The following is a 243,793-nucleotide window of genomic DNA, read 5'->3' on the forward strand; positions in this document are numbered from 1 at the left end:
GATCATAACCCTGTAAATTGCGCTCATGCTTCATAAAACTTAATTCGGGCAATTCAATGAACACGAGCAGTGGTCTCTCAATAGCGAGAGTGGTGCATAAGCCACTGCGTTTGCTGCGTTTTATTAGAAGATACGATGGACGATTACACTGTTGGCACGAATACCCGGTGTTGGGGGACAACCCATTCTAAATACATATTCTATGCTATTCACCACTATTTGAAATACAGTTCGTTGAATTGTTTTTGTATTGTACAACAATACACGAATTGCTAATCAAGACCAGGGATGAGAAAAGTACTGGAGCAAACATTTACCGCCTCTACATTTACATCTTTCTACACGACCATCAAAATCCAAAGCAAACCATGACGGTTCAAAACAAAAAAATGTCACGGCTCTTCAAAAATGTAATCTTCTTCTTCCTAACGTTTTTCAACCACGAATGCGAAATGACTCGAGCACAGTGGTGACACGATTTTTGCGGTTTTCGGGGTTTTGCATTTTTGCTCGATAAAGGCAGTATGAAATTGAACTTGTTTATATGTATCGTAACGGAATGATTGTGGTCTTTCTGTTAGAGCTAATAGATTTCAATTAGTTGAAAACACAAGCAAAATATTAGCGATTGAATGATTTAACACTTTTTTCAATCATTCAGCTTGGAATGGCTGCCCGAAAATGGTCATAGTGGAGAGACAAAAACAGTCAAGCAGTGTGTGAACCGTTGGCAGCGCAACGCCTGATGGTATTGATGCTGCTGCTGCTTTGTGTTTTGGTGGAATGGCAGAATCGATGAACTGTGGTGAATTGTGGTCACAGTTCCCAAGACTGATCAAGACAATACATGAACAATATATCGTATTGTAGTTTCAAAATGTATGTTTGAGAAAATATCTATATTTGTATTGTTACGATACTTAACCACCCATACATTGGAAAAATCTCATATACCATACAGTGAACTGTTCAAAACAATGTATTGTACTGTAATTGTATTGTCATTTTACAATATACTGTATTGTATTTCCAATATATTGAATAGTATTGTTACAATACGTTATATTGTTTTTGTATTGTATTTTTTATCCGGGCCCCCTCCCTCCCCCTAGTGCGTTACGTAATATTTGAACGATCTCTTATGGGATCCGTCATTAATTTGAGGAATTTCAAGAGCAGCTTTTTTCGTTCAAAGTCATGAAAGTTTACATGAGAATATCAGGGCCTATTCACAAATTTCATAACGCTTTAGGGGGTGGATGGGTGTCCGAACGTTGTTACGGCTCATACAAAAATCGTAGAGTATCAATACAAAAAGCGTCACGAGGGGGTGGGTGGGTGTCCAAAATGGCCAATTTTAGCGTTATGAAATAAATGAACAAGCCTTAATATACAATGTATTGTCATTTTCGTTTTTAGGAACTAAGGCGAAGTATGCACTTCAACAGAAAAGTAATAGGGTCCTAAAGCCGTACCCCAATTTTAGTGCCAAACGCTTTAGTTTAGGCCAAAAACACATGTTTACTCAATTTTTTAATGTTTTTCGTTTGCTTGAGTCCAAAAACTTTTTTTCATGTTTTTTTAGATATTGTCACACCCCTTGGCTTAAACTCAAATTTTTGGGTGTATTTTGTTTTCCGTGTCCCTTCCGAAATGTCAGATAGGAACAACCCCAGTGAAAAAACTATAACCCCTGTGGTGTTTTTGTCGACTAAGCGAACGTCAAACATGATGTTAAGTGTCAAGGTTCATTTATGGACCCAATTTTTAAATTGATGTTTAAATGTGATATAGCCGTTATTTGAGCGGGGAAAATTGCTAAAGTAGTAGCAGTAACATGCTTTTTCGTGTTATTAAATAAAAACAAGATTTCATTAAACATTTTAGGACCCTATTGCCTATCTCGATGCGAGGGAAATTTCTTGCAAGAAATACTCAAGAAAAGCATTTTTCTTTGATCGCAGTACGCAGTTGAAAAGAAATGTCAATTCAAATTCACTGTAGAAAATTTGTAGACAATTTCTTGCGCAGAAATTTTTACTTTTCTTTAGCAAAACAGCATACCTAGCTTAAATCGGTGATCAACACATAAACAAACCAACGTCAAGAAAATTGTAGTTTGGTCGATCCTGAATCGTGTTGGGGTTAAAACTGTGATTCAGAACGGGTTTCGTCAAAAAAGAAATCGACATATTTAAAATGTATTCTATTCTCCAGCGACTACGGCAACGCACAGAAAAAAATACGCGCAATACAAACACAACGTAAAAAAAATCAACTTGGCTGGGTTTTGGACGATATACCGACATTTTCAGATAATCGAGAGCACAAAATTATACGAAAAAATAATTGATTTAGTAAACTATAGAAGAGAAATGTCGGTCTCCTGTAGCGAGGTGAAAATTCTAGATTCGAGTGAAGTGACTCGCCGTGTAAACCAAATGAAGAGTCACTTCACTCGAGTTGAGAATTGTCAACTCGATATGTGAGACCGACAATTCTCACGATTCTCACCTCATGCCACTCGTAGAATAAATCCAAGTGTAAACGCGAAAAAGTATGCGGTTCGACAGTTATGTACCCAACATATTACTGAGCGAGAACAAAGGGAACAGCAGCGACATTCGTCCTCTATAGTTTTTTTATATCTTTATGGAAAATATACTAAATTACAAGTTCCACTACGGTGCCATGTTATTTACGTGACCATGGCAACGAGTGAATTCGGCACCAATATCAATTGACCATTATGTTGGAAGTGTGTAATATTCACATAAACCAAATGTGAATATCACACACAAACCTCTGCAACTAAGTGGTTATGACAAAGTTGTGTAGAATCACACAAAATCGATGTCATATCGCATTCTTCTGAAATACAATATTCAATGCACTGTTGCACTGATTTTGTTGCGCACGGCATAGCAAGCTGCCATTATTTTAGTTCATCACAACCGGTGCATGCCGTTTTTGGTAAGTTTCTGTATTTTTATCAAGTATTCTAAATAAGTTATTATTTCTTTGCAGCAGAATGATGGACGAAGGAATAGAGGAACACAAAATTCACGACGCTTCGACACGGAAATCTTCCAGTGATGTGGAGCAAACCAGGATGAGTGATTCCGGAAAAATGTAAAATCACCAGGCCGTGCAGATAAGAAATGGCACGATACTCGATCAAAACGATCAACTGATGGAACATACACTTCGTAGTTGCTACTCCGTGATCAATCAGGATAGTTTTATTGCACAGAGAACCACTCAGATGAAGCTTGGGTTTTAGCTTTTTTTTTCATCTTTAATGTACATTGTGCAATCACACTACCCTTGATAATTGATAACGGCGCCGGCCACGTCCTTATGTCCACCAGGTAGAGGAAGGAAGTTAATTAGTTAGCCGTTGTTACTAGAAAACCGGAGAATATCCTGCATTTCCCACAGCTACCTTGTAAGTAGGAGTGTTTTGTTAGTGATGGATGAGGTATTCGACCGTATGGATACCACTGTGGTAAGCGGTTAAGTCGATATATTCAATTCTAGCGATAGATAGAATTGATGATGTTTGCGCCATAATGACGCTGAGAAATAGAGAAAGGCAGCTATTAAGAAGAGTGTTACAAATATGTGAAAGGGACGGGCCTGGGATTGAACCCACGACCTTCTACTTGCAAAGCAGAAGCGATAGCCATTAGACCACCAACCCCATCTAATGGCTCGATTTTCACCAGAGACAAATAGAGGCATATTCGAATACAATTTTAGGCAACTGCAAGGAACATGGAGGTCTTTATTTCGTCTTTGTTTCCACCGAACAGGATGCCAGCAACTACCAGTGGGAGCTGCTGCGCTCGGATGAGCAACATGTGCAGCTCAGATCGATTGGAAGACATTCGCTCGAAGCTCAGGTTGTCAATTTCCCAGGGTGGTACAACAACTTGAACCAGCATAAGGGATAACGAGCGGTGTAGCGATAACCCCAGATTGTGCATCGATGGCAGATTGGTGGAGGATTTGACAAGAAGACACATCATTCTCGACACAAGGGCACTATATCTGGAAACAGCAAATCGATGAACAAAAACTAAAATTTCATCACAATACACCAGCCATAGGCTTACGGTGGTTTCTGACGAACGAAAACAAATTCTCAAAAATTGTTTCCGAAAAACTCGCCTGCGAATCTTTCCATATTTTCCCTGAAGGCCCGATTTAAATAATAGTGAATTTTTACTAATGATTCAATAATTTTTTTAAATGTGACTGTAATTAATATTTTTTCAACTAAAAAACAACTCGTTTATCACAAATTTCAATAATTGATACATAATTACAGCTCGTCTCGTAGTATAATTTGCCGAGAGGCGGTTTAAAAGTAATTTTCAAGCCAACTTCACACGAGTTTTAAAAATAGTTCCAGGACACGGAAAATCTTGAAACTTCGGGTTCTAGTTCAATTTTCAAAAAATCGGGTTTTGAAACCATTCGATAGCATCTCCCAACACCCACAATTTATGGACCTTTTGAATACTAAGCGAGAGATTATCCTTCTACACCGCTGGGTTTACATCGATCTTTGTACGTTACACGTAATATTACATCACGTATTTACTACGTATCACATCAAAAAGGGGTGACTACATCTGGTGGTGTAATATGACACGCCCGATGGATTAACATGATTACAGGGGTTTCGAAGTTTTATCAATAGTAGTTTACGGAACAAGTTGCAGAATGATGATTTTTACAGCACGAGTGGTAAATTTATCCTACGAGGCTTGCCGAGAAGGATAATTGCGACGAGTGCTGTAAAAATCGAGTTCTGCAATTTGTTCCGTAAACTACTATTGAATATCACGTACAACATTTTTTGCAATTTCGTCGAAGACCACTTGAGAGCATCAGAAATTAAATCGGAATGCACTCACCATTATTTTACAATTTCTGAAAAATTGTTGTGTAATGATTCATTACGCAACTCAAAACAGTTGCGTGGTGAGAAAGCGTTGCGTAATGAATCATTACAGCACTGATTTCAGTTGCGTAATGACCTGAGACGAGACTCGCGAAGACGGTCTTCTTTTTCTGTGATTGCTGAGTTTTTTCTTATTCCACTTTGTGTTTATGCCAACCATACGCAAGCCGTATAAACTTTCACATGAACCTCTCAGCAAAAAATGATTGCGTTTGCATCACATCAAATCATAAATAGCCTTTTGAGTGAAATTTCATGCCACCAAAGGTAGCAGACATTAGAAATAACTAATCTTGTGTTTAGATTTATCAGCAACTTTGAAAAAATAACTGCTCCGTCGACTGAGATTTTTAATAACACTTTATTGTGAATACAATACTTTTCACTTTTGCAGCCATAAAAACGGCGGGCTGCATTTGACGTTTCGTGACAGCGGAATCTGGGCTGCATATGACGTTGAGTTTTTTCCTCTTCGCGAGTCTCTCTCAGGTAATGATTATTCCCGCTCTGCATACTTCAGTGCAGGAAAGTAGGCCGTTTTATGACAGATTGGCGTGATAAAAAACAGCCTATTACGATGACAAATTGCAAAAATATTTTTTGCTGTGTAACGATTGTCCAGCATTACAAAAATTGTAAGGAATGCAACTAATGGAGCTCTGCACAAAAATCATTCGCTCTCTTTCACCCCTTCACAACATTTGTAAACAACAAGGCCAGTAAACGTCAAAATCCCACACGGAGAAAACGGAAAACCCATATTTGAGTATTTTTTAACTTATTTTTGAGTTATTTTTCTCTCTCTATTTCATTCGCTCCTTCTATTGTTGTCAGAGAGCGAAGAGCAAAACAACCCAAAAACCGAACTTTTGTGCGTTACCTCAAATTTGAGTAAGTGGCACAGTACTGGAAGTTGAGTTGTTTGATCTGCCGGTTGAGTGAAAAGAACTTAGCTAGTAGGTATTTTTTCGCATGGCTGCAAATGAAAACAACTTCTACCCCATCAACTCAAAATTAGGTTAACGCACGAACCCCCCGAATTGAGTGGAATGAACTCACTTTTGAGTACTTCATTTTCTCCGTGCATGCAGAATCAATGGTCTTATCCACGGGTGTACTAAACTGACTCGGTCGAAGAATTTTGACACTAGAGCGGGTCCAGATCACGTGGGGATCATACGGGAGCGTGCCCCGCTCAAGTGTCACAATTCTCAGACCGAAGCTGTGATGTTAAAGTCACCAAAATAGCTTTGAGCTGTGATGTTAAAGTCACCAAAATAGCTTTGGTGAGCGAATTTGACGTATAGCGCCGACAATTTTTGTCGCATAGGATTCATCGAATGTAGCGCGGTTGTTGCACCATGGCCAGATTCATTTCCCGAGCGCGTGCACGGAAAGAAATAACAATTGTGATTTAAAAAAAACAGTAGCGGAAAATCAACTGATGATCATTGTCGTTCTACTATTATCAAACATTTTAATTAATCGGTCTGATGTATTCTGCGCAGTTCATATGTATTTTCCACACGTTCTCCTATAATTGTTTTTAATCCACTTCGATACCGTCAATCCGCCCTCAAACTGGATGGCGTACACTCAGCTTAAGGTGATTATAAAACGAAGCCAAACAAGGGCACAAGACTGGAGAATCTGACAACAGTTTGCGTTGAAAACCAATCAATCTGCTTGCTTGCTGGTGGTGACTAATGGGATAAATTTTCAACGGTGAGAGCTGTTTGGTTCTCAAGTCTTGTGCTTTTGAAAATTTGAGGGGTGGCTTTGTTCTATAATTACCTTAACGCAATTTATAATTAAGTATTGAGTTGTAAATAGATAGAGGACATCTTGAAAATTCACTGAGATTCTTTCAGAAACCCTTCTGAAATTATTATATGTAGTTATTTCTTTGATCGCTCTGATTTTTCCAATAACCTCCTTGGGACTTCCTATTGGACTATCCCAGAAACCCATCTTGGGTTATTATGGAAATCCTTTCAGGATTCTGCTGTAAAATTCTGGAATTCTGCCGTAAAATTCTGGAATTCTGCCGAAAATGATTTAATGATTGCTTTCCAGTGTAATGGAATCTATTTTAAAAATCTGGGTTCGGGGATTCTCACAAAATTTCTCGGGATTTCTTCTGGAAATCCAATCGAAATTATTATTTAAATTCTGATATTTTCCTCGTAATTCTTCAGTATTTCTTCCGTGAAACTCTTTGAAAGTTCTTCAAAATCCCTTTGAGATTCTTTCCGAAAAATGTCTTAGATTATACCTATTATTCTAGAATACTCTCGGAAAGACGCCTGAGACTATAATCAAAAAAATCTAATATTTCACTTCACTTTCTTCCGTGCAAATTCTTGGGATTCTTTCGGAAATTCCTCTGGAATTCTTTTGTAAATCCCAATGGAATTCTCCCAGAAATCCCTGTGGAATACTTCCGAAAATCCTGCTAAGAATCTTCCAGATGACGGGGATTTTTTTAATCTTTATTTATGGAAATCATCCGAAAATTCCTCTGTAATTGTTTGTAAATCCTCCTTATATTCTTACAGAAATCCTTCTTATATTCTTACAGATTTATTGCAATTGATATTATTGTTTCTGCCTGAGATAATTTTGTATATCCAGAATTGTTCCGAAAATTCCTTCGTGATTCTTTAGAATTTTTTTCTAAGATTTTTTGAGAAAAAAAAAACTCTGTGATTCTTCTGGAAATTCATAAGGAAGTGTTTTTGATTTTTTTTCGTGATTTATCAATGATTTTCCTTGAAAATTTTCTTAAATCCTTGGCAGAATTTTCTGAAAATCCCTCTTGACTTCAAATGGAAATCCTCCAAGAAAACTACCGGACAGTCACTGGGACTTTAAAAAAATACCTATGAGATTCTTTGATTACTGATTTCTTTTTCTGAGCATCTTTTGAAAGTGACTTTTAAATGGTTCTGGAAATTCCATTTGAAATTATTCCGTAAATCTTTCTGGAGCTCTTCTGGACATCGTAATTATTCTGGAAAATATTCATGAAATCGTCTGAATTAGTGATCCTTTATAAGAGAGATACGCGGAAGCTGACATTTCTGTCAAAGCGTGAGCCAAACGAACATGCGTTATGTTTGTTTTGAAATTTTCTTGAGGAGTAATGTAATCCGCTTGAAATTATTTCGGTGAAAGTTGTTTTGCATAGAGCAAACAATATGAAATATTTACCTTTTTTTAATGTTTGTCAATGCGATATGTAGTTAGTGATTCTTTCTGCTGTTTATTAGTTTGGAAATGTAGCTCAAAGATCTATAACGAAACAAAATACTCTTTTTAGCAATGAGAAAGCCATGTCCGTGTTACAATATTATTCTCGACGCCAAGCAAACTCAGCACTGCTGGTTTGTTGCCAAATCATTCCATTTTACTTCCGCTAATCTCTCATATTAAGGATCACTAGTCTGGATGTCTGTGACTTTTCATTGAATCTTCAGGGGTTCTTGCGAAATAACTTCTGGGATTCTTTTGGATATCACTGTAAAAAAACATTCAAAATCCATTCGAAATTCTCCTGAGATTGTTTCAGGAATTTACGAGAATCCTTAAAATAATTCCTTTAGAAATCTCCCTGATAATATTTTAGTGATTTCTCTGTGGTTCTTCTGTAAATCGACCTGGGATTCTTCCGGAAATCCTCCCTTAATTCCAAAGCAATTTCCAGAAGAATTTTCAGAAGGATATTTTTAAGAATCCTGTATATTTTTCCCTAACAATCTCAATGTATTTAAACAAAATACCAGGACAATTCACGGTTGAATCCCACAAAAACTTCCGGTGGAATTCTTGAATGCTTATCATTCAACCAGAATTCCAGTCGTATTTCCGGATGAATTTCGGCAGGTTTTACGGAAGAATCCCAGCAGAATTTCTTGAAAAATTCCAGTAAAATTTCAGGAAGAATCTTTGAAAGATGCTTCGAAGTCCTCCAGCAGGATAACAGAAAGAAATCTGGGGGTATTGTAGAAGAATTTCCGAAAGAATCCTAGAGAGATTGTCGAAATAATAACAGTTTTCTTGAAAAATTCAGGAAACTCCCAGAGTCTAGAGGTAATTCGGGAAGAATTTCTGCAAGAATCCTTAACAGAAGGATTTGAAGGATCCTCAGAAAGATTTTCGAAAGTATCCCAGAAGGCTTCCCGAAAGAATGCTAGAAAGATATCTGGAAGATTTCCTACAGGATTTTTGGAAGAGTCCCAGACAAATTTCAAGAATATGGACGTAAAAATCTCAGTGGCATTTCTAGAATAATTTCAGAAAGATTTTCGGAAGCATCCTCGAAAGTATTCTAAAGGGATTCCGAAAGCATCTCAGGTGATTTCCGGAAGAATACCAGAGGTATGCTCATAATAATCCCAGAAGTATTTCCGGAAAAAGGCCAGAGTTATTTTCGGAGGAATTCTCGACGAATTTGTAGTAGAGTCGTAGTACATTTTTTGACAAAATCCTCTAAAAATATCCAGAAGAATTGCATCAGGATTTTTGTTAGAATCTTCCATTGAATTTCCGAAAGAATCTTCGAGAATTTCGATTCGAATTTGATTTCCAGGATTTCAAAAGTAATCCTTAAGGAGATAAACGCAAACTCACATACAGATTTATGCAAATATTCCAATAAGATGTCCAGAAGAATCACAAAGGATATCCGAAAGAATCTCAGATATAGTACCGGAATGCTAACGATGTTTTTTAGATGAGTTCAAAAGCGATATCTGTAAGTATTCTGTGATTTCCAGAAGAACTTAGAGAAAAATCAGAAATAATCTTTAGATTTCCAGAACAATCCCAGAGAGGTTTTGAAGGATTCATAAGTGATTTAAGGAAGAATCCCAGGAGGGAAATTCCATAGAATTCTGGAGTAATTTCTGGACCAATGTCTTTTTATATGCTGTATCAATATTTACAAGTAATTATAATAAACAAGTATTTATGGAACAATAACAATTTTAATTTATCGCCATAATTGAACGACAATTTTAATTAGAATGTGCATCCACCACATCATCCCTCTCAGAAGGATTATGATTCTAAATATTTTTTTGCGGTGATTTAGAATTGTAATCGCATACTAGTTTAATTGTATGTGGTGTCATTCAATATTTAAAATAAGATTCGTTAAGCCGAACATGTTGATCCTTCGACATGAACCAACGAGCATTGCTTGAAATAATGAGATTTTTTCGATTACTTTGATTACTGATTTCTTTTTCTGAGGATCTTCTAAAAGTTACTTTCAAATGATTCCGAAAATCCCGTTTGAAATTATTCCATGAATCTTTCTGCAGTTCATCTGGACATCGGAATTATTCTGGAAAATATTCATGAAATCTTCTGGATGTCTGTGAATATCCTTTAAATCTTTCAGGGATTCTGGCGAAATAACTTCTGGGATTCTTTTGAATATCACTGTAATTTGGATTTAGAATTCTCATGGGATTATTTCAGATATTAACGATAATCCTTCATACAGAAGTGATGTTTCTGTGAATCGCCTTGGAATTCTTCTGGAAATCCTTCTATAATCCCAAAACAATTCTCAGAAAATTTTTCAGAAGGATATTTTTAAGAATCTCAATGGAATTTCTGAAAAATACCAGAACGATTTACGGTTGAATCTCACGAAAACTTCCGGTGGAATTCTTGAATGATATCCGGAAGAATGACAGTCGTATTTTTGGATGAATCTTAGCAGGTTTTACAGTACAATCCCAGCAAAATTTATTGAAAAATTTAGAATAGAAAGATATCCGAAAAAACTCCAACAGGATTTTTGTAAGAGTCCCAGGAGTATTTCAAAGATATTGGCGTAAAAATCTCAGTGGAATTTCTTGAAGAATTTCAGAAAGATTTCCGAAAGCATCTCAAGTCATTTTTGGAAGAATACCAGAGGCATTCTCATAAGAATACCAGAAGTATTTCCGGATAAAAATCTAGAGTTATTTTCGGAGGAATTCTCGAAGAATTTCTAGTAGAGTCATACATTTTTTGATAAAATTCTCTTTAAATATCCAAATGGATTGCATCAGGATTTATGGTAAAATCTTCCATAGTATTTCGAAAACAATTTTCAAGAATTTCAAAGAATTTAATTTCCTGGATTTCAAAAGTAATCCTTAAGGAGATAAACGCAAAATAACATACAGAGTTCTGCAAAAAAATCCAAAAAGATGTCCAGAATAATCGCAATGGGATATTCGAAAGAATCTCAGAAGTAATACCGGAATGGTAACGTTTTTTTTGGATGAATCCCAAAGCGATATCTGGAAGAAAATTCAGAAATAATCTCAAGATTTTCAGCAGAACAATCCCAGAGAGGATTTGAAGGATTCATGAATGATTTAAGGAAGAATCCCGGGAGACGCTTCCAAAGAATTCTAGAGTACTTTCTGGAACATTTTTTTTTTTTCATATGATTTATATATAAAAATACTTTGATTCAAATATATTTCTTGTGTAGCATTAAGTTTAACTACAGACATAGCTCGTAACATCAATAATAAATTAAATTTATAAATCTTTTAAACACATCCAAATTAAGTAACAGTTCAAAGCGTAAAATACCATTCTCATGAGTTTTTGAGAATCATATGGTCGGTGTTTAGACAGACCAGACTAGATGAATTTTGGAGCTCTAAGGATACGTAAAGAACTCCATCAATTTTAAATCTTCCATGTTATTTTGATACAAATGTATCATCAAATAGATAAGTTCCATTATTACAGTAAATATCTATAATATTTTGATGTTTCACATGTTTGGGGTACATTTTTCTTACTCGATTGAAAAAAACACTTGGTTCAGTCTGTCTGAACACCGACCATATCTATGTTTGCTATTTGATATTTAAATGCTTGAATTGTGCTGTATCAATATTTACAGGTAATTATAATAAATAAGTATGTATAGAACAATAACAATTTTAATTTATCCCCATAATTGAACGACAATATTAATTAGAATTAGCCTCCCCCACATCATCCCTCTCAGGAGAATTTTGATTCCCAATATTTTTTTTTTTGCGGTGGTTCAGAATTGAAAATATCAAAAGTCTATTGTAATCACATCCTTTTTGTTCAATTGCATGTGGTGTTATTCGATATTTAAAATAAGATTCGTTAAGCCGAACATGTTGATCCTTCCACAAGAACCAACAACAAGCATTGCTTATGTTAAGAGATTTTATCGTAATGCACAGCCAGCCTAAACGTTCTTCCCCTTTTGTATATGTACTAATTATAATTTCAAATTATTTTAATTGAATTAGTTGTGTTGTCTACTATTGTAGACGGCAATAAGTTTCAAAATAAGTGGAGCTGCTTTTAAAACAAACTTTAACATCGATCAACCAAACCATAGAATATCCAATAGCGAAAAAATAATAATAATAACCGATCATTGCAAATCGAGCCGAACTGGCGCTCTCTCCATGCGCACGCGCTCTTTCCGTGCGCACGCGCTCTGTCCGTGCGCACGCGCTTTCTGCAGAGCTGTCAAACAGACTTTTGTGCCTTCCTTCTTTCGCTCTCCTTCAACTCAACAACTCAGCACGATCCACCTCGCGGTGGATTGGTGAGCTGTCTGGTTGTTGCAGATGAACACTTATCGTGTAGCGTGACATCATCATTGACAGTAAGCGTGCAACTCACCAGACAAACGATAGGTGTAATTAACAACTGGACTCGAAGCTGTGATGTTAAAGTCACCAAAATAGCTTTGGTGAGCGAATTTGACGGATAGCGCCGACAATTTTTGTCGCATAGGATTCATCGAATGTAGCGCGGTTGTTGCACCATGGCCAGATTCATTTCCCGAGCGCGTGCACGGAAAGAAATAACAATTGTGATTTTAAAAAAACAGTAGCGGAAAATCAACTGATGATCATTGTCGTTCTACTATTATCAAACATTTTAATAAAAATAAAATGCTTTTAGAAGTGCGCAGCAATGCTAAATCGGTCTGATGTATTCTGCGCAGTTCATATGTATTTTCCACACGTTCTCCTATAATTGTTTTTATTCCACTTCGATACCGTCAATCCGCCTCCAAACTGGATGGCGTACACTCAGCTTAAGGTGATTATAAAACGAAGCCAAACAAGGGCACAAGACTGGAGAATCTGACAACAGTTTGCGTTGAAAACCAATCAATCTGCTTGCTTGCTGGTGGTGACTAATGGGATAAATTTTCAACGGTGAGAGCTGTTTGGTTCTCAAGTCTTGTGCTTTTGAAAATTTGAGGGGTGGCTTTGTTCTATAATCACCTTAACGCAATTTATAATTAAGTATTGAGTTGTAAATATTAGTATATATTAGTTGTGTTGCTAGAGGACATCTTGAAAATTCACTGAGATTCTTTCAGAAACCCTTCTGACATTATTATATGTAGTTATTTCTTTGATCGCTCTGATTTTTCCAATAACCTCCTTGGGACTTCCTATTGGACTATCCCAGAAACCCATCTTGGGTTATTATGGAAATCCTTTCAGGATTCTGCTGTAAAATTCTGGAATTCTGCCGTAAAATTCTGGAATTCTGCCGAAAATGATTTAATGATTGCTTTCCAGTGTAATGGAATCTATTTTACAAATCTGGGTTCGGGATTCTCACAAAATTTCTCGGGATTTCTTCTGGAAATCCAATCGAAATTATTATTCAAATTATGATATTTTCCTCGTAATTCTTCAGTATTTCTTCCGTGAAACTCTTTGAAAGTTCTTCAAAATCCCTTTGAGATTCTTTCCGAAAAATGTCTTAGATTATACCTATTATTCTAGAATACTCTCGGAAAGACGCCTGAGACTATAATCAAAAAAATCTATTATTTCACTTCACTTTCTTCCGTGCAAATTCTTGGGATTCTTTCGGAAATTCTTCTGGAATTCTTTTGTAAATCCCAATGGAATTCTCCCAAATCTTGCTAAGAATCTTCCAGATGACGGGGATTTTTTTAAATCTTTATTTATGGAAATCATCCGAAAATTCCTCTGTAATTGTTTGTAAATCCTCCTTATATTCTTACAGAAATCCTTCTTATATTCTTACAGATTTATTGCTATTGATTTTATTGTTTCTGCCTGAGATAATTTTGTATATCCAGAATTGTGTGTGTGTGTGTGATACAATCCACCTCCCACTGGCCGGCAGTGCTTTTATGGAAGAAAATTGTATGCATGTATTTAATGATACCCTTCGATATCTTTATATCTGCAGACAATTTTAGCCCAGGAGATGAAAGGTGATAGCTCTACTGAAATTCCAACGACCCATTTCAAGAATGGCAGTAAATACACACACATTCTGAGGTCATTTTTATTTACAGTAAGCCCCGCATAAAAACATCCAGATATCAAATGGATATATGCAATGTTTTTACACTTCCCGAATCGAAAATTATATTTTCGACCCTGGCACGTATTTAGTTTGAATTGGTAATAAGTGAGTAAAGTAAACAATAATAAAGAACGATTTTACCAGGATGTGAAGCAGTTTTTCTCCGTCGCTGCACTGGGGTTTCCGTAAAACACTATACACATTTTCACTGCACTCCACGCGTAACACGTTCGATCCTGACCGCATCACCCGCCCCGCAGGAGCAAGCGTCGCAGTCAAAGGAACACACACTACTGCAAAACAGGGGAAAAAATTCTCCGGCAACGAAAATACGCGCGAATCCGTCAGAAAAATCAATCGGACGACGCAAAACCGAACTGTCCTGCTTGGGCTTCACGAAGCACTACCCAGCAAGGCGCTCCAAAACAGGGAAAAAAAAATCCAGCAACGAAAATACGCGCGAATCCGTCAGAAAAATCAATCGGACGACGCAAAACCGAACTGTCCTGCTTGGGCTTCACGAAGCACTACCCAGCAAGGCGCTCCAAAACAGGGGAAAAAATTCTCCGGCAACGAAAATACGCGCGAATCCGTCAGAAAAATCAATCGGACGACGCAAAACCGAACTGTCCTGCTTGGGCTTCACGAAGCACTACCCAGCAAGACGCTCCAAAACAGGGGAAAAAAATTCTCCGGCAACGAAAATACGCGCGAATCCGTCAGAAAAATCAATCGGACGACGCAAAACCGAACTGTCCTGCTTGGGCTTCACGAAGCACTACCCAGCAAGGCGCTCCAAAACAGGGAAAAAAAAATCCAGCAACGAAAATACGCGCGAATCCGTCAGAAAAATCAATCGGACGACGCAAAACCGAACTGTCCTGCTTGGGCTTCACGAAGCACTACCCAGCAAGGCGCTCCAAAACAGGGGAAAAAATTCTCCGGCAACGAAAATACGCGCGAATCCGTCAGAAAAAATCAATCGGACGACGCAAAACCGAACTGTCCTGCTTGGGCTTCACGAAGCACTACCCAGCAAGGCGCTCCAAAACAGGGGAAAAATTCTCCGGCAACGAAAATACGCGCGAATCCGTCAGAAAAATCAATCGGACGACGCAAAACCGAACTGTCCTGCTTGGGCTTCACGAAGCACTACCCAGCAAGACGCTCCAAAACAGGGGAAAAAAATTCTCCGGCAACGAAAATACGCGCGAATCCGTCAGAAAAATCAATCGGACGACGCAAAACCGAACTGTCCTGCTTGGGCTTCACGAAGCACTACCCAGCAAGACGCTCCAAAACAGGGGAAAAAAATTCTCCGGCAACGAAAATACGCGCGAATCCGTCAGAAAAATCAATCGGACGACGCAAAACCGAACTGTCCTGCTTGGGCTTCACGAAGCACTACCCAGCAAGGCGCTCCAAAACAGGGGAAAAAATTCTCCGGCAACGAAAATACGCGCGAATCCGTCAGCAAAATCAATCGGACGACGCAAAACCGAACTGTCCTGCTTGGGCTTCACGAAGCACTACCCAGCAAGACGCTCCAAAACAGGGGAAAAAAATTCTCCGGCAACGAAAATACGCGCGAATCCGTCAGAAAAATCAATCGGACGACGCAAAACCGAACTGTCCTGCTTGGGCTTCACGAAGCACTACCCTGCAAGACGCTCCAAAACAGGGGAAAAAAATTCTCCGGCAACGAAAATACGCGCGAATCCGTCAGAAAAATCAATCGGACGACGCAAAACCGAACTGTCCTGCTTGGGCTTCACGAAGCACTACCCAGCAAGACGCTCCAAAACAGGGGAAAAAAATTCTCCGGCAACGAAAATACGCGCGAATCCGTCAGAAAAATCAATCGGACGACGCAAAACCGAACTGTCCTGCTTGGGCTTCACGAAGCACTACCCAGCAAGGCGCTCCAAAACAGGGGAAAAAATTCTCCGGCAACGAAAATACGCGCGAATCCGTCAGAAAAATCAATCGGACGACGCAAAACCGAACTGTCCTGCTTGGGCTTCACGAAGCACTACCCAGCAAGACGCTCCAAAACAGGGGAAAAAAATTCTCCGGCAACGAAAATACGCGCGAATCCGTCAGAAAAATCAATCGGACGACGCAAAACCGAACTGTCCTGCTTGGGCTTCACGAAGCACTACCCAGCAAGACGCTCCAAAACAGGGGAAAAAAATTCTCCGGCAACGAAAATACGCGCGAATCCGTCAGAAAAATCAATCGGACGACGCAAAACCGAACTGTCCTGCTTGGGCTTCACGAAGCACTACCCAGCAAGACGCTCCAAAACAGGGGAAAAAAATTCTCCGGCAACGAAAATACGCGCGAATCCGTCAGCAAAATCAATCGGACGACGCAAAACCGAACTGTCCTGCTTGGGCTTCACGAAGCACTACCCAGCAAGGCGCTCCAAAACAGGGGAAAAAATTCTCCGGCAACGAAAATACGCGCGAATCCGTCAGCAAAATCAATCGGACGACGCAAAACCGAACTGTCCTGCTTGGGCTTCACGAAGCACTACCCAGCAAGACGCTCCAAAACAGGGGAAAAAAATTCTCCGGCAACGAAAATACGCGCGAATCCGTCAGAAAAATCAATCGGACGACGCAAAACCGAACTGTCCTGCTTGGGCTTCACGAAGCACTACCCAGCAAGACGCTCCAAAACAGGGGAAAAAAATTCTCCGGCAACGAAAATACGCGCGAATCCGTCAGAAAAATCAATCGGACGACGCAAAACCGAACTGTCCTGCTTGGGCTTCACGAAGCACTACCCAGCAAGACGCTCCAAAACAGGGGAAAAAAAATCTCCGGCAACGAAAATACGCGCGAATCCGTCAGAAAAATCAATCGGACGACGCAAAACCGAACTGTCCTGCTTGGGCTTCACGAAGCACTACCATAATTTTGTATATCCAGAATTATTCCGAAAATTCCTTCGTGATTCTTTAGAATTTTTTTCTAAGATTTTTTGAGAAAAAAAAAACTCTGTGATTCTTCTGGAAATTCATAAGGAAGTGTTTTTGATTTTTTTCGTGATTTATCATTGATTTTCCTTGAAAATTTTCTTAAATCCTTGGCAGAATTTTCTGAAAATCCCTCTTGACTTCAAATGGAAATCCTCCAAGAAAACTACCGGACAGTCACTGGGACTTTAAAAAAAATACCTATGAGATTCTTTGATTACTGATTTCTTTTTCTGAGCATCTTTTGAAAGTGACTTTTAAATGGTTCTGGAAATTCCATTTGAAATTATTCCGTAAATCTTTCTGAAGCTCTTCTGGACATCGTAATTATTCTGGAAAATATTCATGAAATCGTCTGGATGTCTGTGACTTTTCATTGAATCTTCAGGGGTTCTTGCGAAATAACTTCTGGGATTCTTTTGGATATCACTGTAAAAAAATATTCAAAATCCATTCGAAATTCTCCTGAGATTGTTTCAGGAATTTACGAGAATCCTTAAAATAATTCCTTTAGAAATCTCCCTGATAATATTTTAGTGATTTCTCTGTGGTTCTTCTGTAAATCGACCTGGGATTCTTCCGGAAATCCTCCTTTAATTCCAAAGCAATTTTCCAGAAGAATTTTCAGAAGGATATATTTAAGAATCCTGTATATTTTTCCCTAAGAATCTCAATGTATTTAAACAAAATACCAGGACAATTTACGGTTGAATCCCACAAAAACTTCCGGTGGAATTCTTGAATGCTGATCATTCAAGCAGAATTCCAGTCGTATTTCCGGATGAATTTCGGCAGGTTTTACGGAAGAATCCCAGCAGAATTTCTTGAAAAATTCCAGTAAAATTTCTGGAAGAATCTTTGAAAGATGTTTTAAAGTCCTCCAGCAGGATAACAGAAAGAAATCTGGAGGTATTGTAGAAGAATTTCCGAAAGAATCCTAGAGAGATAGTCGAAATAATAACAGTTTTCTTGAAAAATTCAGGAAACTTCCATAGTCTAGAGGTAATTCGGGAAGAATTTCTGCAAGGATACTTAACAGAAGGATTTGAAGGATCCTCAGAAAGATTTTCGAAAGTATCCCAGAAGGCTTCCCGAAAGAATGCTAGAAAGATATCTGGAAGATTTCCTGCAGGATTTTTGGAAGAGTCCCAGACAAATTTCAAGAATATGGACGTAAAAATCTCAGTGGCATTTCTAGAATAATTTCAGAAAGATTTTCGGAAGCATCCTCGAAAGTATTCTAAAGGGATTCCGAAAGCATCTCAGGTGATTTCCGGAAGAATACCAGAAGTATTCTCATAATAATCCCAGAAGTATTTCCGGAAAAAGGCCAGAGTTATTTTCGGAGGAATTCTCGACGAATTTGTAGTAGAGTCGTAGTACATTTTTTTGGCAAAATCCTCTAAAAATATCCAGAAGAATTGCATCAGGATTTTTGTTAGAATCTTCCATTGAATTTCCGAAAGAATCTTCGAGAATTTCGATTCGAATTTGATTTCCAGGATTTCAAAAATAATCCTTAAGGAGATAAACGCAAACTCACATACAGATTTATGCAAATATTCCAATAAGATGTCCAGAAGAATCACAAAGGATATCCGAAAGAATCTCAGATATAGTACCGGAATGCTAACGATGTTTTTTAGATGAGTTCAAAAGCGATATCTGTAAGTATTCTGAGATTTCCAGAAAAACTTATAGAAAAATCAGAAATAATCTTTAGATTTCCAGAACAATCCCAGAGAGGTTTTGAAGGATTCATAAGTGATTTAAGGAAGAATCCCAGGAGGGAAATTCCATAGAATTCTGGAGTAATTTCTGGACCAATGTCTTTTTATATGCTGTATCAATATTTACAAGTAATTATAATAAACAAATATTTATGGAACAATAACAATTTTAATTTATCGCCATAATTGAACGACAATTTTATTTAGAATGTGCATCCACCACATCATCCCTCTCAGAAGGATTGTGATTCTAAATATTTTTTTTGCGGTGATTCAGAATTGTAATCACATACTAGATTAATTGTATGTGGTGTCATTCAATATTTAAAATAAGATCCGTTAAGCCGAACATGTTGATCCTTCGACATGAACCTACGAGCATTGCTTGAAATAATGAGATTTTTTCGATTACTTTGATTACTGATTTCTTTTTCTGAGGATCTTTTAAAAGTTACTTTCAAATGATTCCGAAAATCCCGTTTGAAATTATTCCATGAATCTTTCTGCAGTTCATCTGGACATCGGAATTATTCTGGAAAATATTCATGAAATCTTCTGGATGTCTGTGAATATCCTTTAAATCTTTCAGGGATTCTGGCGAAATAACTTCTGGGATTCTTTTGAATTTTGAATATCACTGTAATTGGGTCCTAAAATTTTTAATGAAATCTTGTTTTTATTCAATAACACGAAAAAGCATCTTACTGCAACTACTTTAGCAATTTTTCCCGCTCAAATAACGGCTATATCATGTTTAAACTTTAATGTAAAAATTGGGTCCATAAATGAACCTTGACACTTAAGATCATGTTTGACGTTCGCTTAGTCGACAAAAACACCACAGGGGTTTTAGTTTTAACACAGGGGTTGTTCCTATCTGACATTTCGGAAGAGACACGGAAAACAAAATACACCCAAAATTTGAGTTTAAGCCAAGGGGTGTGACAAAATCAAAAAAAATGTTTTTTGGGCTCAAACCAACGGAAAACATTAAAAAATTGAGTAAACATGTGTTATTGGCCTAATCTTAAGCGTTTGGCACTAAAATTGGGACAGGGCTTTAGGACCCTATTTGGATTTAGAATTCTCATGGGATTATTTCAGATATTAACGATAATCCTTCATACAGAAGTGATGTTTCTGTGAATCGCCTTGGAAATTCTTCTGGAAATCCTTCTATAATTCCAAAACAATTCTCAGAAAATTTTTCAGTAGGATATTTTAAGAATCTCAATGGAATTTCTGAAAAATACCAGAACGATTTACGGTTGAATCTCACGAAAACTTCCGGTGGAATTCTTGAATGATATCCGGAAGAATGACAGTCGTATTTTTGGATGAATCTTAGCAGGTTTTACAGCACAATCCCAGCAAAATTTATTGAAAAATTTAGAATAGAAAGATATCCGAAAAAAAAACTCCAACAGGATTTTTGTAAGAGTCCCAGGAGTATTTCAAAGATATTGGCGTAAAAATCTCAGTGGAATTTCTTGAAGAATTTCAGAAAGATTTCCGAAAGCATCTCAAGTCATTTTTGGAAGAATACCAGAGGCATTCTCATAAGAATACCAGAAGTATTTCCGGATAAAAATTTAGAGTTATTTTCGGAGGAATTCTCGAAGAATTTCTAGTAGAGTCGTACATTTTTTGATAAAATCCTCTTTAAATATCCAAATGGATTGCATCAGGATTTATGGTAAAATCTTCCATAGTATTTCGAAAACAATTTTCAAGAATTTCAAAGAATTTAAGTTCCTGGATTTCAAAAGTAATCCTTAAGGAGATACACGCAAAATCACATACAGAGTTCTGCAAAAAAAATCCAAAAAGATGTCCAGAATAATCGCAATGGGATATCCGAAAGAATCTCAGAAGTAATACCGGAATGGTAACGTTTTTTTTGGATGAATCCCAAAGCGATATCTGGAAGAAAATTCAGAAATAATCTCAAGATTTTCAGCAGAAAAATCCCAGAGAGGATTTGAAGGATTCATGAATGATTTAAGGAAGAATCCCGGGAGACGCTCCCAAAGAATTCTAGAGTACTTTCTGGAACATTTTTTTTTTCATATGATTTATATATAAAAATACTTTGATTCAAATATATTTCTTGTGTAGCATTAAGTTTAACTACAGACATAGCTCGTAACATCAATAATAAATTAAATTTATAAATCTTTTAAACACATCCAAATTAAATAACAGTTCAAAGAGTAAAATACCATTCTCATGAGTTTTTGAGAATCATATGGTCGGTGTTTAGACAGACCAGACTAGATGAATTTTGGAGCTCTAAGGATACGTAAAGAACTCCATCAATTTTAAATCTTCCACGTTATTTTGATACAAATGTATCATCAAATAGATAAGTTCCATTATTACAGTAAATATTTATAATATTTTGATGTTTCACATGTTTGGGGTACATTTTTCTTACTCGATTGAAAAAAACACTTGGTTCAGTCTGTCTGAACACCGACCATATCTATGTTTGCTATTTGATATTTTAATACTTGAATTGTGCTGTATCAATATTTACAGGTAATTATAATAAATAAGTATGTATAGAACAATAACAATTTTAATTTATCCCCATAATTGAACGACAATATTAATTAGAATGAGCCTCCCCCACATCATCCCTCTCAGGAGAATTTTGATTCCCAATATTTTTTTTTTGCGGTGGTTCAGAATTGAAAATATCAAAAGTCTATTGTAATCACATCCTTTTTGTTCAATTGCATGTGGTGTTATTCGATATTTAAGCCGTTAAGCCGAACATGTTGATCCTTCCACAAGAACTAACAACGAGTATTGCTTATGTTAAGAGATTTTATCGTAATGCACAACCAGCCTAAACGTTCTTCCCCTTTTGTATATGTACTAATTATAATTTCAAATTAGTTTAATTAAATTAGTTGTGTTGTCTACTATTGTACACGGCAATATGTTTCAAAATAAGTGGAGCTGCTTTTAAACCAAACTTTAACATCGATCAACCAAACCATAGAATATCCAATAGCAAAAAAATAATAATAATAACCGATCATTGCAAATCGAGCCGAACTGGCGCTCTTTCCGTGCGCACGCGCTCTTTCCGTGCGCACGCGCTCTGTCCGTGCGCACGCGCTTTCTGCAGAGCTGTCAAACAGACTTTTGTGCCTTCCTTCTTTCGCTCTCCTTCAACTCAACAACTCAGCACGATCCACCTCGCGGTGGATTGGTGAGCTGTCTGGTTGTTACAGATGAACACTTATCGTGTAGCGTGACATCATCATTGACAGTAAGCTTGCAACTCACCAGACAAACGATAGGTGTAATTAACAACTGGACTCGAAGCTGTGATGTTAAAGTCACCAAAATAGCTTTGGTGAGCGAATTTGACGGATAGCGCCGACAATTTTTGTCGCATAGGATTCATCGAATGTAGCGCGGTTGTTGCACCATGGCCAGATTCATTTCCCGAGCGCGTGCACGGAAAGAAATAACAATTGTGATTTTAAAAAAACAGTAGCGGAAAATCAACTGATGATCATTGTCGTTCTACTATTATCAAACATTTTAATAAAAATAAAATGCTTTTAGAAGTGCGCAGCAATGCTAAATCGGTCTGATGTATTCTGTGCAGTTCATATGTATTTTCCACACGTTCTCCTATAATTGTTTTTAATCCACTTCGATACCGTCAATCCGCCCCCAAACTGGATGGCGTACACTCAGCTTAAGGTGATTATAAAACGAAGCCAAACAAGGGCACAAGACTGGAGAATCTGACAACAGTTTGCGTTGAAAACCAATCAATCTGCTTGCTTGCTGGTGGTGACTAATAAGATAAATTTTCAACGGTGAGAGCTGTTTGGTTCTCAAGTCTTGTGTTTTGAAAATTTGAGGCGTGGCTTTGTTCTATAATCACCTTAAAGCAATTAATAATTAAGTATTGAGTTGTAAATATTAGTATATATTAGTTCCCTGGCCACGATCACAGGGTTTAACGGTGCCAAAGTAGAAGGTGCACCATAATAATACCCGTCTGTGAAACATATCACCTTCCCAATACTTTGGCACACCTCCAACGGTTCATGATTTATCATGAAACGGCTGCATTCAGGCGGAGGATCTGTTAATATGTTTAGGCATATTATCAGATCCTCTTCGAACGGAGGGACCGCCAGGGCTCATTAGTTACTTATAAACCAGTGCTGGTTGTTGATGTTTCAGTTCGTTTACACTAGCTATAGCATCCTTTGTACTAATCAGCAATGGTGGTTAAGTTTCGAAGTCAACGTGTGATCAATAGTTTTATAATGCAACACAAGGATGGGTGTTTGGTGAAACTGTGCGTTACACTCGTCGTTATTAAATTTATGATTGTGAAGGTGCCAATAGTGATTTTATAATAAAATATATGGTGATGAAAATTTGAAAATGAAAGTGGAAGTGATTCTGATAGTTTTGTTAAATATAATAGTGATTAACTCTACTAATTTAATAATGGCCATAATACATTGTGCAATCATTTCTCAGAATATAAACTTTATTGCCTAGTTCTTCAAACGTGCATGATAAAAGTGTTAATAATGACAGCGAGTGCAGAAGAATGGATCGAAGTGAATTTTTTACTGTAACTTTCTTGATCATAGTGCTAAATCGTAGTTTGAATAGTAATGACTCTACAGCAACAAAAATAATGATACATTTAAATTGAATATCTTCTAATTACTTAGTAACGGTAACAGATGGTAAATGGTAATAACAATTGTGAAGCTCAGAATCGTTGTTGGCAAGCGGGAGCACCACGATGAACCTTGCATTCCATTCTGACATTACTATAGGAGTGAGGCGTCGAAGTTGTGCCATGCCTACTAGATCGTTTGATGTCCGATCCGATGTTACATTCTCGGAGTTCTTTCAACAGGCTTTTGATTGTCAACCATCATAACAGGGTTGGAAGACAAGATCTATGACAATGTTCATTCAGTACCACACATCCTCCCTCTTCTCAGGAAAAAAAAAATTTGAAGTGATGAGTTTTCACATCATTTCCGTCATCACGAAAGCTTTCAGAAATTCAGGATGTATATTTCACATCGCTAAGAACATCACCGATGTATACTGTTTCATATCTCAACTGTTCACTTGTACATGCGACTTTGAAACATTTTTTTTCGCTGTAGGATACCCACACAATCAGAACGGCGTTGAAATTATTGATCGGTTGAATGTCGTTCCATACATTAGAAACGGCAAGCTAATTATATGAAATGACATATCTAAGACGAATTTTGGACAAAATATTGCTATCAATAAACTGACATATATGCGTCCAACAGAGTAGCATCAGTGTTTGACTTTCATCTTGTTGTACATTCAATCCACCGTACTTTCACGGAAATACTCACTCAAAGACTTGTTTGACTGTTGTTACTTGTTTTGATATAACATATCTACTAAGTTACTAGCCATCATTGGGCTTACACATCTTATTCTATAGATACATTTTCGACCGCCAGTCGCGCATGCATGTGAACATCACTTTTATTAGGAACCAATTTGTGACCACTACTCGCGATAGCAAGTGTACTCCACCATTGCATAGAACAAATATACGACCACCAGTCGAGCTTACAACATCAATAATACTTGCTAGGAACAAGTATACGACCACCAGTCGAGTTAACAACATCAATAGCAGTTACTATGAACAAGTATGCGACCACCAGTCGCGGTAGCAAGTGTACACCACCATTGCATAGAACAAATATACGACCACCAGTCGAGCTTACAACATCAATAATACTTGCTAGGAACAAGTATACGACCAGTTGAGTTAACAACATCAATAGCAGTTACTATGAACAAGTATGCGACCACCAGTTGCGGTAGCAAGTGTACACCACCATTGCATAGAACAAATATACGACCACCAGTCGAGCTTACAACATCAATAATACTTGCTAGGAACAAGTATACGACCACCAGTCGAGTTAACAACATCAATAGCAGTAACTATGAACAAGTATGCGACCACCAGTCGAGTTAATAACATATTCATTGCAACCATCTGTCGCGTTAAAGACAACCAAATACCAAACCAAATGCAACCACCAATCGCGGCAATTATATTTTTTTAATTGCAACCACCAGTCACGTTAAGGACATTTTTTTGCATTGCATACATCAATTGTGTTAAGGCCATTTTTTCCATAGCAACCACCAGTCGCTTTGAGGATATTTTTTTCAAACATGTTATTATTTTTTTTAACATGGTATTTATTTAGAAATAATAATGAATTAAGTAGATTTGAATAGTTTGGATCTCACCGGTTATCGACACAAAATTCACAAATTTCACCGATTCAGTATGCTTCACACTTAACTTGTTCGTTAAACTTTACGGGATACACAATGTACTGAAGCAAATAGGAAAGAAAACATGATTGCATTATTGGTCAAATTTGACCAAAACATCTATAATACTGAATCGATTAAAATTCGATTCGTCCTTTGTATCGATTTTATTTAAATCGATTCGATTTCTTCACTCGTAAGCAAATTTACAAGAACAACGACTCAAAATAAGATCAAATCCCTTGTATTAGGATTTCATGTTGTTTCAGCATCAAAAAATCGATTAATTGGAACGAAAAATCTATTTTTGGAACACCAGTTCAAAATCGCCCATGGTTAGGAATATTTGCACACACTTACATTTATTTTTCACTCTATTTTATTTTATTGAAATTATGTTTTTATTTGAAAGCAGGAGAGATAAGATATAGAAATGTGTGTATCATCACAGAAGAAACGATGAAATGATCACATACAACCAAAGCGAAGTTTTATTATTATTTATATAGAAATTTGCACAGTTGATAAATGTTACGGGAGTTTTTTTTTCGATTGAAATTACTAATTGATAAGTTATACAAATTGATTAATATTCATGAAAACCACTAATAACTTTAACACTTCACTTCTCTTTTGCAAAATCAAATTATTTTACAAATTATACTTAATTATACGATATATTTTTTTTATACACGTTTTGTACGGATATGTTCAATTGACTTCTGCAAAAAAAAAGTTCAATTCCTAACGTTATTCTTTTTCCGTTCAATCTATGCAGAAAATAGGTCCCTGATAAAAGCAGAATGCGCACTTCATAACTTAGATGAATCAGCTCGAAATGATCATAATCTTTGAATCGGATAAAATAGATGAAACACTTTCTATTACATTCAAATATTTCCATCAAAGCAATCTGTTTGAATTCAAATGCAAAACAAAATATTCACTTCAAAGCCTGCATCGCACAACTCAAATAGATGAGGTGATGCTGGTGTTCAATAAGAGCAACAACAAGAACAGAGAGAAACATTGCTGCTTCAGCGAGTAGTGAAGCGGCTAATGCATATTAATGTCATATTTCCTCTTCAATCAGTTTTCTCTTATTCATAGAAAATACCACATTGCTGTTTACTTACAATTGCCTTTTTATCAGATTCAAACTTCACTCCACAATCACTCTGAATACATATTTTCACACGCGGTTTAAGAAGCACTCGACACAAACACATTTCCTAGTGGACACTCCCGCTTGCTATCGAATCCAGGCTCTCCAGGAAAAACGAAAATTTATTTAAAATTCTGGCAGGTTCGCCAAATGTGAAGCTCAGAATCGTTGTTGGCAAGCGGGAGCACCACGATGAACCTTGCATTCCATTCTGACATTACTAAAGGAGTGAGGCGTCGAAGTTGTGCCATGCCTACTAGATCGTTTGATGTCCGATCCGATGTTACATTCTCGGAGTTCTTTCAACAGGCTTTTGATTGTCAACCATCATAACAGGGTTGGAAGACAAGATCTATGACAATGTTCATTCAGTACCACACAACAATGAATTTATATGAAAATGGTGTGATGTGAAAAGTGATATAATGGAAAGTATATCTGAAGTGTATTACGAAAGTTGATGAGTGATAATCGGTGATATAAGTGATAGTGTCGAAAATAAAAGTGACGATAGTGAGTGATGAAATGAAATGGGAAATGAGGACCGTTTAATAAAACTATTTCGTTCTTCACTTTAACCACTCTAGTAGCATTTCAGGCCTTATCATAGTTTGATAGTAGTCCGAACTACTGGACTGCAAAACTACGGCAAGGGCTGATTGCTGCTAGGGTACACAGTGACCATTTGAGCAACATTGCTTAGGAACGTCTGTGTGATGAACGCAATAGAGGCTTATAAAAGCAAATGCTGGGAAGGAGCTTAGGGCAGATTAAGAGTGCCAGTACTACCCCTATCGCTACCGAAAAAAAAGAAAGAAAGAAAAGTAAATATTAGTATATATTAGTTGTGTTGCTAGAGGACATCTTGAAAATTCACTGAGATTCTTTCAGAAACCCTTCTGAAATTATTATATGTAGTTATTTCTTTGATCGCTCTGATTTTTCCAATAACCTCCTTGGGACTTCCTATTGGACTATCCCAGAAACCCATCTTGGGTTATTATGGAAATCCTTTCAGGATTCTGCTGTAAAATTCTGGAATTCTGCCGTAAAATTCTGGAATTCTGCCGAAAATGATTTAATGATTGCTTCCCAGTGTAATGGAATCTATTTTAAAAATCTGGGTTCGGGGATTCTCACAAAATTTCTCGGGATTTCTTCTGGAAATCCAATCGAAATTATTGTTTAAATTCTGATATTTTCCTCGTAATTCTTCAGTGTTTCTTCCGTGAAACTCTTTAAAAGTTCTTCAAAATCCCTTTGAAATTCTTTCCGAAAAATGTCTTAGATTATACCTATTATTCTAGAATACTCTCGGAAAGACGCCTGAGACTATAATCAAAAAAATCTATTATTTCACTTCACTTTCTTCCGAGCAAATTCTTGGGATTCTTTCGGAAATTCCTCTGGAATTCTTTTGTAAATCCAATGGAATTCTCCCAGAAATCCCTGTGAAATACTTCCGAAAATCCTGCTAAGAATCTTCCAGATGACGGGGATTTTTTTAAATATTTATTTATGGAAATCATCCGAAAACTCCTCTGTAATTGTTTGTAAATCCTCCTTATATTCTTACAGAAATCCTTCTTATATTCTTACAGATTTATTGCTATTGATTTTATTGTTTCTGCCTGAGATAATTTTGTATATCCAGAATTATTCCGAAAATTCCTTCGTGATTCTTTAGAATTTTTTTCTAAGATTTTTTGAGAAAAAAAAACTCTGTGATTCTACTGGAAATTCATAAGGAAGTGTTTTTGATTTTTTTCGTGATTTATCATTGATTTTCCTTGAAAATTTACTTAAATCCTTGGCAGAATTTTCTGAAAATCCCTCTTGACTTCAAATGGAAATCCTCCAAGAAAACTACCGGACAGTCACTGGGACTTTAAAAAAATACCTATGAGATTCTTTGATTACTGATTTCTTTTTCTGAGTATCTTTTGAAAGTGACTTTTAAATGGTTCTGGAAATTCCATTTGAAATTATTCCGTAAATCTTTCTGGAGCTCTTCTGGACATCGTAATTATTCTGGAAAATATTCATGAAATCGTCTGGATGTCTGTGACTTTTCATTGAATCTTCAGGGGTTCTTGCGAAATAACTTCTGGGATTCTTTTGGATATCACTGTACAAAAACATTCAAAATCCATTCGAAATTCTCCTGAGATTGTTTCAGGAATTTACGAGAATCCTTAAAATAATTCCTTTAGAAATCTCCCTGACAGTGCTGGAAAGCGTCAATGTAAATAGAGGTTGTCGCGCGACTTTTACATAGATGCTTCTCTCACTGTCATCGGACGGCGAGACAATGACAGACGCTTTCTTCAAATTCTCCTTCTTTTTTTCGTCGCTACGGCTTGTGACGGAATTGTAAACTAGACCATTTTTATTTCATTATCTGATTTAATTGTTATTTATATCGCTAGAATCATTAATGGATATCCTCTTTACTCATCAAACACATTTGCTTCCCAAAATTCTCCAAAATGAGATAGAAATTTTAAAAGCAAAAATCCTGTACAATCGCTCTCATGAGAGCCCCGTCATGCGACATGATGGAGTGAGCACATGAAATATAGCTTTGCCTAGTGACAGTGAGAAGACTGGTTTCGTCAGTGTCGCAAGCCGCTCATGATTCTTAACAGCCCTGCTCCCTGATAATATTTTAGTGATTTCTCTGTGGTTCTTCTGTAAATCGACCTGGGATTCTTCCGGAAATCCTCCTTTAATTCCAAAGCAATTTCCAGAAGAATTTTCAGAAGGATATTTTTAAGAATCCTGTATATTTTTCCCTAAGAATCTCAATGTATTTAAACAAAATTCCAGGACAATTCACGGTTGAATCCCACAAAAACTTCCGGTGGAATTCTTGAATGCTTATCATTCAAGCAAAATTCCAGTCGTATTTCCGGAGGAATTTCGGCAGGTTTTACGGAAGAATCTCAGCAGAATTTCTTGAAAACTTGAAAAATTCCAGTAAAAATTCTGGAAGAATCTTTGAAAGATGTTTTGAAGTCCTCCAGCAGGATAACAGAAAGAAATCTGGGAGTATTGTAGAAGAATTTGCGAAAGAATCCTAGAGAGATAGTCGAAATAATAACAGTTTTCTTGAAAAATTCAGGAAACTCCCAGAGTCTAGAGGTAATTCGGGAGTAATTTCTGCAAGAATCCTTAACAGAAGGATTTGAAGGATTCTCAGAAAGATTTTCGAGAGTATCCCAGAAGGCTTCCCGAAAGAATGCTAGAAAGATATCTGGAAGATTTCCTACAGGATTTTTGGAAGAGTCCCAGACAAATTTCAAGAATATGGACGTAAAAATCTCAGTGGCATTTCTAGAATAATTTCAGAAAGATTTTCGGAAGCATCCTCGAAAGTATTCTAAAGGGATTCCGAAAGCATCTCAGGTGATTTCCGGAAGAATACCAGAGGTATTCTCATAATAATCCCAGAAGTATTTCCGGAAAAAGGCCAGAGTTATTTTCGGAGGAATTCTCGACGAATTTGTAGTAGAGTCGTAGTACAGTCACCCCACGCAGTTGATTCACCCACAATTTATGAATCAGCTGACTTCAAAAGACAAAATTATTATCAAACTTGTCTCAAAACATCACAGAATTATTTTTAGTGATAAGAAACTATGTGTAAAAATAATTCTGTGATGTTTTGTGACAAGTTTGATAATAATTTTGTCTTTTGAAATCAGCTGATTCATAAATTGTGGGTGATTCAACTGCGTGGGGTCACTGTACATTTTTTGGCAAAATCCTCTAAAAATATCCAGAAGAATTGCATCAGGATTTTTGTTAGATTCTTCCATTGAATTTCCGAAAGAATCTTCGAGAATTTCGATTCGAATTTGATTTCCAGGATTTCAAAAGTAATCCTTAAGGAGATAAACGCAAACTCACATAAAGATTTATGCAAATATTCCAATAAGATGTATAGAAGAATCACAAAGGATATCCGAAAGAATCTCAGATATAGTACCGGAATGCTAACGATGTTTTTTAGATGAGTTCAAAAGCGATATCTGTAAGTATTCTGTGATTTCCAGAAGAACTTAGCGAAAAATCAGAAATGATCTTTAGATTTCCAGAACAATCCCAGAGAGGTTTTGAAGCATTCATAAGTGATTTAAGGAAGAATCCCAGGAGGGAAATTCCATAGAATTCTGGAGTAATTTCTGGACCAATGTCTTTTTATATGCTGTATCAATATTTACAAGTAATTATAATAAACAAATATTTATGGAACAATAACAATTTTAATTTATCGCCATAATTGAACGACAATTTTAATTAGAATGTGCATCCACCACATCATCCCTCTCAGAAGGATTGTGATAAATATTTTTTTGCGGTGATTCAAAAATAAGATTCGTTAAGCCGAACATGTTGATCCTTCGACATGAACCAACGAGCATTGCTTGAAATAATGAGATTTTTTCGATTACTTTGATTACTGATTTCTTTTTCTGAGGATCTTCTAAAAGTTACTTTCAAATGATTCCGAAAATCCCGTTTGAAATTATTCCATGAATCTTTCTGCAGTTCATCTGGACTTCGGAATTATTCTGGAAAATATTCATGAAATCTTCTGGATGTCTGTGAATATCCTTTAAATCTTTCAGGGATTCTGGCGAAATAACTTCTGGGATTCTTTTGAATATCACTGTAATTTAGATTTAGAATTCTCATGGGATTATTTCAGATATTAAAGATAATCCTTCATACAGAAGTGATGTTTCTGTGAATCGCCTTGGAATTCTTCTGGAAATCCTTCTATAATCCCAAAACAATTCTCAGAAAATTTTTCAGAAGGATATTTTCAAGGGGTGGGACAGCTTTGCTCAGAGCAACACTTTGAACACAGAGCAAGTTTGAGTTACTCGCATTTTGCTCAGAACTATTTACGATTACTTGGATTTGGAATTCTAACGATATCTAGTTTGCACATTTCGCATGTCAAACTTTATTTTCAGCTAGCTATAATAATTTGAACAAATTTTGTGTTTCTGTCCAACAAAAGTGAAGTTCGGCGATGTTCCAAATTTAAGTGTGTCAGTGGAAGTGTTTCTTCACTCAATTTTATAAAGCCAATATTGCAGCACTTCAATAACATCTCTAGTACTCGAATTTTATTTGCTGCAGCCAATATGAGTACCGTCTTGCAGTTATATTCCGTCTATTCTGGAGGAAAGGACCATTCAAATGAATCATTCATGTGTTGAAGCAATTTTTAAGAATACCAGAACGATTTACGGTTGAATCTCACAAAAACTTCCGGTGGAATTCTTGAATGATGTCCGGAAGAATGACAGTCGTATTTTTGGATGAATCTTAGCAGGTTTTAATTTATTGAAAAATTTAGAATAGAAAGATATCCGAAAAAAAACTCCAACAGGATTTTTGTAAGAGTCCCAGGAGTATTTCAAAGATATTGGCGTAAAAATATCAGTGGAATTTCTTGAAGAATTTCAGAAAGATTTCCGAAAGCATCTCAAGTCATTTTTGGAAGAATACCAGAGGCATTCTCATAAGAATACCAGAAGTATTTCCGGATAAAAATCTAGAGTTATTTTCGGAGGAATTCTCGAAGAGTTTCTAGTAGAGTCGTACATTTTTTGATAAAATCCTCTTTAAATATCCAAATGGATTGCATCAGGATTTATGGTAAAATCTTCCATAGTATTTCGAAAACAATGTTCAAGAATTTCAAAAGTAATCCTTAAGGAGATACACGCAAAATCACATACAGAGTTCTGCAAAAAAATCCAAAAAGATGTCCAAAATAATCGCAATGGGATATCCGAAAGAATCTAAGAAGTAATACCGGAATGGTAACGTTTTTTTGGATGAATCCCAAAGCAATATCTGGAAGAAAATTCAGAAATAATCTCAAGATTTTCAGCAGAACAATCCCAGAGAGGATTTGAAGGATTCATGAATGATTTAAGGAAGAATCCCGGGCGACGCTCCCAAAGAATTCTAGATACTTTCTGGAACTTTTTTTTTTTCATGTGATTTATATATATAAATACTTTGATTCAAATATAGTTCTTGTGTAGCATTAAGTTTAACTACAGACATAGCTCGTAACATCAATAATAAATTAAATTTATAAATCTTTCAAACACATCCAAATTAAATAACAGTTCAAAGAGTAAAATACCATTCTCATCAGTTTTTGAGAATCATATGGTCGATGTTTAAACAGACCAGAATAGATGAATTTTGGAGCTCTAAGGATACGTAAAGAACTCCATCAATTTTAAATCTTCCATGTTATTTTGATACAAATGTATTACTTATCTACCATTATTACAGTAAATATCTATAATATTTTGATGTTTCACATGTTTGGGGTACATTTTTCTTACTCGATTGAAAAAAAAAACACTTGGTTCAGTCTGTCTGAACACCGACCATATCTATGTTTGCTATTTGATATTTAAATACTTGAATTGTGCTGTATCAATATTTACAGGTAATTATAATAAATAAGTATGTATAGAACAATAACAATTTTAATTTATCCCCATAATTGAACGACAATCCAGGTTTTTAAAAGCACTAATGGCTGCCGCAAACAGGCTCGCTTTCTGGTAGGGACATGTCGATTTGACGTTTGGCTTGGGTCGTTTTCAATTGAACGGACCCAAGCTAAGCGTCAAATCGTTTAATCCCTACCAGAAAGCGAGACTGTTTGCGGCAGCCATTAGCGCTCGTAAAAAGCTGAATATTAATTAGAATGAGCCTCCCCCACATCATCCCTCTCAGGAGAATTTTGATTCCCAATATTTTTTTTTTGCGGTGGTTCAGAATTGAAAATATCAAAATTCTATTGTAATCACATCCTTTTTGTTCAACTGCATGTGGAGTTATTCGATATTTAAAATAAGATTCGTTAAGCCGAACATGTTGATCTTTCCACAAGAACCAACAACAAGCATTGCTTATGTTAAGAGATTTTATCGTAATGCACAACCAGCCTAAACGTTCTTCCCCTTTTGTATATGTACTAATTATAATTTCAAATTATTTCAATTAAATTAGTTGTGTTGTCTACTATTGTACACGGCAATATGTTTCAAAATAAGTGGAGCTGCTTTTAAAACAAACTTTAACATCGATCAACCAAACCATAGAATATCCAATAGCGAAAAAATAATAATAATAACCGATCATTGCAAATCGAGCCGAACTGGCGCTCTTTCCGTGCGCACGCGCTCTGTCCGTGCGCACGCGCTTTCTGCAGAGCTGTCAAACAGAATTTTGTGCCTTCCTTCTTTCGCTCTCCTTCAACTCAACAACTCAGCACGATCCACCTCGCTGTGGATTGGTGAGCTGTCTGGTTGTTGCAGATGAACACTTATCGTGTAGCGTGACATCATCATTGACAGTAAGCTTGCAACTCACCAGACAAACGATAGGTGTAATTAACAACTGCCCGAATAAAAAATACAATACAAAAACAATATAACGTATTGAAACAGTACCATTCAATATATTGGAAAAACAATACAGTATATGTAAAATGACAATACAATTACAGTACAATATATTGTTTTGAACAGTTCACTGTATGGTATATGAGATTTTTGCAATATAATGTATGGGTGGTTAAGTATCGTAACAATACAAATATAGATATTTTCTCATACAAACATTTTGAAAATACAATACGATATAATGTTCATGTATTGTCTTGATTAGCAATTCGTGTATTGTTGTACAATACAAAAACAATTCAACGAACTGTATCATGGTTGCATTCGTCGTTACAGCTAATGTCAAGTGACTTCTAAAAAACTACTTATTTTTACTTTTTGAATATTTTTCACCTAACATTTCTTGCTTTCTGAACTTGTTTTGTTTATTTCTTTCAGCAAAGCTACATAGAAAAAAGCAACAGTTGTTTTACGCAAAAATAGGAATTTGACAAAAATTGTAAGGTATAAAACCAATTGAAAACAATACAATGTTCTGTTACAATATATTATACTGTTTTTGAATTGTATATCCAAACAAGAATAATATTGCTTCGACATTCAATTACAATACGCTGTATTGTATCCAATACGTTATATTGTACATTAATCGTTTATTCTATTCACTGAATGATACGTTTTTATCCGGGTGGACTCGAGTAAATTTAGTACACCGGTGGATTAGACCATACAGTGCAGAGCCCCATTGCCTCACCCCTCGAAATGTTTTCTTCGATGCGTGTTGTTCTTCTTTGGTCCTCTACCCCGCACACGCGACCAAAATGCTACGACAGCTGTCAAAAGTAGTTCCCGGGCTTGAACTGCTACGATCTTCTTCTACTAGCATCGGAATATTACCGGCAACTTGCAATCTTTCGCGAACAACGCTTCCCAAAAGGCAATCTATCCTCCGAACAACAATCTTCAGAATGTCCACCGAGGCTCAGGATACAAAGCGCTTCAAGGAAGATGACAGCACCCGTCAGCTGGTAATCGGAACGCACGATGGCATATTCCACTGTGACGAAGTGTTGGCCTGTTTCATGCTACAGCAACTGCCCAAATATGCCAACGCTACCGTCACCCGGACCCGAAAGCAGGAGTTGCTGGATCAGTGCGACATTGTGGTGGATGTTGGGGCCGTGTTTGATCGGGACCAAAATAGGTTCGACCATCATCAGGCAAGCTTTAACGATACGCTGAACTCGCTGCGACCGGAACTCAAAGTTAAGCGGGAAATTCGGTAAGTAGGGTGAGGGATCTTATGTTTGATCCTGTATTAGTTTTCGACCCATTGCTGTATTATTATAAGTAATTATTGTATGATTTACAGACTAAGTTCTGCCGGGCTGATCTACACCTATTTCGGAGAGGATGTAATACGCCAGATTCTGAAGGCGAACGGAATTGAAAGCGCGAGTGACGACTTGGTTCGGGGAGTCTTCCGTAAACTGTACGACACCTTGATAGCGGAAATCGATGCCATCGACAATGGAGTTCCGATGTTCGATGGAGAGCCCAAGTACTCAATTAACACCCACCTAAGCGCACGTGTAAGTCACTTTAATCCGGCTTGGAACGAAGATGCTGGCGACGACACGGATGCCATGAAGCGATTCGAGAAGGCCAAGGCTTACGTCGGACAAGAGTTCATCGACAAGGTGCTGTATTACGCCGTTAGATGGTGGCCAGCTAGGGAATTGGTCGAAAATGCCGTTAAAAAGCGCATGGAAGTGCACGCTTCCGGTGAGATTCTGGAACTGGAAATGCTCTGTCCGTGGAAGGAGCACTTGTACGAATTGGAAGACCAGTACGATATTGCCGGAGTTCCAAAGTACGTAATATACTTCAACAAAGAAAATGATTGGCGCGTGATTTGCGTACCACTTCAACCTGCTAGCTTCGTATGCAGGAAGTTCCTAGCTGCCCCATGGCGTGGAGTGCGCGACAAGGAACTGGAGAGTGTGTCCGGTATTGAAGGAATCACATTCTGCCACCAAACGGGATTCATCGGAGGAAACACAACGAGAGAAGGCGCTTTGAAGATGGCGGTAGCTAGCTTAGAGGCAAAGGAATAAAGTTTTTGGCTCAACATAAGGCAGTGCGGGAAATCATTGTACTCATCAATTATACCCTATAAACTTGAAGAAGCAAATTTTAATATCTACTCCATATATCGGTTCGAAAAATTATCACCATATTTTACTGAAAATAAGAACTTTGATAGCCTTCCTGCGTGAAAAAAGAGATCAAACAGAAACTAAAAGATAAGAGTTTAATTCCTCATGAAATTCGACCAGATATTTCTCTAAAACCGGATCTTTCCTTGTGACATTACGACAAGTATTATTGCTCACATTACTGAATGTGTTTTCTACAGGAATTTCAGCAGAACTTAATACAGGTATTTTCCAAAAGTTTGATTCAGACTTTAGGTACTCCGGATTTTTTTCAGAATTTTACTTCCTAACGAATTCCTCCTGGAATTTTATTTTAGATACCTAACCCCGAGAGTTCAACCTGCATTTTTTTCTAATGATAATCATAGAAATTACCTTGGAAATTCCATCAGGAATTCCTCCAAAGATTTTTTGTTTTACTCAGTGATTCCTCCATTCATTTCCCTATCAGGTATCAGGAGGTCGGCTCCACCAATTAACAGGGTGGGCACGTTCCCCACCAGTTAAGAAATTTGTGCCATCGCCATATTTGAGCCCTTTTTCATCATCTACCCGATGAGAGGAGAAAGGGAAGGGAAAGATCGGAGGAAATACAGTGGCCCAATTTCATATTCGTACAGGTAACTGTTTCCACATCAAGTTAGTAAAAAACTATTAAATGAAGTATTGAGCTACAAATATTTTATCCACATTGAAGGTAATAGGTGTCATCTATTGTTTGCCAATCACAAAATGTTTCCATTTACATTCATCTTTGGATTAATAGAAAAGTATTGAATTGATGTCTAAAATTCGCCCAATTCCATATTCGTACACCTACCAAAATTCAAACGCACAACGTTCAAAACTAAATTTAGAAGCTCTATTTGATTACTGAAGTGCTTTATTATGATGTTCAGATGTAGTGAAATACATTTGGATGTAGTGAAATACATTTGAAATTTAGGTAAAATTATGAGAAATGCCAGTTTTCCAATGATTTTTGCTATAAAATCCAATAATTCGAACAATAACGTTTATTTTTGTCATTGGATCCAATCTATAGATTATACTCGTAAGCTCTGATAGAAATTTAGTTGAAATATATACAGAAATCATTAACAGTTTTTATCCCTTTTGAGTTCAGGAAATTGTTGTGCCATAAGCTCAAAACTCTTCTAAAATGATATTTTTAATCAATGTAAACCAAATTTTCATTCTAAACAACAGTTAAATGATAATTTTTAATTTGTCTGTGAAAATAATTTGAACTACGAACTTCGTTTTACAATAAAGTACCCTAAACTACGCTGTACATACCTTCACATAATTGATGTCATCGTAATATTCAATTATCTTTGAAATAATGTTCAAATTATATTCAAAATAGCACCCTATTTTGCAATTTATTGATTTTATAAGAAAAATACAAAATAACTTGAATGAGTAGAGAGCATTGATATACTATTTAATAGAATATATCCTGTTGTTTTCATCATTTCAAAAAACGTTTGTGTTGCGGTTATTGCAATAATATTTATTCTATAAATCTCAATAATCATGTTTGGTAGTAAAATGTAAATTAAAAATGATAATTACGCAATGTTTTGATAGGAACATTAACTATGGATTATGTATATACATTTAGGAGCCAAACATAAAGAAATTGACTAAAATTTTTGGTTTTGGATTTGTTATAAAAGTTATATTACCTAAGATTCAAAAGTATAAGTTATCGATATCCACTCCTAGCTACTCTAAAACTGATTATAATTTTTTGAAACTTGTGCAATATTCGCAGTTATCATTCTTAAGGAAGTGATGTTGAAAAAAATGCAAATTATTGTTCGATTTACCGAATATTTTAGCAAAAAAACATGGAAAAACTGGTATTTTTCTTAAATTTACTTAAGTTTCAAATATGTCCGCTTATAAATTTTCCAAATGTATTCTACTGCATCTGAACAACACAACGAAGAGCTTAAGTAATCATCTAGTCCATTAAAAATTAGTTTTGAATGCTGTATATTTCTTTTTTGTTAGGTGTACGAATATGGAATTGGGTCAATTATAGACACAATCTCAATACTTTTCCATTATTCCAAAGATTTAAGCAAATGAATACAGTTTGTCATTGTTAAACAATAGATGACACCCTTGACATTTGTTATTGATAAAGTATATCGAAGTCCATGCTCCATTTAATAGTTTTATACCAACTTGATATGAAAACAGTGCCCCGTACGAAAATGAAATTGAGTCACTGTAGGAGTGGGGTTCTTTGAAGAGGGAAGATCGCATAAGCGAAATGAGAGCATGTGGAATCATACCATAATGGGTTCGAACAGCGCCCTAAAAAGGGCACTGCAAAACGCATGAGCGTAATGAGAGCCTAGAGCTCATTTTTTCTTTTTTTTCTTATCTGTAGAGCCTTTTAACCACTGCTTCCATTATTTAGGAATATTGTGGTATAGCCCATATTTTATTTGGTGCTCATCAAATATCTTTTCACAATTCTAGCGTAACATTTGAAAAGGGCCTATCTGCAAAACGTAAACATTGAGAAATTCTCAATTGAAGATTCCGTACCATATTTATAATTCCTATTTTAAACCCATTCGCATTTTTACTAGTTTCATACCTGTGTTCGACACCCATTAAAGTCTGTTGCGTGGCCCATTATGTTTCTAATCTCAAATAACACAACAACTCGTGAAAATTGTTGAATTCAAACATCATCGGCAGATAGGCCCTTATGAATCTTCAAACCAGTTAGGCCCTTTCAGTTAGGCCCTTTGATTGAACATGGTTTCAGTTAGGCCCTTTTATAATTTGCTAATTTTATTGATTTTTGAATTGGTTTGCATAAATCTTGAACAAAATTTAGCGATTATGTGAAACAACACTATATAATAGCTAAATATTGGAAATTTTCGGTTGAAGATTCAGTACCATATTGATTATTCCTATTTCAAACCCATTCGCTTTTTACTAGTTTCATACTTGGGGAAGATCCAAAAATGACGTCCATCGTTTTTCGGGATTTCTAGAACCCTTCTACCCCCTCTGTCACGCTTTTTCTAATACCCAATCCATGCACTGTCACATTTTCGTACATCCCCCCATTGCAGGAGGCCCCAATTGATGGACGTCATTTTCGGATAACCCCTTGTGTTCGACACCTATAATGGTCTATTACGTGGCTCACAACGATTTGAATTTCAAATAGCACAACAACTTGTAAAAATAGTTCAATTCAAACATCATCCGCAGATAGGCCCTTTTACGAATTTTTAAACTAGTTAGGCCCTTTTTAAATTTGCTAATTTTATTGATTATTGAAGTAATTTGCATAATTCTTCGACAACATTTAATGATTATGTGAGAAAACAACACAATATCATACAAGCTACATATTGGAAACTATTCTATACAAAATCAGCAACATATTGATTATTGATATTTCAAACCCATTTACTTTTTTTTACTAGTTTTATACTTGTGTTACACTCATTATGGTTTATTACGTGGCCCAGAACGTTAGTAATCTTAAATAGCATAACGACTCGTGAAAATGGTTGCATTCAAATATCATCAGCAGTTAGGCCCTTCAATGAATCTTCAAACCAGTTAGGCCCTTTCAGTTAGGCCCTTCGATTGGACATGGTTTCAGTTAGGCCCCTCCAGTTAGGCCCTTTTATTAAACATACAGTTGTGTTCAGAATAATAGTAGTGAAAGCCGATTTTCATACAAAATGCTCAACTTTGGCATGCTGTAACTTCGTTTCCATATGAGCAATCGGCTTGAAAATTTGGCAGTGAACTACAAATATACTCAATTTCATTAGCACAAGATTTGAAATTTTTTACACTACCGGCTAAAAAGTTAAGCACCAGGTGAAATCGCTCAAAATAATAGTAGTTTTTATAATTTGAATATCTGCTGTATTTTGAGCTTTTGAATTTTTCTTTATTCATCGTTTCAATTCCATTCCATTTCCACCCAAGCTATAAATGTATAAACAAGCCATTTTTTTACAAAATTGTTGCTGAACAAAAATTTACAAAAGAAAGACTACTATTATTTTGAGCGATTTCACCTGGTGCTTAACTTTTTAGCCGATAGTGTGAAAATTTTCAAATCTTGTGATAATGAAATTGAGTATATTTGTAGTTCACTGTCAAAATTTCATGCCGATTGCTCATATGGAAACGAAGTTACAGCATGCCAAAGTTGAGCATTTTGTATGAAAATCAGCTTTCACTACTATTATTCTGAACACAACTGTAGTTCCAGTTAGGCCCTTTTGGAATTTGTTGATTTTATTGCTTATTGAAGTGATTTTCATAGTTTTTAAATAAAATAAAGCGAGAGAAAAACAATGTAAGCTAAATGCTGGATATTCTCGGTTGAAGGTTCAGTACCTTTCGCTGGCTTGGATGTATCCGTGGCATTCCAATTGAATTCTACCATGGACACTTCCCAACTTTTAAGTTTTATCAGGAACACCACAGAAAGGTTCAGGGCTAACAAAGCTCGGCGCTGCACCCTGTCTTGCTAGATTGTCGGCGATTTCATTCCCCTCAATACCACAATGGCCGGGCACCCAGTACAATATGTCGTTCCTACTTGCCAATTGCTTCAGAGAAAGAATGCACTCCCACACTAACTTTGATCGACATGTAAATGCCTTTAGAGCATTCAAAGCTGCTTGACTGTCCGAGAAAATACAGATCTTTGCAAACCTATAGTTTCTTTTGAGGCAATCATTTGTACAGTCAATGATGGCTTGTATTTCAGCTTGGAACACAGTGGGACTGCGCCCCATAGCGATTACCTTGCTGATACCAGGACCGAAAACTCCAGCAGGATAAAATACATTAAAACCTGGACGTAAACTTGGCACACCAGAATCCCAAATATAGCGGCTTGATTTACCCACTTCAAAGGGAACATCATAGTTGGTGTTCGTTGTCATCCAATCTTCTATGTGTTGTGTGCTATTTCATTACCTAAAAAATAATGCGCTCTCGGGCTAGGCATTGGATATAAATAGAAAGCGTTGTGTTTGGATGGGCATCTAATTCTTCCGAAAGAGGTGCACTTTGCGAAAAAGGACCACGTGATTATTGAGCTGAAATCGAATTCAGGTTAACTTCTGCGTTCATGAGTCCTCTCATGGCGTAGGGGTAACGCGCCCTAACTAGAGATCAGGGAGTCGTGAGTTCGATTCTCACTGAGAAGACGTGTAACTTTTTCGCAAATCTTCACATCAATTTGTCCATCTAATCCAATTACAAATTATATGTAATGTTTAGCTTTTCGGTAGTTGTTAAACTTCCACTCGGCTGGCTAGCCGTAAACCACGATTCATAATTAAAAACAGCATTGAATTCCTTGATGATCTTCATGTGACCAATCAAATCACCATCTAGTATTTTATTATAACGAATAAACTGCAAGGCATTTTTTGCAGCTAACAGTTTAATGAATTGATGCAAAGGCAGTATATTAAGAAGGGTATCCAAGGCAACCGATGGTGTAGTTTTCATTGCCCTTGTCATTGATATACAAGCAAATCTTTGTAACTTAGCCAGCTTCCTCTGAGCTGTTACGTCAGGCCACCATGTCAGCGAAGCATAAGTAATTTTTGGTCGGACTATTGCTGAATAAATCCAGTTTACCATATTAGGTCGCAGTTCCCAAATTTTTCCTAGGGCTTTATTGCAGACCCATAGGGCATTAGTAGGGGAAGGGGTGGTAAAATGAACACCTTAAAGAAATCATCTTGTTTCTGATAGAAAAACGAGGAATTTGTATAGTTCTATCGCACAACATCAAAAATAGGGATGTAATCTATAGCAGCGACATGGATTCAGACTAAAATATTTAAATTTTCACATATTATCATCGCTATCAAAAAGCTATGCAAATGTTCATTTTACCTGCTCTATGTGGGTAAAATGAACAGCGGTTGGTGGTAAAATGAACACTACGCAAAAAATGTGAGCAAAACAAATATTTCTGAAAATTTTCATTGCCCCACCGAAAGTACATCCATTAATGATTGTAACCCATTCAAAAAGAATTCTAAAGGTATCAGACTTGGTATCATATCATAACGATATTCACCTCACTGCAAAACCTCAAGTCTTCCGAGCTAAAAGTTAAGTCAGTTCTAATTTTCAAATGTGGTTTTCTAAAATCACTCTAATTGACCTCGGTATCAACTCGAACACTCAAATTTATGCTCTAAATCGCCCGTGCGCGATAAAAATTAATCGAAATATGTTTTTTCTCAATAAAAGGCACGATGTTCATTTTACCACCCCTGTTCATTTTACCACCACTTCCCCTACCCTTATTTATTACGTTGCTTAGATGAGAGTTCCAGTTCAATTTTTTCTCATTTTTTTTACCCCAAGGTGTTTAACTTCTTCCGAAAATTGAATTTGAACTCCATTCAAAGAAGGCTATGTAAGCTTTACCTTTTTCCTTCTGGTAAAGGCACGATAATAGTTTTTGAGGGGTTTATGTTTAACCCCTCTTTCCTGCACCGCTTGAGAGTAATGTATAAGCTCATTACCCCAGCGGGTTACGAATAACAGAATGTCCTGAAGATTCAGGCTTCTGAATTCAGTTTCACTTAATAAGTGTTTATTAAGTAATTGGAATCGCATTTGCGCAAAAACTGGACAGTTACCTATTGACTGTTTAAAGATAAACTTGCGACGATCGACGCGCCACCATATTTCATATAACGAAGGGTATTAGAACTAACTTGGAGGTGATGCTTTGGAGGTTATTTGGCAATTTGGAGGTTCAAATCCCCTCCAAATACTAGCGATTTTGCGGTGGGATGTTGACGTTTGATGACGAATCAGGTGATACGAAGATCCATAATCACATACTATCACACACAAAAGAGTCATCACGCTGAATATTTGCCATGTGATAGTTGAGTCGGCAGTGTGGCCTGTCAACGCTCTGACCAAGAAACTGCAATTCTGCTTTGACAGATTTGTTAAATATTACGCCATTCTTGGAGATGGCTCAGTAATGTACAATTTTGTTTGACGACACGACTTCAAACTATTCCAATATTGCTTGTGCTGAGTTGCCGCCCAAGAATTTATCTGAAGCTTCACCCAGCACTTCGAAATTGGAATAACTGGCTCAGCGCCAATGAAGTCATGCGATGCTCCATCGCGACCTAGCTCATCCATCAGCTAATTCGTTTCCAGCGAAGGAAGAATGGCCAGGCACCCATACAAGGTTTACAGAGTTGATTGAATTCAGTTCCTCAATTTGAGTTCGACATGCGATGACAAGCTTCGACCTTGAGATAGCCGAAACAAGAGAAATAGGCTCAGAAGTGTTGCACTTCATAATTCGTACAACCACGTCTTATATACTAGATCAAACTACAAACCGGAACTAGCTCCACATAAGATTCAAATCTATTGTTATTGTTTATTTTTGTCAATCATTTACCCATATGTTTTAAAAACATAATCGAGAGGAAACTTCTCTGTTGAGCTCAAATTTAAAGATGGTGACCGCAATTTTTTCCATGAGCTGTTGATCTTTAGTATAAATTTAAGATTGATTTGAAGGTAAATATGTATTGGATATCGCAGAATCATATTTTTATTAAAAGTTTATACCTTATTTCGTATTAATTACAGCTTACGAAATGTGCAACCCCAAGGAACAATTGGTAGCTTTTAAGATACTTACGTGTTAAATACAAGCTGCATAGCAGCAATCACTGCTAAACAAATTTTTAGTTTAATCATCAATTGAATAAAATTAATTTCCGCTTATGCAAAAGCTGTTATTCCACTTAAAGTTTGTGTTTTGAGTAAGAGCTGAATAAACCTCCGAAAATGCAAATATAGTAGCTTTTATCCTACAACACATAAGAAGTTTAACAATTAACTGATTAAAAGCTTCTATATGTTGTAGCCATCATTTTAGTAGAATATTGAACATTTGATTAACAACAAATCGTACAAAAGTTTCAGTGTCTAATACTTAAAATGTTGACCAGCATGATTAGTAAAACTTATAAACAATGTGAATAACAGTATATGAGTATGCTTTTATTCAAGCAAAACATATTATGTCTTTTTTATGTTATTTTCAAACGTTTCGAATGTTTTTCAAATCAAATCTAAGACATGTAGGCGACTATGTATCAACAAGTGTGAAGTTCGAATTATATTGGATTAAAAAGATCATAATTTGAATTTTCCAAATGTAGTGATCATCATCTGCGACGTTATTGATTTCGGAAATAGTTACCAACCACAACATTTTTAATGATAATCGAAGTATAAATAAAAATTTAACAATAATTACATGAAAGTGGTTACCCAACTAACAGTTCAGAGTCACAAATAAAGATACATATTTAATTATTGTTGAATAATGGTGACAGCTGTAAAAAAGTCCTACAAAGAGCTGAGAAGATGCTATTTAGATCTAAATTTAAGTCAATGTTCAACATTTTTCACTGGAATGAGTAATAATAGAATCAACTTTTATTAAATTTTTCAAAAAAATCTCTGTCGACTTATCAAGATTGTTTTACTAATGAGTTGAACAAGTCATTTTTCCTTCTATTAAAGAGCCAATATTCCACCAAACAAATATATTTGTGTTAACAGATGTACAGAAGACGAACTAACGTTTTGGTTGCTTTCGCCAATTCGCCAATTCGCTTTTGCTAAATTTTCGAAAAATGGACAAATCTTCAATTTACTAATATTATTATTATTTATCTTACTTATTTTATCAACCCAACAAAGATTGGCAAAGCCTTTGCCGATAGATTGTCAGTTTCCTTTTAACCTGCTGATACTCAACCGCCTGTGATAATCGGGGAAGGAAGAGATGGAGATCATTGGAGACAACTGTTTTTTTTCCGCATTTCGTTTCGCACGAAGCACATTTAAGACGCGTCAATATTCCGTGTACGGATCGTTAATTTCCCGTATCGAAGCATACTTTTTTTAATTACCCTGAACTTTATTGATACTCAGTTTTCTAAAACTGACACTCTTCTGCTTCTGATTATCAAAAACACCAACGATAAACGGGCATCTTTGTTTGTTTTCTTCATCTACTTTTGTGCCATCTTCATTGCTATAATCATATTGGTGGTGCTACAGACACTTTAATGGTGGCATAAATGTCAGTGAATTGAGTGTAGTGAGCATGATTTTTTTTCGTCGTATTCGTGAGTTTATTTTGGTGTAAATGCTGTTCATGACCAGAGGAAAAGCTGAACAAGATCATAATTTGTTGTACTTAACCCCTCTACCGGCTGCTTCATTTTGTACCGCAAGGAAAAAATTCAAATTGCGATAACTTTTTGTTTGAATTGAATCAGTCTTCTGACATAGGATTGTTTTGAAAAACAAAAAGAGCACATTTAACATACAGATGATTGAAATATATTTTATACTTCTATAATGCTTAATAGATAGAAAAAATACGACAAATAATTAAAATATTGACCTAATAAAAATATTTCATGCATTATATTATGCATTATAAATGAATTTTAGTATAGTTAGATAAACAATTAAATATAAGTTTTAACAAGTTAAAACTTATTATGAAATTCGATTAATCATTTCAGGCTGTTTTTGCTTTGTGAATAACTTAATGAAACTGCTGTGATAACTTTATTTTTGACCAGCATTGACATAAATTTTCTCACTGTGCGCTATAAATAGCCGACTGAATTCAGCTTGCATCAGTACTGAACAGCAGCAGAAGTAATGCGCTTGTTCAGTTGCTGATCAGCATAGCAAGTGTTGATTAGACATTGTTGAATGGAAGCTCAAACATGATCAATATTCAGCTACAAAAGAGATTTATATTGGGCACTGGAAGGCTGATATATGAATTCAAGGATGGCGCAGACACGGTAAAAACTCAGCACGTTCGATTGAATAGATTGATCACTCGACTCAATTCAAAACACCAATCACCATGATTTGAAGGGTTCTAACTTTGGATTTGCTCTACTGTCTTTAGAACTAGACTCTGAAGTGAAAAGTCGTTGATTTTGAACATCATGTCTTTTGTATGAAAGCAATAATTGACAGCTCGTTGTAGAAACTGATTGAGATCAACTCAACCCCTTTCAACAGATGCGAGTTGGTGTCAAGGTAAGACACTGGACTTGCACTCCGAAGATTAGTGGTTCAAATCTGGGTCAGGCGGAAATGTTTATTTTAACTTTTTTTTTATTTCAAATCAAAACATGCAACGTTTAATTCAAGTGCTGTTACCTTGATTTTGTCAAGATTCAACAGTAGTGCGAAACCAAGTGCAGAACTATTGATAGAATGGTGATTATTTTTTACCGTGGATGGGAAGGTATACCGCTGACGATAGGAAGGTCTCGAGTTTGAATCCAGTATCCAGGTAATTATTGAAAGTGGTTATTAATTCATAATAAAAGTATACACTGCATTTGAAGTAGTGTTAAGCGATTTTTGGTCATTTATTTGTTTATGTTGTGGCAGTTGAATAAAAGCTGAGATAAATGCTTATAAAGCGAGTTTGACGTTGAAGAATCAACGCAATATACAACGACACGCTTTATAACTTTCAAAGACGTACATACAAAACAAAGGCGATGAATATTACAAAACTGCATGAATTTTTTTATACAATTTAATGAAAATTGAAAATCATTAAAATTTAACGTAAAATTTGACAAATTTTGATGAGTTTAGAATAAATTTATTTTTCTGTTAAGTTAAGTTTACAGCAGTCAAAAGCACAAACATAAACAAGCACATTACAGGATACTGCTTTGAAATCTCAAGAGCCTGATAGGAATCTTCGGGTGTTTGTAAGGAATCTACGCTAGGACTCTCGCTTAGGGTTTCGCCTCGATATTGCTGAAAATTCTCAGGTCTCCGATAAGAATTTTCAAAAATTCATTATCACTAACCGAATGCCACAGGAAACCACCTTCTCAAAATCTACGACATTTCGCCAGAACTACACAAAATACCCCTAGAAATCCATTATCTCGCTAGGATTTCACAGTACGCCCTAGAAATCTTAAGAGTTTATTGGGCATCAGATATTGGACATAATCTTCAATAACCAGATCAGCACTCCCGTACAGTCACTTATATGCATGCGACATGTGCCTCAGCTCGCCCAGTGTCATAGGTGGCTATGATGCGCTTAGTGGTTACCTCCAAGCTATGTTGAAGACATACAAGCAGTATTGCATGATATACTTCAGATGGTTAAAAAACCAACTTTATTAATTTTGATCGTGGTACAATCTTCTAGAATATTCTTCGCTATTATATCAAGTAGTGTTTTTGACATTCTGGGTCCAATTGATCGATCATCAATTTTCCTGAACCAAACAGTAGATGATGTGCTGTTGCTCATATGTTTGAGCTGAAAATCCCATATTAACTTCAGTGCGCATCGTACCTTCGTGCTGTGCGTACTCGTTTTTCTCTCTGCTCTTGGAAGTTTTCTTAAAAACTACCTAAAGCAATAAAACAGTACTTTTCAGTGCTACAAAAACAGTACTTTTCAGTGCTAAAATTCAAAACAGTACTTTTCAGTGCTACTAAAACAGTACTTTTCAGTACTATTTTTTCTACTATTGATCCCTTTACGATCCTTGTTTGGACCCGTGCCTTCGATTTTTCGTTGGACCCGTTGGCGAAAGCTAGCGGTGGTAATCCTTCTTGGACACCGTCTTGGGAAAAAACCATTCGAAGGTCACGTCTTCTTTCGTTTATTAATTAAACATGGTATCAACAACTAACAAAAGGAAGGGTGAATCTCTGAATTCACTACTTCCTTCCAAAAAAGTGGGTTTTAAAACTGTCACTACACGTGGCAAGAATGGAAGAAAGGACGTTTCCCCGGAATGCGAACTTTCTTCCAAGGGTGAAATGAATAATTGTATCGAAATGAGCAATCAGTTCGATGCTCTAGACAAATTTTCCGAACACCAAATCGAAGCAGCCTCTAGCCCAGGCTCTTTGATTCAAGTGAGGAAGCAAAGAGTGCCGCCTATCGTGGTCAGTTGTTTCGAATTTGGGGGATTTAGGCAGGAGATCTTGAACTCCATTAGGGGAATCAAGGTTTCCTTCCAAATCGCAAAGAAAGGAGACTGTCGCGTTTTGCCGGAAACTCTTAAAGATCGTGAGCTTCTTCTCAAACATCTTGAAGAGAAGAAGCACAATTTTTTTACTTATGACGACAAAACTGAACGTTTGTTCAAAGTTGTCTTGAAAGGTCTCTCAAGTGACTATAAATCACCTGAAGAGATCAAAAATGGAATAAATGATTTACTTGGATTTTCCCCAGTCCAAGTAATCATTATGAAAAAGAGAACCCAATCTGGCATTGTTCGGAAAGGGCATTCTCAAGAATTTTATTTAGTTCACTTTAACAAAAAAGAACTAAATAATATTAAAGCTTTAGAAAAAGCAAAAATTTTGTTTGATGTCCGTGTGACATGGGAACATTTCCAGAAACCTGGAGGAAATTACCAGAACCCCACTCAGTGCCGTCGGGGCCAAAAGTGGGGTTATGGTACAAAAAATTGTCGCATGGATGCTAAATGCATGATTTGCGGAGGTTCTTCTCACGCCAAGGACGTCTGTCCAGTGAAGGAAGGTACCACCAAATTCATATGTTGTAATTGCGGGGCTAATCATAAGTCCAATTTTTGGAATTGTCCTTCACGCAAAAAGGTCATTGAGGCTCGGGCCAGGCAGATGAAAGATAATATCCGTTACGATAACGGTCGTTTCTGGAATTTGCCTGGTAGAGTATCGAACAATGCTCATTTTTCAGTTAACGATCGCTTGATCATGAATCATACCCATCAGGAAGATCATAATCATGCTCATTCACAAACTAATTTTATTCCGTCGGGTAGCCGTTCGAATCTTTCTATTTCGAATGTATCTACCCACGTAAATCCTTTGCCGATATCGTAGCAGGAAATTCGAACTCCTCCCCTGTTCGATCCATGGGTACCCATTCTACTTGTTTCAAATCAAATGGAAAAAACCCTACTAACTCCGCTTCTTCGTCTACCGGAAATTCCAATGGGAAATCACATGACATGTCTGCCTCTGATTTTAATTTTCTAACTGAACAATTAAATCTAATGATTGATGCAATGTTCAAAGCCACCACTATGACTGAAGCAGTCCAAGTAGGTGTAAAATTTACAAATCAAATTGTTATTGGATTACGTTTTTCTAATGGATCCAAATAATAATTTAAATATTTTAATTTGGAATGCTCGTTCTCTGAATGGTAAAGAGGACGAGCTGTTTAATTTTCTTACGGTTAATAACGTGCATATAGCAGTTATTACCGAAACGTATTTAAAACCTGGATCTAAACTCAAAAGAGATCCTAACTTTTTTGTTTATCGTAATGATCGACTTGATGGGGCATGTGGGGGAGTTGCAATCATCATTCATAGGCGTATAAAACATCAACTGTTTTCATCATTTGAAACTAAAGTTTTTGAAACTTTAGGTGTTTCTGTTGAAACACAGTTTGGTAAATATACTTTCATAGCTGCCTATTTGCCTTTTCAATGCTCTGGGCAGCAAGTTAATTTGCTCCAAACTGACTTGCGTAAATTGACTCGCAATAAGTCAAAATTTTTTGTCATTGGAGACTTTAATGCCAAACATCGGTCATGGAATAATTCTCAAAGTAATTCCAACGGCAGAATTTTATTTGATGAGTGCTCTTCAGGATATTTCTCAATTCAATACCCTGATAGCTCCACATGTTTTTCCTCTTCTAGAAATCCATCTACGATTGATTTGGTCTTAACCGACTCTATTCATCTTTGTAGCCAACTGATAACTCATGCTGATTTTGATTCTGATCATGTCCCTGTTACATTTCAAATATCCCAAGAAGCGATTCTCAATCCTATCAGCTCCACTTTCAATTATTTACGAGCCGACTGGAATATGTATAAAACGTATGTTGACTCTAATCTTGATGTTAACATTTCTTTAGAAACTAAACTTGATATTGACAATGCTCTTGAAACTTTAACAAATTCCATTGTTGAAGCCCGGAGCATTGCAATTCCAAAATGTGAAGTAAAATTTGAATCCGTGATTATAGACGATGATCTTAAACTCTTGATCCGTCTTAAAAACGTGAGGAGAAGGCAATTTCAACGCACTCGTGATCCTGCTATGAAAATTATATGGCAGGATTTGCAGAAAGAAATCAAGAAACGTTTTGCTCAATTAAGAAACAAAAATTTTGAAAATAAAATTTCTCAATTGGACCCTGGCTCTAAGCCCTTTTGGAAATTATCGAAAATCTTGAAAAAACCTCAGAAGCCAATACCGGCATTGAAAGAGGAAAACAAATTATTACTAACTAATTGCGAAAAAGCTCAAAAACTTGCTATGCAGTTTGAAAGTGCGCACAATTTTAATTTAGGACTTACTAGTCCAATTGAAAATGAAGTTACTCAGGAGTTCGAAAATATTCTCAATCAAGAGAACGTTTTCGAAAATGCCTGGGAGACTGATTTGGAAGAAGTGAGAACTATTATTAAAAAATTCAAAAACATGAAAGCTCCTGGCGATGATGGAATTTTTTACATCCTCATCAAGAAACTTCCAGAAAGTAGCTTATAATTTTTAGTTGATATATTCAACAAATGTTTTCAATTAACATATTTTCCTGACAAATGGAAAAATGCTAAGGTTGTTCCAATTTTAAAACCAGACAAAACTCCTGCAGAAGCTTCTAGCTATCGTCCAATCAGTTTGCTATCCTCCATCAGTAAACTTTTTGAAAAGGTTATTTTGAACAGAATGATGGCCCACATCAACGAAAATTCAATTTTTGCCAATGAACAGTTCGGATTCCGCCATGGACATTCGACCACTCATCAACTTTTACGTGTAACAAATTTGATCCGTTCCAACAAATCTGAAGGCTATTCTACTGGTCTTGCTCTTCTAGACATAGAAAAAGCATTCGACAGTGTTTGGCATGAAGGTTTGATTGTAAAATTAAAAAACTTTAATTTTCCAACATACATTGTTAGAATAATTCAAAGTTATCTGTCAAATCGTACACTTCAGGTTAATTATCAAAACTCCAGATCTGAAAGACTTCCTGTAAGAGCTGGTGTTCCTCAAGGCAGCATTTTGGGACCAATATTATACAATATTTTCACATCTGACTTACCTGAGTTACCTCAGGGATGTCAAAAATCTTTATTTGCGGATGACACAGGCCTCTCCGCCAAAGGACGAAGCCTGCGTGTCATCTGTAGTCGATTGCAAAAAAGTTTGGATATTTTTTCTTCATACTTGCAAAAATGGAAGATTTCTCCTAATGCTTCCAAAACTCAACTAATAATATTCCCACATAAACCAAAAGCTCTTTATTTGAAACCTTCAAGTAGACATGTTGTCACGATGAGAGGGGTTCCAATAAATTGGTCAGATGAAGTTGAGTATCTAGGGCTCATGCTAGATAAGAATTTAACTTTCAAAAATCACATTGAGGGCATTCAAGCCAAATGTAATAAATATGTAAAATGTCTCTATCCCCTTATTAATAGAAAATCAAAACTTTGTCTTAAGAACAAGCTGTTGATATTCAAACAAATTTTCAGGCCAGCCATGTTGTATGCTGTACCAATATGGACTAGCTGTTGTAATACCAGGAAGAAAGCTCTGCAGAGAATTCAAAATAAAATTTTGAAAATGATTCTGAGGCTTCCTCCCTGGTATAGTACCAATGAGTTACATAGAATATCCAATGTTGAAACATTGGAACAAATGTCAAATACAATCATTAATAATTTCAGGCAAAAATCGTTACAATCTTCTATTGCCACGATTAATGCGTTATATGTTTAGGTTAAGTTAGGTTAAGTATATTAAAAACGTTTTTTTTTCTCTTATAAGCAGGTGAAATCAACTCACCTGTAAAAAAACTGAACTGCTACGGCAAATGAAATGTAATATGTTGTTAACAAAATGTTAATTAAATCTTAAATTTGTTTTACCAAATTAGGATGATAGTGTTGTCAAATAACACAGAACACCTAGATATAAGAAATGAATGTAATGTTTGGAATGATACTAATAAAGAAATTAAAAAAAAAAAAAAAAAAAAAATATTAACTTCAATTCAAATGCGCCAGCTCATGGAACGACCAAATGAGCTGAATTTTTCAGAAAGGCTTCCTCTAACCCCAAGAAATAATCCTGGAGGGTGCCCCGTGGAATCATACAACTTTATTTTTCTCCCATACTGAGCTGGGCCAGTCTATTATGAGGCCCATATTCTCGATAAAAAATATTTTATAAAATGTAGGATCGTTTCTTAACAAATCTAACATCTTACTTAATCTGTTACAAATATGAAATGTAGCTCTAAATAGTTGCCGCAGAAAGATCAATATACACACTAATACTACAGACAAAACATTTAAACACTCTCAATCGTATTTATCGCACGTTTCATTGATGTTATTGAAAATAAAATGTTGTTTGGACTGTGCGCACATTTGTCATGGTGGCGGTATAAAACACAAAAAAAAATGTTGCCAAAAACGGATCCATTTGTTGCCAAAATCGGGGGGTGCCAAAAATGGAGCATGCCAAAAACGGAGCATGCCAAAAACGGAATCCCACTGTATAATAAAGCAGCTATTCAGTATGTAGTTGTGAAAAATTGCTTAATAAATGATTATAAAATAGGCAAATGTTTCTTGGGACAGCAATTCGACCAAACTTGTGGAGGCACGATGTATTTTTGAATGGAAGGATCCTAGGGAAGTGTGTTTTTATTCTAGAAAATCGAATTAATCACCCTTATTCTTGTTCACGGCGGATCAAACTTTCGATCGAATCCTATTTGTTCGAACCCATCCATGGTCCACTTGATTTTGTTGACGTAAACGGAAGTTTCGCAATCCCGTTTCGGTTTTCGATCTAAAAAGCATTCGAACGTAAACAAGAATATGGGTGAATATAATAAAAAGTTTAATTTCTTTAGATCGTAGATTTTTTAAATTAGGAAACTAGATTGCATAAACCTCTGCAAAACAGAATTGGTTCCTATGCAATTATCCCAATAACATTCAATGCAAAATCATTACCCATATACTCCACATTGCACATTGGTCTGGTTGTGCGCTTATCCGCCCTCAGTTTGTAAGCATCTCACCAACTTGAAATCATATTTTCCTGATTTCAATAAATGGTAATCGTATTATGCAGTAGTTTGTATAGAAACACTCGATCAGAAGATTCAAAAAATCTGATTATTGTAATAAAAACATTGCTATTGTTTTAAAGTTCACGCAACTTCTCATCAACACCACGAAATACAGCGATCAAATTCTAAAATTCTCCACTAAACAACTCCTTTTATTACTATATGAAAATACCTGGAAGAATAACCCAAAAATCAGCGTAGGAATTCTTGTAACCTCACCGCAAAAATGTATACACGAATTTCTTTAAAAAAAAAGACAATTTACACAGTCTTCAGCCAAAAGCTGCACAGACTGAACAATCACGAACATTAGGCAACGGACAACACGGAACATCCAGTAGCCCAGTGACGTTTGACGAAAAGTTTCCACCGACTGGAGTGGGAATCGAACCCACGCTTCGTGGCACTCACAATACGCCCAAACGACTGACGCCGCTAACCGCACGGCCACGAACTCCACATCTATGGAATAAATCTTTGTTGAGAACTCAGTAGAAATCTTTCAAAGATTTTGTAAAGTACCGTGATGCATCATTACCCGGACATTTAAGTTACGCCGAAAGTTCAAACGCATTTTTAATTTGTTTCTGTCGCATCTAGTATAAGTGTAGTCACTATTGAAATAAGTTTAAGTCTAAACTTCAAATTATGAACAAAACCTATGGACTTATCCACGGTCTACTTTTATCCTCGACTTTCTTTTTCTTTTCTGCTCTAAATGCGGGCAATGTTTACATTAAATGACATCCGGACCAACATCCGGACAACGAATGTTCACCGGATGAACATGAAGTGGATGAATGCACGACGAAAACGTTCATTTTTTGTAAACACGGCTCGCAGTAAAAGGTTTTCTTCCCGGTGGAAGAAGCAGCGTGACGTCATTGTAAATTAGTTCATAGTGAAAAATATAATTATAACATGTAAAACTTTAAATCTATAACCCATGTCGTGTTCTTAAATCCGGACACATGAATCAAAATGCCGGACGCCTTTGGATCAAAATCCGGACAGACGGATTTGGGCTGAAAATACGCTTGAAAAACTAATAAAAACACTTCAATGTAACTGAAAATCTTCAGTAACATAGAATTACATGCATTTAAATGTTTGAAAATATAAAAAAGGTCAAAACGTTGAGCAGAAATACTTTTGTTTCACCTGTAACCTTTTCCAACTGACTCTATTTGAGGTTCACTGAATGAATCCTTAATTTTAACGTTTTTCATGCGTAAATCCATTCTCTGTTGACTAACCACACTTTTTCGCTATGTAACTATGCGCTTATATACTAATTCAACTTAATATATTTTCCAAATACATCAAATATGAGATTTCCACGATATGCCCGGACAAATGTTCACTTGGGGATGGTACACAAATTATGTCACGCTAAATTTCAACTTTTTTGACCACCCCCCCCCCCCTTTGTCACGTTTTTTGTATGAGTACTCCGAAATTTTTGTAAGACTTGTCACGCTTGGCTTGACCCCCTCCCCCCCTCGTAGCGTGACGTAATTTGTGCATGACCCCTTGTCTTGAAACCCGGAAAGTGCTTGAAACAGTCTTTTTTACATCACAATTGCTTATTTGCACAATTCTTCTCACTCTTTCGTGTACACACTAGAAAACCATTTCAGTATTAGATTTCGATCTTTGGAAAAACAACGTCCAACCGGTGCTGCTTTTTTGTTTTTATTTTTAACACTTCATTGCAAAGGATTACTAGATGTAATTATGCAATAACATGAACAGATATATTAAAAGTTATAAATATATATCGAATACATGTGTTAAATGTTTAATTTCATATTTAATTTATTAAATACAATCAGAGTTTCCGATTCACCACGGTAACTGGATAAATCGGTAGATGACTTGGTGTTAAAATATCTGAAGATGGTCTCTGAAACTTTACAGAGTAATTTCCTGTGGTACTTACTGGAGGTGTTGCTCAAGGATTTTCTGGAGCAAATACGAGAAATATTCATTCAATCATCTCTTGAAAAATCACTTGAAGGTTTTCTGTAACAATTCCTAGAGGAAGTATGATGGTTTTTCTCGAACCGCGTAATAGTCTCTGAAGAACACTAATTGTATTTGAACACTTGATATTTTCAATTAATGTTTATCATAGATGTTTTAAAAATACATCTATTGGTGCGCTACTCACAAATGATAATCCTATATGACTAGCATAAGAAAATGCATAAGACCAAGGAAAAGAAATCTTGGCAGTAATTATAAGATCTTGAAAATTTAGTTTATATCGAGTGGAAATAAGCACAGTAAATTGTAAGAAGCAATTAAATTATAAAATATCCAGAATTTTGCACCTGGATTTACTGCAAAAATAAGTTACTTTGGAGACCATTTCGGTTTTAACATGCCTCTAAGCGTTTGACGCGATGGACATGTTTGACTTTGCTTTTCGTTAAGAGATTTGTGACCTAATTCGAGTTCCACTATGAGTTGCCAAGGATAAATAACTATCAATTTAAAACTCTTCAAATGATTAGATGGAAAGTAGCATGGCCTGTCGTGCTATCTTAAAGGATGATGGATACATTCTAGAATAAAACTTTGAGGTAAAATTTCATATAAATGTAAATTTTGTTGGCAAATTATATTCAACCACTTTCCATACTGATTTCTACTACTAATTTGTCAAACGATGGGTTGGTTCCTACTCATCATCATCATCATCTTCATCGTTACTTTTCTGCTTACCTTTCCACTCCCGGGTTTCGTTCTCGTCCCTCGGCTCGTAGCTATGCAGCGGAAGCGTTTCCAGCCACTCGAACATGGAAAATGTCTTCAGCTCGGTCTCTACAATCGTCGCCGCAATATGCTTCCGGAAGAACTCCTGAATCTGCTGCTCCTCTTTCTGGAAATCCAACGCCTCATGACATCCATCTTCGCCGTAGCGGACGTTATACTTCTCGTAGTGTATCCGGTTCAGTACCAGGCCCAATCCAGGTGCTGTCGGAACACCGTATCGCTGCTCCTCGAACGCTTTTACGATGGTTTCCTGTGGAGTCAAACCACGAACCACGGCCAGCGTCAGGCCAACCATCTTCCGAATCTGATGCAACATAAAGCTTTGACCTTTGATCTTCAGTGTAGCGAATTCTACCGTGGATCCCTCAGGAACGAATGGCGCCTCGCACTCGAAGGACATGATGAACCGTTTGGACGACGGATCGATAAACTCTTTGCGGCTAGTGAAATTGTGGAAGTTCTTCGTCCCCTCAAATAGCTTTAACGTTTCCTCAACCACTTTGAGCCGCTCTTCCGGAACCCGATAGCTCTCCATGTCCACCTTGTCCTCGTGCAGGGCAAATGCCATCGTCGGAAGCGTGTAAGTGTAAGTTCGCGCGTCACAATTCGACTTCGAGTTGAAACCCTTGGTGACTCTCTTGACGGCAAACACCCTGATCTGTTCCGGCAAATCCTTATTCAGCGCGTCAATGTCCACATTATCCGGCAACTTGATCGAAACCACTTGTGTGGCCGCCGATACTCCCTTATCGGTTCGGGCTGCCCGTTGGAACTGAATTTGTTGCGGCTGGTTGAACGCCTCTTCACTAATCCAGTTGTGCTTCAGCATTGCCACCAGCAGTTCCTCCTCGATGGTTTTCGTCCCTGGATTTCGTTGCATGCCCAAATAGTTAACACCGGAGTAGCCCATCACTATCACACATTTCCGCTTCTTAATGCGCGATGCTGGATCGAAGTTCCGCACTGCTTCCGGATCCGCTGGGGGATCTTCCCATTTGCGCTTCTTCACCATTCCGTTATAACGGCTCTTCCCCTCCTGCTGTTGACGCTTCTGTCGGTAGCGTTCTTCATGACGAGCCTTATCGTCGGTTATCTTCTGCTCCACAGCTTCGGCCATTTGAGCGAGGAATGTGGAACCGGCAGCAGGTCGGGATTCGGCAGCCACAGCACAGGATTGCGCCGAAGAGTACCGTCGAAGAAGTTTCGAAAGTGCACTGGCTCCGCCGCGATTCAAGTCTACGGACACTACGGCGCGGCGGAGAAACGTTAACATTTACTTGGCGTTCTGGAGGGATTGCCACTGCCGTCGCGTTGGTGGAAAATTTCAATAAATCGGATAATAAATCGAGATTCTTTGAAACACACGCGAACTGCGGCACGAGGATTCGATGAGAGGGAGAAAAGCAAACTGAAAGTGACAGATTTTTGTTTTGATTAATGAGTAGGTACTAAATTATTAGCACAAAACAGTTTTTGAAGAAGACGATGGCTGGGATGTTTTAAGTGTGCTTAAATTGATGCGAGAGCGTGCTCCGGAGGCTGGCATCGAGTTTAAGGTAAAGGCCTCGGAGTGAGACACAGACGCTAAAAGGGTTGGGTGGGTGTCCTCAAAATTTTACAGCTCATACAAAAATCGTAGAATGTTCATATAAAAAGCGTTACGAGGGGGTGGATGGGTGTCAACAATTGCCATTTTTGTCATTATGAAATTTGTGAATAAAGCTAATTAGGCTGACCATAAGGTAACCGAATAAAAACGGGACAAATAAAGAATAAAACGGGACAATTCGAAATACCGTAAATTGGGTGAAATTGATCACTGTGTCACTCGATTTTATATCTTCGTAATGGAGCACAAATATCAATGTAACCTGCAGTGAATGAACGTTGTTTGTCGTAAGTATGTCCAAATTGTGTGTTGTGAAGTTTTTTGCATTCAAAAATGTTTATTTATATGAAAATAATGTAAAATTTCAAAATCTTGTACATCAATAAACTTCTAGTTCTAGACAAGGATTTGGACATGGTATAATCCTGAAATTTTTTGAGGATACTAAAGATATATCCCCAAACTAGATTTCATAACCAAAACTCGTACCAATTCGTTGATTTGGTTGAAATAATTGAATTTCTGTAATATATCAAGAAATTCCTTTGGGAATTGCATACATTTAGGCGTTTTCTGCGTTATTCTTGAAATTCAAACATTCATTATTTCTATAAATATTGTATTGTTAAGAATTTGGCAAGCATTTTCGGATTCAGGGAGCTCAAATTTATTATGTGAAGTTGTTTTGAAAACTAACAATAATGGCATTGATAAGTGATCAATTTCACCCCGAAATGAGATCTCCCGATTTTTTATTTTAGACATATTTTTAGCACTAAAATTTAATTTGTTAGAAAATTTCGGTACTTGAGTCAATGAGACTCACCTTCATACTTGTTTTCCTGCATTCAGTTGTTTGGCATTGTCAACATTATAGAAATCAGACAAGAAAAACCTTGAAAAGTGATCAATTTCACCCGAAATTACGGTACGTTTAAAACAATCGGAACAATTTAAAACACGGGTCAATTTTACAAATCCAATATTACCCTACATCTGTGTATGATTCAATAAACACATAAGAACCTAGAAGAACCTTATTCAGTGATTTCTGAAAAAGGCATTTTTATAAATTTCTTTCTAAACATAATTCGTTACACATTTCAATGCAAGTAATTTAAAAGCTGGGTTAAAATGATTTAAATGAAATTGTTTACAATGTGGTGAGCATATCATAAACCTTTTTTTCGTAATACTTCATAATTTTATTGAAAAATACACTTTTTTAAACAAAAAGTCCAATCGAATGCATATTAGAAGTAAAAACAGAATTGTTCTTCAATACAATTTACAAAGATGGATTGATAAAAAGATTGATTCGATATATGTATTGAATCAAATTAAACAGCAAAAGTGATTTGTTTTTGTTCCCTTTTTCTCAATATTAGAGCTTCTAGGTTTATTTAAAAGCTTAAAGTAAATCGTGATATCGATGATTGTGGTCAAATTTTAGTAGAACAGTCTCAAGTCAATTTTCGACTAGTGTTCGGAAAATATAGCCTTTTCATATAAAATTTTCATTAACAATTTTCTGAAAGTATTTAATTCCATCAGGAATATTTTAAGTCTAATTAAAAAAATATCTTATGAAGATCGATCCTTATTCTGTAAATTAACTAAAAATTTGGCAAACGTATAAGCAAAAAAGCGCAAAAAGGTAATCAGAAGCATATGTTGTCAAAAGATAAAGTTTAACTCTGTTTGAGAAACTGATAACTATCATTAGTGCATCAGATTCCACTCATTTAAGGGAAGTTATGTGTTCAAATGTTTACTATACAATAACTGTAGTGTTGATCATTACTATATTTATGTTGCAATGTAGATCCAAATATAGGTAATTAGTGGCCAAATAAATTAATTTAAAAAACTGTCTTTAAAAAAATATTTAATTGTATTTGTTACTGCATCTAGGTGTTTCTATTTCCGCTCACGGTAAAGAGATTTCGTGAAGAACTTACAAAAAAATGCATTATTTCGAATTTTGTTGTTTATCCTGAAATTTGTTATGGTCAAATTGTAGCTACAACTGCAATAAAAAAGACTGTATACTAAAATCGACATCTCTTTAAAATTTTGTTTTATATTTTGCATGAGCGGTTATTGAAACACACAAAAATATCTAGTCATCCAATAGCCGCTACTACGCTACTACAAGACCTCGTGTTTCAATATAAAGAATTATTTTATAAAATGAAAATAATGTCGAACGACTTTATTTGAAAGATAATGTAGCTAGAATATAGCCGTACGAAAAATGTTACTTTTTGACACTGAAAATCAATGTTTACACTAGTGAGCGTAAATAGGGACATGAGCGGATACCAATTCACTGATGGTACTTGAAAAATAGATGATTAAACTCTTAAATCTTATTTAAAATTGTTTGTAGAGGTCTACAAACAAAGAGCCACGAATTCCAACGAAGGATCAATCTTATACAAGTCGATTTCCTCAGAAAGAGAAGTATCGACGTTTGTTTGACGTCATTTAAGCTTTCGGTCAACGTCAGGCCAACAAGGAATTGGATAGGTCTATAATCCTTTTTTTTACTGGAGTTGAAAATTATGTGCCCCTTCTCTATATCCCAAAATACGGGACAATTCGAGCATTTTGCATAAAACGACGGGACAGCTCGTCAAGGTGGTAAAAACGGTACTGTCCCGTTAAATACGGTACGTATGGTCAGCCTAAAGCTAATCGCAATCTCTCCAGACGAACCTGTTGAAGTGGTTTTGTCATCAAGTCGGCCAGCATTGATTCCGTCGGACACTGCAATCTAATCTATCTCCTCTTGCAGGTCTCAAACAAAGAAGAACTTTGTATTGATGTGTTTGCTGTCCCGTTCGAATCGATTCGCTTTCCACCAGTTTGATGCAACTTTGGTTGTCCGGGCCCATTCACAAATATCATAACGCTGAAAATGCTCATTTTTTATTTTATATATTTTTTTATATTTTATTTGCGTTCTTGAGATGATACAGCTCGTACAAAGTTTGAAAAATATCCATACAAAATGCGTTACAAGGGGCTGGGTGGGAATAAAAAATGAGCATTTTTTGCGTTATGAAATACAGGTCGGACTCGATTATCCGGAGACTCGATTATCCGGGGACTCGATTATCCGAGATTCGATTATCCGGAATTTCAGACTCGATTATCCGGAATTTGTTTTTGGATGTTCTTGTTTTTCAATTTGTATGCATTAATTCGAAATAATTCGGTATTGCAATATACAATAGGAATGGTTTTGCAGTTTTGAACGGATTTATGAAAAGGGAGGTTTAAAAAAGTGGTTTTTGTGTATGCTGGTCAAAAAAAAATTCTTGTAAAGACCCATATTGTTCCTAGAAATAATTTTAGGCTACGCCACCGCATCATATAAAAAAACCAACAACAAAAAGATAATATTCTTTTTTCAAGTTCTTTTATCGAAGATTTCAATTTTTTTCTTGATTATTCGATTATCCGGAGGATTCGATTATCCGGAGTGAAAAAAAAATCGATACTCCGGATAATCGAGTCCGACCTGTATATGAATAAACCCTTCTCGAAAACGGGGACCTTGGTTGCTTAACTGATGTCCTTCAGCAGTTGCTTGGTCCATATTAGCTCCTGACACCCTTCATCGAGCGCCACGAACTTCGATTCGGTTGAACTCAAAGCAACGCACGTTTGCTTTCATGAGCACCACGAAATTGGTCCTCCACCGAACATCAAAATCATGCCGGAATTCGATTTCCGGTCACGAGCGTCGCCAGCCCAGTCCGCATCGACGAACATTTGCAACCCAGCACTGGAAGCACCAAGCGGCAGTTTATGATTTCGGGTGGTATACCAATACCGAAGAATTCGCTTCGCTTCTGCCCAATCTTGTGAATTCGGGCAGCTGGATTTATGCGCCAGAATCGACACGCTAACGGATACGTCTGGCCGCCTGTGTACAGCTACATACAGGAGACCTCCTATCAATCTCATGTAGTCGTGGTTGTTCGGCAGCTGATCCATCTCCTCCTTCTGCTGTAGGTAGCTCGGATCGAGTAGTGTTTTGCTTACTCCATGCCGAACCGTTCGGCCAATGTAAATTTCCTGGTTGAGTGTAGCGGTATTTGCTAGAGTCATTAATTAATTATATTTTGTCACGATAGAAGTATAGTAAAACGAACAGCAATATAAATTCATTTACGTTTCAAACGAACAGCAGTATAGTTCACTTGCACTGAACTTGCATGCAATGGTGAACCCCAATCACTCGCAAATAAACTCTTCAGCGAGCTTCACTCGTACAAGTTATCGTTCACTCACTTGGCGCGAACATAACTCATCTCACGAAGCATGCGCCGGGGGCCGTTGGGATTGAGTATGCTCTCCCGTCGGGACCACTTGTCGTTAGATTTAAAGAATAAGACGTTGAGGAAAAGAATGGACCCGAGCTAGCTAAATGCGAAATGTTTGAGAGGGAAAAGGACAATATTCACTGGTCGGCTCAAGGGATAATCGGGAACCGACTTTTGATAAGATCGTTCCACGATTTCCGGTACGAATGCCGAAAACATAAACTGCGACCTTTCTGAGGCATCTCAAGTTCTGTCTCGTCCACTTTGATCTGACCCGTGGAAGAGGCAGGAGTGTGAAGTATTCTTTTAAGTAGTTTCGCGGTGTGTTTTGTGAAGGTAATTAAAAACGTGGAAAGTGTCTGAATGTTCAGTGTAATAATTGCTAGGTTTTTCCCTCCCGATAGGTAGTGTTAGAGCAATAAATTTGCTAGCTTGTGCGGTGCTGTGCGTGATTGAAAATAAAAAAAGGTAAAATTTCTTAAACGCTTTCCGAACAAAAGCTTACCCCGTCGAATAGCCGTTCGACGGCTTTTTATTCAACAGTTTAGTTTCCCGCACCATCCCACCTCCCGCTCGGCACACCGCGCCCAATTTCGTCCACCAGTTTCCACACTTCTGACCCCACGTGCCAGCTTCGAAGGTCTTCCTAACTGCCGGCCGGAGTTAGAAGGGAGTTGCGCCGTCACCATCGCACTCCGGAAGAGCGATTTCCCCCCCCCCAACTAGGGAAATTCACCGTATCGACGACAACAACGGTACAGCGCTATTCATTCCGTGCGCTTTTGTTCATCCGTGGGCAAGCGTCGTAGAGGCGACGCGAAGGAGGAAGCAGCCGGTAAAGCAGAAGCCGACTGTAAGTAGAAAGGCTATTTTTGTCCCTGTACTCGAGTTGGTGAAGCGTTAGTAAACTTGGGAAGCGTTTTGAAAGCTCCGGAGCGTTTGTCGAAAGTTTACAGTTTAAAGGTTAGCTAAAGAAATCCGCACAGTTAGGTGTGAGTAGAAGGGAGAGGAAGAGGAAAGAGAAAGTAATGTAGAAAGTGGGTACCCGAGTAGAAATTAACGTTATAAAGTAGAAATGAATAAATGTTGATAGTAGTTTTGCGTTTCTTTAAATGTTGTAGTTGAAGTTATTGTTTCCTTATATTGAGTGCACTGGTCGTAGGATATTTTTCACGTTTCGTTGTTTGTTGTAGTATAGTTGTGTTGTTACTCCAAGTCGGACTGCTTGGGTTTCTCAGTCCTCCATTTTTGTCCTGAAGCGAGAAGGTGAATTGTGGTCGGGACGAACTTGGCCTGTGATGATACCTGTCGACCACGTGCATTCGGTATCGGTAGAAAGTCGAGTTGTCGGTTATGTTTTGAGCCGGTCAGAGGGTAGAGTTTTGAGTACTTGGATTACGTGGAGCATTTGCTAGATCGTTCGGTAGTTTGTAGGAAAACAGGACTCGCCCTGAGGTTTGAGTTTGCCGGGCAATAGAAATTGACAAGTGGTCCTCTAAGGAGGTGGCGCATAAGCTACTTGTTTCTCTCCCAACCCGAACGCCCTAGCAGATTGGTTCGCTCGCCGTCTCGAGCCGGCTACATGAGCATGTACCTTGTTGCGCTTCTATCAACTTGCATACCAAGAAAATGGCCTATTGAGCTCTCGCCGAGCGGTGTCACGAACACGTGCGCAAATTTGCTTGGTTAAAAATACTGCCGTTTGATTTTGCTGGGAACAGCTGATCTTTGTTTATATTTTCAACCAGCACTCTTTAGGTAGTGTTGGTGACATATAACGTGTATGTGCACGAGCGCAGAAACCACTATGTCTCCAAGGTATGGGCTTATTCACAAATTTCATAACGTTGAAGGGGGTGGGTGGGTATCCACAAAATGTTACAGCTCAAACAAAATTTTTAAAATATTCTAACACGTTACGAGGGGGAGGGTGGGTGTCAAAAATTACCATTTTCGGCGTTATGAATTTTGTGAACAAACCCAAAGACTTCGGAAGTTTTGCCTCGTAGAACATACATCTTGCACACTCGACAACGGTTCGATTGACACGCTCGGCCAACCCGTTTTGCTTCGGTGTATATTCGGTGGACTTTTGGTGGATGATGCCGGCTTCGGCAAGGCGTTTCTGAAACATCCCGCGTCCAATCGTCCACAAACGATACGATGGTCCCCAGTACCGGCTTTCAACTAACGAGGTTTCTTCCATTAGTCCGTAAATGCCCGTATGGACAAGCTCCAACACGCCGAATGTGCTCCAACACGCCACTGCTTGGAAATGGAAGACGAGTCCAAGGGTTTATTCATATATTTCATAACGCCAAAAATGCTCATTTTTTATACCCACCCACCCCCTACGCATTTTGTATGGATATTTTTCAAATTTTGTATGAGCTGTAACATCTCAAGAACACCCACCCACCCCCTTCAGCGTTATGAAATTTGTGAATGGGCCCTAGATTACCTTATGAGCCATAAAATTTTGGGCAACTGCAAGGGATATGGAAGTCTTTAATGTGTCTTTGGTATTGCTGTTTGCATTTGAGATGCAAAGCTTGACTAAACCTCCTCCAAATGCGGTTAAACAAAACAATCAAAGGACACTTAGCAACGATTGTATAAATCACCGCTGCCCTAGCAAGAAAAATTTATCTTTGACATCGCATTTCTTGTGAAAAATCTTACCGCGTTTGGTGTTCCCGCATTTGATATTTGCATTTCAAACGCACACAGCAAATTAAATATTCGATCAAATTAAAAAGTGCTGTCGTTGCATTGCTTTTGGGTGTGCAGAAATTCATTTTCAATCCATTGTTGTCAACTGGAAGGGAAAAACCGAGACAAAATTTATGTACGTCATAGTGAGCCGAGATTCTGCTGTCACGAACAGTCATTGTGAGCCTAGATCTTAAAGAATGGAGAAACATGATAAAAGAGCGTAATAGATCAGAACATATTTTTGCATTTCAACAAAGATGACAACAATCGGTTGAAAATCAATTCCTGCACACCCAAAAGCAATGCCACGATAGGACCTATTAATTTGATCGAATATAAAGTATTAAAACACGCATCTTTATACTCTTTTCCAATCAAAATTAAAATTAAATGCACATAAAACTATGGCCCTTTTTTCAAGTTTGTCCAGAAAAATCGAAGGTACACAACAAAAGAAAACTAGCGACTTTTCCCAAGCCTGCCTTGATTGTCGTTAGTGAGCGGGAGTTAGCTTGCAATTTGGAAAAGTGTTCTTTCATATTTCGTGTGTAGTATCTGTGACTCCCTCCCAGGTTGTCAAGTTTGTTGAAATGCAAAAATATGTTTCGATCAATTACGCGCTTTTTTCATGTTTGTCCATTTTTTAAGATCTGGGCTCACAGTGACAGTTCGTGATAGCAGAATCTCGGCTCACTATACTGCTTCGCGACTAAAAATGGATGAATCAACGTGCAAAGTTCGATTTTTGACCAACTTTGCCGCGTCGCGAGCCACTTCGCTATAGTGCGCATCTATGCCCTCCGCCGTGTGCATTATGCGCACTATTGACAATCGACTTGCGACGCGGCGAAGTTGATCAAAAATCAAACTTGGCACGTTGGTTAACCCATTTTCTAACGCGAGGCAGTATACACTGTAAACTTGGCATTACCCTATAAGGTGTGAAAAATACCCACTTTTTTCTGATATATGAAGCTGTCAAAAATAGGGGTATTTAAAATTTTTGCATAATGGGTAAATTTTGCCCATTTGTTAGTTCCAATGGTTTACTCTTTAATGAGTGAAAAAAATCTTTATCTTTCGTTGTGACCGAAGTCGTATCCTGATTGCAGGTTATTGAGCAGTATCTTGCAGGTTAGTGATAAATCGAGATTTGTTATCCATCTCGTTCTTAATTGAAGAAATATTGATATTCTTACAGGCAGGTGTGATATGGCATCAAAAATCCTCATTACGGCCTGGAGCGAGACGCTGCACAGAAAACTGCGACCATCCCGGATAAAAACGTATCATTCAGTGAATAGAATAAACGATTAATGTACAATATAACGTATTGGATACAATACAGCGTATTGTAATTGAATGTCGAAGCAATATTATTCTTGTTTGGATATACAATTCAAAAACAGTATAATATATTGTAACAGAACATTGTATTGTTTTCAATTGGTTTTATACCTTACAATTTTTGTCAAATTCCTATTTTTGCGTAAAACAACTGTTGCTTTTTTCTATGTAGCTTTGCTGAAAGAAATAAACAAAACAAGTTCAGAAAGCAAGAAATGTTAGGTGAAAAATATTCAAAAAGTAAAAATAAGTAGTTTTTTAGAAGTCACTTGACATTAGCTGTAACGACGAATGCAACCATGATACAGTTCGTTGAATTGTTTTTGTATTGTACAACAATACACGAATTGCTAATCAAGACAATACATGAACATTATATCGTATTGTATTTTCAAAATGTTTGTATGAGAAAATATCTATATTTGTATTGTTACGATACTTAACCACCCATACATTATATTGCAAAAATCTCATATACCATACAGTGAACTGTTCAAAACAATATATTGTACTGTAATTGTATTGTCATTTTACATATACTGTATTGTTTTTCCAATATATTGAATGGTACTGTTTCAATACGTTATATTGTTTTTGTATTGTATTTTTTATTCGGGATGTCCGAGGGCTAATTATATGAAAGGAAGCATGTCCAGAAGAACGTTAACTAGTTGTTAATTAATAAGATTTATTTAAGAAAATCCTAATAAACTGCAAAAAAACGCCCAATGATTTGTGTGCACATTATTCATAACTATCAATTAATTTCATATAATATTGCGTTTTTTTTCACCACTTAGACTTTAGTGATCTGAATTTCGTCTTTTTCAGATTTCGCCTTCGATTTCGCTGCCCCTTTTCGATCACCGCCGCCCATGCAATTATCCTGATGTTCATGACAGTTTTCTCCGGCCGGCTCAGTGTTTACCATTTTCTCTTTGTTCTCGACTCACCAGCTGGTCTTGTGTACACAACAAAACCAGCTGGTCATCCGATGTTTACAGTCATCGTCATTGTTCTCATGAACCAGCTGGTTGTGTTGTCGTGTCAAAATCAGCTGGTAGCGACTGAAATCAAGGACGAAAGGTAAATGGTGTTTGAAAATGTACTATGAGTACATTATTGGCAGCTTTTCAATTTCGTCATGAAAGTCTAATCATTTGTGAAAATCACAATAATGAAGTCATAAAAGAGAGTAAAATTTACTCTCATTCCAAACAAAATTCATTTGGAATAAAGGGTAAAAATCACTCGTTGATTTGACGTACAAGCGGTTTACTCTTTAATGAGTAAAGGCCCTTTACTCTTTTTATGAGTTAAACTAGTTTCTCTCAAAGAGGGTACTTACAGTGTATACCGTATGCCGTACATAAATTTTGTATCGTTTTCTCCCTCCCAGCCCTAAACAAGCTCGAAACAATATCAACTAGAACACCCTAATGTAACATGTGAACGTGATCCAAACATTCAAAAAATCAAAACAACAAACAAACGTCAGAAACGCAAACGGCTTGCGCATGTGAATCACACAAAAAAGCAAAACCGATAAAAAAACGTATCAAAAGCGAACAGCGCCCAGAGAGACAAAAAGACTGAAGAAAAGAAACTAAACGAAGAAAATCTCGATCGCTTTTACGGGTTGTGTTTATGTCGCGCAAATTAAACTGAAAATCTTGCTTTTGAATCGTTTAGTTTTGCTCCGTAATGTTATTCAAGTGTTAAAAGGTAATCGTTAGTAACGGTATTTGATAAAATATTTCGAAATCACAGCCGGATTCGTGTGGAAAAAGTGAATAAATTGAACACCAACCGATGCCAAATCAGAGAAAGAAGCTTCAGAGTGACTTCAATTCGCCTGCAGCAAGGAAACGGGTGTCTCTCTGCAGCATCGCTTATTCGTACGTGATCATGGATTGCGGATTGCGGATGAGAGCAGAAACAGAAGAAGCATAAAAATTCCGACCGTTGTGTGCGTGTTTGAGTGGTTTCGAGTTGGATTTCGATTTTGGTTTGGGTTGGATAATCCTGGAAGAAATAATAGGATTTTTTAAGTGCGTGGGAAGATTCCTAATATTGTGAAGGAGCAAAGCATTTGTGTTGAGTTCGATACTGAGGGCGCGGAGTGAAACCCTCTGGCCACAAGGAGATTGTTGAACCTGAGCATGAACACGGCCATCGGGGATAATGACAGCTTTCTAGTTAAAGACTTTCGTACATGTGTATGCGTGATAAATAGTGGAAAGGAATGCAGCCAGGCACTTCCATCGGAGTGTTTCACAACAGCATTAGCCAGCAACAATAAATAATTGGACGATCGATCGGTGGATCACCCGTGAAAGGGGCATAAAAAAAGTTGTACACCAAATCCATCCAAGTGTGGGGTGAAATGAGTTTGGCATCGTTACAATTTCCCAGCGATTCCGATCGATAACGGACGGAAAACTTACTAAGCCGTTTGCTTTTGTTTTAGGTTGTAGGGATTAATCGGAGGTAAACGGTCGCTATGCACGGTCACAGGAGAAGAAAGAAGCGGCCCAGTTATGGCATTCGGACGGTGGAGGTCAACCGAGGATACAATGGGTTCGGATTTACGATTTCCGGACAGCAGCCATGTATTTTGTCGTGTATTGTGGCGAATTCCCCCGCAGATATGGCCGGATTGAGAGCGGGAGACTTCCTGATATCGGTTAATGGATTGAACGTTTCGAGACTACCTCACGAAGCCGTGGTTCAGCTGATTGGAAATACTTGCGGAGCAATCAAGATGGCAATAGCGGAGAATTATTACTCGGACAGTTCGGATGAAGACATCTTGTTTCAAGGTAGTCAACAGAGGTCACGTCCCAAATATCCCCACCATAAAACAAAATTCCACCGGACAACAACCGTAGGAAAGCAGTCGAATGTTCCCCAGGCAGATTTAGTGGGAACCTGTGAAAGCGCTACTGCCATGGTGGTAAACGATTCCCCAACGGCATACAATGTGATTCATAGCCCTAATGCGAGCAATAGCTGTGATATATCAAACGTGAGTGCAATGGTACGATCGGTTCAGCTCACCCAAGATGACGAACAACGAGCAGGACCGTCTCAGGTGCGGGAAGGACCGGAGGGATCCCTAGAATACAAAGCTATCGTCGGATACCTAGGAACGATCGAAATGCCCAAGCAAATTGCGACCAGTTCCAAGTTGCAAACGGTCAGAAGCTGCATTAGAAAAATGAGACAGGAGAAACGTAATCCCACCACCGTCCTCATGACGATTCTGCCATCCTGCTTAAATCTAATTAACACAAGCAATGCAATAATAGCGAAGTATTCCTCAGTTCGTCTGAATTACGTCAGCAGCAGCAGTGAGAATGATAACCGATATTTTGGACTTGTAACATCTGCGATCTACGCCGATGGGTTGATGTGTGAAAACTCCGATATTCTCAATCAGAGGAAGGACGTGGTTATTTCCAACAGTTGCCACGTATTCGTCATCGACTCGAAACTTGTGGAACATCCCGTTCATTTGGAGAAGGCTGATCTATTCAAAATAATCTGCACAAAAGATCCCATCTCGAATCTCTGCCTGGAATTTCCCAGTAACTCAGAGTACGTTGTCAATCTTATTCGTAGTATGTACAACCTTAAGGCACCCATTAAACCGGATGGAGTTCCGTACGGCAAACCACCTGTGGCACGAAGTCTCAACCTAGATCAAGCTCCACGAGGTTATCACCGAGGAATCAACGATCCTCGTTTGAATCCACGAGCCATAGACGACCCCCACGATCTATTGGTTTCGAACTCTCCTCAGCCCAGTAATCACAGCGAAATTACAACAACATCTAGCAACTCAGACTCCGGCATTGGATTCCACAACGATTGCCGCAACATTTCCGATCGTATCCTGGTTGTGGACTTCCCGGGCATCCCAAATCACCAGCAAATAGCAAACGTGCGCGCCCACTTTCGGAAATCTGTCCCTTTCGGTGCTCTGCCCAACCGTCCAACTGGAATTATACACGAGCTGCCCGCAAAACTAGACCCCATACGGAATGTTCGTTCCACACTTGGACCCGACCAATACGCTCCGCAAATATTTCACGGCAAATCCAAATCAGCCGACTACAGCTATCCCTCAACCTCCGGAATCGATCGTCTTACCGTGCGAGCTCGCCCAGACACCAAAGCTTTTGAAGCAGATCGATCCCCAAGCAAGGACAACGCTCTCAACAGTTTCCATGATCCATGCCCACCAAAGTACGACTCCATCTATCCACAACTCCCTCCGCTAGACGATGGCTGGACATCCGGAAAGACCGTCGATGATATGGGCAATGTCGTCCAAGAACGTGCCATTGATGTCCCCAAACTGGAAGAAGTATTCCTCGACCTCCAACGTTACAACAATGACAACGTGAAAAACAGCGTTCTCGCGGCGCGATCCTGCGACGACATGATCTTGTCCCTCGAGAAAGAAATTTTCGACACCAAAGCCCCGCTCTCCATCGACGATCTAACTCTACTGGCCAAGAAGCCATCCACCCCACCGGAACCGGAACACGTGTTCCTACAGCCCGCAAAACCCATCAAACGATCCAAAAAAGCTTGTTCCCATAAGAATGGCACGGGAAACAAACCAGCGGATGACACATCCGTCGGTTCCTCTTCAAATCGATCCAGCTCGCAGTTGATGTCCTACAAACTGAGCCCGAAGGTGTTTGGACTGTCGAGGCCGCTTTCGATGAGTTTCGAGAACGTTTCTAGCGTTTCGTCGGTGGGCGATGGAAGCAAACAATCCAAGGAAGGCAGTAAAGATGATCAGGATGGCCAACGGCGCAGTCGACCTTCGAAACGACTCAGTGGAGGGTTCTCCGCCATTTGGGGTAGCTTGCAAGAGCTGAGAAGTAGCTCGAAGCAACAGGACGACTCTGGTGGTGGGGGGGATGTTAGTGATACTGTGGTTAATAGTGCCGAAGTGAGTGATAAAACAAACCGGAAGCAAGAACGGAGACTAAGTGGATATAAAATTCTGGAAGGGACGTACAGTGAGCCGGACTTGCGCTATGATGAGGTAAGTTTTATTACATTTATTTCCTATATTGATAATTGACAAGTTGGAATTACGCTAAATGATCCAAATGTAATTGGGAAATAGATTAATCAAATGGAATTCATTTATTGACAACTTCAGACCATCTTTCCACTCGCGGCCTTTAACTTGAACTAAAAAAATAAACTCTATTACACACATAAAAAAGGCTCTTCTGGTTCCGAATGGGCTAATTGAGTTTTTTTTTCGAAGTTTTTTAGACATATTACTTCAGAAGTTCTTCACGGAATCTTCCTTAAATTTATTAAAGGATTCCTAAAACGTTTTCTCTTTTTAATCCTTTTTCAACGTCTTCACAAATTTCCCCTAGAACTTCTCCAAAATTGTACCACGAATTCTAGTGGCAAACTCGCCAGTGGCAAAAAGTAATGTTTCTAAAGACACATAATAATAAAAATCTTACGAATACTAACCGGGATTTTTCTAACATTTCCTTCGGAGGTAATAATAGGAATTTCTCCTATGATTCCTCGTAGAAAGGTAGCAGGAAGATGTAGCTCTTTTGCAGTTTTTGTGCCTCTCTAATTTTGAACAGGCCAGCATACCGTTGCATCCCACAAGAACTGCGGACCTCGGGACCAGGAATCTTCAGAATCAAAGCATGGACCGCTAGCCCATTTTGTTGCTTTGTCCGCTACGTTTATTGCTGACGGCACTTTCATCCACTCGGTTGGATCGGTATTTGTTACGATTTCTCCAATTAGGCATGCAACATACAGTCGATATTTCCGGGAATCAGAATTGATCTAATGGAGTACGGTTTATGAATCATTCCAATAGAATGTTGCTGAATTGGTATTTGATGATTCTCGAGAACGAACTGCGCATATCTAGTCCCAAGAACAGCAGCTTGGAGTTCCAGTCGAGGTATCGACAGAGTTTTTATCGGTGCGATCTTCCCTTTCGCTCCACTAACGCACAACGAGTTCGTCCAGCCTGGACAAACCGAATGTATACCACACAAGCGTAACCAGTGCTGTTTCCATCGACGAACGTATAAAGCTGTATGAGTTGGCAACATTCTGGAATACCATCTCCGAAATACGCTCTTGGAACTCTGACATCGTTTAAGGCTCAAGAATCCATCATTTAATCATCAGCAATCATCAAAAATGAAAAACCAGTCTTTTTGTTCAAATTTAAAGAGATCTTCATAAAAATCTATCATCGCAATCCATATTGCTAGTGTAACGCAATGCTAGATTTTCTTTAACGTTGCTTAAATTTTGAGCAAAAAAACTGGTTTCGAAAATTTGTAAAACGATGATGGTTATTTTCCTCTTAACCTCGGCAGAAGATTTACTAACCACTGCCAATCGTTAAAAATTGCATCATCTACCTGGCCATCCCAACCGTAATTGTTTCGCCAAAGATCTGTCCTTGAATCACGAACTTGGCGAGAAATACAAGGTGTTATACAGGCTCATTACGGTCTTCAAAGCTTATCATCGCTTCGTTGGACGAACGGATCCATCTAGTAGATTTTCCACCGTACTGGGCATATATGCATAGGAAGTTCATTCATCGGTATTGATAGCCAGCGATTCTGCCACATCATACTCTGAACTCCACAAACGAGCGATTACTTGGAGGAAAAGTTTCGAACCCTCCCTTTTGGTGAACATATTGCACACCTTCTGCCAAACGTAGGACTTCCTCCACAGAATCTATACTGTCTAGAAAATTATTCACATATTGACCTTTAATTATTGCTTTGGATGCATCAATCTTGCTCTTATTCCTTTTCATTTAGGTTTAACCTCAATGTACTGAGCGCATGTCCCGGTAAACATGCACTATGAATATTCCCATGGCCATCAAGTAAACGGTATGCTCTTCGGATGGATCTTTAAGCCTGATTTTCTACTGAAAAGGAATCGCTAAAGAAATTTATTGCCGATTCCTTGCAGAAATTTTCTACAGCGACTCCCGTTTGAACTGACAGTTCTTTTCAACTGCGTACTGCGATCAGAAAAAAGCGCATTCTTGATCGATTCCTTGCAGAAATTCCCCATGCATCAAGATAGGCCGAGAAATTACTTGTCAGCAGCGAATCAGGCTTTACGGTACACCAACATCTGTGATTTTTGATCTCGTTGTAAGATCTTGAACTGATCTTACATTTCCTTCATGTCAACAGTTATTGCCACTCGTCGCTGTCTTAATCGATATTGCACACTCGTGAGAGGCATCAACAGATCAGGGCCTGCTAAAAGCTTCGAGTTCACTTGAGCGGCGGCATCCCAAATCTAACGAAGTCTCTGTGTTTTTTTTTTTGGTTTATTCATCAAGCCCAATGGCAAGTATCATTTTCGATCTTGATCATTGGTACCTAAATCGTCCTCTGTCGCTGCTCGTGCGTAGCTCTTTTTTAAATAGTCGTCTACTAGATCGTGCACTCGCTGACCCAGTCCGAATGACTTCTGCATCTTTCCTTCCGTGCTCTTGAAACGGCTCAAGGCCATGGTGTAACTATTTGGAAACCTGATACACGCCGAGTAGTAGATTCAAGAATCTGTCCGGCTCTTCTGTTAACTGTAGACTGTAGACCCCAAAGGCGATGTTTCTAGACTGTCCATTAGGATATGCGCTTCACCAATTGATGAAGCTGCTGATCTTTCGACGGACGGTTGATGTGAAAAAATCCTCGCGAAGACTCAGATTTAGTTAGTGGTGCGCGTATACGCATCATACTAATCTGTTTTTGTCAGGCTATCGACATGGATGGAGACACCATCTTATATGGTGACAGAGGGCTCGATTGGCTTGTCAGATGGATCGGGCCCGGGACATCCTGTCTACTGCGAATCGCTGCAGTTGATATAGGGCCTGTCCATTGCCTGGTTTTTGTGGTGACTGGGAATCGTTACCCTTTCTAATCTTTAGCGGAGCTGCCAAATACAAATTCTCGAGTACAATAAGCAATTACTGGCAAGCTTCGTCGTACCTTCGATAGGGAATAGACTGAACAGGAAGTTCCATTGTTTTAACGGTGCATGCACTGTTAAAGCTGAAGTATCGTTTGATGGTCGTACCAGATATTCCTAGCTTCATATTACATGAATGCTCTTCAACTCTGGTCACATTTCTAGTCCAGCAAAAATGTAGTGGGTCTGGTGCCCCTTTCAGTCCTAAGTTTTCGGCAAGATTCTTCTCAATCATTGTTACCTCCGATGCCTCATCAAGCAGAGCAAATGTGTTGATGAAACCCAGCGCACCATACGCCGTGACTGGAACAATGCGATAAATTACGTCATGATGTATGGTAGTTTTGTGGACTAGGTTTTGATTGGGAGGCATGGACTGGACAGGAGGATGATGACGTAGTCTACATCCACTAACAGGACAATCCTTAGGTCGCCAACAGGGAAACAAATTGTAATTTTTTAAACACGTTCTGCACAGACTATGCATTCTAATTACTTTCCAACGATCCTCAGCGGAAAACTATTTGAACGCTCCACAACCATTCAATGCATGGCCCGACTTACTGCACGATGGACACACCTTTGACCACGCCTTCATTTTGTCATCACTGGACGAATGGTGATCGCTATGGTGATTTACGTATTCCTTTGTCTCAGAAGAACTTCCTTTTCGAATTTCTTTCAAAGACTTCACCGTCGATGTTGGTCGATACCTCGCTGGCTTTCCGAATCCTTTGCGTCATAAACTGCCCAAAGGTTGCGATATTTACTACTGGTGCGGTATCTTTGAAGTCAACCCAATTGAGCTTAATCTCCGATGGCAGCTTTGCGACCAGTTCGTGTAACATAGTCTGATTGGAAAGATACACTTCTTGCTTCGCCGCTACTAGATGGTCGCAGTAATTCTGGACCGCCAATCCATATGAAATAAGAGTGTCCAGTTTTCCTTCTCTTGGAGATGGTGTACGTTGAATTTGTTCCAGAAGGGAATTGATTAAAACTTCAGGCCGAGTAAACAGTAAAGCAGACTGATAAGGTTCTCCGCATTGGAGTAACCGCATTGCGTGGTCGAATTCTCAAAATTACTAATAAAAACTGTCCAGTCTTCCGGATCCCTCGAAAAACTAGACAGATCCTGGATTTGGTTCACTCCTCAGGACTCCTTGACCTGTATGTGAACAACGTTCTTCAGGAACTGTAGTTAGGTTTACCGAATGCGACGGTAAACTGGACGGAGGAATAATTTGTTGCTCGAATCGGTCGACGCCAGACCCTGACCAGTTGACTTTGGTATTTGGACATTCTACTCTTTTTACGCTTGAAAATACCGAAACAGGATCTTGATCTATGGCTGCTTATTGATTCGCTTTTGGATACACACCGGTATATTTTCCATGGTCGTATGTACTCATTGGCTCAGGGAATGGCGGCATTCCACCTGGGACGGATTCTTCTTTTGGAAGATTCATCGTCTATTCCATAGCATTCTGCATACGTGGTCCGTACAGCATATTGAACTTATCCACGAAACCCATCTGTTCCAATATGTTTCGCGATTCTTCTTGACGTTTGTCCTCTTCATACCGCATCTTATTCAGACGTTCACGATTCATGTCAACTCCATCCTGCCCTCGGCTTGTTTCCTACGTACCTCCACAGCATCTTTCGCAACTTCCCCGCTAGGCTTCTGCTGTTTCATGTTTGCTGCATGTACCGAAAATACACTGTTATTCGAGCTGGGATTGGTCGCTGTACCCTCTAGCTGCGAATACAATATTCGGTATTTTTCAGCTAGATAGTTTTCTTCCAGATTTCAAAGCAGATCCGTACGAAGCTTCTCATCTACTATTTTCTTCTTTGCTAACGAATTTTCTTGCCTCCATTTTACACTGCACTCTTCGTTGCTCGACACGTTTTAGCTCCAGTTGCTTCCTTTCTTCGAGCTGCTGCAGCAAAAGTGGCCTCTTGCAGCTCGGATTCACGATGAAGAACTTATCACTGTGCGGTGAGACAATGGATTTGAAGAAATTGCAGCAAGCAGCTCATTTCGACATGCGGGACATGACCACGAGCCACTGAATCTCCTACAGGTACACACGTGTAATGTACAATTTTTCCCCTAGGAAGGCTAGGCATTCCTCGAGAGATTCTTTCAATTTTTCCGAAAACTCTTATTCGGATTACTCCAAGAAATCTCTCAAGGATAGCTTTAGGAATCCCATCAAAAATGTATGTATGAATTCATCGAGCTTCTTCAAACAGTCCCTAGAAATTTCTACAGGAATTCCTCCAGGAAACGCTACATGAATGCTAGGAATTTCTCGGGAGATTCTTTCAATATCTTCTCCGGAAAATTATATACCGATTACTCCAAGAAATCTCCCAATGATAGCTTCATAAATTCATGCTGTATTTGTAAACAAAGTCTTTTCAATAAATTTGAGTTTTGCCAGGGATTTATCTTGGAATTTATCCAGATAGTTCTCTCCATGTATTTTGGGTGGAAGTGTAGTTCAATTAAGTATTTTTCGCAGGAATGGCTTAAAAACAATTAAAGAGGAATCCTTAGAGAAAATCCTGGTGAAATCTTGTCTTATGTGAATTCCTCTAGAAGAATTCTTGCAGGAATTCTAATGAAGATTTTTAGATGAATACCTTGAGAAAACCATAAAGAAACTCCCAGAACATTTCCTTACGAAATTTTTGGTAAAGTTAAAGAGTGAATTTCTGCAGAAATTCCTTAATTTTGATGGAATCCTAGAAATAATTGTTGTAGGAAGTTCTGAAGGAATCAACGGATGAATTCCTGGAAATCCCCGGAACAATAACTGTATAAATTCCTGAAGATATCTCAAACGGAATAGCTGAATCAATTGTTTGAGGAATCCCTGGAAAAGTGCCTGTAGGAAACCCTAGAAGGATATCTGGAGAAATCTTGAAGAAGCCCTAGAAGGATTTTTTTCAGAATGCTGGTAGAATCCTTTGAGCAGTTTCTGATTCGAACTATTTTGGAATCCTTGGAGAGATTTCTTGGGTAATGTACGAATAAATCTTTAGAAAACGTCTATAGACATCCTTGCAGAAACTACAGGAACAATCCCTTCAGAAATCACTGTTAGGAATGCCTGAATCTCCGGAGGAATTTTTGAAGAAATTTCAAGATGAAATTTTGGAGAAATGCCTGGAGGCAAGTTTTCCTGAAAGAAAACCAAAACCAATTTGTGGAGGAATCCAAGAAGGAACTTTTGAAAAATTCTTCAATGGAATGCCTGGTGCTTTGGGGAAAATTCCAGGAAAAATCCCTGGTAAAATTCCTGTAGGAATCCATTATAGCATTTCTGGGGAATATTTTCTGGAATTCTTGGAAATATTCCTGATGGGATTCATGGACAAATTTGAAGAAATCATTACTGGTGGAATTCCTGGAGGAATCTACGGGAAACTTTCTGGAGAAATCCCTGGTAGAATTTACAAGTGAAATTCCTGGCAGATTTACTGGAGGAATATCTGGTAAAGTGGCTCAAGAAACCCTTGATGCAATTGTTGCTGAAGAATTTCCAGACGAATCCCTGGTAGAATTCTGTAGGATTCCTACTTGAAATTCCTGACGAAATGCCTGGTAAACTCTTGGATGAATCCTTGGTATCATTTTTAGAACAAGCTTTGGTGGAATGCCTGGAAGAATCTTCGGAGGAATTTCTGGCAGAATTCGTGGAGGAATCCTTGGTGGATTATTTTTTTTGAGGAATTCCTGGTTTCGATAAAATAAAACACCCTGAAATTTTAGTCGTACGTCATTATATTCAAGCGACAAAATGTTTACTAAATTCCAAAATAGTGAAAATCGGTTCAAAAACGGATTGCTCAGACCATTTCAAAGCTATTGACCTTTTTTATTTTGATGCATAGAGTGAAGTGGGAAAAAAGTTCGATTGGGGCAAAACTTCTTTTTAAGATTTCTAGCTCAATTCACAACAAATGTCATAGATATCATGGTTGTTTGAATGCGCCAAACATTATAAAAATTGATTGAGATCGGGAAAAGTCATGGCTGTTTGTTGGTCTTTGATGTGAAAATTGTAATAATCGGTCGAACTCGGTCGCATAATGGGGCAAAAGTTTGAATCAACGGACAAACGTTCGAGCCATACAGTATTGGACAAAACATTTGCAACTTTTTAGATTTTCCATACAAAATGATCAATTTTAGAGGGTTATATCTGAGTCATTTATGGACCGGTCTCAATGAATTTTGACATATATTTTTGAGTAGTTTTTCCAATCACTAGTTTAAAAGCAGTAACGATTTGACTAAAGTGAATTTTTTGATATTTTTTCATAATTGACATAACTAAACATATTGAAGGAATAGCTTCATGATATCTTCAGCAAGTTGTAGATTTTGACAAGATGAACAAGTTTGCTAAAGACAGTTTTTGTGTAGGGATCCTAGATTTTGAGATAGATAGTTTTCAAAATTTCACTTTAGTTAAATTGTTATTACTTTTAAACTCGTAATTTGAAAAAATATTCATAAATATGATGAAATTCAAGTTATGTCTGATGTTCTGTGAAAATCACTGAGATCTAGCTTTCCAAAGATGGTAATTTTGTATGAAAAATCGAAAAAGTTGCAAATGTTTTGTCCATTATCGGTATATTATCCGGTGGTGCAAAAGTTCGTTTTAGACATTCAATTTTGAAACTGTTATTACTAAAATAGCTAAATATTTTGACACAAGTTTGTTCAGAAAAATGGTAGCCAATCTGTTACGTGTGAAGTGTCGTTCATAAAAACGGACAAACAAAACTAAATTAGGGTGTTACTTTTTCTTAATGCATTAGGAAGGTTAAACCAAAAAACTACTTTTGAATATTTGAAAACTAATGATGTTGGCTGCCCTGAGTGCAAGATAAAATGTAAAATAATAAGCATAGAGTAAGGTGGGGCAAAAGTTCGACCTTAGTGGTATAATCAAAGTTTCCAGGAAAATAATAGCAGATGAAACAAAACAAATACCATACAGTGAACCTTCAACATATTGGCTATAATTTTGCTGAACAACAATTTATCCATCCAAAATATTTATCCATTTTAAGTTATAACAGTTTCAAAATTGATTGTCTTAAATGAACTTTTGCCCCACCGGTGGGGCAAAAGTTCGAATCTAGTGTGGGGCAAAAGTTCGTTGGCTAAAAGACACAATATCAATACTTTTATGCCTGGCATACTTTATACCAGCCGTAAACTTATGTTTGCCGAAAAATACACACTAAATTTTCGTCAAAAAATGCCCAAAACAAGGTTAATTGTAATACACCCAAAAAATAGCAATTTTTCGCAAAACTAAGTGGAAATGTTAAATTTTGGTGACATTTTTCGCACGATCAGGCAAATTTCGCTAAATTTGAAGACAATATGTAGATTTCAGGATATTTGAAAAATTTTCCGTGGATTTATACATGGGTCGAACTTTTGCCCCGCAGATTCGAACTTTTGCCCCGCTATGGGCCAAAAATTGATTCCAACTATTTATGCAAAAACTAATACACGTCAAAGCATCCTACTGATAGGCCTAGAAACGCCCTTACATAAAATATTGAAAAATAGTTTATCTTCATTTGGTTCTATGCATCGAAAGTTTGACCAAATATTACAATATTTACGTCGAAAAACAACAAATAGCCATAACTTTTCCAAATCGCAATCGATTTTTATGATATTTGGAGTGAAAGTCTCTTACTTGAATAGCATTCGAACCACCATGACATTTCTAAGTTTTGATTTGATTTGAGCTAGAAATCTTAAAAAGAAACTCTTGCCCCACTCGAACTTTTGCCCCACTTTACTCTACACAAGAATTCACCACCGTTTCAACGGGCTTACAGCTTAAGAGACTTACCGTGTCAGTCTGTTTTGTTTCTCGATTATAATCATGGAGTAAATGCGACACAAATTACTACTTACTCGTGAAATGAATGTAAATACTACTTCCCTTGCCTTGTGGGATATCGAATCGAAATGAATGAATCGTCATACGTGCGGCCTCTGGGCGTGTGACTTCCACTCAGGCATCTGGTTAGTTTCATGCCAATGTTATGATGCTGACTGGGTGGCAAAAGCATGTCTCGCCACTTAAATCTACCGAGTGAGAGTGGCCCCCAAGAGAAAAAAAATCTCACTACAGGGTAGTTGCACTTCATACGCACCCGCCCGCGCACGTTCGATGTGGCCAATGTACCGTAAACCGGGGGCATGTTGATCACTATTTTACAACTCTTTGTTGTTTTATCCATAAGAATTCAAAAAAGGATTGTATTTTTTTGACAAAACCAGTACCTACTTCATTGATCTCTATCAGCTTACCTAGTTTTTTTTTTATCATGATATAACATTTAACATAAAATGAGCTTGAATATTAAAAATTGAAAATGGCACACCGGGGCCAAATTGATGATCATATAAGAAACTATGTTTTAGATTAAAAATTGTCCTGGCGACTAAATTTGGGTTTCCTGAATCTAAAAATATTGCCGAAATTCTTACAACTGGCGTAGTTGATCATTTTATTTCAAAATAAAATCAACACTTCTTCTTCTTCTTCTTGGCATTACTTCCTCACTGGGACAAATCCTGCTTCTTATCTTAGTATTCTTATGAGCACTTCCACAGTTATTAACTGACAGTTTTCTTTGCCAAATTTTCCGTTCACATTCCTATATTGTGTGCCAGGTACGATGATACTCTATGCCCAGGGATGTCAAGGAAATTTCCATTACGGAAAGATCCTGGAAAGACCATAATCGAACCCAGACACCTTCAGCATGGCTTTGCTTGATAGCCGCGGCTAAGGAAAGCTCATATATATGATTGCATGTATTTTCAGTAAATTTGATGAACTGAGTAATAACATCTCAATTTGGAATCAGGAATATTAGAATGATATCAAATTTAAAAGTTAGATTTAGATCTACGAAATTATTATCAAAAAATGTTATCAATATGTTATGACAAAAAATGATATCAATTTGATAAGATTTCGAAATCAGATTCTGCTTTGGTAACTTACACCTTCAAAAACTATGAATATTTCTATGCAAACCTAACCTTAATGAAACCAAAACAGTGAAAAATCAGTATAAGACATCTATAAACTAGAGAACATAGAATGTCTGTAATGCCAACGAAATATTCAGCATCGTTGGGATGAATTGCTGTTTGGAACCAACCTGATCGAACTCACCTCGGTGATCAATTTGACCCCAGATGACGGTACTGTAGTTGCTCTCGTTGATAGTAATGAGGAACGATGGATTAGGAGCCGTAGTTCAGATGGTGTCTGGGTTCAGTGCAGCGCGCGTGTTTGTTGAGTTCGAATCGTGGTTCCAAAATCTTAGGGATCGGTACGGTCCGGGCTTATCAATCGTGTGTTTTAGGTCGTGTACGATCGAAAATGTGATTTCGGGATCATGTGTGATTGTGGTTATATCGAAATGTAAAGGTGTGGATGATTCGAAACCAAATGTCAAATTTTCAAGAGAACAAATCTGGAGAACCGAACATCCGTTTATAGTGAAAAATGGTTCTCCAGATTTGTGATCTTGAAAATTTGAGGTTTGACTTTGATTCATGTTCATTTGATGAATGAGAGTATTGTAATAATGCAATGCTAATAAATACGCCCAAATATAATAGTGATCTTCTACAAGAATTCTGAGAAATAACTAGAAATCAAATTCAGCCAACCTTACGTACGATCGAAATGTCTTTGGAATGTCACCAGCGTTTCCGGTTCTGGTTTCTATCATGCCGGTTTGTTTCCTGACGACATGACTCAAGTGGAATCGCTTATGTTTATGACGACAGAGTGTGTCACATGCCAGATCTAAACGTATAAGTCCCAAGACAAGACAATGAATGGGATATGTGCTGCAGCAATGGGTGTCTATTGTCTGTATTCCTTCGTCGTCAGCGGAATGCACGAGTGAATATAAATACATGTGTGCAAGTGGGGGAAATTGAAGCTGATTGAATTAAAAATGGTTTTAATTGGAATCAATTGAGTGCCTTTATGCACTAGTTAGTAGGTGATGGTCGCCCGACACAGGGAGAAGAGACCCCATTGAAGATATATCCAGTAGTCGTTTGCTGTGGTGATCGTCGGTGTTAATAACCGGAAAAGAGTTTGATCTTTAGGTCAACAGATGATTGGCGCTCATTTGTTTGTCATACTTGGCTGCTCATAAGAGTTGCAAACCTAGTACAATAAACTTCATTTTTGCTCAATTCACTTTTCATTCGCGACTACGAAACAAAAAGAGATTTACAAAGCACTCGCACTTATGGAAAACCTCGTAATGAATTGTCACCGTGTGCATGAAAAAAAGCAAAAAATATATCTCTCCTTGTTTTTCTCACAGAAAACCGAAGAAAACATCAGCAGCTTCGTAGTCTCGAATTATCTGACTGATTGTTTTGTTTATCCGTGAGTAGACCTGTGCGCCGAAATACAATTAGCTTAGTGGATGGACATGGTGTAGTGGTTAGAATGCACTTTAGAGGAATCCCTAAAAAATCTTGTAGTAAAAAAACTGGTGAAATTTAAGAAAAATATTGGGACAAATATTTTTCGAATCCATGAAAAAAATCCTGCGGAAAATCTCTGTAGAAAGAACATTGACAAAATTCTTAAGGTCCTTGCAGGATTTCCTTCCACATACAATCCTTATAAAAACTCAAGTTTTATCTCCAAATATTAATAGATATATTTGGAGACGTTTCCCTAGAAGTGTATGGAAAAATGTCTGAAGAAATCTTTGAAGGAAACTCCTGAGATATTTCAAAACAAATTCCTGGAAAATTATTAGCAGGATCGCTGGAGTGATTTCTGAAGGAGTCCCAGGATACATTCTTGAATGATTTCTTGGAGAAACTTTTGGAACAATTCCTAGAGTGACGTATGGAGTAATCCATGATCCTGTAAAGTTGTTATAAGATTAATGTATGTAAAAATTGTAGCAAAAATTCTCATAAAATATCTGGTTTTTGTAAGATTTAAACGAATTTTTTTAAACGAATAGCTGGACGATTTTATCGAAAAATCTCAGGAGTACTTCATGTGGGGAAATCTGGGATAAAAATATGAAGTAATTTTAAGAGAAATTCATGGAAGAATTCTCGCGTTTTATTTCTATTGTGTATGTGTGTGTGTGTGTAATCCAACTAACACCCACTGTCCGGCAGTGATATTATGGAAGAAATCTTTCTGCAATGCTTGAAGCTCTTGCAGAAAGCTTTAGTCCTAGAGTTATTGCAGATCCAGTGATCCATTTCAAAATGGCTGGAGATACACGTCTATTCAGAAGTCACCTTCACAAACAATAAGTCCCTCATGCATGCATTACCGAAAATTGAAAACACACTTCCTTTTCAAAAGATGTTTTCTTTTAAACTGCCACGTATTTATTTTTTTTAGTAAAAATCATAATCAGAACAATCTTACCGAAAACCATCCAAGGTGGCTTTGCCGTCGCCATGGAAACCTTCGACTCAAACAACCTTGGGATCGACTTTTCTTCTTCTTTCGCCTTTGCCACGCATTCGTTCGTCAAATTCTCGCGTTTTATTTCTATGAGGCTAATAATCAAATTGTGAATAAATCGAGTTTGGATACCATTCGATAGTATCTCCCAACAACCACAAACATTACCAACATAATCATAAAAACTACTGCATTAGAACATAATAGGTCAAGATATCAGACCATGTAGGAATGCTCGAGCAATTGATCAATTTGTTCAGCTTTGCTACATAGAGGCTTCAAAGTTTGTACGAATAATATGCGGACACCCTGTTATCCTGGAGAAATTCCTTAATGAAATTCATTGTAAATTCAGTTTCAATGAATATCTCGGTGAATGCTTAAAGATATTCCTGGATAAAGTCCTAAAATAACTCATAGAGGAATGGGGACGGGCCTGGTGCAATGGTTAGAACACATACCACTCACGTCGAGGTCCTGGGATCGAACACCATCGTCGGAAGAATCTGCGAAAAGGGTTCTCGATGGTGAAGGCCTGAAGAAACTTCTTGAAACATCGAGTTTCTGTAAGAATCCTTGTAGCTGTTGGGGTATGGAAAGTAATGCCCAAACATTTCATAGTTATTTTTGTATAAATATTTTTAAATATTATCAATATTATAAGAAATATTATCGTAAAAAGAATCGCCGGCGGCGCACAGGTCTACTCGTAAGCTCATATTCCATTTGCCATCAGCATACTGATTCAGAACACATGTACCGCCGAGCAGTTTCTTGACCGCCGAAGAAGTGATTGCAATCATCATTGCAGTAAATCGTGCAGCAAATGATCCGACGTCGGTGGGCCTTGAATGAAAAATGCGACCCCACTCAATTCCATGTGTGGACGGACCTATCTGGTTGACGGCGGCGAAGAATGACAAACAAATTCTATTTCAGTTGTTATTGTTTTGTCCGGTGACATCACTGCTGTTATCAGTGTCAGGATTGAAGAAAAGGTGTCCCAGCAGGTCTGTTCGATACAAGCGTGGCTCAATGCAGTGGGCACTTGAAGGTTGTGTAAATGGATGTTATAGCGTTTAGGTGGTTTAAGTGATTATGTGTCGTTTTGGAAATGCTGTTTTATCGTAGCTGTGATACAAGTGAAGCATACTCGAGAGTCAAAGTTTCAAGTGTTGGAAAGTGTGTCAGAACCGTCATTACGCTGTAATAGCCTCGAAAAATGCTAGGCGGTTTGGTGTGTGGCTTCAATTCAACAGAGCATTTATCGGTAAGATTTCTTCAAGAACACACTTAAAAACGACATCGCTGTTCGGTAATTTTTTTACGGTTTTCGATCAGTAAATCACAAAAAATACTGAGATTTCAGCACTTTTTGTTGAAAGTACTAGTTTTCAGTAATAATTTTCCTAATTTTCTGAACTCAGTAAACGATTATGCTGACAAGACCGCAAAATTACAAATTCATCGAGAAAAAGCAAAAAGTCAGTAAATTGATAGTACTGACTAATCAGTATCGATTCTTTTTGCTGAGTTTTCGTTAATATAAAATGAAAACAACTAACCACGGTTGCTATTTGCCAAGCGAATGTTTTGTTTTCATTTTCTTGATATAAACTCTAATTTTATTTATATTTAAACACATCCAGCTCTATTGTCTCAAGTCGCAACTCATGGTAAGTATTTGAAAGTCTGTTGACGAATAAAAATCACAACGATCTTCCGCCAATGCTTTTGCAGCTGAAAGATTTAACTAGCGCTTTGTTGCGAAGCGACATGAGCCTTGTATCCCAAACTTACGGAAGGCCGCTCCGATTCTGGTGGATAGACTGGGCAAGTCTCTATCATGCCAGGGTGCCATGTAAACCGAGTGTGGGAAGCGTTGCGAGGAAATGTTGGGACATCAGATTCCAACCATGGGATCGACTGGAACATAAAAACGGGAATGATGAAATTGAAGTTGGAACGTTTAGCATTATATCCATATTGAGAACCCTTGGAGGCGAATGACTTTGAAGTTAAAACCTCCTTAATAAATAATAATATATTGAGAACAACCAGTAGTACTAAAATCGTATAACCGAAAAAATCAGCAAACAAAAGTAAATAAAAATAATTGTACTGAAAAAGACAGTAACGTTTCACAAAAATGTTTACTGACTTAGTCGGTACTTTTTTGACAGTTCAACATTTCCTGGCATTGCGGAGTTTTCGGTACTTATAAAATATTACCGACTTAACTCTGCTGTTCAAAAACCCAGTAAAATTTTACCGACTTCGATAATAAAATCTAAGTGTGAACGATTAAGTAATAACTGTTTAGCTATTATAGTTTTACGGCAAAATTCACTTCTATGCCGAATATTCAAGGCTGGTAGAGATTTACATTTAAATACTCGTTTGTCACATATTCGACTTGGTCTCTAAAAGTCACTGTTTGCAAAAAAAGTAAAATGCTAATTAAAGTCAATGAAATCTGATATAAAAAAAAAAGTGAAGGCTGGGGCAGCTTTTAAAACTCAATCAGCAGGAAACAAACATGGGTAATCAAAGTGTCAAATAGATAAGGATTCCTGGATAATTTTCCTGGAGAATTAAGTTTAATTTTTATAGACATTTCCAACGGGAAATGTGAATAATTTTGCTTGAAAGTGTCTTGGAAAAGATTCTAATCGAACTTAAGAAAAGAACTTTAGGCTGAATTTTCTGGGCGATAATTTGAATATTTTTTCATGAAAACCTATCATCTGACAGACTTGCTGAATGCTGAATACAGTAATCTTCGGCTGTAGAAGGAAACTTAAATCTTACCTTACCTTATTAAAAAATCTTAACAAAACTTGTCCGAAAAGATATCTTACCAAGAAATTAAGTAAATCAGTAATCCTCCGAGTATCATCTTGTAAACGATCCATTAAAAATCTTACAAGCAGACTGGAATATGATAAGGAAATTGACAGTCATCTATAAATGGCACCAGTAAAAACCGTAATGATTCTGGATAAATTGTCAAATTATTTCGGATGGCAAACGAAAATCAACATGGGGTAAATGATGCAATGTTTGTGGGTGTTCCTATAGTTGCGATAGTTCTGTTTATGTTGTTTTTATTAAATTAGCTGCAGAACTGGCACTGTCAGGTACTGCCCATAGATAGAGCTTCTTGAATCCTGGAGCAGCAGAAAACAACTTTGGGTTACCTTCAAAGTTGACTAAATACTGGTATTGTTTTATAAATTAAATGGATTTGATTCGTGCTTAATACCTCCACTATTGGTACATCTACCCTAATTCTGTCAGAGAGCTTCCTAAAAAAATACAAAGAGCTTGCGTAGCTGTTTGTCGATTTAAATAGCATAAATAACATTTTGTAACAATATACAAAAATTAAAAAAATACATATTCCGTTGGCTAACATGGTGATAAAGCACTAAAATTTAATTATTAAATACATACTTAAATTTTGTTCGCGAGCTCGGCATTTGAAAATGCGAGTCAACTCGGTTTTTGCACATTTTGCTGAAATCTCAGCTAAAAAATTATTTTAACCGAGATTCGGCAACTTCTGAAACTAAAATCTCGGTTAATTCTACTTTTTACCCGTCTCAAATGCTGATATATCGGTTTCGACCTAAGTTTACAGGGATTTTTAGCATTTTGCTTTACCATCTGTCATCTTGTTTTCATTCACATCGCTTTTGTGTATAGCGTAGTTAGCGTTAGCGTAGTTACGGTATACTTCGTAGATTGGATACTAGCAACATTCATGTTTCTTTTTAATAATCTCATCCTGACTACTTTCTGGAACAAGGCAGGGGAGTATACCTTGTTCAAATCATTAACAAGAATACTAAAAGCATGAATATCACTATTCCCGGCCACGCCCATCTTTACCGTAACTTGGGATAGGGGAAGGAAATGTTGATGTAGCACTTACTTAATGAGAGGCCACCGACTCAGCGACACCCTCATAAGTGCTACGGAGTTGGAAGTTGGGGAAGGTATATTGTCAGGATTCGCCTAGAAAGCTGGCGATAGACCATAAACATTTGTTGTTTAAGTGTTTTCAATTTAATCTTTTGAATGGCGGCAATCAAAAGAGAAAACAATAGCTTATTTATAGTATTAATATTATTTCGCGAAATGCTTGTCGAGTGTTCAGTAATCTTTTTGCGCAATAGCCAGTAAAAAGCAAAACCGATCCTTCCAGGGTCATCGGATTGTATAAAATAACGATACGCGTAAAAAAAAAAGAAAAATCTCCGGCGACGAAAACACGCGGGAAACCGTGAGCAAAATCTATCGGACGACGCAAAACCGAACTGTCCTGCTTGGGTTTCACGAAGCACTACCCAGCAAGACGCTCCAAAACAGGAAAAAAATCTCCAGCGACGAAAACACGCGCGAAATCTTGAGCAAAATCTATCGGACGACGCAAAATCGAACTGTCCTGCTTGGGCTTCACGAAGCACCCATTCACATCGCTTTTGTGTATATGTGGAAAAGTCGTGTAAATATCGTGGAAAAGTTCTTTCTTCTCGGTTTCATCTTTTGTTTCAGGTAAGTCTTCTAATGGAAGTCGTCCGAATATTGTTGTTTTGACGGTATGTATGAACCAATTTTGATTATTTCCATACTGCAATATAGTGGCTGTAGAAACAAAAGGACATTTTGAAAGACCAAGTGTTCTCATTGTTTTTCTGGAAATGTTGATTTTTGCACTAAAGTCAAACTTTTGCCCAACATTACTCAATCGATGTAGAAAAAGATGTAGAATAAGTTTTGTTTGTTTTCTTGATTTGAAGTATTTGACTAAAAATTTCCGTAGAATTCATATTTGAAATAAACCATACCACCAAAAAAAAAAACAACAGAAACGCTCAAAAAGTTGGCCAAACTCTTATTAACTAGTATTGAAAGGTATATAATTGTTACCGTTGTTATAATTAGTAATATTTATAACTGATTTAACCTATCAGAGTGGCTTAGGTATGGGTTTTGCATAGTTTACTGGTTTATGTTTAATTTAATGTTTTTTTGCTATTTTTAATCGACTGAAATGTAAGGAAAAATCAAATAATTGTTGGCGTTATTATTTTGAAAAAAATGTGATAACTGTGTTAGTCGATTAGAGCAAGTATCAACCATTTGTTTCATATCTGGAATGGTAACTCTGGTGCGCTCACGTCTAAATCAGAATGAACATACGCGGATGTCTTTCATCTCCACCTAATTGATGCAACTTTTTCATCCGGCATGCGCTCTAAATGACCAGCTCACTGTAGTTTGTCGTATTTTATTTGCTTGATAGTCTTTGCTCTTGCTCTCAAATAAATGTGCTTAGATAGCGAAAAATCAACGTTTTATACAGGGCAAACTGACAATGATGTTTCATTTGGGCATGCTTTCATTCATCGTTGCTCTCTTTGCATTATTATTGAAAACTGATTTATTTTTCGAAAAACTTTTCAGTGTTGTACGATAAAGGGTCGTGAGGTGAAAGTTGTTAAAGAAATAATAGATCTATGAAGTCAGATGAGCCTTTATCAAGCAACAATGTAGGAATGTCGTTTTCATTTGCAAGTTGTGGGTCCTTAAGCTGGTTACGTAATCCGTAAAAGAAGTCATTCTCATCAAGAATACGTATTTCTACTGCACGGGTAATATCATTATCATACGTCACAAGTGTTCTATGGCTCTTCAACAACTTCAACTACATACATCCCCATCAGGCACTGCCTCATAACCTACACATCTGAATCTGCTTCTTTCTGCAACTAAATACGTTAGGGAAGAGTAAATGGCATTACAAGCTTATCCTAGTTGTCCATCTTTAAAATAGTGAAACCCTGCTCTACTGCACTACGATCGATTCCAATAGTCATCGTCTGCAAAATCAGGGAGTATATGCGATTAAATGCAATTTTTAGCAGTTTATTCGGATACTCTTCTCCTTTTCATTCCTCTTTCATCTTACAAAGAAGTAGACTCCTCTAGCTTTTTCAGTTCATGTCAAGATATTTCTATCTTCTTTTTAAGTCTTTGTCACTATATGCCACAGCTATCTTTTCGTTGCTGAGTCGAACGTGACCTAGAAATCAATAAACATATTGACGATAAATTTTATCAAAATTAAGTAAATGGTTACAGGTATAGAGAGCAGTGATGTATTTCAAACTGAACGCGAGCCAAAAGTGAACTGAACGCGTTCTACTGTTGCACGAGAACACAGCAAACAGTGAACTTGCGTTCAAGATTATGACGCTACTCACGAACGGCCCGTTCACTTTAAAATGCACAGTGAAGCACAAAACCGTAAAACACTATTTAAAAACAATGAATTCATATCACGCACAATGCACAATGGTCGGGCTCCATACAAAGGAGCGGCCAAAACTACCAAAACACTTTTTTGATATTTTTATGGTTTTTATCATTTTAAAATATACCTTATGTATTATATTATTATGATTCCTAATTGAAATTGAATTGAAATTTAAATTTATTTGACTTTTATGACGTCAAACTGACAGAAGTCGAAAAATTGAAAAATGTAACAATAAAATAAAGTACAAAATTCATATTTAAGGAATGCAATATTTTCCCAAAGTTACGCACTATCTGAAAGCTTATGGTTCAACACTTTTATCGAGCATGAGGGTGGAAACAAATATTTGGTTGAAGCTTTAATATTGTTCAATATTATACTTTAGTAAATTTGATGATTTTGAACACGAAAAACAACTCTTGTCGCGTCATGTCGCCTCCATTTCGAATATTGCACTTTAAAATGCATCCTTAGATCTTTCAAAAAACGTTCAAATTTTTTGCAGAAATTTTCTGATTTGCAAGTTAGAGCTATTTGAATAATTCAATATTTTCATACATTTAGACGATATTTTTCATACAAAGTTGATATAAAATATATTTAACCACTCTTCATACATATTTTGATCAAACTCGTTAAAATACAAATAAAATTTGTGCTTTCAGCCAAATTTTATTGCATTTCTAATATAAAAAACCTTTTTAAAAAAAGTTACGTAATATGTGAATAACCCCTTCTGAAACAATAAAAACGCCAAATAACATATTTAGATTACATATTTCATCAATTAAGGCAATAAAACAAGTTTTGGCCAAACTTCGTATTTTTTCGACCATTGTGCAATGTATGGAACCTTAAGTGTTCATTGACATCTTTTGCAAGTTATGAATCGTGGTTTAATTAAAAACAAGTATTTATCGAGCAACGGACTCATGTTCCGTAACCGGTCGTTTGAGAACGTCGCGACCCATTGGAAGCCCACACAATAGAAACCTCAGCCAGCGCAGTTGCTGGCTAGTGTAGTGTGCTATTCCTATACCTAAAAAACAATGCGCTCTCGGGCTAGGCATTGGATATATATAGAAAGAGTTGTGGTTTGGATGGGCATCTAATTCTTCCGAAAGAGGTGCACTTTGCGAAAAAGGACCACGTGATTATTGAGCTGAAATCGAATTCAGGTTAACTTCTGCGTTCATGAGTCCTCTCATGGCGTAGTGGTAACGCGCCCCAACTAGAGATCGGATAGTCATGAGTTCGATTCTCACTGAGAAGACGTGTAACTTTTTCGCAAATCTTCACATCGATTTGTCCATCTAATCCAATTGCAAATTAGGCCGGAACAAATTTGAAATTCTACTTTTGGCTCCCCCCCCCCTCCAAAATTTCCAAAAAGTCAGAAGGGGGAAATAAATAAAATATCTTATTTTCAGTGTAGATTTTCATTATTTTTCGTGTTTTTTAGCTAGCTTTGTAATTCGTGTTTACTGTATTATATGAGATAACAGGTGTTAATGGATTACAAGTCCTCAATCTGTTCGTTTTTGGTAACAGTGTGGTCTATAAAAATAGATTTTTTTATGATTTACATGAATTCTTCTTCTTCTGGGCATTACGTGCCCACCGGGACAGAGCCTGCTTCTCAGCTTAGTGTCCTTATGAACACTTTCACAATTATTAACTGGGAGCTTTCTTTGCCTAAGTTGCCATTTTCGCATTCGTATATCATGTGGCAGGTACGATGACACTTAATGCCCAGGGAAGTTAAGAAAATAGCGAAAAGATCCTGGACCGACCGGGAGTGTTACATTAAGGCTGTTCAAAATAAAAAAAAAATGAAAATTCAATCTCCCATATCTTTCTTACAATCCTTACCATAAAAATAGAGTTCGGTGAAATTTTCAGCTTTCTAGGTAGTGATTTGAAGGTGGCCCAAAGACGATGTTGGTTTATATGGAAATTACTATGGAGAAATGTTGAAAAATGTTCCAAGCACTTTAGTACTGGAATGTATGTACAAATTTATCATCCCATAGTAAAAACTCATTCTTCGAACCATAACAAAGAAGTTTGCTGAAGAGAGCAATTCAATCCGACCGATAGGAGAAAAGATATTCATGAGTTTGTTAGCTATTATTTAGCTTCACATCTACAAAATCCAAAACAAAATTTGCTCGAAACGGATTTGTTTCTTCAGCAACTTCCTTCATTAAAACTTGAAGAATAAGTTTTCTCTATGGGATGATATATTTGTACTTACAGTACTAACGTAATTGGAACATTTTTTAGAATTTCTGAATATTAATTTTCATATAAACCTACATCGTCTTTGGGCCACCTTTAAATCATCACATAGAAAGCTGAAAATTTCATATAACACTATTTTTATGGTGAAGTTTATAAGGAAGATATGAGAGATTGTATTTTCAAAAATTTTTAAAATTTGAATAGCCCTTATGTTACATGCATGTTGGACCAAATTGATACAATCTAAATATGATTTCAAGTTGGATATAAGTGCAACATTTTCGCAGTCTTCTTGAAATTGTTAATAGCTAGAGTACAATTTGAAAGCCGTTTTATGGAAAATGTGCGATCGATCGATGCGATCGATGTTACGAACAATGAACCGTGCCGTGGTTATTATTCAAACATTTTGATTTGACGGATATATGTGGCAAAACATGCTTTTTCGCCATATGAGAATAAAAAATGATGAATTTCCCTGAATTTCCATTTTATTATTTTTTGTCCCCCCCCCCTCGACACATTTTGATGGAAGGTGACAAAAGAAGATTTTAAGATTTGCCTTATATGTAATGTTTAGCTTTTCGGTACTTTTACATAAGTTATTGGCGTTTCTCCATTAATAATAATACGTTTTCGAGAGTAAAGACCATATTTCTTTCTACTTACTTATTTTCCTTGATGGACAATCGCGAATAACTAATGAAAATGGCCTATTTTAATATTTAAATAATATTTTTTGCATTAAACTCGATAAAATTCGAAAATGGCTACTACTAGACAAAACTTTTATATAATCATCATGGCTTAGAATCATTTCAAGATGCTTACTGTATCATCAGAACGTATTTATTTGGACAAAAAAAATCAAAATTTTGAAAATCGACCAAAGCTTTTTTGTTAAAAATTTCTCCATCATGAAACTTTGTCCCAAACATCTGTTTACTATCAAGATTCTGTGGTGAAAATTTAAAAAATATTATAAATGGGGTTTTTGTGTAATTTAAAATTTAATTTTTATTTCTGATTTTTTGATGAAAATAAATAAAATATTTTTTTTTCTTATAGTCCAAACGGTTCACTACAACTTCTCCATAGAACATTTTTCTTTAAAATCAACAGTTTCAGAGTTAGAATTTTTCAAATAAGTTGCATGCAAAAATGTATAGACCATTTTAAAAAGTTACACTTTAGTCAAAATGATCAATTTTTCTATGGAAAACACTCATTCTACCATACCAAAAACATGTGCAAAATTTAATCCGAATCGAAGACTATCGAGCACGATTTTTTTTTCGACTCATTCCGGATGGAATTCGTCTATATAGGTATTATTCTAACATATTATAATGTTTTATTTCATTCCATTTTGTACCGTGTAAAAGTAGTATTTCCTGAAGATAAATGCAACCTGCAGCAGGATTCATGTTATATACACAACTGCAACAGGTTACATTCGTATTCTCCCTTTCTTACATCTTATTACCTTTTTTTTAATTACAAACAACGAAGCTTGCGGAATGGAAGAAAGTGAAAAACAAAGCTGTATAATTCGCTGCAGAGAGAAGGAACGCATAAAGAAGTTTGCTTTTATTACGCATCGAGACCGACTGCTGAGCTTGGTCGCTCAACCAGCAAAGGACTCTTTGATAAGAAACTGAGCCACTTCGCGCCGGTCTGCCGGTGAACCGAATCCAAGTCATGTGCAAAAATTTAAATGAGGTCCTGGTTTTATAGCGCCGCCGGTACTGTTTTTTTTTGTGTTGTGGAAATACATATGTGGTTTTGCAAAGCTGGGTCTACATAAGAAGATTATTTTGCCCTTTGCTTGTGGGTAAATCCTCGTCATGAGAATCCCCTATTCTTCACTGACCAGCAAGCCTTTAGAAACATTGACTCACTTTCCGAAGAAGTATCAAAATAGACACTCTCGCTCTCGTTCTTATTCGAGTCAGCTGGTTCGTCGCCTTCGTCATTCTGCTTAAAGAAAATGACTAATTCGGGGTCCGACGTTGTACACCCGCATTTTGTTTTCGAGCTGAACAGAGCATAGTGCTTAGGACGGATCAAATTACTAAAAAAATTGAAAATTTTACACCTCATATATCTTCTCTACAACCTCTATGATTTGGATGGAGGTCTGTCAAATTTTAAGTTGTTTTGGTGAAGATTCGAAGGTGGCCCAAAGACTTTGAAGGTTCGATAGAAAATCTTCTTAATAAAGCTATAATAATTATTCTTTTGAATCGCCCTTATGGTGGTGCGGAAGAAATGATGCCATTTAGTTGCGATGTTGGTATGATTAACCCGCTTCTCGTAAATTGAAAGACTGGAGTTGTTCAAATTTGATCTTGACCGGGCTTGTGTGTGTGTGTGTGCGTCAAAGAAAACCGGATGGACGCTCGTCGTAGATAGGAAATAAGCGATAGGTACGTTAATGACGTATGTTTGCGCGCGCGGGCGATTGCCGGTTACATACGCCTTTCAAACGCACATGCCGTCTGTCGTCTTTTTAGGGACCCCCTTGGTTTTACTCGTGTACCTAATGACGGCAAATAGGATGCGACCCGTTCAGTGCTGGTTGAACATTTTTGTACTGGACTTCGTCTGCAAAACTTTTAACTTAAAACTTCAAAATTTTCTCAGAATCTACGACATGCTCAGGGCTGGTAGCAGATCTCTTTTTAGAGATTTGGTCACTGTTTTCCAAGAAGTATCTATTTTTAATGGAAAATCTCTAAATTCTTTGCGGTAGAGTCATGTGTAAATTCGTGAGCCTCCAGAGATTCTTACAATATTATAGTTTCTTTAAGAATTTTTTCGAGTGCTGATTCCTTAGTCTCAAATCTAGCTGTTCAACGAATATAAATTTTAAAGTTTCATCAACAAATTGATATTTAATATGTAGAGAATTGCTAGAAATTTACTCCAAGACATCCCTCTAACAGAGCTCACTACAATAATCACTTAGAATTCGTTACTTCGCTGATTTTTCTAGTTGTTTAGAGGTTGAAAAAAAAAGTTTAGCAATTATTGCATGAAATCCTAGAAGAATTCCATGAATTTGTTGTACGAAGTATTTACGAAATCTATTACGAACTCTTCCATGAACCCATTTACAAATTCGACCAGTGATTCCCCCTGAAGTTTCTCCTAAAATTTCCAGAAGTTTAACTCCTGCAGTCTCTTCCATGCAAATTTCTCGAAAAATTGCAAGTAAATTGTCCTTGGATTTTTGAAAAACTCTTTGAAGGTTTCACACTAGATAATGCTACAACCATTATCTCTGTACTTCTTCCGATTATTTTTCATTATCATTCAGTTTTCATTTGTAATTTTTTTCAATAATTATTTGAACGATTTTACTGGGGAATGATTCAAGTCTTTCCCAAAGGTTTGTATTGCAATTCCTGCAATAGCTTTTATTGGAACATAAGGTTTATCTATTATAATTATAGGATCTCATTAAAGAGATTATATGATTATAAAAGATAAAACTTCAATATTATACAGGAACATATCTCAAGCAAGCAGAAAAAAACAATGACATTTTTATTTTAGTTTTGCTCTCTAGTTTTCTGTTTGAAAGTTTAAAATAAGAAGATGAGTAACGTTGATTTACTATTTATTTAGTTTAGTACCTTTGAAAACAGTGAGTAGGGACATATGTTGGTTGTCTTTGGATTCCGAGATTTTTCACCTAAAGAAGATCCTCCCGCATCGGAAAACCGATTTCCAATAATTTCTGACAATAAAAACATTAAAAATTGCCTGGATAAATTCCTGCAAGACATTTTTTGTTGTGTATATTTTTTATGAATTCCTTAAGATATCTTGCGACGAATCTCTGGAACAATTCCTCGATGTATCGTCAGAGAAATTGGTTGAAATATTGAAGAAATTCCTCATGCAGCCCACAGACGCTCAGACGGTTGGACCAACATTGACTCCGCCCTAGATTAATCGAACTTATTTATAATCACGCAACCGTTTGACCAACTGTCAAAGTTCGTTGCAGCAACACTATATTTCTTCGCATGTTTTGAATGATCTCTGCAAGTCCAGTGAAGATAATATAATTGTGATTGTTATTTTTCTGTATTCTGTGGCTGTGGGGGAAATTCTTCTTCTTCTTCTTCTTGGCATTAACGTCTCCACTAGGACAGAGCCGGCTACTCAGCGTAGTGTTCTTATTAGCACTTCCATATTTATTAACTGAGAGCTTTCTTTGCCTTAGTTGCCATTTTTGCATTCGTATATCTTGTGGCAGATACGATTATACTTTATGCCCAGGGAAGTCAAGGAGATTTCCTTTACGAAAAGATCCTGGACCGACCGGGAATCGAACCAAGACACCTTCAGCATGGCTTTGCTTTGTAGCCGCGGACTCTAACCACTCGGCTAAGGAAAGCCCCAAGGCTGTGGGGGAAATATTTCTACGATTTTTGTGAATTCATCGTAACGGGGGAAATATTAAAATAAATATTTCTTTAAACATTCTTCCCTGAATCTTTCAGTAGGGGTGGGTAAAATGGACACCTTTAGATCAGCGACGGCTGAATAATTTTCTGCGCAGATCTGAAACTTAAAATACTCACGCATTGCTTCTCAACATGCATACAAACTGTCTATTCCTACCAAAAAACTAATTAAATTATAATTTTTTAGAGTTATTTTGATGGTTGAAATTTTGTCTAAAAGTGTGCTTTTTCGTGGGGGTAAAGTAGTCAATGCCAATGAACATATATTTTATATTCTTTCCAATTATGTCGAATTACAGAGTTTAAGCATTCTAACTCAGGAATTGATTAATATATTAAAAAGTGAACATGTGTTTGTTACGTTTGATTCAAAAAGTATCAGCATACTTTCAGCATGTTAGCGCATATAGTGATACTTTACGAAAGTGTGACAGTGCATGTATAAGGTATTGGAAAAAGCGTGACAGAGTAGGGAGGAGGGCTCTAGAAATCCCGAGAAACGATGGGCGTTATATTTGAATCTTCCCTTAAGGCTGGATTGCTACTGACAAGAAAAGGAATCGCCTATCTCGATGCGTGGAAAATTTCTTTCCAGAAATGGTTCAGAAAATCATATTTTTCTGATCGCAGTACGCAGTTGAGAAGAAATGTCATTTGAAAGGGAGTACACCGTAAGAAATTTTTTGACCCAGTCAAGGATTTTTTTTTACTTTTCTGGAGCGAAACAGCAAACTTAGCCAAAAGTTAAAAAAAAAACTCAAATAGTTGAACCAATAGTTGCCCACTTCACCCCGCCTGTCCACTTGACCTCAACCACCCCTAATTGTTTTGAGTATTCTTGCAGGCCCTATTCTTCCACTAGGAATTTCACCATGGGTTATGATGAATTTCATTTCATCCGATGTTCTTCCTAGAATTTAGCCATCAATTTGTTCTAGAAATTTGTCCAAAAGTTCCTCCAGGACAAATCCTCCAGGCATTCTTCAAGAGATTCTTCCAAAGGTTCCTGTATTCTTTAGTAATTATTCAGGGCTTACTCCAAGGCTGCTTCCAAGAATTTCTCCAGGTATTCCTGTACCAATTCTTTCGAAGATTCCTTCAGGAATTTCCCGAGGAGTTATTTCTAAGGATTCCACCAACAATTTCTGCAGAAATTACATCATAAGTTTTTCTAGAAACTTTTTTCTTAAGAAAATAATCACCAGGAAATCCCCCGGGGATGTCATCAGGACTGTTTCCTAGGATTGCTCCAGGAATTACACCAAGATTTCTATCAGAAATTCCATCATGAATTTCATCAGAGATACTTTGTAGTCATTCTTCTAAAGATCTCTCCTAGGTTTTATCCAAAAATTCTTCAAGGTATTGCTTCATCAATTATTCCAATGCTTTCTTAAAGAATTCAACCAAGCAAAAATCCTCCTAAGATTTCTCAAAGAACTCCTCTGGTGAGTTAAAAAAGAAATTCTTTCAGCACAGACAGAAAAATCCATTTAAATTTCAGCTCAAAATCATGCACATGAAGGGAATGCCAGATATGTCGCAAATTTACACGTAACATCGTGTAAAATTACAACAACATCATGTAAGTTTTCGCTATACATCGTGTAATCTAGCATGGGCTCTAACCAATTCGCATAAATTCACATGATGTTGATGCAATTTTACACGATGTGTATGTAAATTTGCGACAAATCTGGCATTCCCTATATGTGCATGATTCCCTATATGTACATGGATTTTTCTTTCTGTGAGGATTGTTGTCCTGGGATGTCATCAGAAATTCCTACAGATTGCTCAAGGATTCTACAAAAAAATCCTTCAGTGATTCCTCTAGTAGCATTCTTCAGCTTCAGATTAATCCAAATATTTTCCAGGAATTGCTTCAAGGATTTCTACAGGGAATTCTTACAGAAATTCTACTCAGAATTTCTCTAAAGATTCCTCAAGAAATTGCTCTACATATTTCACCAGGAATACCTCCAAGGATTCCACCAAGTACTCCTCCAAGGATTCCACCAGGAAATCCTTCAGGGATTGCACGAGAAATTCACTAAAATTTTCTCCTCTGATTCCAGCAGGATTTCCTTAAGAGATTCTCATAGCTAATTCTTGAGAGATTCCTTCAAGAAATCCTCCAACGATTCTTCTAAAGACTCTTCAAGGAATTCTTCTGAAGAATCTTCAACAAATTCTTTCACATTTTTTCCCAGTGTTTTTTTTTCTAAAATTTCTCTAGGTGTCTCTGCAGGGGCCTTACGACGCATTTCTCTTGTAATTTCTCCAGGAGTTACTTCAAGATTTTACCAGAAATCCCTTCATGGATTCCTAAAGTACTTTATCTATCAACTCTTCCAGGAGTTCCTGCCAGTATTTTTTGCAAGAATTTCTCCGAGGATTCCACCATGAAATAGCCTAGAGATCCCTATAGAAATCCTTCCAGGGATTGCTTCAAATATTATTCCAGGAATAATTAACAAATTTTCCAGGTAATCCTCTAGGAATTTTTCCAGTGATTTCTGTTGTAATTCCTCCATGGATTTTCTCAAGAAATTGCTCCATGGATTTTTCCAGAAACTTTGTCAATCATTTTCCCAGGTGTTTCTCTAGGGATTTCCCTTGGGAAATCAGTAATCAGTAATCTCTTTTGGAATCTTATAGAATACCTAGAGTAGAGAAAGGATGATTTTTTGAATTGAATCCTTCGCGGAATCCCTGGTAGCTTTCCTTGCGGAAATATTAGTGGTTTCTCTGGAATAAATTACTTGGATAAAATTTTTGATAATTCCTAGAAGGATATTCCGATAACTCTGAATGAACTCAAAGGAGGAAATCCTGGTAACCCCTGAAGGTTCTTCTGGTGGAACATCTGGCGAAATACCTAGTGTGACTTTTGAAGAGCTTATGGTTAAATACTGTAAGGACTCCTCTCTCTAAAATTACTTGTGATATAATTTGTGAAAACACTGCTAGCATCTCAGAAGAAATTTCTGGTAAAATGTTTATAGGAAATATAAATCTTCGGTGTAATACCTTAAATAAATTTTTAACTAATATCTGCATTGAATTCTGTTGAAATTTCGGGAGATATGGTTTGGGTTCGATTTCCGGTCGGACTACGATCTTCTCGAAATAAGAATTTGCTCGACTTTCATGGGCATAGAGTATCATCGTGTCACAAGATATACAAATGTGAAAATGGAAACTTTGGCAAGGGAAGCTCTCAGTTTATAACTGTGGAAAAGCTCACAGAACACAAAGCTGGAAGAAGCAGAAGACGGGGGAAAACCACGAGGGATTTTCAAATTCTTAATAAAAATATGTCTCAAATTTTTGGAGTACAAATCTAAAGAATCCGATTGCGGTACGAGCTGAAAACTTAATAGATTGGTCATCAATCGATCAAGATTTCAGCTGCAACAGTTGTCTGGTTCTCTAGATCTATGCTCTCGAAGATTTGAGTTATGGCTTCAGTTCATCTTCACCATGAAAACAAATTTTTTCTGCTTCGATGAACATAACGTACTTACGGACATGGTGGTCTTTACTGTAGTTTTTCTAATTTTCCTAAAAGGAGATTTTTTCCTGGTCTTAAATTTTAACCTACCGTGTTCTAAGTTCTACTTTTCCGATCTAGCTTGAAACACCTGCCATGGTAGTAAGGTGATCGTGGCGCAGGATCATCCCACTCTCATTCGTAATTCAAGCATATTATTTACTTCCACCCCACATTGATGGGTTGATTGACTGAACTGGACAGCACTGCAGTCTGGATGGAATTGGTTAGTTTTATTTTTGAAACTGCTTTTTTACGTCTTCGTTTTTACGCTAGAGGGGACGACGACAGAGCGGCAGGTTGTAGTTTTTGGCACTTGTCTGCCTGTTTGTGCTATTGGCATGTGCCGTCGATTTTGTTTCCGAAGAAATTTGTCAGTGCACTGAATGGCTTGACTGTACGTTGTGCCGGTTCGGCGTGACGTTAGAGTCGTGCTCACTCTCTCCCCTTCCTGTTTCTTTGACTTTTTAAGGTATGCATACCGTAAACCGGGGGTAAATTGATTACTATATTCTAACTTTTTATTATACTGTTTGCCTAGTTTATTTCGACAAAATCAATACTTTATTCATCTCAATCAGTTAACGAAACTTATTTAATGAAATCGTTTAACATTTAAAATTAGCTTAAATATTAAAGATTTCAAATGTGCCACTAGAAAAATGTCTCACTGGAACACCATATCCCTTTCGGGACGAACCAGCACAATTGTGCTGTTCGGCACCCATCACATTGAATGATTCTTTTAGCCAATAAATCATTGTTTTACTAAACTTTTTTGATTTCGATTATTGAATTATCATTGCTGCTTGTGATTAAGCACAACAGATTTTGTTTACATCGTAAATAGAAAACACCAGCTCAGGGTAAACAAAATGTAAACAAACACCGTAAGAATTGAAAAAGTTTTATCTGTCGCAACTTTTCAACTATTCGTTTTTTCTAGGTATGCACAGATACAAATCGAGAGTGAAAGAGTCATTCTTTGAAATGGTGAAGACCAAATGAGAATTGATTCACACAGCAAATATTTCTGGAGGGACAAAGTGGGACCAGCACAATTGTGCTGGTGCCGGCACTTACCCGGTCGATGTTCGTTGTAGACTACCAATTTTCATTTTCAGTATTTTGATCGAATTAAGTGGCTGAATCTGGTTCTAATGTCCACAATAGTGCATAATATTGCATTAAAACATGAATGAGTGATTTCATACGAATCATAAGGATGATGTACCGTTCGAAAACTATGTAACAGAAACTCATAGCTTTGGTTTAAAAACTTTTATTTTTTAAACGTCCATATTTGAAATAGATTGGGAATCACGTTTAATGTTTTAAATCTCCTATAGCAAAGTTTAAGACAAAGTAAAAGTTCAGGGGAACGTTCAAAAATTACCTCAATCATTTAGGGGAGTGGAGGTGTATGAAATTGCGACAGTGCATGTGAGAAAAAGCGTGATAGTGGACATGGGGAGGATTGAGATTGACTTAAAAACAATGGACGTAATTTTTGAATTTACCCTTGCTTTGATAATCGATCAATACCATGTTGACGCGATAATCCATTTTGGTGTTCTACAATGTATGCCGGTTCAATATCTGCCATCATATTTATGAAATTTGACAACTGAAGCTGAAAACCTTTACTTACTATTTGCTTCCGAACCACAGAATCCTTCAAATGGCATACTATTGTTGTATGCAGCCCATGCTGGTCTTCTTCTTCTTTTTCTTGGCATTACATCCTCACTGGGACAGAGTCTGCTTCTCAGCTTAGTGTTCAATGAGCACTTCCATAGTTATTACCTGAGAGCTTGCATTGCCAAAGTTGCCATTTTCACATTCGTATATTATGTGGCAAGTACGATGAAACTCTATGCCCAGGAAAGTAAAAGAAATTTTCATTACAAAAAGATCCTGGACTGACCGGGAATCGATCCCAGACACCTGCAGCATGGCTTTGCTTTTTAGTCGTGGACTCTAACCACTCGGCTAAGGAAGGCCGGCTGGTATTACTCGCAAATATGTTGTTTCTTCTTCTTCTTTCTGGCGTTACGTCCCCACTGGGACAAAGCCTGCTTCTCAGCTTAGTATGCTTATGAGCACTTCCACAGTTATTAACTGAGAGCTTACTGTGCCAATGACCATTTTTGCATGCGGTGGGATTTGAACCCACGACCCTCAGCTTGATCTTGCTGAATAGCTGCGCGTATACCGCTACGGCTATCTGGGCCCCTGTTGTTTATGATGTATGAAATGCGTTTGAAATACTCTACTTAACTATTAAACAATGTATGAAGTTAAGGAAGCTAGGTTATCCGCTCATATAAAAAATATCGTTTCATTCCTTTTACGTTTAAAAATATATTGTACAAATCTTGAATTTTGAGATATCTAAGTCTGACATATTGAAAATAAAAATCTGTACTTTATTGCCGTGCGTATAGTGTTGCAAAGTAACAAGCAGTATCGATCAAAGAAGTTTAGGTTCAATTCCCGCTGCAGTATTTTTTTTCGTCAGATACACAGTTAAAAATAATGAAGATTACACGTCATGTAATCTTCATTTATGCAATGTAAACATGACGTCATGTAAATTTAAGTCGGAAATCATGTAAAAATGTGTTATATGTCATGTAACCACTCATAATCCTGCTGCATTACATGACATATAATCGAAGTTTACATGACATATCATGTAAATATCCATGATACTCCACGCTCCAATTATGTGCATTATATGTCTCAGAAATTTACACGTTTCGTTCGAACTGTGTACGTATTACGATTGTGCCATTTGGCGTTGCATGCTAGTCCGTTGATTTGAAGGCTATAATCGTACATAATGCTTTCCAGGAAATTTTCCACGGTAGGATTGACATCTAAAAATGTACATGCAACCGAAACGAAAGGGAAAACAAAACTTACGAGTATGGTCGAGCTTTACATTTTCCTTAGTAATCTAACGGTCACACTGATTGCGAAACTTTAAAAGCTCATGGCAAACCAAAAAGTCTACTGTTTGCAGCTGTCTTCTTTATTGTCTTATTAGAAGCATTGTCAGTGGCTTTATTTTCAAATCTGGTAGTTTCCAAATATTTAAATACATTAAAAAAATTATTGTTCTATGTAATTTTTAAATTAGCTGGAATATATGTATGTAACATTTTCAAAAATCAAATTCATTCTTTAATATGGTTATTTACCTGATTTTGTCAATCCTTTTTAAATGGGTTTTTGAATTCCCTGTTATATGTAAGCTATCCGTCATAGTTCTTTCAATCCTACTCACTACTAAAAACTAATACAGTACTGAGCCGATTTTGTCAGCCCCCGATTCTGTCTGCCCCCGATTTTGTCAGCCTATCTTGAATATATCCAAAAATTGTCTTCGTCATGTAGTACCCGTTGACATTGATACTGATGACGATGTTCGATGTCATGCACGCATGGGCGTAGCCAGAGAGGGCAATGGCAATCCTCCTTCCCTCTGTACAAAAGAACAATTTTACCATGAGAATTAATCTTGTGTTTGAATTCTTCAAAGATTGTCTCCAGCACTCGTATTTATACAGTAGTTACGTCATGGTAGATTATAAAACCTAAAAATTCTATCAAACATCAGACTTTTTGAAAACATCTTGCCAGACATTGTTCGAAGGTTTTATCAACAGTCCGCAATGGAGATATGCACAGCTAGGTAGTCGACAAATGAATTACATACATACTCGAGTATCAGTAAATCGTGCTTCGTTACTTGGCAACCTGGCAATTATTTGTTAAAAATGAAAAACCGAAAAACACAGCCGAGTTCACGAAAAATAAATTTGGTATGTAGGTTCATTCATGAATTCCTCTAAGAATTTCTCTAAAGGTTAAGATGCATCGAAGCCAAAGCTCGAATTTTCAAGAGCACAAATCTAGAGAACCAGGCAACCGTTTGTACTGGAAATTTAACTCATTGGTCATATTTTGTTACATTCTTTCAGGTTTTTTTTAAGTAATATCTCGAAGATTTCCTTTAAAATTTGCTCCTAATGTTTATTGGTTTTCTGCCTTGAATAACTTTATAAGCTCTTGAAAGTTTCCCTTCAAAACTATATTTTGATGAAATTTGCTCACAGTATTCTTAATGTAATTTAACCTAGGACTCATCGATAGTTTCAAAAACTCCTCTTAAAACTGTCTTAGAGATTCCTTCAGAAATTCCTCTAATTTCATTTCTATTCTTTTGCAAAATTGCTAAGATTTTGAAGGATTCTTACTGGAATCCTACGAGATTTTTCAATAATTCGACCAGAAATTTCACGAAGATCTTTTTCAAGTATTTAATCATTCCATAGGTATAGAAATAATTTCAGATATTTATTCACGACTTTATCGAATGTCATTCTTGAATACCTCTAAGAACACAAAAAAAATCGCAAACTAAAGATGGTTTCTAAAAATATTATTTTTTAACTTTCATACTGGAAACAATTTTTTACAACAATTGCAGGTCAAATTCTTGATGAAATTCCTGCGAAACTTTCAAAACAATTCTACAAAAATCTTAAAAACAGTTCTGGATGAATTTAAAAATGATTTAAAATTTACATAGAAATCTCCAGTTGAAATATTCTATGAATTAACTTAAAGGAATTGCAAGAAGAGCTTCGAGGCAAAAACTGATGCCATTTTAAAAGAAATTCTGGAAAAAAAACCTAAAGAAATTTTCGTTTGATTTTTCTTAGGAATTCCGGTGTCCTAAGAAAAATTCTTAGATAATTCAACGGTTAGGTAGAATTAAGATTCAGATTGATGCCGATCAAAGGGATCCTTTGGCGCGAAATTTGAGAATGAAATTGTGAGGGCCGCTTTTCTCCCCCTGATAAACAAAAAAACCTGACTACGCCCATGTCCCTCGCCCCCTTTAAAGGCAATGTAGTTCATAAGCAAATATTAACACGTTAAAATTTGAAAAACAGGAACAAAAAATATGTCCCGATTATGTCAGGTTCCCCATTTTGTCAGCCTAAAATTCATCGGGGTGCTGACAAAATCGGGTCTCTACTGTATTACAATGACTTAAATTCCATTTTAAGCAAATAAACTCGATGTAAAAAATAAAATAAAGTAAATTTGATATTGGGAGCCAGATAGACATAACGGTAAACGTGCAGTTACTAAGCAAGATCATGCTGAGGGTCGTAGGTTAGAGTCCAGCCGGTCGAGCATCTTTTCGTAAAGGGTATTTTCTCGACTTCCCTGAGCGTAGAGTATGATCGTACCTGTCACACGATATACACATGCAAAATCGGTCGATTGACAAAGAGAACTGTTAGTTAATATCTGTGGAATTGCTCATTAGAAGTTGAGAAGCAGACTTCTTTAGCGTCAGAAAGAAGAAGAAGGATAAATTTTATGGTAATTATTTGCACTTAAAAATGTGCCATTCTTGTTAATTAACGTCCAAGCTGCCGGGCACATATGACGTAAATTTACATGAATTTTTAGGGAAGCTGCTTACGCAAACTGAATATTTTGACGTTTCCATTTTAGCTCTAGGAATAAAATGAATGATTCCAGTAATTTAAAATAAATTAGTTCCATGTTATCAACCTTAACAAAAACATCGTTCAAGCATCATTTGAAGGAGGGCTATGTGATTTCAAAAATGATAGTGTATATGTTAGGTAAAGTGAGTGAAAGAGGTTGGAAAAAAAATTATTTTATTTCCGAGTCTAGTACACGACTCTGACAACGGCCTTATAGTGGAGGTCGAATAATGCGTAACTGTCAAAGGATACAAACTGTAGTGGAATAAAATGATATAGTTCTCAATTCGGTGTTCATTTATTTATAGGTATACCACTAAACAATTCGAAGGTTTATTATTATTTTCAATTTTTATTTTTATTGCATAATTATTTTTGAGGAAAAATCCAACATAATTTAGGAGGATATAAACAAACATAGCAAAACCAAGACGTTTTGATTGAGACATTTAATTTTCAAGTTATTCACACATGTATGTTTACCCATTTTTATATGACGTAGACTAGTTCTTGAATAATCTCGATAAACGTCATCGTCACGTGATGCTTTGAATCTTAGAGAGAATATGAAGTATTTTTATCTCTCGTACATTGTTTTCGTTCCATTTATGAAAAAAATCATATAAATTATTTATTTTTAATTTCAATGTACATTAAAAAAAATAGTTATTTCTGAATTTTTGGGTCACCCTATCTCACTAAAGAGCACCCTAATGACGAAATAAAAAAATACGGGTCCAATTTTTTTTAAAAAGGCATGACTTGAACAGTTTTCTAAAAAAATAAAAAAAAAATATTTTTTTTTTCGAACATCGACCGCCTTGGGGACGGACCAGCACAATTGTGCTGGTCTGAATTTGACCCTAAAAAGTTCATGGAGTGATAGAATAGCCAAAATAAAGAATGTTTTGTTCTACGAGATGATGAGTTTGTAAGGTAAATTTTGAAATAATCACTCAAATATGGTCCGTCCCGAAAGGGATATAAAAAAATAGGGTTTTACAATAAAACAATCCTTATCTACTAAATATTGGTATAAAAATTATGTCAAAAATATAGCTTATAGCTGTTGTATTTGATCATTTTATTTCAAAATCAAACTTCATAAATCAGCATATAACACCTAAATGTGGGCAATTTCTCTTGAAATAAGCTTTTTTTCGAGCATAAACAGTTTTATGATTGAAAAACTATGCTTGTAATGCTGCCTGAATTCAAAAGTGTGCTCAGTAGTTCACATTCAAGCTTACACAGCATTTCAAATGCTCAAAGTTTGCATTTTGGCGCAGTACTAACGGATTGTTTAATACTGCATTTTCCAACAGTATTGAACTAGAGAACATAGGATATATGCTATGCCAGCGAAACATTCAGCATCGTTGGAAGTAAATGCTATTTTCTACTGATCAGATAAAACCCGTTCCAAGTGATCAATTTTACCTCGACTTACGGTACCTGCATATGTCTTAAAAAACACCTTAGCTTGCGGTAGTTTGTTCGCGTGTAAGGCGGTCTTTCTTCCTTGCCATTGCTGCTATATTGATGCTACTGCTGCTCTGTACGATCGGAAGGGAATTAGTTTCGAAACCAAGGGGACCTCGAGCACCGGACACGACGATCGTCGTCTGGATGATTCAGTCAGTTTACCTGCGGATGTTTGCGGCGGTGGATCGAAATTCGGAAACGATCCTATCGATTGGTGCGGCTTAGGACGAGCGGTTTACCATTCTAAGATTGTGATAATAGATAGAACCGGTTGGATAAGCGAGTGATAATCAAGGAGCCAATAAATTCGATTTGCTGATACATTCAGTTTCAAGATTCATACCTTCGAGTGATCACCCCGCTAAAAAGATGAATCATCGCGCGCGATCTTTGTGTGTACACTGTGATGATCGTACTATGGTGACTGTGCTCTATGGTTCAGGTCGTTGGGAAATGTGAAACGGTAATAATATTGCATATGGAATACTGACATACGCCGTCCAACTGTTTCAATGACTAACGAGGCATTGAAACAACAGCAGCTTTACTAACTCACCGAGTGGATAGTGGATAGCTAGTTGCAGAAATTTGATAGTGCTATGAAAGCGGCTTGGCAATCCCCCCTTGCAAATCAAACGAATGGATAAGGGGCATTGCTCGTATAAAGCGCTGTGCGTTTATTTGCCGGTTTCGTACGCAAGTGGCTGGAACAAGAAGCGGTTTCTGGATGTATGTCATAACTTAAATAAGTAAACACAAGCACACCGGCTGGCTGCTGACATGCAATCCTAACAGGAACGGCGTATCGCAGTAATATGAACGCGGTGCGCACACATGGGAGTAGGATTGTGTTGCTGATGTTGAAGCATTGGTTGAATGCCTTGCCTTGCACCATAGGTCGTTTCCAATGCATTATAAGGACTCGAGTAGATTGTTGTCGTTCATATTAGATTCTATGGATGTTTTGTGTCAGTAGGTAAGCGGGAAGACTTTTAGTTTATCAGTTTTCTTCTTGTTTGCGGCTTTACGTTCTTAATGAAATTGGGAGGCCTGTCCAACTTACAAGTTTAGTGTAACTTTGAGCCATGGGCTTGATTGAACATTATTATTCTGCCGAGCTTGCTAGTCAGCTTAGTGCTCTAAGAATACTTCCATTGCATTCAATTGAAAAATTTCATTGTCAAAGTTGTCTTTTTCATATTGTGAGGCTGATTTGGGTTCGATAATTCAAATGACAAATTTGAACACTAGGGTGTGAATCCAGTAGATGCAGTGACAAAAATCCGTATCATGTCTGCTCAAACCTTATGATATACATCACTAAAGTGGTTAAGAGGCTATATCCAATAGTTTGACATTGTTCCATTAAACTCAATGCTTAAATAAGATTCAATTCAGATATCCAGTTCTTCTAGATCCCTCGAAATCATTCTCATTCTAAGTTGTTTAATGAGAATTGTTGTAACGACTTTGAAACGGAAGTTTCGAGAAAAAAATCTCATAAAAAAACTAGTGTGTAAATTAAGAGCGTAAGTCGCATGGGCGATTTCTTTTCATCGATCTTTTTTTAGTAATTAATAGTGTCAAGATTCAGCAAGACCTAGCTGAGGGTCATGGGTTTGAATCCCATCGGTCGCGGATGTTTTCGTAATAAATTGTCTCCACTTCCCAGGTCATTAAGTATCTTCGTATCTGCCATACGATATTTATAATAGTTAGAAGAAGAAGTAATGACAAGGTACCAAAATAGATAAAAATAATGATGAAAAGTGCCAAAAACAGTTTTTTGGTTCAGTATGATTTCTTTAAAAAAATATAATAGGGTCACTTGATTCCATGTCTAATCTTCTTTTTCTTGGCATTAACGTCCTCACTGGGACAGAGCCTGCTTCTCAGCTTAGTGTTCTTCTTCTTTCACAATTATTAACTGAGAGCTTTCTTTGCCAAAGTTGGCATTTTCGCATTCGTATATCGTATGGCAGGTACGATTATACTCTATGCCCAGGGTAGTCAAGGAAATCTCCATTACGAAAAGATCCTGGACCGACCGGGAATCAAACCCAGACACCTTCAGCATGGCTTTGCTTCATAGCCGCGGACTCTAACCACTCGGCTAAGTAATTCCCCCTCCTTGTCTAATATAAATACATTTTATTTGTGATCCAAAATTCTGTTGGAATTTTCTATTTTTTAGATTTTTTGTTATAAAACAGTTGCTTCGCTTGTCAGTCCACGAAGAGGGGTCGGTGCCAAGTGAAATGTCCACGAGGACATTGTTTATTTCACAACCGCAACACCGTTGAGGCTTGAATAAATGTTTTATTCAAGCAGATCAACTATGATCGATATTTAAGGTAACATTTAGCGGTAACATTATAAAAAACAAAACAAAAGATTTAACTATATCATACAACAAGACACGATAAGTGCAAATTGATAAGCGAGGATTTCAACTGTTTTCTGTCTGTATGTTTTGTGTCATCGTTCTCGACCTCGGATGCAACCGAAGATTTGTACCGAAATTTGAACCGCGGTTGCAATCGAGGTACAAATGGACCGGTGTTTGAACCGATGTTCACTTTGCACATGTTTGGTTTTAGGTTCAGATCGAGTGTTTCAGTTTGAACACGAGATCAGATTACACGGATAGTACGCAACCGTCTAAACCAACGTGTTCGATGTTCATTAGGGAAGACTGATTTTAAGCTTTGCTGTAATTTTGGTATTGAAGACACCTGATTTCTATTCAAACTTTGGCAAATCTAAAAGTTTATCGGCGAACATTTTTTCCATATATTTTGTATGGAACAAATTTCGATTACTTATCGCATAATTTATAATAACGCCCTAAAAGCTATCGGTAAAAACGTGTGTAGTTCGTTGCTTCTAGTACACTAAGATTTTTTTTATGTCGGTTGACGTCCCGCGTAAAAAATACGTTATTGAAAAAACGACCTAAAACATTGTGTTGTTTAAAAAAATACTGGAGTCAAAACAATGTTCTATATTATGATTCGTATGGTCATAAAACGTAGAAAAACACGTAAAACTCCGACTTAAATTAAACCGCGTAGAAAAAATGAATAAATATACAGTCATACCTTGATGTAACGTTACCTCGATATAACGTTACCCAAGTTAGAACAATACAATCGTTCATTATCACTGAATATAGTCATAAATTGATATTGAACGAGCTATTCATACAAGGCTGGTAGCGAGTCACTTTTTAGTGACTTGGCCACTTTTTTGAAGCCAGTCACTTTAAAGTCTCTTTTTTAAAGCCATTTCAACTAAAGTCACTTTTTTCGTCAAAAAGTCACTTTTTTCAACTATTTTTAACTAAATTTTCGGGAGAAAATTATGAATCGGACTTTTTTATTCTAGGCTGTTTTAAGTTAGGCCATCACCAGAACAACTTGATGTCAGTATCACAATATTAGTTCAAAGTTTTCTTGCGAAAAAAGCTTGGAAAAAAGTTAATCTTTCATTGAATTCCACGTAATTTGTAATAGTATCTAAGTTATTATTAGTATTATTTTTATTATTTATTTATTATTAACGACACTTTACCAAACATATGGCATTCGTGTCTGATAGTTATTATTATTAGTACGGTGTAAGTTCATTGTTATGAAACTAAAGGTATTCTTTTTCTAACATCTCGTGAATTCTCATTTAATAGGATTTTTTATATCTTGTGGTGGATAATTAGATGTTTATCTTCTATTTTTCAACACTACGTTTTAAAATATGCATCCTAATTATTCTCTTTGTCTTCAAAACTCGTTTTATTAACCAAACCATCCTGGTATAAGGCACATAGATTCTTTAAAATTTTACAAAATTTATAATATAGGTATTTAACACTAAAACGCAAAACAAAAAAATAATTAATGAATATTCTATTTGAGAGTAAAAACTTATCATACTTCTTAGGATAGACTTTATTTGCAAACCAGACCTTTAAAAATGGCCGGATAGATCTTAGCTAGAGTATACTCTAAGGTCGGTCGACCTTCCGCGTAAAAAAAACGTGTTATTTAAAAAACGACGTAAAAATCGCGTTATTTAAAAAAACGGCGTAAAAAACAAAACCATGTGTTTTTCGACGTTTTATGACCATACAAATCATAACAAAACATTGTTTTATATGAATAAAAAAATGAGTGAAATTGTTCATGAAATTATGCATGCTTTCTTCAAAGAAATGTGGGGTATCGGATGCTTTTCTCGGTGCTTTCGTTTTACTTCGGCAGGAGGTTTTTTGAAAGCCACAGAGTTTATATTTGACAATAATATGCACGGCATGAAAATATTTTTTATTGCATAGTTTACTACAATTCGACTAACTATAACCCCCAATGTGAAGTGAATCATGAAAGTGTGATTGAAATATTAGAAGCTTAGTGCTAATAACTACTTAAACAGCATAACTCAGAAGACCAGCCTGTTAAGCCTATCGTCTTTGTGCTAAATGTTCATTCAGCCAAACGTACCTCCCATTAAACTTATTGGTGGAAAATTTCACTGTCTCTCAGACTTATGTCAACCATTTTTTCTTCCTTAGTCGGCGTTTGAAGAACGCGGTTTTATGCAGTACTTCAATCATATTCGATCTTCTATGATCATTTTTTATCTGAAATATTGATTAATGCCCAAGTATTACATTTTCCGTAATCTTGATCTAGTTACACAAAATATTGGTTTTATTAGGTAAAATCGTTAAAGTATATAATTTTTCTAGACTGAATCCTGAAAGTTTTGGGATCTAGACAGTTTACAATGAATTCAATTCCTACGGTTTTAGGAAGGTCATTTTTGGGCGTTTGGATGGAATTGTGAATTGAGAAAAATTTTAATTTTACAAAGGTTCCAAATTTTTATTAAAAATTACAAAATAAAATTCTTTAGTGATATATGAGACAAATATTAAAAAAATAATAAAAAATTCTGCTTAAAAAAGGATTATTTACGTAAATGTTAACTTTTCTGTTTGAAAAAAATGTAGGCGATAACTTTAAATTTTGGAAGTACAATACAAATTTCCAAATATGGTACTCACCTAGAGCTATTACCTACAGTAGATCATATTGAATGTTCCCTATCATATTGGATATTGATCGTAAAACAGTATAATAGAATTGAAATAAAACTGAATACGGTCTGATTTTCAAGTCACTTTAAGTCACTTTTTCGAGAATCGAAAGTCACTATTTAGTCACTTATTTCTCAAATCTGGTCACTAAAATAACTTTTTTCGGTACCACCTTTTGCTACCAGCTCTGACAGTCTATATAGCTACAGGGTAGGTGTACCATTCGTAACCATGTAACCGTATAGGCAACCAAATAGGCAAAAATCATTTAGGGTGCCGGTAGCAATGGTTGTAATGTACCAGTAGATTGGACTATGGAATAAAACGTACATTTTTCGATAAAAACGGCATGCGCTATTTTTGGTGGATAGATCGCCTCTAGTTTAGTTGATTTGCCAAATTTCAGCTTTTATTTTATCAAAAAGTCATATAAATAATAAAGTTTACGTAAAAAATTGGCTCCCTTGCACCAATAGTTGTCGTCCTGTTCCAGTAATGGATCAACGGTTGGAAGCAGTTTTTAAAATGGATGTATAAAAATGAAGAAAAGTCCCAGAGATGATCTTTATGGTTCATTCGAAAGATATTAGTTGTTGTCCCGAGGGAAAAATGTTAAACCAATGTAAAAATTTACCATTTTGTTTAAAATTCCTTGTATCTTTCCCGAACGTCTACTACTGGAGCACTAGCGCAACTACTGGAACACGTGTACCAATAGTGGCTCAAGCGATTTTATGTTGAAAAAATAATTTTATCACTCTTTTTATATTTTTTCCATATAATAGAGCTTGAAATCTTTCTGTTGACGCCAAAAGATCTCTGTTAGGGCTTTTCGTTATTTTGTTATGATTTTTATAGCTTAGGTAGTCCACTAATGGCACCGGCACTCTAGTGTTCGTCGTTTGCTCAGAAAATAAAAGGAAAAAATCATTTTCCCTAAAATTTTTGCTCTTTTGCAGCTGCTTCCGCCATGGTGTTTTCTGATTTCGCCACCCTCCTTAAGAAATCAACGTATGTGGCGTATTCTTCTTAGGGTGCCGAATACTGGTACACCTCCTCTATAGGGTCAATGTTAAAACCAATATTCCAACTTTTTCTGCACATATGTATGAAAAGCATCATTCTTCTTCATCTTTGTGGCAATTACGCTCCCACTGGAACACATCCTGCTACTTTAAAACTGAAATAATTATTAATTGATTGATTTAGTATTGAAACTTTACACTTACATTGTGCCTTCGTGCCGAAGTTGAGAATTATTGATTAAGACTTCGCATTCAAAAAGATTGGATTGAACTCAAATTAAAAACTAACCTTTAAATACTTCTGAAAATTCCTTCAGAAATGGTTCCAGGGATTCCACTAGATTTTTTTTTTCTCAAAGTGATTTCAGAGATTCCTCCAAGAGTTCCTATAAACGTTTGATCAGTATGGACTTAACGGACATAAGGCGAAATATGTCGGAACTAAAACATTGCTAAGAATTTCTCCAGGAATTTTTAAGGAATTCTGGATTCAGAGATTTTGAATTTTTTCAATAGTTTCTCAAAAGCCTTTATGGTAAAGTGTCGCTAATAAATAATAATAATAATAATAATCAAAAGCCTTTGATCAAGAATCTCATCAACTTCTTCCTCCAGGATTTAAAGTGGATTCTACTATGAATTATTCAAGCAAAGCTTCAAATTGTTTCCGGAGTTCCTGCAGGAATTCATCTAGAGATTCCTTCATAAATTGTTCCAGCATGTTTTCATGAATTCTGTTAGCCAGTGGTGCATTTTGAACTGAACGCGAGCCAAAAGTGAACCGAGCCCGAGCCAAGTTTGCACTTGAACGTAGTAGTCAATGAACTTACGAGCAAGAGCTTGCCGTTGCTCAAGAACGGCCCGTTCAGTTCACAATAATGATTGGAGCTCCCACTTGAGAAATGAATGTATTAATCGTCGTAATGTTTCATGAATGTAGAAATCATACAGCCCTTGATATTATGCACATCAAAACCATAACTTTGACCTGGATTTTGTCGTAAATCAGTCAAAACTGCTTGCGTTCATTTTTCGGCTCGCACGGGTTCATATTTTTGAACTGCTCAATGTTCAAGCCTACTTGATCGCTGCGTTCAACAAAATGAACTGGAACGCGAACTGAACGCGTTCAAATGCATCACTGCTGTCAGCGGCCTTTTTTAAGAAGTAACCAGTAATTTCTGTAAACTATTACAAACAATAGCGTAGGTATATGTTGCAAAACAAGCCTCACGGTATACCTCCAGCAATTTCATTATGAATTTCTACAGGAATTTCTCCAAAGATTTGTCTATGAATCACATACACATACTACTACATATTTCTCTAGAAAGTTCTCAATGGGTTCTTACAGTAATTTCTCTAAGAATTTTTTAAAATATTCCTCCAGCGTGTTTTTACGCAGATTTTTCTATTACAAAAGTTTATTCAAGGATTCCTCCAAAAATTGGCCAAATTCTTCAATTCCCAAAAGAATTCTCCCAAAAACCAATCCTGGGAATTTATTCTAAAATTCTTCCAAGAAATTTCAAAAAGATTCGCTTTAAGCTATTTACTATAATTTTTTTGAATGAATTTCTCATAGTTAAATTTTTGAATCACCATAATTGCCCCTACATAATTGTTTCCAGGACTCGTGCAGCAATTTTCCCAGTGAACCAATACATACATTTGGTCGAAATTGACCACAATGCACTACAAATTGTCATGCACTGCTCAACTTGTTGGAAGATTCCTGAAAAACCTCAACTTGGTGTTTCTAATAAAGTTTCTCCGAGTATTTCAGGATTCCTCCGAAGTTTTTTTTTCCGGTGTACTTGAAATAATTTCTTTAAGGTGAAGATGAATCGATGCCACACCTCAAATTTTCAAGAGCACAAATCTGGAGAACCAACCATCCGTTTGAGCTGAAAACTTAATCGATTGGTCACTAGCTGGTGGTGACCAATCGATTAAGTTTTCAGCCCAATCGAGTGTTCGGTTCTCAAGATTTGTGCTCTTGAAAATTTGAGATTTGGCTTCGATTCATCTTCACCTTAAGGATTACTCAGGAATCAGTACCTCGCTTTGAAATGGGCTCTGTTTTGAAGGGGCGTTAAAAATATAAAATAAAAGAGAAGGATTAAAAAAATTAAACAGGGAAAATATAAAAAATATGTTAGAAAGACTGAGTACATCCAATAAGTGAATAGCATCAATTTTAGATTCATTTTCTCATCAAAACATCAAAACATAGAAGATATCCTCAGTATAAAATATATTTTTACTTAAAATTCTATGCTGATTATCAATTTATTACTGGTGGCATTTCGTACTCATGCTGCGTGCACTAGAACAGCGAGCTCGATTTGGCGTACTGGGGTCATTTACATCTAATACCTTTAGGGTCGTTGGGGGACCACTTAGCGTCCACGTACGGACTTCAAATTTTTACCTGATTTTTTTCTTACCAAAACGAGCACTTTACAACGACGAACTTATAACATTTCGCATTTTCGAAAAATAAGGGACGGCCTACTGTGGAAGTGCTCATTGAAGACTATGCTGAGAAGCAGGCTCTGTCCCAGTGAGAAGAAGAAGACGATAATGTAACTTCGATATAACGCTACGAAAATAAAAATCGAGTTACGTTATATCGAGGTGCTACTGTGTATAAATGAATTTACTCGTTATTTTTCAACGATATGATGAATAGAAAACCATCCTTCATCTCCAATTCTCGATTACTTTTTCAAATCTACGTAAGTAACTTTCATACGGTTTTGAAAAAGTTAATTAAGATGAATCACAACCTGTCTTCTAAAACTGTTTTAAAATTAATCCCGTATTTAATTTTTTTACCGTGTATATCGCTGGAATTTTTCATGCAATCAGCTCGCGTTTAAACACTAGGTAGTTCCTATCATTTCCCACAAAAAATGTATGAAAAAATGATAATCCGTTTCAATCAATTACTTACGACATTTTTGTAACAGTTTAAAATCGACTCAAGTAGTGTTTTATTTTGATTCGTGGTTAAGTCACTTTGTCTCCCATACAACGGAGCAGCGAAAGTAGCGGTAAGGTTGGAGAATCTTACTTTCGTCGTTTTGTAAATCCGGAAATTAAACGTTCTAAAAGTGAAAAATCGAGTTGGTTTAGAGCGGTACGTGTAGAATTTCGTCTGCGAAATACAAAGGATTGATGAAGTAAGTTTGTGTACTTTTCTGACTTGAGTCTGTTTGAATAAGTCTTCGAGAATTAATGATACTTTTGATATTTATTCAAACAACGGGCAAACCAGAAACATAGAAACACCAGGTTTACCATTGGCTTTTGAAGCGTTATCCTAAATTTTGCGAGAATTGTACCTCCAGCGCCTTTAATAACTGTGGTATTATAGACCACCATTTCGAAAAATTCCAGGATGTCCTTCCATCCGGGAAAAGCGGGAAAAACCCGGGCATTCCAAATGAGCGGGAAAAATACAGGAAGCACTCGGGAAATTGTAGAACACACCGGGAAATACATTTATTTCAAACATAGAAATATCGTTCTGTTTCAATTTTAATCACTATAGGTAAAACTAGACATTTTTCGGGGTTTGCACGACTGCTTGATAATACGCACTTTGCTTCATGGCTTATTTTTGATGAATTGCTAGAGTTTAGTGGCTTCATTTTTTTTTCGAAGTCATGTAAAAATCGTTGGTTTTGTGAAAAGATCTTTAGAAGATTTTTCTTACAATTTCTAGCGATGTCCAGTGAGTTGCTTTTTGAATCTTTTTCGCCAAAATATTGTGCAGGTTCATGAAACATTTTTGAAACCTTGAGAAATTTCTAGAAGGGCACTTAGGGGTGCTAACGAAAACTAAAATAATATTAATAAATAATTAGTAATATTTTTAAGGTAATATGTACAGGTAGCAAACTATAATTTTGCTTCCTTGTCATTTTGTCGATATTGTTTTTAAACTGGGACATAGCCTAGGCTGCTTTACATCAGGAATTTTCAATTCAGTGTTCTAATACCACAGTCATAGTTATTAACTCATAAGTTTCCTTCTTAGCTGACTGTTTTTGCATTTTTCTTGGTATACCCTTGGTATAGTGCGGCAAGTACGAAGATGTCGAAAAAAGTTCTTTGACCGGCCTGAGAATAAAACCCGCCACCGTCAGCACGGTCTTACCGGTCTTACAGCTACATAACACCACTTACCAGGCCACTTTTTATGATAGTAAAATTATAGCGATGACTTTCTTCGGAAGAGATATATATTGATTTATCTCAAGAAGATTTAGCCCATGGCTCAAAATCTCATTACTAATGACAACATAGTTACACACTCAATCTGTTCGGTAAAAATAACTGGGTTTTGGAACTACCGAAAAAGTCAGTAGACTAAAAAAAATTTCAAAAATCGAAAAACAGAGATTTTTCACTGAAATTTTGCAGAGAGCTTTCTTTTTATATCATATATCGATAAAAAATAAAACATGGTGAAATTTGCTTTTCAATTACGCATGGCGACAGTTTTCATTTTACTGAGTTTTTCGGTACATCCAAAACCCAGTAAAAGTTCACCGACCCCAGTAATTTAATCTAAGTGTGTAGAATTGTTTCGCACATGTATCCTTGTCCAAAAGGAATGATCAGCAAAACCAGTGTGTATGTATCATAAGGCCTTTCTTATCCGAGTGGTTAGAGTCCGTGGCAACAAAGCAAAGAAGGTGTTTGGGTTCGATTCCCGGTCGGTTCCTTTACTTCTCTGGGTATAGAGTATCATCGTACCTGTCAGACGATGTACGAATGCGCAAATGGCAACTTTGGCAAATAAAGCTCTCAGTTAACAACTATCGGAGTGCTCAAAGACCACAAAGCTGAGGAGCAGGTTCTATCCCAGTGAGGAGTTTATGACAAGAAGAAGAAGAAGAAGAAAAGAAAGAAAAATAGGTTTGAGAAACATCATGGGTATGACCGACCCCTTAGTAGCCACGTTTTATCACTGCAATCAAATGAGCAGTTGTATCGTTTCACAAATTTTCTACAAGTGAGAGTATACACTACCGACCATTGTCACGTACTCAACTTTGTTTTGATGATCGCGTCTTTGTTTGTAGATTTGCAGCCTTTTTGGCAATACATTAATGACGCACGTGAGATGGCCTAGACCGAAGTGGGTGGTCTCAGATGAAACGGAACCTGTAAGTTGGACGATGAGGCTGGTCATTTGAAAAATGGAAAAACAAGTGTGGCAAAGATATCCATCGCCTCGTTATTGATCCAGCCTGTCGTTAGCGTGTTTGGTTTAGGAATGTTTTTGTTTTCAAACTACTCGTTGAAGACTGACTGACACGCGTTCTCGCCAATCTGTTCGATATTTTCACTCATATGATTACAGTTCAAAGGATTGACTCGTGCGCAAGTGCGTATCGTGAGACTCGGAATTGCTTTGAACACAATGGACGGATTTGGGACTACAGACCACAGACGACAATGCGAAAAGGAACGTACCTATTATAGATTACGGCAAATCTCTTCGACCAGTCAGTATATAATTTTGCATTGGGATGTGGATTGTAGGCGATAGACGCTTTAGAACCCTCTGACGTTTCCCACAATTCTATTGTCTTCGATCGTTAGCTAACGTGTACGCGGTTCGTGTAGTAATTAGCCGCATTAGGTATTCCTTACGCGTGTTAATGATTAACCGGTGTGTTCCGTCGGTATGCTTGTGTTTAGTGTAGTAAAGAATCAATCAGCACTGATCCGCGTCTAGAAACCGCTACCAGTCAGTTCCGATCTGGAATCTAACGCAGTCAGCAGCTTGGCTGCGCCGAGGCGTAGAATTCGTTCCAAGTCCAAGGCGTTTATCAGCTTTGATCTACATAGTTTTTGTTGTTGTTTGCATATAGTTCGAAAAAATGTGTGTCAAGAACATTGGATCTTTACCAAGTGCGATAGATTTGCGGTAGAGCACGATGGCAGTGTTTGGAAAGAAGAAAGTATCTCTCCATAGGTCTTATCGTAGTGTAAATAGCCAAACGTGCTGATAAGAAAGCGATGGCGAGTTGTACGCAAAACAGCGCCGCCAGTAGTGCGGTCAAAAGTGGCAGCGAGGAACCGAAGGAGAACGTGGTTCCCCAATCGTCGAATGTCACGACTACCAAAACTTCCGAGATAACGATTATTATGAAAACGTTAGTATCAAACACTTCGAAGAAGATTGATGGAGGTGTAACTAAAAAATGCTTATGTGGTGACGGTACACATCAAGGTGGTGGTACGATTGAAGTGACAACCAGTGTGAAGAGTGTTTTCGATAGTCCCTCGGGATGCAATCAAGCTGCGCTATTGGAGCCGATACTCAATAAAAATTTTATGACACTTTTGAAATCGGCAAACGACTCGTCGCTCGAGAATGTGTTGGAGTTCAAATCATTGCTAGCAGTGCCGAATCAATCACCAGAGTTAAAAAGTTCTAAGGAAATCCTTGTGGGTGAAGATTCGGATTTAGAAATTCGTAAATATCTCAGTGACCTAAGTCAGCATAACGCAAGTGTTTGTTGTAAAAATGAGTGTAACGTGAATAACAACAACGAAGGTGAACAATCGTGTTTGGAGCGGAATGAATTGAGTGTTATAGAAAACTGTTCAGAATCTAAGCATTGTCTTAGTTCCTCCGGATCGGATACAACTGCAAACGATTCAGTATTCAAAAAACCAAAGATTTGTGATGAGATGAAAGGTGTGCGCTTTGCTGTGTCAAAAGTTGAAGACCATACCCGGGAATTTTTATCTCTACCGAGTTCAACGCCGATCAAAGCACGTAGTTCTAGTGAAGCCACTGAAGCTGACAAGGCTGTACAAAATACAAACGATTACAAATTGAATCTATCGGCACCGCCAGCGGATGCGTCCTTTATTGATTCCGATTTCGAATCGATGGAACAGGATCAGTATGACACGTGCAGCAGCAAGGAAAGCTTAAAACTAGAGGAAACATGTTTTCCCAAAGAACCCAAAAAAGAAGTGGAGCCCTTCAATCCAGAAGAGCTATTTCCAGAGCCTCCGGATGTCCCCCACCAAGCCCACAGCCCCAACAGAATCAGAAAATCGTCTTCTACCAAAGCATTCTTCGAAGAAGCTCTGAAAACACCGCTAGCCTTGAGGAAACGTTTTCAGAAGCGACGAAATTCGGAAATACCCAAGCAACCGTCACACTCCAATTTGCTTAACTTCTTCTCTTCTAAAAAGAAAAGCAATAGTCTCGAAGGGGTACAAAAACCTATCCAGAGTAAGAGATCCTTGACCAGTGACCACAGTTCGGACGCCAGTCGCTGTGGATCCCCGACTCTTACCGAAGAAAACCTCCGTCGTTGGTCTTGTACTGTTCGCACGGTTGACCTCAGCAGCCGAACACTGATTTGGGGTGAAAACTTCGACTATTCCTATGAATGCGAACCGTCCCATTCGGACGTCGAAGAGGAAGACGATGATATCGAACCGCATCCGATTGCAACTCGTTTGGTGCACTTCAACATATCGCCGGAGTCTTCGTTCGAGATGCAAGCTCCTATCGTGCCCACGTTCAAGATCGATCCACCGCAGGCGACCAACGTTGCGTCCGAGTTGGCACAGAATCTCATTGCAACCACCACCAGTATCATGAAGCGCTCGGTTAGCGATCCTGTCCACTGTAAGGCACGTAGCCTCAGCTGTACCCCGCTGACCTCCGACATTGGGGAGTCGGATGAAGAGGAGGAACCCATCATGAAGGAAGCGCACGTGCAGTTTCACAGTGTTCACGAAGCGTCGCTGCGAAGTTTGGACAAGATTGTCGTAAGTACACAAATACATAAATTAGTATTGATCTCATTATTTCGTCAATTGTGACATTTCCATTCTACAATGAATCTCACCAGTCTAATTACTGATAACAAGTCACTTTTTAGTGACTTGGTCACTTTTTTAGACCTGTAGGTGAATTCCGGCGCACATTTTCTTCAAACAGGAGAAATTTTCTTCCATAATCCACCAGCAAGAAAATTTCCTTTTCTTCGAAGAAAATACGCGCCGGAATTCGCCTACTGGTCACTAAAAAGTCACTTTTTCAGAAACATGGTCACTAAAGTCAGTATTTTCGTGATCTGATGATAATGAAATTGCTGGGTTAGCTTTGCAAACACAAATAACAAGAAATAGATATTGTTATAATAATAAAGACAGCTTTAGTGTGACTTAGAAATCAAAGTGTCAAGATTCTTGACTCAAGAACTATAGGGACTCCTGGTTAACTTTCTGGATAAATTCAGGTAATTATTCCATAGACATGTCCAACGGAAAATGTAAAAAAATTCTGTAAAATTTGTTGGAGATGATTCTAGCATGACTTAGAAAGCAACTTCGGAATGAATTTTTGGCCGAAATATTTAAAAAAAAATTTTGGTGAAAACCAGGACCAATATCTAACAGACCTGCGGAATAAATTACTAGTGAATTTTCTGCAGTAATCTACGACTATAGAAGGAATTCTCAACCTGCCTTTTGAAAGAACGTCATAAAAACTTCTCCGGAAGATAAACCAGAGCCGAGATTAGGAATAACAACCAACACAATTCAAAGAGTTTGTCAGAAACTCGTACAGGAATTCAAAAGTGAGTCTCAGGTATCAGAAGGACGGCTCCAGAAGTACGTTCCCCGCCATTTGGTAGTTTTGTGCCTTTGTCCTATTTGAGCCTATTCAATCATCTACCCGATGGAAGAGAAAAGTAAGATCTGAAAAAGGAAAATGAGCATTTGAAACTCGAAATAGATAGAACACAATTTGTCGAATACGGTTCACAAACTGGAACACACGGTAGATAAAAATGCTCGTCTTGCTAATTGCAACAATGCTGTAGTTTTCGGGGTTCCTTTCCAGCCTGAGGAAAACACGACAGAAATAGCTAGCAAAATAATAGCTTGCTATGGTGTGAATGTTGGTTCTGATTCGATTTTGTCAGCCGAAAGGCTCAGTGGTAATAACAAAACTAAAAATGCACTAATTCCTATTCGCGTTTCATTCAAGGACAGTGGTATGAAAGAAACTGTCTGAATATCTGATGAAAAGAGAAGTATAGGGTGCTCCTTTCATCTGCGATCAATGCAAATTATCTAATAAATGGCAAACTAACCTCTATTACAATACGCGATGAATTGACTCCATTGTCCTTGGAATTTTAGGGTAAAATAAAATAAAATAAAATAAAAAAAATGAATATTATGTACGTCTGGGCTAGTAAAGGTGGAAATATTTTAGTTAAGTAAAATGAGCACTCAAAGCCGGAAATAATTAAAACAAGGAATGATTTGCATGAATTGATTAATCGTTACTGTAACCACTCACCGGAGAAAGCAACTCCATTGCCCAAAGGAAAGTGTGGCAACAATAGTAGTAATAAGTAATTTAAGATAATGTGTTTTCTTACGTATGTTTAAATATTTGTTTGTATTCAATGGCTAACGTAATAAATGCTTATCATGATTGTATCAATGAATTCAATTTGAATTATCCTGAATGTCATAATGATCAATTTCGAATCGCTCAATGGAATATTAGAGGCATGAACGATTTGCGAAAGTTTGATAACATTCCATTATTTTTAGAATGTACTAAGGTTCCAATTGATGTTTTCGTTATTGGTGAAACGTGGTTGAAGTCTAGCAATTTTGGTTTATACAATATAACTGGTTTCAATGCTGTTTTTTCTTGTCGTTTGGTGGTCTTGCTGTTTATATTAACAGTGGTTTGAGTTTTTCCGTTTTGAATAATATTAGTTGTGACGGATTTTATTTGATTCATATCGAAGTCAAGAAAAACGGAATTTATTATGAGGTGGTTGGCTTATACAGGCCACCATCTTTTGATTTCTACCGATTTCTCGAAGAAAAACTAATTGAAAATATTTTGTCCATTCAAAACAGTCGTCTTCGTTTCATAGTTGGTGATATAAACATTCATGTTAACCTGTCCAATAATAATGTCTTTGTGCGTTACAAAAACCTTTTTAAATCATACAATTATAGCTGTTCAAATACCTTTGTTATCCATCCAATCAGTAACAATATCTTGGATCACCTTGTACGTAAAAATGATGTTTTGGGTAGAATAAGAAATGATACTATTTTTACAAATGTCAGTGACCACTTACCTATAGTGTCTTCACTCGAAATCTATGGACCTTAGGAACCTTTATAGATAATTTATAATATATTGACTAAAAAATAATTAATAGAGATAAAATGAATGCTGTCTTTACACAGTTTTTGAATAATTTTGTTGTGGTGATAACGTTAACGATTCTATCACTACTATTACAAATACATACAGTAGTATTTTAAAATAATGCACAAAAACCAAGAGTGAACAAGTGAGTTTTAAATCATAATATTTTCCTTGGTTAACCCTCTGATACCCAACCCCGCCTTTAGACGGGGTACACATTGGAATTTTGTGTATTTTTTCTTAGCTCGGAAATCAAAATGATTTTATTTTTGGCTTGAACCTTGACTTATATAACGCATATAAGAAAAGTTTGTTTTATGATTTTTAAAACTTTTTTGTATTATTGAAAATTGTTTGAAAAATTATATTCTTATATAACCTACAAATGCCTGGGATTCATTTAACGTGTAATATAAAAAATCGCACCTTCTATATTTTTCTACGATCAACCTATGACAGAAGAACAGCCTGATGGTATTGAATTGATTTCAAATCTGTTTTTTTTCCGTTAGTTACACGGAAAATAAAAAATGTTTCAGAAAAAAATAAAAATTTCGTATTTACAAAAGTATTGTAAAAATTCAAATTTTTATTATTGCCAAAAATCAGTAACCAGAAGAGGCTTCAAGAAAAAATTGAAAAGGATAAGGATGCTCAAAAATAAAAATAATAAAAATCAAAAACCAAAATTCATAAATTTGCGAAGAAAAATAAATCATTGCCTATATCGTGTTTAGAATGATTTTATGTAACGAAAAATAATATTTAGATCGAAAAAAAAACATTATGTCTGGCAATGGATAAAACTTAAGCGTAAATACCGTAAAAAATTGAAAAGTGATCCTCATAACGAATACTAAAAAGTATGTTCAATTATGTTTGTAAAAAAACTGACAATGCAAAAAAGAAACGTAAAAAGGAATTTTATAGGAATTTAATAGAAAATACTTGTCATGCCGAATTGTGGAAAAATTTGAACACAATTATGGGACGCTACAAGGCATAAACTTGCATTGAGCTTAACATGGATGGATGCAAAACATCTAGCATCTCAGAAGTCTGTGATATATTCAACATATTTTTTACTCAAATCGGTACAAATCTTGCTTCAAAAATATCAATATCCAACTTAAATCCGTTGAGCAATGTTAAAAGAGTAGGGAGATCTATTTTTCTGAAACCAACGAATGCAAAAGAAGTAATCGATAATTAAAGAACTCAACACGAAGAAAAGTTGTGGTCCAGACAATTTTCCAGCATATGTCTTTAAGAACAATGCAACATTTCCATATATAATTGTTGATCTTTTTAACAAAATGTTATAACAGGGGGTATTCCCCGATTTGCTTAAAATTGCAAAGGTAATACCTGTATACAAGTCTGGTGACGCATCAGATCCAAGTAATTTTCGGCCTATTTCCACTCTCCCCACATTTAGTAAAATTTTCGAGGAATTATAGGTGAATCGTTTTACCAGCTTTAAAAATCAAAACTATATTTTATAAAAAATACCAGTACGGGTTTCGTAGTGTAGCACAACAACAGCAACAGCCGAACTTGTAGAATTCCTGCTTAGCAAAATTGACAGTTGGTGGCCTCTTTCTTGATTTAGAGAAAGCGTTCGACACGTTTGGAATGCAATGGGTTCCGAGGTTTGGCAAACGACATTATTAAAAGTTATTTAATAGATAGGCAACAATTCGTAGCTATTGACGGTTGTCGTAGCTCTCTACAAACGGTCAATGTTGGAGTCCCGCAAGGGAGTAATATTGGACCGCTATTATTTCTTATTTACGTCAATGATCTTGGAAACCAGCCACTTCAAGGAATACCCAGATTGTTCGCTGACGATACAGCAATTTTTTATCCAAGTAATGATACTCCATCAATAATATCTTCTATAAACAGTGATTTACAAATTCTCTGGGGCCATGCCTGCAAATCCAAGCTTAAAAAACTACAAGTTTTACAAAACAGATGTTTTAAAATAATTTATTCTCTACCACAATTGTACTCGACAAACCAACTTTACACCAATTCAACTCACAAAGCACTTCCAATACGTGGATTATGCGAACTTCAGTCTTGTTTATTTATCTACGATGTCATAAAAATACCAGAATTCACGGACACAATACAAGGCTTGCTAATAATTTAGTGAGATCCAGAGCTTCCAGTAATCTTGGCCAAATGCGAATATCCTTCAATGGTCCAATTGTATATAATGTAATTCCAGAGCAATTCATTCATTTCATTTATTTAGTTAACATCTACACAGATAACACTGAATCAACAATTTCACGCCACAATACTCGGTTCGTGGCCGCATCTCTCCATCCTCGGTTCTGCCCCACGCTCGCCAAATCGATACGCACTTGATCCGCCCACCTAGCTCGCTGCGCTCCACGCCTTCTTGTACCAACCGGATCCGAAGCGAACACCATCTTTGCAGGGTTGCTGTCCGGCATTCTTGCAACATGCCCTGCCCATCGTATCCTTCCAGCTTTGGCCACCTTCTGGATACTGGGTTCGCCGTAGAGTTGGGCGAGCTCGTGGTTCATCCTTCGCCGCCACACACCGTTCTCCTGCACACCGCCGAAGATCGTCCTAAGCACCCGACGTTCGAAGACTCCAAGTGCTTGCAGGTCCTCCTCGAGCATCGTCCACGTTTCATGCCCGTAGAGGACTACCGGCCTTATGAGCGTTTTGTACATGGTACATTTGGTGCGGGCGTGAATCTTTTTTGACCGCAGATTCTTCTGGAGGCCATAGTAGGCCCGACTTCCACTGATGATGCGCCTCCGTATTTCACGGCTAACGTTATTGTCAGCCGTCAGCAAGGATCCAAGGTAGACGAACTCGTCGACCACCTCGAACGTATCCCCGTCTATCGTAACACGGCTACCTAGGCGAGCCCTGTCGCGCTCGGCCCCACCAGCTAGCATGTACTTTGTCTTGGCCGCGTTCACCACCAGTCCAACTTTTGCTGCCTCAAGTTTCAGGCGGGTGTACAGGTCTGCCACCTTTTCAAATGTTCGGCCGACGATGTCCATATCATCCGCGAAGCAAACAAATTGACAGGATCTCGTAAAAATCGTACCCCGGCTGTTAAGCCCGGCTCTCCGCATAACACCTTCTAGCGCAATATTGAACAACAGGCACGAAAGTCCATCACCTTGTCGTAGTCCCCGGTGGAATCCAAACGAACTGGAGTGTTCGCCTGAAACCTTCACACAATTTTGCACACCTTCCATCGTCGCTCTTATCAGTCTCGTGAGCTTCCCGGGAAAGCTGTTCTCGTCCATGATTTTCCATAGCTCTACGCGGTCGATACTGTCGTATGCCGCCTTGAAATCGATGAAAAGGTGATGCGTTGGGACCTGGTATTCACGACATTTTTGGAGGATTTGCCGTACAGTAAAGATCTGGTCCGTTGTCGATCGGCCGTCAACGAAGCCGGCTTGATAACTTCCCACGAACTCGTTTACTACGGGTGACAAACGACGGAAGATGATCTGGGATAGTACTTTGTAGGCCGCATTTAGAATGGTGATCGCTCGAAAGTTCTCACAGTCTAACTTGTCGCCTTTCTTGTAGATGGGGCAGATTACCCCTTCCTTCCACTCCTCCGGTAGCTGTTCTGTTTCCCAGATTGTGCCTATCAGCCGGTGCAGACAAATGGCCAGCCTTTCCGGACCCATCTTTATGAGTTCAGCTCCGATACCATCCTTACCAGCAGCTTTATTGTTCTTGAGCTGGTGAATGGCATCCTTAACCTCCCTCAAAGTGGGGGCTGGTTGGTTTCCATCTTCCGCAATACTGACGAAGGCATTTCCTCCGTTGTCCCGTCCTTCATTGCCTGTGCTCTCAGCACCATTCAGGTGCTCGTCGAAGTGCTGCTTCCACCTTTCGATCACCTCACGCTCGTCCGTCAGAATGCTCCCATCCTTATCCCTGCACATCTCGGCTCGCGGCAAGAAGCCGTTGCGGGATGCGTTGAGCTTCTGATAGAACCTACGCGTTTCCTGAGACCGGCACAGCTGTTCCATCTCCTCGCACTCCGTCTCCTCCAGGCGGCGTTTTTTCTCCCGAAAGAGGCGGGTCTGCTGTTGCCGTTTCCGTTTATAGCGTTCCACGTTCTGCCGGGTCCCTTGCTGCAGCATGACCGCCCGCGCTGCATTCTTCTCCTCCAAAACCTCCTGGCACTCCTCGTCGAACCAATCGTTCCGTCGACTCCGTCCCACGTACCCGACGTTGCTCTCAGCTGCATCGTTGATGGCTGCTTTTACTGTTCTCCAGCAGTCCTCAAGAGGGGCTTCGTCCAGCTCACCCTCTTCCGGTAATGCAGCCTCGAGTTGCTGCGCGTATGCCGCTGCGACATCCGGTTGCTTGAGCCGCTCTAGGTCATACCGGGGCGGCCGTCGGTATCGTACGTTGTTAACGACGGAGAGTTTTGGGCGCAGTTTGACCATCACCAGATAGTGGTCAGAGTCGATGTTAGCGCCACGATAGGTCCTGACGTCGATAATGTCGGAGAAGTGCCGACCATCAATCAGAACGTGGTCGATTTGCGATTCTGTCTGCTGTGGTGATCTCCAGGTGTATCGGTACGGAAGGCTGTGCTGGAAGTAGGTGCTACGAATGGCCATATTCTTGGAGGCGGCAAAATCAATTAGTCGTAGGCCATTTTCGTTCGTCAGCCGGTGGGCGCTGAACTTTCCAATCGTCGGTCTGAATTCCTCCTCCTGGCCAACCTGAGCGTTTAGATCTCCTATGATGATTTTGACGTCGTGGCTTGGGCAACTGTCGTACTCGCGTTCAAGCTGCGCGTAAAAAGCGTCTTTATCATCATCAGTGCTTCCGGAGTGAGGGCTGTGCACGTTTATTATGCTGAAGTTGAAGAACCGGCCTTTGATCCTCAACTTGCACATTCTCTCATTGATCGGCCACCACCCGATCACGCGCCTCTGCATATCACCCATCACTATAAAAGCTGTTCCCAGCTCATGTGTATTGCCGCAGCTCTGGTAGATGGTATGGTTACCTCTAAACGTTCGCACCATTGATCCCTTCCAACACACTTCCTGCAACGCTACGATGCCGAATCCACGGTCCTTCAGCACGTCGGCGAGTATGCGTGTGCTCCCGATGAAGTTGAGAGATTTACAGTTCCACGTACCGAGCTTCCAATCGCTAGTCCCTTTACGTCGCTGTGGTCTTCGCCGATTGTCCCGGTTCGTATTCTCTCGTTGATTATCCGTTGCTTGATTTTTTTACGGCTGGCTTGCAGGGCCTGACACCAACCCCCTAGATTTCCGGAGGACCATTCCCCCTTAATGTTCGGAGGACCATAGTGCGCAGTTTAGCTTAGAGTCCTTCTCTGGCACTCGGACGATGATCAGCCGCCCCTGACATGGGGAACAGACGCTGTTGTGAGCCGCTCCTAACATGGAGTACAGACGCTCAAGGTTTGCAGAAGCAAAAGCAAAAGCAAACCCCCCCTTCCCTGTCAGCATACGACCAAAGTTCCCACCGGGGGTTGGTTACCCGATCTTCCCTAAGGTTACTCGTACCCCGGCCAGTACCGCGAGGAGGTAGGGATAGGAGTTGCTGGGCAAGAGGCTAAGGACCGCACAAAGGGGTCTATTTTATTCCTTCAGGTACGCGAGGTACCAATGGTACGCCATGCCCAGCCATTTACCAACCAGAGCAATTGAAACTGATAAATAGTAGATTATTATTCAAAACAAGTCCTAAACAGTTTTTCAGCTCCAAAATTAATTCCTTCTTTTTATAAAACCATATCAACTGCCAGATTCTAGCTACAATCTTTAGAAGTACACTCTATAAAATGTTATAAATTGTTATGTTATAATGTGTCTGAGCGAATCTGAGATCCCTTTAAAGGAAATCAATTCCACTGGGTATCCCTAGTTAAGTTTTTATTGAAGTATAATTATTCCCTTACACACACCGATAAGCTTTTTTTTGTTTTTTTTGTCCTTTTGTTAGTTTTTTAGTATTTAAGTGTAGAGGAGTCCACTACCAAGGGGCCCATTAATAGAGCTTTTTGGTATGGGGGTAAGAGGAGAGTGAAAAAAAAGACAAATAAAAAAAGGAAAGATCCAACCAATAAATACATTTTTCCATTTTGTTGTGCAATCGACAATCGAAAAATTAGAATAATAATTGATTTATGGAACAACATGCAGATGTTGATGTACAAATAGCTATATTGTAATGAAATATGATCATGAAATTTCAAAGTCTAGGGACAAAGAGAGGCATGCAAAACTATTGTACTTCTGGAAGTATGGATTATATGCTGCTCGATAGCAAGTGATTTGTTTTTCTGAATTTTTTCACAAATAACGGACAAAGTTCCAAAAAATCATCAAAATTTTAAAAGTTGGGACAATCTTACAAGCTTTTTTAAGGGCCTAAGTGCTGCACATACCTTCTAAATATAATACCACGATTATATTTTTATATTATTCGTCATAATATTTTAAAGGCTCACAAAATAATCAGTATGTATCTTAAAAAATTGTACACACCTCAGAAAAATATTGAAAAATATTGCAAAAACTTTGTCAATATGGCTTTTTTCCGCAAATTCCGCCTTAATGTTTCCAAACATGTTCCCAATTATATGGCGAAATCAGTTTCATCAAAAAATGTCTATCCGCATATCAGTTCAATAACAAAATTGGAAAAAAAAAATATTTTGGACATACTCCTCCTCTTTTAGTCTCTCCATCGCTTCACGGAAAAAAATGTGTCTAAAATTGAATATAATTCCTTACATTCATATTTTTTTATTGAGAGCAAGAAAAGAAACTTTTTACTAGTTTTGTTTTTTTTTGTAGCTTGTAGCAGGGCCTCAAAGATTGATCAAATTGGTTTTAGTTTTGCAGTGCTTTTTTTCAAACAATATATTTGCACGAATTTTCTGTTGGAGCTTTGAAATCTGTGTTTGTTATTTATAAAGTTAACATAATTTTCAGCATAATATTTTTCAATTTTTTTGTGCAAATCTGTGTTTCGTCTGTGGGATGAATTGCCCAAAAATGTTAAAAAAAAAACACATTTTGTGCAAATTAAATAAGAAGATAATGGGTAAATCGGGGCCTTCCTTATTCAAGTGGTTAGAGTCCGCGGCTACTAAGCAAAGCCATGCTGAAGGTATCACAACACTAATTTGAGAAGCAGGATCTGTTCCAGGTTGAAATGTAACGCCATAAAGAGAAAGAACATGAAGATGATAGTAAGTGTATCAAAAGAGTGAACTAATGGCTACGCTCTTTTTCTAACTTTGCCGTATCTGTAAAGTTCGTTCCGACTTTCTCCGAACCGATCACATCTCGTTGGTAGATGTTTTTTTTTTGTGTTTGTTGATAAATAATCTGATTTACGCTTCCAAAGCAAGACCAATTTGTAGGAAAATTGTGCGAACGCGAGTTGCGCACGGGTAGCGTAAAAGCCCATCTGAACCCATGTCCGGTTTCCGCGTAAGTCTATAATTAGACACACAGGCCAGGCCGATGGGAAGATACCTACCTACCACCAGCTTGCATTGTTTTAGCGGGCGCATTTCGCTGGAATCCACGATTGTATCAGAGAGCACCGATACGGCGGAAAATGAGAGCAGGTCAATGATTAGTTGTGGATCATGGGGGGCTTACGAACGACCTAGTAGTGGCAGTTTGTACACAGCAAAAAATAAATTGTAATATTATGTAATTTTAGCTGCACATCAGTCCCGTTGCAAATATAGTGTAAAATTACATCCTTAAAACGTATAAAACAAGATGTAAAAAATTTCCCGGGATTCGAACCCTGGTTTAGCGAGTGAGAGTCGTGTCCGATACTTCTCGTATCATCTCACTAGGTCTAGAAGTGTTCAATTTGGTAGAAGTTTTGTGTTACTACTTGAATTAGCTTTTAAATTGATCGAATTCGATTACGTTTTGAGCGGAATATTATCATAAAATGGATGTTATTGAATTTACTTAGTCTGATCAAAAATTGACGTCGGTTGATATTATATATTTTTTACTGTGTTGTAGTGTGGTTTCGAACTAATCTAATTCGCATGCGAAGGTATGCCTGATTTGTTCCGCGGAGAAAAAGCTCGTCGATGGAGAGCGGATGACTGGAAGTTAGGCGGCGTACCTACTTTGTAGGCATGCGATTCTGTGTGTGGTCTGCTTGTGGCTGCCTCAGAAGCGGTTCGCACGGGATAATTTCTAGGGTTTGTTTGTAAACAATCGATTCGTTGATGAATTATCATACCGACGTGTGGGCTGGAAGGTAATAATCATCTGTTGTTTGTTGACGATCGGTGATTTTTTTGTGGTGAGTTGTGTATATGTTTTTTAGATTGATTTAAAACAATTTCGTGAGAATTCAATTTTTGCAATTGATTGACTGCTGCCAATGGTTGAAAACTATTACCAAAAGTCGAAATGTAAAAAAAGATCGAAAAGGCAGTAGGTTACCCTACTTCTATGACGCCCTTACCTGTTCTTATGGGAATTCTTCAAGCTGTGTTCAATAAACATATGCATGCTACACTAATAGAGCGCACCGGCCAGTGTTCAATAGCTTCAATATGGATAAAAATAAAGTAAGGTGTCTGATAAGGTTTCGTTATTAGGAATGCATCAACATATTTATTCTCCCCTATTTATATTGTTGTGTCATCGCATCCAACAAATCCTGTGATTAGCTGCTTATCGTACACCGTGCATTATATCAAACAAAAGAGAATAACAACTTTGCCTGAATACATATCGTGACCCGTGGAATACTACAAAATTATATCTTAATTATTATTTTAGAATTTGCTAAAAATACCAAATTTTGTTTTATTAAGAGAACTTTAAGTGTGCGGATAAAATAATAACACTTCTTCTTGGCGTTACCTGCTCAATGGGGCAGAGCCTGCTTCTCAGCTGTTCAATGAGCACTTCCACAGTTATCACCTGAGAACTTTTTTCGCCAAAATTAACAATTTGCATTTGTATATCGTGTGGCAAGTACGATAATACTCTATGCCCTGGGAAGTCAAGGAAATTTCCATTAAAAAAGATCCTAGACCGATCGGGAATCGAACCCAGACACCTTCAACATGGTTTTACTTAGCCGCGGACTCTAACCACTCGGTTAATGAATGTCCTAGCCGTAAAGAAATTATAACACAGTTGAAACAAAATTTAGTTGTAATAACAAGGCGTGTTTTAAATCTCTTTTGGTTATAAACATTATTACAACAGAATTTGTAAAAAAAAACAATGATTTATTTGTCAGAATTGAAATTATTTACATATTTGTTGTTATCCAATGTTCGGGGTGGCTCTACATAAATGGTACCTATTGGTATTTGCCTCTTTAATCAACTGTGAAAATACTTCAGAAATTAAATCGATTGCTCTTAAGATGAGTTTTACCCGTAACGCGGGTAGATCACCTTTTCGTGGTGCGTTACGGGGTAAGATCTACCAATTTGAACCCTAGTCTCATCTTGTTTGTCGGGCTAGGGTAATATGTTTTGATAATTCAAGGATTCGCGGTACAAAGTCCTTGTTACTGGCAACAGTTTCTGAAAATTAATCTATTTTACCTAGCAGATGGTTAAAGACTCGGAGTTGGTCAGTCCCGAGACTACACTTGAAGCCAGGATAACAATCATGAGTATTAACTCAACAAGGACTGTAAGTACTGGTAATTCAAGGACTCACGTGAATTCTGATTACTAAACAAATTTTCTAGCTTGATTAGGTTTTGCTGCTAGCATAAAGCCCCTTTTTTCTTGTATTTTTCTGGGACTAAACTAAAAGCGAAACAAGGATAGGACTAGAGTTCCGTTGCATGGTCAAATATCAGTAGTACCGATTTGGTTTATCAGAAATTTAATCGATTATGTTTGCTAAGGGGCGCGCCTTCGCTGAGATGTAAATTCCTATGAAGGGTGTAAATAGCGGGACCTTTTCATCATAGTCGATTTGTATCAATATCTGAGGAATCAAAACAAGAACTGTACAGAAATCGATGCTTCATTACCTATCAATGGAAATGGAGTAATGCGACATGCACTATACACTAAGGATACGGGTAATGCCACAATAGATCTAAATACTGGTCGCAGTGGCGCATCCGAACAGAGAAAAAAAAAAGATGAGTTTGGAGAAGAATTTTAATGTGATATTTTATTTTAATAAAAAAATAATTCTTTCGACTGCCTTTTATTAATTTAAACCAACTCGCAAATCCTGTCAGTTGCAAATTCTGCCACAAAAAGGACGCCGGAAGATGCGGGGTCCCAACAGCTATCATATTATCCCTTTTTTGAATAATTTATTCCACTCGTTCCATGTGAGCAACAAACGATTTTCCATTGTTGATAGAACACCGTTGAAAACATCAAGCCGCGTTGCAGCCGATCCTCGAATGCATGAGCCAGAGAAGAAAAAAAAACGAACAAAAACAGTCGTTTCCTCGTTTTCACGTGAGTTGACGGGTTGGTACAGTTAGGTGATAGATATCAAACATGTGCTCGTCGAGGTAGGGGATCGTGTTTTTTCGTGCTCTGACTGATGTCTTTAGAATCCAACTTCCGTTGTCGCTTTGCGGTTGTTCTTACACATCTTGCCTATTTCTCACGTTGCTCTTGATTGGAATTGCTCGGTAAACTTGAGCTTCAACTGCAAAACGCATGTGAGCGAGCGGGATTTGTCGCATGCGGTGGGGCTCTAAGCTGGGAATATTGTGCTGTCTTGTTGATAATGAAGGCACCTACTTGAGATAATTATTGCGTTATCTGAGTGGCACTACAAATGAGCTTGCTTTCATGTTTGCAAAGAAGTGTAACTTTGTTGCTTTCCATTAGTTATTGCACTGGTAATCTGTACAATGAAACACAATTTATTATACGCTTAGGCATCGATGATATTGCAAAAATTGTGAAGATATGTTGGAGGAAGCCCTGCAGAAGATTCTGTACAGAAGTGTTTAAAAAGATTAGTACATATCTCTTGAAAATGGAAAAGTCACTTGTATCCCTAGGAGATTCGATGTAGCATATTTGTTGAAGAAATCCCCAGAAGAATAGATGAAAGTGTTTGTAGAATAAATCATAGAGGATTTTCTAGGAATATCAAACGAAAAGTTCGGAAAAAATCCAGCGAAATTTCTTGAAAGATCTATGCGGAAGTCTATTAAGAAGTTGTGCAGCAATCTGGCTGTCACAACTCGTTTATTGAGCCCACATAGCAAATATTTGTTAACATTCATGTCTCATTGTCCCTTCAGTATTAGATACAAACTACTGAAATAATTTGCTTGGGATTGTAATGAAAAGTGTTCATCGCGTACCTGGATACCACGGGGAACCTGTTCTATAACGGACACCCCAGGCTAAACTTCTGTGGTATCACTAGGCAAGATAAGGAACAAGTATCTTAGACCATTTCCAGACATGTTATGCAGTAGTCTCAATTTGCTAAACAGAACTCCAGATATCAATTTCTGTGCCGGATTAAAGAGCGTTATTTTTCGGTATTTATTAACTCCAATCGATGCCATTTCTTCCATAAAAGGTAAATGAGACCAATTAATCGATTTCTTCGAGACAATTTAACCGAATCTTAAAAATAATACGATTAACCCGTATACACTCATCTTACGTGATCTTAGTTTGCTAAAATGATATAAGTCCATGATTTCTAATATTTGTTGATACAATTTTCCTAAAATCAAGAGTCTAATAACCTAACAAGTATAAGGTATCCTACCCTCTGCCCCCCCCCATTTTCTGGTGCCCAAAAATACGTTTTTATTTTTGTTATTTTCCGAAACCTTTTTGCTAACTAACTCGCTCATCATAAATGGTTCCTTCTGGTCGGATTTAAGCAAAATTTAAATATTCATGAGAATCCGTTCAAATTTTGAGCTCAGAATTATCCTAAGGCCTCCAATATACTTACAAGTTTGTACCAAAAATCATGAATAGTGAACTTTTTTGTTTTTTGTTAATTGTATGCTGAAGCAAGTTTTCGAAAAAAAAAACTTCACAGACCCTAAAAAAATACTATATCACTCTTGAGATAATTTTTGAATAATCTAGGGCATTCAAACTACCCTGGAGGTCTTCAAAATCAATATTTTCTACCGCAGAGGCGCGTCCACGTTCAAAACAGTGGGTAGCACAAACGTTGGAAAAAATTGTGAGCACAGTGAACCCTATGGAATCCTAGGCTAGAAATTGAAAGATACTATATTTGAGGGGCTCAAACGCAAAGGGGTGCCAGTGACATTTTGGTCGCTTTTGAGTTGAGTTGAGTTGAGGAAATTCTATTGTTTCCAACCGTTTTTACGATATTTTAAAGTGGCTTTTCCGCTCAACAGAAAAAAAAAATTCTAAGAAGATTGGCTTGGTTTTTGAATCCCATACAATTTGTATAGAATGAAAAAAAAAAATGCTGGAAAAACTTTAAAGTAGATTTTTTCAAAACTAGGTTTTTAGTTACTGACACCCCTTTGCTGTCTTTACAAGGCTGGTAGCGTCTGATTTAAAATAGGAAATTAATAACCTGAAAAAAGAGACCTAAAAGGAATCAACAAGAGGCCAAAAAAAGACTAAATAGGAACCATGAAAGCAACACGAATCCTAATAGTAGACAGAAGCTAAAAGATTGATTCTTCATAGCATCAAAGCAGACATTTCTCTAGGTTTTAAAACTTTTTTTGACAGTTCTTCGTGACATTACGACAAGTATGACTGTTAATGTTTTTCATGATTTTATCTAAGAATTTCATGGGAAATTTGAAAGGCCAAAATGTACAGATATAACTCTCATTTAGTTATAATTCCTCTAGGAATTTGTCCACGAATTTTGTTTACGACACCTCAAGAATTCTACGTGGATTTTCTCAAGGAGAACCAAATGCTCTAAAGATTATTTCAGAAATCATCTATTTATCCATCGATTTTCCTGGAACATCCTCCAAGATTCCCGACCAAAACGTCTTTTGAAATTCAATATTGAACTTCTCCAGAAATTTCCATGGATTTCCTATAAAAAAATTTCCGGGAATAATATAAGATTTCAACTAGGCATTTTTCTAAAGATACCTTCAGGAATCGCCTTAGAGATTTCTTCTAAGATCTCTACAGAAATTCTTCCAGTAATTCATTGAGAGTTCAAAATTTTTTTTTCAGGAATTCTTCCAGGAATGTCTTCATGGAAATGTTAAGAAAATTTTTCTGAGTTTTTTTTTTAAGAAATTTCTTAAGTAACCTTTGATAAAACTTGTGTAAGATTAAAAATCACTCGTAATGAAAAAAGATTTCTGAAATAACTCCTGGACTCTTGAGGAAGTTGTAGAAGAATTCCTAGATAATTTTCTAAGTTAATCGAATAAAACAAATATCAATCGAATCTCGGGATAGTATTCCACAGGATTTTGTAAAGAAACATTGGACAGAATGTCTACAAAAAATGTGTGGGAATGATCCGAAGATCTCTTTTCGCAAATCCATGTCTCTTTCATCTAAGTCCGAAAGAGACATGGATTTGCGAAAAGAGATGTGTTCATAGTTAGTACTCGGATTCAGTTTGGCTTTCTATTCCGCAGAATCATAAGGTGTTCTGTAGCTTAGTTGGTTAAAGCGCCGGTCTAGCGTACACGGAGTCGTGAGTTCGAGTCTCACTAGAACGCGTATTTTTTTTCGCAAATTCATGTCTCAATTTGCCAAAATACAATATAATGTGTTTTGAAGATTTTAAGACGCCGGTAGGGCCGGTAGGGGTACCGGAAACATAAATGCTCTACTCAAAAACGGTTGCATAAATTTGTTTCATTTTTCCACAGCAGACTCTCATCAAAGATTGTTTCGGAAAGTGAATAACCGAAAATAAGAAAAAAATCTGCACCCTGCTGAGATATTTACGTGGATTATGGCTACGCATAGCACAGTGGCCCTAGGCTGGTTAGAAGTCAAAAAAAAACTTGCAAATTCTTTCTCGGATATTTTTCCTTGATTTCTTTAGTACTGAATAACAATTCCCCAAAGTTTTAGATCGATCGGTGTTTGGATTTTTCACACCATTTAACATACACAGATGTCAGCTGAAATTGACCCTTCTAAATTTTTCAAATTTCGTGAATGTTGATCATGATCCATCGAAATTTTAGTTTTTGTACTTAATCATAGCCAAATCTATCTCAACCGGTCTCATTCAAAAGAACATACCTTATGCTCTGTTTTGAAAATGTTTTCAAACGTTTTTAGCATGTTTACTATTTGAGAATGTTAAGAAGCGTATATTATAGAGCTCCTTCAAATGAAGCAATTTTTCAAATCTAGTGTAAGATATGTAGGAAACGCTCTAACATCATTATTTACCCCTCAATGTGTGACAATTTTTCTATAGTATTCGATGTATTGTTGCTTCATTGGCGCTTTTTTGCGCCAAAATAAGAAAATTTATTGGTTACACTGCGAATCAAACCATTGTATTGTCCCTTTGATGCTACAACTAGATAACTGGAAATTTGAAATTTTAGACTTCAATATGTCAAAACATTATTCTTAATTAGATCTGCAAAATATCCACAGCTCATAAGCGTGTGACTCAAGATCCACATGTTAAAGTTTATTTTTCAATAATATTCTCTGCGATTAACCATCACCTTGTAAAACTATCATATTTTCAAAGTTGCACATCTCAAAATTTCTATTTTTGAGGTATCTAGTTGTAGCATTAAGGGGACGTTATGTTATAAATATCGCCCATATGCACCATCATCGGCTCCCGAATAGATTTAAAAGCTACTAAAAGTTTGCCCACGATATTCAACTTCAAATTGGCACGCAAATAATAACATTTCAATACATTTTGACCTGGACATGTATATTTTAGATTAAATTGAATAAATTTGACGTGTCAGGTGGATTGGCTCGGCAGTCTTATCTAAAAAATCAAGCGAACGAAATTTAACTAGCTCCGACGTTTTGGTCCTGGATTGCGACCTTCCTCAGGGATAAAGAAATGATCGCTCTTGTCCTAAAACTTTGAACCTGTCGTGTTGACACGTTAAAAAGTATTCAGTCGTTAATTCTCTTTAATAAATTTGCAATTTTCAACCAATTTTGTCATATGTATCGGAAATATATTTTTTTGGTTTCAGCGACCATTTCTATCAAATTGCCTTCTAAAATCATTTTATATCAATAATTAGCAGTTTTGAACGTTTTGAGTGAGAATTGTACTTTCGGCCAGCATTTGAATGGAGCACGGCCACTGTGCGTCGGTCCTTCAAGGAATTTCGGAATATCTCCGGATCTATATGAGATACAGATTCTAAAACTAGAAAAGTTTTTTGAGAACTTGTGAAAAAAAATATTCAAAAATATCCAAAAACAATTATTGCTGCTACAATACAACATATTAAAAAACGAACTTTAATACATTCAATATGAAAAAACTGCTTGTGCCAATCGACCTTAGCTGAGTTCTTAACATCACTAATTATAATATCATCTTAATGCCAGCATACGTTAACAAGACATGCTTAATCTACTTACCCATTTGCATCAATAGCTAATGCCGGGTAATTAACCACCCCTTTCCCAGTAGCATTAGATCGGAATCAGACTTGCAGAAAACAAGCACATGTTTTTCTCACATTTAACACGTGTTTCATCCCGATTAAGCGTGCAGCGGATTAGGTATCAATTTACGCGCGCCCCTCCTTGGTCTTGTCAGTAGAACTCAATGACGCACATTACCACCAAAGAAGGAAAACGTGTCGAAAAATGTGACTTTGTTGCAATTTCTTCGACAACCGACCCATAGATAAAGTTGGCACAGATTTCCTTTCGGAAATCATGCAACTACCGTTACTTGAACCCGACCAAGAAAATCCAACGGAAAATCAACATTCCCCTTTGCGTTGGGCAATTTATGCTCCACCGCCGGTGGAATATTTATCAACAAACGTATGTACAACATTTCTTGCATTGATTGTGAAAAAATGCCATAAATTATTTGCTCTGATCTTTCCTCTAGTTTATCCGGATTGCTTCCATGTCTTGTTGGTGCGTTGGTATGTTCAACCTAAGGGAAGGGAAGGGGGATAAAACAAATGAATTATTTCTCTACGTACTTATGATGATTGTTCTATCATATATCTTGGCAACAGTTGCGTTGCAACCACATTTACGGTGGCTGCAGGGTGATTTGAAGTTGCCGTGCCACTGGTTTCCTAGATAGGAAACTCGCCTTCTGGTGCCCATGTAAACGTGAATATCTGCTTTGATTTAAACATCGAATTAGTTTGTACAAGGTACATTAACCATGATTTAGCTCAGGCAGTACGCCACAAATCAAACTCGTACAATGTATGCGAAATGCCGGGAGAATCGAATATATATGTCATCTCTTGGCTGAATTCCACAGATAACTGAAAACTGTTCTTGAATACTATGCAGCTTCGTTATTGTTCTTTGAAGCAACTTCTGAAAACAATTGTAATCCTAAGTCGTGGAATATTTTCAAATGCGCAAGGTGAGAGATCTCAATTTGAGTGCTCTACACTTCATGTATCCACACAGCAGCTATGCTTCGTACAGATAAAATGATACCAAGCGTGTGATGGTCCTTGAACACAAGGGGGGCTCGCTTTGCGCAGTATGTTGTAGCACATGCAGTAAACGAGTTTGTCGCGTTCCGTTTCGATGCGCACCACCAGTAATGCACTTGAAATAGGAGCTTCCGACAGAGCGGCAGTTGTATGGCAGTGACTGTGTCAAAAACTACTACTCAACCCCGCAACCTCCAATGTTGACGTTGAGGCGAAGAATCTTTTGTGGTTTATCCGACACTCGAGAGAACTTGTTTATTGGTAAGGTTACAACCCTTGCCTGTTTTGAACGTCATTGAAGCTCCTCTGCATTGTTAGAAGGGTTGCTATTAATCTCAACAAGCTGCAAACAACCGCCAAATGGTTTCTGAAGCACTTTACAGTAATACTAAATTGAAGATCTAGGACTAACTACATTTGTCTGGAATTTGAATCGGTTATATTTTTCTTGGTATTACGTCCCGATCGAAACATAGCTTCTTAGCTTAGTGTTTTATGAGCACTTCCACAGTTCTTAACTAAGAGCTTTCTTCGTTATAGTTGTCATTTGTATATAAGTGTAGCGTAGCTACCGAAGATATTTTATGCGCAGGGTTTCCGATTAAATTTCCAGTAGGTAAAGATCCTGAGCTGTCCTGGAATCGAACACAAACACCTTCAACATGACCTGGTTTCATAGTCGCGGAAGTGTAAGTGTTTTTTTTTAATTTCTTTATTAGTATCATTCCAAACATTACATTCATTTCTTATATCTAGGTGTTCTGTGTTATTAGACAACACTATCATCCTAATTTGGTAAAACAAATTTAAGATTTAATTAACATTTTGTTAACAATATATTACATTTCATTTGCCGTAGCAGTTCAGATTTTTTACAGGTGAGTTGATTTCACCTGCTTATAAGAGAAAAAAAAAAAAACGCTTTGAATATACTTAACCTAACTTAACCTAAACATATAACGCATTAATCGTGGCAATAGAAGATTGTAACGATTTTTGCCTGAAATTATTTATTATTTTATTTGACATTTGTTCCAATGTTTCAACATTGGATATTCTATGTAACTCATTGGTACTATACCAGGAAGGAAGTCTCAGAATCATTTTCAAAATTTTATTTTGAATTCTCTGCATAGCTTTCTTCCTGGTATTACAACAGCTAGTCCATATTGGTACAGCACACAACATGGCTGGCCTGAAAATTTGTTTGAATATCAAAAGCTTGTTCTTAAGACAAAGTTTTGATTTTCTATTAATAAGGGGATAGAGACATTTTACATATTTATTACATTTGGCTTGAATGCCCTCAATGTGATTTTTGAAAGTTAAATTCTTATCTAGCATGAGCCCTAGATACTTAACTTCATCTGACCAATTTATTGGAACCCCTCTCATCATGACAACATGTCTACTTGAAGGTTTCAAATAAAGAGCTTTTGGTTTATGTGGGAATATTATTAGTTGAGTTTTGGAAGCATTAGGAGAAATCTTCCATTTTTGCAAGTATGAAGAAAAAATATCCTAACTTTTTTGCAATCGACTACAGATGACACGCAGGCTTCGTCCTTTGGCGGAGAGGCCTGTGTCATCCGCAAACAAAGATTTTTGACATCCCTGAGGTAACTTAGGTAAGTCAGATGTGAAAATATTGTATAATATTGGTCCCAAAATGCTGCCTTGAGGAACACCAGCTCTTACAGGAAGTCTTTCAGATCTGGAGTTCTGATAATTAACCTGAAGTGTACGATTTGACAGATAACTTTGAATTATTCTTACAATGTATGTTGGAAAATTAAAGTTTTTTAATTTTACAATCAAACCTTCATGCCAAACACTGTCGAATGCTTTTTCTATGTCTAGAAGAGCAAGACCAGTAGAATAGCCTTCAGATTTGTTGGAACGGATCAAATTTGTTACACGTAAAAGTTGATGAGTGGTCGAATGTCCATGGCGGAATCCGAACTGTTCATTGGCAAAAATTGAATTTTCGTTGATGTGGGCCATCATTCTGTTCAAAATAACCTTTTCAAAAAGTTTACTGATGGAGGAAAGCAAACTGATTGGACGATAGCTAGAAGCTTCTGCAGGATTTTTGTCTGGTTTTAAAATTGGAACAACCTTAGCATTTTTCCATTTGTCAGGAAAATATGCTAATTGAAAACATTTATTAAATATATTAACTTAAAATGATAAGCTACTTTCTGGAAGTTTCTTGATGAGGATGTAGAAAATTCCATCATCGCCAGGAGCTTTCATATTTTTGAATTTTTAATAATAGTTCTCACTTCTTCCAAATCAGTCTCCCAGGCATTTTCGAAAACGTTCTCTTGATTGAGAATATTTTCGAACTCCTGAGTAACTTCATTTTCAATTGGACTAGTAAGTCCTAAATTAAAATTGTGCGCACTTTCAAACTGCATAGCAAGCTTTTGAGCTTTTTCGCAATTAGTTTATAATTTGTTTTCCTCTTTCAATGCCAGTATTGTCTTCTGAGGTTTTTTCAAGATTTTAGATAATTTCCAAAAGGGCTCAGAGCCAGGGTCCAATTGAGAAATTTTATTTTCTTAATTTTTGTTTCTTAATTGAGCAAAACGTTTCTTGATTTCTTTCTGCAAATCCTGTCATATAATTTTCATAGCAGGATCGCGAGTGCGTTGAAATTGCCTTCTCACGTTTTTAATTGCCTCCTCACGTTTTTAAGACGGATCAAAAGTTTAAGATCATCGTCTATAATCACGGATTCAAATTTTACTTCACATTTTCGAATTGCAATGCTCCTGGCTTCAACAATGGAATTTGTTAAAGTTTCAAGAGCATTGTCAATATCAAGTTTAGTCTCTAAAGAAATGTTAACATCAAGATTAGAGTCAACATACGTTTTATATATATTCCAGTCGGCATGTAAATAATTGAAAGTGGAGCAGATTGGATTAAGAATTGCTTCATGGGATATTTGAATTGTACACACTCCGAAAAAATCATGCGATTTCACGTCTTTTGGATGCACATAAAAGAAGCGAGCCAAATTATGTGAATTTGTGTCACATTTTAAATACGATGGTGTCTGATTCGGGAAATGTCAATCATTGCGGCATTGTTTTCATGTCCTTCATAATGTTAAATTACATTTTGCTTTCAATACATCTTTCAGAACCCATTTTTACCTCATTTCATCACTTACATCATGTGTCATTCAGTCATAATGTGAAATACGTTCGGAGTGATTTTCATTATTTTAAAGAGTGTAAGAGGGACATGATCAGAATCAAAATCAGCATGAGTAATCAGTTGGCTACAAAGATGACTAGAGTCGGTTAAGACCAAATCAATCGTAGATGGATTTCTAGAAGAGGAAAAACATGTGGGGCTATCAGGGTATTTAATTGAGAAATATCCTGAAGAGCACTCATCAAATAAAATTCTGCCGTTGGAATTACTTTGAGAATTATTCCATGACCGATGTTTGGCATTAAAGTCACCAATGACAAACAATTTTGACTTATTGCGAGTCAATTTTCGCAAGTCAGTTTGAAGCAAATTAACTTGCTGTCCAGAGCATTGAAAAGGCAAATAGGCAGCTATGAAAGTATATTTACCAAACTGTGTTTCAACAGAAACACCTAAAGTTTCAAAAACTTAAGTTTCAAATGACGAAAACAGTTGATGTTTTATACGCCTATGAATGATGATTGCAACTTCCCCACATGCCCCATCAAGTCGATCATTACGATAAACAAAAAAGTTAGGATCTGTTTTAAGTTTAGATCCAGGTTTTAAATACGTTTCGGTAATAACTGCTATATGCACGTTATTAACCGTAAGGAAATTAAACAACTCGTCCTCTTTACCATTCAGAGAACGAGCATTCCAATTTAAAATATTTAAATTATTATTTGGATCCATTAGAAAAACGTAATCCAATAACAATTTGATTTGTAAATTTTACACCTACTTGGACTGCTTCAGTCATAGTGGTGGCTTTGAACATGGCATCAAGCATTAGATTCAATTGTTCAGTTCGAAAATTAAAATCAGAGGCAGACATGTCATGTGATTTCCCATTAGAATTTCCGGTAGACGAAGAAGCGGAGTTACCTGTGGCGGTAGGGTTTTTTCCATTTGATTTGAAACAAGTAGAATGGGTACCCATGGATCGAACAGGGGAGGAGTTCAAATTTCCTGCTACGATATCGGCAAAGGATTTACCGTGGGTAGATACATTCGAAATTGAAAGATTCGAACGGCTACCCGACGGATTAAAATTAGTTTGTGAATGAGCATGATTATGATCTTCCTGATGGGTATGATTCATGATCAAGCGATCGTTAACTGAAAAATGAGCATTGTTCGATACTCTACCAGGCAAATTCCGGAAACGACCGTTATCGTAACGGATATTATCTTTCATCTGCCTGGCACGAGCCTCAATGACCCTCTTGCGTGAAGGGCATTCCCAAAAGTTAGCTTTATGAGGGCCCTTGCAATTGGCGTATTCAAACTTTCTGGTATCTCCTTTCACAGGACAGACGTCCTTAGCGTGAGAAGAACCTCCGCAAATCATGCATTTAGCATCCATGCGACAATTTTTTGTACCATGACCCCACTTTTGGCACCGACGGCACTGAGTGGGGTTCTGGTAATTTCCTCCAGGTTTCTGGAAATGTTCCCATGTCACACGGACATTAAACAAAAGTTTTGCTTTTTCTAAAGCTTCAATATTATTTAGTTCTTTTTTGTTAAAGTGAACTAAATAAAATTCTTGAGAAAGCCCTTTCCGAACAATGCCAGATTGGGTTCTTTTTTTCATAATGATTACTTGGACTGGGGAAAATCCAAGTAAATCATTTATTCCGTTTTTGATCTCTTCAGGTGACTTATAGTCATTTGAGAGACCTTTCAAAACAACTTTGAACAAACGTTCAGTTTTGTCGTCATAAGTAAAAAAATTGTGCTTCTTCTCTTCAAGATGTTTGAGAAGAAGTTCACGATCTTTAAGAGTTTCGGGCAAATCGCGACAGTCTTCTTTCTTTGCGATTTGGAAGGAAACCTTGATTCCCCTAATGGAGTTCAAGATCTCCTGCCTAAATCCCCCAAATTCGGAACAACTGACCACGATAAGCGGCACTTTTTGCTTCCTCACTTGAATCAAAGAGCCTGGGCTAGAGGCTGCTTCGATTTGGTGTTCGGAAAATTTGTCTAGAGCATCGAACTGATTGCTCATTTCGATACAATTATTCATTTCACCCTTGGAAGAAAGTTCGCATTCCGGGGAAGCGTCCTTTCTTCCATTCTTGCCACGTGTAGTGACAGTTTTTAAACCCACTTTTTTGGAAGGAAGTAGTGAATTCAGAGATTCACCCTTCCTTTTGTTAGTTGTTGATACCATGTTTAGTTAATAAACGAGAAAGACGTGACCTTCGAGAGGTTTTTTTTCCCAAGACGGTGTCCAAGAAGGATTACCACCGCTAGCTTTCGCCAACGGATCCAACGAAAATTCGAAGGCACGGGACCAAACAAGGATCGTAAAGGGATCAATAGTAGAAAAATAGTACTGAAAAGTACTGTTTTAGTAGCACTGAAAAGTACCGTTTTTAATTTTAGCACTGAAAAGTACTGTTTTTGTAGCACTGAAAAGTACTGTTTTATTGCTTTAGGTAGTTTTTAAGAAAACTTCCAAGAGCAGAGAGAATTCGTGTACGCACAGCACGAAGGTACGATGCGCACTGCGGAAGTGTAATACTAATGTATTCACCTCAAGATCTACCCTTAGTATACATTTTGTGCTATTTATAGCAAAAATGGCACTGAACACACATTTTTCTTAGAATCATATCCCGGAAAAAACATTGTTTCTATGGTTGGGTACACTATAGCAAAATATTCGTGCTTTTTTTGGAAACTAGAACAATTTCCTTCAAAAATGTTAACCTTCGGGCTGTCGCGTTGTTGTACTTTGTACAAGAGTTATGATTTATATGCTATCATTTTGTTTCCATCAAGAATCTTCTTAAGAACAATACCCTACAGTTTTTGTTTACAGTATGACCCTCTTTAATGCCGTAAAATCAACATATGCACAGTATTGGACATATAAAATGCACCAAAGCCGTTTTCCCGTACAAAATGGTCAACTTCAGAGAGCTATACTGCCCATAAAAGCATAACTGTCCCATATGGAATTAGTAGGCATGGAGAAAATAGCGCTCAAAGTTCGGTATTTTTCTTCTCATACAAACTTTCATTATTTTCTAGTACAATTTTGCGTACCATATTCATTTGGCATTGCCGCACAGATAACTCATTTTGCTTCTATTGATCTTCAAAAAATATAAACTTGGACACAATTAACGTTTTGTAGTTGCTGTTTGTTCTGAAAGTTCATATAGAGACTGTTATGCCTTTATTTTTCAATATGGGACTGCACCAACTTCATATTTTTTCACAACATTTTCAAACAAAGTGTGTAAATTTTTATATGCATCTTAAAGTATATGCTAGAACATGAAGGTGGCGATGAAAAAAGGTGTTGGTTCGAAAATCCATATGGGACAATTATGCTTTTATGGGCAGTATATCTCCACCGTTTTTCAGACGATTCTTTTCATTTTTTCTGTGACTATCTACAAATTTCCTCAATTTTCAAGAACTATTGTGAAAGTTGTGTGGAGACTATTGATTCAAAAGTTACAAATAGGTTGAATTTTGACATAAAAAATGCACCAAGACACAAAATGATGTAGCAGAAAAACTATGCGTTATAGCATCTTAGTGCCTTCAGCACATTTGTTCATTGCGTGATAAGGACCAAATGCGCTGAAGACACAGAAAGGATACGACGCATAGTTTGTCTGATACATTACTTTTCGTTTTGGTGCATTTTTTATGTCAAAATTCAGCCTATCTGTAACTTTTAAACCAATAGTCGTAACACAACCTTTTCAATAGTTATCAAAAATTTAGGTAATTTGTAGTTCGTCACAAAAAAATGAGAAAAATCGGTTGAGAAACGGCGGAGATATAGCTCTCTGAAGTTGACCATTTTGTATGGGGAAATGGCTTTGGTGCATTTTATATGTCCGATACTGTACATAGAAGTCGCATAATAATGAACGCACTATATACGGCTCAGATAGACCAAAATTTGAAAAAGGTATATCTCAGAATGCAGATAGTTTTGAAACTTGGGGTCTTCAGTAGAGCTGTTCTTGAAATGAAACGCTATCTAATAATACCTTATTTACTTAGGAATTTGACCACTAGGTGGCACTAGTGGGCATCAAACTTTTCCTTTTTTCTGCAAATATCTCAGGAGCCTTTCCATTTAGAAAGATGGCGTCTTCCGCTAAGTTGTTCAGTAATTCAAAAACTATCATTGTTCGAGCTAGTCGATTCAAATTTTGCACCCAGCTGGCGCTAGTGAGCATGACACTTTTATTTTGCAGATATTTCAGGAGCCTGACCACTTAAAAAGATGACGCCTTTGGCAAAATTGTACAGCAGCTCTAGAGCGATCATTTTTAGAGCCAAGAAATTGTAGATTTCGTCTCCAGGCGGCGCTAATGAGCATGAACTTTAGTTTTGCAGATAACTCAGGAGCCTGACCACTTCTAAAGATGGCGTTTTCGGAAATGTTGTTTAGCAGCTCTAGAACTATCACGATTCTGAGATATCTGCATAACAAAAGTTTGATGTACACTAGCACCATCTGGTGGCAAAATCTCGAATCTATTGATTAGAATAATGATAGCCATTGAACTACTAAACAACTCTGCTGAAGATGCCATTTTTATAAATGGGCAGGGTTCTGAAATATTTGCAAAACAAATGTTTCATGCTCACCTGGTGGCAAAATTTAGAATCAACTAGCTCGAACAATGATTGTCCTTGAGCTACTGAGCAACTTTGCCGAACACTGCATCGTTTTAATTGGTCATGCTGAGATATCTGCGAAACAAAACTTTCATGCATACTAGCGCCGCCTGGTGGCGGAATCCTGTATATGAATAACTTGATCTCTTAAACCACTTTGTCGAAAGACGTGTTTTTTATATTTAATCTAGACCGCGAAGTATTTCATGGTGAACATGAGAAACCAAGGGTGTTACACAAAGTACAACACGCGTTACAAAAATTCGTGCGACAACCGAAAGGTTAAAGAGCAGATTTCTCTTTAAGATACCTCTGCCTCTCGTAGATATAAATCAATGAAAATAAGGAAAAGCATGGATGTTTATCAGTAATATTATAGAGGATGGTTCTTTAACCGAAGAACACAAAACTAGGGGGATTCCTTACAATACCTGGAAGTATATTTCGCCCAAAATTGAACCAAATCCGTAATGGTCGATTACCAATTTTCACTTTTTTCTAAGTTAAACTATGCGTGCAGGAAGTTTCATACGAATTCCTGAAGAAATGCATGAAGGAACTTCTGGGAAATTCATAGTTGCACTCCATTATTGACCAAAATAATCGTAGTAGCACTGAGATCTTACGAATGGGGCTTGGGATTAGCTAACCTTTCTCAAAGTGCACAAATCAAGAGTTCAAAGGCCACGTCCAATGCAATGCGGCCATCGAGGAAGGGAAGGAATGTTAGTCACACAACCATTGTTATTAGAGACAGAATATACCTCTGCATCTCCACAGTTGTCATCTAAAGAATATTGGGTTAGTTGGATAAGGTGGTGATAATGCTGATGCGATCCATGATATATTCACGCCTAACCGGATTCCCGATATTACGAGATCACGTACTGCATGCCACACGACTGTGCTTTCGGTCCCATCGCTCGCTTCTGCTGGAACAAGCGACACAATTGATGAACCGAACACACTTCACAAAAATTCCTAAACCATTTCTTGGAATATTCTTTGGAGAAATTCTTAGAAGAGTTCGTGACAAAAACAGAGAGGCACTCCGGAAGGAATACCTGGAGAAATTCCACAACGACATTTTTAGAAGATTTCCTAAAGGAATCCTAGAGGGATCGCTGCAACATTTGTGAACTAGAGTGATTAGTGGACAAATCCGACTCCCCGAAGGAAATCCAGGAAAAAAACCTGGACAAATTTCTGGAAAAATCGTCAGAGGAATCCCAGGAGAAATCCAAGAAGGAATTCCTGGATGATTCCTCGTAGAATCAAGTGGAGAGATTCCTGGAAGACTCCATGCAAGAATTCCTTGAGGATTTTCTGGAGCAATTCCTGGACGAATCCCCGAAGCATTTCCTGGAGGAATCTTACCCAGACAACCAAAATGTGCGCATAAAGAAATCACCTGGAGGCCTTGTATGTGCAAAATTTCAATTATAAGATGTCGCGAAAAGGCCTTCTACGTACAAAAGTGGAGGCGATATACGTGCATATATTATGTGATGAATAATAACATACAATGCGAGTGTAGAAATATCCTACCGAATTAACCTGTGATCTTATGCGACTCAACTTATGATAACAAATGTTGATTTGACAGCTGCTACGGATTGATTCGACTTATTTTGTACAAGTGTGCGGAACGAAACAGAATGTACAAATGAACTCAGAGAAACATCGTTTTATGCGAGGAAACTTATCAAACTGACGATTTCATCCAGGGTGTTTTGCGGGTTCGATGTAAATAGTATGAATAAACGAGTTGTAACGTGAACTTTCATGTGATTTCTGGTTGTCTGGGTAGGAGGAATCACTCATTTTTTTGGTTTGTAACGTAAGAATCTCGACAACTTTTATAAGACGCGACGTGAGACAGTGCACAGCACTCAATGTTTTTACCACGGTATTACCGTTGCAAGAACAATACGTGTTGTGTTCTGTCTCACGTCACGTCTTATGAGTGTTGTCTAAGAGGAATCCCCGGAGAAATAACTAAAGGAATTCCTGGAGAAATCTCTGGAGGAACCCCTATATGATTTATTTGAGAAATCCCGAAGTTTGCGATCATGGTGTATAATTAGATATAGATAAAAACTCAAATTTTGGGTTCTCGAGTAATGGTACTATATGATGATCTGAAACTGTTCACACCACGGAACTGGTTATGTAGGTATTAAACTATAGATAGAGTCAATATTTTTTTCACTTGTTAGTCAGTAAATTCTCCGGCAAGGATGCTTTCTACGCGTAGCTGGAATGTGAATACGACAGTTGCCCAAGCCATGATGTCAAAATCGTTATCGGAGATCTCAACGCTCATGTTGGCCAGGAGGAGGAATTCAGACCGATTATAGGGAAGTTTACTCACCAGCTTACGAACGAAAACGGCCTGATTGATTTCGCCGCCTCCAAAAACATGGCCATACGCATTACCTACTTCCAGCACAGTCTCCAATATCAGTACACCTGGAGATCACCCCAACAGACTGAATCGCAAATTGACCATGTTTTGATTGATGGAAGACACTTCTCGGACATTATTGACGTCAGAATTTATCGCGGCGCAAATATTAATTTGGAACACTACCGTGTGATGGTTAAAATGCGTTAAAGACTTTCCGTTGTGGCCAACATTCGGTACCGATGCCCGTCACGCTACAATCTAAAACGACTCGAGCTACCCGAAGATGCAACTGTTTACGCTCAAAGCCTTGAAGCAGTGCTGGCGGATGAGGAAGAGCTCACCGAAACCCCATTTGAGGACTGCTGGAGTAGTGTCAAAGCAGCCACTAACAACGCAGCGGAAGGTGCCATTGGGTTGGTGGAAGGAAATCGACGGAACGGTTGGTTCGACGAGTAGTGTCAGACGGTTTTGGAAAAGAAGAATGCAGGGCGGGCGATTATGCTGCAGCAAGGCGATACAAACAGAAGCGAAGACAGCAAACCCATATATTCCGGGATAAAAAGCGCCGCCTCCAAGAGTTGTAGTTCGAAGAGATGGAGCAGCTTTATCGTTCTCAAGAAACGCGTAAGTTCTACAAGAAACTCAATTCATCTCGCAAAGGCTTTGTTCCGCGAGCCGAAATGAGTCGAGATAAGGATGGAGGTATCATGACGGACGAAAATGAGGTGATTGAAAGGTGGAAGCAGCACTCTGATGAACACCTGAATGGTGCAGAGGATGAAGATCCCTTGAAGGAATGGCTTCATCAGTACGGCGGATGAGGGAGACGTGCCAAGTCCCACAATAGGTGAAGTTAAGGATACTATGCAACAGCTCAAGAACAACAAAGCAGCTGTAGAAAGCTGGTATTGGAGCGGAACTTATTAATATTGGCCCGGGCAGGTTGGCTATTTGTCTGCACCAATTGATAGCCAGGATCTGGGATACAAAACAGCTACCGGAGTAGAGGAAGTAGTATACCCAATATACAAAAAGGGTGATAAGTTAATATGTGAAAACTTTCGAGCGATCACTATTCTTTATGCAGCCTATAACGTGCTGTCCCAGATCATTTTCCGCCGTTAGCAAGCAGATTTGTGGGAAGTTATCAAGCCGGTTTCGTAGACGGGCGATCGACAACAAACCAAATCTTTATGTCGCGAAGTTCCTACGCGCCACTTATTCATCGATTTTAAAACGGCCACCTAGTATCATCGACCGTGAAGATCTATGGAACATTATGGATGAGAATGTTTTTCTGGGAAACTGAGTAGTAGGCAACGATGGATAGTGTAGTGTAGTGTGAAGTTATCGGATGCGTTATCGGACCCATTTGAAAAACGCAAAGGACTTCGACAAGGCGATGGTCTTTCCTGCCTCCTGTTCAATATTGCGCTAAAGGTGTTATGAAACAGGCGGGCTTTAACATGCGGGCACGATCTTCTATATATTCATCTGTTTCGCTGACGGCGTGGACATAGTCGTAGGAACGTTCCAGGTGGTTGCTGAACAGTATACCAGGCTGAAACGTGAAGCAGAACGGGTTGGATTGAAGGTAAATACGTCGAAGACGAAATATCTGTTGGCTGGAGGAACCGAGCGCGATAGAGCTCGCATTGACAGACGCGTGATGATCGACGGAGTTGAGTTCGAGATGGTAGACGAATTTGTCTACCTCGGATCATTGCTAACGTCGGATAACAACTGTAGCAGAAAAATTCGAAGACGTATTATTGCCGGAAGTCGCGCTTACTGCGGACTCCACAAGACCTTGCGGTCTGGTAAACTTCACTTCCGTACTAGGTGTACCATGTACAAGACGCTGGTAAGACCGGTAGTCCTCTGCGGGCATGAAACATGGACAACGCTCGAAGAGGACCTACAAGCGCTAGGAGTTTTTGACCGACGTGTGCTTAGGACGATCTTTGGTGGAGTATGTGAGAACGGCGTATGGAGGATAAGGATGAATCACGAGCTTGCACAACTCTACGGTGAGCCCAGTATCCAGAAACTCGCCATAGCTGGAAGGGTACGATGGGTGGGGCACGTAGTGAGAATGCCGTACAACAATCCCGCAAAAACAGTTTTCATCTCGAATCCGGCCAGTACAGGACGAAGAGGAGTGCAACGAGCTAGGTGGTTTGACCAAGTTGAGCAGGATCTTGGAAGTGTGAGGCGATCGAGAAGCTGGAGGCTAGCAGCCATGGACCGAGTTTGTTGGCGCAGGTCATGTCTTGAAGGACGTAGCGCCACCAAAAGTAAGTTGTAAGTCAGTGGTCGCTCATGCACCTCACTAGACAAAAAATCATACATCATTGTTGAACCGTTTCTCATATTCTTCACATCTTGTTGCATCTTTTCCAATCCTATTTCCGTTTACTTTGCAGTGCCAATATTAATCAACGAAAAATCATCAGCTCTATCAATTTCTAAATTTAGGTAAATGTTTAATGTTTCTCTGTAGATTTTGGTACATTAATTTCGCAACATTCGACATAAGACAAAATACTTTTCCAACCAAAGAAGACGTCGAAATAAAGAAGAGTAACAAGAATTGTCCAACAAACATTGAACTGCGAAAAAAAATTCCAAGGTGATCTTTGATTAATCACACACTAGCAATTGTCTTAAACAAATCATGCTTAACAGCCTAAAACATGAGTAGGTAAATTTTCTACGTTTTTCATCAGAATTTCATTCTATAAACACAGTCGTTGTTAACAACCAAATTGTCACCTTCTGTCAAAACTCCAGTCGGCATCAAATTGGTTAGGCAAAATTGATGCGCGGCCTTCTCGCGTGGAGCAATTGCATAGCTCAAAAGGTACCTACCTCTATGATTGCCGCCGATAATTATTCATTCATTGAATTCATGGTCAGATATTCCCCATAATTACCATATGGGGGAAAAGACAAGCGAATGATTTATTGATCAGTCGACACATTGTTTACGGATGGCTCCGTAATTGAACTGTATAGAATCAGCTTTTTATAATTCGATGAAACTAAGCTGTTTGAAATTCGGTTGTCTTTTTGCTATTTACACCAGACCATCGTTCTTAAGTCTTATGCTTGGATTCTATATTTATGGTTTGATAGATAAATTCTAATAGATAAAGAGTCAAATATTTTATTATGATTGCTTATCTACATGGTTGAAATTCAAGGAATGAATTAAATTGTACAAGATAAGTTGTGTTTGTTGTTTGTTCATAAAATCACATGCATATTAATAAAAATAAACTTTTTTGGCTGATTAATATACACAAGTACAATCTCCGATGCATCGTAAAAAGCACGTGCTCATTTGTTGTCGAAATTTGCTTTCGCTAGTCGGCTGACTTTTTATCTATGGCCAAACCACTCTATGCCCTGTGCATTGGATTCGAGGTACACTCGTATATGCGAATTTCTGACTGTGCGTTTTTATCGCTAGTGATACGGTTTGCTTCATTATAAACAGTGTAATTGCCTCTAATATCCACGCTTTCAGTGCGTATCATATTTATGTGCCCAATCTCGCCGGTCTTCGGCTTTTAAAAGTGCCTTGAAAAAGTGGTGAAGCAACTGCATAAAACACTCACATCCCACTATGGTAACATAAATTCTTTTGTTCTTCCGATGGTTCTCAAGAACGCATTAAGATGAAAACAAGAAAATAAATTGAGCAAAGTGGTGTCGGTGTTTCGCATCTTACGAATCAGAAAAAGTGAACCTTAATGTGTGCGGTGATACCGCTCTATAATTGCCATGTAAAACTATACTTGTAAACATTTACCAGGTTCTGATAAAAACGCCAGATACTTAGTATAAATCCAATTTTCTACATATCACTGGTTTTCCCCCTATTCATACGATTAGCAGCTACCATAAAATGGGGTGTTAAATGATGAAAAAAAAGATCAACTCAAAATTCGAGTAACTTTTAGTTTGTCAATAAATGAACAAACCGACGCAGTGAAGAATTGCGAGTTCGAAAAGATATTCGTATTCGAGGATGAATTCCCAACTTGTGAGCTCATTCCATGCTTATGATAACATATTTTTTCATGGCAGCGTAACTTTTATGTAATTTTCTAACAAACTATGGAAGGTTCGTCGCTACAAATGTTGGCATTACAGTCACCCCACGCAGTTGAATCACCCACAATTTATGAATCAGCTGACTTCAAAAGATAAAATTATTATCAAACTTGTCACAAAACATCACAGAAATATTTTTACTGATTAGAAACTATGTTTAAAAATAATTCTGTGATGTTTTGTGACAAGTTTGATAATAATTTTATCTTTTGAAGTCAGCTGATTCATAAATTGTGGGTGATTCAACTGCGTGGAGTCACTGTACTTCTGTTTTACATAATTTTAATATACACACACATCTCTCTTTTCGTATTTACTTGAAATAACTTAAAATAGTTCAACATTATGAAGGATGACGTATCTTTTTAATCTTTTACCAATAACTTTTCATCTCGAGACAAAAATGTAGAACTAGTTTCAAAGTCGTATTTTCCTCCTTATCCATAGTTCGCATCACCGACCATAGGTGACTCCCAGATCTTTTCTTACTTCACTAATAAACACCCGTTCCGTGGTGCTTGTGAAGATACAGATGTATTCTCGATCTCTTTAAGCAATAATCATTACACACTAACATTCCTTTCCCATCTTAACTGATTGCGAGAACTTGGCCGGCGCCATTATTGATCAATAATGTGAGATCTGCTAAAATGTGAACTTCAAGAATAAACGGAAAGTCTCATCATTTATTTATTTGGATCAAACTGTGATTATTACCAGTTCCGATTAATCACGGAGTAGCAACCATTGTAGCCAGTCTATGCTATGCTATACTAATTGAACAAACGATTGATGATGATCCCATAACAGATTTCTGGGATAATCATGGAAATGTGTGATTTTTGCTGGCAATGCAAATTATGGTGATAAGGAATTTTGAAAAGCTCCAAATAAACAAAGCATTTCATTCATTCATTCATTAATTTATTGGTGATTGATATATCGACTTTTGGCGTTTTTATAATTTGTCAACCTTATTTATTACTTTTACTCCGTTCATATAACTACGAGACGCACTTTAAGAGCCTATCGCTTTACGCAGTAATTTGGCAAAAGTGTTTATATCGTTTTTCCCTTTCGACTTTTCCCAATATGATTAAGCTTTCGAAGCCGCACATGGCAACCGAATGCCGAAACTTGGCTTGGTTGGTTGGCTTTAGTCTTTAGTGGAACCAACGCACATTTGAAAACAAGTCCGCTCGCTGTTTACACAGCCGTTCGTTGGGGTTTTAAAGTGCGGGCCACACTTGTACGGCGGATGAACAGGGAGACCGAACCAGGTGATTCAAAACTGCCGCTTGGAGAGCCCTCTGCGTTGCGCAGTTTTTTTGCCTTGTTTTCTTTCTATCGATTAAGTACCCTTTTGTAAAATTTATTGCAAATGAGTTGTTCCTTCAATCGTTTATGATGTGAATTCATAATTTGGTAACATTCAACTGCTATCGACTGTTGACTAATCTTTTTCTTTTCTTCTTTTCATTTCAGGTGAGTGAACATACTTTGGCGGACGATGATGTAAGTAATGTGGGAGTATTTTTAAATGATGGACATACATGTTTTTAGCTCGTTTTTTTGGAAGAATACCAGTGAAAATTTTATCGGATGAACCTATGAAGAAATCACTGAAGACATTCATGCAAGAACTCCTTGTGAAATCTTTAAAGAAATCCCGGTATATATTATCTTGCAGGAATTCTTGGAGGAATTCCTTGTCGAATGACTAGAGGAACTCCTGGAGGAATCGCTAAGGTATTCCTGAAGCCCTATCGGAACCGATCTGAAACGTATCATGGCGAACAGAAGGTATTCCTGGAGGAATCTCTTGCAAGATTCATAGTGAAAAATCACTATAGAGATTATGGTGGAGATTATGTTGGAGGAATTTCTGATAAAATCTCGAGCGAATTCCTGGATAAATCTCTGGAAAAGTCTTTGAAATATTTTGAGAAGAAATCTTGAAGGAATCTCTGGAGATTTTCCTGAAGGAACTCCTGGAGCCCTATCTGAGCAGGTCTCAAAATTGCGATTGCTATCACAAGTTATAATTCGTCAGCGATAAAATGTCGTTTTACTTATACATAATAAAACATGTATTATGACTTCTCGAATGATGCCGATTCCTCATATTATTTTTTTTTTTAATCTTAGTAACGGAAATGGTATTCGAGTATGACAAATTTATGTTTGGGAGGCCCATATAACCGTAATGGCGGTCCGCACCGGGCCCCGAGTTCTTAGGGGTCTCCGCATCGTGGTGAAAATTTCTCATATCATACAAAATTAGGTTTTTAGCAAACTAATATGTATAGAAGCAAGGAAAATCAGGTTTTGAGGGGGCCTGAATTGGTAACGGGAAAGGGTTCCTATATCATCCAGTATATTGTTTAAAAGTAGCGTATGCGTATGTACTTTCTAACAGATCTTCGTGGTAAAGTTCATTTTTGCATTGCAATGAATCTTGATGTAAATTCTTGAGGTTCCCGATATCACTGAGCTTTTGCTCCACAAGTTCATAGATTAATTTAGAAATTTCTTCATGAATAGGTACGAAAACTTCTCCCAGGATCTTTTCAGAAATTGTTATAAAGATATAAATCTGGCAGTTCTCCCATGATTTGGTGTTGAAAATCTATATACATAAAAATTGAATGATGTTTGTATGTCACGAAATAGCTTGAGAACGGGTTCACGGATTTTCACAATTCATTCACCGTTGCATTCGTTTAAGACTTCTTTTCATCTTCCTTTTTTTTAAGAATTTGTTTAAATCTTTCGTGAAAGTTTAGGAACTCAAGAAACACATATTAGAAATTTCCTAAAGGGTTTTATGAATAGCCTATTCAATGAAATCTCAATATATGCCTAGTGGAGTTCCTTCATATTTACTCTAGAAGTCTAATAACGGAATAACATCAAAAACTTTCCCAGAAATCCGAGAGGATTTCCTAGAAAGGTTCCTTCAGAAATTCTTGTACCGATTTCTACAAATAACACTAAGTTATCTAGAAAATATTTCTACGTAAATTACGTTTTCCAGAAAAATTAAAAAAATGCTAGAATACATTGAAGAAATTCGTGTAAAAATCATATGGAAAAATTACAGAGGAATTCCTTGAAAAACTTTCATGACATTTTTTATTAGAAACACTTCTAGTTGTTTTTAGATCAAATCTTTCAAAACTTTCTTAATAGATTATCTCAGAAATAGACATAAATCCTTTCAGGGATTATTACACAAGTTTATAAGAAAGTTTTCAGAAATTTCACAAAAAATTCAACCAGGGAATCTTCATGATTTTTTCCAAAAATTTTGAGTGTTATAAAGATTTAATGATTCAAAGTACATTCCACATTTAGGTATTGTTTAAAATCACAAAATACTACATTATTTTTCCTACAGTTCCTCCGATAGTTCCACTCGAGATTTTCTAGCGATTTCCTCTAGAAAATTTAAATTATAGAAATTTTCCAATATCTATTTCATTATTTTTTCTGGAAACTCATTATTTTTTCTCTAAAACTTTCTCAAGAATCCAGAAGAGATCTAGAGATTTTCGAAAAACTTCTCTCTTGTGAGAATTTATCACAGTGATGCATTTTGAACTGAACGCGAGCCAAAACTGAACGGAGCAAGTTCAAATTTTGCTCGAGAACGCAGTAAACAGTGATCTCCCGAGCCGGAGCCCACAGCTGCTCTCGAACGCCCCGTTCAGATCGCAATGCACTGCAATGGTAATCAAAGCATAGATTTAGGTTTTTACCAAGAAAAGATTTCCTGAATCAATAGTGAAACGAATTAAGTTTGAAATAAATATATTATGTCTTGCTTTGAGTACCTTTTGAACGACTTTAGCGCGGTAAGATGCCCTGAATGCTGGCAGTACAATCTGCGTTCAGTTTTTTGCTCACTAGCGTTCAAATTTTTGAACTGAACAATGAGTAAGCCTACTTGATCACTCCGTTCAACAAATTGAACTGGAACGCGAACTGAACGCGTTCAAATGCATCACTGATTTATCATACATTTCATCAATGATCAGGATTTCGTTTAGAAATAACTTCCGGATTTTTATTATGAAATTTTTCCAATAATTTATGAAAAATTTCCTTGGCATCTTTTTGGGCAAATTCCTATAGAAATCTTGTATGATAACTTTGAGGACTTCTTTGGGATATTTTTAAGGGTGTCATTAGAAACAACATTCTGAGGGTATCATTGGAAAAAAAATACTGGTTGAATTCCTCAAGCTAGATAAAGTCATGAATTCCTTTGGAAGTCTGCGAAAGAAACGCTACTCCTAAAAAAGCTGAAGGAAATTTTAAGCAAAAAAACTGAATTATATTCTGATGAAATTGATGAAGAAAATCATTGAATTCCACAGAAACTTTTGGCAACACGCTTTGAGAAATTTCTGGTCAGATTACTTTAATCCTTATTGAAACGTTCAATCCCTTCATGTCTCACAAGACATTTGACCGCTATCAGCCTTCAATGACATTTAGATTACTTAATGAAAAATAAAATCGACTTCAACAATAGATGAACACAAAGTCCATAATTTTCAATCACAAATCTTTATGTTGATTGATAGTATATTAGGGTTTATTTACAAATTTCATAACGCTTAAAATTGTCATTTTCGACACCCACTCCTCGTACCACATTTTGTAAGAATGTTTTCCAAATTTTGTATGAGTTATAACATCATCAGGATACCCACCCCCTTAAGCGTTATGAAATTAGTGAATGGGCTCTTAATATTTTGATAAATTGACTTGTCAATTGGCACACACCACTTTTTTGAAGGGCCCTCGAATTTGACTCCGCACCGGGCCCCAAAAACCCTAGCTACGCCACTGCGTGTGAATGCAACTGGTTCAAATAAGTCCGCGAATCTACTACAATTACCGAAATCGCAATGAACCTTTCGTTTTAAATTAACAAATTTTGTTTTCAACTCTTAATTTTAGTTCACACTCTCAATGTTATTGATACTCGAAATTCATTCCAGTCACACAAGCTTTACGCTCTTTTCCCATGCGACCAATGTTCATTTCCTTTCTCGTTCATATCTCCCTGTTTTGGTTGTTAAGAGGAAACACACCTCCATCGTCCTAAACAGTCATCATCATCAATCAATGACGGGTATCAAAATGGCAGAAACGCAGTAATCGCCAAGATTGAAAGCATTTTACGACAGGAAAATCAAAAAATATTTCATTTCGAATTATATCAAGCAATAATTACAACACTTTTTCATCACCACTTACCTTTTAAAGACAGAAATATCATAAAACATAAGAAAATACTGGATTTTAAAATGAAACAACCTTCTCACCATTCATCACTACTACTGATGTACCTTGCACGGCTTGCGAAAACTCCCCCAAGCAACTCAAACTTTGGATAGCTCAATTCCTCACTCGCGCACAAAAAATCATCGTGTGGCACATTTCACTGTCAAGGTATACTTTCACAGAATTCAAAAATAGCACGGTTATCACTAATTTTTGATTAATTTAGAAATAAACTGAACTTTTGTATATGCACTCAACGATTCTACCAGCTGTAATCAAAACATAACTGCTGCTAGACCAACACATTGCTTTGTTGTGTAATTATATCCATGCGTGCTAGTATGCGCATAGCAATCATTGACCAGTATTGCCAAATCTACTCTTTATAAATTCGATATAAAATTTATTGAATGTTGTATTATTTAAGTCAATCGTATGTAAAGCATTCATTTATAAGAACCATTTGCAGATAGATACAAAATTCGACAAATATTCAATGCTAAATCGATTTCGGTTCAAAGTTTCTGTAACTTTCGTTTTGCAAGATTTTTTGAACCAGTATGTATGGCAGCACTGACAACGAAAACACCATATGTTCGATCATATGTTTTTTGTTTACGTTTTGAAGCATCGCTGGTTCTACATCTCGCATGACTTGTTGATAGAGTGTTTTCGTGACTGAAACCGATCGGTTGTACCTAAAGATGCCGCGTAAAACTAAGGCTCAAATAGCTGCCATCAAACGTGAAGCGCAGAAAAAGCAAGCAAACTGTAGTGCTTATGATGATTGCAATAGTGCGGAAGTTACAGAAGAAGATTATCAGCGTGAAGACTGGGATTCAGAAAACACGAGTGATGGATGTGGACATCGTGTTGAGTTGTTGCCGGCAACAGAAAGTGAATTTGTGAGTGATTTCTGGGAGTACTGTTCAGTATGCTCCACCGTATCAGATTCCGGATCGGAACTCAGTGCTTATGCATCTGATGAAGATAGTGATATTGCAGAAATTAATTCTATGCGTAAACCATGTGAGCTGTCTCACTGTGAAGATGTATGGCCATCATTTAATGAAGATACGGCATCTTTTCTTCGTGATTTATCTATACCGAGTACAGCGTTTGACGATAGTGTAAATTGGTCGTATGATGATGCGTTTGCTCCTTGTTCTCCGTCTACAGAATTGCACGATAGTAGACAAGCCGACAGCTTAGGAGAAACCGGCTCTGTTCCAGATACAATATCTGGTACACCGAACTTGAGCAATGGTACAGGTAAGCCAATAGATATACACTGTTAAAATATGTTACACCGAATTGCATGTAACAATGCTTTATGCAAGAAATCGTTTCGTTTAAACTTAAATGAAATATAATATTAAATTACACGTTCCTATCCCGTGTAACCCCGTTTTTTTGACTGCTTTTAATCTGACAACTGTAAATAACCCCCGCTAATGTGTACATCTTTCAAATTAAAAATGGTTGATTCATACGTCATTTAGATCGTGGAACACAGTGAAGTGAGACTGGACGCAGAGTCAAAACAAAATAGTCAATGAGGTGACGAGTAAGCTGTACCTAATGTTGTAAAATAAAAGTCGCTATCATTAATCCGGCTGCTACTATGCAATATGTTTGGTTATGCTGCTCAATATATAAAGAAGAAGCGCTTTGTTGTTTGTTATACAGCGCACTTACAGTAGAAAGCTATATAATAACAATACGTCACTACACAGTCTTTTTGATGTAAAAACAGGCTGATGTAGTGGTATAAGCATGATTATAACATCTAATAACATAATTTTGAAATATTACATGACTCGTTTTCGATGTAGAAGAAAACGATGTTTGTCAGCAAGGACCGCGTCAAGACTTGTGGATGCAGAGATCGTGAGTTCGATCCCAAGCGTTGGCAGGTACTTAATTGTATGTAGCTTTGGGAATATTAAATTCAGATACTTATGAATTGAATTTCGGAAGCTGTGAACAACTTGAAAATCATATTAAATAATACATTAATACAGGCAAGTTTATAAACGTGTAGTTGCGAAATGATTGAAAAAGTGCCTTCCGCAGATGCTATGCAACTACTTGTCCTATAACGGTCGAAACAAAGCAATTATCAGTACACGCAAACAAATTTTCTTGTATAATCTACCGAATTCATGGTAGAATTAAGAACTGCACCAACGATTTTCAACCGACTACAAAAATCTGTTAAGTTTACTGAAATCTGGTGTAAATCACTGAGCAGTGCAGTAAATTTGACTATGTCCATAGTAGCATCCACTACAAAGCATTGTATTTTAATCCGTGACACCCACCGTACAACACAGTGTGGTCAAAAGTAAGACGCTAAACTTCTCAAATCTAGAATATTTCTAGTCATAAATACTACAACTCTGGTAAAATTAACAGAAGAAATTTTTTTATGTAGTGATGTTGACTATGTTTTGGTAGAGTTAACAGATTAATGTAGTCGGTTGAAAATCGTTGGTGCAGTTCTTAATGCTACCATGGATTCAGTAGTTTCTACAATAAAATTCATTTCAGTGTATACATAAGAGCTACCAACACTGCTTTTGAAATAGCTGAGTAGATTCGCCAGACTGATGGTAAAAAGTTCGCATAGAAGCTTTTGTTCGTATGTACAGCGCATTTACTCGTATAAAGAATGCTTCGAGAATGTTTGCAACATTTGCACTAAATGTTAGTTGGGTAGCATTTAAACTTTAGCTAATTTTTGTGTATCTGGTGCGCAATGTGCAGGTTTTCGAACAAAACTTCAATGTATAATATTATTTTATTTTTCTTTCATTCAAGATACACCTGAGAGTAAGTCACACTCTCAGATAGAAGCTCAATCGAATGAACCAAAAACATGTGAAACCGAAAACAATGCATACTTCACGGAATCAATACTTGAATTTAAACATCGAACACTGGAAAAGTACCCAATACAACTCATTCCGTCTGTTGTCGAGCATAGATCTGGTATTATTTATATTGATGAATGTTATGTATTTTCTATAAGTTTTACGTTTCTAGAACGTGTGTTTACACAAGCAGAAGCAGCAAACATGTCTCATTTTACTGAAGATTGTATCGCTGATGAACGCACAGTATGTGTATACAGTATTTATCTATTCAAAGATTCTTAGGCGTTTTTTATTCAATTTTTAAGGTAATCCCACAAGAAAGTAACATTCAATTAATGCATCTAGCTAAAAAACGTAAGACCGATAAAGCGTTTGATGTGAATTCATCGTTATCAAGCTTACCAACGAATGACGAAATCTTGAAAACAAAAGTAATGGCAGTTGATACTCATCAATACTGCGAAGAAAAGAATGACAATTGGAATGATATTGAAGGACGTAGAATTGTTGAGTTCAACTATGTTATGAAATGTATTGTGCGAGCTCAAGCCCATCATTCCAAAATATGTAATGGAGTTCTTTGCCTTGATCAGGAGTACTATCAATCCATGATTTCAACTATGTGGTTCAAGTGTGACAGCTGTGAGACAATGTTTAAGATAAGAACCGAGGAGCCCTCGCAGCGACCGAAATTGCGGAAAAGTATTGTATGGGGAACGTTATGTTCAGGAGGCACGTATACGCAAACCAAGCAATTACTAAGCTTTTGCGATGTACCATTTATGCCAGTGAAAACATTTTCGCTGGATGAAATGGAAATGGATACCACACTCCAAGAAGCAGTCGATGAATCAACCGATAAAGCCATTGAAGTTGAAAAAGCTACCTATTTTGAAGAATATAAAGTCAACGACCAGAATTCGTCACCCGATCAAATTGCAAAAATCAAAGCTTCGTTGGATGGCAGCTGGGCCACTCGAAGCTATGGAGCCAGATATAGTTCTGCATCCGGTTGTGGGGTTATAGTAGGAGAGAAAACAGGAAAAATAATTTACGTGGGATGTCGCAACAAGAGATGTTCTGTATGCACCAGAAATTCCAGGCTAAGTAACGTCAAAGGTCCCCATAAGTGTTATCGCAATTATGTCGGCTCATCTGGGGGCATGGAGCCGGATATAATGATTAAAGGATTTGAAGAATTGGAAAGAAAAGGAGTATGGATAACCACACTTATAACCGATGGAGACTCTACAACTGTAGCGCGGATCAAAAACTCTATTAAATACGGTCCATCTATAGAACATCAATTATGCTGCAACCATATTTGTAAAAATATGGGAAAGAAACTACGGGATGTAAGTTTTGTTTAATATCATTTCATATAAAAGAAAAATTACAATTTTTTTATTAGATCAAATGCCCCAAAGATGTAGCTGCTTTGGTGTCTGCAAACATAGCACGCATTACGCGTGGAGTTCGAGCTGCTATAGTTCATTGCGCAGAAGCAACTGGAGGTTATGACGTAGAAGGGCTAAGGCATGATATAAGAAATGTACCAGCACATGGGGGCCCAGATAGCCGTAGCGGTAAACGCGCAGCTATTCAGCATGACCATGCTGAGGGTCGTGGGTTCGAATCCCGCTGGTCGAGGATCTTTTCGTAAAGGAAATTTTCTCGATTCCCAGGGCATAGAGTATCATCGTACCTGCCACACGATATACACATGCAAAAATGGTCAATCGGCAAAGAAAGCTCTCAGTTAATAATTGTGGAAGTGCTCATAAGAACACTAATCTGAGAAGCAGGCTTTGTCCCAGTTGGGACGTAACGCCAGAAAGAAGAAGAAGAACCAGCACATGTCTTCAATGATCATCGAAAATGTCGTGATTATTTCTGTTCGCATTTGTCAAATGAAAATGAATGGCACATCGACTTGCTCCAAAAATATGGAGTGTTGTCCAAAATTCAAGGGGTGGTAGAAACGGTTGCGGCTAAGGCAGAGTTTCTGAATCACAACAAGACGAGTAACACGTGAGCAAACGTATTATTCATTGCAAACTGATTTTGATTATTGTTTTATTACAGCTCTGAGAACGTCTTCTGTCGTTTGTGTAAATACAATGCTGGGAAAAGATTGAACTTCACTAGTCGTGGTTCTTATCAACGGAGAGTTATGATAACAACTCTACAACATAACGAAGGATACACGTGGCACTCAACATCGATGAAAAAGTTTATTGGATCTGACCCTCCAAAGCTTATTTTCAAATTTGCCGAAGAGCAAAAACGTCTGAAAGCAGCCACATTGGTATCGAAAAAGCGACCTGATTTTAACAGGAAGCCTATCAACATCAGCGAGATTGAGCGAGACTATGGCGAAACCGCTGTCGCTGTGGCTTCTCGTAAAATTGACGTTGAAGAAGAAATTCCAGCAGCTAAACAAAAATATATGGCACGTATTTCTGGTTTATATTTTATCCAAGTTTAACTTTTTCTAACTTTTTAAATAATATTTATTGATATTGATTGATATATATCCTACATTTTAGATGACCGCGCAATCTAACGAAAAGCTTCGGAACAATGTGAGTTTGCCAGAAATGGAAGAATATGCGAAAGGCAGAATTTTACCGAAATTTGTTGCTGAGGTAGTTGGATCGACGAAAAAAACATTGCAACAAAAATGTGATAATATATTGTTAACAACCAATACATGGAATTTCATCAAACAAAACAGATCTATTATCGGTCCAATCACTGAAGCTATCAATGGAAAATTCGGGTACAAAATCAGTGGCAGTAAAATGTTCGTTGATAACTGCCATAATTATATTTGCTGTATTCCAGACGGTATTCAACAACAATTTGATATTGGATATATTGTATACCAAATGAAAGATCTATTTTTCAGGAGTTTCGGATGATGGAGAAACAATAATGATTGTGAAGAAAAAGGCGATCAAGGGACCTCTAAAAGAAAACGCTGCTAAACTAGGATGTAAATTAATCGAAAATGACATCAAACTTGATCGTAAAACATTTTGTGAAGTACAAGTTTCGCTGCACGTGTGTGAGGCAGCGAAAGCTGTAGTGTGCTTCGTCAATAGCAACAATATTGATGATTACTTGGTGAAGGAGTGCGCCCTGGATGCAACATTTTTCGAAGAAAAGGTGGAAGAGCATATTAAAGATTTCTTCGAAAACATTCTCATCCAAAAAATCATTGAAAATGAAGTATTTGTTAAAAGTTGAATTTTTAAAGCGTATTTTTTGGAAGATTGCAAATACAAATAACGGTACCCCCCCACTTCCATTAATAAATGAAATAGAATAAAACAGATATGAATTGTTTTATATTTAATTTTACTAAAAAAATTGATTACAATACTTCCCACCATTAGCATAATCGTGAGGCAAGTGTATTTGTGGTTTTGCATAATATGTTTACATAAAATCGTACCACCACGAAGGCATAATATAAAGATAAAACTAACACTATAATAATGCTTCACAAACACATGGAAGTCATAGAATGACGGAAATTTGAACCTTAATCTAAACTACTAACTGTTGGTTGGTGGTAGCCAAGCAAAAGCACAAGGAATGAATTTCCTCGCCGAACCGAAACCGAAAAAGCTTGTGCAACTCATGAAGTGCGCTGCTGAATGAACTGAGTAAGAGATTGCAGCGCAAGCACGACGACAAGAGAGTGTGTGATTTCTTATGGAATGAATGTGCGGGGCAGTTTGAATGCGATCACGACCATGGATGGGATTTAGTTTTGCGTTAGAAACCTTGACGGTCGGTCGGTTCGATGTTATTGGGGCTCTCGCGGGAGTTTCTCGTTTTTGGACGATTGGGACAACCTGTCCAGTTGCTCGCGTTTCGTTGGATAAAGTTTGTTGACCATCCATTGTATCGTTGTTTTGTGACTTTGGAGAAGTGTTGTGTTCCGTTGTCGCTGCTATTTAGAAATCTTAAACGATGTGATCATTTTTTGGCCGTTTGAAGTGTACGATTAGTTTTTTTTTGCTCGTGGAATTGAAGGAAGAGTTAACGAATCTTGGAAACTGACCGAGAGTAGCTCTCGCTGATTGTGTTCTGGCGAGGAGTGGCTTTGTTGATTTTGGTGCGTTTAGATTGTTCAACGTTATTATTCTAAAATTGGGCCATCATTGCGAGCATCGCGATCGTGTTCCAAGTAGCAGTGTTTGAAGCAACAGTAGTTTTTTTGCAACATCCATGGGCCTCTGGCCGTAAGCATGCCGTTGATGTGCGTGTTCCGCAAGCATTTCGTAGAGCTACCAAGTGTAAAACCGTAAAACCACCAATGTACAACATGTCGAAAAGTAGCAACCAAATTGAATGAAGAGGAGGCGAATAAGTGAAACCATTAATGTTTTGATTATTACGAAACGGATAGTAAAAATGGAATCGAAATCACCGGCGGTTGATAGCCTATCTGTTTGATTAAAGCGCACAGAAAATATCAGCTGAGAAAAAAAAACACGTATATGTGAAGAAGAGGAAAGGCGAGCACGGATTTCCAAAATCTGCTGGAAATCTCAGAGGCCGGTGCACCGGCGACGAGGGTCGTTTCGGGTTATGAGAGAATGATGATAAAATTGAAAAATTAACATAATTTGATCGACAACCTTGAAAGCAGCAGCAACAGCATCAGCAACAGTTAACGCCGAGTAAGAAATGAGTGAGGAAAACCTGACGACCGTGTGAAGGTTTTCCTCTGGTTTGGTAGTACCTACCTGCCAGTGACTGCAAGCTAGCCTAGCGAGTCACTATAGAGCGTTTCCAGCTCAAGACGCAAATAAAAATGGTATTTGTAGACTATCTATTTTCATGTAAACAAAATTTTACATTGACTATCGAGGGAAATGATTTTCATAATTTTAAAACTCAGAACACAATTACGGTGCATTGGATAAAAAAGATGTAAGTTATAAATTATTAATAAGACTATTAGAAAAAAAAAGCAATTAAAGAAAAAACCATAGTGAATTCACATTAGGTTCTTGAAAAAGCTGAAGTCTAGAACTAAGTTTGGCCACATATTGTCACTGCAGACATAATCAAGAACGAACACTAACTTCGCTCAACTATTTCGCGCGACCAAAACGACGCTGGTCACTGGCGACCTTTTCATGTTAGTGCTCGAGCGAAACAGGCTATTTCAATGCGTCGCTGGAGCACTAAACTACAAAGCGCTCAACAGTCCAGCGACGCGACAGTTGAGCGACGTTGCAGCGATTACTCGGATGCACAATAGCCTTGGATAATCAAAACATGTAAAACATGTAAACATATGATTTTTTTTTTAAATTTTTAATGATGTACAAACAGATCGAAATAGTAAATTATTGATTGTCCCAGAAAGTTTGGGCAGGACTTTATCATACTACCGTTTCGAAACTAGTGCAGATAAAAATCGGATTTTCACACATTTTATTCTTGTACTTATCAAGAGCAGATTTTGAATTTTTGAGCGACTTTTTGCGCTACCTGTTTGTTGATGGTGTTACATTTGTAGAAGCTCCTCTTATCAGTTTTGTACACATGACCATATATCAGCGACTTTGTTGTACGAAATTTGTGCTAGGTCATAAAGTAGGTACAATAAAAATATGAAAAATATATTGATCATTGCCGATTCAATAAATGACCAGACTATCACTTATTTTTAAGGAAAAATTTCAAACTAAATTATGAAATTTGAATAGAAACTAAAACTCTGATTTCAGCTGTGGTAGATTTTTAAAAGGGTCAAAAGCAAGTCATTATGCGACGTTAAAAAACGAAAAGTCTAAATTTTTTGTAGCCTGTCCTAAAGTATAGATATTTGACATAAATAAATTTGAAATGAATTATTTTTATTTATATTGAAAACACCTGAAGAGCTTCGTGAAATTGTCCTATGTGGAGAGAAAAACGAGTATATTTTCTCTTGAATTTTACCGTTTTGTCAAATGTTTTCTAGCAAAGCCAAATAGAATTTTTAACAAAAATTCTTGTGGAACATCTTAGACATTTGTACTTGAACCCACCAGATCGAAGGATTTTGATAAAAAACATTCATTACTAGGTGAGTATAAACAAAACACAAAACTAGAGTCTGTGCTGGCTAGAAAAGAATTGATATCTAAAATCCAAAATTTCAATGTAAGAGGTTATTTTCATGGGCGTAAATAGCCATCAGACTTGAGGGGGGCCACGGCCCCTTCTCATGAGAGATAAAAGTCGTGAAGGATTTAGATAACTTAACAACAAGCATTCGATAATATTTGTGAATCGATTATAGTGGCACACTTCCATACAGAGGTAGATCAAAATCTAAAAATCGTCCAAACTGATCAACTTTCTTAGATACCAAATGTCACTTTTATGAAAAAAAAGTAAAAATTTATTTAAAAATCTATGTTTTAGTTTTATATTGCCAAGATGACGTATTCAATCCAATCTTATAGATCTCGAATAGAATACAAGGATTTAAAAACAGATTATAATCAGGATTTACCTTTCCAATTCGATTTGAACAAGATAAAAATTTAAATGTGTCATCCAAGCCTTTGAAAAAAAAATGCTCGCTAGTTTTAAAATATGAATTATTGTTGCTCAGCATTTCTGTAGCAAACGATTCATTTCTCTAAACCTCTCGAAACCAAAATATGTACATAGGATTGAATAATACCTTTTTTTGTTAGCGTTAAAAACTTTAAATCCTAAAGCTGCTTGGCTACCATCATATTGAAAGATTGAAGTTTCTTTGTATTCAAATAAAGCTGTCGTCAGCAAATTCGTACGATAACAGTTGTTTGAAGAAAACAGGATGGAAGGTATTTTGCTCATGGATTATTAATATCATATCATAGTAAGGCAGAGCAAAAGTTCGTCCTTAGTGGTATAATCAAAATTTTTGTAAAAACAATAGAAGTTGAAAATAAATAACATACAGTGAACCTTCAACATGTTTGCTATAATTTCGCTGATTCTCTTAAACAAACTTTTGTCCCATCGCTGGGGTTCGACACTTTTACGACAGACATACTTTATATAAACTTATGTTTACAGATAAATACACTCTAATTTTCCATCAAAAATGGCCCAAAGCCCAAAAAAAAAACGTTTTTTGCAAAACTAGGTGAAAATATGAGATGTTGGTGACTTTTTTCGCACGATCAGGCAAATTTCGATTTGGGGTAATTTGTAAATTTATCTGCTAGATTATATGGGTCGAACTTTTGGCCCGCTGATTTGATCTTTTGCCACACTATGGGCCAAAAATTGATTCCAAACAATTATGTAGTAACTAATACACCTCAAAGCATCCTTATGATGCATAAAAACGCCCTTACATAAGAAATCAAAGAAGATTTTTATCCTTATTTGTTTCCATGCAATGAAAGTTTGATCAAAAATTATAATGTTTACGTCAAAAAACAACAAATAGACATTATTTTCCCAAATATCGATCGATTCTTATGATATTTGTAGTGAAAGTCTCTTTCTTGAACACTATGGCATTTAAAGGCTTTGATTTGATTTGAGCTAGAAATCCTAAACATTCGATATCTTATCATTAATCTAGAAACAAGTTTTATCTATCTTACAAATAACGCAACGTCTTCTAATTACAGAAATTTTACATGGATGCATTTATATTTATAACGAAAAAAAAAACATCTCTGAACCGAATTGATGTGGTGACGGACCTGGTGTAGAACACACGTCGAGGGCCTGGGATCTAATCCCATTCTGGAGGTAGTCACTTATGACTCAAAAAATTATAGTGGCGACTTCATTTGGAAGGGAAGTGAAGCTGTTGGTCTCGAAATGAACTAGCCCAGGGTTAAAAATCTCGTTAACAATGACACACAAAAAGAATTGATGTAATGTCCATATAAATTACGTAAGACGCCAAAAAAATGGCGCAAGAAAAAAAATAACAATAAATAAAATAAAGGGTCATATTATAAACAATTATAGAAGAATTAAAAGCGTGTCTTCAAACAATCTTCAGTATGAATAAAGTTTAACGTTTATTCTACAGAAACAAATAGTAACATGGTCTTATTATTTTTACAATCTAAAAACTTCAGAAAATTGGTGTCAACATTAAAAAAAAGAATTGCGATTTTACACGGTTTAATGTGGTTTTTGTACGAACTTTACCATAACTCTCATACACAAACATTTCCCAGTAACAACGATTAGGGAAAGTGTACCAGTTATGGCCATAGTGGTTCCCCATTTGGCCATATGTGCTATTTTGATAACTTTCACATTTTAAATCTTTTTGAATGCTCTAACATCAAGATATATCTTAAAACTAGCTGCTACAACGCACAAAATTTTTCAAAATTTGAAGACAATAAAGTAATTACGTATGGCGAAATAGGGAACCACTATGTCCATAACTGGTACACTTACCCTAGTTCTAGATAATTGATCACAAAATATCGCAACTTGTTTTTAAATATGAAATGACTTTGGTTTTCTAATTAACAATACCACTAGACATGGATCAAGCCGGTTCTTCTAATTCTAAAAAATGCTTCAATGAATTTCAATATCGGGAAAGGCAAAAAGGAAACAGTATGGCAGTATGTGACGTTTTAAAACTACATATTGCTTTTCCCTGTCAAACAATGATCATCCATAAATTTATATTCAAAATGCATTTAATGCGCCTAGTACTTTGTTTGATACTAAAAACTAGTTTTAACTGTACTATCATTTCTTCTCCATTTTTTCAGGGGGGCCAAGTCCATGGTTCGGGGGGGGGCCAGGCCCCCCCCTGGCCCCTCCCTATTTACGCCAATGGTTATTTTATCAAATAAAATTTCCACAGGCAGCATTTAAAAAATATTCATTTGTTTGTAAAAATATTGTGATTCTCGTTATCAAAATCGTGCCCATACTTTCTGTGATACCCTAAATATTTGACACACTTAGTTGAGCTCTGCTATTTTTCTTTATTTCACCGAGATTCGCACTGCCGTGCGATGAGCAACTAACAATTATCTGATATGTCAGCAAAAAATCAAGTTTGTTTATAGCAGCACCTTTGAGTTCCGCTGACATCAAACGTCACTTTTGTTAAGATGTCAGCAAACGAACTTCAACCGAGATTTTCACAGTTGAAATCGGAATTCTGATTTAAGTGTTCTAACAGGTCTTACGCATTTTTTTTTCAAATTGCTTAAATTTTGTATTCTTACCTAACCTAACCGTTCTCAAGTTATTGCGAGGCTTAGAATAAAATATAGAGTTTAGTGAGGCAAAAGTTTCTTTTACAGTTTTCTAGCTTATTTCATTACAAATTGCACAATTGAAATATGAAAATTATGCAGCCCGATATTGAAATATTAAGGCTTAACCGTCTCTATATAGCAACAACAAAGTATGAATTGTGTTCAAGGTTATATATTTTGCTGATATAGGCAAAACTAGTTATCTGTGTTGCTGCAAAATAAACATATACTAGAAAATTATGAATATTTGTATGAGAAGCCAAACTTCAAATATTCAGTGCTATTTCCTCAATGCCTACTTTTTCTATATGGGACAGTTGTGCCTTTATGGACAGACGTTATCCAACAGAGATGGTTGAAATTGCCTAAAAATGTTATATTATCAACAAATTTAATGAAATATGACAAGTTTTACCTTGGTTTTTTTTTCCCACAGATTTTTTCACCGATTTGATTAACCCCTTTACCGGCAGCTTCATTTTTTACCGCAAGAAAAAAATCAAATCGCGATAACTTGTTTGTTTCTCGGTATTTTTACGCCATTTTTCACAAGTTCTCAAAAAACTCTTCTAGTTTTAGAATCCGTGTCAATATTGATCATTGGTTATCTGGATCCAGAGATATTCCGAAATTCATTGGGGGACCGACACTTAACCATAACCCACGTATATATCTCAGGCTACAGAATTTTTATCGTATTTAGATATTCACTCTTCGGAACAATACATTAATGAGAGTAAGTTGTGAAAAAATGAAGCAATTTGGAGCAGCCATCTTTGAGTAATGAGAATTTATGTTGCTGGTACCACGCTGGCCAAATAAAGATCTTGAAAACTTCAAAAAACCTCATATCGTAATTTTCAGATATCTCTAAGAATTCTTAACCAATTTGTATAATTTTTTCAGAGTAGCTCCTTATTACATGGCATTGTATAGTCCATATTTTATTTTTTCGATAAGTTAACGTAGAACAAAATGGCCGCCTAAGACATTTTGTATGGAAAATGTCGGTCCCCCAAGGAACATTGGAATATCTTTAAAACTAGATCCAGTGTTGACCAGACTCATTTCCCCGAAATTCGAATTGTGAAGCCATGAACTGTTATAACTGTGCGTTGTATTCCTGAGATGGAGGGGGAGGTGGTTGGGCTTGAGTGTTGCACATGGGATCCGACAGTTTCAATCTCGGTGGGCCGCAATTCAAGTTTCGGTGAAATGATTCGCACTCACTCACTCACTCATTTCATTTCACCGAAACTTGAATTGTGGCTCTCTGGGATCAAAATTGATCGATTTTGTGTGCAGTATTCAAGCTTAACCATCTGCTTTTCTATCTTAGGAGGATAGAGCATGGTTGTAGTAGTTCGTGGCTTCGTAGTTCGGAAAATGTTATTTTCGGGAAAATGAGTCTGAGCAACACTGACTAGATCACCAATCATCAATTTCGACACGGATCCTCAAACTGGAAGAGTTTTTTGAGAACTTGTGAAAAAATGGTGCAAAAATACCGAGAAACAAAAAAGTTATCGCGTTTTGAATTTTTATCTTGCGGTAAAAAATGAAGCTGCCGGTAGAGGAGTTAATATAAGGCTCAAACGGAAATCAAAATGATTTTATTTTTGGCTTATACCTTGGGCCATAAAACATATATTAGGAAAATTGTATAGGACTTTTGAAATATTTGTGTACTTATGAAAAAATGTTTGAAAAATTGTATTATTTTATAACTTACAAATGCCTGGGTCTAATTTAACGTGTAATACAAAAATTTGTACATTTCACATTTTTCTACAGTCAACCTATCACAGAAGAAGAGCCTGGGGGAAATGGAATAATTGATGAATAAATACACTGATGATCAATTAATGATTACTACACTGAAAAAAATTATTAGGGATTCATGCTAGAAGATTTGACGTACATTCTGTTTTTCATATCAAATATGTCAAAATGTTTTACCTGTTTTATAAGTCATCGTAATAAATATGTTTAAGCATTCAACCATCCTACTGCTTATGTTTGCATGGTTGACGTAACCACCAGCACTATCATTGCTGGGAAAATGCATTTTTATGTTCTTGGCTGCATTCTTGCACCTGTTAATAATTTCGGTAAAATTATCTGTGCATTTGTGAGAAGTTGAAATTCAAAAGTTGACTGGGTGAGAGTTTTTGTTAACTCCGTTCTTTTATCATCTGCAAACGCATACCGTGTACCCCCGCTAATTTGAACGGTACCTCATGCAAACCAACGGGGTTCATTTTTAATTTGAACTTCTAGTCACCCTAGAACCGTGTTTCTAGTTACCTCTTTCGCTGTTTTGTTTTGATTCTACATTTGGTTTCGCGACGTTCCATGAGCTAAATGACGTTTCAACCATTTTTGATCTGAACGATGTGCAAATCAAAAAGTATTCAGATGTGGTCAATCCAACGGTGGTACCCGGTACATCATTTTATGCGACCAATCAGTAAGTTTGATGAACTCTTGGGCATTGTCATGCAACCTGGTTTAAACGCTAAACTATCCAAACAAACACTACACAAACAATGTGTTTGTTTGGATAAGTTGAACATATCTCGCATATCTCATAATCTCGCCCTAAGTGCCATTGGTAACTCGTTGTTTTTAAGCAAATTAATGAATCAAAATAAAAATTGCCAACACTGGTTGATAGACGGTGATCTTCTTTTTCATCGTAGCATAGTGAAATAGTGTATAAATCTATCCATTTGTTCAGAACCAACAAGCTACACACTTGGTTACCAATGGATTTTAGAGCGAGATCATAAATTAAGCGAGAAATAAGCGCTGTCGCAGGTTCCAACTACTATATCAATAGGTAGAAATTCCATATCAATGAAAAAATGCATTCTGGACACCTTGACGATTACGTCGACTTTGTGAACATTCGAACAGCCTAGACTATATAACCAAACTTAGGACTAGGTTTCAGCTTTCTAAAGAAAATATTTTAAAAAATCCAAGAGTATGGTTTTGAGAAATTCTGCTTTTTACATATAATCTAAAGTGGATTCACTATGATTTTTTTTTCTCTCCGTGTATTTTTAATCTCTAAAAGTCGTATTTATTTACTGAAACTTCTTCTAAGCCATTAGTTGAATCAAATGCAACCATACTTGTGTTAAAAATTTTCAAAAAAAAAAATCCTTATCTTTGATAGGATATATAATATAATCTGCTTTAGTCTAATAAATTTAGAAAATTTTTGATAAGAATATTGGAAGCCACTTATTTGGAAAATGTTGCGTCTGCTTTGTGATTTGCCTTTTGTGCTGGAAATGCTCTACCTATAGGAAGGGAAAGCGAAGTAAAAGATCCCATCAAATTTCGGATCGCTAGATGATGATATTGAGTAGACTGGGGGTAATCGTATATGTGGCGGAGCGGGGAAGAATTGGATTAAAACCGTGGCTAGATAATGGGACGAGTAGGTTCAAACTTAAATTAACTAGCAGCATAGAGCTGCGCCGTTGGGAAAGTTTCCGGAACAAATTGTGCGCCTCGGCGAAAAAGGCGCTGCAGCAGTGGCGCTGATGCTTCTTTTGCTGCGGTGACAAGATGTGACGATGAATGTGTGGGAAATTCATGCTCCAGCATTGTTTTGTGGTGGTTGCCAACACTTTCCAAAAGGCGCACTGGATCTAGACAAGACGCCACCGGATGTAATTTTTCACAATGTTTAAGAGTAATAGGTGTCTTAAGTTTTTGCCATGAACTGCTTGAAAGCTGTGGTTTGTGTTTAATGTTCAACATTAATCTAGAACCGTTAAGGTTAAGTATTGCAACACTTAATTCTATACTCATTAGCAGAAATTAGCAACTCAGGGGACCTTCCTTCCATTGATAATATAGTTCACGGCTACAAAGCAAAGCCATACTGAATGTGTCGGAGTCCGATTTCCAAGTAGCCGATTATTTCATAATGAATACGGCGAGGATTATTTCGTAATGAAAACAAATTTTGTCAAAGAAGAAAGCTCTCAGTCAATGATAGGGTCCTAAAGCCCTGTTCCAATTTCAGTACCAATCGCTCAAGCTAAGGCCAGAAACACATGCTTACTAAATTTTTAAATGTTTCTCGTTGGTCAAAAAAAAAAATGTTTTCCGGTTTTTTGAGATTGTGTCACACCTTTAGGTTCAAACTCAAATTTTATGTTTATTTTGTTTTCCATGTCCCTTCTGAAACGTCATATAGGAACAACCACAGTGTTAAAAAGTGAAACCTCTGTGGGACATTTACTCATGCTTGAACAAAGCAGACTTTTCGTCGAATTTGTCACTTTTACTACACGCAGAACTTCGAACCCAGTTTACTTTTATATCTTGTTCATTAAATAACATTTTCTAGTTGATTTCTGATACTTAACATATAAAACTATTCAGAATTGTGCTTAAATCAATCCCTTGAACACAGCTTTTTACTTTTTCATTTTTATAATTTCAAATTGTCTGTCGAAAAGAGCTTAACCAGAATTCAGCAACGGATGCATATACGAATTTCACACGAAAAACTTAGTTTAGAAGCAGACTTTGTCTCAGTTGGAACGTAACGCCAGATGAGAAGGGTAGTAATTGAACAGCAATCTCCCTCCGCTGATAAACAAATTCTCGATTTTCTCTACGATTTCTGTTGGTACTAGAAGATGAGGAGGTTTTGCGCCCATTTGAGGAAGAGTTATCTCAGCTCAACTCAAGTGGGCTTTTCCCTGCTCCAAAAAAGAAATAAAGAATAAAGGTGGACTTATAAATTTATTTATCAACCAAACACGTATGATAATTGTTTCAACGTAATTCCAATTCATGCGCAATTTCGCGCTGTCAATGAGTTGATGTCCAAGCCATTAAACTTTATAGCCTCGATTGTAAACAATTGTCGCATACTTCACAGAGAAAGCGCATCCAAAGCCAATGGGTAGCTATCGCTTCCCACCCTCGTTGTTTCGATGTGTGAAAAAAAAACGGTTGAAAAAAAACCTTCGACCGAAGCAACTTTCAGTATAGATATTACCTCAGCTCACGCAATCGTCTACGATTAGTGGGACCGTCAGTCACCGTTAGTGTGCTTGAATGCTTCTTTTTCATGTTTTAGATTGACTCCGTAGGAAATGACCACAAAATTTCCTAATTATTTCCGCATCCCCATATAGTCAGTCGGTTGAGTATGCGCTGTTGTTTGTAAGCTTGGCGACCGTGAAAGAGCAATCCACAAACAGCCGGGCCGAGTTTAAGGTGAAACATGGCGGAATCTGAACATAGCACTAATCTGAAAAAATAATGAAAATACGAAGCCGATCTTCTTACTTTGAACTTTTAGCTGGTTCGCAAAGCTAAATTAGAAATCACATTGTCGTTTGATGCTTCTCCGAGATTTGTGTCTTTAAAGTTTTGATACCGTATTGAACTTTTTGATACCGTTCCGCTCGATTGCGTGTCGTCCCCGTCGTCGGTCGTATTCAATGGTCCCCCTGTTATAAAAATCCAGTAGGCAGGGGAGGAAATTAAAGACTTACAAAGACCACCACAAACCATCAACATTCAAGTGTAAGTTTCTTTCGACGTTGGCTGAGTTGAGTTGATGGAACGTTCAAAGAGTTCGGAGCAAGACAATAAGCCACCGAAGAAACAGTCTAACTCGTTGCGAACAATGGAGGTTCAATCTCTTCAGCGTGAATCTGTGCTTCAATTTATCGCTTTTTCTCATGGTTGTTTTGAATGTGAATAGCTTTTCCTCATAGTAGATGGGAAATGATTATTTTGTAAGGAGAAATTTGCTATTTTTTACTGGAGGCCGGTAAGACGTAGTGGCTTCAACTACTTTGAGCGCTGACGTAACAATAGTAGGGGTATGGTTCCATTTTCCTTGCATCTTCTTCAATTTCTTCTTTCTGGTATAACGTTTCAACTAAGACAAAGCTTTCTTGATAGTTCAGTGTTCGTTGTCATATTTTCTTTTATTAGTTTCATTTCAAACATATGAATGAATTGTAGTTCTGACAATTAACCTGAAGTGTACTATTTGACAGATAACTTTGTATTATTCTAACAATGTATGTGGGCTTCGTGGCCGTGCGGTTAGCGGCGTCAGCCGTTTAGGCGTATTGTGAATACCACGAAGCGTGGGTTCGATTCCCGCTCCAGTCGGTGAAAACTTTTCGTCAAACGGAAAATTCATCACTGGGCTACTGGGTGTTAGTGTTGTCCGTTGCCTAATGTTTGTGATTGTTCAGTCTGTGCAGCCTTTGGCTGAAGACGGTGGAAATTGTCTTTAAAAAAAGTTTTTTAATTGTACGATAAAGCCTTCATGCCAAACACTGTCGAATGCTTTTTCTATGCCTAGAAGAGCAAGACCAGTAGAGTAGCCTTCAGATTTGTTGGACCGAATCAAATTTGTTACACGTAAAACTTACAGTTTTCAGAAAATAATGCTATATGAAAACAATTGTTAAATATATCAACCAAGATTGATAATCTACTTTCTGGAAGTTTCTTGATGGGGATGTAAAAAAATCCATTATCGCCAGGGGCTTTCATATTTTTGATTTTTTAATGATAGTTCTCACTTCTTCCAAATCAGTCCCCAAAGAATTTTTGAACACGTTGTCTTGATTGATAATGCTTTCGAAATTCTGAGTAACTTGATTTTCTATTGGAGTAGTGAGTCCTGAATTAAAAGTGTGCGTGCTTTCATACTGCATAGCATGTTTTTAGCTTTTCCGCATTTAGTTAGTAATAATTTGTTTTCCTCTTTCAAGGCCGAAGTTAGCTTCTTAGTTTGTTTTTCAAAATTTTAGATAATTTCCAAAAGTACTTAGAGCCAGGGTTCAATTGAGAAATTTTATATTCTCTTTTTTTGTCCCTAATTAAGTAAAACGTTTTTTCATTTCTTTTTGCAAATCCTGCCATGTAATTTTTATAGCAGTATCGCGAGTGCGTCAATTCCAAGTTTTGTTTGTGAAGAAATGTTAACATCAATATTACTATCGATATATGTTTCATATGTAAAAACATGTAGGGCTATCAGGGTATTGAATTGAGAAATATCCTGAAAAGCACTCATCAAATAAAATTCTGCCGTTGGAATTTCCATGTGAATTATACCATGACCGAAAAAAAAGATTGAAAATTGGAATTCTTAAAATAGGGTACAACGTTATTGAAGTGAGTCAAAAGTTCCAAGAGCAGAAGCAAAAGGGTGTGACACTATCGACTTTTAAGTATTTTCAACATTTTTTTATTCCATACTTATTGTACGAGAGCCAAAAAAGTCTTTTGGCTTTTGAACGGAAAATCACCTATTCAGCAAGACCAATCTGAGGGTCGTGGGTTCGAATCCCACCGGTCGAGGATCTTTTCGGGCTGGAAATTTTTTCGACTTCCCAGGGCATAGAGTATCTTCGTACCTGCCACACGATATACACATGCAAAAATGGTCATTGGCATAGTACACACTAAGCTCATACGGCGAATTTCACCGTAATCTTAACAGCTGAACAGTTCGGTGAAATAAAATACCGTAATTCAGTCGAAATTTTACGGATTCCGGTGATTTTTCACGGAATACTGTAAAAATTTACCGTACTCCGTTAATTTATTACACCGAACTGTTCAGCTGTTGAGATTTTACAGGAATCCGTAAAATAATTTGAGTGTGTAAGCTCTCAGTTAATAACTGTGGAAGTGCTCATAAAAACACTAAGCTGAGAAGCAGGCTCTGTCCCAGTGGGGACGTAACGCCAGAAAGAAGAAGAAGGAAAATCACCTTAAAACACCCTTGAAAAGCTTGAAGTACAATTTTTGGGTGTATTAAGTTTAAAAACCGATCAAAAGATTATTTTTTTGCTTTTGGGCCCCTCAATTAAAAACCGGGAAAATTTTGAAAAATATACTGGGTAAACCGGGAAAAAAGCGGGAATTTCAAAATAGATAATTGGTGGCTACCCTGACCTTTAACGTTTGCCTCTTAGATTTTTCAATTAATCTTCTATATCTGTTTGTCCAAAACTTTTACAAAATTAAAAACGTTGTATCCCACAGTATTTTTAAAATTTTCTTTATTTTTTTCTTAAGTACGTTGTTTCAAGTCTATTGAGCTCAAAATTTGCACCAATAATTTCAGTATATAAATACATCTTATTATCGATTTTAGAAAAATTTGGCTGACTAAAAAAAAACAAGGCGAAGAGAACAAAATTGCACAAAATCTTTGCAAAAGTTAGGAGTTGATCTGTTGATCTTCTACTCTATTTGATTCAATATTCATGGAACTGCAATGGTTTTGCTAATACTATCTAATATTTGACAATCTTTAGCATACGCATGAAATGGTGCCATGATGATATCAAACTGCATAGAAATGTTGATCGGTGAATATTTTTTTTATGTGTTTGACGAAATTGCTTCAAAATTTTTGATAAATAATTTAAAAAGGAATATTTTAAAAGCCAAATCGAATATCAAAACTTTCTTTTAAAAATGTATAAAAAATATGAAGTTGCAGAGCTACGATGTAATCCGGTATTTTTAAAATTTTAGGCATCCAGGAAAAATCCGGGTATTTGAAAACTGATTTTTAATGGACACCCTGGTATTTTATATTTGCATTTGATATGAAAAAAAATCGAACGGTTACCAGTAGGGTAAAAACTTGTAAACAGGAACTAAAATTCCATGCGACATTGACTTAGGATTTTCCTTGGATATGTCCAATCGAATTCAAAATATTGGGTTGCCCTTTGGAAGAAAATTAGCTTATTATTCAGCATAATTACAATTTACAATTTACATGATTAAACAAGCGATCGTTGACTGAAAAATGAGAATTGTTGAATATTCTTCCTGGGAAATTCTGGCTACGCAAAAGTTTGCCGTTAATCTACCTGATACGAGCCTAAACAATTCGTTTGCGCGAAGATACCAAAAGTCAGGCTTATGGTTGCCCTCACAATTTACACAAACCAACTTTTTGGTTTCTTCCTTCATAGGATAGTTGTTCTTAGCATGAGAAAAACCTCCGCAAATTATGCATTTTACATCCATGTGACAATGTTTGGTACAATGACCCACTTTTGGCACCGATGAAACTAGATGGGGTTCTGAAAATTTCCTCCAGATTTTTGGAGATGTTCCCATGTCACACGGACATCGAACATTAATCTTGCTTATTCTAAAGCTCTTTAATTATTTAGATCACTTTTGATAAAGTGAACTGAAAAATATTCTTTAGAAAGCCCTCTCCGAAGAAAGCTAGATTGGGTTCTCTTTTTCATAATGATTACTTAGACTGCAGGAAATGCAAGTATGTAAATCATTTATTCCATTTTTGATCTCTTCAGGTCACTTATACTCACTTGAGAGACCTTTCAAGACGACCTTGAGCAAACGTTTAGCTTTGTTGTCATAAGTAAAAATAATCTGCTTCTTCTCTTCAAGATGTTTGAGAAAAGGTTCGCGATCTTTAAGAGTTTCAGGCAAAACGCGACCGTCTGCTTTCTTTGCTATTTGAATTCCTCTAATGAAGTTCAAGTTCTCCTGCTTAAATCCTCCAAATTCGGAACAATTGATTACGATAGGCGACACTCTTAGTTTTTTTACTTGAATCAAAGAGCCTTGGCTAAAGGCTGGTTCGATTTTTGTCTAAAGCTTCGAGCTAATTGCCCATTTCGATGCAATTATCAACATTAATCATTTCACCCTTGGAAGCAATCGCGCATTCTGGAGAAACGTCCTTTCTTCCATTTTTGCCACGTTTAATTACAGTATTGAAATCCACTTTTTTGGAAGGAAGTTGTGAATTCAGAGATTCAACCATCCTTTTGCTCGTGGTTGCAACCATGTTCAGTGAATAAACGAATGAAGAAGTGACCTTCTAAGAGTTTTTTTTTCAAGGAGGATTACCACCGGTAGCTTTCGCTTAAGGGATCAGTATATATATTAAAGTAGCACTGAGAAGCACTGTTTTTTTGCTTTAGGTAGTTTTAAAAACTTCCGAGAATAAAAACAATTTGTGTACGCACAGCACAAGGGTACGATGCGCTATGATCAAATAGAAACTTCATTATACTACCCTACCGCTTATGAAACCAGCTTCCTGTCATGTCTGGATAGAAAGTGATAGTGTAATAGCTCCGAACTGCACAACATACCATCGCATAGTATTACGTACCGAACTAAACTGTACGACATCACGCTATTTGTCAAGCTGCGAGGCGCGATATTAATTCATATCAAGCTCCGCGCTCGTTATGCATGTCATAGAAACCTGCCCGTAAGTACCAACTTATAGTAAATCATAATAATGAGCAACAAGTTGATTGACAGGTTCGTTTCGGTACTTCGCAGGGCTGTTGAAATTTGTGTCTGTTGCGATGATGAACGATCCACCTGAACCACTACCCCTACTATTTGCAAAGAAATCCAACTATTTTATTTCTGTAGCGATTTGTAGGTCATCGTGCCATCTGTGCACGCACAACATCCATACTAAGGCCACACACCGAAGCTCTAAATTGTACCAACATCGGAAAAGTACACTTATAATTGACGGCTGGGTGGGTGAAAATTACCATACTTAACTGCGCGAAACGGATGCTGTACCTTCCAGAGCCCTTTTCGCTCTCAAGTCCAACAACCCGTGCCATTATGAAACCCATGGAAAGCGAATTTAAAAACTGCACCAACTGCACAGAGAGACGAACTCGATTCAAACGTCAGTCTGTCTTGGCGCTGGCAACCAGCCAGTTAGACAAAACCTGGGAGAGCAATTTGAATCGATTATCATTAATTAGGAGGGTTGTCTGTTTTTTTATTTCCCAACCTTTTTTGCATTGTGTTTTCATGCATCAAAATTCAAACTACTTCGCAAGGACTTATGGAACCCCTAAGTCGCCGGATCACGTCGTCGTCAACCCATCCATGCACTCGCGCAATTGGATTCGAAGATTGTAGAGCACTGTTTCTCAATTTTTTCGTTTTTTGCTGACTTGAAGCTAAAATATTTCAAAATCTCCTTCTGATATGTAGTCTAATGCTTTAATAACTAAACTTTGTTGAAGTTTTGATCAGCATCTTATCATACAGTCAGTGATTAAAATTAATAATCAAATGCTGTTTTTCATACAAAATGCCTAAGTTTGGGGATCGTATATCGTGTGGCCGGTACGATAATAGTCTATGCCCAGGGATGCCTAGGAAATTTCTATTAAGAAATGATCCTGGACCGACTGGGAATCGAACCCAGTCACCTTCAGCATGGATTTGCTTTGTAGCCGCGGACTCTAACCACTCGGCTAAGAAAGGCCCCAAGGACCGACATCAAGGTCATAAATCTTATCTACTACAAATTGCTCCATAGCCTCTTCGATTTGCTTCGCCAGTGCACTATAAAAGCGACAACATTACCTTATAATGAGAACGTGTTACTTATTACGTATTAACACCGGAAATCCAGGACTTATACTGGATTCCCAGGATCTACACTGGAATCCGACATTTCACACCGTAATCCTAGGATACTCACTGGAATCCCAGGATTCACCTTGAAAACCAAGGACCCATGATCCTCACTGAAATATCAGGTTCCACACTGGATTCCCCAGATCCACACTGACACACTACGATATACACTGAAACACAACAAACCATACTGAAATCCCAATATCTATGGAAGCCTAGTATCTACAATAAAATAACACAATCCACACTAGAATCCTAGGATACATAGTGAAACCCTCAGTCTGTACGAAAAATTAAAATACACATAGCAATACCCACGATCCCTTGACCGTTATTATAAGAATAAAAAATCACCGCCAGCTCTATGCTCAACAGTTGTTTTTTATAGCTAAGCTGCATGTCCGGACAAAATTAAAAAAAAAATAAATCGTAGGGTCCACTTAGATGTTGCGCCCTTTTGATTGTATAAGTTTACAAATTCATAGAAAATCTGAGATATTGAAGCTACTTTTTCATTGGCCGTGCTTATCAGAAGAAATATACCATTAAAATTTGACACAAGGTTGATTTATTTAGTTATTTGTAACTCCTAGATGGAGTTTTGAATGAGAAGTTCAACAAAATATGGAGCTACGCTCTTTTGGAAGTGTAATCACCAAAAACATTAAAAGATTCATTAGGCATTCTAATACCGTTAAGCATGTTCAAATGTTTTCGATGACACATTGCACTTACATGCCGCAAAGTCTTCCACAATTAACTGATTTTTCATGGGCTCAAGTGCTATAAAGCATTACGAAGTCAATTTCATCATGTAACCAAATTAATTTTTGTAGCGCAATATTCTGGATAGTTTGGTAAACCTATACTCGCAATTCATATAATTTCACATGCATAGAATAATTTCGGACTTAAGTTTTCGGTTATGTTATATAATGAAATTAACTATGTAGAAAGCAGCGATACAAACTGAAAGAGAATAATGCAACATCCGTTGTCTAATGAAATTCAAAATCGTGGCAATTTCAGAGTTTAATTTTGAATGTTTGTCGTTGTCACCTTTGGAAAGTTTACTCTCAAAGTAATTTTTTGGTTGTCTTAACTGATTATAGCACACTGAAAAAAATCCGTTCTATAATCCGTGAACAGCAGACGTGAACTCGTCAACAAGCAAAAATACACCGTGAACTAGATCATGTTTATGTGACCTTTGGTGGTAGTTCATGATGTATTTTTGACAGTACACGTTTTCCAGAACTCTTTTTCGAGCGTGCAGCTAAGACTAGACTAAGAGGCTAAGCTAAGACTCACCTAGCTTCACAGGCACAGTTTTGCGATCAAAAAAATAAATGAAAGTTTACGGAAAAACCTTCAGTTTGTGTAGGATTCAAACCCTGTTATGGTAGATAGATTAGCACCAAGATGGCCACATCACAATTTACGATTTTCTGTAACAAAAACGCAGAATCCATAAGCAACCCTCTTTTACCATATTTTAAATATCTTTTTGAAATTATGCCCCTTAACTATGAATTCCATTGCCACAAATACCATAAACCTAAAGACCATCACCTCGAGTTCCAGTTCCTATAATGGCATTACATCCAATTCCTTTATTACGAGGCAATGTTATTTAAGGTAATTATATATTCGGAATAAGCCTGTGCGCCGCCGCCCATCTATGTTTTGTCACGCCGACGCCGAATGATTTATCGGCGGCGCGCCATACGCTGATCAGCACTACGCCGCCGATTTTGTGATTTCACGCCGATGAATAATTCGGCTCTTAAATTTTGATACTTTTATACCAAAAATATATTAAAATAATCCAATATTGCTGAAGAACTTCCTATAGGGATTCTTACAGAAATTCATCAAGGAATTTATTCAATAAATCCTCCAAATATTTCTCTAGGGACTTAAGGAATTTCTCTATCAACTCCATCTTGGAACCTTCCAGAGATTCTTCAGGGATTTATCCTAGAAAACCTACACATATTTCTCTTTGAACTTTTCCAGAACTTCCTGTACGAATTCCTTCAGATATTACTTCAGAATACTTAATTATTGGTCTTGATTACTCTAGGAATACTTACAGAGATTCCTTCAGTAACCACTCTATACGGATCTCAAAAGATTCTTTGATAAACATAAATTGAAATTTCTCCAAGAGTTACTACAAGACACTACCAAGGAATCTTCATAAGAGTTCCATCCTATATTCCTCAAAGAATTGTGGCAAGTGTATGCCCATGAATTATTGCCAAAGAAGTTTTTTCAAAGTTTTCTCTCATACGTATGTAAGGCGTAGCAAATACCTTTATGATGATATCAATGGTTCAATCGCCGCGACTGGATGTGTTAGTGAATTATCGATTTGTTTTCGGCGAGAATTAACGTACAAATAAATTGCCAGATTGTCCGGACGTTTCGGTCGTTTTACTGGCCTACGACCATCTTCTGCGGACTCTAAAATATATTTTTTTTTAACATTTAGAACACATCAAAAACATAAAATTAACACCTTACAATCTTCTAGCCGTTTGTTTACAGTTGGACGGCCATAACTTTTACAAACATCATAATACATAAATTTCTACATACAACATACATACAAATATTTTCTGGTCATGTGTTGGTAATAGATTTAAGCTTAGTTATAATAGAGTTGTACGCCGTCTTAAAATTGGCAGAGTCTTTCTGTTTGTTTACAACATTATCATCGCCTCGTATCTTAATGTGAAAAGCTATTTGTAACTTTGTCAAGTATTTTTGTCTTGTCAAAGTCGAAAATATGTCCTTCTTCTATAGTGTGTTGTGACAATCCTGTACCAGATGTAAAAACAGGATTGTACAGGATTGTCACAACACACTATAGAAGAAGGACATATTTTCGACTTTGACAAGACAAAAATACTTGACAAAGTTACAAATAGCTACACTAGATTAATAACAGAAACTTTTCACATTAAGATACGAGGCGATGATAATGTTGTAAACAAACAGAAAGACTCTGCCAATTTTAAGACGGCGTACAACTCTATTATAACTAAGCTTAAATCTATTACCAACACATGACCAGAAAATATTTGTATGTATGTTGTATGTAGAAATTTATGTATTGTGATGTTTGTAAAAGTTATGGCCGTCCAACTGTAAACAAACGGCTAGAAGATTGTAAGGTGTTAATTTTATGTTTTTGATGTGTTCTAAATGTTAAAAAAAAAAAAATATTTTAGAGTCCGCAGAAGATGGTCGTAGGCCAGTAAAACGACCGAAACGTCCGGACAATCTGGCAATTTATTTGTACGTTAATTCTCGCCGAAAACAAATCGATGATTCACTAACACAAATACCTTTATATAACACATATATTAACACTTTATATTAACACATATTAGAGTTTAAAGGTATTTGCTCGCCTCACTAGTGATTTCAGCATTTTATTTTTTTTTTTTGGCAAAAAGTGAAGTGTTAAAGTTCAATTTGTAGTTTTAAGGAATTCTTTCATCATTGCGATGTGGAATATATAAATTGCTTTGAAAACACTCTCTTTGCGGTAGTAAGCAAAATTTCTATAGTTTTGCATAAAAAAATCATAAAAATTTCAAACTAAACATCAAGAGGAATGGGATAGGAGGGATGCGCAACCTTCCAGTGCCCCCAAAAACATAAGCCTAGAGGTTTGCTGCCAAATGCAGGCTACAGAATTCAATTTGATTCGTATATGACTGAGAGGTAATCATTTTCACATGAACACTCCTATGTAAATCCGGATTCACCGGTGTCCTCTTCCGAGAGAACCATAATGGTCCAAAATACCTACGTTGGACTAAGTTCTTCATTTTGACCAGTTTGGAGAACGAAAATCTGTATGGTATTTTTGTTTTAATGATGCTTAGTAGAACTGCTATATAATAAAACACTAAAAAGTCAAGGGTTTTCGAGTCAAACAAACACGGGTAGGGGTATGGAAGGATGGGTCACCCCTCAACATGTAGGTACACTAATTCCCTTTCCATAACTTTTTAAGGTGATTATAAAACGAAACCAGACTTTGAATTTTCAAGTGCACAAGACGAGAGAATCTGACAACAGTTCGCGTTGAAAACCAATCAAATTGCTTGCTTGCTGGTGGTGACCAATGCGATAGATTTTCAACGCGGAGCGCTATTTGATTCTCAAGTTTTGTGCCCTTGAAATTTTGAGGTGTGGCTTCGTCCTATAATCACCTTAAATAATTGGATTCGGATGAATATTGACTGAGATCGAAGCATTTTTGTGAACTAAGGTCCGTCCTGCCACTTTACTGGTTATAAACTTAACTGTGTTCATAAATGAAAGCAATTTGAAACATAATACAGAAGTAATTGTTTTGGGAGAAGTTGCAATAGTTTGTTCGTTTCGTTGCTGAATACATATTGATAAATTTGACTTGTTGACTGTTTGACTAAAACGGGATAAATTGCAAGTTCATTGGAATGGCACTGAAACTTTATTAGCTTTTGATTTTGATTAATCTCGCATAACCTGTGATCTCGCCCTAAAAGCCATTGGTAACCGAGTGTGTAACTCATTGTTTCTAAGCAAATTAATGGACCAGGATGAAAACTATCACCACTGGGAGATAGAGAAGTATCTTCTTTTTATCATAGCAATGTTGAATAACGTTTAAATCCATTCGTTTGCTCGGTAACAACAAGCAACTCATTCGGTTACCAATGGCTTTTAGGGCGAGATTACAGATTATGCGAGAAATATCTTTGCGAAAAATATTTTGCGTGTTATTTGGGTACGTGTATCGAATCAGTATTCAGAAAAAAACTGCGACTATCCATACAGTTTTGACCTATTCGAAACTTAAAGTTGAAAGGGTTTTTCTTTTAAAATTTATGACAATTTCAATATTTTTTTGAGTTTTGAAGATTTCACGGTATTGATGGTATTGAGGTAATTTTCCAAGTCTTTTTTAAGCAGGGGGAATTTATTGTTGACATACGATTTTCGCCAATCGCGGTTTAAAAATGAGCATACTTAGAAGTATAAACTAAAAAGTGGAATAATTAGGTGTGGAATGAATAATAGATGTATTACGCCCGTGGGCGTAAAAATCGCTCACAAGGGGACATATTCACCCGCTTTGGGAATCACTGCTGTAGAGCAACAACGGATGCAGGTCGATGATCTTTCTCTCTCTGTGTTCACTGTCGCCCGGTCCAACGAATTCAAATGCATTCACGTTCCAATAACTACATTTGATGATTTAGCCTTGGTGCGGTCGGTGGAGCGCATGCTGACCAGTAATTGGCCTCCACGGCCATCCATCGGTGGTCCTCCAAGACCGTCCGCCGCGATGGATGACGTCGTCTCGTCGCTTCAGCTCCCAACATTAGAGCAATAGAAATACCCGATAATTGACCCATTTTTCAATTATATTTCCAACTTTGCTGTGCCGTAGAGCCGATGAGCTACTATGGGCGATTGGGTGGTCAAAACTCGAAAAAAATGACTAAAAACTACAAAACATCTTGCTCTGACATTCCAGAAATGTCTTGATGGAAGTATTCACTATGGAAAGTCGAAGAGAATAAGCCTATCAGAACAAGTCTTGTTCTGCTAGGCTTATTTTGTTTATCATTCCATAGTAAATACTTCCATTAAGATATTTCTTGAACAAGATTTTTCTGTAATTTTTTACAGCACGCCAAAGTCAGAATGAAAATGAAAAATAGGCATTCAATGCAAACACAAGGTATTTGTTAGAATGAATACTGCTTTTTCGTAATATTTTATCCAGATCTTTATAGACTCGAAAGCTTACTAGAAAAGCGATTTTAGAAAAAAAAAACAAATAAATAAAAAAATTATACATCAGTACGGGTAAATGTTAGAATTTTTTACCAACTCTCTTTTTTTGATGACAGTTTTAGATGTAAACTAAAGGAACGTGGCAATTTAAATGCAGATATTCGCAATTTTTTCCTTGAGAGTTTGTTCAATATTGTCAACGATTTTCCTTTTGTAGCTAGTAAAGATTGCTCCAGGGGATATTAGAATTCAACAAAATATATCATCGTATTTATATCAATTTTAATATTTATATTTCGTAACATTAATCGCACAAGTGGCCTAATAATGCATAATTATTAATGAAAAATCATGTTCAAACACTTGCCTCGAAAACTTAAAAAAAGTACATAAAATCTGTTTTAGAAAACTCACGAATATGACATAAGACAGTAACAATATTTTTGACCGTTAGACTATATGATATGGAAGCTTCCCATAGTGTTAGCAGATAATGGTATGCATCTGTTGGGAGTATAGGTGCGTCGCACTTTCCGTTTCCTTTTATCGGGCGAGGTTCCAGAGCTGTACCCTATGGTTCGTACTGAAACTCTGGAGGCCGCCTTGTCAGCTGGCTTTGACCGGAAGCGGCGCGTATTCTAATCAAGTCGAGAATGCTTGGCGATCAAATTAGCGGTAATGGGATGATGTGGTGGTAAAAAGGGGGATTAGCTCCATCAGAGCCGATTATCGCATTATCTCATTACGTTTATTTGGCCGAGTGAGGCTGGACTCTCCTGTTGATCGTGGAATTTCGAACCGATGGCTGCCAGATGGTGTGCGGTTAAGTAATACGAATGAATGCTACTTGGGAAATGGTTTAGCTTGGCACTTTGAATGGTAAAACTTCAATTTTGTTTTGTTGAATGTTCGGTTGTCATAGGTGACAGCGTATCTAACAGATCTTCCAAAGATTCCTACAAGATTTCTTCCAGAAAAGCGCATGAAGGTTAATTCCAATGTTTTTGAAAAATCGTTAAGGGCTTTTTTTTCAGAAATTCCCACAAAAATCCCTCCACGAACATCCACTGTTTCTCCTAAAAATTTCTCCAGAAATTCTTCAAAGAAATATTTCGGTAAATTTTTAACCGATTCCTTAAATGATTACTTTATGGATTCTTTATAGAGATCTTTCAAAGATTCCTGCAAATTGTTCTATGTTTTGTTAATAGAATCGTCTAGAAATCAATCGTGGCGATCCTTCAGGAATTTTCTTCCAAGATTTTCCTCGCATTCTAGGGATTATTCCAGCATAAATTATTTTGGAATTCGTAAATCTCTTGAGTGTATTCTTATATTCTTATAATGTTTTTGTTTGAAAATCTTAAGAAGTCTCGAAAAATAAGTGTAAAAACAAAGTATTATCTCCATTACACAACATAGGGGAAGGGGTGGTAAAATGAACACCTTAAGGAAATCATTTTGTTTCTGATAGAAAAACGAGAAGTTTTTATGGTTCTATCGCACAACATCAAAAATAGGGATGTAAGCTATAGCAGCGACATGGATTCAGACTAAAAAAGCTAAATTTTCACATATTTTCATCTCTACCAAAAAGCGATGCAAATGTTCATTTTACCTGCACTATGTGGGTGAAATGAACAGCGGCTGGTGGTAAAACGAACACCATGCAAAAAACGTGAGCAAAACAAATATTTCTGAAAATTTTTATTGCCCCACCGCAAATACATCCATTAATGATTGTAACCCATTCAAAAAGAATTCTAAAGGTATCAGATTTGACATCATATCATAACGATATTCACCGCTCCGAAAAACCTCAAGTCTTCCGAGCTAAAAGTTACGTCAGTTCTAATTTTCAAACGTGGTTTTCTAAAATCTTAGTTTTAGTTGATATTTTCACTTCAATTGACCTACGTATCAACTCGAACACTCAGATTTATGCTCTAAATCGTCCGTGCATGATCAAAATTCATCGAAATTTGTTTTTTCTCGGTAAAAGGCACGATGTTCATTTTACCACCCCTGTTCATTTTACCACCACTTCCCCTAATATATAGTGCAGTCCTGAAATGGTAACTGATCACAGATTATGTTTCATATGTGTCAGAAATTCTTTGCACCCGTCGACTGATTACATTGTCATGCATATCCACTGCGACGTTGAATACTCGAGCTCATTCCCACTAACGATACAGTGCAGCAACTTAATACCCCCAAGGCAAGTGAAATTGCTCCAATGAACAACAATTATGCTTATAAAATGCTCGTCGCTTTTTGTCATACACCCCCTTTTCTGTTTGGCATTCATTGTGTCGCGCATTTCAGTTAATATCATTCATTTTAATTAAAATACCGCATGACGTTCGTGTGACTGTCTTAGCGAGTGCAATAAGTCTCGTGGGACGGTCGTTTTATGTGTTTTCAAGCTGAATTATTATGCCGTATGAATGAAAAATTGTCTTTCTCAGCAGTTTTGCATTCGCTACGTGTGGGATGGCATCATACATACACACATTACACAGAGTCATTTTCACACATTGTGTTAATGAGTTGTTAGACCGTAAATCATTCGACGAATCAGTTTTAATTATCCAACAATCTTTCTAAACATCGAAGCAAGTGGAAACCAATCCGGAACCGGAGTTCGTAAACCATTAAACGTCACCAGGTCGTGAATCGGCGCTCGATCTCGTTTGGCCATTGTCGAGTCGTGTTGACACTTTTCCATCATCGACAGCCATTGCACAGTGGTTCGATCTAGCACAAATGTCGGGCAAAATCTAAAACTCGCATTTCAATGGTAAATGTTGTTGTATTTCTGATTGATTTATATATTATATATTAAACATATTCTTAATTATTATTGTTTTATGGCTATATCGGTCATGCGACTCAAAGGTAAAGGGAGTCTATAGAAGTAAATGATGGAAACGAATAGGTGCATAGGCGTCGCAAGGGAGCGACAAGATTGAAATTTAATTAGGTGGTGAAAATTGAGCAAGCCATTTTAAAGTCAGTAAGCATCGAAGCGTCCTGTATTTTGCCTAGCTTCTCTACTGGAAAAGGGTTGGCTCAAAGCTTTGAGCTTTGCTACCAACACAGGCAAAATACAGGAGGCTTCAATGTGCTCATATACTGACGGCAATCAACCGAACGGTTCTATCGATCGATGACTGATATTGGGAATTGACACGCAGTCAGAGAATTTGTCTCTATCATGTGTGCTCTTCCCGCCAGTCACCACATGATCCAGTTAGAACTGCATTTTCTTATTAGCCAAATTTCATATATATAGGAGAAGGTTTCGACCGTGATTGTTTTAAATTATTATTGTTTTATGGCTATATCGGTCATGCGACTCAAAGGTAAAGGGAGTCTATAGAAGTAAATGATGGAAACGAATAGGTGCATAGGCGTCGCAAGGGAGCGACAAGATTGAAATTTAATTAGGTGGTGAAAATTGAGCAAGCCATTTTAAAGTCAGTAAGCATCGAAGCGTCCTGTATTTTGCCTAGCTTCTCTACTGGAAAAGGGTTGGCTCAAAGCTTTGAGCTTTGCTACCAACACAGGCAAAATACAGGAGGCTTCAATGTGCTCATATACTGACGGCAATCAACCGAACGGTTCTATCGATCGCTCCCTTGCGACGCCTATGCACCTATTCGTTTCCATCATTTACTTCTATAGACTCCCTTTACCTTTGAGTCGCATGACCGATATAGCCATAAAACAATAATAATTTAAAACAATCACGGTCGAAACCTTCTCCTATATATATGAAATTTGGCTAATAAGAAAATGCAGTTCTAACTGGATCATGTGGTGACTGGCGGGAAGAGCACACATGATAGAGACAAATTCTCTGACTGCGTGTCAATTCCCAATATCAGTCATCGATCGATAGAACCGTTCGGTTGATTGCCGTCAGTATATGAGCACATTGAAGCCTCCTGTATTTTGCCTGTGTTGGTAGCAAAGCTCAAAGCTTTGAGCCAACCCTTTTCCAGTAGAGAAGCTAGGCAAAATACAGGACGCTTCGATGCTTACTGACTTTAAAATGGCTTGCTCAATTTTCACCACCTAATTAAATTTCAATCTTGTCGCTCCCTTGCGACGCCTATGCACCTATTCGTTTCCATCATTTACTTCTATAGACTCCCTTTACCTTTGAGTCGCATGACCGATATAGCCATAAAACAATAATAATTTAAAACAATCACGGTCGAAACCTTCTCCTATATATATGAAATTTGGCTAATAAGAAAATGCAGTTCTAACTGGATCATGTGGTGACTGGCGGGAAGAGCACACATGATAGAGACAAATTCTCTGACTGCGTGTCAATTCCCAATATCAGTCATCGATCGATAGAACCGTTCGGTTGATTGCCGTCAGTATATGAGCACATTGAAGCCTCCTGTATTTTGCCTGTGTTGGTAGCAAAGCTCAAAGCTTTGAGCCAACCCTTTTCCAGTAGAGAAGCTAGGCAAAATACAGGACGCTTCGATGCTTACTGACTTTAAAATGGCTTGCTCAATTTTCACCACCTAATTAAATTTCAATCTTGTCGCTCCCTTGCGACGCCTATGCACCTATTCGTTTCCATCATTTACTTCTATAGACTCCCTTTACCTTTGAGTCGCATGACCGATATAGCCATAAAACAATAATAATTTAAAACAATCACGGTCGAAACCTTCTCCTATACATATTCTTAATATGAAAAAATACAAGAACTTCCTAATGGTTGAAAACGATAAAACATATGTTAAATATTATTTTGCTATTGCTATAGTGGTTATGCGATTTGAAGTTAAAGGGAGTCTATAGAGGATTTTTGCAAATAATGAAATTAATAGGTGGATAGGCGTCGCAAGGGAGCGACAAGATTGAAATTTTATTAGGGGTTGAAAGTTGAGCAAGCCATTGGATAGTCAGTAAGCATCGAAGCGTCCTGTACTTTGCCTAACTTCTCTACTGGAGAAGGGTTGGCTTAAAGCTTTGAGCGCTACCAACACATGCAAAATACAGAAGGCTTCAATGAGCTCATATACTAACGGCGAACGACTATAAAACAAATCTAACTGATTCATGTGATGACTGGCGAGAAGAGCACCCATGATAGAGACAAACGATCTCTTACTGCGTGTTAATTCCCAATACCAATCAGTTACTCCTTATTCTTCGTCACATCTGGCCCAGAACCTGCTTCACGGCTTAGTGTACTTATAAATACGTTCACAGTTATTAATTGAAAGCCTTCTTTGCCAATTGAACTTTTCTGCATGTTTCAACTATGAAGATAGCATAGAGTCCCTGGGGATTATAGAAAAATCTAGTACGAAAAGATTCTTGACCGACGTGATTCGAAATCAAAGGTTGATCCGCAGAGAAACAGACGTCACATTCCCATCATTGCCCATCGACCACCTTTTAAACGGTTGATTCAAATACATTGTATGTGGTCAATCCACCATCTGCAGCGCTCGCATAGTTTTTGTTCGCGTTTGACGTTTACACACTACCGCCATATGTTGGCCCATCGGCCAAACACACCGATTTTATCATTGGGCGTACATGTTCTCTCGACTATGATTTTGATCGCGATTTGTTCTAAGTGTTACGTCTGTTTGTCTGTGGTTGATCTTGCTGAATAGCTGCGCGTTTCCACGTTTTCGAAACGTTTCACGCTTTTAAAATTGCAATGGATTGGAAATCTGCTTTACTCTGGGTGTCTACTACCTGGAATTATCAGGGAATTTTGATCACAATCAGGGAAATTATTTTGAGGCAGTAATTCATGATAGAATATGTTCACAAACAAAGCATTTTTGAGTCAAACTTATCTACCATTATTTGTCAGAAAACTCTCATCAATCGATAAAAAAATCTATTTGAGCTGTTGAGTATAAAATTTTATCGACTTAAGCTATCAGTACACTGTGACAAATATTTGGCTTGGATTGATGGCCAAACAAATGTTAGACATCGCAAAGATTTTGTCAGTGTTGGAACCGATGTTTGTCTGTTGGTTTATATCTAACCAAACATTTGAACATTTGGCAATGTGTGTACTGATAGCTTTAGCAAAACATGAATGATATAAACAATCTCTGAAATTCATGAGTAAATGATGACCATTTTTATGCAAGTCACTATTTTTGATAAAAGGTCTATGAAGTCTTCATTTAACAAAAATGGTCTCTAAAGTATCTTTTTTCCGTCTTGCTTGCAGTTATGATGCGAAATTTCCTCTCATGTTTCTCGAGAACAGCCTTAAGAATTATCCTAGTGGTTTTCCAGACTAACTAACCGGAACTAACACAGGGTTTTCTCCACACCTCTATCAATTCATTCAGCATTTTTTTTTTTCAAAGGATGCTTACAGGATTTTTTCAAGAATTTGCTTCAGAAAATCCTTGAGCACTTCAGCGTTATTACCTCCAGTAATTTTCAAAGGGATTACTTTGAATAATTTTTCTAAGACTATCCTAGGACTTCCTCCAGATATTTTTTCACTAACTTTTCAACCGATTTTTTTAGTTGATACTCTAAGAAATCTTCCAAGGATTCTTTCAGAGTTTCTTCCAAGAAAACCCGCTAAGGTTATTTCGAGATTTTTTGGTAAAATTTATACCAGAATATTTTTTTCCAAAAAAATGCTCCACAAAAAAATCAAGTGAATCTATGTAGGGTGCAGAACCACTTGGGCACTTCCATGATTCACTTTGGGGGGTTTTTACCGGCCGAAACTTTGCAATAAGAAGCACTTCAATACGACGCATATTGTGGCCAAATATGAACTTTGTAGCTTTCAAAAAACCCCACTGCCGAAGTGAATCAAAAGTGCCAAGAATAGGATCCGGCTCGCTACAACAGCATTTTTTTTATGAAATCTTCCGCTCATTCCTACACAATTTTTTTTAGGGATTTCGTCCTATTTTTTTCAGAAGTTCCTTCACACAATCCTGTGAGATGTACTCAGAGATTCAATTGATTTTTGCTTGTTTTTTTTTTTTTCAATTATCCCACCAATAATGTTGAAAATCTTCTAAAAGTTATTCAAGAGTGAGTCCTAGAAATCCTCATTCACAAGTTTTAACAGAAGTTACTTTAAGATTTGCTTTAGTAATACGTCCCGGTTTTTTCCAACATGTTTCAAACGGAAGTCTTGGAGAATATTCTAGAAAAAACGATTGGGAAATCACCTGGAGGACTTAAGGGTCTAATTGAAAAATATCTGAAATAATATAAAAGGCATTCCTGATGAAAGCCTTCAAGTATTTTTTGGAAAAATCCAGGTTTAATTTTGAGATACCCAAAAACAAATTTGTTGTGGAAATTCTTAGGAAAATTCTTGAAGAGTTTTCATGGGAAATAATCACTAAATGAATTTCAGAAGAAAAATGAAAATCTCTTAAAAAACTAAAAAAAAAAATTCGTAATGTCATCATAAATCTTAATATTTTTTTTAGACATACACTCAGAGAATTGACTGGTTTGATAAAACTCTTTTGTCCTGCCTTTTGTTAGGTTTTTTATTACTCTTCGTTCTCTTTTTGGTTTCGATTTAGTCCCTTTTCTCAGGAAAGAGGTTTCTAAATTTACTATTTTCATGACACTCTGTCGCTATCAGCCCTGCTTCATGCACAACTTCTAAAATTATTGGAAATATTTGATTTAAAAAAGAAAACGATTTTTGAAAATCAAATTACGGTTATTTAGAACTCTTGGACCGTGGGCTTGATAATCCGTGTTTCTATTATCCGAAAAATGGATCCAGGATCCAAACGTTTTACGGATTAATTATATTAGTTTAGATGGGATTATACCTAATCAAATATGTAGCACATAACTTTTGTAACAATCAGTAACACGATTCAATCAGCTTGAGATAATTTAAAGAATCTGTATATCTGCAGGTCAGAACTGTATGATTACTTGCAAATACATCGGAAACTTAGTTTTAATTTTAAAATATTGTCATAAATCTAAATAAAGTTTTATTTTTGCGCCCATGAATCTGTCTTAGATATCCAGCTTGAATGTTCTGCTCAGTTTGCAAATTCATTTGCAAATTCGTTCAATTCGTTTGAATAAAACTTAATCATTTGTATTGTTAGCATCTTCATATTGGAAAATTTGATATCGGAATAGTTTCAGCATTCTTCAAAAATGCAAAAAAATATGAAAAGCTTTTAAATCAAAAACACTCATTCGTTCGGCTTTCGTTTGTTTAAGCTTTGTTTTTAAGTTTGTTTAAGCTGGAACGACGTCCGCACTGGGACAGAGCCTGCTCATCAGCTTGTGTTCTTATGAGTACTTCCACAGTTATTAACTGAGACCTATAATAATTACGAAAAGATCCTGGACCGACCGGGAATTGAACCCAGACTCCTTCAGCATGACTTTGATTTGTAGCCGCGGACTCTAACCACTCGGCTAAGGATTTCTTTATACATACATTAAATTATAAAATATATCACTATTTTAGTTGGTTATCTCAGTCTTAGGGTAAATCGGGTCTATCGTTTTGTCCTGATTGAAATCATTTTTTCTTCTGTCATTTTTTATATTCATTGTTTTTTTTTGTACTGTTTGTCGGAAATGTAACTTCATTAGTTTTATAGTCATAGTTTAGATTAAAATACTGACTAAGAAGGCCAAAATCTGTGGCCGAAAATTCTGGAAGAATTAAATAAAATCGTTTGTAACATTAAGACTGATACAGCCGACTAAAAATGTAATATCAAGTTTCAGTCTTACCTCCCAAATAAAGACTTATGGCATTATGTTCATTTAGATTACCCATCTGTCAAACTGTTAAAAAAAGTTAAAATTTCGAAAAATAATTCAAATTAAAACTTGTTGGTACGTTTACCAAAAATTCCCGTTTTTTGACTTCATTTGTTTATATTACGTTACGATATATGCCTATCTTAATTCCTCTTTACTAACAGAGACATTCCTTGTGATAATATTGAAGATGCAGGGGTATACTCGGTCTCTAATAATAACGGATATCACACTACTATTCTTTCCATTGCTCCAAGACTGTAACGCATGCCGTAACATGAAAACACAACAAACATGTCCAAGTGTTTAACTTTCAACTCAATTTTTTTTCAAAATATGCAAAAAGTCGCTTAGTTCATTTAACGTCTGACTTGAGGCCGACCGATTATCCGGTGAATTTTGAGCTTGAGCTTGATTGGCCGCCCGTGGTTGCTATTCCAGTATTGCCAGATCAGCTGCACTTTCGCAAGGATCTAACCAGATGACTGCTTGGGACTAACAGACGTCTTTTAGTGTATAAGTGCTGGTGATCTTCTAATTTTAGGCAACAATGGCACCTGTCACGTTAGAATGTAGACCAATGAGAGGGGAAGGGGGAAGAATTGATGATGCATTCACTGGCTCCCACAGTAGACCGGATATACCCCTGCATCTACGCCAGTTCATGCGGGCAGGTTTAGGGCTGGTATAATTTTATGGCAGAGAGGCTTGCTGTTTGGTTAGCAGCCTGCGTATGTATCAGGCGTAAGGAAAGGCGTGCTATAATGATGGATGACTAGAAGGTTTTTTTTTTGTCAGTCTCGGGTACTAGCAAATGCTATGAGCTGTTATAGATCAACTGTGATATATTAAGAGTGGAAAATAGAAGCAAGTTAAAGATATAACTACAACGTACGAGGAAAGGGACGCGCCTGGGATTGAACTTATGGAGCAGAAGCGGTAGCCAATGGACCACCAACCAGCCAAGGCCGACCGAATATCTGGTAAATTTTGGACTACTAATATCAATTTTCATAAAAGATCTTGTCAACGAATCATTCAAAGAGTTGCATATAATTCAAAATTCAACCAATATGTTTAAATCTTTAGAGTTTAGATTTATGCCGGAAAAGTATTAACCTTGTCTTTCTTACGACTTTGATTTAGAGTTTCTTTGCAAAAAAGGCTTTTTTCTATACAAAGTGCTTGCATACACATTGTTGTAAATGAGCTAAATATTTTTTAATGAATTTATTTATTTTGAATTGTTAATTGTAAATTAATTTGTTTAATTTGATTGTTTTTTATCTTATTTCTTAGAGAAGATTACTTTCATTTTTAAGGTTTTCGTCCCCTTCGAACCACTGTGCAATGTTCCTCCATTTCCTGGGATTCAATCGGGTTAGGAGCATCTCGGAAGGGACAGAGAGAGCGAGAGCAAAACACGAATAAAAACATTTGATTTACGACCCGCGCCCGAACCGGCGGCGGCGGCGATGGGCCAAAAATGGCTATGAAAAGCCCCGGCCAGGCCGCCGAGCTTCGGCTGTCACGTTCGGTCGACAGTCCATAAATTCGGTAGCTTTACGGCTTGCGCGGCATCGTCGTCTTCGGCGGCATATGAGCTAAACACAGCCCCGGACGTAAGTGGAGCGGTTTGTGTGATTATTATGTGAAACAAGAGCAATTTGAGGTCCGGGGGAATGCCATTCCTGGTAAATGGTTCCGAGCGATTTCGAAACCCGATTTTTGCATTGAACTTGCAACGTTTCGGTAATTTTGTTCAATTTGCTAATGACCATTGTGATAGACCACGACATGTGGGGTCTAACTAAAGCAAAAGTTTCCGTTCGCTAAATTCCGCTAATTGTCTTTCAAACGTCCGTGAAAGTCAGTGTTAAATTAGTAGGGGAGATTGGGGAGACTTGATCCCCTGCAGGAAAATCATAATTTGACGAGATTTCTGTACAGACTCTCAGGTAAACATGCTTGCAAGATCGTCATTACATTTTTCGTCCCCAAAAATTTTGCTGCCGGTAGACAGTTTTACACTTGATAAAGGCCTTATACAGAGTTCCGAAACGTCGGGTAAAACAAAACTTTTTGGTTTGATCCTTTCCGTCACAAAATCACAGTTAGAATCGAACCAGTGGAGTATCATCTGTGAATTAATTGTTTTATAACGAATACGCCGAATATATAACAATTTTCAGATATTAAAGTTTCCAAATATATTTTTATAGCACCACAAATACACACTTTATATATTGGTTGAGAGATCAAGTCTTCCCCTATCTCTCAAGTCAAATCATAATAAACTTGTTTAAAATGGAAGAATTTTTAGTTTCGCGTTTGATTTTACCTGCCTAAATCTTCTGGTTCTGAAAATGTGAGATGATTTAAATGCTGTTACATTGTCATCAATATACACGAAGTATTGCACAAAACTACTTAGGATGAAATTGATTTAGATTCTGAGAAAAAAAGGATGGGATCAAGTCTACCCAGTTTTCCCTAACCTGTGCGATCATCATTCTATTTTTCCATCCATGGCTCACGTCGTCGGTCAGACAAACGAAGTGACAATAACTGAAATGTAAGATAGCAACGTTATCTTCCGACTGCTTTTTGTCCGACTTGTCACATTTTTATTACGTCTAATTGTGGCGTGGAAAAAGCTTGGAATTATCAGCTGATGCACAAGTGATTCACCACTGAAAGAAGACAGTTTAGAATCCTTTTTCGCCTCGCTTTGAGTTTTCATTCTTTATCGCGTGACACTTTTTAGTGACGACACATTCCTCGTAGAGTCGTAATTGAATGGAGAATGGCGTCACGACTGCAATTGAACGTTCTTCGAATGATGTTACTTCATTCGCTGGACAGCTGATAGCTCCATCACAATAAATTTCTTAGAAGCTGAAATCGTCTTTGTATTTAAATTTCTTGGGATATTGATCACAAAGGTTTACATCAGCATCGATAACATTGATAAAAAGAAAGTTGATCATATGATACCGCTGCTAATTGTTTCATGCGACGTAGGTGCTCGGAACGAAAAAGTCACGTAGTGAGGATGTTCCGAAATTTTTTGACGAATTCCTATCGTTTATTCTCAGATTCCTTGAGCAAATGGCTTCTTCTAGAAGCCTTCTAGTAAATAGTTTCATATTCGGGAATAATTTCAGAGATTTTTTTCAGACATAGGGTAACCAATATATTTTGGACCCCCTGGGCCATTTTCCTACAAATTTCCCAGTTAAAATTGAAAGACCAACTCAATTCGCATGCCATTTGGAAAGATAGGACTATTCCGCACTTGCATCAACCGTTTGTACATAAAAAATGTGTTCATTTTATCTGACATTGATTTAATTTAATCGATTCATCCATGCAACCGTTACAACACGTTACACACAGAAATTGAACCCGTCTGATGTTGTTCAAATGTAAACAAAAACTTTTGTCAAATTTCTGAACTGAAAGAAATTTCTTCGGTTTTCCATTGTCAATCGATTGATTAGACTATGGGTATGGGCAAGCATATTATACAACCAGTGCACAGTGGTCCAGGAATCAGTTTTACGCGGAAAGATGCATTTTGAGCTTTAGAATGAAACATTAGACAAAAACGGTCTTCTACAAAGTTGTTTGTATTAGTTAAGCCCTTTGTTTGGTGTTTTTGAAAATTAGGGTGGACCACATTTTCATAGAAATTGTGTAGCTAACTTTCTTATTTGAAGAAATTATATTATACATGCTTCAGCAAAGTTATAGACCATTCAATTTCAAGCAACTTTGCCAAAAAAAGTTTTTTTGTATCTCTTAAATTGACCGATTTAGAGCTTTTTTCCTGCAGTGACATAGGGTGGTCCGAACAAAACTGGTTTTCTGGCTCTAGAGTTTTCAATTCAAATTTCTCATCAAAGTAGTCTATGAAACACTCTTAGAGCTTTGAAAAACGCGTAATTTGGTGAGTGAAGAAGCTCGCTATCTCCTTCCGTTTAGGAGTTATTGTTGTTTTTCTCTCAAAAACATGCCTACTTTGATTGTGAATATCTCTGATTGGGGCAAATATAAAAAATATCTTTTGACGGCATTCAAAAGACAAAATAAAATTGTATATTATATCAAAAAATTACAAATGTGTTATTTTTGTAATTCTAATAAAATCTTTTAAAAAACAAAGGATTTTAATCAGAAAAACTTTAATAACTTTTGAACTAAAATAGATATCATCAATATTTTTGCATAAAAATTTGCGTTTTGTTAAGTTCTTAAAGTCGTTCATAGACCGCTTTGACAAGAAATCTGAAATAAGAGAGATAGGGCTGTAAAACTATTTTGAAGATTTTCATGGTATGTATTTCTTTATTATTTTGCATTTTGGGCATGAAAATGAAATTTTAGACAAAAATGATCTTCTACAAAATTGTTTCTAAAAATGTAAGCTTTCATACTGTGTCATTTGAAACTAGGGTGGTCCACAATAACACACATATCATAGAATAAACTTTTTTGTTTGCAAAAATACTGGTATATTCTCTTAGGCAAAGTGGTAGAACTTGAAATTTTGATCAACTTTGCCAAAAAAAGTTTTTCTGTAGCTCAAAATTTGACCAATCTAGAGCATTTTTTCCTAATCATCGCAGGGTGGTCCAACAAAAATAAGTTTTTTAACTCTAGTTTTTTTAATATTATTTTCTCGTCAAAGTCGTCTATGAACGACTTTTAGAACATAACAAAACGCAAATTTTCATGCATAAAGATTGTTAATATCTATTTTAGTTCAAAAGTTATTAAAGTTTTGGTGATAAAAAATGTTTGACTTTCAAGACGTTTTATTAGAGTTACAAAAATAACACATCTGTAATTTTTTGATATAATATACAATTTTATTTTGTCTTTTGAATGCCGTCAAAAGATATTTTTTATGTTTGCCCCAATCAGAGAAATTCACAATCAAAGTAGGCATGTTTTTGAGAGAAATACAACAATAACTCCTAAACGGAAGGAGATAGCGAGCTTCTTCACTCACCAAATTACGCATTTTTTAAAGCTCTAAAAGTGTTCCATAGACTACTTTGATGAGAAACTTGAATTGAAAACTCTAGAGCCAGAAAACCAGTTTTGTTCGGACCACCCTATGTCACTGCAGGAAAAAAGCTCTAAATCGGTCAATTTAAGAGATACAAAAAAAACTTTTTTTGGCAAAGTTGCTTGAAATTGAATGGTCTATAACTTTGCTGAAGCATGCATAATATAATTTCTACAAATAAGAAAGTTAGCTACACAATTTCTATGAAAATGTGGTCCACCCCAATTTTCAATGAAACCAAACAAAGGGCTCAACTAATACAAACAACTTTGTAGAAGACCGTTTTTGTCTAATGTTTCATTCTAAAGCTTCGAATGCATCTTTCCGCGTAAAACTGATTCCTGGACCATAGTGCAGTGTCGTAGACTTTGTTGCCAAACTATAAAAATGCCGGGTATCCAAAATATATACTTTGAGGGTTCAAAATGTATTGGTGTGTCCAAAATCATAAAAAACAATGCTTCACAATTCAAATATTTTCGACGTTTTTTGGATCCTACATGACCGTATGGGCATTTCTATCGCGTAGAGGAAGTTTTTCTATACATTTTGGCATGTTCTTTGACTTGGTTACGCTGAGCAATTAATTAATTGGGATTAACCAGTCATCTGATGTGCACCCTTCTTAGAGTTTACCGATCTCGGCATCTTTAGCGATAGTCGAAAATGGCCGAATATCTCTTTCTTCCGAATGATCATCGTTTTACATCATGTCACTAAGACTATTCTGGTACATTTTTTAAATGCATCACTTTTCGAGGCAACAAGTAATTTGGGGATATGGCATTCGGTGAAAAGAGTGATTCGGGGGAATTACATTTGGGGAAACGGGATTTCCCTTGCCATGTATTCCTACAAACTCCTTGGTATTTTCTTCACATGAGAGACGTCTTCGGCATGAGAAGAACTTCTGCAAATCATGGATTTGGCATCCATGCGGCAATCTTGGAAGCAAAAATGTTTTCGTTGAAAATTTCTGGCGTCTTTCTTTGGACTCAGTGCCTTAACCGACATCTACAGGTATGCCGTATGCATATTTACTCGAGACAAACTCTCGTCTAACGCAACCCACGATGCCATTGTTCGTATGGTAATTAAATCGGCAATTGCAGACGATACGTCACTTATTTTGCTGTTTGTTTTGCTCACTACTCCATTTCACGGAATCGGAGAAATCGCCCGTGTAAATTTCAGTCGCTCGTAGTGTTTCCTAAGATTTATGACGTTCTTCCATCTCTCTACTCTAGTGATACTTCAGCTATGCGATGATTGACTGTGTTAGTTCGGGTTGAACGTTGTTTTATTACGGTTCACAGCCCACGAAATTGTTTTCTAAATCCCACTCTTGATTGAATTAAATTACTTCGCTGTCGCATTACACAACGACGGCTACCCACACTGATAACCTTTGGGAAATCGCAGTGTTCGCCCTAATACGGGCGTAGACTTCCGATCAGGGCAAGTGACATCATGCGTTTTATAAATACCCGTCAGAATAACCTCAATTCATGATTGTGGTGGCTAGTGTGAGTTCAACATCATCGTCGTCAGAGGTGCTGTGGTTTATAAATCAAATCTCTTATCAAGTGCGACGTTGGCTGTTCAACGTGTGCCCTTGATTGAATTATGGGCCCCAGCAGTATGGGCCGGACCGACAAAAATGAACAATCCGACGAACTAGTCATAGTCACGATGAATCCCGTGTGCACTCGCGGTTGCGGCAACGAAAGTTTGGCCTTTGTTTTTTGTAATTTGTTGCTTCCTCAGCAAGGCTGTATAAACCACCGTCCAGTGCGGCTCTTTGATGGTTGAGGTGAATGAAATATTACTTCCCAGGGCAGTTGTTTTGGTCCAACGAGCAGTATACGAGGAAGTTGTACAAAACGGTGGTGATTTGTTTTAGCCATGTGGAGCGTTATGGTGTTTGAAGAACTTAGGTCGGTTTCGTTTTGTTTATTTGAGTTACGTTTATTAGACATGCAAGAGGCCATGAAACATGAGTTACTTGTTAAAAACATTATAGATACAAATAATGTTTTGATTTTACTTAACATGAAGCAACTTTTATATACAGACACTTATGATTTTTCGTACATACATACATTTTTTGGGTAAAAGATTTGCAACTTTTCGATTTTCCACACAAAATGTCCAACTTTGATGAACTAGATCTTAGTTATTTATGTACCGATTTGAATTTCCGCAGCACATAGGACATGACTTGAATTCTAACATATATTTTTGAATAAGGTGCCGAAAGCGCTTCTTGCGCAGGTCTCTCATATTTTCAGATAAATCGTTTATAATTTTTCGTAAAAGATATGATTTTAGTCAAATATTTACTACTTTTGATATCGTTAATATATAACAAGCTTTCTATTAACGATATCAAAAGTAATAAATATTTTACTAAAGTGATATTTTTTACGAAAAATTATAAACGATTTATCTGAAAATATGAGAGACCTGCGCAAGAAGCGCTTTAGGCAAACTTGTTCATCTCTGATTGTTCAATTCTTTTTTAAATTATGTCAATTTTTAAAAATCGTCAAAAACTTTAGCCGTTTGAGCTGCAATTAATTTTGAATGAAAAAAGTGTAGAAAATATATATTAAATTTCAAGTGATGTCTAAGCTGCAGTGAAATTTTGATTCTAATCGATCAACAAATAACTCAGATCAAAGCCTCCAAAGTTGATCATTCTGTACGAAAAATCGAAAAAGTGGCAAATGTATTGTTTAATACTGTAGATCCTTTGTATACTTTGTCCAATGTAGTCTATATACCACTTATAACATATCCCTCGTTGCGTGGTTTACCGCCGCCAGAGCCACCACGCTGATGCTGTGTACGATAAGCGAGGTTTTTTTCACCACTGTTGTTCAAAACACAACAGTTGACTCTTCCAACTTATGCAGTAATAAAATCTCTAAGTTTCAAGCTTAATATAAAAAGAAAATATTTACAGCAAATTTAAAACAAATAGTGAGGTTTAAGCAAAAACCAGTTATTACCAATAACTTCTTACGTTCCGACCCTTCCGTTACCAACCCTTTAATATGTTTTGCCTATAACTTTTTCGCTTTTTGATATTCTCAAACCAAATTTTCACACAAGAAGTGGATATCCTTCTAGTTTGAGGGCTTAGTGAGAATTTTGAGATTGGCCACCAGATTCCGGAGTTAATCGGAAATCAAAATGGCCAATTTCAAAAATGTAGATTTTCAATGCGAAATCAGCTGAGTTTTCACATTTATTAGCTTTATGATGATGGTAACCGATACTCAGAAATCCATGTTGGTCATTGCGAGGACTACAAATTCCAGGGGACTTAATACTGTCATGCGACACATTAAAAAGCATGATTTTTCAAAAGTTTGCATTATATGGCTGAGCTTTACCTCGAAGAACCGATTTGTCCACTTGGGAATCGGTATTAGAATATCCGAGGATCGGTTCCGGGGGTCATTCTTTGAAAATCATTAAAAATTGTCATGTGACATTTCAAGCTTCATGTTTTTGAAAGATATTACATTCTATAGGTGAGCTTCAATGCCTGGGACCTGTTTGGCAACTTTGGAACGATTTGTTCACGAGTTCCTGAATTATTTGTAGAAGAAATTCCTGAAGGATTTTTTGAGGAATTTGTACACATTTTTGAACCCATAGAGATTTTTGCAAGACCACCTGCAAGTTTGCTTTATGGAATATTAGGGTGTATTTTTGATAAAATTAGAACGGCAGAACAATTTCAATTGGCTTAGTAAAAATTTTCACCGAAATTTGGTTGTACAACTGTTGAACTTTCAACAGAACAAAACAACATACTACTGAACTTCAGTTGTTTCAATTTCGTTAAAATGTTGCCGAGGTAGTTTGTTATTTTTTGTGAAAATAAACACGTTTTGACGACACAATAAGCATCTTGTAATTATTCTTAATTATAATGATTATCATGATCACTTTTTAAGGAGTAGCCATTTTCGAGTTATTTTCTTTATTTATTCGCGATCCTTCATCAAGTAAGTCAGTAGAGAGAAGTATGACCTACATTTTTATAAACCTATTGCTCTTGACGGAGAATCGTGAATAACTAATGAAAATGACCTATTTTATTGTTTAATTAGTACATATTTACATTAAACTTGACATAACTCGAAAATGGCTACTTCGAGAGAGGTGATAATGATTATTATTATGGTTTGGAATAATTTCAACATAATTTCACCATCAAAACGTATTTATTTTGACAAAGAACCAAAAAGAACGGTGTAATTTAAAATTTTAGTTTAATTTTTGAATTTTCCATGATAAAATTTAAAAAAATCAGTGTACATTTTTGTAGCCCAAATTTGAACCATTTTTCGGTAAATTTTGTAAGTCGCTGCTCCAATTCTTGTAAACAATATTGAATAATTCCAGATAAAATCAATGAAGTGAAATAATGTTTGCAAAATTGCGATATGGAGAAATTTCATAAGGGCAACTCGTGGAAGAATTCCTGAAACAATTTTTATTATAGGGGAACTGGGGGAAAAATGAACAACCTAAGCAGTTTTCATGTTTTCTTGCTTATGAAGCTCTCAGAGTTGAAGAAGGATGTTTATGCAATGTAACAAGTTGAAATATTATGATGGTAACAGAATTTTATCAACATTATTATAATTTTGATTTTTTTTCCACAGAGTCAATATTCAAAACATGTGGGTAAAAGTAACATGTAACGGGGGTAATATGAATATATAAGTGGGGGTAAAATAAACACCATTGGAATTGAACGGGTTGTAGTATGATTCTCGGCATCTGGTACATGAACAATGCATATCTCACAGATGTGTTGGAATCGATGCAACGCTGCTATTATTTGGATGGCTGTTCATTGTTGTTTTTGTTTTTTCTCCTGAATTTAAAATGAAATCCGGTAATATTCGCCCTGCCATGGTGTTTATTTTACCCCATCTCGAGTGGTTCATTTTACCCCCAAAAAATCAACATCTTTAAATCATTTGTTCTAAGAATTAAGAAGATAAAAATACTTTCAATTTCCGTATACTTATCATAAATACTTTAAAGATATGATGTGTTATGCAGTTTAGTAGATTTTTTATGGTTTTAGCCATAAAAGCCATATTCCACGAATGAAAATTTACATCATATGAGAAAACGGAGAGACGTACTTTGTTTTCGTTTACTTTTCCAGCTTTTGACAGTTCTAAATCGTGCTAGAGTTGTCGAAATAGTTCCTCAAATTCTATGACATTTCCCGGAAGACTATTTCCCGGAAAACCATTACCCGGAATGCCGTTTCCCGGAATTCATTTCCCGAAATAACCCATTTCCCGGAATACACCAAAAATAAGCATGTGCGGATTTTGTTTTTTTTTTCGGTGTGGATTTCAAAACTTTATGTTTTACATTTGTCAAAAATGAACCCAAATTTACGTAGCGATCAACGCACAACTGTTAATCAAGACCAAAGGGTCATGGGATCAAACCCGGCGGTCTAGGATCTTTTAGGTTTAGAAAATTTTTCTTCTTTGCAGGACATGGTGTATATTTTGCCAATTGGCGAAGAATGTTCTTAGTTAATCACTGCTGGAGTTCTCATATGAACATTAGGCCGAGAAGCAGGCTCTCTCAGTTGAAGCGTCGTATTTTTTGGCTTTCCTTATTTTTGAGACTTTTAGCTCTAGACTGGTTTATCTTATCATTATGGTTTGGAATAATTTATTATATCGACTTATGAAGGTTCTTCTTCTATATGATCGGTGTTCAGACAGACCGGACTAGATGATGTTTGAGTGTACTAAAGATACGGACTCCATCCACTCAGAATTTTCCTATGCTTTTTTGGTACAGATTCTCTTCTTTTTCTGGCGTTACGTCCCCACTGGGACAGAGCCTGCTCCTCAGCTTAGTGTTCTTATGAGCACTTCCACAGTTATTAGCTGAGAGCTTAACTATGCCAATGACCATTTTTGCATGTGTATATCGTGTGGCAGGTACGAAGATACTCTATGCCCTGGGAAGTCGAGAAAATTTCCAACCCGAAAAGATCCTCGACCGGTGGGATTCGAACCCACGACCCTCAGCTTGGTCATGCTGAATAGCTGCGCGTTTACCGCTACGGCTATCTGGGCCCCTCTATTGGATTTTTGGTACAGATGTATAATCAAATAGATAAGTTCCATTACAACAGTAAATAATGCTAATGTTTTGATATTTAGAATGCCTAGGGTGCGTTTCTCAGAAACCATTGAAAAACACTTGGTCCAGTTTGTCTGAACAACGACCATATATAAATAAAAATGGAATGGTGTTTGCATGTCACAAAATGGCTTGAGAACAAGTTTTGGATTTCAAAGTTATGTTTTTGAAGTGTTCCGTCGAGTTTGTGTTTACTAAAATTCGAAGAACTTCAAGATAAAGTAAGAAAACAGGGAAACAAACTGACACTTTTTTGTTAAATTTCGTTTTGTATTAGCAGACAACTTACTGCGGGACAAATCAAGATGTGTCGGGTCAATTACTTCAACATAAAAAGGAGAATTCAATGAAGCATGATTTTTCCTTGCGATGCCTCATTTCTTGAAGCTTTTGTGACGTTGAATATGTAATTTTTTACTGAATATGGACATAGGGAAATGGATTATTCCGGGAAATGATTTTCCGGGAAATAAGTCATTCCGGGAAATGTCTTTCCGGGAAATGGTATAGAACCAGTTCCTTAGTCTGATGATTAAGGATGGTACCATGTTCTGCATATATTTATAGCTTAATACCGTAAATCACAAACATGTTCATTTTACCCCCCTGTTCATTTTACCCACAGTTCCCCTACCAAAATGAATTGCCTGCTAGAATTTAAACCCTTCCTTTTCCACGACTGTGATCGACTATTTCTTCACGAAGTAAGCTTTAAAAAAGTGCTTGAACAAATGAGGAGCCTAAACGCAAAGGGGCGTAAGTGACATTTAAGTCGTTTTTAACTTAAGTTCTGTATGCCGAAAAATTCTACTGTTTTTAAGCTTTCCAATTGTATTTTTAAGTGATTTTTCCGTCCAACAGAAACAAAATAACATAATTCGTAGAAGTCTGGCTTGTGTTTCGGTTTCCATACAATTTGTATGGACTGAGAAATTGTTGAAAAAACTTTTAAGTCGTTTTTCTCAAAGCTTCTCTTTCTTCGTCACTTCCCCCTCATTGCTTCTAATCCTCTCAAATAGTGTTGCAAATGCACTAAGCTTTTCTAAACCGTTTTAAACTATTTTAGCGGTTTTTAAATGGTAAATTGATTGTTTATCAATAGTTTTATTATTGAATCAATTGACTATTGAACTATTCTGTTGAGTATGGGATCATATTCTAGTAACCATTGCAAAGTGTTCATCTAATTCGGTTCGTCTCAAGTTCGTCGAAAATCAATAGAGCTCTGGAGCTACCATGGCAAAGAGAGGGTCAAGAGGCATCCCTTAATTGTCATCAGCGTACCATTCCTGGAAAATTTACTGGTGTGATTTTTGAATCCAATTTATAACGCAAACTTTCCTTAGACAGTGTAAAGAATAATTCTGAAGGATATCTCAAACAGAAAATTTTCTATATAACATAATATTTAAATTCTATAGTAAATTAAGCAAACTTATCAGCGAGAGAGAATCATATAACGTCTCGAAAGCTTGAATGAAATAAATTTTCATTTTCGTGTAATCTATCGAATAGTCTGTAGCAGTCTCTCGACAATCATAACGATGATTAAGGTGAAGATATACCGTAGCCACACATCACTTTTCAAGAGCACAAATCTAGAAAAAAAATAACTGACTAGCGAGAGACCAATCGAATCTCTAGGTTTGTGCTTTTGCTTATTTGAGGAGGTGTCTCTTCGGTTTATTTGTTCCTTATCAAGGTAGATAACTTTATCAAGTTATCATGATAAAGTTGATGGTTGATTACTAGAACATTCGCCAACGGCGAAGGAAACTCGTAAAAGGAACTGCCTGCAGGTTCTTATTACTTGAATATGCTAGTTCCACTAGTGAAGTGCCTCTGTCAAAACCGTACCCTGATTACATTGGAATGTAGGATACGCACATGTTAGGAAACTTGTAGCGGAAAATTATGGCGATTAAAACCAACAACCTTCCCAATCGGTTGGTGTTCCTAGCCATGAAATAGAATCAACTTATTTTTTTCGCAAACGGTCATCATCAAGGTAGCAATAGTAATGATGCTTTGCGCTGCGTGCGGTAGCCTCGTGGCGTATTAACATCGTTTTATGGTGCGAATTTACATCGCTTACCGATGCTATTCTGCTGTCGGAAGATCAATTATTTGATTTTGAGAGCGGTATTAGGGCACATACATTTTTTTAAACCTAGTCGAACACATTACAGTTGGATGCTTAGACTTAATCGCTTGGCTGCAACAGCAGCTGATTAGCATACCAAATTTTATATTGGAAAGCATGGGTAGATTAAACTCAATTTAGTCGTGCATTTTTTAGAAAGTTGCTTTCATGAGAGGTTTTGAAGCGCACAACGGCACATCGATGCAAAGGTCATAAAATTACAAAGTAAACGCTTGAATGGTCGCGCAAAGATGGTCGAAACTCGATACACAAGCAAATATGGCAAGAAAAACGATGAAAGTGCCCAAAATGTGACTACCTAATAAAATGCGGAAAAGGGCAAAATAATTTCGATTGTGCCAAGCGAGCGCGGGTCGAGCAATCAAACTGTCAAAGAAAATTAAGGCTGATAGATTTGTTTTTGTCGGTGAAATCCAAAAATCTGATTCGTGAAAGGTGAATGTGATCCACCCTTTTAGGGTGACACTTTGCAGTGCGCAGAAAAGCAACAATATCTTATCGTTCCATTTCATTGTATTTTAAAATCACTTCTTCGAGATTATCACTCGACACAACGGTGGAATACCTGAACGGGTTCCAACTAAGTATTAAATTTCTGGAATCGTCTCGATGTTGACAGTTATTTTTCTCACTGGTTTGCACAAATCGTTCCAATCCGACAGGTTCTTGCTCAATTGATTTTCATTGACATTGGCGTGCGTAATAATCGCCCAAAAATGTCTGCTGTATTTTATTCTTCTCTCTTCGCCAAATATGGACTGGTCGCTGGTACCTACAGGTTAAGTGAATGCATCAGAACACATTGGCGTAGGAACAGAATGGTCATTCCTTTGGGAATCTATTCTGATTTTTCCAATGCTATTTTGATTGACTAGTTCATTCGAATGTGTTTCAAATTAGCTGAAATGTAATAAAAATGTAAAATATTGCATAAGTTACCGGTGCTACTTGGATAAATTTAATGAAAGCCTAGATCCCCTCGAGAAAAAAAAAATCTTAGCTACGCCAATGTCAGTTAAGATCTTTTATTCCCCACCGTTACGATTCGCCACATATCGCCGTCTTGGAATCGAATTTGCACTTTGCGCTTGAACGTTTTGGTTTCGGCTTATCGCACTGTTGTAGCTCACGGAAGCAATGTGACTTTGTTGATTCGAAAAATGAAGGAAGTCAAACGGTGAGAAAATGAAGAATAAAAACAAGTGAAATTAAAACAATTAGCAAAATGAGAAGAAGTAACTTTGTGGTGAGATGAAGCAGAAGTAAAGTGCAAAACCGGCATAACTCCCGAAACCAGTTTCAATAAGTGGTAAACACTGAAAAGTAATACCGAAGAAGACGAAAAAACAAATGCGATTAGGAAGAATAAGGTAATCGTTTTTAAAAATAAAGCAGCACCACTATTAGCAAATTCGGTGCCCAAGTGAATGCGAATGAATGTGCAAAGCTCGAGAGGAGCAGCAGAAGCAGCACCATCACCGGCAATTGACAACAATATTAGCGATTCATCATCAACCTCCCCGACGTCGTCGGCCACTCCGCTTTCGCTATCATCCTCCTCAACACCGTCTTCGTTTGGAAGTGGCAGTGGCGGTTCGCTGCGGGGTCTTGGCAGTGCTCTGCGGCAACTTCAACAGTACCAGCGCAGGCGAAATTTCCTAAGTTCGCCACCGCCTCCGTTATCACTGTCAAGCCCCGTAGCAGCCGCGACTTCAACAACGACAATGCTGCTCACGAGTAATGCAGCAGCTCACGAGCATCACCTGAACTTTGTGATGGGTTTCATCAAAGAGGATGAAATCTACAACAGTGTAACGTCTTCGTCATCTAGTGGTGGAGGGGCGACTACGGCCTCGTCCATCATTTCGAGCACTACGGATACTTCGTCGGAGGACAATTCGCTGGTGGTGCCCTCGGCAATAGGGTCGTCTTCGGTAGAGCTGGCTCAATCGTACCTCGATGATGTAAGCATACTTTTATGGGTATTGTGCTGAGTAATGCACCATTGTTTTTTTTCTTATAAGTAATTATTACTCAGTTTAATGGCCTTTCACTGATTGAGATCTTTGTGATGATGTTATTAATTTATTCTAAGTGACTGTGTTGTCAATAATGTAAACAATTATGACAATGCTTCTAACGTGTTTGGAACATTTTTGAAAAATTCTCCACAGTAATTTTCATATAAACCTAGCTTTGAATCATCACCAAAAAAGCTGAACATTTTACAGAAAAGTATGACAAGAAAGATATGGAAAATTCTAAGGTTGATTGGATTTTTGAACTTTGAATTTTTAATTTTGTACCATCCTAGTGTAGCTGTAGCTATTGAGTAGCTACACAGCAAAAAAAATGGAATATTGTTGCTATAAGGTGTTTAAAATTGCGTGATTGGTCAATTTCCGTCTTTTTATATATTCCAATACCATTATTCAAAAGTTATTTCACGCAATAATCACGACGCGATTAATATGTATGCAGAGAAAACGATGTGATGTTACAATTTATTTTTGCTTTGTAGATTTAATGTTTGGTATGAACAAATAGGTTTAAGGACAAAATGTCGAAAATAAAACATGCCGAACGCTCCTTTCGACGTTTTGTCCTTTCGAACTTTTGTCCATTCGACGTTTTGCCCTTTTGATATTTGGCATTCGACTTTTTGGAATTGAACACCTAATCCACATTTCGAACATACCGTAAAACGGGATATCTTTGATAATGCGAGTAAATTTGATAGTGCGGGACTCACAACATACTAAACGAAAAAACGTCGACGCTGGAACTAATGAACGTGTATCATTAGTTAGAATGGCCAAAATAGTAGAAATTCACTGAAATATTCATATATTCATTCTACAACAACTTTTCATTTCTGGGCAATATGCCCCACCACGATATGCCCACTCTTGATGCCATCTATTCCTGAGCCAGCTCCTAGCAGTGTTTTAGCGTGCATAAGCAGCTGACAGTCCTGGGGCATATAACCGCTATGTTTCAGTTAGTTAAGTTTTGCGGAAAGCCTTTATTTTTAAACAACTAGTAAGATGATGAGCCTAGCGATGTGGTTTTCACATTAGAGATAGTGATTTTAACAGAGATAGTTTCATTTTTCTCATAAGGGGTCATATTATACCGGGTTACCCTATCACAATAATTTGTCCAGGATACTATCCTGCAATTTCCTTAGGAAAAAGTCCAATGATTTTTCCTTGGATGTATTCAAACAGGAATTCTTCCTAAGATGCATTAGGAACAGTTAAAAATCATCTACAGAAGATATTTTCAAAAGCCCTGAAGAAATTCTTGGAGGAGTTCCTAAAGAATTTCTTGAGTTTTCTTCCTAGTAGAAGAAATGACTTAATTCTAGATGTTCGGAAAATTCCCAGGATAATTTATATAGAAATCTGTGGGAATTCATTCAAATTATATATTCAAATATCCGTCATCAACAATGTACGGTACCGACGCCCGCCCCGGTACAATCTCGAGTGGCTAAAACAACCGGATGTCGCCAATGCGTACGCGCAGCATCTTGAGGCAGCGTTGCCGGATGAGGGCGAGCTCGATAGGGCCCCTCTTGAGGACTGCTGGAGGACAGTCAAAGCAGCCATTAACGACGCTGCCGAAAGCGTTGTCGGATATGTGGAACGGAGCTCAAGAAACGATTGGTTCGACGAGGAGTGCCAGGAGGTTTTAGAGGAGAAGAATGCAGCGCGGGCTGCAATGCTGCAGCATGGTACGCGGCAAAACGTGGAACGATACAGACTGAAGCGGAAACAGCAAACCCGCCTATTCCGGGACAAAAAGCGCCGCCTGGAAGAGGTGGAATGCCAAGAGATGGAGTTGCTGTACCGTTCTCAAGAAACGCGGAAGTTCTATCAGAAGCTCAACACATCCCGCAAAGGCTTCGTGCCGCGAGCTGAGATGTGCCGGGATAAGGATGGGAGCATCTTGACGGACGGACGCGAGGTGATCGAAAGGTGGAAGCAGCACTACGATGAACACCTGAATGGCGCAGAGAACACAGGCACAGAAGGTCAGGACAGCGAAGGCGATGGCTACGTCAGCACAGCGGACAGCGGAAATCAACCATCTCCCACGATGGGGGAAGTTAAGGATGCCATTCAACAGCTCAAGAACAACAAGGCCGCTGGCAAGGATGGTATCGGAGCCGAACTCATCAAGATGGGCCCGGACAGGTTGGCCGCTTGTCTGCATCGGCTGATAGTCAGAATCTGGGAAACGGAACAGCTACCGGAGGAGTGGAAGCAAGGCGTTATATGCCCTATCTACAAAAAGGGCGACAAACTGGAGTGTGAAAATTATCGTGCAATCACCATCCTAAACGCCGCCTATAAAGTGCTATCCCAGATTCTCTTCCGTCGTCTATCACCTATAGCAAACGAGTTCGTGGGAAGTTATCAAGCAGGTTTCATCGACGGCCGCTCGACAACGGACCAGATCTTTTCCGTGCGGCAAATCCTCCAGAAATGCCGTGAGTACCAGGTCCCTACGCACCATTTGTTCATCGATTTCAAGGCGGCATACGATAGTATCGACCGCATAGAGCTATGGAAAATCATGGACGAGAACAGCTTTCCCGGGAAGCTCACAAGATTGATCAGAGCAACGATGGACGGTGTGCAAAACTGCGTGAAGATCTCGGGCGAACACTCCAGTTCGTTCGAGTCTCGGCGGGGACTACGACAGGGCGACGGACTTTCGTGCCTGTTGTTCAATATTGCGCTTGAAGGTGTCATGCGGAGAGCCGGACTTAACAGTCGAGGCACGATTTTCACGAGATCCGGACAATTTGTTTGCTTCGCGGACGACATGGATATTATTGGGAGAAAATTTGAAACGGTGGCAGATTTGTTCACCCGCCTGAAACGCGAAGCAACAAGAGTCGGGCTAATGGTGAATGCGTCGAAAACAAAGTACATGCTGGTTGGCGGAACTGAGCGCGACAGGGCCCGCCTAGGAAGCAGTGTTACGATAGACGGGGATACCTTCGAGGTGGTGGACGAGTTCGTCTACCTTGGATCCTTGCTGACGGCTGACAACAATGTTAGTCGGGAAATACGAAGGCGCATCATCAGCGGAAGTCGTGCCTACTATGGGCTCCAGAAGAAACTGCGGTCAAGAAAGATTCACCCCCGCACCAAATGCACGATGTACAAAACGCTCATAAGACCGGTAGTCCTCTATGGGCATGAGGCGTGGACTATGCTCGAGGAGGACTTGCAAGCTCTTGGGGTTTTCGAACGCCGAGTGCTAAGGACGATCTTCGGCGGCGTGCAGGAGAACGGCGTGTGGCGGCGAAGGATGAACCACGAGCTCGCTCAACTCTACGGCGAACCCAGTATCGTGAAGGTAGCTAAAGCTGGAAGGATACGCTGGGCAGGGCATGTTGCAAGAATGCCGGACAACAACCCTGTAAAGATGGTGTTCGCCACGAATCCGGTCGGAACAAGAAGGCGTGGGGCGCAGCGAGCTAGGTGGATGGACCAGGTACACCAGGACCTGGAGAGCGTGGGTCACAGTCGAGGATGGAGAGAAGCGGCCATGAACCGAGGGAATTGGCGAAATATTGTTGGCGAGGCTTTATCAAGATAATTGATGTAAAGCCAAATAAGTAAGTAAGTAAGTATATATTCAAATGGATTCCAAGAATGATTGCTGCTAAATACAGTACAATGGAATGTACAGTGATAAAAAATACAGTAAAATTTACAGTATTTTTTATCAGCCCTTAAATACGAGTGTAATTCCTGAAGGAATTCAAGAGGCATCTGTTGAGGAATTGGATGTATCATAAATTGATCCAGGAAAAATATAAAATGTTTAGTTGTTTGCGAAGCATTCTCTGTAGCAAATGATAGTGTACAACTCATGCACTGTACCTTTAAGTCAATAAATTTGATGGAATACAGTGAAATGTTTCGGGAAATAACTCCTTTAAGAATGCAAATACCCCGGGAGAGAAAGAAAAAACAAATCCTAGAAAATCAGCACAGAAATCCCTATACATTTTCTGGAGGATTTTCCGTCACTTTCTTTGGAGGTCAAATTCCTAGATGCCTGGTGAAATTCAGGAGCTATTCCTGAAAGAAATCTATCTTATCGATTTCTTCGAAAGACTGTATGAAACCCTCACATCTCGTTTCGAAAATTGGCTATGATGAAATTGTTGGGCAATATGATCTCTACCAATCATATATTTATTTTTTTACGTTTTTTTTTCGATCTGAAATTTTCTAACACGTAATCGGTACTTAAACTGAGACGTGTTTCGGTTTCCAACTTGCGCACTGTGAAAACAGGAGGGTTGATTTCAATCATAGTTCACCGTTACATGCAAAAAGGGTGTACAAGTTGCGTATAGTGGTCGTTTTGCGTGAAATTCGTGAATGATCATTTGAGGTCACTTTCCCCTCCCTGATGAAAATTTTGGCTACGCTCATGCTTTAAATGTTGTTTGTTATGTTTCTTTCAACTTAAAACATTCTTGTAAAGTGTTTCCATGTGTTTGTATACACATTATCAAAATTACCCCAAAACCGAAAATTGGCTTTGGATTACATCAAAAAATTATTATGCATTCAAAATAAATCGTTACGTACCTAATTGCAACCATAGAAATCTCAACATTTCCATCTGAATTTCAAGGTTCCAACAAGATCGCTATTGGTACACGTGTTCCAGTAGTTGCGCTAGAGCTCCTGTAGTAGACGTTCGGGAATGATACAAGGAATTTTAAACAAAATGATAAATTTTTACATAGGTTCAACATTTTCCCTCGGAACAGCAACTAATATCTTTCGAATGAAGCATAAAGATCATCTCTGGGACTTTTCTTCATTTTTATACATCCATTTTAAAAACTGCTTCCATCCGTTGATCCACTACTGGAACACGACGGCGACTATTGGTGCAAGGGAGCCATTTTTTGCGTAAATTTAATTATTATTTTTGATACAATAAAAAGCTGAAATTTTGCAAATCGACTCAACTAGAGGCGATGGATAAATATCAAAAATAGCACATGTAGTTTTTATCGAAAAATGTACGTTTTATTCCATAGTCCAATCTACTGGTACATTACAACCATTGGTACCGGCACCCCACGCTTCTGAAAAAAGCTATTTTTCCTCTTAGTGTTTGGGTTTTGTATTGCCGATTTGATAGATATGCAATAGACTGATGCAAATTTTGAAGTTTCTATTCCCCTATGCTTAAACGATGTCAATTATGATAAAAATCATTCTCCCAAAGTTTGAAGTGATTTGGAAGAAATTTGGTTGTGCACACGCCATTTGAAGTTTATATGGAAATTACTATGGCAAAGTCAAACCTTTTGTGTTCAGTCCTCTAACTGCTCGTAATAATAATTTATGGGAAAGTGAACACACTCTTCATATGTGAATTCTTCCCAGTTACAACTTTGCCGAAGACCACATTTTGATTGGACGTAAGGATAATTTGTTATCATTGATAACAAAGTCCAAATCATGCTGAGATGATCATTCAATTACTTTCAGAGCAACACTGCTTTTTTGCTGTAGAACATAGTAGCCTGGATTACTTTGATCTATTCTTCCCGCCAGGAGCGCCACTGTTGCCTGCCAAGCAGTTGGTTAAGCATGCAAAATGCAAACCCACTTTATGATCATTAATAGCAATTTATCCGGACATCCAATCGAAATGTGGTCTTCGGCAAAGTTGTAGCTGAAGCCAAAATTTAAAAATTTGCATCACTCTAATATGCAATTTATTTGTTTGTCAGAACCATATGAAATCACACCTTGTTCGGTTAGTCGTGAGCAAATGTTCGCGAATTTCAGCCAAACGGCATTTGGCCAAATAGCATTCTGTCAAATGGCGTTCGGCTAACTGATTCGGAACCGAATACCAATTTTAAGTACTGGAGAGATCTTTGGCAATCACTTTTTTTTTTAACAATTTTCACCGATTTCATTGAGATGATTTGCAAATTTCTGGCGATCAGATGAATCGTCATTGAGGAGATCCTTGAAAGTTGGCACATTTCTAGGATTCCTTATATGCAAGATCTTTGTTTTTTAATATTCTTACTAAAGTCCTACTGATTGATGAAAAGCTGAGCTGATAGCTTATTGGGAAATCTAAAGGGTTTCCTACTAAAATCCTGAACGGCTTCATTTAGAATTGTCGTTCAGTAATTTGACAGAAACGGAAAAATCTTGAGTAAAATTCAGGTTGAATTCTAGAAACATTACTAAATGAACATCTAATGAAATTCATTGAAAAATCCGTTCGGATTTTTTTTAATCTTCAAAGGAATTCCAGGAATTATTTCTTATTCGTAGAGAAAATCCTTGTTGAATTCTAGAAGAAACCTTAAAGTACAGTTTTGTAGAAGATCTTAGAAAAAAAAGTAAAAATTACAGAATGAATTCATGGATGACTCTGAAGTTACTTGTTTAATTACTAAGCACGATAACGCAGCTTAATAACAATAGTTCTGTTCCCAACCAGCTATGTTGAATCATTGAGGTCATGTTCCTTTGCACCATTGGTCACAGAAGATAAATATTGTACAGGGGATAGGCAAGATGATTGAGATAGGCAAAATTTAAATGCTCATAACTTTATGAAAAAATATGAAATTGGATGCATCCGGAGGCAGTCGACGGCAAATTTAGTCAACTTGCATATTGGCCACCGGACACCGGAGATGTTCCGGATTTTCTAAGGTCATGTCCAAATGGCATTTTTTCTGTCGCTTGTATATTTGTGCAGTGTAAAATTGCATATATGATTAATTTTTCCTAGAAACTAGAACTGATAGGAAGTTGAATGCCGCCAGACGCATTAAAATACGTTGAAAATCTTCAGAAATATGACCATTTCCGTAAAACTTGTTCCATATTTTCGATCAGTCATGTTTGAATTTTTTATCATGTATCATATATCTAGAGCTATATTCAAGCGGGCATTAAACTTTACAATAATGCGTCCAGCAGCATATTCAGAACCATTAGATACACTAACCACTTTATAGTAGGTCCCAGGTGCCCTGGGGGAAGTGGACAATTGTGAACATACCTAGAACCATAAAAATAAGAGCATCAAACTTCAAGATTTTCAAAGGTGTCGCTTCTCGAAGCATTTTCTGCACTACCGGCTGCCATGAGCACTCTAGACTAGATTCCAGGTGCCCCGGGGGATGTGTCTAATTCAAAACATGTCCGAAAACACATCAAGTAACGTAAGAAACCCGATGGGTAAAATACATCCAATTCTCTATATGTATCTACATGTATGGTATCATCGTATCATCATCTACCATGTTAAGCGAATACACAGTAAAGCAATGTGTAATCTGAAGCTCTACAGCGGCAAGCTTTTCACCCCTTTTTGTTCGTACGAAGCTTTGCATTGAAGGTGAAATACTTTACGCACGGGATGGATGTGGTGTAATTGAAAGATTTCGTTTAAGCTTTTTTTTATCTTGTTAGTTGTTCGGGTTACCAACACCAAGAACACCTAAACCAATCGCACCTAGATTAGTTTTTTTTTGTTTTTTTTTTAAATCTAATGTCCATCATTTAACTAATTATTTATTTCACATTAGTAATCATCTGTATTAATCTCTTCTTCTATATTTTCTATTTTCAGAACAAGCAAATCAACCACAATGCTTCCCCGTTTCGTCGCTGGGGTCAATCGTCGTTGCGGTCCCGATCGGGAGATCAACGAACGCCCGGCTCATCGCACCGAAGGCCCTCGTCGTTGGCCGCTTCGGAGAGTGATGTCTACACCAAGTCCATCGACGATGACTACAGCTCGACCAAGAGCGGGTACAATCCGTGCATGGATGCGGCCAGTACGATAACGACGGACTCAACGCAAACGGCCGGCACGGGTAGCAACAGTGGCGGTCCCATCGGGGTCGCATCGTGGGGAACGTCGTTCGAGAAGCTGTTGGAAGATGCAGCTGGACTGCACACATTTTCAGTAAGTTGAAAAATGCCAATTCCTCCAGGGTAAATTATATTCATGATTTGTTCCGGTTTTCCTTACAGGAGTTTCTCAAGAAGGAATTCTCCGCCGAAAATATCTACTTCTGGACTGCATGTGAACGCTATCGGCAGATTACAGATCGGGAAGAACGCGCCAAGGAGGCCCAGTCCATTTTCGCCAAGCATCTCGAGTCGGGCTGCAGTGAACCGGTAAACGTAGACTCCATCGCGCGGAACATAGCCAAGGAAAATTTGCCACAGGCAGAACCCACGCTGTTTGCTGCCGCTCAGAAGCAAATATTCAACCTGATGAAGTTCGATAGCTATCAACGGTTCATCAAGTCAGACATGTACAAAACGTGCCAGGATTCAGAGACGAAGGGTCATCCTTTGCCTTATCCAGGGGAGCAGTTGGACCCGCTGTTGAGGACTGGTTTTGCCCTGCAAAGTGCAACCAAGTTGAAGAAGTCGTTGAGTAATGCTGAAGATCGGCGGAGGAAATCGTTGCTTCCGTGGCATCGTAAGACGCGGTGCAAGTCCAAGGATCGTGGCGAGTCTGATGGACGAAAAGAAAGTGGAAAATCTTCGCTGTCCAATGGTGGAGGGACCGGAGGTAGTAGCAACACGCTGAAGGTCTTGTCTACCAATTCTACTAGTGATATTCATAGTTCTAGGAGTTCCTTAGCTAGGTAAGTGTGACTTTACAAATCATTTTGCTTAAGAAATATCTATAGTCTAGATCTTCCATTGAAAGTATACATATACTTTTCAAACTTGCATTACAATAGAGACCAAGTCTCTAAAACCAGTCCTGGATTAATCCATTTCAAAGCAATATAAAATATAACAAAAAATATAAGAAAATCCTTAAGCCGGGGTTGGGTATTAGAGGGTTAAGGCTGTAGTAAAATTGGAATTAATGCATTGACATTGCAATGTTAAAAATTAAGAAGCATTTTTCTCCGCAATAATCGACAAATCGAGAAAAAAAAACTCACGCAGCTGTTTTATTTGGAAAATAAAACGGCTGTGATTTTTATTCATTTATTTTGTCTCTATTTTTATACAGAACACTGCTTTTTTAAGGTCAGACATTTGCTCCAATTTTACTAGGGCCTTAATTTTGTGATCTAATTGTCTTCTAATGTTTGAGAGACAAAAAAGGCGTTTTTAATGAATATCAACTACCGTGCCAGTACCATATTATAGTCAGCGCCATATTCTGAACGGTTCGTTCCTAATGTTGAACATTCATTGTTTTTACATCCAAAATAGTAAACTGTCAGTTCGAAACCTGATTCATTGTAATGTTTCAAAACTAAAATACATGGTTAAGTTGTTTTTTCAACAAATATTATACGTAAAGTTCGTTTGCTGTCCATAATAAAGAAAAATGTGTGTTCATAATAAGGACCATTGATGTATATGGCGTCCATAATTAGGAATATGCATGCGTCAGACTAACATATGATTTTTAAAATAATTGATAATTGATGGACGTTTTATTTTAATCTACGCGTTTATTTAGATATTAGACAAATGCAATGGCAAGACAAACCAATATCCCAGCTGTTGAAATCCTTTATAATTTAGGTTATTCAAATTGGATTTTCTTAACCGTTCAGAATATGGTGCTTGCACGGTAAACGATTTTTTTTTCTCAAACCTCCAACCTTACATATAACATTAAGTAGCGTCCAATTTTTTGGCTCCCTCCCCCCGTCCGTAACGCTTTTCGTATAACAAACTTCAATAGGGTCCTAAAGCCCTGTCCCAATTTTAGTATCAAACGCTTATCAAAGTTTAAGGCAGAAACACATGTTTACTCAATTTTTAAATGATTTCCATTGATTTAAGTACAAAAAACATTTTTCTATGATTTTTGAGATTTTGTCACGCCCCTTGGTTTAAACTCAAATTTTGAGTATATTTTGTTTTCCGTGTCCCTTCCGAAATGTCAGATAGGAACAACCCCAGTGTTAAAACTATAAGCCCTGTGGCAATTTTGTCGAAAAAGTGAATGTCAAACATGATCACAAGTGTCAAGGTTCATATTTGGAACTATTTTTAAAATTGAATTTTAAAAAGGTTATAGCCGTTATTTGAGCTCGAAAAATTGCTAAAGTAGCTGCAAGAACATGCTCTTTCGTATTATTAAATAAAAATAAGAATTCATTAAACATTTTAGGACCCAATTCTTTGTATGAGCCGTAACGCTTGAGCATACTCTCCCCTTCCTCTAGAACGTTACGTTTATCGACAGCGCCTAATGAAGGATGAGCTTTTGTGCATACAGTCGCCTCTCCACATATCGAAGAAACCATCGAGATAGGGAGAGATCGAGATATGGAGAGTGAAAATGTATGCAGACTGAAGGGACTTATGAAATCATCGACATAGGGAGAGATATCGAGATGTAAAACATCGAGATGTGGAGAGTCGACTGTATTTAACTAATTTAAGTCAAAACGGTACGGCTTATCGGTTATCGCTTTAGATTTCTTGAATAGAATAAAGCTGAACCGATAGACCAAAAATTTCAAACAGTTTATCAAGAAATTTTGAATGTTTTTTTTAACAGAGATTTTTATGTTTTTTTTTTTTGCAAGGAAACCATGAGGTACTCTTATACAGGGTGATTACTATTTCCTATCAGTAAAATAAGTAATCATAGAAAAAAGATGATTGTATGAATTTTAATTACCAGTGCATACCCAGTTTTGGATATCTGTAGCATTTGTCTTCACTGTACATAGATAATATATTAATTTTTTTACCTTAATTTCCAGCCACATGCGTTGTTTCAAAAGCATTACAGTTAACACGCACGTTATACAGAAGCAGATATTTTAACCAAAAAAGACATATTTTTTTTCGTTAAGATCTTCCATAATCAGTCTTATTCTATTCCCTAGTAAGTCTGAAAGATTGCGGTAACAGCGGAGTTTAGTCAAAAATACATGTCTGTGGAAGACGTGCGTGCCAGGTGTAATGCCTTTAAAACGACACATATGACTAAAAACTAAGAATAAATGAAAAAAGATTTAATCTTTAATTTGTCAAAATAAACTTTATAGATGTACAAAATAGGATGTACACTGGAAATTAAAATTCATACATCCATCTTTTATTTACGATCAGTTACTTTACTGACAGGAATTAGTAATCACCCTGTAAAGATTCCTACAGAAAGTTGCTGCGTGGTATAGTGAAGAAATTCTAATACAATTTCATGCCTAATTATGGAATGATACCTTAAGCAATCAAAATCAAAAGAAAGATAAAGATTCAATTCTCGCATAACTTGTGATCTCGTCCATTGGTAACCGAGTGTGTAGCTTGTTGTACTGAGCTAACGAATGGATTTACACGTTATTGAACAATGATGATGGATGAAGAGAAAATCCTTATCTATCTCCTAGTGGTGGTAGTTTTCATCCTGGTCCATTAATTTAGCATTAGCATTATAACTATAACTTTGTATAGCTACAAAGAACTGCCAATGATTTAAAGAAGATAAAATTTCCAATTAAAAATAAGCGAAATCATTGCCAATAGTAATGGATCCATTAGAAGTCGATAGAATAGCCTATGTTTAAAAGAAGGAAAAATTTCGAATGAAATCATCGAAAATCACTTTTAACTTCAGCACACTATTGGTAACCAGAGACGAACCAATCAGCAGCTTAGAGTCTTCTCAACAAACTTGACGTCCCATCACAGATTTTGGGCCGCATTTCTGAATCCTACACATCAACTTTGTAGTAATTATACTATTTTTTGGTTGAAATTCGGTCAAACGACCGGTTCGGCCAGATGGCATTCGTCCAAATGGTGTTCGGTTAAACGCCATTCGGCCAAATGGCCGGACACCGCTCCAGAAGTCTATTCAGAGATCATCCTTCTTTTCTTGCAAAAGTTAATCGAATCTCAGAAATTTCATCAGATTACTTTAGGTTTTTTTTAGAAACATCTACTAAATTTTTTAGAACTTTCTATTAATTTAAGATATATGCAAAAATATCTGAAGCCCAGGAGAAATCTTTGAGATAATTCCTACTTTTTGATTACTTTTTGATTGAAATCATAAACAAATCTTGGACGTAAATTTCAATTTTCATGTAAAATTATTAGGAAATTTCTTAATTTTTTAAAGAAACTTCTGAAGAATATCATAGATAATCCTATGTAAGAATGATTGAATACATTACTGGAGCTGCGGTTTTTCTTGGGAGATTTAAGATAGGAATTTGAAACGAACGAAGATGTTGTGAATCTGTAAAAACAAATACTGGATGAATATTCCTGAAGAAAATTTCGGGAGCAATACCTGGAGAACATTTGGAGCGAATGCATGATCAAATTTCTGATTAAAATCCTGAACAAGTCTTTAAAAATTCCAGACTAATACATTGCGTAATATCTCGTTAAATCCTCAATAGAATGGAATGGCCCTCTGAGAAAAATCTGCTCGGATTCTCAGAGGAATTTTTATCAAATCCATATAAAATTATCCTTGGAGTACTCGCTGATTCTTGTTTGCTCTAAATTTTTTTGGAGACCTTTTTCTGTTCATTGTTGAGCTCTTATTCAGACATGTAGTCTTTAAATTTCCTATTTTTAGACACTTAAACTCTACAAGCCTTATGTTAATCAAACTCACCGTTGCAATCTTCTATTTCACATTTTTCAGCTTTGACGCCGCCATCGGCAAGTCGTACGATCAGGACGATACCCGTAACACTTTGTGCCGTGTGATATTGTCGAATGGAGCAACGACGGTAGTGCAGACGCGGTCCAACGAAACTATCAAGGAACTAGTCGAACGATTGTTGGAAAAGCGCGGTATCGTGTACAATGCGTATGAGGCGTTCCTGGCCGGCAATCACAAACCCTTGGATCTGGATGGTCCGTCTTCTAGTCTCGCCGGGAAGGAGGTGAACATTGATCAACGGGTTGTGTTCAAGTTGAGCCTTCCGAACCGAAAGATGATTTCCGTCAAAAGCAAAGCCACCAAGCCGCTAGGAGACGTTCTTCGACCCATACTGTTGAAGTACAACTACGAGTTAGATCAGATGAACGTCTACTCCAAGGATGCTTATCTCGACATGACGTACCCGGTTACGAGCGTGGATGGACTGTGGTTGCAGGTTCGTAATGGAAACGAAAGTGAATTTCATCAGGACCTTACCCGAACCATTGCTTCGCGGTCCGAAAGGGCTTACGCAAATCAGGTACCCCCACTTCCCATTATTGCTACCTCCCAGCACCAGCAGATCATTAATCACTTCCAGCAGCAATTGCATCAACAAGCACACGCCCAGCAGCACAGCTTTGCAATGCCGTCCTCCAATGGAACGGCTTCCAATTACATTACAAAAAAGTCGCAAAACATGTACAGTAATTATTCTTATAACAATAACAACAATAACTTCCAGTTGAAGAACAAGGAAGACTTCAAAGATGATAACAAACAGGAAACGAACATGCTTGATGAAATTACCAACAAGGTATTCAACGAGTTAATGAACGGAAAGATTGCCAACGCAAAAACTCCAGATGACTGCACATCGGATAGCTCTTCGACTCGAAGGGATCGTTTCCGGAGGCGGGGATCGAACGCGCCATCGGAGAGCGGTCGAGGAGCTAAAAGCAAGAAATGCTCAACGGCTGGATCGGAGGATGGGGGAGAAAGTGTGAACAATGTAGGAACAAAAAAGCCCATCATTGCTAAATTGAAGGCTGGAGTAAAGTTGCAGATGCCAACGCGATCGCAGAATGACGGTAAGTTACATAGTTAACCTTCGGGCTGTCGCGCTGTTGTACTTTGTACTTGTGATTTATATGCTATCATTTTGCAACAAAGATATCTATCGACACCAAACCAAAATGTATTCCTCAAGAATCTTCTTAAGAACAATATTCGACGGTTTTTATTTACAGTATGACCCTTTATAATGCGGTAAAACAACAAATGTACATGAAAGTCGCATAATAATGAACGCACTATATACGGTTCGAGTAAACCACAGCTTTAAATCGGTATATCTCAAAATCCAGATAATATAGAAACTTGGAGTCTTTAGTAAAGTTGTTCTGGAGGTACCGCATTTAATTCGGGATTGGACCGCTAGATGGCACTAGTGGGCATGGAAGTTTTATTTTTGTTTTGCAAATATTTCAGGATCCTGATCATTTAGAAGGATGGCGTCTTCGGCAAAGTTGTTTAGTAAGTAAAGGACTATCATTGTTCGAGCTAGTTGATTCAATATTTTGCCACAAGGCGGCGCTAGTGTGCATGGAACTTTTTTTTGCAGATATCTCAGAAGCCTGACCACTTAGAAAGATAGTGTCTTCGGCAAAGTAGTTCAGTAGCTCAAGGACTATCATTATTTGAGCCAAGAAATAGGACATTTTGTCACAAGGCGGCGCTAGTGAGCATTAAAATTTTGTTTTGCGGATACTGCAGGATCTTGACTTTTTAGACAGGCACCTTCAGCAAAGTTGTTCAGAAGCTCAGGAACTATCATTATTTTACAAAATCTCGATCTTTAAGGATTAAACAAAGAAATAATTTGAGCTACTGAACAACTCTGCCGAAGACGCCATTTTTTAAGCGATAAGGCTCCTGAGATATTTGCGAAACAAATGTTTTATGCTCACTAGCGCCACCTGGTAGCAAAATTTTGAATCAACTAGCTTTAACAATGATAGTCCATAAGTTACCGAGCAACTTTGCCGAAGACGCCATCTTTCTAAGTGGTCAGGATCCTGAGATCTGCGATACAAAAGTTTCATGCTCACTAGCACCGCCTAGTGGCAAAATCCCAAATTTCTTGGCTAAAATAATGATAGCCCTTGAGCTACCGAACAACTTTGCCAAAGATGTCATCTTTCTAAGTGGTCAGACTCCTGGGATATTCGCAAAACCAAGGGTGTTGTACAAAGTACAACGCGCGACTACTCGCGTTACAAAAATTTTCGCGACGACCGAAAGGTTAATGTTATGTGTATTTACTTTCATTAAGTCAACATACTTTTCACAGACTCAAAAACACACTGAAATCTTTCGTTTGTTGATACCTAGATTTGGTAGAAAATTTCCGAATTTCAGAGAAAAAAAAAACTGCTACTTTCAGGTCCATTAAATTTACGCAAATAGTTCCGGACTTATACCGGATTGTTTCGGGGTACCTAAATTGGCCATATTATCCTTTCAAAGAATATCTCATGATTTGTGAGGATTGAGGGGGAGTTCAAAGAGAGCAGAATGAAAGCTAGAAAAGTTTTTGAACAAAATCTATCGAAAAACATAAAAGTTATGCGCATTTTAGTGTGTTTTCCAGCATGTGAAAAGTATGTTGGCTGAATGAAGAAGATAAGTAAAAAATAATGCTTTAATTAAAAAATCATTCTAATCCACTCGCAGAACTTCTGGAAGGCTTGAAGCGTGCGCAGCGATCTCGGTTGGAGGATCAAAGAGGAACTGAAATCAATTTTGAGCTGCCGGATTTCCTGAAGGATAAGGAAAATTTCACAACCAGTGGTGGTCAATCGGCAACGACAACAACATCTGCGACGACGTCAACGTCCGCCGGGGGACCTGTACATGCAACGAAACTAACGCGGAAGCCTGGTGTTAAGCGGCCGGAATACACCACTAGTTCGTCCGTTGAATTCCCACTAGGCTCGAGCACGAACGGAGGATCGCTGCAGCAAATCAATCGGCCACAACCGGCTCCACGATTGTCCATCACCAGCACCAGAGGGCTTGGCAGTGGGAGCAATCCAACATCTCCCAGCGCGGTCCCGGTGCATTCGGCTTCCAGTGAAAGCAATTTGAACAATCTGTCACTGCGATGCAATGCCTCGCCCCTGATGTTGGACGACAATGGAAACGGATCGCAATCGGAGAACAGTTATGCAGGTGAGTTTTCTGCAATCCCCGTTGGATTTCGATGTTGTCCGATGTATAGCGGCTACTGAAAATGTGTTTTTCTTATTTTTCAACCATGTCACACTATAGGCAGCTTTTCAAGTGTTATCGAGATGATCATGAGTGTTAAGTGAGGGTGCCCTTGCTTCTTGCAATGTCGATCCCCGGACGCCGATATGGTATTTATCAACTTGGTTCTCGGGTGTTCTGTGTCATTCAGTTTTGCACTGCCATCATCAAGTAGCACGTTTCTGTGTTTCGTTCGTTCATTGAAGGCATCTGTAGTTGTCGTGTTTCCTAGTAGTGTATTGTGTGTAGCTTTCCATTTTAGATGAACATGTAGTTTTTTCTCCAAATGTTTAGTAACGCGTGATTAGTTAGAAACAGATAGCTCAATAAAATTTGTGTTTAGATTGTGTACTTCAGTTTCAAGCTAATTTAGCTACCTACCTGATTTAAGGTAAATATCAGCTCGAATCGATTGTGCTATTTTTTTCCAGCAGATTTTTCTAGTTTTCCCCTCATGGAAGGGTTAGTCGTGATTGTCGTTTCTAGCTATTATCTACTCCTACACTGCCCATAAACGCATAATTGTCCCATGTGTATAGGAAATCCAGCTAACATGAGACTGACATGCATGTATGGGCAGTACAGCACAGTCGTTACCAAACCGATATAATTAACCCGTATCTGCCGAGTAAATGAAAAAAAAACTCTGGTTTTTTATCAGATTTTGACGGATTTCCTTAGTTCTATCTCCAATGGAATTGTCTGGATGTTTAGTTTTTGGAAAAATTTGGTTGGAAAAGTTCTGGAAATTTCCACCGGTTCGTAGTTAGTCCAGCTAAATGTTATAAATCTAACGCCAACTGAACTTTTTTTATAGTTTCGACTACGAATGTCATATGTGAACTAAATTGGACAAATTTATCAGCTTTGGTCTTGGGTAATTGTTTGGATTCCGTTAAAGCGGTCCCAGATTAGCCAATTTTATTCTTCCTGGCATTATTTATTCTTCCTTCCTTTTATTCTAAACTGGCAAATGTGGGTGTCAAACTTCATCATTCACGGAAACAACTTTAGAACTGACCGAGACAAACCAAGGAGGGTTTTGGCCACCTAGAAAACGAAAAATAATAGCGAATGTTTCCTCAGTCTCCGAAATCTCCCCATTTTGTAGAAAACCCTGTTCGCAGCAAATGCACTGGACCTGTCCTCAAGGTGGCCAACATTCTTGGAATGAGTTTGTTAGATCATGTCTGAGTTAGCTCTTGAAAGTTATGGAGGTTGACACCCGAATGTGATAGTTTAACCCTCAAAGTCCCGGGACAGATATTTTGTTTTCAATCGACTGATGGTCAGAAACAAATAGGTTTAATGGAAAGCGATTTTCACTATGATCGATGATGTTAGACTTCCTGCGAGTGGAATGTTCAACCAGAAGTTTAGGTCTTGGCATGTTTTTCAACCGGAGGTAAGTGTTCCCTAGTTACATTTTCAACAACTTTGACAATGAAACCAATATATCACGAGAGGTTTTGGCCCTTTTTATGACTTTAAGTAACAGAGCAATGCAAGAATGCAACATTTGGGAATGCTTTCCGAGTAGGAGCCGAGGTCAAGGAACACATGGACGATGCTCGAGGAGGACTTGCAAACACTTGGAGTCTTCGAAAGACGGGTGCTTTGGCGGTGTGCAGGAAAACGGTGTGTGGCGGCAAAGGATGAACCACGAGCTCGCCCAACTCTACGGCAAATCCAGTATCCAGAAGGTATCCAAAGCTGGAAGGATACCATGGGCAGGGCATATTGCAAGAATGCCGGACAGCAACCCTGCAGAGATGGTGTTCGTTTCGGATTCGGTTGGTACAAGAAGGCGTGGAGCGCAGCGAGCTAGGTGGCGGATCAAGTGCGCATCGATTTGACGAGCGGGGGGCAGAACCGAGGATGGACAGATGCGGCCACGAACCGAGTATTCTGGCGTGAAATTGTTGATTCAGTGTTATCTGTTTAGATGTTAACTGAATAAATGAATGAATGCTTCAATATCACATGTTTTGAGTGCTCAATATAAACGTGACGGTTACTTGGTTGATTCATAAATTGATAACGATGCACTATTGAGGAATACTTTGAAGCATGTAAATATCCTACATATGGAGAGATACCGAGATGTGAAATTAGAGAATTAGACTGATCAATTTAACCATATTTGTATTTGTATATTTGTTAATTCATCTGACTCCAACCCAACCCAAGTAACGTTGATAGATGAATAAAAGCTTATTCAGCTAAAAAGAGGCTGTATAAACAGCATTTTAGCTGAATAAGCTGTAATTCAACTACACATGTTACTTGGGGAGGTCACTTCCGGTGAACCAGCAGACAAACGACTACTCAAACTTCATGAAATAGTCTCAGCATTGCTGTAAGAACATGCTTCTACATGAATTGACATTTTGGTCAGTTTACCAGACAATAAACGGATCCTGAGAACATTTTCGGTGAATCAGTAACAAGCATAAATAATACGTATGTTAAACTGTCTCACCAACCCAGCTTTGGCCATATGGTAAACATGGTAATATTGAGAGTTGATGTCTTGCATTGGGCTTCTGAGATGATTTTTTGACGTTCAAGTAGTCGCATTGTTGCTTTGGGTGAAATTTAGACCAAAGAACACAGGCCTCGGCTCCTACCCGGAAAGCACTTCCGGAATCAGGATCCGGCTTTTGCTCATGCAAGAAAATACACCAAATGACGTATTCTTGAATTGGGCCGTTATTTAAAGTCTAATAATGGCTAAAACATAAGGTTAAATATTGGTTTTGTTGTTAAAGTTGTTAAAAATTAGGCTAGGAAACACTTAATTTCTGTTGAAAAAATGTATAAAAAAATGTTTTTGGCACCAGTCGATGAGATGTAATAGGTCTGTCCCGGGTATCAGAAGGCCGGCTCCAAAGGCACGTTCCCCACCAGTTGGGAGATTTGTGCCATCGCCATATTTGAGCCTATTTCATCATCTACCCGATGGGAGAGGAAAGGGAAGGGAAAGATGGGAGGAAATAGGAGTAAGGTCCCTTGAAGAGGGAAGATCGCATAAGCGAAATGAGAGCATGTAGCTCCATACCACAATGGGTTCGAACAGCGCCCTTAAAAGGGCACTGCAAAACGCATGAGCGTAAAGAGAGCCTATAGCTCATTACCACAGCGGGTTAAGAATAACGGAATGTCCTGAAGATTCAGGCTTCTGAATTCAGTTTCACTTAATAAGTGTTTACCAAGTAATTGGAATCGCATTTGCGCAAAAACTGGACAGTTACATATCAGGTGATACGAAGTTCCATAATCGGAGTCACAACTATCACACACAAATGAGTCAGCACGCTGAATATTTGCCATGTGATAGTTGAGTCGGCAGCGGCCTGTCAACGCTCTGACCAAGAGACTGCAATTTTGCTTTGACAGATTTGTTAAATACTTCGCCACCCTTGGAGATGGCTCAGTAATGTACAATTTTGTTTGACGACATGACTCCAAACTATTCCAATATTGCTTGTGCTGAGTTGCCGCCCAAGAATTTATCTGAAGCTTCACCCAGCACTTCGAAATTGGAATAGCCGGCTCAGGGCCAATGAAGTCATGCGATGCTCCATCGCGAGCTAGCTCATCAGCCAATTCATTTCCAACGATGGAAGAATGGCCAGGTACCCATACAAGGTTTACAGAGTTCACTGAATTCAGTTCCTCAATTTGAGTTCGACATGCGATAACAAGCTTCGACCTTGAATTGGCCGAAGCTAGAGCTTTTATAGCAGATTGACAATCTGAACAGAAGTATATGACTTTACCCATTACGCGCTGTTGAAGTACTGATTGCACTCCACACATAAGGGCAAATATTTCCGCCTGAAAAACGGTGCAGTTTCTACCAAGTGAGTAAAACTGATTCAGCCTTAGCTCACGAGAATTTACTCCTGCACCAGCTCTACCTTCAAGAAGGGAGCCATCAGTGTAACATACTATATTGTTTGATATACTTCTTTCCAAATAGCCAGACGTCCACTCTTCCCGTGAAGGGAATTGTGTGATAAATGTCCTGTAAGGAAAGTGACAAGCAATTGTGAGATCACTTGGAGCAAGGACAATTTTGTCCCAATTCACCAAAAGTGGAAACAACGAAGTGTGTGTAGATCTACGATTCACTGGATTTTTCTCCAGTAGATCCAGTACCCATAAACGGTAAGAGCAAGAAAGTGCTTCTTGTTTAAGATATATGTGTAGTGGCGCAACGTCGAAAAGGGCCTCGAGCGCTGCTGTGGGAGTTGTAGAGAACGCACCAGACATCGCCATCAAGCACATCCTTTGGAGATGGCCCAATTTTGATTGGATTATTCTCACTTCGCCCTTTTGCCACCACACAAGACATCCATATGCCAATATTGGTCGAACAACTGTTGTGTAAATCCATTTGATATATTTGGGTTTGAGGCCCCAAGTTTTACCAAAGGTTCGCCGGCATTGACCGAAGGCCATGCAAGCTTTTTTGACTCTGAAATCAATGTGAGGTGTCCATGAAAGTTTGGAAACTAGAATGACTCCGACATACTTTACTTGATCAGTCACATTAATCTCAGTGCCAAAAAGACGTAAAGGTCGAATTCCATCGCGGTTTCGTCTTTCCGTAAACAGAACAATAGATGTTTTATTCGGGTTAACCGAAAGGATATATTGGCGACACCAACCCTCGACTACCTGAAGAGTACTTTGCATCAGGTCGAATAGGGTGCTTATGCACATAACAACTATCAGAGCTAGATAGTCGTCGGCAAATCCATATGTTGGAAAACCGCTATTATTGAGTTGCCTCAATAGCGTATCTGCTACGAGATTCCACAAAAGTGGTGACAAGACTCCCCCTTGGAGGCATCCGCAAACACTCAATTTTCGAATCGCTGCTTGACGCAATGTCGAGAAGAGATGTCGGTTTTTGAGCATTTGATGAATCCAATTGGTAATCATTGTAGGTAGCCCATGGTTTCGTGCTGCTTCCAATATGGTATCGAAAGACACGTTGTCAAAGGCACCCTCAATATCCAAGAAAACACCTGTGGTATAGAAGAAGCCGTCTTTCGAATATAATCGACGAGAACGGACGTTCCAGCCGGCACATTCGTGAGTTTGGCCGGTCGCGACATTGGCGAAGTAATCACCATTATGATCAATTATGAAGATAGATGAGTCAGTTCCGGGCTGCAAATCTCTTACATAAAGATACCTATCTTATAATTATGAATAAAACATTATAATATGTTGATCTATATTAACGGAGCGTTAATAATGTCATCATTTATGAATAGTACCTTTTGAAATGTTAGGCTTTATAACGGAATATTAGGGAAGCGGGATTGTAGAAAAAAAATGCTCTTTTACTCGTTGTGGAGAGTTTCTCTCGAGTGAGAGGTAAAAGGGTCTTGGCAAAAGCAGACGGAAAACTCGTGGTAGTCTTTCGATTATAGTCGACGAGAACGGACGTGAGATGTCGGATGGAGAGGACTCTAATTCCGCGGACGTTGTTCCAGCCGGCACATTCGTGAGTTTGGCCGGTCGCGTCTGCTTTTGCCAAGACCCTTTTACCTCTCACTCGAGAGAAACTCTCCACAACGAGTAAAAGAGCATTTTTTTTTCTACAATCCCGCGAAAGCTGAAAACCTCTATAATAAAGATAAAAATATAATTGAGTCAATCAATGAATATCGGTAATAAATGCAATGATAATTACTTAATCGAAACTATCAATCATTACTCATGTTTGCCTTTTATTTCAGGCGTGCTCAAAATTGGCATGTTTTGATAACATGCAATCTGTTTACGTTTAACTTGTACCCAACATCGAAAGCGGAGCGTTTCTTCTAGGGACAGTGATACATATCAGAGTGATTATTCGCCAATATTAATGCATGTTTCATGTACAGCGACACATTTTTGCTAAGTTATTGCTATTTCATATGATGCTTTCTGGATTGATCTGTCAGTTTATACAACTTAACGCGATTCTATGTTGCACTATTTTCGACATGTTTTGTTGTCAACACAGATTGTCGTTTATGAATCGTGTACAAGTTTTGTTGACATTGATAACGCTTAATTTGGCATCTTGTGCGATTCTGATTTTTGACGTACGAATATGTGATTTCGGATGCACATTCTTATACGATACGTGGTTCACTGGGAATATAAAAAACGAATTGAAGTGGAGTCAGATTTATACCGAAATTGCTAACTTAATGACGAAAAAGGAAGTTAAGGCATTTCTTACCTGATCTAACCCAGTGAACTACTGGAATAACTTCGAATTGGTGAATATTTTTAAAATTTCTCATAGTCCTTGGAAACTGCACATCCATGCAATTTCATTAGAGCTAAAATTAAGCAAATCCGACGAAAGAAATTGACGAAATGGCAGCATTTTTAGCATTTTTTTTTCTAATTTACTCGGCGGATACGGCTTTACAAATTCCTTACATACAAAAATTAAGGTTAGTTTAACATTTAAATTTCAGTCAAATCGGGCTATCAAATACAGATCCACCATTTCGGACATTTTGTAGGGGAGAACAGTATTAGATTATTACCTTTGACACAGAATGTAAATCATACCAGACCGCATTACCCGGTCATGCCATGTCCAGTACTTTAAACTTGTGTCAACTTAATTGATCTACTAGCCTCCTAAAAATTTGTGTCCATTAAAAATTTATGGTTCTTCCTAGGTTTTTCATAAATAATCATGCGAGTTGATTTACAGAACATTGAAATTTTCTCAGCTAAAACTTTACCGAAGACTACATTTTAATTTGTGGCTTCCTGGCGTTACGTTCCAACTGAGACATAGTTTGCATCTCAATTCTTATGAATGCTTGCTTGCGTTTAAGAATAACACGCATTGAATTTTAACACTTTCCTTCACTTTTGCAAAAGAAGAAAGCAAAATAGCAAACATCACTAGTAAGGCGAGCAAATACCTTTAAACTCTTATATATAGCTTATCTTGACAGATAGGCCTGTTTCGTCTGTGTGCCTAATTGAACGTACACGATTTCCATATAAAAATATATTTTAAACTCTAAATAGACACATTGTGAACAAAAAATCTTGCCTAAAAGGATATTTCTGAAACAACAAATAATTTGCAAAACAACTGATGAACTTGTCTGATGCATTTTCAAGTTCATTTTTGAGTGCCTGTTGGAAATGAAATCGAATCGTGATGAAATAGGTATATTCGAAAATACGTCAGGTTTGCACCCGCGTCAAATATGGTGCCTTTATGTTATTAGGGTCGTGGTAAGTGAGAGAACAACGCTCTCTGAATGAAATTAAAATACTCGTGTTGTATTTCAATCTAAGCGTGTATGCACTGGAAAGAGATTCAACTGCATGTAAACTGTAATTAGAGTGACAAGATTTAGCTGTAAATCAAGACCGCTCACTAAGATTTCTCTTCAAGATTCCTGCGATCAATCTCCTGTACTGACACCGAACCATCTCATCATAGGGTCATCTAATGGAGATTGTAATTATTGCTAGAGATGTATCGAATAGAACTATTTGGCCTTCGGCCGAATACCAAATAGCTGAGATATTATTACTTGGCCAAAGGTATCTTCGCCCGAATATTAAGAGACTAGCCTCTAAAACTCAATATTTGGTTGGACGACACCCATATAGTCGATACATTTCTAAAAAAATACATTTCATCAACCCTGGGTTAACACAAATAGGTGACACGTCAATGTTGGAGTAGTTTCTAGTGGTGCTACTGGTGGTGGCTGAGGGCGTAACTTCTCGAACACCAGAAACCGTTTGAAGATATTATAGGAATTGTAATCTTATAAGATTCTTGCATTTCAAAAGTTGTTCCATACTTTGGGACAAGCTCATTTTCTTTGCGAAAGTTACCACCCCACAATCCAACCTTAAATAATAACAAAAACCTACCTTAAATAATAATAAAAACACTAAGTGAAACGGAAACACTTGGAGGGCTTCGAATAAGTAGGGGAACCTGGTCCAATTCGGCCATGTGCTAATTCGGACCATCAAGCGTTTCTCAATACTGGCGTTACTGTAAAGATCGTGTGTACAGCTGAAAAGCACGCTCTGTCTCAGTGAGGGCGTAATGCCAAGAAGAAGAAGAATATGTAATATTGTTGTTTGTTCGTTATTCGATCACTATTCGGCCGAATAACTTGATTTATTATACGGCAAAATATTTTTTTGTGATCTTTCATTGGTCAAATATTTAGAACATCTCTAGTTATTGCCGACATACGTATTCGTCACAATTGATAGCCATGACAACTTAATGATCGCTACTTTTGGCAATGGGTGAGACCTTTCAAAAGCCATTGCAATACCTAGAAATATGTCGATAGGCATCACGTGAATAGCAAAAAATCTGGCGCCATCTAACATTCAATATATTTTCGGCAATGTCACAATGTAAGAACACTAGCTTCAGTATTGGTAGCACATATATGTGGTTGAGTGATATTATTGTTGATTAAGCTTAAAACTTGCAATGTATTACATACTAAAGTTTCGTATCTATTTTCTTTGCAGACACAACTATGATATTCACGCACGGTCCGGGCAATGCATGTACCTCTCCTGAATCATCGCCTTCGGCCCGCTCTTCCCACCAACGGGGGTCAAATTTTCATCTTAGTACCGGTGAAAGTTACGACCCTTCGCAGCCCAGCAATGGATGCAGTTCCACAGAACTGCAGGACGCAAATCCCTCGGGCAATTATCATTCGTATCACCATCATCACCACCACCATCACCATCATCACACTACTGGGGGCATGGCTCATCATCTTCAGCAGCAGCAGCAACAGCACCACCATCATCTTACTGCGAGTACCAGCAGTGGCAGCTCAAGCAGCACTAATAGCAGCAATACGGGCACCAGTACCAGCAGCAGTAGCAGCAGCGATGCGGACAACCAGAAAGGGCCACCACCTTTGCCACCGAAGCCAAAAATTCTTCCCATCAAACCGTCCAACTGGGGCCACGCGCCACCAGGATCTAACAGTAGTAACTCTGGCACAGCTGGCAACAGTATGAGTACCAGTTTATGTAACTTATCCACTAGCTCAAATGGGAACGGTATTAGCGGTAACAGTACTAGTAGTCAAAACGGTGTAAGTAACGGTAATAGTAACGGCAGTGGTAAAGACAGGCGGTCGTCTGGTCAGCAGGGGGGCTCGCTGGAACGGCATTCCCAGCCGCAACAACAAAAGCAGCAGCCACAACAGTCACAGGCGAGAAGCGTTTTTCTTGACCATGCAACAAGCAGCTTCGTGTAAAAAAGGAATGAGATATGCTAGGATGTATAATGGTTGATTAACTAACTGTAATAAGAGTGACGAGATTTTTTATGCGATAATACGCTTTTAAAGCTGTTTGTACGTATCCTAAAACTATGCGCGTATTTTTCATGAGCAAATTTTATTTATTTTTCTGTCGAATGTCCGTATTATTTCAGATTTTTTCGCACTTCACTATGTACATATGAAGATTTATATATTTAAAATATAATTTTTATAAAAAAAACAAATCTTTATTGTTTTGATGCCAATATCACAAGACATAGATTAGTTGTAGTTTAGTTATATGCGAGAAAGTTATGGACCATTTTAGTAACGCTGGACGATTTGAAATCAAGACGTGTTCGGATTGTTCAAGGGATGTCATCCTCGAAATTACGTTAGAGACGGATTGAAGTAAAGAGATGCACTATCGGATTAACCCTCTAATACCCAAATTTTTGAACATCCCTATCCTTTTTCATTTTTTCTTGAAGCCTCTTCTGGTTACTGATTTTTGGCAATAATAAAAATTTAGGTTTTCAGGGTACTTTTAAAAATATGAAATTTTTAATTTTTTTCTATGATATTTTTTATTTTCCGTGTAATTAACGGAAAATCAGGTTTAAAATTATGTTAATACCACCAAGCTCTTCTTCTGTAATAGGTTGATCGTAGAAAAATATAAAAGGTTTGCATTTTTATATTACACGTTGAATGAACCCCAGGCATTTGAAGGTTATATAGGAATACAATTTTTCAAACAATTTTCAAAAATAGAAAAAAGTTTCAAAAGTCATAAAAACTTTTCTTATATGCATGTTATGAGTCAAGGTTAAAGCCACAAATAAAATCATTTTGATTTCTGAGCTACGAAAAAATACACAAAATTCCAAAGTGTACCCCGTCTAAAGACGGGGTTGGGTATTAGAGGGTTAACTGTTCAACATTGCACTCAAGAGTCAAGGCCCTTGACTCTAGGGTGTTATTATGAGATCTGGCGTGCATCTGAAGAGGGAGACAGTTGATAAGTCCGAGAAAAGAGAAAGATTTCACGTTTTAACTACAACTGACTTGAACCGAGGCTAAAGATAAAGCGCGAGAACTGTGATGGAATGAAATAAAAAGGCGATCTGTACTCAGCTAGGTTTCAGAATCTACTGACTCGTAGGTTTATTATTATGATCGATCAGACCTTCGTCTGCATTCGTATAAGTGAATCAGTTAGTCATTACACTTGATAGTGTTGGTTTCCGTTAAGCGGAATTACACTATTAATTAAAACAACTATTGAATGCGTAATATGTTCACGCTAATATTAAACACTTCAGTCCTTCCCCCTTTGAAGAAGTTTCGAATTCATATTACAATATCAATCAACATTTAGAGCTATGTTAATTCATGTTCAGATAGAATTACAATTTCAAATACAAATAAAAAAAAATATTCAGATCGAACTTAAGAATCATTATGACTACATCACGACTATCACTACTTCGCATACACAAAATCATCATTGCGCTTGTCCGTTCGTTGTCGTTTAGAACGTCGGGGAGCAAGTTCTGGCGTATGCTCTACCTTCTCGGTGCACTTCCTTTTTCTGACGTATCGCTTCTCCTTCTGAACCTCATCCTCGGGAAATCCGAAAAATTCTTGGCTCGAATCCTTGTCCTTGTCTGCCCCCGGCTGTCGCCGGACCACCCTTATGTTAGGTTTTTCCTGGGAATCGCCACCTCTACACACGCGAAGCTGTTCTTGATGAGCCATTGTTACCACGCTTCCAATTTGAATCCTCCGCATCATTCTCACTGTCTGAATCCGCTCGCATTCTGCTGACCATATTACTCAAAAAATCGTCCGGGTTGGAACCAGAAGTATCAGGGTCAATCATATTCACGGCATCCCTTTGCATATTTTTCAGCTTGAAGCACCTTCGTTTAATGTGCCCCTTGACACCGCAAAAATCGCACACCATCTGTGAGTAATCAGGACGGTTTCTTTCCTCCTTGCCATTTCCACGACTTCTGGTCTGCCACTGCTTGTGTTGCCACCTATCTTTTTTGTAAGGGGAATATCCTAATCGGCTTTTGACCGGTCCACGAAATTGATCAACTTTCGCACTGGAATTGGCCCTCGCCGCTGCTTCCATTGTCGTCGCTAATTTGTGCAATCTGGCCCCAGGAAACCCAGAAGCCTTCAAAGATGCAATCTGTTCCGTACTGTTGCTGTAGTCCATATTCTTAGCATTATTTCTGGCGATTTCCCAAGTGGCAATCAGTTTTTCTGCCGTTTCTAATGTTAGCTTCTCCTCATTTAACAATCCAGGGTGTCTACTACCTGGAAAAACCTGGAAAACCTGGAATTATCCGGGAATTTTATTCAACCTGGAAAAAACCTGGAATTCTCAGGGAATTTTGATCACAATCAGGGAAATTACTTTGAGGCAGTAATTCATGATAGAATATGTTAACGACAATGGATTTTTGCGTCATAATCCAAAGCTACCATTATTTGCCAGAAAACTCTCTTCATTCGAAAAAAAATTTCGGCTGCGCCGCACTGATAAGCACTATATGAGCTATTCAATGAAGATCCTTTTAAGTATGAATTTTTATCAGCTCATCAAAACATGATTGATGTTTTTAATGTCTCTTTATTTATTTAGTGAAAGATTAACATATCAAGGGCTGGTAGCAGGTTTATTACCATTTTTATGCAAGTCTCTAAAAAGTTTATTTTTGATAAAAGGCACGGTGTGCTGGAACACACATATTATCGAACTTGCATGAACCTCCGATCTTTTTTCACTAAAAGTTAGCCTTGATAGTCAAAAGAAGCTTGCAGAATATTAAAAAATCTTTCATCGGCAAAATATTGGAAAAAGACGATTTTTGTATTTTTACCCTTCTCCCATATATGAGTTCATAGGATAATATTAGAGATACACTATTATGATGACTTTTAACGGCTTAATGATCAATTTGACATATCTTTAACATGAATGAATTCTTAGATGTTTTAAATTAAGCATCATTTCCTACATACACTCACACAATATGACCAGCCCATGGTGGTATGCCGTATTTTATATAATGGAAATTTCACTTTTCACTTCAGAAAAGCTCAAACGAACGCTTTGTATTCTTCTTTCTGAATCAAATAAGTAATATTTTACGTATACGGTAAAGTTTTCTAATCAGAATAGGAATTCCCAGAAATGGATACACATGGCAGTATAGGCTGTATTCATGTGCTTATACGCGCAAAAGTCTTGAGAGAGGGTTCACTATAACATGATTAACAGTAAACGGCTTATATAGCCTTAAAGTGGTCTCAAGCTCATCGTGATACAAGTTTTGTGCTGTCACTAATCTACTCAAATGCAATGCGCACATTATATTTGGGGTTTGAAGTGCCTGATTTTGAGTAAAAGGGCTGGATTACTTCGGATCGACATTATGTCATCACTCCAATTATTTGTCATAGGATGAATAATAAATATGGCGACGATGACAAATCGATCCAACGTAGTTCAGCACTTTTATTCAAGACTTCGCACTTATGGAGGGGGCAAATTTTGCGAAATAGACACAACAATTTCAATATCCATAATGGACACATACATTTTAGTATCGTAAAACGAGGTATCTTTGAAAATGCGGCTAACTTTGATAGAGCGGGATCCGCAACGTACTAAACAAAAAAATAAAAATTATGTTATTCAGTTAAGCAAAACGAATACGACACTAAGGGGTATCAGTGTGACACTTCACCTCTGAGCTGTTTTCGTGCCAATCGAGAGTATTTGAGGCTTTATATTCGAATATTTAAAAATGATGAGACTTTGGTACTTTCAAAACGCTCACAAACAATAGGCCTATTCACATGACGTCCCAAAACAGCTGATCGGGAAGCTCTTTGACAGTTCTTCTATGAAAATGATAGCCTCGTGTATGTACCGGTCCTCCACCGATGTAAACAAATGCATAGACGGACCTGTCACATGAAAAGGCCTATCTGTTTTACTATCACTATTTCATGAAACTACAATGAGTTTGGTACGTATGCTTGATGGCCTACCTATAGTAGAACATGAATCCGGTATCAAACCTCATAGGGAAAAACAGTTTTACAATTTGGAATCATTTTCGTAATCAAAGTCACAAATTCCCATATAACTTTAAAAGCCTAGAGGTATGCAACGCCTCATGTACTTTACGGGATTCATTCGATTTATACTCATTCATGTTCCAAAAACGATTGATTTATGGTGAATTCAATGTCGAAACATGATTATCGATAGATATTTATTCAGATATATACTTTTATACCCATTATTATCAATTTATGATGGTGTTTATCATGTTTGCTTTGACTGAAAACCGTTTTAAAGATGTTTCTTGTTCAATAAATTCTGTACTTTAATTGATAAAATCTAATCCAGTTTCTCTTTTAACACTTCAGTCGTCGCGCTGTTGTATTCTGTACAACACTGGTGGAAAACCCTCGCTCTTCGTTCCCAACAGTAGCGTGGGTCAGAACCACCACGTGGCAAACCGCGCG

General features: G+C 37.4%; 3 protein-coding genes and 1 long non-coding RNA gene across 11 annotated transcripts; 3 read left to right on the plus strand and 1 right to left on the minus strand.

Annotated features, from left to right (window-relative positions):
• Positions 1 to 34,812: 34,812 nt before the first annotated feature.
• Positions 34,813 to 36,218, plus strand: LOC5569097 (UPF0160 protein). Its single transcript, XM_001658275.2, has 2 exons — positions 34,813 to 35,306; positions 35,397 to 36,218. Exons 1-2 carry the CDS (start codon positions 34,846 to 34,848, stop codon positions 36,139 to 36,141), a joined length of 1,206 nt encoding a protein of 401 aa, XP_001658325.1. The 5' UTR covers positions 34,813 to 34,845; the 3' UTR covers positions 36,142 to 36,218.
• Positions 36,219 to 56,121: 19,903 nt separating this feature from the next.
• On the minus strand, positions 56,122 to 57,724 carry LOC5569093 (tRNA pseudouridine synthase A, mitochondrial). Its single transcript, XM_001658277.2, has one exon. The coding sequence runs from the start codon at positions 57,579 to 57,581 to the stop codon at positions 56,214 to 56,216; it is 1,368 nt and encodes a 455-aa protein (XP_001658327.1). The 5' UTR covers positions 57,582 to 57,724; the 3' UTR covers positions 56,122 to 56,213.
• Positions 57,725 to 67,908: 10,184 nt separating this feature from the next.
• On the plus strand, positions 67,909 to 239,275 carry LOC5569098 (regulator of G-protein signaling loco). Of its 8 annotated transcripts, XM_021848794.1 has the most exons (8): positions 107,697 to 107,983; positions 119,538 to 121,464; positions 156,426 to 156,455; positions 221,577 to 221,915; positions 221,984 to 222,609; positions 226,614 to 227,704; positions 229,350 to 229,847; positions 238,482 to 239,275. In XM_021848794.1, the coding sequence occupies exons 2-8, from the start codon at positions 119,686 to 119,688 to the stop codon at positions 239,228 to 239,230; spliced, it is 5,112 nt and encodes a 1,703-aa protein (XP_021704486.1). In that variant the 5' UTR covers positions 107,697 to 107,983; positions 119,538 to 119,685; the 3' UTR covers positions 239,231 to 239,275. The 8 variants fall into 8 exon arrangements, with proteins under 8 accessions (XP_021704484.1, XP_021704482.1, XP_021704483.1 ...); XM_021848792.1 differs by lacking the exons at positions 107,697 to 107,983; positions 119,538 to 121,464; positions 156,426 to 156,455 and adding exons at positions 67,909 to 71,381; positions 229,947 to 230,035 and having other exon boundaries at positions 238,482 to 238,620; XM_021848790.1 differs by lacking the exons at positions 107,697 to 107,983; positions 119,538 to 121,464; positions 156,426 to 156,455 and adding an exon at positions 67,910 to 71,381 and having other exon boundaries at positions 226,614 to 227,154; positions 227,359 to 227,704.
• LOC110677697 lies at positions 81,693 to 82,345 on the plus strand. The gene is made up of 2 exons (XR_002501138.1): positions 81,693 to 81,849; positions 82,044 to 82,345. It is a non-coding gene; the product is annotated as an uncharacterized LOC110677697 (long non-coding RNA).
• Positions 239,276 to 243,793: the final 4,518 nt, after the last annotated feature.

The sequence above is a fragment of the Aedes aegypti genome, chromosome 3, assembly GCF_002204515.2.
Source record: "Aedes aegypti strain LVP_AGWG chromosome 3, AaegL5.0 Primary Assembly, whole genome shotgun sequence".
Taxonomy (NCBI): domain Eukaryota; kingdom Metazoa; phylum Arthropoda; class Insecta; order Diptera; family Culicidae; genus Aedes; species Aedes aegypti.

What these genes read in the sequence shown, in the direction of transcription:
- LOC5569098 (XM_021848787.1), top strand. Translation starts at nt 68,820, where the DNA reads ATGCACGGTCACAGGAGAAGAAAGAAGCGGCCCAGTTATGGCATTCGG. An exon ending in CGGACTTGCGCTATGATGAG is followed by an intron (nt 71,382 to 221,576) that starts GTAAGTTTTATT and finishes TTCTATTTTCAG; the next exon opens with AACAAGCAAATCAACCACAA. An exon ending in AACGCGATCGCAGAATGACG is followed by an intron (nt 227,705 to 229,349) that starts GTAAGTTACATA and finishes ATCCACTCGCAG; the next exon opens with AACTTCTGGAAGGCTTGAAG.
- LOC5569093 (XM_001658277.2), bottom strand. Translation starts at nt 57,581, where the DNA reads ATGTTAACGTTTCTCCGCCGCGCCGTAGTGTCCGTAGACTTGAATCGC.
- LOC5569097 (XM_001658275.2), top strand. Translation starts at nt 34,846, where the DNA reads ATGCTACGACAGCTGTCAAAAGTAGTTCCCGGGCTTGAACTGCTACGA. An exon ending in AAAGTTAAGCGGGAAATTCG is followed by an intron (nt 35,307 to 35,396) that starts GTAAGTAGGGTG and finishes TATGATTTACAG; the next exon opens with ACTAAGTTCTGCCGGGCTGA.